This window comes from Talpa occidentalis, unplaced genomic scaffold (genome assembly GCF_014898055.3).
Source record: "Talpa occidentalis isolate TD23 unplaced genomic scaffold, MPIMG_talOcc4v2.1 talOcc4.5, whole genome shotgun sequence".
Lineage (NCBI taxonomy): Eukaryota > Metazoa > Chordata > Mammalia > Eulipotyphla > Talpidae > Talpa > Talpa occidentalis.
In genome coordinates, this window is record NW_023604861.1 from 131980603 (window position 1) to 132268960 (window position 288358).

The 288358-nt window shown below is 41.4% G+C and overlaps 4 protein-coding genes and 3 long non-coding RNA genes across 13 annotated transcripts; 3 read left to right on the forward strand and 4 right to left on the reverse strand.

Moving 5' to 3' along the window:
* Nucleotides 1-13380: 13380 nt before the first annotated feature.
* On the reverse strand, nucleotides 13381-38786 carry GEN1 (GEN1 Holliday junction 5' flap endonuclease). 4 transcript variants are annotated; one of them, XM_054701355.1, is made up of 14 exons: nucleotides 38745-38786; nucleotides 32122-32294; nucleotides 31011-31197; nucleotides 28880-29056; nucleotides 27322-27432; nucleotides 25079-25152; nucleotides 22672-22763; nucleotides 21757-21907; nucleotides 21353-21389; nucleotides 21189-21269; nucleotides 20313-20443; nucleotides 18202-18278; nucleotides 16523-16663; nucleotides 13381-16105 (listed from the first exon to the last, which is right to left on the reverse strand). In XM_054701355.1, the coding sequence occupies exons 2-14, from the start codon at nucleotides 32280-32282 to the stop codon at nucleotides 14811-14813; spliced, it is 2715 nt and encodes a 904-aa protein (XP_054557330.1). In that variant the 5' UTR covers nucleotides 32283-32294; nucleotides 38745-38786; the 3' UTR covers nucleotides 13381-14810. The 4 variants fall into 4 exon arrangements, with proteins under 4 accessions (XP_054557330.1, XP_054557332.1, XP_054557329.1 ...); XM_054701357.1 differs by having other exon boundaries at nucleotides 18217-18278; nucleotides 32122-32311; XM_054701354.1 differs by having other exon boundaries at nucleotides 32122-32311.
* On the forward strand, nucleotides 16852-31715 carry LOC129146861 (uncharacterized). The gene is made up of 3 exons (XR_008554163.1): nucleotides 16852-16951; nucleotides 17041-17161; nucleotides 31468-31715. It is a non-coding gene; the product is annotated as an uncharacterized LOC129146861 (long non-coding RNA).
* A 533-nt stretch (nucleotides 38787-39319) lies between the features above and the next one.
* On the forward strand, nucleotides 39320-94997 carry SMC6 (structural maintenance of chromosomes 6). Its single transcript, XM_054701359.1, is given in 36 exon segments — nucleotides 39320-39413; nucleotides 47273-47403; nucleotides 51291-51408; nucleotides 53694-53799; nucleotides 58757-58893; nucleotides 59514-59575; nucleotides 60619-60699; nucleotides 61743-61844; nucleotides 62409-62528; nucleotides 62638-62736; nucleotides 65065-65211; nucleotides 65451-65539; nucleotides 65703-65867; nucleotides 66257-66434; nucleotides 67476-67527; nucleotides 67530-67601; nucleotides 67604-67648; nucleotides 67651-67678; nucleotides 68679-68692; nucleotides 68695-68736; nucleotides 68739-68765; nucleotides 68768-68790; nucleotides 69961-70121; nucleotides 72978-73113; nucleotides 74295-74375; nucleotides 75417-75429; nucleotides 75432-75586; nucleotides 78706-78766; nucleotides 78769-78842; nucleotides 79841-79986; nucleotides 85731-85860; nucleotides 86529-86587; nucleotides 86589-86631; nucleotides 90547-90699; nucleotides 92678-92775; nucleotides 93564-94997. Coding segments are annotated over 35 exon segments (3258 nt in total). The 5' UTR covers nucleotides 39320-39413; nucleotides 47273-47277; the 3' UTR covers nucleotides 93679-94997.
* Nucleotides 57688-72628, reverse strand: LOC129146862 (uncharacterized). The gene is made up of 3 exons (XR_008554164.1): nucleotides 72505-72628; nucleotides 62872-63179; nucleotides 57688-57893 (listed from the first exon to the last, which is right to left on the reverse strand). It is a non-coding gene; the product is annotated as an uncharacterized LOC129146862 (long non-coding RNA).
* Nucleotides 94998-100213: 5216 nt separating the features above from the next.
* Nucleotides 100214-219252, reverse strand: VSNL1 (visinin like 1). 3 transcript variants are annotated; one of them, XM_054701360.1, is made up of 4 exons: nucleotides 219234-219252; nucleotides 155478-155644; nucleotides 102468-102683; nucleotides 100214-101382 (listed from the first exon to the last, which is right to left on the reverse strand). In XM_054701360.1, the coding sequence occupies exons 2-4, from the start codon at nucleotides 155637-155639 to the stop codon at nucleotides 101185-101187; spliced, it is 576 nt and encodes a 191-aa protein (XP_054557335.1). In that variant the 5' UTR covers nucleotides 155640-155644; nucleotides 219234-219252; the 3' UTR covers nucleotides 100214-101184. The 3 variants fall into 3 exon arrangements, with proteins under 3 accessions (XP_054557335.1, XP_037384385.1, XP_037384387.1); XM_037528488.2 differs by lacking the exon at nucleotides 219234-219252 and adding an exon at nucleotides 195604-195839; XM_037528490.2 differs by lacking the exon at nucleotides 219234-219252 and adding an exon at nucleotides 195461-195547.
* On the forward strand, nucleotides 218715-227483 carry RAD51AP2 (RAD51 associated protein 2). The gene is made up of 4 exons (XM_037526904.2): nucleotides 218715-218997; nucleotides 219069-221806; nucleotides 222134-222217; nucleotides 225045-227483. The coding sequence occupies exons 1-4, from the start codon at nucleotides 218723-218725 to the stop codon at nucleotides 225161-225163; spliced, it is 3216 nt and encodes a 1071-aa protein (XP_037382801.1). The 5' UTR covers nucleotides 218715-218722; the 3' UTR covers nucleotides 225164-227483.
* Nucleotides 227484-232274: 4791 nt separating this feature from the next.
* LOC119258739 (uncharacterized) lies at nucleotides 232275-240245 on the reverse strand. 2 transcript variants are annotated; one of them, XR_005128313.1, is made up of 3 exons: nucleotides 240142-240245; nucleotides 239401-239467; nucleotides 232275-232514 (listed from the first exon to the last, which is right to left on the reverse strand). It is a non-coding gene; the product is annotated as an uncharacterized LOC119258739 (long non-coding RNA). The 2 variants fall into 2 exon arrangements; XR_005128312.1 differs by having other exon boundaries at nucleotides 240129-240245.
* Nucleotides 240246-288358: the final 48113 nt, after the last annotated feature.

Consider the following 288358-nt stretch of genomic DNA (forward strand, 5'->3'; position numbering starts at 1 on the left):
AGCTCACTTTGTGCCAATTACCCCCAGCTGCCCAACACCGGCCGCACACGTGATATATATTCAGCGCCCACTTGCTAGAAATATTTCTCTGCTCTTTTAAATTCACGTTTTCACTTCATTCTGTGTGATGTTGGGTATAATTTTCAAATCACAGCGAGCTTTTATGAAGCGCTGTCCATGAGCTCTGATGAGTGCTTGATCTCTTGATCTCACAGTGTAATCAATCGGCAGCCCTAGGAAGCAGGGACTGCTAATGCCGATATTTCAGGGGGAAGAAGCAGTGGCTCGAAGAGATAAAGCCACATGCTGGAGCTCACGTCCTGGTGTGCAAGGTCTCAGCCATGTGCCCTAGAGCTTTGCCTGAAGCCCCCAGGAGTGTCCACATTCAATATTGTAACGTGGGCATGTTCCAAATAAACGGGTGGGCTGGCATTTGGAGAAGGGGTGCTTCTCTCCAAACACTGGGTTCTTCTCACCCTCTCCTGAGGCCTCATCTGGGAACAATAGGGTCCAATCCAGAGTTGGTCCTCCTTAGGGCCTACTTGAAACTTATTTCCTATATCTCTGTGTATTGATTATCCTACTTCCGAAGTCTGAGGAGAAGGCTTGATGAAAGCAGAAGCATCTGTGAGCACCCCTTGGAGGCAATTCCTTCTTCACAATGGTGATAGGTCTTTTTATTTTCATTAAACCAACTATGAGCCAGACAACAAACTCTCTGCGGAAGCCTATGGCCAGGACGTGAACTGGTGCAACCTGTTTTCAGGACGAAATCTTTGCTGAGAACACATTCTTGCTACAGCTCTTTTTTTAGAATTAACTGATCTCATGAGGCCCCAAGCCAATTCAATGGCCAGTGGGGCTCTGCAGGTGGCTCCAGGCATCTGGGAAAGGCTCAGCTCCCCACCCTCTGATGTCTACCAAGTCTGATCCCGCAGTACAGGGAAGAAGAGGGTCTGTGGTGTCTGCTTCTTGGGCTCCACGGTCTTTTCTGATCCCTTCAGTGCCCTGTTGAGTGAGGAATTTGGGCTGAGTCCAGGCAATCAGGTGGGGTCAGGGAGCCCCCACTCAGTGAGAACTGAGTGTTCCGAAAACCCCCACACAAAGCTGAAGCAACACACCAAAGCTTGTTCCTGAAAAACAGACCAAGTGACCTGGGGGACCCATGGGCCTCAACCAGTCAGCAGGAGACACAACGCAGGGACACCCACATCCCAACCCCACCCCAGCGCCCCATGCCCAGATCAACTCCTGCTTCTTACCCCTCAGGGGCTGCCCACTGGGGACTCTTCTCCATTCACTGAGCTTTCCTGTCCTCCTTCTTGTCTGACAATAAATCTCTTGCTTTTCTGCTGAACTCTGGCCTTGATGTTGAATTCTTTGCTGACTGAGACAAGTACCGAGCCCCTTGGGTCCGGCTTCCAGACTCCAAGGCCACTTCAGTATGAATAAAATGACATTTGGACTTTTTTTTTTTTTTGCATAGACGAATGACTGTGTAGGCCAGAAGTGCAGACAGAGTGGGAAGCAGAGCACCCAGAACTACTGAAATACGCTGCTGTGGGGAGCAGCGACAGGAGAGGTCTGCTGTGCATTATGAGTCAGCTCCCTGACAGGGGATGGAACTCTGGCAGAGGCAATGATGATAATGCCAAGACTTAACCTCTAGGCTACCAGGAAGGCCTCTGACAACATACTGGATACATTGAGTTAAATATAAATTCCATTTGCCCATTTCCATTAATTTAAAAAATGCGACTACTAGAAAGTTACAGATTGTATATGTGACTGGCATTGTAATTCTGTTGCACAGTTCTGACAGGTAAATGTTTTATGTGGACAGGGGTCCCTCTAAAAATGTTATGAAGACACTGAAAGTGCCCTTGGGAGGAGAGAAAGGGATAAATAAACTGGTTGGAAAATAGGCCATCAGAACTGAGTCTTGAAATAGAATTATAAGGAAAGAAGCAGCTGAGGCCCCTGGCAGGATGGTCGCTGTCTAGAACAGTGTGGGAGAAGCCAGCGAGGGGCTTTGGGGGTCGTTTATGGCAAGCACTAGGAACTGTGGGGGGGGGGTGTGTTTATTTTACCAGTAAAGAGAGCGATAGATTTCATCATCTTAAAAGGTTTGCATCACTCTTAAAAGGCTAGGAGGTCCTGGATGGACTGCTTCCAATGAGCGCTTTCTACAAAGAGGGAACTTCCCCCAGGCCAGCTTTCGAGATGGCACCAAGCAGGGACTTGAGTCACACTGTCTGTCGCTACCGGGTCTACTCTGCTCCATGGTGGGTGATATCAAAATACAGGGAAACTTCTTTGGTAGGGTGGTCAAAGGTGTCACTGAAGTTATAACTCAAATGCCACTTGTTAAGAGTCTATGCTCCTGATACTTACGTGTGGGTAGATCTCGGTTCTGGAGAGAATAGGGCTAGTATGGATAGACTATCAAGAAAAATGCCTTGGGAGAACTGGATTGTGAGTTGTGCCTCCAGGACACTTGGGGCAGATCAGGGCTTGTTGGGTAAGAATTGAAGTCTTTGGAGAGCAACTGCTTCTCCCTGCTCTGAACACTGGGACACACTTTATTAGGAGCAGCCCAGTCACCCCTAGATCTATCTTGGGTGCTAAGGAGGGGAGAGATCTGCTGCCATAGACATTCTTCCTGCAGAAGAACCTTCCCTGGACCCTTTGTGAGTTTGGGGGTCTACCTGGAGAGAACTGAAATGATGCCTCAAACTCCCCAGCCGACCCCTGTTCTGCACAGGCTTTTACAAGGAACTGTAGTGGGGGGAGGGAAGGAGCTTGTCCTCCTGGATTGGAGCTGGGATGGGCCGTGGAGGTGGGGAAGCTGCGGCTTGAGCTTTGAACCTGATCTCTCAACCTCAACGGGAAGACTCAGCACCAGCAGCGACTTTCTTATGGCTTCCAATTTGGCACCTCTCAGGCCTCCCCTTTGAGAGTGGGGGATGGATTTTTCCAAGAAGGAAGGAAACATGCCGAATCGTCTTGCTTGTAATCATCTCAGAAATCTTGGGGAGAGGCTTCTGGTTGGCAAGTCATGTCGGTTTTTCTGGGGAGGCACAATTGACCAAAATATGACTCAGGTTATTGGTGAAGGTTGGATGATTTTTAGATGCAGACTTGACCTAAGTGGGTCCACTAGGGTGGATTTCTTCTTTTGTTGGCTCGTTAATCTTCAGCACAGGGGCAAATTTCACAGGCCAGCACCTGAGCCCCGGGGCTTTGTTCCAGCTCTTATCACACCCCATCCACCCACCCACGGAAGGAAGGGGCTGTGCTGGGTTCCACTAGTTACCATAAAATCTTCATCTGGGGCTCATGTCTCCCAAAAGAATAATAATTTGCATTTCACGTTACAGTGAACAGGAGATGAGATAAAACACCCAGCCCTTGGGGGTATGGCTGTGACCTGTTTTCTTGATCTTTCATTTTTAACATAACTAAAATGTAATCTTCTCATGCCTGTGGCACCAGCTACTTTGCCCCACAAGTCATTCTCTGAAACACCACTGCCTAGATTGTTTTCAGGATCCCCTTCAGCTGCAAACATGGAAGGGTCTGAGATGTGGAGCTTGCTTTCAGCAGGGTTTGGGGTTGAAGAGCAGGTCTACTCAGCAGATCCTAAGGGGCTGCGGGTGACGGCTCCAAGCCCGGGCCTGCAGCTGTCGGGCCTCAGCGGTCCGTGTGAAAGACGAGTAGAAGGAAAGGAGAAACTCAAAGCCCAAGAAGAGCAGCAAAGGAAAAGACAGCTGCAGGTTTGTCCTTGAGTAAATCAAACTGTGACGTTTATGGGGCTATTTCCAGAATAACACCAGCAAGGAAACTGGAATGCAGGATAATCTTTTCCAAGAAGGATCTCACTAAGCAGACTGCAATCACCAGTCTAGTGTGGGCCCCTGGTAAGCAAAAGGCCCACGGTTTGGACACAAAGACCTGAGTTTTAATTCTGTCTCTACTGCTTATCAGTGACTCAGGATAGGCTGTGTAACCTCCTAGAGCTTCATTTCCTCCTCCCTTAACCTAGAAAAGGTAGATAATAAGTGAAACTAGCAGGGTGAGGGGGGAGTAGGAGTTAGAAGCTCCTGATCCATAGGTGTAGTTCAGTAAAAAGGAGCATACCACGCCAGGCCCATGTTCTAGAAATCTCTTCAAGGAACCCTCATTGCTCAAGTTGGTTCCTGGTACAAAGTAGGGAAATGAGAGGTGGGGGAGGCAGAGGGAGGCCAGCCTGAGGGTGGGTGGGTAGAGGGAAAAGGAGATCAAAAGGCCTATAAATATCTGTCAAACTTTAAAATGCAAATCCCTTGTCTGAGGCCCTGTTGGGACCAAATCTTCCATTATCACCTTTCTGGGAAGAGTTTGAGAGAAAATGTTAAGCATAGTCCTTCCCTTCCTGGTGTGTTTTGGTTTGCTTTAGTGTGATTTGGGGGTCAAGCCTGAATATGTGATAAAGGTTTTCATGCAATCTAGAATTATCAGTAGAGAGTTAAGACGCTAACTGCCTATGGTTTCTTTGTGGCTAGACCACGAGTTCCCCAAGGAAATTACCCCATCCTTATTGTAGTCCCTATGATTTTCATAATACTTGGTATAGAGAAACTACCAGATGGGTGGGTGGGTGAGTGGATGGAGGGGTGGGTGGGTGGATGCATGGATTGGAGTAGTGGGTGGATAGATGGAGAGGTGAATGGGTGGGTGGGTGGTTGGATGCTAATTCTGAGCATAGTAAGTCATCCTTACTAATTAATTTGTGGCTAGTTTTTAGGGCTGCCCTGTCTCTACACCTCACTGGGAGCCATTATTGGAGGAGTGCCCTTGGAGGCCAGTCCTTATGAAGGGTAGCTGTGTCCGCTGAGAAGCTCCTGGATGGTTTCTGCCAATGGCCAGGGCTCTGTGCAGCCCATCACCTGGGCAGATATGATGTTGCACAGCAGCTTTGCCCCAAGGAGGATTCTCCGCTTTTGAATCCTCACTGTTGGTGACTTCTTTCTGGGAGAGCATGGAATTTCAGGTGAATCCTACAGAGGAGACTTTCAAAGACTAGAGGGTCAATAGTTCCTGAAGACTCACTGAGTGGGAACCCAGTCCATCCCCAACCCCAGACACGGGAATCCTTGCTCCATCTCCTCCTGTCCTCTTCTTTTGTCGTCTTTATTTTCTCATGAAGTTATGCTTGTATGCAGTGTGTTAGCGGGTTTTGTTCTAATCAAAAGGATCTGAGAAATGTCCCAAGCCCAGAATGCCCTAAAGCACATGCATTTATGAGTCTTTTCTGGATCAACATACCTGACTCTAAATCTTACCCAAGAGTTTGATAATCTTCCTCACCTGTTCTCTAAGTTATCTCTACCATTCCAGTTTCCTGTCAAGCAACTCAGCCCTGGGATGCACCCAAGGGCCACCTGGGTCCTCAGTGACCACTCTCTTGTCAATCCTTTCACCCAGCACTTAGTTGTATTACTTGTTATCTAAGAGCAAATGAGCCTGGCATCCCAACTAAGTTACATACATTCTAGAGGAAGAGACCAGACATTATTCCTGTGGACCCTGCACCATGTCTAGACCAGGGCTGAATCCATTTTAAAATCCAATAAGGATCAAGAAAATGTGGTATATTCACACTATGGAGTACTATTAAGTCGTAAGGAAAAAATGAAATGTAGCCATTTTCAATAAAAGGCAAGGGGTTTGAGAGAATTGTGTGTAGTAAAGCAAGTCTGATGGACAAAAACAAATACTGGACATTATAGCAGACAATTCAAAATGTAAAATACTTTTAAAAACTGGTGGCCATCAGTAAACATCAAAAAGAAATTCAGTATTGGGGCCTCTCTGGTGCCTCAGGGGTAAAAGTCTCAGCACTGTCAAGCTATTGGCTGCCACTGCAGCAAGAGTTCGATCCCCAGCCAGGGAGCTACCCACATGGCACAGCAGACCTCTCCTGTCTCCCCGCTGCTCCCCTCAGCAGTGTATTTCAGTAGATTCGCCTGTTCTGCTCCCCACTCTGTCTCTGGTGTATCCTCTCACCCCCTTCACCTCTGGCCTGCCCCCCCAGTTCTTGCATGCATACATAAATAAATCTTAAAAAAAATTCAGTAACAAGGGGATGGTGGTGGGGGAAAATGTAGAAGCTGAAAAATAAAGTAGAAATTGAAAAAAATCCAATGAAAAAAATGCAGCATGTTAGAGGTCAGAATGAGGACTTTGGCCTCAGCTTTTAGCTCAAATGTTAACTTCACCCCTCACTCATTCAAGAAGGGTGTATTTATTTCGTGGGTGCTTCCTGTTAGGTGCTGTTGAAAGCTCTGGGGATGTAACAAAGACCAAAATGAGGTTTCTTCTCTCGTGTGGTTACTTCAGTGGCAGGAGGCAGAGTGTCCAACAGCGCGTGAAGGAAACAGCACAGGGGAAGAGGCAGGAGTGACTGAGCGGGGCCGAGTGGGTGGCTGGCGAGCGTGGTCAGTGAGGCGCAAGTGGGCAGGAAAAGGGGGGGCCCGCTGGCCAGGGTCTGCGAGAAGTCTAGAGGGGACAGCGCAAGGCAGGACCAGCTGAGTCCGGACGAGTGCAAGCCGCAGGAGCCAGGCGGGGGAGGCCAGGCTGGGGAGGCAGAAGGCCCAGCTGCGGGCACCCACAGGCTCTGCAAGACTTTGGAATTTACCCTGAGCTTGATGGGTAGCCCTGGGGAGCTTTGCCCCGGGGTGCAGGTGGGGACGCCAGAATGGGGTGTGTACCGCATGCAAAGATGTGTGTGCTGCAAAGAACAGGAGTTTTGGGGGCCTGTGGGAGGATGTATTTAGAAGGAGCTTTCAGTCAGTTCCTGCAGGAGATACCTCCCGAGCCCTTTGGAGGCAGCGGTCCACAGGGGAGATTTATGCACTCACCGTGCGGCTGCAGCCTTATTTCCTTACTTCTGTGGGTCACGTTCCAAAAATATGTGCTTAGCTGATTTTACAGAGGCCTGGCTCCCTGCCGTTGATGCAAAGACCGGTTAAGAAATAAATGAACGCTGAGGGCCTCCCGGGTGGCGCAGGGGAGGCGCTCTCAGCGGCCAGGGAAATCAGATATGCAGGTCATTGCATCTCTCTCACCCCACAGACTTGGAAAAGTGCCGGGTAGAGGGACGCTTTAGGGTCAAACTAACTCTGGGTTCGAATCCTGGTCCAGGTGTTTACTAGGATTAACCTTGGATAACGGCTTAGGTTTTTTGAGCCTCATAGAAAGGGGAACTAGACCTGCCTGTCAGAAATTTTGTGGGGAATATATGATGAATTTGAAGAATTAGTAAAGTGGGTGGACACAACTTCAAACACCCACTTAAGTCATTTTCTTTCTCCCTAGACTCACTCACGTAATTTATAACCGACTCTGGAATCCGTGTGAACCTACTCATCAGCTCTTTTCTTTATATGTAAACTAAAGAGAAATACCTTCTCAGAAAAATTATATAGGTTATAATGGGACACATTTTCAAAACATTATTTAGGGTCCATCGATTTGGCATATCAAAACTAGTGATGCTAAATATATTCATTAGTACGCCTCTCTCAAAAGACTGCTCTTCCTCAAGATGGAAATGAGAGTAAAGACAGGAGGAAGAGCTTCCCACTCAGGAGGAGAAGCCAGCAGGAGGCCAAGGGAGTCTTCCATGTAGCTGGTCTTTTCCAGAATTAGGACGATTACTCAGACCTCTGCCTCCCGGGTTAAGGACAGTGTCCTTTGGTCTATTTCACAGGATGTAGACCCGGCCGTGCCACGTCCGTTGACACCTCTGATAGAACTGGCCCAGCTGTGAAGTCTTGGGGCCTTCACAGGGCCTGGAAGGGAGGCGTCTGTGTTTGGACAACCCTGTAAAATCAGCCTGTGGCATCTGGCAGAGTTCGCTTTCTGAGTTTAATAAAAAAGTAAATCACTTCAGCAATGATAATTACATTGAAGCCCTCATTGCAGCCAGTATTGCTTTAAAACACAACACAATGGAAAAAGCAAAAGATTTGTACTCCCCCTTCACATCCACGTTGAGTAAATCATTCTTGTTTTCAGATTTGAAGGACGGTTCCTTCAGATGCCACCCACAGCTGGAAGGCAGCTGTGTAGTCAGTGGTGGAGGAAGAGATTTCAGTTATGATGATGCAAACACCATGCAATTCTTCCATTAGGCCTTTGGTCAGAAGATCCTAAATACACAGGCAGTTTTTGTCTAGAGGGGAAGTCAACATTTTCCTTTCTGGGTCTTGGAATAACCCCGAGGAAGCTCAGATACTTAATCCCTATTAAAGAATATTCTTCAATTATTAGCAAAATACTCCAAGTTTTCCTGTTCACAGAAGCATCATTCTAGCTCGCGAATGATCCTCTCTTCCATTGTCAAACAGGCAATTATTTATCGGGCCTGAGCTAAATGAACTATCCATTCTGATGATCAGAAAATGCTGGAGTTTTGATTTTTCTTTTGTTTTGACCCTTCCTGGGGTGCTGAGTCTGCAGCATGTCACCTTACAGGCAATGTGTCAAGTCCCTGCAAGAAGCCAAAGCCAGCTGCTGGAGTGACAGGTAACAGGGGGCTGTGTTAGCCTGCAGGTGAGAGGAGGGGACCTTCAGTAACATGATTTAAGCCTCTGACCCTCAGTGCTGCCAGTACCCTAGCAACAGCCAGCAGCAGTGATTTAGCCTATGTGCCTTTAGAAAGTGAGGCATCTGACCATGGCGTTGTAAAACGACTGCAGGGGACAGGGGAACCATCTCTGGAGCTGGCCTTTCTCCATGGAGAATTTAAGAAAAGTCTAAACCCACCATTGGTGTCTATTCCCGGAATGTTTTCTGTGCCAGCCCCTGTGCTAGCAGCTACACGTTCAGAGTGAGATGCTAGGGCTCGAGACAAAAATGCAAATTAATCAAGACAAAACTGTTTACAGATAATGTTTCAGAAGTACCACAGGGAATAGTAAGAGTCCATAGAAGCTATAGAAACCTTTCTTAGAGAAGACAGGTTTACAACTGAGTCTTGATGGGTAAATAACAGTCGGTATAAAGCATTTCCAACTGTGCAAATTTCTGGGGTGGGGGTTGGGGGGACCCCAAAAAAAGATTTGATCCCTGTGTTCAGTGTAGTCTTGCCTGAGAGGAAGACACAATTAAGAGAATATTGTGCCTGCTGCGTACTAGGCACTCAACTAATTTATGTTGAATGAAGTGTAGTAAATATTTTCATGTAAGGCTGTGCAATTTTGTTGGGAGCTCAAGTAGAACACCTAATTTTGCTTGGAATTAGAGAGGAGCTGTGACATTTGAGCTGACAGATGGAGAGGAGTTTGTCTCGGTAGTAGGGAGGACCAGGCACTTCAGGCAGAGCTCCAGGCGCAAAGGCATAAACATCTGTTCAGGGTAAACCAAGTAATGTTAGGTGGCTAGAGCCACGGTTCATGGTTGGGAGTGCTTGAGGTTGAAACTCCTTCTGCACTAAGTTATGGTGCCAAGGCTCTGTTCCAGTCTTGTGAACAGAAGGGACTAAGATCCTGTTCCCAGCTAAGCGTGCACTGTAGTTTGGAAAAAGAATGGTGGAAAAAACAAAAAACAAAAAGACACCCCAGAAACCTCTATAAAGTCAGGTACTGCAAAGTGTGACACACACAGTGTCACAGGGAATGGAAACAGTGAGTAATGGGGAGTCATTTTGATGCAGTCAGGTAAAACGCTGAAATGACATTTGAGTAAAAAGCTGAATGAAGTGTGATAACCAGTGTAGGGGATTTCCTTCACCAGAGAATCAGGAGACCTGACTTCTAGTCTCAGCGCAAGTGTTTTCAGCTTGGTAGCCTGGGGAACTTAGTGGAAACTCGCTGGCCTTCCAGCTGGATCTTATCCAATTTAAAACATAAGAACCTAGCACAAAGTAGGTGCTAAGTAAGTGTGCTGGTGACTAGAGAAATAAGATATTAGTTACCAAATGATATCTGAACAAGAACATTATACCTATTCCAGTATTTTAAGCTTAGCTTGTCACAGGATGTATCTCCCAGAGGGAGGAGCCTCACAGCACATTGAAGGGGCACCATTTGGCCTGCCCCCACTTAGAGTGGATTTTATGTAAATCATACTTCAACAAAGAAAAAGGCGTTGAATTTAAAATGAGTTTTTAGTTATATTTTCGAGAATTTAAGTCGAGATCATTGAGTGTATGATCAGGTGAGCAGTTCAAAACAAAATCAATTACTATTTCAAAGTAACATCAGACCCACACTTTCATAAATAGTACTGGGTTCTCCTTATTGGACAACTCTAGCTCAGAATTTAGAATGCTGCACACATTATATACAGTCAGGTCCAATTAATGTTAAAAGCACAATTCCCTGGAGAAAAATCCCCAAATTTATATTAAATGGGCATTTAAAATTGAGATTAAAAATGTGGATGCATGTTCAGATTTCTCAAGGAAATGCCTCCTCGTGGCAGCCATATTGCCAAGTGTTTCTAACTCCTGGTTCTCAGAGTCAATTTATTATTTTCACATGTTCAGTAAACAAATTTTCGTGTTTATTTCAGTCCTAAACTGTTAAATAACATTTGGGAAAATTTTTAAAGAGAAAGCTTATGGCAAAAATCAAAGATGAATTAAGAGTCACTCAAAAGTTTTAGTTTATCTGTTTTTCAGTCATGTTGGTCTTATAGAATCAAAAATACTTCAACTGGTTTACACTTATCCATAGTTAAAATCAAATACAACATATCATTTACACGAGAAACTTCTAAGCATTTGTTCCAAGATATACATGCAGGAATACTGAAACCGTTGAAGACATCATATCTACTAAAATGGAAAATTTTTTAGATATATGAATATTTTGGTACATGACTTCTCTGGAAGGAGTCACAACATTGGAAATTTGGTTTACCTCTAGATCCAAGAATTGAAGCCTCAGCATTAAGGACAGGAGAGTGACTATTTCCTTTATATTCTTTGTACAATTTCAGCTTTTTAATCATACAAATGTATTATCTTACAATTTAAATAACATTTTTGCTAGTCACTGATATTTTTTTTAAAGTTTCATTTCATTATAATAGGTAAGTTCCTGAGAACAAAAGCCTGATTATCTTTATTTAGGATTCCACCTGCTCAATTTTTTTTTTAAATATATTCTTTCTTTTTCTCTACATACAAGAACTGGGGTACAGACCAGAGTTGTTGGGGTGAGAGGATTCACCATAGGCAGAGTGGGGAACACAATAGGCAGATTGACTGAAACACACTGCTAGCAGTGGGCAAGTCAGGAGAGCTCTGCTGTGCCATGTGGGTAGCTCCCTGGGCGGGGATCGAACTTGTGCTGCAGTGGCTGCGGATAGCTTCAGAGGTTGAGTCTTAAGCACTTGCGTCACCAGGGAGGCCCTGCTCGATTTTTTATATAAACAAAGTGCTCTGCAGACACATTTTTCTAAAAAATACTTGATTTAAAGCATTTTCTGTATCTTTAGAATAAAAAAAATTTAGACATACCCCATATTTGAATGTAATGGCATAATGTAAAAATTAGTAAACCAAAATTTCATTTCCAATCTTGAGAAAAATCTCTTTGCTTCTCTTGTTTTCTTTTTTCTTTTTCTTTTTTTTTTTTGCTTCTCTTGTTTTCTAATCAATAAAAGAATGGTGGCAGAATATATGTGGGAAAGAGGTTAGACAATATACACTTCAGATGTTAAAAAGTATGGGCTGGTAAAATTCTGTATAATCCTTATTAAATAAGTTTATAATTTACATCCATAGAACTTGTTTTTAAATTGCACAAATGACTATAGTATATTGACTTTTGCAAATATTACCATGACCTACTTTAGAATATTTTCCTCCTCTATTCCCCACCCTCAAAAAAGTTCACTCATCCAATTAGCAGTTGTTTCCTTCTCTCATCTCCCCTGCTCCTCCCCTCTCAGCCTTGGCATTCAAGGCCACCTTCTGTCTCTCCAGAGTATATAATTTGCCAATTCTGGACATTCCACGCAAGTTGATAGAAAAAGTGGTCTGTTTTAACTGGCTTGGTTTTCCTTTAGCATGTTTTCAAGGATTAGCATGTTGGAACATGCATCAGTACTTGATTCTTACTGCCACAATTCCATTGTATTGACACATTCTACCCCTGATCAGTTGGTGGATATTTGGGTGGTTTCCACTGTGGGGCTTTTATGAAAAAGGCTGCTATGGACAATATATAACAAACTGTGTGAACATATTACTTTTGGATGTATACCTGGGGATAGATTTACTGGATCATATAACTAGGTTTAACCATTTGAGAACTTGCAGACTTTTCCCAAAGAATTGGCCCCATTTTGCATTCCTTCCAGCAGGTTGCAATTTTTTCCCATTTTTCACCAACGCTGTCTATAATCTGCCTTTTTGAGTCTAGCTGTTCTATTGGGTATGAAGTGGCATCCCAATGTGGTTTTGCTTTACTTTTCTGATGACGAATGATGTTGAGAATTTTTTCATCTTTATTGACTATTGGGCTATCTTCTCTGGAGAAAATTTATTTAATTATTTCACCCACTTTTGTTATGTCTTCTCCTTATGGAGTTGTAAAAGTTCTTTATACAAATTCTAGATACAAGTCCTTTATTACATTTATGATTTGCAAACATTTTCCTCCCATTTTGTGGGTTGTCTTTTTCCTGATGACATCCTCTGAACATGTTTTTTAGTTTTGAGGAGTATAATTTATGTTTTTTTGTTGCATGAGCTTTTTATGTCCTAAGAAACTAGTCTACCCCAAAGTTACAAAGACTTTTGTCAGGTTTTCTTCTAAGAGTTTTAGTTTACATTTAGATCTTTGATCCATTTTGAGTTAATTTTTGAATATTGTGTGAGGTACAGTTCAAATTTTACTCTTTTGCATGTGGATAGCAGCTTCTGTCATTAACATTTGCTGAAAGGTTATTGTTTCCCTCATTGAATTATTTTGGCACTGTAAAGATCAATTGAACAGAAAAGGGAGGGCATATTTCTGGACTCTCATTCTCTCATTGATCTACAAGTCTACCTTTTATGCCAGTACAACTCTCATAACTGTATTTTTGTAGTAAGTTTTGAAATCAGAAAGGGAGTCTTCCCATTTCTTTTTTCCCTAAGATAGTTTTCCCATTGTGTCTCTTAAATCTACATATGAATTGTAGAATCAGCTTGTCAGTACAAAGATATCAGTTGGAACTGATGGAGTTTGCATTGAAAGTATAGATTGGGGCCTCCCCGGTGGCACTGGCCTCCCAGGCTGTTCCCCGGCCACCTGAGGAGGGTCCCACATGGTGCGCAGACCTCTCCTGCCACCCGCTGCTCCCCTCAGCAGTGTACTTCGGTCCTTCTGCCTGCTCTGCTCCCCGCTCTGGCTCTGGTGAATTCTCTCACCCTCCCGCACTTTTGACTGTACCCAGTGCTTGTATGTATAAACAAATAAATAAATCTTAAAAAAAAAAAAAAAGAATACGTATAGATTGGTTTGGGGTATAGCCATGTTAACATCAAGACTTCTGATCCATGAACATGGAATGTCTTTCCATTTATTACTTTTCTTTCAACAATATTTTGTAGATTTCAGAACATGATGTTTACATTTCTGTTAAATTTATTCCAAAGTATTTTTTATTTTGTTATAAATGAAATTATTTTCCTAACTTTGTTTAGTGTATTATTCACTGCAGGTATATAGAAATACAATTGACATTTGTATACACACCTTGAGTTCAGGAATCTTGAACTCATTTATCAATTCTAACAGTTATTTAGTGGATTCCTCCTAATTTTGCCTATGTAAGAGCCTATCATCTGCAATATAAAATTGCATATAAACAGTTCTACTTTTCATTTCCAAACTGGTTGCCTCTAGAATAGTTGAGTGCTATAAAAAAAAAATGTAAGATTTGGTTTCTGGAGATACTGGTCAATATTGTATAGACTTATTTTAAAAGTAAGAGAAAAAGTGCTGGAGAAGAAAAAGAAAACAGAACAACCAATTAATTAAGAGGCAAGAAATCTGGTTCTCATACCATAATTAATTAGCTGTGATTCTGAACAAGTTTCTATTTTCTTCTAGTTACACATTTTATTTTCAAGGTCTTTTTCCACTTGACACATCTGTGAATTTCTGGGGATATGTAAAGAGTAGCTTTCCTCAATTCAACTGTTACAACCAAGATTTTTACTATATTGATCATATTCTTCCTTTTCCATTTTTGCCCCTCACAAAAAAGAATAAGTTACCCAAACTGGTAGAACATGATAAAAATATCTTTACACTGAGAGAAAATATAACTCTCAGGAAAGGCAAAATATATGTGTTGCAAGAATGGAGGCAATTATAAGAGTCATCCTCCTAGGAACAAGCTGGACTATGAATACATTAAAAATGTGCGGAAGACATGAGTTAAAATGAGGAAATAGATGAAGTATTTGCTCTGTCTAGTGCTGGACTAACATTTTTAAAGGTACAGCTAAAGAATAATCAATAAAGATAAAATGGCAAATTAATACTTTAAAAAATATACATTATCTGAAGTTTTCACCACAAAGCTATCTTTTAAAATTGAAATTGTAGGTAACAGTTTTTATTACAATTTTGATTAAAATGGTGAAAAGTCTCAGAATCAATAGGACTTTAAAGTCTCAGAATGCAGAGAACTCCATTAAACATTTAAATGTTTAAACTCCATTAAACATTTCTATTAAACATTAACTGGGCACCTTCCTTCTGCCTCTGCTAACGCTGAGAGTACTAGAATACTAAGTTTTACTAGAATTTTTTTTTATTTCAAGTGTTCTGGAACCTCAGTTTTAGTCTCTGACATAAAGGAAGAGGACTATCCAAACAAGTATCGTATGTTTCCTTATGACACTGTAGAAAAGTTAGAGATGCCTTTGATATTTCTGGGAAACGGTCTTTATTTTCAGGTGTTTTGTAAGTCTGGACGCATTGTTCAGCATCTCTGATGGGTATCTCAGGGCTATTCAATTTGTTGCCATCATTGTTTTTGAACTGGGCGAGGTTATGCTTCTGAGAACGCGGCTTCATTTTTTCAGTCATGTACTTAGCTTTCCCAAACACTGGGCTACTTTCTTCATCAGAAGAATGCCTGTCAAGGCAAACACTCTCCTTCAGGACAATTTTCTGAGCGGTGGGCCTATCAACTTTTCCACTGTGACCTAACGCAGTGCTCGGGGGTCCAAATCTATCATTGGAGGTTTCCGCTATTTGGTTATCGGCAGAAAAAGGCATAGAAGTATTCACATTACAGTTTTCTTGAAATAGCTGGTCACCTTTTAGAACTTTAGAGTTTCTAGATTCTTTTGGCAAGTGAATTCCTAGAAGAGCTTTCGAAAGATGACAATTAGAACGACTGCTAGCAGTACAAGACTCTCTAAGTAGGGACAAAGTTTTCATGTCGGCATCTGGTCGAACATAATCTTGAAGGTAAGATGATTTGATATGAAGTCGCTCCTTTAAAGGTAAATCCTGAAGATGTAAATCAGCAATGCCAGAAAGGAGACGCTCTTCAGGATTTGTTTTTTGGACAGTCCAATCCAAAACTTCATTGCTGTGTGTTTTCCACAGTTTTGATTCAGGTGACAATTGTTCTGAGATATTTTTAAAGCTCTCTGAGACGGCTGTTTCAAGTTCTGATTTTAAACCAGGAGATACAGTGTTCCTTGGAATAACTGGAGAACTACTAAAAGAAGTACCTTCCCAGTCAATGGTACTCAGGTGTAGGTCAGCAGTTGCCGATATATTACAGGTTAAAGTATTTGGTTGTTCAGATTCTGAAATTAGAGACTTACAACCACTCTTAACTTGCATAGTCAAAGATTTTAGAGAAGACTTCAATTGTTCTTGTGGATTCAAGCAAGGGGCATCTTCAGGTAAAAGCAAGTTATTCAATGACACAGAAATAGATTCGAGGGGTAATGCAGAATCAGAAATTTCCAAATTTAACTTGGAATTCTGATTAGAAATGATTCCACAGGTAGGTTTTAAAGTCATGTGTGACTGAACATTCATGATATCCTCTGACTCTGGAACACTGTGTACTTTAGGTTTAATTTTCGTGCCTGAAAAGAAGAAAAAAAAAAACCACAATGTAATTAAAAACTTTAATTTTCTTTAACTTGAGTAAACAAATTGAAGAGTTCAGATTGGAAGCCTTCTATAGGAACAATTTGTGTCTTTCTTGTCTCACTGCATTCCTGTGATATAAAGCAAAATATTATAAAATAGAATTTTGGAAAACAAAAGATTTCTATAATCCAAAATACACTTCACATACTAGTAGGTGACTATTATGATTAGTTATATTAACATTTGGTTAACACTGAACAGATTGTTTTACTCTTGGCTTTTCAGCTTTAAAAGAAAATGTTAAAACAAAGGAGAGTATAATCCTTACTCTTGCTTTTATACAACTTTTAGTAGGTGGTTTTACTATAACACTTTGTGTGGCATAAGTAGCCATCAAATGTGACAATTACCTTTTTGTTTCTTCTCTTTTTTAATTTCTAACTTTTGCTTTTCGTAAACAGCAACAAGCTCAGGATAAGCTGCCTGAAACAATGATTCTTCTTCTATTGTTATAACCAGTTCCTCATGTGTCTCTTCTGTAGCATAGTGTTCTAAAAGATTAAAAATAAAAAAAAAAAAACTTTCATTACATCATGAAAAATTCAATTTTTCTAAGTAACCAAGTTTACCAGGTAACTTAAGTCATGAATATGTCATTGTAAATTTTGCTTTAAAAGACCTCTTTTCTAATAATCTATTGATACTGGTACAGAATTGATTTTCTTCTACCAGGCAAGAAAGAATTGGAAGGAGATTCCTTTTAAATTAGAACTTTAAAATGCCTTGCTTCAGCGATAGTAGGAGTAGCTTTAAAGGAAAGAAAACTTTGCTTTGATAAGGTCAGTTGGTTTTAATTTCTTCTGATAAGTATTAAAATTCCAGACCGAGAATGGAAATAGACAATTTCAACACTGGCTTTCTTTTGTAGTGGCTTCTGATGAGAACAGAGTTGAAAGGGTCATCAAAAATATTACCATTTACCAGAGAGCTATTTCAGAGATTACGAATGTTTTCAAGATTTACCCAAGTTTACCACTCACTCATAGCTGGTAAGTGAAAATGAGAATGCATCTATGTACATAGATAGTAAGATATATAAAGAGCAGACTAGATTCTTATTTTTATTCTATGATAGCTAGAGAAATCAGATTAACATGAAAACATTAATTGATGAGGTTAAAGGAAAAATAATGAGAACAGTGAACTTCAAGTGTTTCTCAGTTAAAACAAACTAGCTTGGCGTACATTTTCTCCCTTAAGGGACAGCTCTCACAAGGATACATGAAGGTGGGCACCTAATCCTCAGTTTCACGGAGATGTGCTGCCCACCTGGGTTAACCCCATTTCTTTCCAGTTGGTAGAACTGTTCCAAAAACAGTTTTGAACATTCTTCATTCTTCTATTTTGCACTTATTGCTTAGAATGGTTTATCTAATTCTTTAAAATTTCATTCTTCAAAATTACCACAGTTTAAATTTTCACTGATCAAATCTACGCTCACTCATTCAAACATAATCACACAATCTAACTTCAAAGCCAAATAAAAATAAATATTTAAGATGATTTTCCTTTTAAAATGATCTGTGCTTTTCTTGCCTTCAGTTTTGTAACTAATTCAGGGTCCACTATATTTCTGTCTGTAGCAGAATACTTTACTTTGATAATGCCCCCAAAAGAAATCTGACTATGAAGTCACATGAAATCTAAAAAGAGTAAAAAGAGAGAGAGGGAGACTCCCCAGGTGCTATTAGTGACTGATTTCTTTAGTCCCAGTTAGTCTATGAAATCCAATGACTGAATCATTTGTAACAGAATATTCTTGAAAAATATAAATCACAACCTTTTCCATATTATTTTTTTAAATACCAAAAAGTTAATGTAAGACATTAAAATAAAATTACTTTAGTTTTTCATATTTACTATTAGTTGAAGCCTATTTCAGTAACACAGGTAAACTGAAGTCAATACACATTGCCTGTGGCAGGTTTCTTCCTGGTTTCTTAGACCCATAGACATGTTTCACATATGTCTACAGTATTTGTTAAATATGTAGGGTCAAATATCACAAATTTTGCTTGAAGCAACATACCAGTCACATACATACCAGGCTTTTCCCATTCTATTTCAAAGCAATGAACCCCATTTCTGATTCGGGTTTTAATGATCCTGGAAAAAAAAGAAACTCATCTAATTAAGCCCAAATGCATGAGTTATTTGGAAAGTTTCAATTTGCAGGCTGAATAATTCAATTTCCACTGACTTTTATTCTATTTTTATCATATCCTAAAAATATTACAAGGAATTACTACATAATTCTTTGATTAGTTTATCAAAAAGATAATTTTATTATTAGATGTATAGAGCTTATAATGGTTAGCCCCTACCAGTAGATTGTTCATTATTCAGTGTTTCTCTTCCCTAATGATTTTTGCCTTAAAAACTATTTTGTTTCTGCTAATTTTGCTACATTACATTAGTAAATATTTGCCTGGTAAATCTTTTAAATGTCCTTATTTTTAAGCTTTGGATAGTTTTACTCTGCATATATCCTAAAAGTGAATATGGCAGAATATTGTTTAGTCATAGAATATAACCTGTCTTTAAATAGATGAGTTTAATCCATGGTCATTACATATAGATAGATAGTTGGATTCATTGGTATATCTTATTTTGTGTTTTCTGTTACCAAGCTTTTTCTTTTTTTTTTTTTTTAAAGATTTATTTTTATTTATTTATACAAGCACTGGGTACAGTCAGAATCGCGGGAGGGTGAGAGAATTCACCAGAGCCAGAGCGGGGAGCAGAGCAGGCAGAAGGACCGAAGTACACTGCTGAGGGGAGCAGCGGGAGGCAGGAGAGGTCTGCGCACCATGTGGGACCCTCCTCAGGTGGCCGGGGAGCAGCCGGGGATCGAACCGGCGCTGCAGAGGCCGCGGGCAGCTTCTCAACACAGCGCTCAACCGCTGCGCCACCAGGGAAGCCCTTCTTTTTCTTTTTAAAGATTTATTTATTTATGATACAAGAGCTGGGGTGTAGGCCAGAGGTGTGTGTGTGTGTCGGGGGTGAGAGGATTCACCAGAGACAGAGTGGGGAGCAGAACAGGTGGAATGACCAAAATACACTGCAGAGGGGAGCAGCCAGTGAGACAGGAGAGGTCTGCTGCACCGTGTGGGGTAGTTCCCTAGCCGGGGATTGAACTCGGGCTGCAGTGGTTGCGGATTGCTTCATAGTGCCATGCTTGTGCAACCAGGTAGGCCCTACCAAGCTTTTTCTTTGCTATTTCTTCCTTTCTCCTTCCCGAATTCTTTTGGTTTAATAGTTTCACTTCCCTATTTTATGGACTGGTTTGGAAGTCGGAGACTGTATTTCTAATGTTTTAGTGGCTACCCTTAAAACTGTTTATTTTGTGAGTTTTAGTTTATTATCATCCTTACGTAGTAATCATTAAGCATTATGTAGACATTTATACTTTTCCAGTCATTTTACTAACTTGGCAAAATATATCTGATCAATTTCTATGCCACCGCTGTTTCCCGTAATCCACATCTTCTGCCTGGGTTCATTTTTCTTCTTGCTAATGTACACCCTTTAACAGTGAAGGTCTATGAGTGGTAAATTCTTAGTATTCACATGTTTGAAAATGCCTTGCTAATGACTAATAATATAACAATGTCTAGGTTACAATTATTTTACAAAGGCTAAGAGATATTACACCATCATCTTTCTGGCATCTAGCATCATCATGAAAGATGCATGCACACAGATTGTCTTTCCTTAGTTATTTATCCTTTTATTTTGACAATTTTCAAAGCTTCAAAAAAGTTGCAAGGATAGCATGACGCAATTCAATACCAATCACTGAAATTCACCAATTTTCAGTTTCAGTTCTTCCACACACTTCACAATTTTGTTCCTTTCTGGTCCATTGAAACAGTCATCTGGTTAGCCTGGCTATGTCTTTTCATATTTATTTCTTTCAGTAATTTAATATTACTATGGGTTTGACACAGAAAAGTGTGTCAAAGTGTGAATTTACTGTTATCTTAAATATACTCTGTGTAAGCTTTTAAAACTCCAGTAAGCTTTTCTGCATCTTTATAAAATAAAAAAACCTGTATGTCCCGCTATTAAAGATATTAAGAACATTTTAAATAAGATGTCAAATGGAAACAGATTTCTTCACAAAATACTTTATATTACCGAATTGGCCGCAGTTGACTAGAATTCCTTCTACCAAGTTTTCTTTCTATCATGTCATAGTGGGTCAAAAGTGCCAACAATTTCTCACATGCATAGGGATTGGGCCACTCCATTTTTTCAAGAGTAAATCTCTGGAAATAAAAATAAAATGATTCACTGTGAGGGGTCTTGGTTTAAATGCCAGCATATTTTTAAGATGTAAATATAACCATTCTTAACCTCAGGTTTTCCATCTGTAACATATCACCCAGATTATGAAAATTAAGTAAGGTTACATGTAATATGTTAAATATAAGCAAATTTTTAAAAGTTGAATAACTGTTGGGTGCCATTTTGTTCCTGTTTTTGGATGAGATGATAGTTACAATTTAATGAATCATTACACTTTCCTGGTCTTTTTTTAGGAGTTAATAACAATCTCATGTAATCCTCACAGTGACTTAAAAATAATAATATTTCTATTTTGGCAATAACACATACATATCCAGGGTCAGACTATCCAAATTTAAATTTAGGTTCCTGATTATACATCCTGATGTTCTTGTAAATAATGCTGCCTTTCCTAAAAATGTCGGCATTTCATCCCGACATTCTATGGTTGTAAGTCCCTTTCCCCCAACATATCCCTGAATATATAATATATGCCCATGGTATTTAAGGTCACTTAAAAAAAAAAAAAACAACAACATAGTTAGGATTTGCCTTATGGTTCAAAAACTATGATCACTGTGTGGCAAACCAATGAAAATTAGAAATTATTGCTGAAAAATATACGGGCTCTGTTTTAAATCTTCTCACAAACCAAAAAAAGTGATTATCCTTTATCTTCCAAGTACCCGATTTTATACTGTAAAGTAAGAATTTATTTTCAAATACCTGAAACAATAATAAATCAGGTCTTTGGTACCTGATTTTCTTCAACAACTTATCCTTGTTCAAAAGAAATTCTTGAATAACCTAGAAAGAGAAAATAGAAATTAAGACCTAAAACTTTTAAGGAGTTTCTGAAATAAACACACATTTGAATTCTTATTTATTACCTCATGGAATGGGAATCCCTCACAACTGCAAGCTTTTCTGAAAAATAAATTATATATCATTAATACAGTTTTAGAAAAACTGAAATCATTGCATCCAATCTCTCATTTAATGAAATGTATCTTTGAATAGTACTCCACTCAAGTTTCTCTTCAAATAATTACTGAATTACTACATTCTGAGTCTAATTTAAAAAATTTTCATTTGCAGCTTACTAATTTTATTTAACAATATTTTAAACTACTGGGTCTCTGAATATCATCAACCCAACAGACAGCCTAACTTTTGAGCAGAATTGAGAAAGATTTTGCAAAATGTTCTTAATCTAGACACAGGGGAAGGTTATATATAAACACAGGTGTATAAATAGATTATGGCAAGAAAAAAAAGGAAAATGAAAACTTACTTCTTAATACTGTCCTCTACTGCATGCAGCTGCCTGTTCTGCTCTGTCTGGTGCCACTCACAAGGGCAGCAGTATTCATAATCATGCGGTTCACAATATCGATCACTTGCACACAATTTGCATCCATTACGTTCATGATCCTTAAGTGAACCTTTATGAAGACACAAAGTATGATTTTTAGTGCTTTTTAGAATTAAAATGCACAGTGCCTAGCTTATAGAAGAGTTTCAATACATTAGATTGACTAATGAATACTATAGTAAGCCTAAGGATAGAGAAATTCTTGAGCTATTAGTATCCTATGATTCTATTTTCTTGTTTTTGTAAATTGTTCTTCTATCTAAACATGTGAATTTGTAATTTGAAATTATACATTTATAACAGTCAACAATGGAAAACTTCGTGGTTTATGTTATAGTTGCACGCAAGGTAAGTAAAATTATTAGTATAAACAACATTAGTTAACAGAGTAAGTTATGAAATGGTTTCTTTAATGAGAATATAAAATAATATAGCCGGTAATTACCTCTGCTAATGGCTAGCTCTCAATTACCTATTTTTAAACTATACTTGGAACTGGACCAAATTCTGACTATGGCATGGGTGTGGGGCCTAGTTTACTTTTAAAGAAAACACAACTACCTTCAACATTGTCATGGGAATACAAAAGAACATACATAATTGATACTGCCTAAAATTGCCATTTGTAAGATATCAAAAAACTAGAGAGTAGGATCTTATCTATAAAAATATTTTTTTCTTTTATGCTCTTATCTGTCATTTAACAATGTTAATGAAAGCATATTAAGGCAAATAAAAAAGAATTAATTTAAAAAGGTGAGCTAATGTGAAAGCAGGGATGAGAATGGTATCAGACACTAATATTTTAGAATAACAGTCCCTACGTCTGCTTACCTGGATGGGAACACACAGAGCAATGAGCCAGTTTTTTAATGACTTGTGGTTGTGGATTAGAGTAAGAAGATTTTTCACTCCACTGATTAAACCTTTAAAAGAAAATAATTTTAAAGGAATATAAATAACAAAGTCACCAAAGGGCCATGTTATTTTTCATACCAGACAGTTCCGCTCCTTTCTACCTGCCTACTTTTCCCCCTTTGGTAGTAGATTTCTGGTCCAGTCTGGAAAAATCCTTAATCCATGTAGAATTTTAAAAGTGTGGCCCCAAAGACAGCTGAATTGCAATGGGGGGTGGTGATGCGGAGAGGTGGTTGTGGTGAGAAACATGGCTGTATGCTACTTATTCATTCAGCCTTTTCCTTTTTATAAAATAATCTAAGTTAGGCAGCAATAAGTAGGAGAATGATTTGTATGTCTGTTTTTTAATTCTCTTTTCTGTGTGTTAGAGTATAAAACATATTCATGTAAAGGCATAAATGAACATCCTTCTATGTCAGAAAGAAGGATAAAGCATAAACCTAAAATAACATTAAGCTTCTGGGTAAAAAATTGTTAAAAAACTCTAGATCACTTGGGATGATTTTTGTTATCTCATGCAAACAGCAAAATAATACCTGTTTAAATGAAAGCTCTTAGGAAAAATGCACATTACTGCTATGATTTCTACTAAATAAATTAATTTCATTTTTACTAAAGCTTCAGGGTAACATAAAGCCATCAAGGTGATAGTTTAGTATTCATCATAAAACACAAGCACTCCCCTATTTTTAGAAGTTCTAATAAAAATCTACACTATCTTTTCAGTTCACTGTGCAGTATCTCATACTAAGAGTTACTATTTAACTTTCAGAATTTCTAACTTTTTAGTAAAAAGACCAAATATTAAACTGTTACAATTCAGCAATAATTGCTACTGGATTAATTAAAGAGTTAATATTTAGAATGACACATTTTAACAAGAAACCTAATTTCATTTTATTCAAACACTAAGACATTTCATAAAATGTCACCAAAAATACATGTTTGCTGAAACAATGATTTGTAACTAGAAAACTAGTACATTGACTTGCTTTTCCTTCTTTATATTATTCTTCACATTTCCCAAAAGATTCCTTAACTCATCCCCATGGTCAAGTAAACCTTTTCTTTCTGCTTTGTCATAGTACTCACTGGCCTCAATAATGGATTTATTGAAGTCTTAAATCTATCAATAGTTTTACAGTTGACAGAGAAGCATTTGAGGCAAGAACAGTGATCCGAAATCCAATTCCTTCCTTCTTCATTGCTACCACTTACTGTTTTCCTTCCATGCACTTACCATCTCTAGCCTACTGGAAGCCAAGATTTTCTTCAGTCTCCCAGTTTCTACTTCCCTTTCTTCTTATTCATTTTACACTGTGTCATCATCAATATTAATTTTTATTGACCACCATTTTTTGTAAAACAGGTAAATATCATCAAGTAAATATAATTCACATACTTTGAAAACATTTTCAAACTTCAATATATTCTGTATCTTAATTGTCTTCAATCCTCAAACTGAATAATCTAAATGAATTAGAAATGATGTATTACTAAATGTGTGGCTATAGAACAAAGGTCATGTAAACATTTTGATTGTGTTACTTATTAAATATTTGCAACATGTCAGGCATTTTATTTATAGAAAATAAATACAACCTCAATGTATTTCTTATTCTTTATTTATTTATTATTTTTTTTAAAAGATTGATTTATTTATACAAGCACTGGGGTACAGGCCAAAGGCACGGGAGGGTAAGAGGATCCACCAGAGACAGAGTGGGGAGCAGAACAGGCAGAAGGACCTAAATACACTGCTGAGGAGAGCAGCGGGTGCAACAAGAAAGGTCTGCCGCACCATGTGGGATTCTCACTGGCCAGCTGGCTGGGGTCAAACCTGCGCTGCAGAGGCTGCAGACAGCTTCACAGCGCTGGGCTCAACCTGCTGCGCCACTGGGTAGGCCCAATGTATTTTTTATAAAAATAATTTGATGATATATATTTATCTTTAATTGGTGGTAAAGGTTTAAAATAGCCTGTAGCAAATGCCAAATGCCCATGGTCACAAACTCATTTGACATCTTAGTATCCTATGTTTGTAGTAAGCTAATAATATTTGGGGAAAAAACAGTATGACGTATATGATGTATACATATATATATATATATACACACACACACACAACAGTATGATGTGTATATATATATATATTTGAAAAATTTCAGAGTAAGTGAAAACAAATGATTTTAAATAAAAAGAAAGATGACTTTAAAAAATACAAAACTCCTTTTTGGAAAGTATAATCCTTTTAATTATAATCACTATTAAGTTCAACAAAAATAAAAGTCCAGTGTCACAAGAAAAAGGAAATTTTAGTTACCTCTGAAGTAAACTCTGCCCTTTCAAGATTTGTATAAGTTTTAATGCTTGCTCTTTTCCAACTCCAGGAACTCCCTTTCAGAAAATGGGAAGAGAAATTCAAATTAATAACTAGGGAATGGATAAATAAAAATGACATCTCCAATGGAAGATTGGGCAGAAGAATGAGGTTAACTCTTATAATGATAGGAAAAGACATGCATGTATACTTCTAAGTATATAAAGAAAATTGAATAGCAATACAGTTTACAAGTTAAGCAACAATTACACTGTTAATCTATGCAAAAAAGTCAGAAGGTTATAAAGCAAACCATTAACAATGTTGATTTTAGGGAAAGGAGAAACAGATTTAAAAGTTTTCACTTTCTGTTTTAATAATATTTTAATTTGATCTAATCTTAAATTTGTAATCAGGAAAATGCATGTTCACTTAATTACGTGCACCTAAATTTAATATTTAAAGACCCAGACAGCAAAAGAGAACAATGGATGCTTTCAAGTTAACGCTTAAAAATAAAAACATAAAAAAAAAGGCATTAAGTTTTTGACCCTACCCGACAAAGATAAATCAATCTATTTTCACATGAAAATTTCTAACTTAAATTTAATTTTCCAGTGTCTGTAAAAGTTTATGAATAAACTTTTAATCTTATATCCTGATAAGCAGGACTGGTATGTAGCCAGTAGGCATGAGGATAGACAACAGTATTAAAATACTTTCAAACCAGGTAGTAAGTAGCCACTGCCCAAGCATCCTGTGTGCCTGCTGCACAGAGGTCTCCCCTTTATCCTGAATCCCTTTCCCGTACCCAGGATGCTTCTACTATAAGAGCAGCACCTGGCACAACAGAGGGCATCCAGAGCCTGGCCCATCTGTACAGCCCGTATCTTTAGTTTGCTAGATATTTTACAAATCATCCTTCTTATATTAACAGATAATTGCACATTTAAAATTTTGAAGGCAAAGCATGCCAGTACATAATCTCAAAAAAATCCTTAATTGAACAATGTAAATAGCAGTTTCAGTTACAAAGAATACAAAAAGGTCAAAATAACCAAGGTTAATGCATAAGGTAGCACCACTGTAACTGAAGCTGATGTCTGTGAGTTGAAAAAGTTTCCAGTTTTCCTTAAATTCAACATTGGACTTCAAAGTTGAGACTTTTTTGGATATAATTATATATGGGAAAAAAGGGGTGTCTTCTATTTCAGAATGAGAATTATAATAAAATAATAAAATTTTCTTTCATTTAGAAGTTACTTTCCTCCTTCACATCCTATTCTTACTAAAAATTGAATTCTCTGATCACTGATGACATAAAACAGAAACTATAGTTAATAATTTTACTACCCTGTTTTCCTTTCTTCTGAATTGAGGTACAAAACAATTATATGTCATTCTTTATACTTCTTTTGATGATACAGTATATCATATGATGAGCGATTCAGAAGGATACAGAGATTTTTATTAGGGACATAATGATGAAATTACATAGTAAGAGCTACAAATAACTTTATACTTTTAAAAGTCATATTTAAGAAACTAGCTGTCCTCATAATTCCTAATTCATCACATATCTATTACCCTTTTGTTTAAAGTACTATCTGTGTATCTTTACTATAAATAAAAGGTTTTCATGAATAAAACTTAATGCAATGGTAAGAGACATGGACAGATGAATGGCTTATTCCAATAATCATGTTGCCTAGCAACAATAATAATATAACTGAGAATATGCATAATTGGGATGCTATAATGGAGACTGGAAACCAAAAAGCAGACAAAAGAGTAATAGGCGCTAACACTGGCATGATACAAGAAATGAGTAATTCCTCTTTTTCTTTACAAGGGTAGTCAGAGTTGAATGTGAATCTTTTAATCTAGAGTAATGGTTTACTGAGACTCAAGCTGTAGTATTACTTATTATTTTATTCTCATTTATAATATCCAGTGTCACAAGGAGCCAGTTTTCTTTTCTTTCTTTCTTTTTTTGGTGGGACCCTTGCCGGCAGCCAGAGAACAAACCGGCGCTGCAGAGGCTGCAGGCAGCCTCGCAGTCCAGAGCTCAACCGCTACGCCACCAGGGGAGGCCCCAGTTTTCTAATGCTACTTGGAATGCTGATATTTTACCTAATGAACAGCTTATTATACCTAAGATTATATTCTAAATTAGATCCTTAATCATATAATGATATATTCATACTTATGTGGTACGGAAGACCTCAGAATGACAAGCTCTGTACCTTTGGAAGATAGTCACAGCCAAGCAGTACAGCTAGTCCCACAAGAGCCTCTCTATCCAAACCGAGTTTCCTCCTGATAGATGTCATTGTATAACAGTCAACATGTGGGTCCTACAAGAACAGATTTAATTTAATCTTCAAAAAGTAAACATTTATACATTAAACAACTTATTAAAAAAGCAATTTGTCAAAGTTTTCCTTAAATATTCACATATTCCTAGAATTTTAAACAGGAAAATTATCCTGATCACCACAATATTCATAGGACCCAACACTTCAAAATGATTTAAAGAAATAAACTACAGCAGTTAGTTTTTCCCTCTTGCTTTTTGCTGTCTCTAAAAGTACATTTTCAACTTACAAAATTAAATACTACATTTTATATATTATAGAAAGGAAACATTCCCTTTAATTTTATCACTTAAATCAACTATTATTAAAGGCATGGTATACATTCTGCAGGAAAACATTTTCTTTGACACAGATAAATTTTATTAACTACAATTTTAAGTAAAAATAGGATCATTTGAAAGTACTATTTTGCAACACTTTTAGTCCACTAATATATCTGGATATTGTAAATGTCAGTAATACTTAACATTTTAATGATTGCTTATTATTACAATATATGGACTTTGAATCAGTATTTCATAACAGGGACATTATTTATATTTATTATTTTTTAAAGATTTATTTATTTATTCATACAAACACTGGGTACAGTCAGAAGCGCGGGAGGGTAAGAGAATTCACCAGAGCCAGAGCGGGGAGCAGAGCAGGCAGAAGGACCGAAGTACACTGCTGAGGGGAACAGCAGGCGGCAGGAGAGGTCTGCACGCCATGCGGGACCCTCCTCAGGTGGCCGGGGATTGAACCGGCGCCACGGAGGCTACGGGCAGCTTTGCAACCCAGCGCTCAACCACTGCGCCACCGGGGAGGCCCCATAACGGGGACATTATTAGTGTTTTCACAGAGAACACAGGTTTAGTCCGAGGTTCAGCTCTCCCAGGTTTAACCAACCACATATTTAGCATTTCCTTTATCCAGTCTTGAACAGTTAGAACCAAAATCTCCCACCCTAACTGAGAACCATGGCCATATTTAAGTATTACCCATCAACAAGAATTTAGGTTGTTTGCCAAATTTTTGTAATTATTTTTAAAATTTGTGAAAAAGCAAATTTTGCAGTATCAATGCTACAACTGACATCCTTATATATTTATTTTGCTATTTAGAGGTGTTTTTGACAGTAAATATAAAATGTAGAAGTTCTGGATCAAAACAATACATTTAATGTTATTTTATAATATATTAATTGAAACTGAATAGAATTAAATAGATCTTAAGTTCTTGAGAGAAATCCACATTTCAAAGAGGATGAACTACGTGATGATGTATTTTTTTATGAAAATATTTTGTTTAGTATTTGTTATTTGTCAGGCATCACGGCAAGCATTTTATACACATTATTTCATTTAGTAACTTAATTACACCTTAAAAATAGTTTATTAAAAAAAAGGCAGTCTATAAAACAAATGTTAATAAAAGAGGGCAATACCTTGGTATTCATAGTGAAATTTCTATAAACAGTTTGGGCCCCGTAAAGGAAAGCATCTCCATCATTGGTGAGGCAGCCATCCACATGACCACTGTTGTTGAGGTATGCGCACATGGCCTCAGCTTCCCCAGCAGCTTGGACCCAGGGAATTCCCAAGCATTCCAGCATCTCAAGACACTAAAAAAAAAAAGGAGGTGCAAGAAATTTAAGAGCATTTTTATTTTTAATATCAGTGTTTACCTTCTGTATTGCAAATGTATTTTTTTAATATTTATTTATGCATACAAGAGCTGGGGCATAGGCCAGAGGTGTGGGGGGTGAGAGGATTCACCAGAGACAGAGTGGGGAACAGAACAGGCAGCTTGACTGAAATACACTGCAATGAGGGGAGCAGCAGGCAAGTCAGGAGAGGTCTGCTGAGCCATGTGGGTTGCTCCCTAGCTGGCCGAGGGATTGAATTCGTGCTGCATAGGCTGTGGACAGCTTCACAGGTTGTGTCCTAACCCCTTGAGCCATCAGGGAGGCCCTGTATTGCAAATATTAATAGTAGCTTTTTGGGTGCTTTACAAGTGATGTTTTAGTAATAAAGAGAAATGTGAACAATGACCATTTCAGAGCATTAAAGAATGATTGCTAAATTTTCAGGTGTGACAATAAAAACTGTCCTGATGTTATTTTATTTATTTAACAGTCCTTGTTTTTTAGACAAAGGTACTAAAATATTGAGAATGAAACAATAGTAAGCCTGGAATTTGCTTCAAAGTAATGAAGCAGAGGAGTGGGAGGTGAGAGGGAATAGATGAAATAAGAAAAGGTCAAGAGTTTATAATTGTTTAAGACTGACCGATTACTTTTGTATTGATTTAAAATTTTATAATTAAAAGTTACAAAATTTTAACTTCAATTAAAATATAATCCATAAAAATGAAAATCATAATACACGTAAAACATAACCCATATTCAAATTTTCAATTATTTATTTATTTATTATTTATTTATTTATACAAGCACTGGGTACAGTCAGAAGTGTGGGAGGGTGAGACAATTCACCAGAGCCAAAGCGGGGAGCAGAGCAGGCAGAAGGACCGAAGCACACTGCTGAGGGGAGCAGCGGACGGCAGGAGAGGTCTGCGAGCCATGTGGGACCCTCCTCCGGTGGCCAGGGAGCTGCCAGGGATTGAACCAGCGCTGCAAAGGCTGCGGGCAGCTTCGCAACCCAGCACTTAACCGCTGCGCCACTGGGGAGGCCCACAATTTTTTTTTAAAAGTAATCCAATGTTCATTGTTATCTCAAGATTCTAGAAATAGATTTTAAAAACAATCACATTAAGATTTATTTACATTTGTGAAACTACAATAACCCTTCCCACATGGTGGTTAACACCATGGGAGGTCGTCTAAAGAAGATGCTATTACATAATGAGGCCATGATGTTCTCTTCTGCCCTCATATCACCTCCCTCTGTACAATGAAAACTCTCTTATTGTGGAAAACTATGGAGGGGCCACTGTTGCTATGTTCTCGGCAAGTCTACTGTCTGTGCAGGATGTTTCTATCAATTTGTTGATATATAAACATCCTCTGTGAGTTTTCTTTGGGTTATGAATTTAACCCAGCTGAACAGCTTGTCATTGTCTCACAGCTCTTTTTTGTCATGTTTCATATCACTTTCTATCATTGGGGAGTAGAGGGCATGGCGAGGTAAAGAGGTCACTGACTTGTAGTTTCTAGAGACTGATAGAATAAATAACTCTTTTGCTTTAAATATTTGATTTCATGCTAAATCACATAATAAAAACTTCTGCCAGATGTTGCCCAAAGTGGACAAGGTTCAAAAGGCACTACGTGGGACAAAAGGGTACTTTTCAGGACTTTGGCTTGGTGACTTAGACAGTTTTGTTACAGGTTTTGCAATAAAGTTTGCTAATACCTTCCCTAGATAGTAAGTATCCTTTCATAATAGTAAGAGCCCAAAAGTAATTTCAGATCCTCATGTCATTTGAATTGTTTAGAAAAACCACCTGGGAATTTGTGATGAAGTCAGTTTAAATTTCCCTACCCTAAATCTAATCCTATGGGGTAGAGGTGGTTCTGCAGGGAGGGAATTATTCGATCAGATCTTAATGCTTACCTCTTTTAAGATTGCTTTAAAATGTGATCTCCCTGTTTTCTGAGACCATGTTTTCCCAGAAGACCCATACCGCATCTGATTCCTCTTGCTTATGACATCAGCTTTTAGCTTTGGGGGCTCTCCTTCCATAACAAACACCAGTTTTACATCCATAAGTGTTAAATGTAAGATACGAAAAAATAAGTTCCTGAAATACAAAAATTAATAATTCATTAACTATCACACATTGACAGCAAAGCCCATAGCAGTATAATGTAAGGACATTAGACAATTATCCAAAATATTATATCCAATAACATTTTATTTATCAAGCTATGATTTTAGTGGGTTGAGAAACCAGACTCTTTTTAAGCAAATGAGATTTATGATTATGCTAATTAATATGTAAAAAATAGTTTGGAGCATGAGGTGGTCAAGAATGGAGGGAAGGAAAATAATGAAGGTGTCATTTCCGCAGGACAAATGAGAGATGACGTTGGCACACACCGAGGTGGTGCCTCTGTACACTGAGAGAAGCAGAACTGGCAAGACTTCTGATGGACTGCATATCAGGAAGGGGAAAACGAGCATTTCTGGCCTTTAGTAACTGAAACAACCCAGTGGGTATGGTAAGTGGGCAGCTGGATATGTGAGTCTGGAGATCAAAGGGTAAGAGGCACAAATTTGTGAGTCATTAATATAAAGATGGCAGATCCAGAAGCAGAACCTCAGAACAGGAACTCAAATAATATGAGGCAGTTTAGGATAATTCTCTTTCTTCCTTTTATTAGTCAGCTTTTCAGAATGAATCAAGATTAAATATGGTAGCATTCACTTGCTGGTTATCCAAATGCCAACATTCCCCCATCCTTAATCATTCTTTCCTCTTCTATATTCTCCTTAGCAATGGCTAAGAGCAAAATTTCTCCATATACATACACTAGTATTGCATGAAATTTGGAGAAATAAAAGGAAAAAATTACCCCCCCCCCCCCCCCGCGCCAAAAGATGGTAACTTGACTTGGAGATTTTAAAATCTCAGAATGTAAAACAACAAAATAAAGGGAAATGAAACCAAGACATCAAGTACTTATACACTCACACATTTACCTTCTGAGAACTTGTACTGTACCTGAGGTGGGGCTTCATGACTGTTCCAATCATTTTTTTGACCGTCTGTGCTTCACATACCCAGAGACTAAGATCAACTGCAAGAGTTTTCCCACCAAGTTCACGCAAGTGGATGGGTTCCTTAACAGGCTCCAAAATTTGCCACAAGTCATTCACTCCCATTTTGGTGATTATCTGTTATTTGAAACACACTTTAAAAAAAAGTTATTAAAAGACAACTTCAGCACAGGAATTCAAACAATATAAGATTGTTTAGAATAATTTGTAGAGAATTCTCTTTATTTCTTTTACTACTGAGCTTTTTGGAATGAATCAAGATTAAAAATTGTGGTAACTGAAGTACGCTGGTTACAAAAAGAGTAATGCAACTAATGTGTTGAAAGCTATTTGCAGAGAGTGGCATGCTAAATTTGTCCTTAAAATTCACTCATGTCACCAAACATGGGTTTCTATATAGTACTGGAAAATAGACATTTTTAATTTAATGTAACCCAAACATCAATGACATCCTCCCTTAATCATTCTTTCCTCTTTTACGTCCTCTTTTTTTTTTTAAAGATTTTATTTTTATTTATTTATTTATTTATTTATTTATTTATTTATTTATTTATTTATTTATTTATTTATTTATTTATACAAGCACTGGGTACAGTCAGAAGCGTGGGAGGGTGAGAGAATTCACCAGAGCCAGAGTGGGGAGCAGAGCAGGCAGAAGGACCGAAGTACACTGCTGAGGGGAGCAGCGGGCGGCAGGAGAGGTCTGCGCGCCCTGTGGGACCCTCCTCAGGTGGCCGGGGAGCAGCCTGGGATCGAACCGGCACTGCAGAGGTGCGGGCAGCTTCGCAACCCAGTGCTCAACTGTGGCGCCACAGGGGAGGCCCCTTTTATGTCCTCTTTATGGCCAAGAATAAAATTTCTTATAATTGCTTGAAATTTGGAAAACAAAAGGAAAAATTTACTCCCCCCAAAAGGCGATAACTGACTTTCTTCCAGCCAATAATGTGAACTAACAAGTAAAGAGATGGGTAAAAGAATCCAGGGGTGATGTCTTAAGCATTTACTCCTTGCTTTACATACCTCAAGAATGAACAGGATATTACAATCAGGAAAAATACACAAATAAAAACCCAAAAGCAAGGATGCATGTAAATAAGCAAACTAAAAACAAAAAACAAGGAGGTTAATGAAGTAAAATTTTGATGATAAAGTGTGGAAAGAGAGAAATTGTGAGTTGGAATACAAAATTTTTTTTTTTGAAAGCGCATGAACTTTTAAAATTGCAAGCATTCACGCTTCCTTGTTGAGGAAAAATATCTTTAAAAAAATTTTTGAAATCACTGTAGTTTCACTATCTAAAGAAAACTAATACTGGACCCTTTTCTATGTGTGTAGCATTTATAAACAAAACTGACTATAACTGACTGTAACCTGCTTTGATATTTTTGTACAGGCCAGGTTTTCTTTTTTCAAATGGCTACATCTGTTTTTCTTTCCCTGTTGTTATTTGATAGAAAATATTATGCATAATTCGCAATGAAGATTCAGTCTACACAAACACAATCCAGATTATCATCCTCCGAATAATCTTAAATCCCAAAAGACAAAATAATTTAACTCAAAATACTATGAACAAGATTAAAACACATTCTAAATAAAAAGTATGGTATTATGTTCCTTTACCAGTCTTCATTAAAAGCCAATTTTCTCAATTTGTACATGGCTGCAAAGAAAATTTATGTTGTGTTGCTGTCATCTTTGTGCTTCTCCTAATCTTAATTTTATAAGTCAGTGTCACCATAAATTATTTGTACACTCATTTTATGAAGAACTGTGCAAGTATTTGTGATATGTCATTTTACAATGAAAAATACAACTGCAAATGCAATGAAGAAAACATTAGGGAGGTTAATGGTGGCTTAGTGCAAATCTTGTCCATTTCACATCAAGAAGCACCACTAGCACAGATTTGGAGTTTAGATTTTATCTCTGTTAATGTGGTGAAAAGTTGTGGTTAATTCTTGAAAGAGAGGCGAGAAGGCATTTTTAAGATGGACAACAAGACTGTTAAAATATTAGCCATCAAAACATACTAAATTCACAGATTTTGAGGTAAGCTACTGTTGACAGTTTTGCTTTCCTTTCTTGTAACTCATGCTGAATACTGGAATGTGGATTGTTACTGAAAGAAATTATGCAATCTCCCTCTGGAGGAACATAGTAACTAATCGTATTTCTTTAAATGTGATCTTGACAATAGCTCTTAAAATTTTTAGTACAGGCATCTTCTGATTTATCAATACCTCTTCTAGGAAATTAAGGCATGCTCTTAAGTGTGTGCAGATCCATAAACAAGGGTATAAATGTAGCACTTCACTGGGAAGAACCAAAGTATACATAACTTTAAATAAAAAAAGACATTCATATAATGGAATAGGTGACACAGCAAATAAAAAAGTGAGATAGATCCATGATACACTGATAATACAGTCCCCAAGTTTTAACATGAGAACAGACATAAAGTAGGCTTGGTATCAAAATGACTGCAGTTTAGGGATAAAAAGTTACTCTTCTAAAAAGATTCTTTTGTGTTAATTTTTAAAAGAACCATAAACAAGTATTACTTTTCAAATTGCAAAAAAAAAGTCTTTAAAAATTTGGTCCTATCTGCAAGAGATTGGAGAAATAAGCAAGCAATCTTCAGATGGTTTGCTTTTTTGCCTAAATATTAAATGATCAAGTATGGGTAAGTTGATGGTTCAAATTAAAAATCAAGCAAAGTGCTGCATATTTACAACTGCTTGAATATCATGTATGACTTTAGTGTGACTTTGTAAGGGATGAAAGATTCCCATTTTCTGGTTTCCAGCCAAGGCCCTAGCAACTAGATGTATGGTTTAGGCTAGGCACATCTTCCAGCCCCAAAGTTCAATCCTTCCTATCATGTCTCTATACCACGTCAGTTGACTCTGTGTGTATGTATATACTGAATATATATATGGATACATATATGAATAGTAATGAGTAAAGGTTGTCACTTGGTGGAGAGCTGTTTATGATGGCCCATATAAACACACATTTTTATGTATAGGACTGTGGCATAAATTGTATATCAATTTTCACTGTGGATTATGGGGGGAAAATTAAAGACTTATTAGGTTGACTTTTGATTTTATAAATGGTAGTCCTCTTAACTATTTCAAGCACATTAGGATCATTCTGTAAAGACTTTAATGAAGTGTTATTCAATGTGTCAGCTATGCCTGGAAAAAAGCCTGGAACCACCAGGTTAGATCCTTAAGATAAAAAGGCATTTAGCTAAGTTCATAAATAATAGTTCTACTATAACATGAATATACTTAGAATTTAATTCTTAGCAGAGTGGGAGGAAAGGGGAGAGGGTCAATGTGACAGTGTAATGCACTAAAACCTCTGTAGTAGGTGAGTGGAGCAGATACAAGCATCAAGGTGTAGAGATTGTGCTCCCCAAATTATAGTCTTGTATACGAATGGTAAAACAATAAAATTTGATAAACAAATAAAATTCTTCATACTGTTTGCTTCTTTTGTCAGAAATAAACCTAGTCTATAGAATGAGTGTCAGCAGCCATACTATAGGACAAGCAGCACCGTAGTTAAACAGATCTAAGTGATGTCTACCTCTCTTTTATTAAAATGTGAGCAGAGGCTGCAAAGCTGTACCAATGGCTGCTTACACAAAACTGGTATGAACACCTTGGCAAAAAGAAAAAAGTAGGTAACAGAACTATCTGTCACTTTGTTTGCATCAGCTCAGCCAGTCTTCTGAAGTAAGTACCAATGGTGAGACTATAAAGCAATTAGTTACAAACAGGGACAGAACGCAACAGATATTAAGATACGCACTATCACTACACTCAAAGACAGAACAGCTGGTTCTTGCATGAGGTCACGATCAATCTTGATGAAGTTACTTGAAAACTGTTCACCATTAAATAAAATTTTAAAATACCCTACCTCTCAAACTCATCTAAAACTACAATTTGGTCTTGCTTTTTGTTTTTTAATCGGTGAAACTTAAACTTTGATGCAGGATTTGATTAAATACTCTTATCTTTTATAATGTAATCATTTTCTTGATGTTGATCTGATCATCCAATCAATGGATATTATCTAAGAGTGTCCTAACACATTCACAACTTAACAATTAGTGTGAGAGGGCCTCCCTGGTGGCACAAGGGAAGCTATCAGCACTATGAAGCTATCAGCAGCCACTAGAGCACCAGTTCTATCCCAGGCTAGGGAGCGGAACAGTCCTCTCCAATCTTGCCCACTGCTCCCCTCAGTGGTGTATTTCAGTCAATCCGCCTGTTCTAGTCTCCACTTCTCTGTCTCTGGTGAATCCTTTCTTCACCCCACCTTCCCCCATTCCCCAGCCCTGCACCTCCAGCCTACACCCCAGCTCTTTTATGCATAAATAAATCTTCAAAAAAAAAAAATCAATGTGAGAAAAGGACATTTATGTGAATCAACAAAGTCAGACCACCCACAGCAAATAAATTTATAACCTATTGGTGCAATGCATTTAGTTTTAATGAAAGCATGGACTTGGAAGAGAAAATCCACATATTCTGGAGTCTGATATACCACTGATTAGCTATTATGACCTCGGGAAGACAGTTAACTTATCTACAAAATGATTAAACCAGATGAATTGCAAGATTCTGAACACTTCAATTTCATCACCAAGTTTGGCAGGTTGGCATTAAAAAAAACAAGTCACTCAATTTCAAATATTACTGCTTGGTAAAATTTCTACTTTAAAGAAAGGCTCAAGAACCCACTTCAGGTTAAAACAAAAACAAATCCTTTGATGTAACCATATGGTGCCCATAAATCAACTTATGTTCCTAAAACTTCCTTAAAAGCTAGTAAGCTTTTATTGGTTAATTATAAAACTGAATGAGGTGAGAAAAACACAGAGCCTTGCTAATTCCACTAATGAATCAAATTTAAAGAACATAAAAAGAGGTTGTTTGATTTATGCAGAAATACATTTTATTAAACTAATAGTTTTCCAATTTTATCGCACTTCAAAGCAAAAACATCATTAAGTTTTTTAAAGAATAAAGTAGGTAATACTTTAAATTTCTTAATTTCCATTTAGAAGACTGTATTTTCATATAACGCTCAGGAAATGATGTAAAGTTTCCAGTGTAGAATTGTATGGGAATTACATAATTTTTCAAATTAATAGTGTTTATTTCCTCAATTTTATTTTCATATAAATTAGCTTAAACTTTTAGGCACAATATAATCCGGACTTAATTTACCTGTTATCAATAAATACTTATTAAATGTCTACCATGTATAGGAAACTCCTATAGATGCTGTAGATAGAATAAGGAAAGATCAAACCCAGAACCGAAGGACTTCAGTAGGGGAAGTGAGACTGGAGAGAAGGGAATTAGAGCCATGTGAATGGTACTGACACATCACTGCGATGAGTGAACTACATAGGAATGTACCACAAAAAGGGGTCCTTTACCTACTCTGGGGCCTCAAGGAAGGCTCCCTAAAAGAAGTGACCACTAAACAGAAATCGCCCCATAGCCCCACAGTTTTACCCACAAGGACAGGTGAAGTCAGATGCCTTGGTGGTTCTGCTTATTTTGACCCTGTGATACCTTTCACTGAACCAGGCAAGGCCACACAACATGTACTTGACTATCTTCAGAAGGAAAAGGCGACTCTGATGGGAGGAATCTACTAAAGACCAGGTTTGCCATCAGCTTTTTTTGAGAGGTGGCAAAAATGCCAATTTTTCCCATTTAGAAGGGAAGATTTAAAAATGGTTTAAGGGCCTCCCTGGTGCCGCAAGGGATTAAGAGGCAACCTATGAAGCTGTCTGCAGCCACTGCAGCAAGAGTTCCATCCCGGGCAGGGAGCTACCCACAGGGCACAGCAGACCTCCCCTGTCTCCCCGATGCTCCCCTCAGCAGTGTACTTCAGTCAGTCTGCCTGTTTGCTCCCCACTCTGTCTCTGGTGAATCCTCTCACCCCCCGCACCTCTGGCCAGTACCCCAGTTCTTGTGCACATAAATAAATCAATCTTAAAAAAAAAAATTTCAATGGTGAATGTTAGCTTAGGAGTGTCTTTACCACTATTTTTTAAACATAGGAAAAAAGGCTAAAAAAGGTGAAAAATCAAAGTATTTTGGGATTAAATGACAAGATGCCCCCCACGTGCAGCAGTTGTGTCCACCCGGCGCGCCTTTTAAAAGCGGCTTCTGCGCACCTGACGGTTCCCGCTCACTCGGGGCGCACGACGAGCCGGCACCGTCCCGCGGGTCGCCCCAACAGGAGCGGCAGGGGGCGTGGGGCGGGGCCGCGCAGCCCGACCGCAAAGCCACGAGCCGAACCCCGCGAGCGCCGCGCCAGCCCGGGGGGACAGGGTCTCCACAAACCACCGCGCCGCCCGGGGCGCTGGCTCCAGGGGCGGCGATTCCAGACTCGCCGCGGGTCCGGAGAGAGGGACACCCGGGGGCCCGGACCCGGCCGCGGCTTCCGATTGCCCGGGGGGGCCGGCGTCGCCCCCAGCCGGGCCCGGGTGTGGGGGCCGGGCCGCTCCCCGCGTCCCGGACTTACCCGGAAGCCCCGGCCCCTCGGCTGTGGGGGCCGCCCGCCGACGCTAACCCGCCGCCTGGCCCTCGCCGCCGCCGCTCCGCGCGCCCCCAACTGCGCTCCGTGAAGAGACGCGAAGGGCGCCGCCGCCCTCGGCCGGGCGCGACCGCGCGGGCGCCCCACGAACGCTTCAAATCCGGCGCCTCCCCGCGAGCCCCGCCCCTTCCGGGAAGTGACGCCCCCTCCGGTCGCCGCCGCGCGCCCGGCTCCCTGCCCGTCCGCTACACGCATGCGCGGAACTGTTGCCAGGGGTCCCCGCGTTCGCTTCCCTTTCCTTAAGTTCATCACCCGCCGCCGCCCCGCGTCCCGCCGTCGCCGCGCACGGCGTGAGGCCCCGCGGCCCCGGCCGCCAGGGGCACTTCCGGCCCCTCCCCGTCGACGCCAGTGGCGCGAAAACTCCGAACGGCGCAGGCGCGGGCGGAGTCCCGGCGGGCGGGGGGCGGGGCGCAGGCGCGGAGCGTCCCGCGGTGGGCGCCGGGCGGCCGGGCTGCTGCCTCCTCCGCGGCCGGCGCGCGGTTCCCGGCGGCCAACGGCGCCAGCCGAGGCCGAGACGCCCCGCGGCGCCCTGAGCGTCCGGTCGCGCCGCGGCTGCCCCGCCGATCGGGTTCCCGGGGAGACTCGGACTTGCTGGAGGTAGGGTGAGGGCGCGCGCCCCGCCGGCCCCCGCCCCGCCCCGCCCCGCCCGCCCGGCCCGGCCCGGCCCGGCCCCGGCCCCGCCGCCGCGCCGCGCCCACCCGGCCCGGCCCGGCCCGGCCCGGCGGCAGCGCGGGCTTCGCGCCTCCCCGCAGGCGGCGCCGCGTCGCGGGAAGTTGCCCCGCGGGGCTGGGCCGCGCCTTCGGCGGCCCCGGCGGCGAGACCGGCCCGGCCGGGACCCCGCGCCCCGCGCCCGGCCCCCAGCCCGGGAGGAGTCGGGGCGCCGGCCGGCGGGCGGGCGGGCGGGCGGAGCGGGAGCCGGGCCCGGCGGCGGCTCCTCTCCGGGGATGCCGCGCGCGCTCAAGTTTGCGCCGGGGCTGCGTGCGGACCGCGCCGAGGGGCGCCGCGTGCCCCCCGCGGCCGCGGAAACGCGGGACCCTGGGGCGGGGGCCCCGGGCCTCGGTCTCCCTCTCGCTCCGTGGAAAGGGGGGGCCCCCGGGGGTGCGGACCGCGGGGCTGCAGGACAGAAAGGGCGAGACGGGCAGAGCCCCGAGAAGGCGGCCGCTGGGTGCTGCGCCCCGGGGACGCCGGGGCGGGGGGCGCGGGGCTCCGTGCGCCCCACGAGCAGGAGGTGAGCAGCCGAGTTTGAAAGACAAGTTTTCTGGGGTGCTTGTTTCAGAGAAGACGGGTACGCACCTCTGCCTGCGGACGGCTGCCCCGAGGCGCTTAAAGATCTGACCCGCGCGGGCGGTGGACGAGACCGACCTGCGGGTGTGTTTTGGGGGGCCGGGGGGCGCCTCGGAACTTCTGCGTGCGTTCATTTAGCTCAGTCTGGAGTATCAAGGAGATAATTTGGCGTTGGAGTGTGGCGAGCTCCCTTTCCTGGCCGCCTGTCAGTGCAGACAAGTGTGGAGATCCCCAGCTCAGAGCTGCTCGGCGTGTTTTCGGGGCGCGTGTCAGATGGAGCCACAGTTGTGTGGCCTTGGGCAAATTGGCACCAGCGCTTTAAGCGTCAGCTTTTGTTCTGTATTTGGCGGAAAACAACTTAAATTAAGAGTCTTAAGACTCTTAAGAGTCTTAAATAAGTGTGCGTGTCTGTTGGGGCGGAGTTGTAGCGCTAAATATGTCTATGGTAAGAGGGAAGCACCTAACAGTGCGCCGGGGCAAAGCATGAGCGCAAAATGACCCACTGAAGTGGAAAGCAGATTTTATTCCCCAAAGCTTTACCGCCTCCATGTAGAATGTTAGATAGAAACTTGCGTAAACCTTGACTATCGCATTTCTATCCAGGTTAAGAATATTGATCAAAGTTGTATTTGACTGACTTTCAGGAATTAGTAAAGAAGAAACTCAAATTTTCCCCATAATAGTAGGTATTATAATTGACACATAATAGTCACAGCTGAGTATACACACACACACACACACACACACACACACACACATATTCCCCCCCCCCATGACCAAGGGTCATTTAACTGTTAACATTGTTGATTCACTAGTTCAATGAGTTCTGTCTTTTCTCACTTAACATTCTTGCCCTAGTAAACGAATTAAAAATAATGTCTGTAGCTTTCTTAACTACATTCCCCAATCCATCGCTACTGCAGAGTCTATTTTACTAACAACTGGTCTCTATCTCAATATCCCTGGAGCAGTTCTGATAGTTTTCAAGCGAGATAAGTGTATTATTTATCGTCTTCCTTGCCAAAACCTCTCCATCTATTGGCATTAAATATTAACCTGCTCCACACTTGGCATTAAGTGTGAGGATTGTTTCTGGAAATAAAACGCACAAAATGTTTTTATAAAGCAAGTTCCAACTTTTATTTGCCTTGAATAGTAACACTAGAGGGACACCTCAAAACAGAATCTTTGTAGTTTTATACATTGAGGGATGATAGGCAAGAAGATGAGTAGATTAATAGCCAATTTCACTGCCTTGCATCAGTTAAAGTGTTACTGAACCTAGTTCATACCAGGAGGAACTGGGCAATAAATAGGTTTGACTGTTTTGACAAACCTGGCTTTGGATCTGAGTGCTGCTAAGGTTGGCTGCATACCCCTGGTCAAATGGTTTTCACCTGAGTCTGAACATCCCCTTCTATAAAATAAGGACAATATTTACGTCCTAAGGATTTTGAGGCTTAAAGGAAATAGTTTTTCTCTAAAGTTAGTAAGTAGTAATTCCACAAATGTTAATTGTACTCACCCACTTAAAAGACTGTACCTGGTCTTTTAACTCGCGCTTCATCTCTTCCCCTCTTTACTGATAGCGCCCCTGTTCGTCCATTGCCACTCACCCATTAGACTCCACTCACCCATTAGACTAGTCTCTTTGCCCCTAGTATCACTCTCAGCTCCAGCTGCCCTCTATATTGAGGGTTGTTTTGAAAACACAAACCTGTGCGGGTTCAGATTTTATTATCTGCAATGCTGTGCATGGTACTTCCCAGTTTGGCTGGTGCAAAATTGATGGATGGATTTATGAACTTTTTCACTTACATATTTGTTATCTATTGCACCTCATGTCTTTATGGTAAAGTCCAAGTCATTTGCTTAATTAGTAAGTCAGTACAGTTAAAGATGTGGTTGTTTGGGCCTCCCCTGGTGGCGCAGCGGTTGAGCGCTGGGCTGCGAAGCTGCCTGCAGCCTCTGCAGCGCCGGTTTGATCCCCGGCCCGGCGAGGGGGCGAGGGTCCCACATGGCGTGTAGGCCTCTCCTGCCACGCTCGTTGCTCCCCTCAGCGGTGTATTTCTTCAGTCTGCCTGTTCTGCTCACCACTCTGGTGAATTCTCTCACCCTCCGGCGCTTCTGACAATGCCCAGTGCTTGTATAAATAAATAAATAAATCTTTAAAAAAAATGTGGTTTAATGCAGAATGAGTATGTTTATGGTGGTGGGAGGAATAGAATCGGGAGGATATCTACTGCAACAGAATCAGAAGTAGCAGAAGTTTACACCTTTTCAGCCACAGTTTTTCTCTTGGTAGTTCCAATTCTGTTATGTCTATTCTCCTTGTTGTTAATCTCTACTTTGCCACTAATGGGAAGTATGACTTATGAGGTGCTCATAATAAAAAGTAAAATTCAGAAATTTATAATCCTTTTAAAATGTATTTGATCTCCAATCTTTTGTGCATATGCTTGCTGTAATGATCCATTGGCGATTACGTTTTCTTCTCGAACATTTTTTATTGATGATCTGCTCTTTGCCACCCTTCCTGTTTCTGATGAAGTTTGCTTATGAGGGAGAAATGATGTGCTCCTTAATTCTGTTTTTTTTTAACTGTACATAACCAATATTGAAAACCATGAAGAGCTTTATGAATGTATTGAAAATACAGAGGAGCTTTTCCTTTTCTGTGTTTTCCAGAGATTTAAAAAATATTTTTCTTTGCACCTGTTGTTTTTAGTCCATTAGAAGAAACCATCTTACTATTTTAATTTGTGTCTAACACAACCATCATATGTAATTTGAAAAATTCATTATCATTAAATTGCAAAGTGATTCCTATTTTAAAAGGTAAAATCCATCAGTTACTGTTCCTCAGGTTACCATGGCAACCAAACAGCAAACTGCAAATCCCAGTCCAAGCACAGCAAATAAAAACCACACTGTTCAGGTAGTGCTGTCTTCTGTGACTCTTCACATTTATTGTAAGAAGCTTACCACATTTACCTTTGTGCTCGTCCCCTCAATTTTACGTGAAAAACTGCCTTTTTCCAGTCGTAAATTCTGAAAGCGGTCAGCTGATGTCTGAGTGCCTGCTAACTGCGAGATCATGTATATTGCATTAGTGAAAACATTGCCTGAAAGGGTATTTAATGTTTGAAAATCCATAAATGATGCTTAATCTTTTCTATAATAAATAAACTGTTGCTCAGGCATTGAGCAGGGAAAGAGGGTGGATGAGAGAGAAAAAGTGTTGGGAATAGAACAGCTGTAGTGTGCCAGGAAATTTTAAATCAGTGAAATTTGAAACTAGTATACATTAACTCTTGCTATTAAATAATTTGAGAAACATGATTGCTTTTTAAGTTTTGACTTCTGTAAGAATCATTCAGTTATTTGTAAACCAGATGTTAGTATTGCATAATTGTGAATGTAATGCTAATAGTCTCCAAAGGTATTTGTTTAGGTTGAGTGTCCTTTGGGTGTTAATAAACCTTTTTAAATGGTATTTGATTTATCGTTATAAATTACGTTTCTCATTGCGTCCAGAATATGATAAAGTCCAATAGGAATTCTTCTTACACTTTAAATGTGCTTATGACATCTTATTAAAAAAAGATTCTGGTCCACTTGCTGAAGGGTGGGATCTGGGGTCTGGATAAATCCTCTATGTTCTCAGGAGATGATGATGCTACTTGCTGGTCCTTGGACCACACTTTGAGTATCAGGAGACAGCAGGTCCTTGTATGGTCAGCTTCTCGGCGGCTGTGACCGTTGCTTCTAGCTATGTCTTATAATTCATGGGAGTGAGTCCTGGACTTGTTACTGTGTCTCCCACAACAGTAGTTACAGAGGGTGATCCAGGAACCCATGAAACTCTTTCAAAGGGTTTATATGATCAAAACTTTTCATAATAGTAAGATGTTATTTGCCCTTTTCACTCCATTCACTCTTGAGGGTACAATGGAGTTCTGCAGCGATTATGAGATATGGTGATGTCATTGTTCTGATGTTTGTTGCGATTTGAACTGGTGTGTTCTGATTTGAAAATCTTCTTGGCTTTAATTTATAATGTGGTAGATAAAAACAAAAGCTCTTTGAGGTTCTTAGTGAATTTTAAAAAGCCAGAAACCACTGTCCTAATGGACCATGGGCAGGACATGGAGAACCTCAGCTCTAGAACTTTACCAGAGCTCTTTCCTTGGCAGCAGTTCTGCTGGGTGGGGTTGGGAGGGCCAGTCCCCCCATGGTCTTTATGGACAATGCAGTGGGGGAGGGGCCTCCTTACCTCTAGGCAGTATGCCTCTTGATTACATTTAAGGGGAAGGGGGTTAAGTAGCACCCTATTATTCCCTGCTGGGGTTGGATGTCTGGGCTCTCAAGGTAATCTCCCCTATACCATTTATCACAGCTCCCTACTAGACCTACATGCCTTCTCTGACACTTGAGCTGGTGGGTGTTGCCATGCCTCCTTAGGGTCTGGCCAGGCTTGGAAACACAGGCTCTCCACTTGGCCTTTCCTGGCTTAGGGCTGGGATCAGGTGGGGCCAGGTTTTCTCAGTGGTGTTTGGCTAGGGTAGAATGATTATTGCTAGAGGTGTGGTGGTTTTGTTGTTGTTTTTTTTCTGGTGGTAGCAGGGGTGGGTCTTGTTAGGCTGTCCTTTTCCAGGCTCTCTGGCTAGATAAAGTTTCAAACTTTCATTTAGTTTCCCCCCACACCCCCAACCCTGTACCTGTGACTGTTTCCCCAGATGCTGCCTTCTTCAGCTTCTGGGTTATTTGAGGCGAAGCAGGGAAATTCGTGCTGTGTCACTCCTCAAGTCCTGAGTTCCCTAGCTGGTCTGATTCTCTTTCAGGGTCTTAGATTTGTTTTACATTTAATTTCTAGGATTTTAGTTTTATTAAGCAGGAGGAATAGCTACATCTTCTAAGAGGAAGTGGAAGTCTCTGGTTGCTTAATTTTGTACCGTGGAAGAATTAAAGACAACTCTAACACACTGCATTTCACCTATATTTCATTGTATAAAAGGGTATGAATAAGTATTAAAATATTTCCACTAAAGGAAACCTAGATTTAATAAATCCATACTCATTTTTGGGAAAATTGTTTAAAAATAGTTTTCAAATTAAATCAATTGAATTTGCATGAAAGAGTCATAACTACAGATGAGGATTTTAGAAAACAAGGTAATTGTGTATAGTTTGAAGCTTTTTTTTTTTGAGATTCAAACTTATTTGTTTTATTTTACTTATTTTTTTTATTATTTATTTAAACAATATTTGCCTCCCCCCACCGCCTCAGATTGAGTCCCCATAGAATTTCCTTGCCCAAGGCACCCGTGCACCATTACCAAGTTTAAAGCTTCAAATTATCAATGTGTTGGAAAATAAAATTACGGAAAAGTTGGTTCAAGAATACACACTAGAACTATAAAAACCAGCATACAAGAAAGAAGTGGAAGTGATTTCTAAATTAACTTTAAAATTGTCACCACTCTTCTAATAGCTTTATGCTTAGTTCTTCCTCACTTTTAAGAATCATTTTAAATGTCATACCATTGAAGTGATTTTAAGAGCATTAAAAAGATAGGAAAACTATTCATTTCACGTAATGAAGCATACATTGTCACAGTAACAAAACCTGAAAAGCTCTTCAAAGAAGTTCCTTCAAAGTACACATATATTTAGTATTTCTGCAAAATTGGTTCTGTCATTTGGAAAGCAGTGGATTAAAAAATTAAATACTCTGACTTTCTCCCTTGCCCTCCCTTTCTGGTTCTCCTGTTTCCCTACTGCTTCATACTCTGTGGAGCTCCTCTCCACTGGCCTCCCAGCACACACGCAAGACTGGTTTCCTGGCCCTGTGTGCAAGCCATTGGACACGGCTCTCATCCCTTCTGGTGAGAACTGGGTAGAATCTTTCCTACTTAATGAGAGAGAAAAATCTCTATCTGCTGCTACCTTCAGTGAGTTGAGACTAGAAGTAGTCCTCGTATTCTTGTATCCTAGAAATTTTAGATCACGTATACTAGGAATTTTTTCCCATTTCTGCGGTCGTTAGATTATAAGTGTATTTCACAGAGAAGAATGAAAGCAGCAGAGTAGTCATAATTGCATTTCAGTCATAGGTTGTCCGTTTTCACCTAAGGTTCATTATTTATATGTTTAGAAAATCTTGTGTAATTTAAAAAATATTAACTTTTTAACTATGCATTTTTAGTACATTGGTTAAAAAAACAATGTGAACTGTTTCCTTAGGGGACAGTTAAGGGAAACCACTGTTGCTTGGCAAAACTGCTTCAGAATATGCTTTGAGAAAATAAGTTTTATCTGATTTGCTATTAACTTATAAATTATATGATTGCTCTGTAATAATTTTGAAGACATTATGCATTCTCTCCATCCTCTAGGAAACTAGAACTATTTTGACAGATAAAAATCTCTGACCTCTTGTAAGTTTAGGAATCAACACATTTAAGTAGGCTCTTGGCAGTAAAAGCTGGGTCATGAATATCTCTAAAGTAAAATCAACTACTGTGGTATGTACTGATGGATTTTTTTTTTTTTTTTAGATTTATTTACTTATTTATACAAGAACTGGAGTCCAGGCCAGATGCGCGGGAGGGTGAAAGGATTCACTAGAGACAGAGCGGGGAGCAGAACAGGCAGAGTGATGAAATACACTGCTGAGGGGAGCAGCGGGAGAGACAGGGGAGGTTTGCTCGCCATGTGGGACCCTTGCCGGCCGGCCTGCCAGCCAGCCGCAATCAAACCCACACTGCAGAGGCTGTGGACAGCTTCACAGTGCTGCGCTCAACTGCCTGCGCCACCAGGGAGGCCTAAGATTTTTTTTTTTAAACACAAGTTTATTACCATTTATTTCTGTCTAAAGGCAATCTTACCCAAGTCTCACAGAGCTAAAATAAATGACAGCAGAGCTGTGTTACTTTCTGGGGCCTCCGCTAGAGAATCTGTTTCCTGGCCTTTCAGCCTCTAGTGGAACCAACAGCCTCTGGCTTGTGGCCCCTTCCACCAGGCAAATGATAGTTTTAATTTTTTTTCTTTTAAGTTAAAATGAATGGACATGTACTTACAACTTCAAACATTATGGATTTATTTTAAGTTTAAATGTAGAACAGAAATGTGGTTGCTGCACTTCTCATTGTCACTTTAAATTTGTTCAGACCTGATGGCCAAGAGAAAGGAAGAAAATTTCTTCTCTCCTGAAAATGCAAAAAGACCAAGATTAGAAGACTTGGAGGATTTTGATGAAGATGAATGTACAGTTTCCTTCACTAATGGCACTTCCACTTTGGTAAGAGCAAGAGTATAAAGTTCTGTTTTCGATTGGCATGTTCTCGTGTTTGGTTTATGCCATGTTTGGGGTAATATCAGTGAAAACAAAGCAAGGTTCAAGAATCTGAGGTAAAATAACTTTTGAAGTTTATGTTAATTGATAGAAATATTTGTAGAGAAAATAATGAAACAAAGAATGATTCTTTTGAAATACCAATAAAATCAACAGACCTCAACTAAGACTGGGAAAAAAGAAAGAAGACGCAAATGATCTATGATAGCCTATATGTGGAAACAGCCTCAGTGCCCAAGGTCAGATGAGTGGAGTAGGAAGATGTGGCGTGCACAGACACAGTGAAATACTATTCAGCTCAACAAGAAAAAGATAAAATCTTGCCATTTGGGACTACATGGATGGAACTGGAGAGGATTATGCTATGCAAAATAAGTCAGAAGGAGAAAGACAGCTATTGGATGATTTCACTCATATGGTATATAAAGAAACAAAGCAAAGGAACAGACAAAAACAAACGCCTGAAATCCTGACTGCAGAACTGAGGCTACCGGAAAGGTGGGGAGGGAATGGGAACAGAGTAAAGAGGTGGTCCACTGGATTATGGTAGAGGATTTTGGGGCTTTGGAGGTAGGTGTAATAGGATAGCAAACATCTGTAGACTTTTGAATCTGTACCCCTAAAATATATATAGTGGTGTAAACCAGCTTTACCTCAATAAACATTAAAAAAGAAGACACAAATTCCCAGAATCAGGAATGAAGCAGTGGCCCTACAAACATCAAAAGAATATTAAGGGAATACTGTTAATAATTCTATGCACATAAATTTGACAACAATGTAGTAGACCAATTCCTTAAAAACTCAGACTATCATAATTCACCCAATATGAAAAAAATAATTTGAATTACTCTACAACTATTAGGGAAATTTGTCATTTGAAAACTCTTAAAAAAAAAATTATCTTCAGGCCCAGTTGGTTTGATTGGAGAATTGTGCCAAATGTTTAAAGAATTATTACATGATTCTACACAATCTTTCCCAAAAAACACAAAAGGAGGGAACACTTTTCTAATTCATTACTTTGATACCAAAACCAGACAGAGTGGGTCCACTATACCTCATAAACGTGGGTGCAGAACTTCTTAATACAGTATTAACAAATTGAATTCAGCAATATATACAAGAAACTGTATACCATAATTAACTGAGGTTTATTCTAGGCTTGCAAGCCTGGTGCAATATGTGAAAATTAGTAATTGACTGTTTTAAGAGACCAAAGAAGGAAAATCACATTATCATGTCACTGGAAGGTGAAAAACTTAGGACAAAACTCATTATCCACTTATGATTAAAATTCCCAGAAAAGTAGAAATAGAGAACTTCCTCAACATAAGACCAGAAAACTAGCTATTAATGTTATACTTAATGGTGAAACATTGAATGTCTTTTCCTAAGATCCATGTACAAGAATGCCTGTTCACTCTTATTTAACTTGGTGCTGGCAGATCTAGCCGGTGTATAAAACAAAAGAAAACAAAAACTGTATAGGTTGGAAAAGAAAAGATAAAACTAGCTATTTGCAGATGACTCGATTATCTACATGCAAAACCTCTAGGAATCTACGGGGGAAAAAAACAAAACAAAACAACAAAACTTAGAATAAAAGCTTTCAACAAGGTTGTAAGAGATAAGAATTTTTTTTTTTTTCCCAAAAGGTCAGTTGTTACATACTAGCATTGAACACAAGTACATTGAACTTCAAAATATAATACCATTGCCATTTGCTAAAAAACCATTAGGTCTAAATCTGACAAAATACATAGAGAACTTGGATGCTGAAAACTATGTAGTACTGATAAAAGGAATCTAATAAGACTTAAATAAATGGAGAGACACTCTGTACTGATATATTGGAATATTCAATATAAAAAAGATATCAGATCTTTCTTGCAGTGATACACAGATTTGATGCAACACTTATCAAAATGCTAGCAAGAAAACTTTATAGATACAAATTTATTCAAAAATTTATATGAAGAGGCAATGGAAATAGAATAGTTAAAACAATTTTAAAAAGAAGAAAGTAAGTTCAGCAATCAGTCTTCCCATTTTCAAGACTTACATACTTATAGTAATCAAGACCATATAGTACTGGCAAAGCGAAAGCTCAGTGGTACAGTAGAAGGAAATGTGGAAATGGTCCCCCACAAATCATGACAAACTTATTTCTGACAAAGGTGCAAGGCATTTCACAGATCCTTTTAAACAAATGGTGCTGGAGCAATAGGATATCTATAGGCTAAAAAATGTACCTCAACCTAAGTTTCATACCTTATACAAAAATTAACTCAAAATTGGGTAACAGACTTAACTGAAGATATATGACCATAAGACTTCCAGAAATAAGCCAGAGATCTTTGGGATCGAGGGCCAGGCAAGGAATTGTTTGACTCGACACCAGATGCTCTAGCCTGAAAATGGAAAACTGATAAATTGGACCACATCAAAATTAAAAACTTTTCTTCCACAAAGACCCTATTAAAAGGATGACACGGTTAAATCGCAGATGGGGAGAAAATGTTTATAAAAATCACATATCTGACAGAGTACTCGTATCTTGGTATACAGAGAACTCTCAGAACTCAGGTGAATCCAATATCCTAAACACTGGCAGAATGATTATTTTTCAAGAAACTTCATTTCTCCAATGGTTCTCAACCAGAAGGGATTTTACTCTTCCCCCTGAATATTTAGCCATGTTTGGATATATTTTTGGTTGTCACTGGGGAGGGGAGATGTCTGTATGTATGCTAGAGATGATGTTAAATATCCATCCCACAATGTGCAGACTTCCCCCTCCCACGGCAGAAAATTATGTGACTCACAGTGTTAGCATTGTTTCTGTTACGAGCCATGTGATACCTGCTAGGGAGTGCAAGTCAAAACCACAATGAGCTATTACCTCACACCTGTTAGAAAGGCAAGAAACAACACGTGAGGTCCTGGGGAAAAGGGGGCCTTCCTATGCTGTCAGCGGGGATGTAAAAGGATGCCCCCATTTTACATTTACAAGGCGGTGTGGTGATTTCTCATAAAACTAAGACTAGAGATGCCATATATCCAGCTGTCCCATTTCTGGGTATTTGAAGAACACAAGAAGACCATATATGTAGGTGCTCCCCTATATTCATTGCAGCATTATTTGTAATAGCAAGATAGGGAAACAATCTAAGTATCCAATGGTAGATGAATGGATCAAAAATGTGGTATGTATATGCAGTAGAATATTACTCAGCTAGTAGTAGTATGAAATCTTGTCACTGTGACAACATGGATGGACCTAGAGGCGTAAGTGGTGTAAGTCAGATGGGAATGATAGATACCATATGCCTTCACATTATGTGGAATACAAAGAAACAGCAAAGGAAGAAACAAAAGAAAATAAAGACAAATCCTTAGATACGGAAAACAGACTGGTGGTTAGCAGAGAAGAGAGCGAGTTGGGAGGTGGGTGAAATGGGTAAAGGTGATGGATGGAAACGAGGCTTTTTATGACAATCGTGATGTAGTGTTTGTAGATGTAGAGTCACAGTGCTGTGCTCCTGCTTTTATATAGTACTATAAACCAATTTTACCTTAGTAAAAATTTATTAAAAAAAAAAAAGAAACCATGTAATAGCCTAGATCCTTTACAGACTCAAAAGCAAGTGGCCATTCATGTAATATTCCCAATTTTTTTAATCTTACTCATTGATTTTGAAATTAACATTTACTTTCTGTAGTTTTCTTCATTGGTAAACTGCTGATCTTTCTGCCAGCAAATGCTTGGGTGATTATAGTGTGTGAATTTGACAGATTGATTGTTTTCTTCCATTGTTTTTTATTAACAGACTGCAGCAGAAGTTGGAATAATTGAGAGTATTCAGCTAAGAAATTTCATGTGTCATTCCATGCTTGGACCCTTTAAATTTGGTTCTAATGTCAACTTTGTCGTTGGCAACAATGGAAGTGAGTATTTGAGAATTGCTGACAATGAGCAGTACTTTGTTTATAGAGGCATGCTTATTTATTTGTTTGCTGGTTTGTTTGTTTGTTTTGTTTATACATGCACTGGGTACAGTCAGAAGCGCGGGAGGATGAGAGAATTCACCAGAGCCAGAGCGGGGAGCAGAGCAGGCAGAAGGACCGAAGTACACTGCTGAGGGGAGCAGCGGGCGGCAGGAGAGGTCTGCACGCCATGTGGGACCCTCCTCTGGTGGCCGGGGAGCAGCCGGGGATCGAACCGGCGCCGCAGAGGCCGCGGGCAGCTTCGCAACCCAGCGCTCAACCGCTGCGCCACCGGGGAGGCCCAGCAGTACTTTGATTTTAAAATGCATTAACTTTTGAAATAGATGACAGTGCTGATGAATCTAAGTTTCACCTCAACAACTTACAACCATGAAGCTGCCAGTTTGCAGTTTAAGAAAATGAGTTAACTCTACATTCATTATTTGTGCAAGCAGGGTAAACATTTTCTACTTATTCTTTGGAATAAAGCATTACCTTGCAGGTCACAACCATAGAAAAGTAGACACACTAGCCACACGGGGGTTGACACACCTGTGTCTTACCACTTTTAAGTGCTGTAGTAGAGCATAAAGAGCCATAGGAATCCAGCCATGAAGGGAACTAATCCTCGCTGTTGTGGCCAGTGAAAGCTCTAAAACAGGAGGTAGTTGTGCTGGTATTTAAATGAAATTTTAGATTTTCTGGTTCTGATTAGGGAAGAAGAAACTTAGGTGTCACAGGTAAAGAGTGCTCTTCTGCAAAGGTTTGAGAGATAGAAGCAGACATGTAGAGAGCAGCCTCAGAGGGTGTTGCAGTGGACATGCTGCGGAGGTGCAGAAGCTGTCACAGGGGAGTCAGGTTGTAGGTGATAACATTGAGTATCTTGTATGCCGTGATAGAGATTTGGGGATTTTATTCAGAAGTTAGAAGGGAACCATTTAAATTTTTTGAGTGAAGGAATGGCACGGTCAGTATTTTTTAAGCAAACTGATTACATTGTGGAGAAAGGACCAGATAGGCAGCTTTTGTGGTAGGCCAGCCAGGCCGGAGGTGTTGCCGCTTGACTGCTTGACTGATGGTGCACAGGGAGAGGAGGCTGGCCCTGGTCTACCGCTGGTGACAGTGCTAGGACATGAAACCAGGTGTGTGTCGCTCCACGGTATGCGTAGTAGTTGCTCTTTGTTTTCCCCATTCTGTTATTTAGTCAAGAGGAAAATGTTTTTCCAGAGGATGGATAAAAGGGTCAGTGCCACAGGGAGTCACGTGGAACAGACACAATGGGCTGGTTGCTCTGCATTTAGGTCTTTTTTTTTCTCTTTAACTTTTGTAACTGAGTTTGCTGATAAAACTTTAAAAGTAATGTGGGGGAGTCATGAACATGGTAAAGAAGAAAAATGAGAAGTAGAATAGGGATTTGAACGGAAATCAATTGGGCTGTCGGGTGTGTTGGTTCAGCTGGGGTATGCTTGGAAGATCATGAACTGGTAAGAGCTGACTGAGTTGGCTGATCATAGAGATGAGAAAATGGTGACCATATTTTGGGTAGTTGTTAGAGATTTTGGAATTTCAGCTTGTGATATCTTCTGCCCCTTAGGGAAGACAAAGTACACTTTTCAAAGAGCTAGAAAATGAATATTCAGAGTAGTGATGATAATTGACACAATGTTATATAAGATATTTGATTTTGGTTACTTTGTCATCTTTAAGTTAATTCATTCAACAAATATGTGAGTGCCTGTTAACGGTCTGATTTTGAAGTTGAGGCATTGACTGAAACACAGCATTCATGGTCTGTGGAGCTTGCCCTGGAGAGTTAAAAATAGATTTTGACTTCTGAGAATTTATGAGAAAACCAAATTGTAATTACATTAGACTATAATAAAATTAGTTGAATTAAGTGTATATGTAAGTAGATAAATTCATTCAATAGGCTAATGGATCAAGATAATACAGTGAGAGTTTTAGACTGGGAAGATGTCAGCTATTTCTTCCATTTCCGTATTAGTGGCACACATTTGATTCCTGAAATGTACTAATTTTTTTCTAAAAGCATTGGATAATTATTTCATGATATGTACAACTTTAAGTTTGCTGCTTTGGCACTGGAAGAAAATTATAATTGAGTTATAACATTATTTCAGGGTTAGACTAATTTTACATTTTCATTTAGAAATCTTTCTACCTGAAATTGTGGAAGTCAGCCTTTTCTCTCTAATGATGGTGATTTCTTCAACCTGTTTCTTTAGGTGGGAAGAGTGCAGTACTCACAGCTCTCATAGTTGGTCTTGGTGGAAAAGCAGTTGCTACTAATAGAGGATCGTCTCTAAAAGGTTTTGTGAAAGATGGCCAAAAGTAAGTGTTTACTTCCTATATGTGTTTTTCAATTCTTCAGTCAGAGACAAGCACTTTAGATGCCCAGTGTGTGCAAATATTGCGGGAAGTGAATTGGCCCCGGGGCCTGGAGCATATGTGTCATTGCTTTCCATTGCTTTCGCCTGCCCCTTGTTGCCAGCTCGGCCCACTGTTCTTGTTATCCTCTCCAGACAGGCGGCTTGTGTAATTGTTGCCTGTGCCTGCCCACTGATACTCTCGCATCTCTTACCTTTCTAGGAGAAGGCCAGTGATAAGTCTGTGTACTTCCATTTAAAGGAATATTTATAAACATTGTATTTTTAACTTCTTCAAAGCCTTATCAGGTCTTCTGCAGTATGCTCTGGGCAAAAATATAGTGAGTGGCCAGGCAAGGTGTCCCTGCACAGCATTCCTGCCTCCAGCATTCTTTAGAATTCCAAAGAAGTATTCCTCTCTCTGACTCCGATTTTATACCCTCTACCAGGTGGTTTGCCAGTGAGTTTGTTTTGCGCACCACAATCCCAAGTCTGTTTGTGGTCCGTCTTGACCCCTGGGAATGGACATCTATCTGCCCTCTTTATCTTTACTTTTGCGTTTCTTTTTGTTGTCTCTTGCCTTCACATAACTACATATTGTCCAGTTTGCATTATATAGACTCATGGCCTTTTCCCATTAACACCTATCTTTTCAGGCTGATTCTTTGTTATTTTTTAATACCACTCCACATAACTTTGAAGGGATTTTTGTTTCTAGTAACTAGATGTTCTAAACTCCATCATGCTTGCTCCAGTGTGAGGCTGCACCCACTGCTCATTTCTCCCAAATGCCAAGAGCCCAGAACGTCACCAACTCTGATAATTTACAGTGATGTCTTCTTTTTTTTCTCATATAATAGACTTTCCTTCTGCTCAGTGTCATAGAGTCATTTGACTCTTCCTTATTTTATTACTAAAATAATTAGTGACTGACCATGAATCAGGACTTCAGGCTTATATAACTCTCAGAATCCTTAGGAATCATAACCCTCAGCCGGGGTTCCAAGTTAACTCAGGAGGAGGACTCAGAAATATGCACAGAAAATTATTTCCCATGCTACATGACCTTGCAAAGAACTATTTGGTAACAATTCTGCAGCTATTTCCTGGCTCTGCTTATATTTGGGCCCCAGCCCAGCAAGGTCTTCTCCCCCAGTCCCCAACCAAAATTATGTCTGTAGCCAAAATTAGTTAGTTTAGTCTTTTTTTCTAACGTCTTTTTTTTTTTTTCTCCATGGAGGATCTGGGAAATAGGACAGAGGTGCGGGGGGTGAGGATTCATCAGAGACAGAGCGGGGGGCAGAACAGGTAGATCTACTGAAATACACTGCTGAGGGGAGCAGTGGGCAAGACAGGAGAGTGTGCTGTGGGTCAGCTCCTTGGCTGGGGATCAGACTTGTGCTGCAGCTTTGATAGTGCCGAGACTTAACCCCTACACCACCAGGGAGGCCCAGTTTAGTCATTTTAAGTTAATGATCTTAACTCTGTGTGAGTTTCTCATACTTAACTGCCTATTCCTTAGTTGTCTTAAACAGTCATCTGGTCTGCCTAGCTACATAACACATTGATCTTTTAAATATCTTAGTCTCAAATAAATACTTTTATTTTCCACTAGATTAGTACCTGAAAGCACAAATTTCTCTCTGAAACTTGTCCTCAGAATACCTTTACAAAGAAAAGACCAACTTAAATCAACAACTTTGCGAGCACTGCTGCATATAGATGGGAACATGAATATATTTTAAACAGAGATAATAACAGTTAGGCTCAATCTTTTAACTAACCTTATCTGAAAAAGTATAAACAGCTTTTCCTAACTCATTACTGTTCCTCTTATTATTTCCTGCCTTACTTAAAGCACTTGATATTTATAAAATTCTTTTCATTTTATAGTCTCTGATTCTGTCATCACTGTTTTACAGAATCAGCTCATTGAGCCTTTCAGTTAATTACATCCCCCCTATTTGTGACAGGTGGATTTTTGATCCCCTTTTGGGGATGAGAGGGGAGTTTCAGATCTTGGAGATGATTTCCTAATTTGGTGAGAGAACTGTGGCTTGGGGCCCTTTACCTGTTGGTTATCCACCAGCCCTTTGCAGTGTTTCTGTGATGATGAATGACTTCTAATATTTCTACTGTTATGAAAACCTTTCTCAGTGACCCACAGTCTCATGCTCCCTGCTGTTCATGCTCCCTGCTTAAACACACTCATGCACTCTTCCCTCCCTTGTCTTTCCCAAAACTAGTATTGGTGATGGGGTCTTAGCACCAGCCCACATCAGCTGAGGCCTTGAAAGAGTGGATTAGGGAGGGATGAAAACTCATGTTGCTTCTGTATGTTCCTGATTTATTTAGCTAAGGCTACAGAACTTAACTGCAGATGAACTGGTCTCCCAGAGAAGGAGCAGATTTGCATCATATTTTTACAAGGCATTTTATATTCCTTGCCCCTCATTCCCGTTAGTGTCATTTCCATCTGGCACATAGGTTCTTCCTGAGTGAAGAAAGAAGCCACATTCTCTTGTGGATCTACTTGTTTGTCATTCTGCAAGAACTTTCTCCATAGTCTCTCTTCACTTGAGGGCTTCAGCGTCAGCCGCAGAAGTGAGAGGTGGGGAGACAATAGTGAGCGCCCAGCTCCGTTATGTCTGACTACCTGAGCCGGACTTCTCAACAGTTATTATTATAAGACTTTTTTTCTTAAACCTTAAGTTTTTGAGTAACTTTCCTTTCTTAACTTATTAAATTCTTACAGCAACAGGATACTACTACCCCTGAAGGTCTCGATATACTTAGTCTAAGTGTGATAATCCAGAAAGCAAATATAATAATCATTTTACTTTTTGAATGTTTTCATGAGGTATATTTACTTAATACTAGGTAATTATATGAGTTAATGAAGTAAAATATCTTTTGTTCCATAATGTAGGCTGACTGCCCTAGCCTATCATACTTTAGTTAGTGGTTTTCAATTTGACCATTAATGAGAATCATTTTGGAAAACTTTTAAAAACCCCATTTATTATAACTTTTCAGGAGCATATATGTCTCAATTAGGTATTTCTGATTAAACACTTGCATACACGCTAACCCACTCAAGATGGCTTTGAGAAGAAGCTTTATTATAAAGATGCAAAGAAGCTGCCAGGAGGAAGTCAGCTGGGTCTCATGAGGGATGGGAATTGAGAGACCTCAGAACCAAGTTCTCCTGTCTCAGGGTCTTTCCTTTTTTGTGTCTCTTGCTTCTCCTGTGTTGTGGTCTCTAGGCCTCTCTTCCCCTCCCTGCCATTGGTCTGTGCTGCAGCTCTTCCTCTACACCTCCCCCGGCCCAGCCTCTTTATGTAATTGTGCTTGAGTTATGCTCTCCTCTCTCCCCTCCTTAAGAGGTGTGAGCTGTGTGAATGTTTCTCTCATAATCTGAAGTATGTGAGCTCTATCTTACTGTTTACCCGAGTGTGTGTTACTCGGTGTCTTTGTGCAAGCATTTATGTCTTCCCTTCTTAGTCTGTAGAACTGTGTACGTAAGGAAGTGTTCTTGTGTTCTGTCTTTAATTCACTGCCAGTTTTCTGTGGATATGTGTCTGTTGGTCTGTATTTGTGGGTATGTGTCTGTTGGTCTGTATTCCCTAAACTGTAGTTTAGGGAATCACTACTTTTCTTCTTGGTTGTGTCTTAATTTGAGTTTGTTTTAAACGTTTTGCACTTTGGAATAATTTCAGTTTTATAGAAATGTAGCAAGGGTAATGCAGTTTCCTTTGTACCCTTTGTCCTACTAAGGTACTTTCATCAAAGCTATTTAGTTATCACTGAGCGAATATTATTGACTAAATTACAGACCTTATTTGGATTTTACCAGTTCTTCTGGTTTATCATTTAGTGTCCTATTTTTATAGCTCAGTTCCTGGGGGTTAGACGGGGGGTTGATGTGGCTGCTAAGCCCTCTGTCTGCTAGGGCACTTGCGCAGGAGCGAGCATGGGCAGCGCTGAGGAGACACTTCAGTGTATCTGGTTTAGTATCAGTGACAGTGAACGTCCATCTTGGTGTTTTTTCCTCCTTTTCTGCAATGGGAACAGTTTTGGAATATGATTACAAAATCGAAAACAATTTGTTCTAGCAAAGATGTCATTTAATTACCAATTAAGGCAGTTTTATAATAAAAGATTATCTTGAAAGATAATCCTAACAGCTAGAGAAAATATTGTGTTTATGTTTAAACAATGCATTTGAAGTATGTGTTCATTAATGTCTGTCTTAACATTTTTTGGTTCTTTTACAAGTCTTATTTTAACAGAAGCTAAGAGAAGAGAAATACTGTTTTTCCCCCATAATACATTAAAATGTCTTGACTATCGACTTTAAACATCTTTAAATTTTTAACAATTCTGTTGTAATATCAACAAAGCTTTAAGGAATTTTGAGTTTAAGTTTACGTTTCTTCATATTAAATACTTTCCCTTTTTTATTGACAGTTAATTGAGAAATTAAAGTTGCCTCCTTTGATTTAATCCTCTTGGAGGATATTATTATTTCACTGTAATTCTTCATCATTCTTGAGGGCCTGCTGCCAGCATGATGCTTCATTATAAAATTCAGAGTAGCCAGGCAGTCTGCTATTGATTTCCTCTTAAAGTAAAATGTGTGACCCACATGATCTGGTACAACCAAAACATAAATGGTTTTTGTGTAAACGTGGCATTTTTATTACAAATAGAATAGTCAAGTTTTTTTTAATTAAGCTTCTCTTATTCTCAACTTTTATTTTTTTTCCTGGATGTGACGATCTTTAACATTATTCTTCAGTAACCAGTCAGCCATTAGCTTCTGGTATAAAATTAATTTTCAAATTAACCAATTACTAGGTTTTAAACACCTAGTAATTAAGTGTTCCATCATTTGACTTAGTTTGACTTTATTCTTTTAGCTCAGCAGATATCTCAATAACATTGAGGAACAGGGGTGATGATGCCTATCGAGCAAATGTGTATGGTGACTCCATAATTGTGCAACAACACATCAGCATGGATGGAAGTCGATCTTACAAACTAAAAAGTCAAACAGGTTTGCTATGAATTTCTTTCCATTTCATGTAAAATATTAGTAAAGACCCAGTTAAACAGAGTTAAGTGATTGTGCTCATAATCACTGAAAGGATATATCTTCTCTTGAAGCCTCTTAGGTTTGGTTGGATGCAAATGGGTGTACGTACACATTTATACATACATACATGTGTATACATACATATATACACATGCGTAGTTGTTTAATTGCAGGACATTCTACAGCAAAACCATGGATTAACAGAAATTGGGTCTTTGTGAAATTGGCTATGCCAGTTTCTGTTCACAGGCAGACCTTCTTTTATCCCTGTAGTTTCTCTAACACATGGAAAGAGATAGTTAACCAAAGGTGGAAAAGCACAGAAAGGAGGAGGAGGTGAACGTTAATTTACCAAAGAGAGAGATGAAAAGGAGAAGAAAACTCTGCCTGTGTGCTGCCCCCTCCTCTGTGTCCCTGGTGGTGATTAGTCTGTCTCCCCAGCCCTCAGGAGTATGTCCTCAATGCTGCCTTTCTTGATGACATAATGAAATCCGACTGGTACTTATAAGTAATTGCTCCTTTCCCCCCATGTATATTGTCCTAGAAACAGTCTGGTCATTTTATATGTTTCTCATAACTAGGCACCGTGGTTTCTACTAGGAAAGAAGAACTGATTGCAATTCTTGATCATTTTAACATACAGGTAATTGCTAAATTTGTGCTTCAGGCTGATTAATGCAACTGTTTGGTTTGTGTGTGTGTGTGATTTCATCTGTGCTGTGTAAAGAATTATAATGGCCTCGAGTAAATTTGACCACAGGAAGAATAGGTGTACCTCTTGTTAGAGAAGTTCTTTAAAACTTATTAATTCAACAATAATTTTTAATACATAACTTTAATTCAATAGAGCAATCCGTCAAAAACACCAAGTGTATAATTGGTAGTGCTAGAATTTATGTTAATAGTCTTTAAAGTTTACTGTCTGTTGTCCTAGACAGAATAGCATCATAGTTACCTAAACTCAGTGATTGGATTCTTGTAGAAAGGAAATTTATTCTAGAAGGATAAAGCATTTCTTTATGTATTTCAGATTTACTGACCAGGCTTAAGTCCTTCCTGCGAAGATATTTTAACTGAATAATTGGAAATAGGGCACATATAGACTTGTAACATTAGCCTGGAATTGTCATTAGAGATCATCTACTCCAGGCCATTTATTTCTATCTCTGTTTTATGATAGCTTCATGAATCAGTAACAAAAAATGGAAAAATTAAAGAAGTGCTGTAAGAAAAATGAACAGTATTTGTAATCATAATTCTAATTAGAAATAACCGGGCAGGACTTCTGTTTTTACCTGGTGAAAACAACTTGCCCAAAGCTACACGACAAGTTAGAGATAGTCCAGCCAAGAACCCAAGTCAGCTGCCTCCCTTGCTGGGAGCTCTGTTATCCGATGGTACCAGTTGCTTAGGGGTGCTTTATGCTTGTGCCTCCATGTAACGGCAGAATATTTAATTTTGACTATAGTTATTTATTTTAGTATCATGAAATATTGAAGCATCTTTTCTCTTCATTAAGAATTTCTAATTATTTTCTACAATTTACCCTAACGCTTTTTAACATTTAGCTAGTACTTAACCCTCTTGATGCCACCCATAGGTCAATTATTATAATTGTATTTTAGTTCATTTCTTTTTGAGGCATTAAAGTGAAATGTTTTTAATTAACCTTTTTTGTTTTTTCAGGTGGATAATCCAGTTTCTGTTTTAACACAAGAGATGAGCAAACAGTTTTTGCAGTCTAAAAATGAGGGCGACAAATACAAAGTAAATATAAAATTACCCAGAAGAATACATTTCTAGATATCTACATAGAAACATTATTCTCGCTCACATGGTCAATATTGGGTACTTTTCAAGACACCTATTTGTGAAACATAATGTCGGGATTAATTTAAGAAACTGTTAAGTAAGATGGGAGTATAATTTTCTTGGTAAATCTTTGCTTTCACATTTGGACTTAAAATTTTGGGAGATATTAGATTATTATTTTCCAAAAATTAATCTTTTAAGAAATGTAAGGATCCAAGGGAATGATTGGCCAACATATGTAGTAACTTTTAAGCCTTAAATTATTTAAAACTTACAAAGTGAACAAAGTATTCAACTATAGCTAAAACTTAACTCTGTACTTTTTTATTGTTTTAGTGTTTACTATTTTAAAAATTTAAGATGCGGGCCTCCTCGGTGGCGCGGTGGCGCAGCGGTTGAGCGCTGGGTTGCGAAGCTGCCCGCAGCCTCTGCAGCGCCCATTCGATCCCCAGCTGCTCCCCGGCCACCGGAGGAGGGTCCCACAGGGCACGCAGACCTCTCCTGCCGCCCGCTGCTCCCCTCAGCAGTGTACTTCAGTCCTTCTGCCTGCTCTGCTCCCTGCTCTGGCTCTGGCGAATTCTCTCACCCTCCCGTGCTTCTGACTGTACCCAGTGCTTGTATAAATAAATAAATAAATCTTAAAAAAAAAATAAAAATTTAAGATGTGCTGAGATAAAAAATGTGGCCGTTTTCTGTTTTCATATTTGCTTAAGGAATGGAAGAATCAGTAAAAATTTCAAAGAAGCATATTATACCAAAAAAGTGTTTTCTTTCATTGGTTTTCAGAGCTTTTGCACAGGAACATGAAGATGTGAACATATAGCAGGTTAACTAAATTTGGGGGCTGAAATAAGACATGTTTTTTTTGTGTTGATATTACTTGCTTATGTCGTGTCATTTTACATAATGTGTCTGTTTTTGGAGACTAAATTGTGTTTTTTCATAGTTTCATGGAAGTTTACAAACTCTTAATTTTGTTTTTCCTGTTGTTGATACAGTTCTTCATGAAAGCAACTCAACTTGAACAAATGAAGGAAGACTATTCATACATTATGGAAACAAAAGAAAGAACAAAAGAACAGATAAATCAAGGAGAAGAGGTTTGCCAATATTTTTCAGATCAAATTCCTGTAGTGTAGAATATAAGTCTACTTACAGTGTGGAATATAAGCTATTCCAGAAGCTCATGTCATTAGATTTAATACTCATTTGATGATTTTATTAATTATTAAGAAAAAACTTAGATTTAAAAAATTATCACTTAAATTTGAGTTTTAGAAATTAATTCCTCCTGAACCGTCCATTATCTTTGGAATGAGTGCTGTATATTCTTTGCCGAGGACATACTAATCTGGCTATAAGATAGGGAATTGAGAGTAATAGGAAACTGAATTTTGGAATTTGTTTGAAGTTGTATAGTCTTAAGCCTTTTATTCCTTTGCTCTTTGTGTAAAGACTGTTTAGCAATTTTCATAGTGCAGAAATTAGCAAAATCATTTTACTTAGTATATCAGAGAACCAAAATAATTTTTTTTCACCTAAAAGGTCATTTTCCAGCAAATATTTTTTAGCGCTTTTATTAAGCAATCTATTCAAAGAAATATACTGGTAAAAAGTTTTGCCTTTTCTGTGTTAGTAAGAAATATCTTTTTTTTTTTTTAAAGCGACTTACTGAACTCAAGCGCCAGTGTTTGGAGAAAGAAGAACGGTTTCAGAGTATTGCTGGTTTAAGTACAATGAAGACTAATTTGGAATACCTGAAGCATGAAATGGCTTGGGCAGTGGTAATTCTCATTTAGTTACTTCTCTACATGTATTTGTAGTAATATAGTATATATTTGGTTACATTTAGTCTCTTACGTGACATACAGGGTTTGGTCTATAATTTTTTAGGTAAATGAAATTGAAAAGCAATTGAATGCTATCAGAGATAATATCAAAATTGGAGAAGAACGAGCTGCTAGGCTTGACCGGAAAATGGAAGAACAGCAGGTAATTGCAGTTTCTTTAATACAGATTTATTTTGTTTAATCTTGAGATTACTGACATTAGACTATTTATGGTTACCAAAAATTGCAGTTTCAACCTCATATTTATGTACACCTGTATCACTCAGTTGATGCTAACCTGAACTTAGGGTTTCAGGAGTTGTGGTGACATGGGTCTTCTAAGAAGGGCATTGTCTGTGGATGCCATCCGCAGCCTGAGGCTATGTAGTAGTTTCATGCATGTCGACAGCCATACTTTGTCATCCAGTAGAGATGCTGGAGCATGAAGCTTTCACTCTTGGGCTCACTAAGATTTAGAACCATGAAATAACGGAGGCATCATAGTCATTGGTGCTCAATGGCATGAGGTGTGAGAATTCAGGACTGAACACGGTGCCCAGACACAGCTGTAGCACTTTCAGGGAACTGAGATGTAGGTCCCAGAACCTAGAGGCGGAGCATGTAGAGGATAAAATATTAAGTCTGTTAAGGTAAATTTCTTCTTGAGATTTAAAAGAACGCAGGTAGAAACTGTGCTTTTTAATATTTAAATAAAAAAGCCATAGGAGTCTTCCGTGTAGGCCTAAAGGTAGAAGCAAAGGCAATAAATTTCTGTTGGAACTTTTTACCATGTAGCTCTCTACAATCAACCTGTTTTTTAAAACTGCTTTATTGAGGTATAATTCAAATGCCATACATTTCACCCATTTAAAGTATACAATTTAGGGTTGATAAATTGGGTAACAGGAGTCGATATTTTGTTGTTTGCTGGAAACTAGACTTTTGGTGGTGACCAAAATGCAATACATTCCAGATTTTGAATTGTAAGGCTATAGGCCTGAAACCTATATAATGTTATGAACCGGAGATTCCTCAACCTACTAAAGACAGAGCTTCCATATGATCCAGCAATTCCACTCCTAGGTATTTACCCAAAGGACACAGAAACATTAATTCCAAAGAGCACCTGCACCCCTATGTTTATAGCAGCACTGTTTACAATAGCTAAGCTTTGGAAACAACCCAAATGCCCCAAAATAGATGACTGGATCGAGAAGATGTGGTACATATACACCATGGACTATTACTCAGCATTCAAAAAAGATAAACACATGCAATTTGCAGCAGCATGGATGGAGCTGGAAGGGATCATGCTCAGCGAAATAAGCCAGAAAGAAAAAGAAAAATACCGGATGGTCTCACTCAAAGCGGGAATCTACAAAACCTAAATAAGGGACCAGGAAAAAGAATAGCTATAGAAAGAAAAAAATCAAAATCAACAAACAATTATGAACCAGAGACACACACACTATGGGGGGTGGGGAGAAGGGATTGGGGTCAAAATAAGGGGTTACAATTGTATGGGGAATATAAAAATAAAATTTAAAAAATTAAAAAAAAAAAAAAATTCAGTGATTTTCAGTTTGTTCACAAGTATCTATAGTCACCACTATGGGATTTTCCTGCTGCATTGCCAGAGTAGAACTTCTGGCCGCCGTTTCTCCCCTTTATAACCTTGCCCCCCACCCCTACCCCCCACCTCCAGTATGACTGACTCAGTTCCTTGTGCTCTACTTAATTTAGGAGTTTTGGTTCCCAGGCTTGGTTGTCATACCTTGATTTTTCCTCTCTTCCCACCAAAACCATTTTCCTTTTAAGACTTAGGACGTCAGTCTATCAAAAGTAATGGATGTGTATGTAAAACGAACAGCAATGGTTTAGCATACATTTGTTTAGTGATCTCTGGCTTTTGTACTCCCTCTTCAGGTAGCATATGGAAGTTCAGCTCCACCTTCCTCTCACCTCAAATTTTCATTTCTAAAACAATAAATATGCTTTTCCATCTACCTCTATTGTCTTTGCTCTCATTTTTTTCTAGACCATTTTGATTAATCTTTCTAGTCTCACCTCAAATCCTACTTCTCCTTTGAAAGCATTTCTAACTTTTTCTGGCAGACTTTGAATTCTTTCTTTGTACTTCCACAATTATAAATAGATGTTAGTATAACATTATTGCGTACAAACCATTACCAGTTTGTGTATTTGTTTCTCAACTAAATTGTATTTATCTCCCTTTAATTGTTACTTGAAGACAGTTGTTAAAGTATCTTTGCATCCCCAGAGGATAACACCTTTGTTGAATAACTAAATGTTGAATTAAAATGACAGTATATTTATAAAATTCTGTTTGCTTACTTAATGTCTTAAATTTATTTAGCATCAAATTAAGTTTGTTATGGGATGTGAACTATGTGTAACTATTTTTTTAAATTTTTTATGTCTATTAAAGAAAAATAAACTATAACATTCCAATTATGTATTTTTCTTGAAGGTCCGACTTAATGAAGCAGAAAAAAAGTATAAGGACATTCAGGATAAACTGGAAAAAATTAGTGAAGAGACGAATGCACGCGCACCGGAGTGTATGGCACTTAAAGCAGATGTGACTGCTAAGAAAAGGACCTATAACGAAGCCGAGGTGAGAGATTTTCCAATCTAGAGTATTAAAAACTACATGACAGAAGTAAATACTGTTCATTTATTTTAAAAGTAGAGGTTTTATAATTAAGTAGAAATTTGTATTGCTCTCGACTTTAAAAAAATGGAATGGCTTCATGTGGCCATTTGTGCACTTCATTTTAATGTATATTTCTGCATAAATGGACTTGAATGGGTTTTTGTTTTTTTTCATTTTACTAAAATGTGTAATTATGTTAGGTTATATATAACCGTTCCCTGAATGAGTATAGAGCTTTAAAGAAAGATGATGAACAGCTTTGCAAAAGAATTGAAGAACTTAAAAAAAGGTAATGTAGTTACTTAGCAGTTTTCAGAGTTATTTCATTTAGTGATTAAATGATCTAAGTGAAATGGACTATTACATTTTTATATTATTGACAAAGGAATTTTGCTTCCTGCTTTTCGGATATTAAGTTTTCATTTCACTTTTCCATTATTATTTGCTGTTAGTACTGATCAATCTTTGGAACCTGAACGACTGGAAAGGCAAAAAAAAATATCTTGGTTAAAAGAGAGAGTAAAGGCCTTACACGATCAAGAATGCTCAGTCAATCAAGAGATCGAACAGTTTCAGCAAGCCATAGAAAAGGACAAGGAAGAGCATACCAGAATTAAGTGAGTTAATTCTCAATTAAAAATTGATAATTTTTTCAATTATTTGAAAAAAATCATGTAGTTTGCTCTTTACATTCAGAGAGAAAACAAGACTTTCTTATTTCTTCTACAGAGTAAGGAATCTTTAAAAATCATTCTCTGAAGACTCCTTATCTTTGTAGAGTTGGACAGTCTCTGGATTCTGCTGCTCCTCACTGTTGCATCATTTTTTCCCATGCTGATTTGAGGGCCTTCTGTTTTTCTCTAATAACACAGTTATTTTAAATAAAGAAATCCACTTTTGGTTTTGAAATTAGCTGGTGACTTGTTGGTATGCAGGTATTGGGAGAAAGGCTGAATGTTTTTGTATAACCATCATGTCTGTACTGGTTTTCACTTTTATTTTTTAGGAGAGAAGAATTAGATGTGAAGCAAACCCTGAGCTATCATCAGAGGCAGCTGAAGGAACTGAAAGACAGTAAAAGTGATCGCCTTAAAAGATTTGGTCCTAATGTTCCAGCTCTTCTTGAAGCAATAGATAATGCTTACAGACGTGGGCGTTTTACCCATAAACCTGTAGGCCTCTAGGTATTTATCACCATTTACTCATTGCATAACAAACATTAGAAATGAGTTTTTATTTTCAGGAAGGACCCATAGACTCTAGTTTTAAAACTTACCAACAAGCTGTGTAGTTGTATGCGGACTTTAATTTGTACATAGTTTAACAAAAAATTATAGAAGCACTTCATGATTTTCCTTTTTAAAGTATAAAGTAATCAGAAGAAAATCAGTTTAGGAAAAGGAAAAGTGATTAAAAAATTGAATAATCTGATTCTGATTTTTTTTTCCCTAAATAGAGTAAATGAAATGAACTCATTTGAATAAATTGATTAATAGGAAAATCTGATGACCTCAAGATGTAATCAAAGTAACTTTCATCACCTGAGTTTTGTGTTACCTTTATAAATGACTTTCTTAGTTTCTGTTTTAGTTGGACAAGGATATTTCTAAGTTCTCTTCAAGGGAAATTTCTAAGTTCTGGGTTATTTATATGAGAATTTAAAAAGATTAGTTGAATTCTTCCTTCCTGTCTTCTCCCTCCCAGTTGAATTCTTCTGAGGAGCTCTCTCTAGTTCTGTACATCATTACCTGAAAATGACACTAATTTTTTTGTGATCAGTACAATATTACTATATTGAGTGTTCTAAAATAATGTCTCTTTGTTTTAATGATACATACCTCTATACCATTTCAATGAATGAGGTAGTTTTTCCCCTTTAAATCTAAAATCTCAGTATTACTCGGTTCTAGAACGATTAATCAACTCTTGACTTGATTTTCCAAACACCATTCAGAGACTAGAGTGATAGAAACTTACATAGAAAGACCACTGTTAACTTACATTGCAGTGAATAGTTTTTTTTCGTAGTATTTGGTGACTTTCTCAGCGCATCTAGTGAATATGTTGAGATTTCACACTCAAAGGAGATCTATAATATCATTTAAGCTCTTTTGTGAAAATATTTTGAAGTCACTAGTGAACTGTTCTAAGGAGATTGTTAAACATTAATATTTCACGATAAGTAAGAATTGATGGGCCTTTTTATTTAAAATTTTCTTATTCAGGGAGCTTGCATTCATCTTCGGGATCCTGAGCTTGCTTTGGCCATTGAATCTTGCTTAAAGGACTTCTGCAAGCCTACTGGTGCCATAATCATGCTGATGAGTGGGTACTTCAGGAACTGATGAAAAGGTTTACTCACCAGGGACCTCAAGGCCACAGATAATAGTTTCTGAGTTCGGAATGAGATCTATGATGTGAGACACAGGTACGGCAACAGTTATCTAATACCATTTCTGGTTTGCTCACTCATGTGCAGTAGGGATTAGAACAGTGTGGTGTTAACCTTATCTGCACTGCTGTTAACCTTATCTGCACTGTAAAACGTCATCAAGATACTTTAGTTTCAATATAGGCCTAGTGGATGCATAGCGGAATGAGAGACACTCCCTGCCCTTGCAGTCCTTACAGGAGGTTTGTGGTGAGGAAGCCTGCAGGGAGATAGATGAGTGTGGCGCAGAGATTATGCTAATAAGGGAGATGGTGTAGACCTCACCACTTTGAGAGTGTGACCCTCAGTGACTCTTCTTGCCCTGGCGCGTGCCTGTGCTCCTTCCTAGGCTTCTGTGCTTCCTGCAGACTGACTGGCTGGGGTCTACACTCTCCGGACTCTCCCACCACATCTTCTCCCTCTTAACCCCGCTCCCCTCACTCCTGCTTGCATTGACTCTGCTGACATTGCTAGAGCACCCTCTCCGATTTTTGTTTTTACGTCCTGTTTAACCCTGTTGTAAAGTTATGACCCCATTTCTCCACTTCCTTTTATAGGAAAACCTGTTCACAAGAATTGTCTGTTTTAATTTCTCTCTTCCCCTTTTTCTTGCCCCAGTCAAGCTTTAAAAACTTCATCACATGCAAAGTAGCTCCTGTGAAGGCACCAACGACCTTGCTTTGCTTGATTCTGTGGTCAGTCCTTCTGGCTGACTTGACTACCTGCCACGTTTGGTGCATTGACATAGTTGGTCCTTTCATCCTTCCTGAAGTATTAGCTTATTTAATTCTCATGACAACATGTTTATAATATTCGTAGAATAGCGCCTCACGTATGGTGTTATGTAGAAGCTTGCCAGGAAATCAACTGATTACAGATAGTTTTCAAGTGTTTTCAGCAATTTTCCACTGTCTTAATATCTGTTCCTGTTCGCTCACTAAAAAATATGTACAATTAAAATTTGAGAAGTTGATCCTTACGTATTTTTCTCTTTCAGAGCTGCTTATCACCCGACTTTCCAACGGTTCTCACAGCTTTAGACATAGATAATGCAGTTTTGCAAATAGCCTAATTGACATGCGAGGCAAGAAACAGTGCTCCTAATCAAAGTAAGACCAGATGTTCACTGTTTTTTGAAATTTTTAAATTTTTAAGACTGAAGGTTATCTGAATTCCTGTTCCTTCTCTATCGTGGGGTTCCTGTTACGTTTCATTATTGTGCTTTTCCTTCGTAGGAGTATCTGTAGGTTAATACAGAGCCAGTTGGTTTTATATGCTTCCTTTATAATGTTCTGTTATCCTTAATAAAATAATTTCACAAATGGTACACAATGGCTTAATGTTTTTGTTCTTCTTGATTTGCTGCCAAATTCACTTTTTATTTACCCTTAGAGATATGTGTTACTCAATTTTTAAACAAGTAATTTACTTGATATTTTATTCATTTTTTTCTTAAGCCTTTGAGTCTGTAGACTAAATCAGTTTCTTCCTCTTGTGCGTGTATTTCTGTGTGCTTGTTAACATTCATTCATCTTATTTTTCATCGGTTGGCATAAGTTTGCTGAGGACAAAAAATTCAAACAGAAATCTGTAATCAAAACAAACATAGTACAGTGTTTTTTCTCATTAATAGACACCGAGAAGTTTCAGTGGTGTCAGCAATCCAACAGTGAATGAGTGAGAGAGTGTGTGTGTGTGTTGCAAGTTTATATTGTAATTATTTGTGGGGTTGGCTCTTTCATATTTTTAGAAGGATACTTGAAAGGAAGTTATGAAGTCCTCTGGTGAAGGTCTCCCAAGGAGGTTGACTAGACTTCAGTTAAACCTAATCCCCCTTTTATTTCTTCTGTGGCTTAAATATTCCTGGACTTTCCCTACATGATTGAGTATACTAATCTTTATGGAAATTTCTTTGCACTTCTCTTCATGGAGTAAAAGTCATTCAAAAAAATAAGATTTTATGAACTGGGCTAAAGTAAATATTTTCATGTGAAAACATACTTTAAATTGTTTTTAACTTTAGATAGAAGGCAATACTATAATCTGAAAGTAAAATATATCAGTTTGTCAAAGCAAATTTACTGTGCTTTAAAGACTCACTAGTTTTAATTCTTTGACTCTTGAAAGTTGTTTTGAAACTTTTACTTCATGGAATTATTTTATATGAATGTTTAAATAAAAATACTTTAATCATAAAGTAAATATAGGTAATACCTTGAAATTGTGGCATCAGAAATGCTTTAGAATAACTTACATGTATTTTCCATCTGTTCTCATAGAATAATTCTGTCGCTCGTACAGTAATGCAGTCCCAAAGGCCACCCAGAAATTGTAGAGAAGCTTTTACTGCTGATGGTGATCAGGTATTTGCAGGACGTTATTACTCATCGGAAAATACAAGACCTAAATTCCTAAGCAGAGATGTGGATTCTGAAATAAGGTTGGTATCCAGTGTGACCTTACTGTGTGGGTCTCTCTTCTCTTTGGAGGTCAGTTCCTTTCATGCTACTCTATTAGTAGTTTCCATGAAAAGTTGTGAGTAAGCTGAGTGTAGCATTCTAGGTTGGCTTGTTTTCCATCCTCACTTTGACACTCATATTCTGGACTGAGAAGACATGGTGTTCTTCGTCAGCATTGGGCAGCATTGACTGGCTGATTTGCCTATTTTACTACTTGTCTACAAAGTTAGGCATCTTAAGTTAAAATGTAAATCAGTGACATCACTTTGTTCATTATTTAGTTCTGCTGATTTTGCTCATCGAAGGTACAAGTGTGCTGTTTTATATTTTGGTTCAAGTTTGTGTGATGTCTTTGGCACTTTGAGTTCCGCTTTTCTAGAAAGATGAGTCAGCACAATTATTGGGCTGTCGGAAAAGGCGTGATGCATTTTTGCATAGAAAAAAAAAACATCATGACTCCTCCAGCAACTCAGTAGATTACAAATCCAGGAAATAATCTGGAGGAGGCAGCTTAAGAGGCAAAAAAACTAGTAAGTGCACGAAAGTGATTCAGAAATATGCAAAAGAATTTTTAATACCAAAAAAAAAAAATCATTTCCTAGCCAAACTAATTAAGTTGATGAATTGATGGCTTGAAACTGAATTAGTGACTTAGAAGCTTTTAATAAGAGCTTAGGACTTAAGTGAAAGAAATATGCGAGAAAATGAGTAAAAATGAGTGTTCTAAATGACATGTAAGAGAAAATAAAAATTTTGTTGAAATCGATTCAGGTAATATTGGTTATTTTTGTGATTATGAGTGGTGCATAAAGGCAAATAAACATGGGAGATATTGGAAGTTTCATCAATCTTAGAGCAGAAAAAATCAACTGAGCGGCAAACCAGTGTTGTGACACACTTTAAGTTGGCTCTGAATCTCTGACCGGCTGGGTGACAGCTCAAAATGTTTGAGTAAACCTGTGTAAAGTCACCTGCGTAATGACACATTTTTGTGTGTTGCACCATGACATTGCAATTAGGCCTTCATAATTCTTAACTGGGAAGACTGAATTATGTGATAGTCAAATGAACACAAGTGCAAATGTAAAAACATTACCCTGGTGGATGTGTCACTAGGCAGTTCACACTTTTTCTTTCAACAAAAATGCCTCGTGGGCATTTGTATTCCAGTCTTTAAAAAAGTGTGGCATTCTGGGGAAAGAGGGTAAGTATATCTCAGCATCAAATCACAATCTCAGATTCTAGCCTTTTAACAATAGGGGTTCAGATCTTATGTTTGCTGTTGATTATTTGACTTCCTTTTTAGCCAAAAGTGTTTGTATTAATAAGTAGTGGACAAAACTTTGTTTTAAAAGCTAAGTAAATTTGGGATTTTAAAAAATTGCTTCCCACATGATAAACATTACTGATTGAAAATATCCCACTTTCTCATGATATTTAAATGACTTTTTGTGACATCTGTTTTGACCTGAATGAATATGATAGTTATCTGATATTTGGGAGCTAAAAATAATCCTTACTGCTTTTTTCCTAAATACAGAAAATATAAATTTTAAAACAAAAGCAGCTCATAATCCCATTTGTCCATAGTCACTGATGACCCCTTTAAAATAATTGCAATTATGGGGCCTCCCTGGTGGCACAAGGGGTTAAGACACAACCTGTGAAGCTGTCTGCAGCCTCTGCAGCATGAGTTTGATCCCTGGCCAGGGAACACCCACATGGTGAGGCAGACCTCTCCTGACTTGCCCGCTGCTCCCCTCAGCAGTGTATTTCGTCAGTCTGCCTGTTCTGTTCCCCACACTGTCTCTGGTGAATCCTCTCACCCCCCGCATCTCTGACCTGTACCCCAGCTCTTGTGTGCATAAATAAATCTAAAAAAAATCTGAAAAAAATTAATTATAATTAAAGGCGCATGTGATGAAAACACTCTAGCAGTACAGAATGATATACAATAAAGCGTGAAATTCACTGCCCTTATCTTTCTTTCAAAAGTAAAGTAACAATTTAACACTATATATACTTCTAGAACACTTCATATACTTGTGCCATGTATGTATGATTTTTAAAATTAAGGTATAATGCACATGCCATAAAATCCACACTTTTTTAAAGTGTACAGTTATATTCACACGGGCTTGCAGCCATCACCATTAGCCAGTTCCGTGACATTTGTGCCACGCCAAGAGGAAAGCGTGCGCACCCCATTCCCCTGGCAGAGAGAAGGTGCTCCCGAGACACCGAAGTAGCCTCTGCTGTGCTAGGCCCTTCAGAGCCTGGACATCTGCCTCCTTTACCCCACACTTCTCTCCCTTGTCCTCCTCTCCTCCCCCTCCTGCACGCACAGAGCACAGCTTTACTCACCAGCTGCATGTGTTGGGCTCTGTTCGTCACCTGTGGCTGTCTGTGTTTCTTTCCACCCTCTCTGGTTGGTCCAGATGATGAGCAGCAGCGAGGGCACAGGTCCAGGGCCACTTCTGTGTACTCACGCTTCACCTTGCACTGTGCTGCAGACATGATGCAGTGTCCTGTTCGCATTGTGATGCTGTTTATTTCCAGATTTTTTTCTTTTTATTTGAGCCCTTCACGTCGTAATTCTGTTTCTATCTCTGCTTGTTACTGTGCACAAATGAAACTTGACTCCAGAAGATGACTTTTGAGAGCTCTTTATTTTCATGTTATTAATTCATAACCTGGTAGGAATTTAGAATGCTGATTTACCTGGATAGGGTTTTGCAAATACACTATTACAAATAAGCCTTTCTTTGTAAAGATCTAAAGTATTTGTAATATTGAGTAGTTTGAAATTATTTTTTAATCCTCTCTTCTCTATCAAGTGAATTGGAGAATGAGGTTGAAAATAAGAAAGCCCAGATAGTAAATCTTCAACAGCATTTGTCTGCCCTTGAAAAGGATATTAAACGCAATGAAGACTTTCTTAAGAGGTGCCAACTACATTATAAAGAGTTAAAGGTAAAAAATATACATCATTTTTTTTTTCTCAACTTACCACTTCCAGGTTAATTTAAGATCCTACCAGTCATTGAGTTAGAATTCTCAAATTTTTTGGACTCCAGCTCTTCATCTGCAGCCATAAAATAGCTTTCATTTATGTGGATTTTATCTATTAGTGTTTACATTATAAACATTAAAACAAAATTTAATATTAAAACAGTAAACTCATGCGAGTTACATTTTTATGAATAATTACTGTATTTTTCAAAGCCAGAAAGATTTAGGAATGAGCTTGACATTTTTATGTTTTTATAAATAGTATCTAATTTAAACTTTGATTTATGTGGATATATCTATCAATATTTATACTATGAAAATAGTTTTAATTAAGACTATTCGTTTATTTTAGAATGATAAACTCATGTCAGCATAAATAGAATTTTGATGAAAAAGTCATTTTTGAAAATCGAAATGTCAAAAATGACATTTTTATAAATAATGGATTTCATCTATCAGTATTTACATTAAAAATTAATAAGAGCACGCTCTTTCTCCTTTTGCTAATAAACCTGTCATTTTAAAATGTAAAAAACAAACAAAAAATTTCAGAATATTCTAAAATAATAAACTCATGTGTTCGTGTGAATAGCATTTTAATGAAAAGTATTTTTCAAAAACCAAAAATCTTTAGTAAGGAGATTGACATTTTTATATTTTTGTAAATGTCTACCTCTTGGCATAAGCTGCTGTAGTCAGTCTGTTGTGCTGGTACACATCCATCAAGAGACTTAACTTCCTATACACTCATTTGAAAATGGTGACTAACGTCTTAGTGTTGTTATGAAAATAGTTTTGACATCCTGGATCCCTCAAAGGAGTCTCAGAAGACACTGAGAGAGTAATTGCATTGTACTTGAGAACCCCCAGACTATAACTTGAGGTGGGTTTCAGAGAAATATTTTCTCTGTGGATTCAACATTGTCATCACATAAAATGGAAAGATGGGAGTATTTCATCTCTCTTGCATGGGCGTGAATTAGCGGGAAGAGTGATGTAGCGGACTTTTTGTGTCTCATTCAGTTACTCAGAAAACCTTCTTTAACAAAGAGAAAACTTTGTGGATTATTACTTTCTTTCCAGGGGGGTTTCTTTTTTTATTTGCTTTTCTGTTACTAAAATACAAATACTTTTTTTTTCAGATGAAAATAAGAAAAAGTATTTCTGAAATTCGGGAACTTGAGAACATAGAAGAACACCAGTCTGTGGATATTGCAACCTTGGTAAGATTTTTTTTTTTAATCTAAATGTCACATTAAAGGATAAAACTGTCAGATAGGCTAATGGGGTCTAATCCCAGCTTTTTTTTAATACTTTTCATTGTGGGTAATTTTTACAACTGCTGTTTTCACACACTCATAGGAAAGAAACTACCTGTTGTATGACTTCAGTTGTCTCAGTAGTTTGTCCATAGAGCATGCATGATGATTTATTTTGCCTTCTCCATGAAATAAAATTTATCAAACCTTAGTTGTGCTCTTGAGTGAACCACTTAGCAAAATGTTTCCCAGAGAATATCAGGATTAATGGATATCTTTTAGTCAGTTGTTGATCTCTTTTCATCGTTTCCTTTTTTTCTCAAGTTAATTTAATATTTTTTTTAATGTTTTATTTTTTATTAATTATTTTGGGTTCCATCCCCTCCCTCACCCCTATTTTCCCACAATTAAAAGTGTTTATGACATTCAGCTTATCTTCTTCGAGTAACAGTAAGGAGTGAGAGATGCCCAGTCTTGTAAGATGAATATGTATATTAGGTGTGTAGTCTGTACCAAGCACCGCATTTAATCCTCAGTATATAGCTGAGCAACACAGATAAGGATGCTGCACCAATGTGGCTTTGATCTAAAGAATTTGTCTTCATTTTTTATTAGTAGCCTTGTCTCTCTCTTTTTCATTTTGCTTCTTTAATTTATTTAAAAGGTATAGACTGTATTTTTACTTACTCAGCATTTGGCATATTGTCAAGCATGAGATATGTATTTATACACAGTATATTTTGAAGGAAAAGGAGAGAATTAAAATAATTTTTGATTGTAGCCTTAATAAGCACAATGCAGTTTAACCAGTCTTCTCAATATCACTCCTTATTTTTTGCCTGTTTTTTTCTACTTACCAATCATTTAGGTATGAAAATATCCAAGTCTGCTTTATATTTGTCTTTGATTTTGCTGATAGCCTGTAGTTTCTATAGGCTGTACCATTTGTACTGTTTTTAATGTGGTAATTTAATTAATTGTATATGCTCTGTAAAATGTTACTAGGAAGATGAAGCGCAAGAAATAAAATCAAAATGAAAATGGTTGAGAGAAATATGGAACAACAAAAAGAAAATATGGAACATCTTAAAAGTTTGAAAGTAGAAGCAGAAAACAGATATGATGCAATTAAGCTGAAAATTAATCAGCTTTCAGAGCAAGCAGATCCACTGAAGGTATTATATACATCATTGTTACCATGTTCTGTGTGTGCTTTGTTTTAATTTTATATCTATAATGTGCTCTCTAGAGACTGCCCTAGCAAACTTATAGCTGAATGTAAACCTCCCCCATAAAAATGAGATGTGAATCATTTTTATCATTGGTTCAATTAGAATTAAACACTTCAGCTGAAATCTTTAGGAAAATAAATTGCCAGATAAGTTTCCTCAGATTATTGCTTTTAATCCCTTTTTATTTTACGGGTTCTTCCCCTCCCTTTTTTAGAACAGGATAAGGACATCTGTCCACACTGTTCGTGAGCTTTCCTATTCTGTTTTTCCAGCTTTCCTCCAATAACTCTAGGATTAGTTGCTATAAAAACTAAACTTTACATAAAATACTATCCAAATCCTGTTTATTGGCATAACTCAAATTCCTGAATTCAGTTGCCTTTTTTTACACATGCTTTTTGAAACCAAATTTAGGGAAATAAAATTGTTTAATAATTCTATGTATTATTGTATGAATTGTAAAATTGTTTAAAAATTGTATGAATTTCTACCTTCTTTAAAAGTATAGATATCTGTAGCTTATTCTCATTATTTTTATGAATAATGCAATTATTTTCAGAACTTCAATTCTTATTTATTAAGACACTGAGAATAGTAATATTTTAAGAGGAGAGGGAAATATTGATTTCATTCTAATATACCCCTCAATTTTTACATGAAAATTAACCCAATTGAATCAAAATGTTAGATACTTTAAAAATTTAATATAATTTGCATGCATATGAACTTATATTGTTTTAATTTTAAATTGTATTATCTAAAATTTTCAGAGTTGAGAGATATTAAAGGAAGTTAGAGGAGGAGCTGCATAGAAACCACCTTTCCCTATTTATGGTGTATTTCCCAGTTGTTATCCATATAGCTGGGATTCCTGTCTGCCATTATAACCTAGGTGGTTTAATATTTTATGTTTGAGAAAAGACTAAAAAAAAGGTAAAAGACTGATAAGTTAACTATGAAGTAAAATATAAAATATTAAACTTGTGAGGAGAGAAAATAGTTACTATAGGACATAAGAATTTAAAATACAAAATGTCCAAGATTTAAAAAGACAAAAGTAGGTTTAGAAAGAGTAGCATAGAAATAAAGTGAATACGGGCCTCCCCAGTGGTGCAGTGGGTTGAGCGCAGCCCTGTGGAGCTTTCCTCAGCCTCTGCACTGTGGGTTTGAGTCCCAGCCGGCCAGGGAGATTCCCACATGGCGCAGTGGACCTCTCCTATTACACCTGCTGCTCTGTCAGCAGTGTATTTCGGTCATATGCCTATTCTGTTCCCACTCTATCTCTGGTGAATCCTCTTACCCTCCCACGCCTCTGGCCTGTACCCCAGCTCTTGTATAAAAATAAATAAATCTTAAAAAAAAAAAAGAAAGTAAATATATAATACATAATAATATTGTTAGTGATAGATACAACAGAATTTAGAACTCAAATTAGAGTGGTAAAGTTACAACAAAGATAAGAAAATATAAAATGGGTAAAGAATTGCACAGGGTATAACTTAAAATCAAAATGGAGTATGTTAAATCAATACAGAAAAAGAAAGGTTGGAACCTTAAGTGGTTATCCCAGGCAACTTAAAAACAAGAAATGATCAAGAGTATATTGTGGTCTATTCTTTTAGAGACCTCCAGACTAAAGCAACTCCTGGAATTGGGAGTCCATAAATAGATGCCAGAGCAGAAAATATGGGCCAAAAGCATTAAGAATTCTTGACTTTAGCTTTTTGCCTTGGCTGCAGATTCTGAAAGCTAGGAGTTGAGTCCTTCACTAAACCTTCTTTGCAGGGGTCCACTAGCAACAGTTTATCCTTTACCACTTCCAACTGGCCCTCAGTAACAATAGGACCCAGAGAATATGGCTCACAAAACAATGTCATTCCTGAAAAGCACCATCATGATATATTAGCGAGTTATAGAGAGTATTTGGTGTAAACTTGTAGTTGTAGAAATCGTGACATAGGGAGTATTTTTCTCTGTTAACAGTTTGTTTTGATTTACACTTGCAAACTTAATATTTAGTTGTAAATTTAACTTGTGGCACAAGGGAATGTGGCCTGCACAGAGCCAATGTTAATTTTTTTTTTTTTAGCTACAACTCTTGTATTTTTCCAATGATTGCTACACATTACAATATGCTTTATCATATTATAGACTACTTTTTTTTTAAAAAGTAATCATGAAATAGATTTTTTTTTTTTAAGATTTATTTATTTATTTATATAAGCACTGGGTACAGTCAGAAGCACGGGAGGGTGAGAGGACTCACCAGAGCCAGAGCGGGGAACAGAACAGGCAGACTGATGAAATACACTGCTGAGGGGAACAGCGGGCACGGCAAGAGAGGTCTGTCACGCCACGTGGACCCTCTACGGCGGCCGGGGATCAAATCGGCACAGCAGAGGCTGCAGACAGCTTCACAGCCCAGCACTCAGTTGCTGCGCCACCAGGAGAGGCCCTGAAATAGCTTCTTTCAATTATATTTTATGCTCAACATCATGGGGTTATACCTCTGGGAATGACTAAATAAGTCAGTATTAAAATCCTTCCCTTCCCCACACCAACCCACTTTTTTTTTTGTCAAGTCACCTTTCTAAACCAGATTTTCTCTGTCGGGTGGCACTGTAAATATTCCAAACCTCCGTTGTTTTAATTCTGTTTAGGCTAATGTGACTTCCCACAGAACTACCTTGTTCACCAGAATAAGGTTGAGAGCACTGTAATATTTGGAGGCTGCATGTAAGAACATGAATGTAATAGTGTGTCTTCTCAATTTGGGGGAAACGCCTCACTTCTATTCAGGCTCATATGGACAGGGACACACAACCAGTTTGCCTCTTCAGATTCCACTGTCCTGCCTCCTTTAGTAAATTACCAGTTCATTTTATAACTAGGCTGGTAAATTTTTGAAAGAGGTTTGTTTTGTTTTGTTTTCACTATGGGGACTACACCTGAGGGGGAGAATCCAGTTACGGTCCAAATATTAACAACAATGTAAGAAAATAAATAAATTAAAAAAAAACAAAAAACTTTTCTTTATAGCTTATTTTGTTTTACTCAAACAGGATGAATTAAATCTTGCTGATTCTGAAGTGGATAACCAAAAACGAGGGAAGCGGCATTATGAAGAAAACAAAAAGAACATTTGGACACTTTAAATAAAAAGAAACGAGAACTGGATATGAAAGAAAAAGAACTAGAGGTGAGCCATCATTTTCCCTTTCATGCTTTGTTTGCAACCTTAGTCATGATTATTAAATGCACTTTCCTTAATGTCATGTTTCCAAACATAGACAAGTTGTCTGATGAATATATATTTTGTAAAGAATAACAGCTGTTTTGGTGAATCAACAGAGGAAGAGGCGTAGGGACTCTCGAAGTGTGGAGACTTAAATAGACCGACGTGAGGAGGACTCCAGGCAGGGCTGCAGCAGTCCCTGTCATGCCTGCGTCATCTGGAAGAGGCTGCGCCTCACAGCCACGGCAAATGCCCGGCTTGGCAAGGGGGTAGCAGCCGCAGCCTTATGTCTGCAAAGCCTCCTTCCTCTGAGTAGCCGGTGCGTCGGCTAGGCTGGAATTCAGCGCCTATTTCTAGACATCCTTGTAGACAGCTGTTAAGCAGAAACCATATTTTAGAAGAAAATAAGTTGACAGCAACATTAGTCTAACTAGAAGAGCTGGATTCCAACTTTACTTTCATAAATCATAGGAAAGTGATTTGCATTCTGTAATCCATTGCCTTACTTGCTTAAGATTTTAGATATGGAATGTTACGAATATGAAATAAGTGCTATGTATAAAAGAGCCTTTGTTTTCTGATATTTACAAATATGGGGGGGGGTCTGTTACTTTAATACAATTTGGTTTTCAGAGACCATTGTGAAATACACAGAAAGCTGTGTGTGACCTTAGCACCCTGAATGCCAAATGTAACTGCAACTTGAAATTTCTTTCAATAGCGAGTTTTGGAGATCTTACAAATAGTTGTACACAGTAATGTACTTTTCTCTTGAAGATTTATAGTGCCTCTGGACACTTGTCAATACAAAGCTTACAGAAATAATGGTGTTGAGTATAATTAAAATACATTTTTAAGCATAATTAATTTCAAAATTTTACTTTGTACATTTTGGCAAAAGTAGTATAATGAATTTTTATATCAAAAAGAGTTTTAAAGCTATCAAACATATGTTATCTTAGGAGAAAATGTCACAAGCAAGACAAATCTGCCCAGAGCGGATAGAAGTAAAAAAATCTGCATCAATTCTAGATAAAGAAATTAATAGATTGAGACAAAAGATACAGGCAGAACATGCTAGTCATGGAGATCGAGAGGAAATAATGAGGTAAGTGGTTGGTGACTGTTTTATTTCCATATATATTATTAAGACATAAAAAATGTTTATCTTAAATTTGGATAAGATGGCTATAGCAGATAGGGAAAACTAAACTAGTCTTATATGTATGTTAATACTATACTTTTTCCTTCTATTGCAAAATTCTTTATGGAGTACATGTTTACATAAATGTTTTATAACCTATGAGATTCATATAAACATAAAAATAATCAGCTTCACACTTAAAGAAATGCAAATCACAGCAGTTCTTTATATATCAAGATGAAGAAAACGTATACTTCATGTTAGTGAGATTTTAATGAATTAGATATTTTTCTATTACTAGTAAAAATGGAAGTTCTAGTACAGTTAGACTACAGAATCAAAAGCAAGACTAACTCAGGTTAAATTCTAATTCTACTCTTTGTCATGTGACATTGGCAAATTACATAATCTTCTGAAACATCATTTTCTAATTACAAATGGGCATAAAGTACTTTAGCTTTTGGGGTTGTTATGAAGATTAAATGAGATAGTCCATAGTAAATAGAATATATGGAGTACTTAGTGTATTAGATGCTATGTATCCTAAGGTATGTTACAGTATGTTATTATAGCATAAGAGGCCTTCAGAAAGGCCTCTTAATAACACTTTAAGAACACCCAGTTGAACACTTTATGTCAAACACCTTCAAAAAAATTCCATTTGGTTAAGTAATTTGTTATGATTTAAAATGAAAAAAGCAATTGGTGCTTAGAAATGTGTATTATAGTGGTGTAACACTGAAAAGTTAGAAGTAGCATACAACTGCAGGATAATTAAATTACAGTAGAAAATTGTAGCTGTTATACTTTATGAAGAACTTTTCATGTTAAAAAAAATGGAAACGAGTAAGTGATCACAATTCTATTTTGGAAAACAATGGCAAGGGAAAAAAAAAGAAATCTTTCTTCAAAATAGAAAATACCTCATGTTTTAAAAATACAGTATAAAAGTGCACGCAGTGGAAAGCTTTACTTTCTCTCTGTATCCTCATCCTCTCCTTCACTTTTTCCCTTTTATCTTAATGTATTTATTAAATATACTTTTAGTGTTTGTACAAGTGCAAGTTCATGTTGAGTATATGTCATTTTTCATCCTTGCAGAGTCAAAAGGTAGCACATAATATAAACTGTTTCTTTGACTTAGTGATACCTTTTAGATTTCTTTCTATCTCAATAAATAGGCTTTTTCTCATTTTTTAATAATATACTATATTTAACCATCTCTTATTGATGGATAATTGAATTTTTATGTAATCTTTGCTATTATAAAAAAAGTGTTTATTTGCAAGGAATGAATTGGGAGAAATAGGTGGAAGGGATTAGTAAGGAAGGATACTTCTATGACTATATGTTTTGACTTTTGGGAACACTAAATTTTACATAAAATGAAATTAAATCAAGAAGGATGGGAGAAATCTAAACAAATAAAACATCTCTATTTCAAATCAGTAATTTCCACACTGGAGGAAGGAAAAAGCCTGATTCAGAGAATTTTAGAATACGGTAAATTTACGTATTACGGAAATAATTGTGAGTCCATCTTGAATGATTCTTGTGGAAATTTGTTTTTTGTAGTAGTATGGTGTGACATTCTGCAGCTGTTGTGGGACTGAATAAATGTTAATGTTGCTAAGAACCAGGTCCCTACTATAAAAGAAGGAAGACAGAAGCATGGAATAATTAGGTGAAGAAAAATAGTGGGGTTAAACTGCAGTTGCAGTTAGGGATATCAGTATGAACTCATGTTTTTAGTTCTGTTGGTAGAAAAGTTCTAGAAGAAATGTCACCCTGGTAATAATGAGAACCCAAAATTTAACTCTGTTAAAATTAAAAACAGAGGGTGATCAGCCTTGAGGATTCCCTGGGTAGAAAATCAGTTTATATACACAAATCTTCATTCAGCTTATTTCAAGGCTATCTTGGTGTAGGTGATTCTTATTTTAGCCTCTGGAGTGTGCAAGTAAAATTAAACTCTTTCTTAAGCATGATAAGCTGCCTTGTAACATCTTTTTTTGCTTGCTGTTTTGGTTTGCAGAAGTAAGCAGGTCCATATGTGTTTCTTTTCCCCTTAGTTCCACTATGGAATATTACTCCATATCAGTTAATTGAGGTCTCCCTCATTCCTGCTGCCTCATCATACTGCAGCAGGTTGGGGGACGGGAGATAGCAGTCAGCACACCATGCTTCGATACTTGTTCTGTTACTGCATTTGAGTAGTTTCCAGTATTTTAGTTAACATGTGATGTTGCAGTGAATTGCCTTATGTACGTGCATTTTGCTGTTGTTGGATAGCTGTCTTCACAGTGAATTTCCACAAGTGACTGTAATAGACTGAAGCATAGTACATAAGTGATTTTGTTGTTATATAATGCTTAATCCCCTTCTTAGTGTTTCTACCATGTTTGCTTTTTCGTCAACATTCTATGAGAAAGAATGCTTCTTTCTACCTTGCCAACATTGTAATATAGCATGTAGAGTTAAGCTTTTAATTATTGCCCATCTGATGGCTGGAAAGTGGTCTTTTAGTGTAATTTTAACTCACATTCCATCATTGTGAATGAAAATGAATATCCTTTCATATGTGTAAGGATCATTTTTTGTGCATTATGTGTTTTTGACCATTTTTCTGTAGGCTATTTAGTCTTCCTCATCCTCCACTCCCACCATTTTAAATTTTTTAAAAGATGTTTTGGGGATATTAGTCATATGAAACATTCTTTTCTTTCGTTATTTGTCATTTTTGAATTTGTTCATACTCTTTTTGCGTTTTGGCCATGAAACAATCACTTTTATTAAGCTCAATATTTCAGTCTTTAATTATATCTGGTTAGGTCATAGTTTGCCGCGGACCAGCCCAGCGGTGGCGGGAGATTGAGACAATCTCAGGGTTGATTGAGAATGAGCTAAAGGTGGTCGAAGGACTTAGGGCGAGGGACAAAAAAGAATGACACACAGACACACTCAAGGGAGAGTGAAAATCTGAGTGCAATTTATTGAAGGCAATCTTTTTTTTATACATTTTCTCTATAATTACTTTCATTGTTTTTGCACAGAATCTGGTTAATCATTATCAAAGTATACGTAATCACCGTAACACATATCATTACATATTGCTTATTATCTTTCACAAAATCATATAAATCAAGAACATTTCATACTGTTATTTTCCCTGCTGGAGGTGTGTTCTAGATCTTCTGATTCATTATTATGATTATATATTTTCTATTATTAATATCTTTTCAGCTTATATTTATTTCTATATTTGATTATTCTGTTTACTACACGCATTATAGTCTGTTTCCATGGTTACATTCCTTTATTATGAGCTTAGTTACTGGCAACATATTTAAGTGGTGCCTCAATCATTCACAGGCCTGTTTGTTCCTGTTGCTTTACACGGATGATCAGGTGGGACCAAAATCCCCTCGGGGACTGCGTCTGTCTTAGGTTGTCAGGACTCACTTCCTGATCTTACCCGTCATTGACTGTCCAGTCCAGCTCACAGGGGCAGAGAGCATTGTGCCAAGACAGCACAGCCACCCATTATTGATGCGAGATTGTGGCAATTGTAACATTGCTCTCAGGAGCCGCCACAATAGTTCAGAAGCCTTTCTCTGTACCTGGGTTAAGGAAGGCATTTACTTCTTTTTTCCCCTGGTACATTTATGTGCTCATTTTTGTTTGATCTCATTTTTTATTTGGAGCTTATGGTATGAGGAGTGGATTTTATCTTTTTTCAAAATGGCTATACACACGTTTCAAAACTTGTGTGTCCTCTTATTTCCTTAAGAATGGAAATAAGCATAATATATTTTGTGGTTTTCCATGTTCAGGCTGTTTACCTTTGGCTTTTGTATTTGAAGGGTAGCCGGATAGAAAATCATCTTTCTTGCTGACTCCTGTTTGTGGCGGTTCTCGTTCATCTCTTAAGTCCTTAACTTAGAGCGTCAGTGTGTACTTCTCCCTTGGTCTGCCTCAGACTTGTCAGTATGTAGATTTCAGTGTGAGTTCTCAAAGCTTTTCTTATATTTTTAAGTAATTTTCTGTTCTGTTGTTTAGTTTTCACTTTGGAGGTCTTCAGTTATAGAAAGTTAGCCTTTGTCTTCTCTAGTTACTTTGCCCATTTTATCTGTTTTCCTCCATTTTGTTTGCCTTTTTCATTGCTGATCTCTGTCTGTAAATGTTTGCTGTGGCTGGTGTCTGTTTGCCCCTCGTTATCTCATTTGTCTTTGTGTGTGTGTGTGTGTGTGTGTGTATGTGTAATCCCTATGCCTTGGATTCTGTAGATTCTTACTTTGCCTCCCCTTGATTGTCCCCTTCTGTTTTTACCTGTCTGTCCTCTGAGTTACTATTTATCTGTTCTTTCAGTTCTGCTTTGTGCTGTTTCTTCTTGGTAGCCACTTGTCTCATGTTTTGTTTTAATTTGTGACATTCAGTTACAGTTTTTTTTTTTAATTTATTTATTTATGTATACAAGAGCTGGGGTACAGGCCAGAGATGAGGGGGGTGAGAGGATTCACCAGAGACAAAGTGGGGAACAGAACAGGCAGACTGACTGAAATACACTGCTGAGGGGAGCAGCAGGCGAGTCAGGAGAGGTCTGCTCCTCTGTTGAGGGCTTCTCTCTGGCCGGCTGGGGATCGAACTCGTGCTGCAGAGGCTGCCGATTGCTTGATAGTGTGGTGCTTAACCCCTTGTGCCACCAGGGAGGTCCCTCAATTACAGTTTTTACCAACTTGGTGACTTTGGTCTAGTAAGTTTTCTTTGTAGGGGAGTCTTGCTGCTTTTTTTCCACCTACTTTTTCCATAAATATCTCTATATGGATGTTATATGTGTGCCTTTTTTTTTTTTTAAAGATTTATTTATACAAGAACAGGGGTACAGGCCAGAGGCTCAGGAGGGTGAGAGGATTCACCAGAGACAGAGCAGGGAGCAGAACAGGCAGACGGACTGAAGACACTGCTGAGGGGAGCAGCGGGTGAGGCAGGAAAGGTCTGCTGTGCCATGTGGGTATCTCCCTGGCCGGCCGGGAAGCAAACCCACGATGCAGAGGCTACAGACAGTTTCACAGCACTGCGCTCAACCCGCTGCGCCACTGGGGAGGCCCATGTGTGTGCCTTTTGATACTCATTTTTTTAGTTAGATTTTTCTGGACTGGACGTTTGAAGGAGAATGGGGAAAGACAAAGTAGCTTTCATATTTTGTCAGGCTCTTGTTCTGCCCTGCTCCAGCAAGGAAGTGTTGCCCTCGCTAGTGTGCTTTTGCACAGTAGCTGTGTCTTCTCTGCCTCTTTGGTCTTGTCTTGTTTTAGACTAGGGTGGAGGGACCCTAAAGCTCACCTTGTGTTCCTGTGTTCCTGCACTGGTATCTGAAACATTTCTTACCTTCCTGTGTAATCCTATCACCTTTGAAAGATACATACATTTGCTAGCCTTCTTTAAGATCTGCCACCTCGGCCCACCTGGGCACTTTCTTCAGGTTCTTTCAAGGGCTTGGACTTTGTCTTGGGCCAGCCACATACCTGTCCTTACGCAGGGCAGAACACGCTCATTCTGGCAGTGTATTTTCTTTGGAAAATTAAGAAATCTGCTGCTGAGGTTTCCCCTCAGTTTTCCTTGCTCTTCCCTGTTAAGTATATTTGGGTTTTACTTGTATTTGTGTCCTTTTGAATGGCACTTATTTATTGAATATTTTGTTCATAAAATAGGCAGTACCAAGAAGCAAGAGAAACCTATCTTGATCTGGATAACAAAGTAAGGACTTTGAAAAGGTTTATTAAATTACTGGAAGAAATAATGACCCATAGATACAAGACATACCAACAGTTTAGAAGGTAAGTGCATAAAAAGGTTGCCACATATTGTAGCTTTTTGTTTTGTTTTCACATTATCCCTTATACATAATAAAAGTAAATCAGTAGAACTTTACATGATCTGCTAAAAGAAGGAGCTGCCAGTTTGCCTTGTCAGCCAGAATTCCGGCTTTGAATGTACCTCATAGCCAGCTTATCCAAGACAAGGATGGTAGAGTTTGCATTGTGCCAGGCAGTTTCTAAGATATTCTAGGTACAAAATGATTAAGACATTGCCCTGACCCTTTCCATTAGAAAGTTGAGGGGAGACAAACAGATGAATAGACTATTTATCCATTTAGCCTAACACTATATTAGAGTTTAATCCGCTCAAGGACAAAATTTGCGTCTAGTGCATTAAGGTAAGTAATGCCTGACATAGATTAGTGGAATGATTGGTAGGAACTGACTGTAATAGTGAGATATAATGTGTTACTTATGGGAAGGCATCTTTATTTCATGTTTATTATAGGATGTATGTTTATTATAGTAGTAAGTAAGTGGTTAGAAATATAAAAGCATAGTAAACAAATCACATAAGTTCCTACCTATTGCGTGGGCAACCAGTATGAACATTTGGGCATATTTTTCTCTTACATGCTGAATATACAGTTTTTTATATTCTTTTAATGTGCCCATTTTCTTTATTTCAAGTGTTTAACTTTACGATGCAAATTATATTTTGACAACTTACTGTCTCAGCGTGCCTATTGTGAAAATGAATTTTGACCACAAGAATGAAACTCTGACTATATCAGTAAGTATCTTAACTCTGGAGTGGTAATTGTTGGAGAATTAGCTGCTGCTTTTCTTTTGATGATACATTGATAAACTTTAACCTGTTGTCTTTGAAAAACAAAAGAAACTGCTGTTTAAGTTGTAACTTCCTCCCCCTCCCCTCACATAACCACATTATTTTCTTATAATGATATTAGGGATTTTTATTTTCAGTGGTAAGTATTTATATTCTCCACTGGTCGCTTTTTTAAAAATCACAGGATTTTAAATTACGTGAAACATTATTAAAAGTTCATATTCTCTTTTAATAGGAAGCTAAGATAAGATTTCTCAAAGGATGTTATACCTCGTGTAATTGACTTTGTATTTCTTGTTTCTGAAGGTGTCCCTAAAAATCACACCTCTCTTAGATGACAAAGCTCTACCACATTCAACTTTGTAGACTTTTATGTTTGTAGATTGTTTCAGTCACATCCATTAAGGAGTATTGCATGTAACATAAAAAATGTATAGTCAGGACACCAAGGTCAACTACCTACTCTGAATATTAGAGCACAGTTTTCAATAAGTGCTACTACTCTCACTTGCCATAAATTTTATACTTCCATTTTAATACTGAGAATAAGAAATAATTGGCAGTACATATATGCAACATAATACTCACCTAAAATTTTTTAAGAATAATAAGAATGTCAGCTCATTTAAAATGGTCAGAACCTACCAAGTGAAAGCATTCACATGGTAAATAAGCACATTAAAAAGTGCTCAGTATAGTTAGTTATACCACAATAAGTTACTGTCAGACTGCTATTACTGTGACTAAAGTGAACAAGACTGATAATATCTTGGGTTGGCGAGGGTGTGGACTTAGAACTCTCATACCCTGTGGGAGTATAATTTAGTAGAACTAATTTGGGAACCTGTCTGGCAATGTCTGTGGAAACCATTTCATTCTTAAAACCCTTCAAAACTGTTAAAAAAATCATCTGATTATTAAAGTCAATTTAGTAGCTACCTTTTGAGGTAGTGACTGGAGGGAATCTCTGAGATACTAGGAATGTTCTAGGTCATGATCTGAGTAATGGTTACCTAGGTGTGGGTGTATGTATGTGCACATAGAAATCATTGAACTGAACACTGAGGCTTTGTGTTCTTCACTTTATATAAGCTCTATTCTAATAGACATGAGACAAGAAGAAAGCTTTGGGATGTTTGGGTTGTTTATGCCCAGCGCCAACATTGCAAGACAAATGAAGTCACATTTTCCGACACCATCATCCCTATGATTCAAGAGAATGTCATTGCTTTAAGAATCTTTAATTTTCTAGTGTGCCTTTTACAAATAAGGAAACTGAGGCTGAAGGCCTTCAAACTCTGCAGTTTATCTAGGACTTCATTCATTAGATTTTATAAAACTGCAGTTTTGGAGCAAAATGCTGCTTGCTGTTCAGTTCTTTTATGTGGGATTTTTTGGTTTGGTTTGGTTTGGCTTTTTAATGCCTGTGTTTATGTTGCTTTTTCATTTGGATTTTCATAGAGGATTCATACTTACGATAAATATAAAATTTCAGTTTATGTTTAAATTTAGAATTTTTCATAAAACTGGTCACTGTTTTTCATCTTATGTACGTTATTTATGTCTGGAATTCTATTGAAGTTAAATAGAATCCCTTTTAATGTTATTTCATACACTTTTTTTTTTTTTTTTTTTTTTTTTTCAGAAAACTATGAGTTTGTTGTTTCTTTAATTGCTTTTTGAGTAAAGAGGATTTTTTTTTTAAAAAGAATTTTAAATCATTACTACTGTTAATTATTGGGCCAGTGTAAACATCTTTTAATTTGGTCTTGTGTCCTTTGACATTCAGAAATACTCTTAAAGCCCTTAACCACTAGATGTCACTCCCAGTTCTGGTAACAAAAGATTATCTTGGCACTGATGCGTGTTTGATGAAAGAAATAAGGAAACCAGTCGTATTTGCAGCAGCACAAAAACAATAAAATAGTGAAGAATAAATTTAGTCAAAGAGATGAAAGATCTGTGCACTGTAAAATCTAAGGCATTTTGTTTGGTGAAAGAAATTGAAGACACAGATAAGTGGTAGGATAGCCCTATTTCATAGAGCACGAGACTCAGCATTGTTAAAGCTATCCATCAATTCACTGCAATCCCCCTCTAGATTCCAGTAGCATTGTTCACAGAAATAGAAAAAAAAAATCCTAAAATTCTTCTGAAACGTCTAAAACTCCTAATTAGCCAGAGCAATCTTGAAAAAGAACAAAGCTGGAGGAATCACACTTCCTGATTTCAAACTATATTACAAAGCTGTAGTAATCAAAACAGTGTAGTACTGTTAGAAAAACAGACATATAAATTGATGGAACAGAATTGACAGTCCAGAAATAAGCTCATGTATGTATGGTCAACTAATGTTTGACAGAGGAACCAAGAATAAACAATGGGAAAGGACAGTCTCTTCAGTAAATGACATTAGTAATGACATTCAGTAAATGACACGTGCAAAAGATTAAAACTGCACCCCTATGTTATACCACTCACAGTAATCAGCTCGAAATGGATTACAGACTTAGAAGACTTGAAAACCATAAAACTCCTAGAAGAAAACATAGAGAAGAAGCTCCTTGACATTGGTCTTGGTCATGATTTTTCATATTAGACACCAAAAGCATAAGCAGCAAAAGCAGATATAAACAAATGGAACTACATCAAACTTCTACACAGCAGAAGAAACTGTCAACAAAATGAAAAGGCTGCCTATGTAACAGAAAATATTTGTAGACCATACATCTAGTGAGTCAATAACTAAACTATATGAAAAATTCATACAAATCAACAGCAAAAAAACTAATCTTTTAAAATTGGTAAGGGGCCTGAATAGAATATTTTTCTAAGAACACATATTAATGGCATAGGAAAAGGCATTCAGTATCATTAATAATCAGGGAAATGCAAATCAGAACCCCAGGGGGAGATACCATCTGTTAAAATGGCTGTTAGCAAAATGAGGAGAGACATCCTGGTGCAGGTGATGTGGGAACTACTTAAGTATCCATTGACAGACTGCTGGATAGCTATCTGAGATAGGATCTCTAATAGAACATTATTTACCATAAAAAGGGGGGAATCTTGGAATTTGCAACAACATGGGAGAACCTTGATAACATTGTAAGTGAAAAAGTCAGGGAAAGGCAAATACTCCTGTCCTCTCACTTGTATGTGGATCTTAAAAAGCTGAAATCAGGGATGGGAAAACGGGTGAAGGTGGCCAAAGGGTGCAAGCTGTATGAAGTGAGTGAGTTTCCCCGTGTTTCCTGTTAGGAGTTACACAGGTTTAGGTCTTCTACACGGACTGTAATCCACTTCAAGTTGATTTTTTGTGAGTGGTGGAAGTTAAGGGCACAGTTTTGCTCTTGCATGTAGCTGTCTAGGTTCCCCAGTGCCGTTTAAGAGAGTGCACTTTCCCCATTGTCTGTTCATGGCTTCTTTGTCAAATATTAGTTGAGTGTATGGGAGAGTTTATCTCCAGGTTCTCAGTTCTGTTCCGTGAGTCTTATACGGTGTTATAGATCAGTTTTACTTCAGTAAAGCCAGGGGTGGGGGGAATCTTTGCCGTTCTAGAAAGACTAGTTTATTTATTTTGACCATTAACATTTGCCTGGCATTAACACTTTTAATATTAAGCCTTGGAATTTTGGTGTGTTAAATCCAGTTATGGTATCACCTTGATTCTCACAAAAACAAGACCACCGTTATACAGCTCACTCTTATACTGTACAGTATTTTAAATGGCGGATGGCATTTCCACATGACTCAGTGATTTTATTTATTTGTTTTTAAACTATAAACTCATTCTTGTAACCTTTTTGGTAAGAATTAACTCAGACTTTCCTATGCTTTTTTGTTAACGCATTCAAGGTCCAGCCTGGAGAGGGAAACAAAGCCGCCTTCAATGACATGAGGGCCCTCTCTGGAGGCGAGCGTTCCTTCTCCACGGTCTGCTTCATTCTCTCTCTCTGGTCGATTGCTGAATCTCCCTTCAGATGCCTGGATGAGTTTGATGTCTACATGGTAGTGTTAAATTTTAAGTTATCTAATTTTGTTGTTCAAAGTATGTTTTGATAAGACGTCAGTTTTCCTTTAGTTTTGCCTACAACTGAGAAGATCCTGCCCTGACACCTCACTTAGTTTGTGGTAAGTGTGGGAAAGCACTAAGTGCAGCCTCTCCCTTGCCACCACACTGCTGGCAGCCTGCCCTGGATTTCAGCTCGCTCTCCCATCCCTGGTACCCCTGCTCGCCATCAGCGCCTCTCTGGCCTCTTGCCTGGCTTGCTTCCGTTTCCTGTTTTAACACACAGTTGTCACCGGGTCACGAGCCTTGCAGTGACTGTCTACTCGCTGTTCATTCTCTCCCTTCCTTCACAACCACACTTTTCAAAAGAGCAGTATATAGAGCAGCAGGGAGCAAGAACATTTAACGTTAAAATAAAACCAACATTGAGCCCTGCTGTGCTGCCAGGTGCCCATTGACTTTGGGCAGTGTGCGTACCCTTTTTTGGGCCTCAGTTTCTTCAGCTGTCAGTAAGGTCATTCGTCTTTCCTGCCTCTCAGGATTGCAGTGAACTTCTGTGATGTCTCACAGCTAGTAAGTCCTTGCAGCTGAGCTACAAGTCATTCTCTTCTGTGTGTCTCATTCTCTGTTTAGTCCACCGTAACCTGAGTTAACCCTGCACTACTTCAGCAAAACTGCTTTAGCAAAGATCATAAATGAACTTTGAATCTTCCTTTAATTCTCAAAGTATTTGACACCACAGACCGTCTTCGAAAATGTGTCTTCTTGCCAGTGTCCATACTCCACTCCCTGGTTCTGCTCTGTCCTCTTGGTCTCAGTCTGACAAGCTGCCTCCCTTAATTCCCTTGTTCTTCAATACTTGGGGTCTTCTTTGTTAGTTTTCTCTTGTTAATTTTCCTGGTTACCTACCCACTCTCAACCCCAACACGCCTACATTTGGATACCAACAAATCCTCAGGTACTTTACTTGGATACCAAGTACCTCACTCAGCCTGACAGCTCCTGCCCTCTGCACGCATACACCCAGCTACCTAGTAGATGACGCACATCGCAGACTCAGTGTGCCTCTATTAACGTCTCCTCCTTTCTTTTCCAGAATTCCCTACTTTGATTAATGGCACATCCACTCACCTAACTTTGAACATTTTGATTTATCTTTGATTTTTTTCACTGGCACATTAGATTACCTTTCAGATACGCCCGATGGAAGAATTTCTATATGAGCCATTGAGCAGTAGCAGCAGGCGCTGGGTCCCCTGTCTGCCCCAGAGCTTCTGTTCTAAACCATTTCCTCCTGCCACACGTAGCTTCTACTAGACCATTAAAAATGTGTGCATTTGTTTGTCTGTTTTCAATTTTCAGTTTGTTTTTTTTGGGGGGGGGTGGAATATTTAAAATTTTTCCTTTTCTGTAATTTAACTCAAAATACAGGCACATTGTTCAATTCATTTGACATAAATACATACTTTGTTCATTTTAGACCTAAGCATTCTTTTCCTATATACTCATGTGCTATTTAGTTTATTTTAAAGAATGAATCAAGAAAATGGTCCATAAATTCAAATTCAGATTGTATAAATTGTAGGTGATGATGGAGACAGAGTTTTTGTGAAACATCTTAACCATTGAGAGGAAATTTTGAGAGATTTAATAAGTTAGAAACTGTTCACTTTTGTTAATGCTGACCTTGGTGGTGAACTTTATAACTTAGGTTCATTCCGTATCAGTTAGGTCTTTTGAATATTTTCTGATTGTTTTAACTGTGAAATATACTTGAGGAAGGCAGCTGCACAGACATACACTTTGCCTATGGACATGACCTGGAAGTTAGATATTCTTTTTCCCTCTGAGAATTTGGCGCCATAGGTAAGGATCAACTTACATAAAAATCTAGATGTGCGTGTCAGCCAGCAGATGTGGCTATTACAGGAACATGGCTGAAACAGCCGTGATCCTGACCTTTGCCTTTGTTCCCAGGACATGGTTAACCGGAGAATAGCGATGGACATGATACTCAAGATGGCAGATTCCCAGCGCTTTAGACAATTTATCTTGCTTACCCCTCAGAGCATGAGGTAACTTTAAAAAGCTCTTCTGTGAATATAAATACTAAGTATGTAAGTGGGGGGGAAACACATTTCCTAATCTTAATGTTTTTAATGCAAAGGCATAAAAATTATCTCCTCTGCCAGTTCAAGAGATTTTAGATGATTTCCTTTTTTGTTGTTGCAAATTTCATTCTCTCCCTTTTAGAACACAAGCAAGTTACTTTGAATGTGATTATTGACTTGGTGCTGTTTGTATTTTGAATCTGTTCCTTCCTGATTTCATAGCCAATTAATATAAAATAATTTTTGTAATTCTGTTTAGACCACAAGAAGCAAGCCATGATTTCCCTCATCTTGGTTTTTTTCTTGGTGCTGTGCAAGTACCAGCCTTTCTGAACAAAGAGCTCGCTGAGCCAGCTGTCTCTGGCTGCTGAGGAGGAGTCGGCACCCGGTTACGTCCAGTGATGCCCACCTCCGAGGTGGTTGCTTGGTCCTGTGGAGATTTAAATTTGTAATTAGGAGTATTGAGGGACTGTCTTTCTGACTGAAACAACCAGAGTGAGAAATAGTTAATACATAAATCTCCTTCATTTTCTTTTTCCTCCAAACTGAAAGCCCATAGCAGTTACCAAGAAGTTAAAGAATGAAAAAAAATTTCCTTAATGCAAATGACATTTCTTCTCCAACTCCAGAGACACACATATCCCTGTAGCAGGTGACAGCCATTACATATTTTCTTGAGGAAGCATTAGCATTTTTTTAAATGTGAAACAATTTTTCTTGGAAATTTGAGTAATTAATTTTGCTTCCTCTAGCTCGCTTCCATCAAGTAAACTGATTAGAATTCTTCGAATGTCTGATCCTGAAAGGGGACAAACCACATTGCCTTTCCGGCCTGTGACTCAAGAGGAAGAAGACAACCGGAGCTGATTTTTAACAACATGCCATGTCCTCCTGTTGAAAGATTTGTAAAGGGAAAATATTCAGGACTATTTCTTGAAATAAAATGAAGCTGAAGATATTCTAAAATAAAAAAACTCATTTATATATCTTACCCTAGTATACAATATGTAAATAAGCCTAGAAAACCAACTACAACCAGCAATTTAAAGTTACTATTACTTTACTTTGAGAAAATCAGTTTCATAGTACTGGTTTTAAATCTTTTTAAGTTTGTTTTTTTTTAACCATCTACTTTTATAGATTGTTTTTCAGAAGTAAAATTTTGTACATATGCACATGTACATACTGTTTAGTTTGGGTTCATTTCTATAGTGTTTTGTAAGAATTAAAATAAAAGTCTGAGCTCCTGATTCTATTCAGTTTTGCTTCCCAGAACTGTGTTCTCGTTGCAGGGACAGGGCACAGCGGACATCTGGTCTGGTTTGTGCTTATTGATCGTGATGGGCCTACACAGGCTGAAAGCTCTTTGAACAGAATCCCCGCACAGGTAGTTTTTAACCCCAGAGATCCAACTGTAGATTTGGACTGTACTTTTAATTATTTCATCAATATGAGATGCTGTCTCTTTATAAGACTCTCCACAGAGTACATCAGCACTGCCCGCTCCGACGCAGCACCTTCCCCCAGTCTGCTCACTGTTGTCCCCCAGCTCAGTGTCCCAACCATGTCAGACCTAGATTGTGACACAGGGCTGTGTGCCCTGCTCAGCAGCGGACTTGCCAGGTTTACGATCCCTCTGGTAGCATGCCAGGGTTCTCAAGCTCAGGCTCGGCTGAGAGAGGGCACAAGCCGGGGGACCGTGCAGGCCAGGCTGAGGAGTCGGGCTGGGAAATAGGAGGACAAAGTTGGCTCTCCCTGGAGCAGGAAAGAAGTAGCCAAAGGCCGAGCTGTTCATTGTGAGCTGACATCAGTTATAAGGCGCAGCCTGGCTTTAGAGGCATTAAAAAGTGTGCTTTTCAGAATGGTAAAATACAGTATATTAAGAAAAGGTATTTATGAGCTTTTTTAAAGAAAGCATGACTAGGGATCCTGCCTTTCTGCTCTGCATTGATACTAAAAGACACAATGGATATCCATCAAGGAGCATCCCTGTAGTGTTAGCAATAAATAGGAGTGAAATTTGAAAAGAAGAATCCTTAAAAAGGCAGTTTGAAAGCAGTGTCACTTGAGAAAATCTGGATTTTGGTTTTGGTGGGGAGAGATAGTGTTGAGATTATTTGGCAAAGGCTAAGTCCAAAAACTTACACTTTTCCAATCTAAGAATTTTTAGAAAGATGAAATATGCTGAATTTTTTCAGCGTATTTTTTCCTCACCAAAGTGATTTTTTTAATTACATTTGTAATTCATTTGTTTCAAAACTATTTTAACATCATATGCTTTTTCAGATTAAAAAAGCAAAAAAAAATACACCAAATGCATACACTTACATTAATTAAACTTCAGTGTCTGAGTTTTTGTGATGATTTCTAAATGTTGTGGTTCTTTATACAAATGAGAAAAAAAATATTCCTCAGGTATCCACGCACCACTGTCATGTCACTTTGGCCTCACAAAGTTTGGTTGTGATTCTCATAAGTGAAAATATCTACAACTAATATTCTAATTAATAGTCATATTAATTAGAATAAAATAATAAAAAGTTGTTCCTTTAAAATATGTGGCTTTGCAAAATAAACTTTAAGTTTACATGTATGAAGGTCATGCTTTTGTGAGTTGGGGAGGGTAGTGGTAACTCAGGGCGCCTCATCAGACAGGTGACTCTTGCACCCACCGCTGACCATCAGTGCAGCGAGGGCGGAGCAGTGCGGACCCCGGAAACTCGGATGAAAAGCTTCCTTGGAATCTTCAATTCGGCCTTTTCAGGTCTATGGGGTAGGTGTGTTTCAACTGCACCCCTCTTTTTTGTCTTTCTCAAAATGACAAATGTGTAAATAGTTACTCAAGCCAATGATAACAGTAACGATTCAGGCATTGCCTTCTTAAATATCCTCCAAGTTTTCACTTCGTCCCAACCCGTAGTGCTTGATCTGTCTGTCCTCAGATGGCTGGACTGCATACGCAGAGACGTGCTTCAACTCTGAGTAAGAAATTATTGGTTGGGACTCGAGAACCGTCAGAAATGTTGGCTGCAATAATAAAACCATGGGATCCAGAGTGTCTGTTGAAAAGCTTTCTGGAGTAGAATAGATGTGGTACAACTCAGTACAAATGATTATGTCCTGAGTCAGTTTTCTACTGGATTTAGGACCTGTTGCTGCATCTGCATCACTTTGACCAACTGAGATTTCTAGAATTGGTTTGAAAGCTACAGCTCTACACAAACAAGTATGGATATATCTGGACTTGAACTAAATTCCTGTGAACTTGAAGGCATGTCAAGATGATTATTTAATAGGAACAGGTTTTATTTAAATAGTGGCAAAGTAATGTGGGCATAAACTGAGTCAACAAATAAAATTTCTTATATATAATATTGATACCTAGCCTATAAATTTCCACTTGGGCATCTGGATAGAATTCAAAGTGGCCTGAGAATGCTAATAAGCAAGCTCAAGAGCACTCGTGCTGCCTAATTTGTCTCCTGTTTGAGGATGTAGAGATTAATTCACTCAAAAATGGAGTTCTTGCCACATGCCCAAAGACTGTTTTAAGTGCTAGGAACACCACTGTGGTGAGTAAATCTACACTCAGAGTTTTAAACCTAATTAGTGTTAGGATTTTAGATAATGGTAGCTGCTATGAATAGGAAAGCAGGGTCAAGAGTTGGGGGGTGCTATTTCTGGGGGAACGTTAAGGGAACACTGCAGAAGGTAACATTTAAGTGAGAGAAAGAACTAGCGGAAGATAAAGGGCAGCAGTTCTGGGGGAGGAAGTAGGTGCGAAGGCCTTGGAGTGGGAGTGGGCTTGAGGTCCGGAGTCAGGAGGGTGTGTGTAGTGCTTAGTGAGGAAAGGGGCTCGTAGAGATGAGACGGGAGGTTTTTGGACCTGGTGTGATAGAAACATCCAGTGCCCGGGCTGATGCATGAGCAGTCTTGGGCTGTAAGTGTTGCGGGCCAGCAATTTGGAGGCTCTCTTCAGTGGTCCATATCAGGTCATGATGACCAGACTCAAGTGGAGAGGGAAGCCTTCAGAGTTGGATAGCAGCAGGGGGGCTCCTGGAGTTGAGAGGAGTTAAGAATCATGGCTCTAGGGTCCCAAACACGGAGAATGCTGGCGCCTTCATGGAGGAGGCCTTGTGGCGGTGAAGAGCAACGAGGGCTGGTTGGAGAAGGAGAGAAACTTATCGAGTGTGGGAACTTTAAGATAACTTCATTAAATTGTTTTTTTTTTTAAGTGATGTTCAGCTTTTTAAAGATTCGTTTATGCATACATGAGCTGGGGTGCAGGCCAGAGGTGCAGGGGGTGAGAGGACTCACCAGAGACAGTGGGGAGCAGAGCAGCAGATCTACTGAAATCCACTGCTGAGGGGAGCAGCGGGAAGACGGGAGAGGTCTGCTGCACCGTGTGGGTCAGCTCCCTGGCCAGCCTGGGATCAAACTCATGCTGCAGTGGCTGGCGATAGCTTGATAGCGCTGTGTCTTTAACCCCTGTGCCACCAGGGAGGCCTCCTAAATTGATGTTTGATGGGTAACTTTGGTAAATGTAAGAATTTGGAAAACAACTTGCGCGTCAAGATTATTTCATCTGCAAAATGCTGGGAAAAACCCAAATTGCGTGCCTGCCATATCTGGGAAGACTAATTGCTTGCAAGAGAAGAAGGAAGGGAACACTGTCATTTACATTTCCTTGGCAGCTAACAGTCAGCTCCTCACCACACCCCACCCGCCCTCTGCTGTGAGACCGAGGACGGCGCCTCTGCCTTGACGGGCTTCCAGCTGCCTGGGAAACAAGCTCTTGAGGAAGGAAGTTCCCGTTTTTCATCTAGAGTCTGATCTTGAATGAGTGAATTGCAAGGAAAATGGAGTCTGGAGCAACATGGTTCCCTTTTAAAAGAAGGTTTAGAGTGATTCGAGAAATGAAAGGAAATGGAAACATAGGACTTCAAAATGCATGGAGTCCAAGGTAGGAAAGATGGCAGACATTTGGGGCCTTTTCTTTTCAGAACAGGGGAATTAAACAGCCAATTAACGCAGTAATTAAAACGGCAGCAGAGTGTGTTCAGTTAGAGCAAACAGGACCTGGCCTACTTGAATGGCCTGAGGAAGTCTGCTTGGTCCTTCCTCGGGAACCACTAACTGGTTGCAATACTGAGTTCCAGTGCGTGAGGTCTGGGTGTATTTAATTGGGGCTTGAGTGCAGAGGGTGGCATTAAACTCACCTACTTTCATGGCTGGTCTGTGCAACGCCTGCTTCCCTTTATCCATTAGTCATTTCCTGTGGCAGATTGTATCCTCGAAGGATGGCCACAATAGTTCCCTTCTATGTCCTTCCAGAACCTGGCTTGGCAGATTAATTCCCTTCTTAACCTGGGCGGATTTGTACCTCACAATTAATAGGATACAGCAAAAATGACAATGTGACTTCCAAGGCTGTGAGAAAAGGCAATAAAAGAACGACGTATCTGGAACAGACTGGAGCACTGTGCCCCCATGGAGGCCAGCCTGACCTCTCTAGGCAGCAGATAGCAGGGAAAGCCTCAGCCAGGCTGCGCGGTTGACTACCAGGACAGAGCAAAATGCCAACTTCTGGCAGGCCTGTGCTGGCAGAGCGTTGAGCCACCATGGACATAGTGTGACGCTCTAGGGCCTCTGTGCTGAGGAAGCACCGAGTGCTCCTGTGGAGAAGCCCTGAAGCTACCAGGAGGGACGCCCAGTCGGTGCCCAGCAGCTCCAAGCCCCTGTTTTAGCTCCATGTGGCTACACTACACGAGACCGCAAGTCCAGATCGCCCTGGTGAGTCGCTCTCGAATTCCTGACCCTCAGAAGCCATGAGAAGTAGTAACACAAGTGTTTCTTTTTCTAAGCCAGTTTGGGGCATGAGTTGTTGAGGGGCAATAATAGTTGTATGTGACTCTGGTGTTCTTTCGTGAGAATATATTTTTCATTTACAGATGTTGCAAGGGCAGTGGATTTTATTTTTTCTCCGTATTCCATATTTTTAAAATATGTCCAGGTTACTGTGCGTGCATCATCCTGTTGCCTCCAGGTGGTGCATGGTGTGCTATCGGCTGTGTCCAGCTACTCACCAGTCCTTCTAGTAACGGACCCCTACGTCACCTCTGATGCCCATACCACAAACAGCTGTCGTGGGCATCTCGGGACACGTCCCCTTTTGACATTCCATGACAGCTTCTTGGGGACCGCTGGGCCAGAGGGCTTGTTCTAACCAGGACTACTGGACTCCCTCCAGGAGCCGGAGCCTGGCCACACCGCCAGAGCAGGGAGGACCTAGACAAGCAGACATGTCAGTGGACGGCCCACTTGCTACATTTATAAGGAACCCGTGGGTCTGCTGCTGAGTTTGTTTTCCATCAGTGTTCAGATACCCATAAGCGCTCACTGCCTTCACCCAGGCCTTACTTCAGGCGCCGACTAAGACCCACGCAGAGGCCACCGCGGCACCCTTTCCTCTGCACCCCGCGGAGCTTGCGGTGTTTCCTCATAGCTCTTACGTGGGACGCTGTGCATGTGTCTGGCTATTGTGTCTCCTCCAGGAGCGTGGTGTTGGTGCACAGTGGGTGCTGCTTGAGCGCACTGCCCGAGCCTGGCTCAGTTGGATCCACTGGAATGAGCCTCTTCCTCACCCCACTGCACCCTCACATTAGCAGGGGAGAGGATTGGGAAGGCAGAGCCCGGGTATCTCTGCCTCCACTTTGGACTCACCAAGCTCGGGGCTAGAGGGCCCAGAACCTTCTCTCAGCACCTGGGCCTGCCCTCTGGGCGGGGGTGTGGTATGTCAGTGTTTCAGGCCCACTGGGGGCCTGAGTGTCTGCAGTGGAGTCTGCTTGCTCCCCTTCTTGTTGGGTGGACTCATTAGGCCCTGATCGCCGGTCTCATGTAATGATCCTAAGACAGAAAAGGAAGAATATTTAGAAAAAAAGAAGCACTCCCTAAAAAGTGCCTGTGTGGATAATGCAACACTGCAGTGCCTCTCTGCAACTACTGGTTCCACGTGGCAAGTTAAATAAATTGAAATGAAATTAGAATTTCTGCTTCTCAGTCACACCAGCCACGTTTCAGGTGCTGGGTAGCGACACGTGGCCAGTGCAGGTAGAGGCCGTCTGTTTCCACCGCCACAGAAAGTTGTGCCCGACCACACAGCCCGGGCTGGTCTGAGCACAAGGCCCTGCTCCGGGCTCTTGGCGGCCTCCGTCCTGCCTGCTTAAGTGCAAAAGCTCCCAGGTTTGTTCCGTCATTAGAAATACCAATTTTACTTTTTATTTGTAAAATAAATACCGCCGCGGGCGGTTTGTGGGCCCAGGAGGTGCAGCGTCCGGGCCGGGCAGGGCACTGTGAGAATGAGCCCGTCTTACATTTGATTGAAACTTTCCGTGCAACACCAATTGTCCCTCTTTTGAGGGCCAGGCTCAAGGAAGTTGCTCTCTCCCCGTCTCGACAGTGATTTTGGAAATTCTGAAGCTGTGTGATTAAGCGTGGATTTAGTCAGTGGCCTTTGGCCACCCCTAATGATCATGCGCTTCTGATTCAAACTTAACCTTATGAAATAAGAATGGAGGGAAAAAAAAGTCAAATGTTATAAATTTATTTGGGACATCTATTGCCACCTCTTTAGAAGCCTTTGAAAATTCAAGCAGAAATCAATACACTTCCATCTTTTTTTTTTACTTTCAATAAATAATATCTTTGTGTCTATGTGTATATAGGTAGATATACTTAATGAGTCATTTAGCAGGGTTTTAAATTGTATACTGCGTTAATTCCAACACCGCTGTTTCCAGGTTGGTAGGATGCAAATGAAATAAGAATTAAGGCAAACCTAAAAGGCATGCAAATGTCGTACATTTATACTCACTGATAATACAAGCTCTTGTGTGCGGACAACACGGAGGAGCCACAGGCCCCTGCAAGGGTCTGTCCAGGGCTATTTTACAGGAGAATGTGACGCAGCTCTTAGTCAAGTTACATTACCATGGGGGGGGCTCAGTGCTACTAACATTACGTACTCAAGAAGACACGAGCATTGGCAAAACATGAACAAGAAATCATATGACTCTTTGCAGCACATTTCTGCCCAGGCTTTGGAGGAGGAGGGATTTTTTATGAAATGATATTACACATATCACATTGTGGCAGGTTGGTTCGTTGTTTTATAATATATGCTTTTAAAATTCATTAGCAAATGACATTCTCATGCACACAAGTGTTTCAAACACAAGAAGCAAGTCCATTTATAGGTAGTCCAAGCAATATATTTGTGTGTGTGTGTGTGTGTGTGTGTGTGTGTGTGTGTGAATAGCTGCAGACTGAATGGAACATTGAGACTTTTGTGCAGTCCATAGCCTTGACTTCAGCTCATTTCTGAATGTCGCACTGCAGAAGTAATACAATGGAGGGGTCGCTCTTTGCAGCTTCTTTGAATTCATCCAGTGTAATCTGATCATCTTTGTTCTTATCCATCTTGCTGAAAATCTTGTCTACTCGCTGCTCAGGCGTGAGCCCATCTTCATTCATCTTCATCATGATCACGGTGCCCACCATTTTGTAGATAGCCTTGGGAAAATAAGAAACAGACCATAAAGTTCTCCTATGATATGATAAAGAATTAAATTTATTTCAAAGGACTCCTTAGATGGTTTTATATCAGAGAGTGATATAATCAAATATATATATATGGGTCTTGTGACCAATTAGATATGGAACTCTGGATCACCCCCACGTTGCTGGCTGGAGGAAGTGGCTAGAAAGAGTAGCTTGGGACCTCCTTGGTGGTGCAGGGGTTAAGTCTCAGCACTATGAAGCTATCCCAGCCACTGCAGCACGAATTCGATCCCCCGCCAGGGAGCTACCCACATGGTGCAGCAGACCTCTCCTGTCTCCCCGCTGCTCCCCTCAGCAGTATATTTCAATAGATCTGCCTATTCAGTTCCCCACTCTGTCTCTGCTGAATCCAGCTCTTGTATGCACAAATAAAACAAATCTTAAAAAAAAAAGAAAGGAAGGAAGATTAGTTTGGTGATGATCGCAAGAGTCACGGTCAGACCCACTTCCATCAGTGTGGCGCCAGGTCCTTGGCTGGTTTTTCCGCTCACCTGACCCCTCTGTGTCCTGCACGTGCCACACTCTGTTGTTGGTGCCTCTTCTTACCTGGGTCAGTGAGCACCTCAAGGAGACTGGCACCCAGAGGACGGATCTAGAGGGCAGGGGAGAGCTCTGGGGGGAGGGGTCTGAATGCTTCTTGGGCACGGCAAGATAAACTGGCCCTTGAAGGGTGAGAGGCTTTGGATGGGCCTAGAGCAGGAAGGACATTGCAGCGGGAGGAGCGTGAGCAAAAGGAGTGCTTGGGGTGGGCACCGAGCAGAGCAGCCGGGACTGGGCAGTGAGCAGGGCAGGGACAGCGGCAAGTGGACAGAGGCAGGGCGCCGGACAGCAAGCTGCATGTCTGTGCCCACAGAGTGACCGCTCTGGACAGATGTTAGAGCAAATAATTGAGAAGCCGCTTGCGCACAGGTGCGCTACCTGCAGGGTGTCCCTGAGAGCCCAGAGGCCCCGAGGCACTGGCCATGCCGTTGAGCACCTGACTATGCCCAAGACCCTGGCCACGGTCCATGGGTGGCCCCCCAGACCCTGCCCCTCACCTCAATGATCTCCAGCATCTCCACTCGGGTGATCTTGCCGTCACCGTCCAGGTCGTACATGTTGAAGGCCCAGTTCAGCTTCTGCTCGAAGCTGCCCCTGGAGGTGATGGACAGGGCGCAGATGAACTCTCGGAAGTCGATAGTGCCGTCCCCGTTCTTGTCGAAGGTCCGGAAGGCGTGCTGGGCGAACTTGGAGGCGTCCCCGTAGGGGAAGAACTGCAAGCAGAACACACGCTCAGGCGTCGGCCAGAAGGGCCCAGGCCCACGGCTGTCCGCCGGGTCGAGCCCGCGGCCAGGCCGCGGCCCCCTGGCAGCACCGCCCTGCGCCCCACGCTGCCCTCCGTGTCCTTGCCGCAGCTCTGGCTGCTCCCCGTGGTGAGGGGTGCACGCAGATCCTGGGGGGCAGGGCCTCGTTGCAGCAGTGAGCACCCCCTTTGCTTCTGGCTCTCTCCCCATGGCCAGGCCCAGGGCAGGGAGCAGCAGACTTCTGCGCCCTCACCTGGGGCAGCTCTGCTGCCCTCCCCAGGCCCGCAGGCGCCAAAGCCCTGGTTTCTCCCTGTCCCCGGCTCACCCTCTGCCCTGGGGGAGCTTCACGATGACCTCCCTCCACAGGTCCTTTTCTTTCGCGGAAGAGCCATTTAAAACCCCATAAAAATAGAACATGACTGGGCTTATTTTAAGAACACAAAGAGTTTCTTCTCAGCGCAGGCAGCTCAGGTGCTGGGCGCAGAGAGGGGGCCCAGAGAAGAAAGCAGAGCTGTCCTGCCAGGAGGCGACCCGGGGAGCCAGGAGGTGCCTCCCCACAGCCTCCTCCACAGGGCATGGTCTGCAGTCAAGCCGCTATCTGCACCCACAAAGCTAAAGGACATTCCCCAGGGAAAGGGTGAAAAACAAGCAGGCCAAACCCCAAGACAAAACCCAAACAAACCACGAGCTCTGTAAGGCAGGGGAGGTCTGTGGGTGTCTGGGGGAGTAGATCCAGCCTCGGCAAAGCCCAAAGCCCGGCCTGGGATGGCGTTGGCATCCGTGCTCCCAGGGAGCTGCTGAGCCCTGCAGAGAGGCAAGCCCTGCTGCCCACCCTCCTGCACCTGGCGGCACAGCGTGGGGGGAGAAAACATCTCCCCACAAATAAAATCCATGTCAGGATCCAGTACAGGAGGCCAGGGTGGGAGAGAAGCCTCCCAGGAAGGAGGCGCTGGCTCAGGCTTGTGTCTGTAGCCCCACTGGCAGGCCCCAGGATCTGCTCTGGGTACTACAGCGCTTTAAAACAGCAGCATTTATCTCAGAAAATAAAGCTTTCTGGGACCGGGAAGGCCGGTGGTGTCAATGTCCCTTCATACCCTAAGCACGTCCTTGCTCCGGCCGGCCTGCAGCTCCCTGACTCATCAAAGCCCCCCGAGACCTTTCCAGGTGCTGGGAACGTGAGAGCAGCAGCTCACCATGCCTGTGCTTGGGGACCTGGCAGTGAATGGGGGACCCAGAGTGAAATATACGATGGTCTGGTGATCTTTCTAGAGCGAAGTATTCCTGAAGCTCAAAACCCAGTTGCTATGGTATTGTGGTTAATAAATAATACAGTAAACGTACTATAAAATAAATAATAATAAACAAATATAATGTTTGGTTGTAGCTCCCAGGGGAGTTGGGAGGGAGAAGGCTTCCTTCCCTTTTCATCTGCTTGGCACCTTCCGCCCTAACACTCCCTACGTGCCACTGCGCGTGGAGGGTCCCTGCGGAGTTTTGACCTGGGTGATGTTGAGTGTGGAAATGTCCAAACAGCTAAGTTTGAGCCTCATGCGCTCTGTGCTGTTTTTAACACGCCAAATGTCACTTCTGATGCCAAACGTGTGGTTTATTTTTCCCCTTTGCAACAACCAGTTCTCCAACTTTCTAGGCACCCACTGGCTGTGCAACAATTCAGTTCAGCTCTCACGTGAACTGCTGGGGCTGCACAGACCCCACAGGCTAAGGGCAGAGGCTAAGGGCACAGCCCCACAGTGCTGGCCCCACTTCACAAGCCAGTTGCAAGCACCAGCTGCCTCCTGTACTTGTGGTAGATCTGCTATAAAGTCAGCAGCCCCCAGCCCTCTCCTTACACCTGATAACTTGTTAGAATGACTCACAGATTTCAGTAAATATTAGTACTCAGTATTTGCTGTTACCAGTTTTTTTTTTTTTAAGATTTATTTTATTTACTTACACATATAAGAACTGGGGTGTAGGCCAGAGGTGCTGGGGGGTGAGAGAATTCACCAGAGACAGAGTGGGGAGCAGAACAGGTGGATCTACTGAAACACACTGCTGAGGGGAGCAGCGGGCGAGACAGGAGAGGTCTGCTGCGCCATGTGGGTAGCTCCCTGGCCAGGGATTGAACTCGTGCAGCAGTGGCTGCTGATAACACTGAGACTTCGACCCCTTGCACCACCACGAAGGCCCCATTACCAGTTTATTATAAAAATATAGAGGATGCATATCAGGAACAGCTCAATGGAAGAGACTGAGGGCTAGGTATGGGGGTGAGGGCACATGGCACACCCAGCACTTCCAGCTGGATGTGGTCACCAACCAGGAAGCTCCAAGAACCCAGCAGTTTGAGGTTTTTATGGGGCTTCATGGGATGGGCATGGCTGACTTAATCATCAGCCACAGGCGACTGAACTCCATCTCTAGCCCCTTCTCTCCTCCCGGAGATCAAGATGGCGGCTGAAGCTCCAACCCTCTAATTATGCCTTGACTTTGAGCTGTAGCTATGGGGGGACCCCAGCCCCACTGATTTCATGGGCATGCAAAAGACACTGTCCTCATCCAGCGACTCCAAGGGCTTAGGAGCCCTAACGTCTGGAGATGGGCGCTCAGACCAAATATTACTTAGTAATCACAGTCACAGGTGCATAACTGGCCTTGACCTCTTCGCTGCAGGGGGAGCAGGCACCTCTACAAGGGCTGATAAAGGGAGCAGGGGGGGAACCCCTGAGTGGATCCCCAAGTCTCCTTAGGGCTGCTGATCCCCAGCCTTTGTCTACACACCGACAGAGTGTGGGCATTTTTCTGCACTGGTGTGGGTTTCTGTCGTACCATCCTTGAACAATCTTATTCCTCGCAGCAAACTTTTAAGTTGAGGGTTATCTGACAGTTTTATCTAAAAATAACTAGACATTTTTGGGTCAGTCTATTAAAAATTAACTTAGATCTGGAAATCCTAGAGATAAAAATCGATTGTAAATTTTGAGCTATAGAAGTCACATGTGCCTGGCGGAAGGTCTGTTTACTGAGTTCCAAGCCAGCGTGCTGAGCTCAAGGACCCTGCACAGCTGCAGGACGTATTTCCTTTACAGCTTCCATCCAGTCGGCCTCTGAGGGCTTTGAGTTTTTCTATTCAGGGGAGTGCTCCTTCTTTTGATGAAATAATTCAGCTCCAGATGGATCATCACAGAAAAATGAAGCCACATTCCCGTCCACCTCTCCAGGAAGACAGCAAGCCTTGAACTGCTGTTCACTTCTCTTGGAGAACTCAAGTGCCTGGAGAGAGCAAGTGTTTTTATTTCCCATATTGTTGCTTAACATTTGCTTTGTTTTATTTTTAATAACATTTTTAAATTTTCCTTTTGGTTCTATTTTATAAATTCAAGGTATTTTCCTTCAACTCCCATCATACAGATGGATGTGGAAATAATCTTCAGTGACATTTGTAACCTATAAATCTTTGATTATAGAAACGGAACTTTGAGCGAGAAAGCTCTTTATTTATTTATTTGTGGATGTAGATAGCTTTTGTTTGTGTCTTGGTAGTTCAAGCAGTTAGAACACAACACCACAGAGTGGGTGGCTTATAAACAATAATAGAAACAGAATCCCCAGAGTTCTGGAGGCTGAAGTCCAAAATCAGGGCATCCATGTGTGGCCAGGGCTGTCTTTGGGGTTGTTTATTCTTAACTTCTTGCATGATCCGACATGGTGGAAGAGGAAAGGAAACTCGGGGGGCAGGAGGGGTGTGTGTCTTTTTTTTATTTTTTAATTTTTCATGAAGGCACTAATGCCATTCGCCAGGGCTCCGGGTGCCTTGTCCTTGGGACAGAGTCTTGGATACTTCTGAGAAGGCTCCTGGCCCCGCGGCGCCACTGGCCATCAGAGTGTGGGAGCTGCTCAAAGCAAGGCTGGGCCCACCTGGGCATCCTCTTCCTGATGGGGGCAAAGCCTGCAGGAGCCCCCACTCAGACTCGGTGGTGCTAGCCAAGGGGGCACAGCCTGGCAGTTGGGACAGTTCAGAGACAGCCTGGGCAGCACAGAGTCCACTCCGGCTCAGCCAGGAGAGGGGCCCGGAATTCCCACGAGTCTCTTCCACCTCCTGGCTTTTCCTCAGCAGGGGCCCGGCCAGCGACCAAGACGCCTCTGCTTCCCTCACCCCAGCAGCCTTGATGTCTCACAGCTCACCCCACCCCGGAGCCCGGCCACCTGGCTCGCACTCGGCCAGCCTAGCTCCCTGGGCCTCGGTCTCCCCCGGCCAGTGCCCAGCGCCAGGCGGGTCTCCCATGAGGTGGCTCAGGGGTGTCCCTTCTAGTCGCAGAAAACTTGGTGGAACCAAATGCAACATCTCCCCTGGACAGACCAAGGCGCCCTTACCTGACCCCACACCTGCCTTCACCTGGGGGTGCTGCCTCTGCGCTCAGGCCCCCCCGCCACCCCCCAGAGGCCTGTTCCTGGCTGCACAGGGTTAGTCCCGACCCTGCGGCCTTTGCCTGCGCGCCGATCGCGTGTCCTCTGCTCCAGATCTGTCCCAAACGCCCCTCCCCCTCCCGGCCCCCGGCCTGGCTTTCCCATCTGCCTCCTGCCCCGGCCAGCACCCGCTTCTCTCCCATCCAGCTCCGCAGCCCAGAAGCGGCTGGCTGGAGCCGCGTTCTCTCCCCTGTGCGCAGCCTCCTGGTCTCCAGGCGAGTCCGACCCTCGGCCTGAGACTCCAGTTACTTCCACCGTCCTGTCCCTCCCGACCGGTGAGTTCTGGGGTGTCGGGGCCCCGATGCTTTGCTCATGTTCTCACGGGCCTGGCCCAGCTCTGGGCGTTGGGCCTCCCCAGAGAAGCTCCGCAAACGCCCACGAGTGTGGTGAGGTCGCCCAGATCTCGGTCACATCAGCATGTGGCGTCTCAGCCCAACTGTGGTCGTGAAGGGGACCCCGCACCACCAGCTCGCGCCCGGCCCCAGGGAGTTGCCACCACAGCCGAAGAGTGAAACTCAAGCAAGACTCTTAAAATGTCAGCCCTTCATGGTGCTGTGCTTAACCCCTTGCGCCACCAGGGAGGCCATCCGCAGCCTCTGCAGCCCAGTTCCATCCCCTGGCAGGGAGCTACCCATGTGGCACGGCAGACCTCTCCCGACTCACCCGCCGCTCCCCTCAGCAGTGTGTTTCAGTCAGTCTGCTTGTTCTGCTCTCTGCTCTGTCTCTGGTGAATCCTCTCACCCTCCTGCATGTACCCTGATTCATGTATAAATAAATAAATCTAAAAAAAATTCTAAAAAAATTAAAAAAAAAAAGTGCTAAAAATCCAAAATCCTAAACTAAAGGGGGGAAAGGAATCATTTGGAAGCCATCTTCTACTTGCAAGATTCAAAGGCAGAAGCCCAAAACAAATAAGCCAAAAAATTTCCTTCTTTTAAAAAATGTTAATTTCCTAAGCCTCATATCAACAAGCTTTGAAAAGGCATTTTCTTCCTCTCATTAAGTGCTGAGCTTCAGGCTGAGGAACACAGTCTGCCCAGTCTGTACTTTTTGGCTTCTGCTTATTTACTGCTTATTTACCAGCTATAGATTAGCACAGTTCCTCAGTGGTCAAAGGGCCGTGGGGGGTTCAGGTGGAATCAGGTCATTCATTTAACAACTATTTATTGAGCAATTTCTTCTATGAAAAATATTATGAAACTGGGGCCTCCCTGGTGGTGCAAGGGGTTAAAAGGCAGGATATGAAGCTGTCCACAGCCACTGCAGCACAAGTTCAATCCCCAGCCAGGGAGCTACCCACACGGCACAGCAGACCTCTCCTGCCTCGCCCGCTGCTCTCCTCAGCAGTGTATTTCAGTCGATTCGCCAGTTCTGCTCCCCACTCTGTCTCTGGTGAATCCTCCCACCCACCCCCCCTCACCTCTGACCTGTACCCCAGTTCTTGTATGCATAAATAAATAGATTTTTAGAAAAAAAAAATGTCAGCCCTCCTATTCCCAGTTCCCCGGCCCTGGTCACTGCTTTTTCTCCTCAGAGCGGAAGACCACACCCCATATCTAAATTATTTATTCGCTGTCCTTCTCCCCCCTTAGAAGGGGAGCTCCAGGCTGCAGACGGCTCCCGCTGGGCCCTAGCATCCTCCTGGCAGACGCCCCACAGCTACTAAGTGATGCGGCCGGGGCTGGGCACTGAGTCCTGGGGGTCCTTCCTAGCAACCGCGTGTGCTCACAATTCCATTACACACTCGGCTCTCCTCGAGTCCTCGAGACAGCCCAAGGGCATGGTGTGGTGTTTTAGCTTTGGCTGGTAACAGGGAGGCAGCTTTTTAGGACAGAGGCTTAGCACCATCTGTCACTCATATTTATTTAAGGGCTTTTTAATATCTATTATCGAGCTGTAGATTCCCAGCGTGCAGGGTCTGTTTGCTCGCCACTTTCCCCACCGCCGCAGCGCAGGGCCCACAGATGGCAGGTGCTAAATCGGAGCTTATTGAATGATCAAGCGCGGCTGCTAAAAACAGCTGCACTTTGTGGACCTTGATTATATCCTGGCGCGCTCCGGCCAGCGGGATGGAGGTGACCGAGATGGTGCAGAGACCACACGGCCCAAACACCACCGCCGGTCACTGCGTCGGGTGCGGGGCTACAGCAGGAAAGAGGATGCTGCTGAGCACCAGCGAGCAGAGGGAAGTGACGGTGGAACAGTGGCTGTTAGGGCCCAGCAGCGAAGCAAGTTGATATGAACTTCCGAAGAGATGACCACGCTGCGCAGGCCTCGGCTGGACACTGTGGGCTCTGCTAGCAATAACTGTAAGGGTTAATCCTCAATTCCACTTCACGCGATGTTGAAGTTAATTGTCTTTTTTTTAAGTTTATTTTTATTTATGTGTATAGGGACTGGGGTGCAGGCCAGAAGTGCGGGTGGTGAGAGGATTCACCAGAGACAGAGTGGGGAGCAGAACAGGTGGATCCACTGAAATGCACTGCTGAGGGGAGCAGCGGGCGAGACAGGAAAGGCCTGCTGCACCAGGTGGGTAACTCCCTGGCTGGGGATCGAACTCATGTCGCAGTGGCTGGCGATAGCTTGATAGTGCTGAGACTTGAGCCCCTGCACCACCAGGGAGGCCGGAAGTTAATTCTCTGTTAATCTGAACCTGCTGCAACCTTAGGGAGAGGAGCGATAAGGACAGTTCACACCCTCAGCCTACAACCCTGAAGACCATTTAGGAAATTAGGGAGAGAGATTTCCATCTGCTCCTTCATTTGTCAGAAAGCTTCCTGATTATCACACTGGAGTGCACTTCTGATGCCTGTTAAACGGGTGGGCCAGAGATGAACTTGAAAGGTCAAGACTGGCTGACGATGGCCAAGGCAAAATTTGAATGCAGATCAGTCAGATTATTTCTGTTACATCTTGCTGTGTCTCTTAAATGTCCTTCGAGGGTCTAAACCTATATTCAGATTCCACCAAACAATGCCCACGCTGCATTATGTAACTCTCAGCTGCCATCACCTCTCAAGTGGGAAATCCTCTGCTGTGGGCATTTGTCGCCACCTTCTGGCATCACCTGCGTAGTGCATGGAAATGGCTAAAAGGCCGGGAGGGATCTTTTTTATGATATTCATTCCTCAATTCCACATTTATTGAGCAGTTACTGTGTATCAAGCACTGTGCTAGGTGCTGGCTCTAAAACAAGCAATACGTGGAGCATCCAAAATAATTCACAACTACATGAACAAGAGTAAAATTACACTGTGATAAATTCTAAGTGTGAAGAGTTGCAAACAAGGGTAATAGTGATGATCTTATGAGTTTGAGACATAAACAAGGTTTGAGTATGTGGGTCCCTCCCCCCATCCTAATGCAGGCAGCAGATACTTCATTGTCTTCATCGCAGTTTAGGACTGGCTTCAGGCTGGACTTCTGGGGTTCTGCACATGGAGACTTCCGACTGTGTTCACACCCTTGCTCTGAACCAGCAAGGTGCAAGAGGAGAGCACTCCAGAAAGTGGTTGAGATCTACGTCTCTCCGCAGACAGACAATAGGAGACACTGCAAAAGTTCGCCAGCTCCTGGAAGCCACAGGAAAGGCTTTTCCTTATGGATGACTGGGCAGCAGCCCTGCCTTTCTCTCCCCCCGTCACGGAGCCAGTGCAGATACGGATGCTGAGAGTGCCTCACTTCTGCCACCCCTGCCCACCCCCCCAAATCTGCAGAGAAGGGCAGCTTGGTAGCTGCATTTAAGAAAAAAAGGCATCTAAATACCTGGATCCAGCCCCCCTGTGATCTCCCCACTGCTCCCCCATCCAGGGCTCCGCACCGTCGCCCTGCCCACATAGCTTATCTTTCCAGAAGTTGTATTAAGTTCAGAGAAAACACTGCACTGTTTCCCAGGGCCTGGTGCCTGCTTTAATCTCATGGAGGCTGCCGGTCCCCTTGAAGTTCTCCTGTCCTGCCTTTTGGGGATTGAGGGGTCGGGGGACTTCTTGGCCCACGTGAACATTGCTTTGTCAGGAGGAGTGGCGGTCAGACCCCAAGAAGCACAGTCTCCCTGGCCCTGCCCAGGGCCCGGCTCCCAGCCGACACCCTCAGCCCTCAGCCCTCAGCCCTCAGAATAGATTCCTGCCCATCAGCCTGCTGAAGTAGAGCTCATGATGGGCCAAAGCACAGGAGGGCTTTTGGGGGTGCTGGCTGCTCCCAGGCCCAAAGGACGAGCCATTCCCTCGCTCCCAGGACACAGTCCCTTCTACGAGGTCCTCACTCGGATCGGTTTTACTTTCCTTTGTTATCAAATGTCAGATGCCTGGAAAGTCTGGCTTTGAACACCCCCGATGCCCTCCCCAAGGAGTCTTCCTTGTGGCACCCCTGAAATATGCACTCAGAGGTCACCTGCTCTCGTTTCTGCTGGAATTAGCCTGGCGTCAGTCCTCCTGGGAGGCTGGCTCAGCACCCCTCTGCGCTCTGCTGGCAGACAGCAGCTTCCCTTGGGAGGCCTGTCGGGGAGCGAAGCCCAGCAGGCTCTTTTCATGCGAGGATTCTTCAACAGGTTTAGGACCTGAGGGCTGTTGTTCTGCCTGCCTAAGTCGCCCTGCTGGGGGCACCTGAGCAGGGCAGGAAGGTGAGCTGGGGTCAGATCAGCTCTGTCTTCACCAGACCTGGCTTTTCCCAGCTGCACTGCCAGCTGTCCCAGGTCTCTCTCACCTTCTGGACCAGCCCTGCACACAGCGGCCCGACCACAGCAGTCCATACACAGCAGCCTGCACACAGCAGCCCTGCACACAGCAGCCTGCATACAACAGCCGGCACACGACAGCCCTCACAGCAGCCCTGCACACAGCAGCCTGCACACACCAGCCTTGCACACACCAATCCAACACACACCAGTCCAACACACACCAGCCTGCACACACCAACCCTGCACACACCAGCCTTTACCCAGCAGCCTTCACCCAGCAGCGCACACCCAGCAACCTGCACACAGCAGCCAGCACACAGCACCTTCTTTTACTACATGGGGACCATTGCTTTCTGGCCACAATTGTGGGGCCTTTGCCATGCTGTTCCTTTACCCCACTGCTCCCTGTGCCATGCTGTTCCCTTTATCTATCTGGAATGCTCCGCTTTTCCCCTCACCCAGCTGACTTCTGCTCAGTTTCCATTTTCTCAGGAAGACTTCTCTAAGTCTGGGTCAGAACCCCCACTTCACCAATGCGCACCCCCAAGTCCTGCCCTCTGGAACACATCTACTTATGAAGAATTGTTCATGAATTGTTTGATGAATGCCTTTCTTCTGTAGCCAATTGTAAGCCACGTAGAGGCTGGGAATGACCTGGTTTTGTCCACTACTGTGCTCCCTGTGCCTGGTACGAGGCCAGGTCGACAGCAGGTGCTCGCTAAGGGTCTTTCGAATGAGCCAGCGACTCAGTTCAGCAGGTCTTTGTCAAACCTGAGGAACGCGCAGCAGCCCCACCCCCGAGCCGGGAAAACGCTGGCATGTGTTCTGAAGCGCATCTCACATCAGCTCTGCTGAAGAACCCACCATTTGGCCTTAAAACCCGTCATCCCCGTCACTACTTCAGTGGATGAATCACGAGGCTCTGAATCACCCCCGAGCAGCGCCCGCACCTGCTCACGTGGACGGGAGGAGAGAGACGCATCCCCTTAATTAGAAATGGGGAGTCCAAAACCTGTTTCCTGCCAAAGCATTCATTCAACAGATACTCACAGGAGTCCGGGTGGTGCCGAGCTGTGTGCTGAGCTTCCCTGCCTTTTAGCTCATGAGCCATAAGCTAGAGCGAGCTACCCGCCACCGTGGGCTCTCTGGGAGGAGGTTAAAAACATGCTCATCCTCCCAGGTCCCCCAGGAGACACCCCCAGACTCCGAGGTCACTTCTCAGAGCTGCCCCTTCACTTACCCTCTGGGGAACAATGTGCATTTTCCAGGCCTGGCTGCCAAAGAACACCCATCTTTATTACAAGGCAACCACTTCAAGTTCACGGCGCTCATACAGTACATCTCTCCAGGAGGAAAGTGAGCCCAGAATTAAATTTCAGTAGAAGGGGCTTTTGCCTTTAGGGGCACGGAAAGCAATTTTCATTTTTGTCCCATACCTGGTCTCTCTCTGGAACTCCCAAAGAAGTTGGCTAACTTTTTTAATAGAAAACAAGACAGGGTCAAGACCCTCACTAATTTCCAGACCTCCTTTCACTTTCTCACCAGGAGAAAACACACAAAGCACCTCCACTTTAAGGGCAGTATTATTCTTTGCTCTTTATTATATCCTCACTGCTTTGGGCTTAGGATCTGGTATACTGTAGGTGCTTTCTAAATGCTTAGGATGGTTAAAGGATAAATATGTTGCCGAGGAAAGGCTGCTTGATTGAGTGACAGGGTGTCTGGGTGTGACTGCAGGCAAATCTTTTTGCCTCCTAGGTCTTCCATTTTCCCTGGATGTAAAATGAAGGCATGAATCCGATAAACTTCAAAATTCCTTTTAGCTATGTGTGTTACCAGTTTCTATGATTCTGGAAGTACAATATCAAAAAAAGGAAAAAAGAAAATAATAAATTTAGGGCCTCCCTGGTGGTGCAGCGGTTGAGCACTGGGTTGCGAAGCTGCCCGCAGCCTCTGCAGCGCTGGTTCGATTCCTGGCTGCTCCCCGGCCACCAGAGGAGGGTCCCACATGGCGCGCAGACCTCTCCTGCCGCCCGCTGCTCCCCTCAGCAGTGCACTTCGGTCCTTCTGCCTGCTCTGCTCCCCGCTCTGGCTCTGGTGAATTCTCTCACCCTCCTGCGCTTCTGACTGTACCCAGTGCTTGTATGAATAAATAAATAAAAGAATGTAATATACATTAAAAAAAAGAATGTAATATACAAAAAAAAAATTAAAACAAAAAGAACTTAAAAAAAAAAGTAATGAATTTGGCAAAAGATGGTGCAGTCATGAATTTGAATGTCATTAAACAAGGCACCTACTGCCCCCTTGTGTTGGCATGTCTTAATTACAGGATAAAGTTGGCAGGGTGACTAAATCTCTTTTTTTTTTTTTAATAGAGGCATGTTTTATTTATTTATTTGTTTGTTTGTTTGTTTATACATGCACTGGGCACAGTCAGAAGCGTGGGAGGGTGAGAGAATTCACCAGAGCCAGAGCGGGGAGCAGAGCAGGCAGAAGCTCCGAGGTACACTGCTGAGGGGAGCAGCGGGCGGCAGGAGAGGTCTGCGCGCCCTGTGGGACCCTCCTCCGGTGGCCGGGGAGCAGCCGGGGATTGAACCAGCTCCGCAGAGGCCGCGGGCAGCTTCGCAACCCAGCGCTCAACCGCTGCGCCATCCGGGGAGGCCCTGACTAAATCTCTTTGTATCAGTATTTTTATCTCTGTATCATCTGTCTGTCCCATTTCACCTGTAGCTCTCTGTCCATCAATCTTCTGTCTCTATAGCATATTTATCTCTAGATATCTTTATAGCATGTCTCTATATCTTAATCTCTATTTAAATATCCATCTCTAGACGCTATCTCTACTTCTTTACTTCTTTGGTAAAGATACATATCTAAAGATATGGTCAAGATACATACCTAGAGATGTGCATCTTTAGCTCCATTTCTATCTCTATAGCATATACTTACCTCTATGTCTATGTCATATTTCCCTCTCTCTCTGAAGTGTCATAATCCTGAATATCCACAATATCCAATTATAAATTGAATCAATGACATCTTAATTTGGGGCATGGGGTGGGGTTCTCCAGTATTTTTGGTGCTCAAAAATCTCAAGTCACAAATATAAATCACTCCACTGCTAGCATGTGTGACAAAATAGGAGATCAATAATAGTAAATCACACTCTGGAAATTGTCATGAATTTCCATTGGAAGCCAATCTGCTAAGTTATAAAGAAGGTTTTTTTTTATTAATTGAAAAAAAAAAAAACCACTCATTTTTGAAGATAGGAAAGGGAGGGATTGAGGATCTTTGAAGGCAGAAGGCAGTTGCTATGGTAACTGTAGAAGGTTCTCGGACTTCTTATCTGTTATTCTCAACAACTTCAACTGAAGTGGGCAGGACAGCAGATTTTGCAACCAGTTCTAAAACTGGTTATTTGTTTCATTTCCTCAACTTCTTCTAGAATAATTTATTCAAGATGGATTCCCATTATACTCTACACCCAACGCATTTCACAGGGTCATGGTGACCGTGGGAGGATGCTCAGCCGAGCCGTATCTCAGTTAGAACCTAGTAGGATGCCATCAACCACCAGGTCTGGAACTCGGAGAGAGCTGACAGCCGGTGACTGCAGTGAGCCTGGGCCAGGAGACGAACATGGTGGTAAGAAGTCCATGTGTTCACTGCCTTTGAAGTTGTGCCCCCAACTTCCTGGAAAGGAGGAATCGCCCCACCCCTTGAGGGTGTCCCCCCTTATTTATTCCTGTCCACTAGTACAGGCCCAGCTTTAACTTCTACCTGACTATTCCAGTCAGCAGCGGTCCCATCTCTGCCTGGCAGAAGCGGTTGGTAGCATGTGCTGCTGTCAGGGAGGAAGCCAGAGCTCAGCTCCTGGGTGAGCGCTCTCCTGAGGTTTCTTGTTAAAGGCAGGTTCTGAGTGAGCAGGTCTGGGAAGGGGCTGTGACTTCTGCATCTCACACTCTTCTCCAGGACCAGAGGCTGCATCTCATACTCTCTTGTCCCCGGGCCACACTTCAAGAAGCAAGTGTGTGTTCAGTAGGCATTTGGGCTCAGGAGAGGAAGCCCAGGCGAGAGAGTCAGGGGGCCTGCTGGAGGAGGTAGGGCTCCAAGTGGGGTTCTGAAGGTAGCAGGAGGTAAGTACTGGGGGGCAGCCTGTAGGAGGCAAGGCCAGCAAGGGGCTGCCCAGGGGGTCTGTGAGCCTGCTTTGGTCAACCCTGCCTGGAGAGGGGGCTGAGCAGGGTGGAGGAGGAGACACCACAGAGTTCTGGAGGCCTGGCTTCAGCCAAGGCCGCATTCCCGCCTGCAGACAGGGAAGCTCTCCTGTCGCATTTCCATATTTATCTCTCGCAGGGAAAGCAGAGGACTCCTCTGCCAGGCTCATGAATAAAGATGCATCCCCTCCCCTAGGAGAGTCCTCAGGCCTTCTCAGAGGGAGGACAGGAGGTCCCGCAGGGCTGGAAGGCTGGAGGCACCAGCCCAGGGGACACGGTGTGGGGGCCCAGGGACAGCACCAGAACCGCAGAACCATTCCCTCGCTGCACCTCTATTCCTCTGCCTGTGAACTAGGAGAGTGAGCCTAGTCCCTTAGGTCTGACTTTCTGTGATTCTTCCATTAAGAAAGGCACATGCTGGGCCTCCCTGGTGGCGCAGCGGTTGAGCGCTGGGCTGCGCGAAGCTGCCCGCAGCCTCTGCAGCGCCAGTTCAATCCCAGGCTGCTCCCCGGCCACCGGAGGAGGGTCCCACAGGGCGCGCAGACCTCTGCTGCCGCCCACTGCTCCCCTCAGCAGTGTACTTCGTCAGTCTGCCTGCTCTGCTCCCGCTCTGGCTCTGGTGAATCCTCTCACCCTCCCGCGCTTCTGACTGTACCCAGTGCTTGTATAAATAAATAAATCTTAAAAAAAAAAAAAAAGAAAGGCAGATGTTTTGCTCCTGGCTGCAAACACAAGACCTGCCAGGCCCCTGCCAAGGAGTCCCATCCTCGGGGGAGAAGAGAGCCACAAATGGCGCTGACATGTTGGAAGAGCCACATTGAGAGATGGTAAGAAAATGAAATTAGTTTTCATGACATATTCTACGTGGCCCGCTAGATGCAAAACACCAGGCCCCAACTTGTCACTCTGTAATCAGTAGTAAAGGGGGTGACGCAATGGTTTATGCATTTTGGGTCAAGCCTTTCAACCCAATGTGTCTCTCATGCTCGGCCTCACGGCTGCCATACACAGGCTCACAGCTCTTGACAGAGGACGATACAACAGAATATGATTTAATTAACCAAACCCAGAAAAACATGGCTGTTGCTATAGATGTGCCCATGCAGGCCTCACTGCCACAGGCCAGGGAAGCAGGGGAGGTGTCAACGAGGATAGCTCCAGGCCTCTGAGAAGGGACTGTGACCTTGCGGGCCTGGACAGTGGCTTGTCTCCCTACCCATGAACACCCCAGATGGACACCCTAGGCTCTGGGCCGGCGAGTGGCCAGACGGGGGCTCCCTGGTGCTGGAACGGCTGCCTGAATCGAGGTCTCCATTCCAAATCCACGTGCCGGTACCTCGGTAATGTCTTTTATTTCCCGACCCCCCGGCCTACATTCCCCATGCCAGGCCCTGCACACGTGGCGGTGGGGGTGGGGGGAGCACAGTGAAGACACTGTTTGGAACAGCACATTTCTGAGAGGTGACTCCAGGGAGCAGCTCTCTCCAGCAATCCCGATCCCGTGAGATGGACGAATCTCCAAGCTTGGGCTGGGGGTGCCCCAGGGCTCTGGAGCTGCAGGGACATGGTCAAGCCCCTGCTCCCCTTCCAAAACAGCCCCGGGTCCCAGTGTCCTGGGGTGGTTCCTGGGGTGGTTGATGTGAGGGCTGATGTGAGGCCGTGTGGACAATGCCAGGAACACAGAACACACTCCAAGCCCAGGCCACCCGCGCCTCTTCTTCCTGCCCTCGCTGTCCTGGGGTCCAGCTCTGAGATCTACATGCTGATTTGGGCTCTGCTCTGTGAAAAAAGCACCTTCCTCCATGTGTGATTGACCTCACCCATGCACTCGTCTGTAAGTCCTTTCACCTGTTCTGCTTCTCACCATAGTCCTATGGACTGCGTCTCACAGAGGAGGCAACCGAGGCACAGAGAGGTAAAGTAACTTTCTCCAGGTCACACAGCAAATGGCAGACTGACTGTCAACCTAGGAAGTTCACCTGCAGAGCTCCAGCACAGATGGTTTTGCCTGATGCTCCAAGAGAGGCAGGAGGCCTACTGAGCGGAGCAGACATCTCGCCTCAGGCACCACAGCAGGAACCACAAACAAGGGAAGAAGCTTTCAGGGCAGCCACACCCTGAGCCCAGATCCTGCCAAGGCAAGTCCCAGAGGCAGGTATTTATGCACTTTTACATCTCTCTGCCACCTGTTAGCAGCTTCCCCACCGCCTACGGCTTTCCATCCCGATTCTATTTTCTGGCGCATCATTCCCAGCAGGCCTCAGGCCTCGGAGACTCCTGGCCCGGCACCAGGGCGGGTGGCGCTGTCTCTGGCGTGTCCTGCTGGTGGCTGCCCCCACTCCCACCCTGCAGCACAGGTCTCGCCTGTGGACCCTGCCCCTCCCGGGGCACCTGCGGTTGGTGCTGCCAGAAAGACATTCTAATTCCCAGCTCTGCCCAACAGCTTGTTGCTAAGCAGCTGGTGCACGCTGAGATGTGTGGAAGGAAACCCTCGTGGTGACAAAAACAAATCCTCATGTGCCCAGAGTCACGCGTGCACGTGTGTGTGTGTGTATTTAAGAGAGCTGGGGGCTAGCTGTCTGCTCTGCAATGCCCTGCTGACAGCCAGCACAGGCTTTGGGGCAGAGCCAAACAAAGTGATGCCCCCTGCAGCAGGCCCCCAGGACCTTGTCGGAGTCATAAGCTGCACGGAGGGGGCGACATGAGCTAAATGACTTAAAGCAGGGAGTGAACTCTTTTCTCTTCTTCCCCTACCACTCTTTACACTCCCACAAAACAAAAACAAATGCACAGAACACCTGCCTGCCCCTCTGCCAGCTCCTACCTGAGACCTCTCCTTGTTTCTGCTCAGCAGCTAATCCCAGTTTCATGCAGAGCAGAAATAAGGATGAATGGGGGCAGCGAGGGGAGGGGGTCTCTGCTGTGGCCTCATTTCAGCACTCGTGCATTGCAGGGGGTCTTCCCTGGCCTGACACACATTACCATTTTATTTATCACTTCCTCCCTGGGCTGTGTGTTTAGAAGATTCATAAATACAAAGGCTGGAGAGAGAGACAGGCCCGGTGGCCCCCTCTTTGTTCAGCTACACAATATCGGCTTCTAGTCTTACCAAGACCCCTGGCCTAACTTTCTGGGCCCAGTGCAGAATGCAAGGGCAGAGCCCCATGGAAAAATGTGTGAAGGATTCCAGACGGCCCCAGCAGAGTCTTGGGCAACTGCTCAGGATGAGCACCAGGAGCAGCTTGTGAGCAGCTTGTGAGCAGCTGCTCAGGATGAGCACTGGGAAGCAGCCCCGAGACTTGAAAAGTTGACTGTCCCCAGAAGGGGCTAGTGCCTGAGCGGGTCCAATCCCCCCACTTCGCTGCTGATGGCCTCCACACCCTACTATGCATTCCCATAACCCTAGGATTAAAGCCACCCCTCTTAGCCCAGACACACCAGGCCTCTGTCAGGTTCTGCAAATCTCCCAGCTCCATTTCCTAACCCACCCTGGGGTGCCCCATGCCCATGTGAGCCCAGGGAAATCCTCTGAATCTCTCCTTCATGCCTTGCTGTAGGGTAAGGAAAAATGTCAGGCTTTTCTGCCCTCCCGCCATCAGGATAGATGATGGATCCTTGTGGTCCTGAATGCAGGCCTGATGGCGGGCGCCTGGAGTAGGGTGCGGGTCTAGGTGGATGGGATTCACCTGGGCTGAGACTGTGCTTTTAAGGGTGGCGTCACAGGGACGCCAGCAGAAGCCAAAAGAGAAGCCAAGAGAGAAGCAAGAGAAGCAGTAGCTGAGAGAAGGCCGGAGAGCCCAGAGTGAAGACCTGCTGGGGACTGGGAGGCCTGCCAGCCTCCCGGCCCCCCAGCACCGCTGCCTGCCATATGCCTGGTGAACCCCAATAAAAGACCTGCAAAACCACTGAGGACTCTGATTCCTCCTTTACCCGATCTGCTAGATCCTAGAAAACTTGCACTGTGTCCAGTCCTGCCCTTTACACGTGTCCACACTTTCCTCTCTGCCAGGAATTCTTCCTTCCCACCTGCGTGCTTTGCTAGTTCCCAGCAGGCTTTCCTTTCAACCTGGGCCCCGCTCTTGTGCACCCAGACCTCCTCTCTGGGTGATGAGGAAGCCTCCTCTTACCTCTCATTACAGTGATGTTCACACCCCCGCCCCTGCTCAGCTGGGAGGGCCCCCAAAGTAGGGGTCTGACCCGTGCTTCCCCGGAGCTGGCGCAGCCCGTGCTCCATCAACAGCCTGACTGAGAATGGGCAAAGGTAGCCGCTGCCCATGGCCAGTCCTTCCCTTACTTTACAATTAAATAGAACAAGAGAGGTATTTGGCACACCGATGTCCACATTTCTTGCATAATTCTCCAAAGAGTAAGCTTTTCCACGTCTAACAGAAGGAGTCGCTGTTGATCCTATTTATTTTTATCGAGGCGACACAGCATTAGGATATTATGTAAGTTCCAGGTGTTCACCATTGCCTGTCGATGTCTTTTAAAAAGCCTTTTATTTTCATTTTAAAATATTGCATTTTTTTTTCTGACTTACAAAAATAAAATACTCTTATGAAGAAAAAATCGAAAGCATAATAATTAAGGCATAGTTACCCCCAAAACCTACCACTTGGAGACAGTCATTATTAATAGTAACGTTCCAGATGTTTATTCACTGATTCAACAAATATTTATTGAACGCCGACGCTCCCTGCATTGGGGCTACAGCAGAGAATCATATCCCGAAGCAAACTTGCACTCAGCCCCCCGTGGCTCAGTGACTGGACCGCTGTGCACACGCATGCACATGCGTGCACACAAGCAGGAAGGGTTGTAGTTTCTAACTGAGTTACTCATGGAGCGTTAAGTCGTGAAATCTTTTCATGCCTCCGGCTTTAATAGTGTGGCTTTTTCTTAATGACTGATCTGTTTCACAATTTATTTAACCAAATTTGAATGCTTAGGTGACTATTTAGAATTTCAGCTACCCACACCTTATGGCATTTTTTAATTCATTACCTGGCTTTGGTTATTTCCCCAATTGTTTGCTGGCAACAGAGACCACTGAATGGTCATGTAGCCTGGACAGCAGTGGGCGTTATCACCTTCCCTAATCTTGCCTCTGACGTAGGAAAAAAGATCCCACCTTATTATCTAAGCATTTGTGCACTTCTCTGATTTCTAGTGAGGTTGAAGAGCTTCTGTATTTCCTTTGGTAAAATCACAAGGAAGCTTGATTGTAATCGCCTTTCTTTTTGTACAAAGGTTTAAAGTTTTAGGTACTTCAGTCCATCAGTATTTCTTAAAACTGTTTTCTGGTTTAGGTCAGACTTAGAAAGACCTTCCCCTTCAAAACATTCCCTATATTTTCTTCTAGTACGTTCTCTCTACCTTTGAAGAGTCACGTGTATTTTGTACTAGAACAGCTGGACCATGATCCAGCTGAGTCTACCTTCTCCTTGCTGGACACATCTGTGCTCTATGCTGGGACTTGCACGGGTCGTGTTATGGCACAGTCTGCTCTTCTGTCAATAACACAGGGTCTTAATTATTGCCAGATTGTAGTGCAGTTTATATGTGGCAAGCTCTCCCCTCTATCTACTTTCATTGATTATTATTATTATTTTTTAAGAGGCATGCATTATTTATTCATTTATTTGTTTGTTTATACAAGCACTGGGTACAGTCAGAAGCGCGGGGAGGGTGAGAGAATTCACCAGAGCCAGAGCGGGGAGCAGAGCAGGCAGAAGGACCGAAGTACACTGCTGAGGGGAGCAGCGGGAGGCAGGAGAGGTCTGCGCGCCATGTGGGACCCTCCTCCGGTGGCCGGGGAGCAGCCGGGGATCGAACCGGCGCCGCAGAGGCCAGCGGCAGCTTCACAACCCAGCGCTCAACCGCTGCGCCATCGGGGAGGCCCATTGATTATTATTGAAAATACATGCTCCAAAGTAGCTGCCAAATAATTAGGTCAAATTGCAAAATGAACAATCAAACCAAGACCCAATGAGGTTTTGATTGAGATTGTTTCCTGCTGTTGCATCCACGTAAGGAAAGCTGGTGTCTTCGCGGTCCTGAGCCTTCCTATCCAAGAACGAGGCTCGTCAGTGTGATTAGTGATGTCTGCCCAACTGATTTCCGGCTTCTGGAGTTGAAGGGACCCCTCCCTTTCTCACAAGAGTGTTGGAGTGGAGGCCCTGGGCTCTCAGAAGGACCCCAGGGGGACTCTGGCCTGAAATTCCCAGCGGTAGTTGCAGCCCCACTGTCAGGTAAGTCAAGTCTCCGGGACTCAAGGACACACCAGAGAGAAGGCTGAGGGAGGCTGCATCGCCCTGGGGGTACGTTTCTGTCTCTCTGGAGACTCTGTCCTAGTCTAGGCCTCAGGCAGGGGTGGCCTGAAAGGCCTTTCCTGAGTGAAGTGAAGGGACGGCTCATTGGGGTTCACCTCCTCAGGCAGCACACGCTCCAAGTCTGAGGGGGTGGGGGTGCCCCAGGACAAAGGACTGAATTGCGGGCTCAGGACCAGGCTGGCTCCAAGCTTTTTGCTAAACCAATCTGAGCACGAAGGGACCTAGTAACAGCCCAAAAACTCAGTTGGGCTTGGGGGTGGGGGGTGTGAGCACGGCAGTTGCAGGACTCTCAGGCTGGGTGCCTGCAGGCTGGGTGCTCGGGAGAGGGCCAGGAGTGTGGGTGTCCGAGGGAAATGCAGACGGACTCCAGAACTTCACCTGTCCTGCGCCCAGCGTCAAAAGCAGGTATTGGCTTTGTGCAGCGGCAACCAGGGATGCGAGCCCAGGCAGGAACGAGCCCAGCTCTGTGACCGTGGGAGAAGGGGGATGGCCGTGGCAGGTAGGAGCGGAGGAGGACATGGCCAAGAAAGGCCTGCGAGCGTGGAGCAGAGTGTGGGCTGCTGAGCCACAGTCGTGGCTCAGGACCAGGCAGGAGGCTGAGGTCCAGCTGGAGCAGAGATCTCTTTCAAAATGTCTGAATGCTGTACAAAATTTGACAAAAACTATCTTCAGCCTCAAAGCTGTTGGGATGTTTTCTTAGAAATCTGTTTGTCGCCTGACAGTCTGCTGCCCTGGGCGGTCTTGGTCTTGGTCACTGAGAGTTTTTGTGAGTTTCACAGCTGCTGTCAACTGCAGCCACCATCAGGACCCCTGTCCAGGTGGAGTGTGGCCATAAAGTCGCTTGAAAATATTGCATATGAGATTTACACACCTCTCCGTGTTCCGTGGACGTGCCTTCTTCTGGGGACCCTTCCACCTGCCTTGGATGCAGGGGCACCAGGCCTCCCTGGCACCCCAGAAGTGGGCAGCCTGCACCAGGTGCTATGGAACTTTGAATTGCTCTTTTAACACCATTCAAAGGGAGGTGTTTCAACAAATGGAAGCCAGCTTTGGAACGCTCACATAACACAAATCTCTTCTCTCTCTGGAGCAAAACGACTTCCCTACACCTCCTGCCTTTTCCTCAAACACAGATTTCACAGCATCACTTTTCTCTTTACCTTCATATCTTGCCCAGAGGAAGGGGAAGACCTCTGAGCACAGGGTGCAAGGACTTCCAAGATGGGGTACAGGTCTCTCATCACAACTGCCTGCCTCCCTCTGCTCTATGCCAACCATACAGAATTTGTTTTTATTCAATTCTCCATATGCTTGCAATGCAAAGTCAACTGAACAAATGCTGGATGTGCAAACTGTGCCAATTTTGGTGCAAGACCAGAGGACCAGAGGGGGAGGGTCAGAGGGTAGAAGGCAGATGGTGGCAGCTGCCCACATCATTTAAACTCTGTGCACCTGTACTTACTCAGGCTTGACTCACTCTCCTGGATTTGTGCTTTATCACTTATCCTATTGTGCCCTATTTTATATCTGTATCTGCCCTGCTAGATAGGGGTAAACTGTTGAAGGGAAAAGGTCTTCGCTTGTCCATCTTTGCAATATTAAAGTACAGGGCAGGCACAGAGCAGTGGCGGGCTGAGAGCATGGCTATTCTGAAAGCGGTAGCAGCAGCAGGTCTGTCTGCAGGTAACTCTGGTTAAGTGTCTGGTGTGTGCTTGTCTTGTCTCCGTGAAGCAGCTGATGAGGTGGAGGGGATAGTAATGGAGCTGGATGGGGCTGCATTTGCGTTCTGCCAGGAAGCAGCTCTTGTTGACAGGAAGGTGGCGCTGCCATGACAGGCCAGGAATAGTAGGCCTTGGACAACACAGTCCTTTATGGCTGCTACAGAATCTTCTCAGGGCTTGCTTTCTGGCTCTGGGGCAGGCGTGTGGGCCCAGTGGGCCCTGACAGTGTTCAGACCCAGCTGGAAGTGGGGCTGACTCATGAGGGGGTGACTCTTCATCATGAGAGCCCCTCTTCTGGTGCCTCTCCTGAGAGTCCTCGTGAAGCTTCTAGTCAATGACAGATTTTTTTGGTCCCAGGAACTGTGGACAGTGCTAAAAACTAGGAACCAAAGGTGCTAAGTGCCTCCTTGTTCTAACTTCAGATAGCTGCTGGCCGTGGGGGCCAGTGCAGGCTGATGGGAATTATTAAAGTTGCTAACTCAGGAACCAGTCCTGCATCCAACCAAGGCCTCCATGTCAACTGAGAGATCCTGTTTCCTTACCTTGAAGGAGCGAGGGCTTCTCCTCCCAGGCACGGGATGCCTTAAGGGAACGACTATAAAAGAATGGCAGTTCCTGTGTGAAGGGGTGACTGTCGTCTGACCCCTGGGTGGGTGTTGTAGGCAGCTCCTGAGTGGCTTCTGTGCTTCTGACGAGGATGGAGAACTACAGATACATGACGAGGAAGAGAATGTCCTGCCTGGGCTGCCCCCCACCCCTTTCCGTCACTGGCCAGTGCCTGCTTCCCATGGGGGTTGGACAGTAACCCTTCCTGGGCCAACTGACCCAAGAGTTGACTCGGGGCAGCTGAGTGAATAATGCCACTTTGTTTAATCTTGTTTCATTATAAAGTTGAGAAAAAAAGAATCTGACCGATGTTGAATGAAAGGACAGTTATTTAAAGACCTCGTTTTGTTGTATGTTCTTTCTCTTAAAGTTGCATCTTCCAAGCTTCTATGGAAGATGTTAGTGAGGGCTTGCTGTACACCAGGCATTCTCCTCATGGGAATAAATGAATCCACAGCTCCCAAGGGGCAGCTGATACTTCGGGGCTCTGCGGGGGTGTAAGTCTCATTGTTGCTGGTGGAGCTCACTGGAGTCCAGGCCAGACTTTCAGGATCCCCGAGGCAATGAGCTAGATCAGCTGGCCAGTCAAGGAGATGGTGCCTAGTTCAGTGTGGAGATGGCCCCCTCTTCTCTACTCGCTCCCTGCGCCCAGGCACAGGAGTGGAGGAACTAACTAGTAGAGGAAGGAAGAGTAGCATGGCAGGAGCTGATAACTGGAACTTCCCACCCATGCCCTGCTTCTATCACAGCCACAGACAGAGAAGGAGAGTGTGGACTTGAGATGGAATTTTTTAAATGAATGGAGCTGAGCATTAAATCCCTGAAATGATGAGTCTGTTTAATAACCAAAAGTGAGGGCAAATTCAGGGAATCTTTCCAAGATGCTGGCCAAATTACCACTACTCAGGACAGAGCAGCTCATGGAAGCACAGTTGGTACGTGGAGTTCCTAGGAAAATGCACGTTTGTATGTGAAGGAGTCAAAACTCTTCAAGAAACCTGGTCCTCAGCGCTGTGGGCCTCTGCAGCTGCTGCCGGTAACCAGGGTCCTTTCCATGGTCGGTTTATCACTTTCCTATTGCTGCTGTAACAGCCTCAAAGTGGTTGGCTTAAAGAAATGCAAATGTATTCTCTTCTACTTCTGAAGGTCCGAAGTCTGACCAGGTCAAGATGTTGGTGGGCTTGCATTCCCTTCTGGAAGATCTTGAGGACAATGCATTCCCTGCCTCTTGTAGCTGCCCACATTCCTTGGCTTGTAGCCTTCGCTTCTGTCTTCAAAGCCAGCAACGGCTGGTGGAATTCTTCTGACATCCCATCACACCTCTATGACTTCCATTTTACTCTCCCTTTTTCCCTTCCAAGGGCCCTGAGAAACAGGCTGCGTCCACCTGCATAATTCAGGATGACCCGTGGTTTTAAGGTCAGACAATTACTAACTGTGTTTCCAGCTACTATCTCAATTCCCCTTTGCCATGTAATGTAGCAGATCCACAGGTTGTAGGGGTGAGGACCTGGATGTCTTTGGGGGTTGGTGATACTAGTGTGCTACCACACTTGTTATTCCTTATTTTTCACATGGGGCAAAAGGTACAGATGTGATGTGAGGAATCCATGTTTACCCCCTTAGAAAGCTGCTGCAGACCAGTTGAGAGTCACATGCTGGATGTATCTGTCCACATAGAGCCTTGGCACCCTAAAAGCCCCGGGTCTGACATTTATCAGCCTAAATCAACCCTGGTCTTCACCAAGAAACAAGACGGGGAGACTTGAGAGCCTCCTTTCTGAGGGTTTCCTTGCAGAAGTCAGAGCTCCTGACCTCCTCTTTCAGACCCTATGGCAATGCCCCACGGTGGGGTCCTGCAGTAGAATTCCAGTTGGTTCTTGGCCTCTAATTAGGCTGCTGTGTCTTCCATCCTGCCCCTTTAGTTATATAGAGTCAAGCTATGAATCTAAGAGATATTTCTCATAACTTTTACTCTTAGGAATCACCCCCATCCAATCAACAGCTCTTTTTCTGTTGCCTTGTTGTTTGATTCTGACAATTGGCTCTTTGATTTATCTGGAATCTATTTAATGTTTAGTGGAAGGAAAGGATCTGAATTTATTTTCCACTCTCTTCCCACAAAAGACCAACCAGATGTCCTAGCAGTCACTAGCCCATGACAGCATCTGGCGACAGACCACATTCTACGTATGTGAGGGTTGTTTCTGACCTAATTATTCCCACAGTTTTCTGTAGTGGCCCCAGTACTACACAATTTTAATTGCTAAAGTTATGAAACCTGCTTCCATATCTGACAAAACAAGTATTTTGTTGATTTAAAAGTAGATTGGTCTCAGCTATTTATTCTTCCAAGTAGACCTTAGAATAATCTAAAATTGACATTTCCTAACACCTAAAATTACAGAGTAACTGGTATCTTTATAATATGTAACTTTGTTATTCAGAAACATTGTATTTCTCTCTGTTTGCTTAAGTCTTCTTATGTCCTCAATAAGGTTTTCTTCATACAAATTCCACAATTTTTTCCTAAGTCTTGCTTATAGGTGTTTTATTGCTATTATAACTGTTTCCTTTTCTAATATGTTTTCTGATTCATTATTGATGTTATTGAGGGAAGGTATGACCTTTATATTTTTGACTTAGATCTATCCATTTAAAATTAATCTAATTTTTTCTCTTGATTCTCATGGATTTTCAGGGGTAGCTGTCTCTCAATAATGATAACAATATCTCTTAATTTCTGATCTAGTGTGATTTTTCTGTTTTACTGGATGGACAAAAATTCCTATAACAAAAATCAAATAATGGGGTCAAACATCAAGTGTGTCCCTTCCTCAATCTTATTTTTAATATACGTTTATTGGTAAGGATGATGATGCCAATGTATGTTTAAGATAGCAAAGCTCCCTCAGTTATTAAATATCAAAATATTTTCTCTTTTATTTAAAACAACTTTATTGAAACAGACTGCATTTTAATATTATGTAAGCCTCAGGTATGCATCATTATAAATCAATCTATATCACCTACATGAAATTCACCACTAAAAGTCCAATTCTAACCTTCCCCATACAACTGAGCCTTTTTTTTTTAATACATACTTCTTTTTTTTTAAGATTTATTTATTTATACAAGCACTGGGTGTAGTCAGAAGTGTGGGAGGGTGAGAGAATTCACCAGAGCCAGAGTGGGGAGCAGAACAGGCAGAAGGACTGAAATACACTGCTGAGGGGAGCAGCAGGTGCGGCAGGAGAGGTCTGCGTGGCATGTGGGACCCTCACCGGTGGCCGGGGATTGAACCTGCACTGCAGAGGCTGTGGGCAGCTTTGCAGCCCAGCGCTCAACCGCTGTGTCACCAGGGGAGGCCCCAACTGAGCCTTTTTACACAATTTTTCTGTTTTAGATGATGCTGTCATTTAAAAATGCAGCTGTCCAAATGATTGTGTTTTTGATATGTTAATTTAATCATATTATTAAATATTTGTAGATTTTCTGAAGCTAAACTACCCTTATTCTCCTGGGGAAATAACTTACTTGATTGCAGTGAATGATTACTTTAATATGCATTAAAAGTGGAGTATTAAGATTCACTGAAGATTATTCTATCTGAGAGATAAGATTGGTGCTCAATCTAGAGATGAGCTGGAAGAAGGTTTTCTGCTTGGAAAGCCTTGGGGGATAGATAAGGGGAAGGGGAAGGCAAGAAAAGGGACTGAGAATTGAGGACCATGAATGAGAAATGAGGTCAACTTCACTTACTCACCTTTCCCCCATTTTGCCCTGTTCCTGTCTTCCCAGTTACCCAGAGAATCTAATCTAAAACTCAGTAACCTGTCCAGAACTCTAGTTTTTTTTTATCCAGAGGCAACAGAATTGCCTGTTAAGTGAGATTCCCTATTAACCGGGATGCTGGCTATTGTTTTAAGGTAGCTGTCCTTTAAAGATGTACATATACAGTGGAATACTACGCAGCTATAAAAAAGATGAAATCTTGCCATTTGCAACAACATGGATGGGCCTTGATAGTATGATGCTAAGTAAAATAAGTCAGATGGAGAAAAAAAAGCACTGGATAATTTCTCTCCTATGTGGTAGCAAAGAAACAAATGAGCGAACAAAATAATATAAAAACATTTAGACAATGGTCTTAGAATCCTATAATCTTAGACTATAACAACAAAACAGTGGTACCAGGGGTGTAAATCTGGTGAAGGGGGTAAATTGTACAGAGATGAATGGAAACTTGACTTTTGGTGGTGAGCATAATGTAAATGCAGATGTTTATTTATAAGGCTGTACACCTGGAACTTATATAACTTACGTGTTATTTCAATTAAAGAATAAAAGGATAGCTCTCCTTTACCAAGTTCATTCTTGTATATAGATGATAAGACGGCACATGACTCATGATTACGTAACACAAAACTATTATAATTTTCACATTAACTTGCCTTACTCTACTCATTATCATTTGATTATACAAATATTCTCTTACAGTTTTATTATGCTTAGATGCCAGAGGATTATAATTGCATTCCTTAGAAATGCTGTGAAATTCAAATGAGCCTTCCCCAGTGGGTTTAAATGGAGAGGTTTCACTCTACTTTTTCCCTGAATTTATCTGGGGTTACTTTTTTTTTTTACTCAAGTGAATATTGTGTGATCTTTGCTACTTTTTACTATATATTATGTCTCTCTCTCTTTTTTAAAGATTTATTTATGCATACAAGAACTGGGGTACAAGCCAGAGGTGTGGGGGGTGAGAGGATTCACCAGAGACAGAGTGGGGGAGCAGAACAGGCAGACTGACTGAAATACCCTGCAGAGGGGAGCAACTGGGAGTCAGGAGAGGTCTGCTGCACCATGTGGGTCAGCTCCCTGGCCAGGGATCAAACTCATTCTGCAGTAGCTGCAGATAACATCATAGTGTTTCAACTTAACCCCTTGTGCCACTGGGGAGGCCCTGCATCTAGATTTTTTAAGACTGACACTAACTCATCTTTGAAACCATGGCATCTAGTGCAGCTCCTGGTCATAGTAGGTGCCCACTGAATCTTCACTCAGTGAATGAATGTTACCTCTCTTTTAAGGGGAAGGAGGGAACGTGCAAGCAGGGAGACAGTAATGCCGTGAGAGGTGCAGGACAGGTGTCCTGACATCATTTCTGACCTGTTTACTGTCCTGCCACAAAGGGGTCTTTTCTAAAAATATGAGTAAATCTGCCTAATGTGAGCATTTGGGGTTCAATCATCAAACTTTCCCACCAGTGTACCCTTATGTGTAGAGAATCCCTGTGTCCCCACAGGCTCAGGGCTCCTGAGTTTGAAGTCTCCCATTTTATGCCACATCCCGGTGCAGTATGCATTTCAAAATGTCCCCTTAAAAATCGAACCATGTAAATCCAAACAAAAAAAGAAAAATGTGATATATGCCTACAATGGAATATTATTCAGCTCTCAAAAGGATAGAAGGAGATCCTGCCATTTGTATGAGCATGGATCCACCTGGAAGATGCCCGCTTAGTGAAATACATCAGTCACAGAAGGAACAATACTGCTTGGTTCCACTTATAGGAGATATCTAAAATAGTCAAACTCATAGATGCAGAAAATAGCATGGTGGTTGCCAGGGAACAGGGAAGGGGGAAACAGGTGGTTGTTGTTCAATATAAATAAAGTTACAGTTACACAAGATGACTAACTTCTAGGGATATGCTTACAACATAGTGCCTGTAATTCAGACCAAGGTATTGTGCATTTAAACATTTGTTAAAGCATGCCAACCCGCCCCCTCACATCCAAAACCCACAACATAGGGAGGCAAACAAAGTTTTGGAGATGCTAGATCAGGTTTCATAGCCTCAGACTCACCACATTGTAGATACTTGGTGCCTACAGTTGTCTATGAAATGGATGCAGTTCTTACCTATCAATCAAGTCTCAGTGGAGCTGTAACAAGTTTTTGAAACATGTTTACTATAACTGCAGGAGTTACTCAACCTCCTTTCTGTCCTAGAGCATTCCAGAAGCTATCCCTGCCCCTGGTCAGCTCGCTACCCTGTCGGTGACTCGCTTAGAGATGATGGAAAAAGAGAACACTGATCCTGGATTCAGAGAAACCTGGATCCAACTTGGGCCTGTGACTAATTAGTTGTGTTACACAGAGCAAGTGGCTTAAATTTTTGGATATGTCATTGGCACTGTGAAACTGGGGTGAAGGCAAAGCCCCAAGGTCTGGAGAGCATCAGGATAGTGCCCCATCCTGTGCAATCACTCAGTGGGTATCCAGGTGATACTCTTTTCATCCCTGCCCACCCTCTTCATAAACCTCTGCCATCCACCACTACCCCCAAATCATTTAGTCATGAGTGAACAATTACAAGCAGTAGTTGATCTAAAGACCTGGGAGAGTTTGGGGGTATCACCAGGAAAAGCATACTCATACCCTGGTTCATTCCGTCTTCCCTAACCTACACTGTCTGGGCCAACCCACTAAGAGCCCGTGTCCTATTTCCTCATCTGTAAATTAGGCAATGATGCCATCCCTGGAGCCTATTGGTAGGGATTAAATGAGCTAATGTGTGTGAAAATTTAACAGAGTGCTTTTCACATGTTAGGTATGCAGTATGTGGGAGAGATGATCACTCTTACAATAAAGTTCACTAAAGACATCCACAGAAACCCAGGTATGACAGGAAGAAAAATGCTCCCCACAAGGATGTCAGTGTTCAAATTCCTGAAACCTGTGAACATGCTACTTCACGCGGCAAAAAGGAACTTGAAGGACTGAGATGGTGAAATAGTGATTGGATGATTCAGATAGTCCAAGGGTCATCACAGGGGCCTGAGGAGCCAGAGGAGGTGTAACACTGTAAGCAAAATCAGGCAGAGATGTAAAGATGCGGTTCTGATGCCTTTGAAGACAGGCGCAACCACAGGCCAAGGAATGTTGACAGCCCCTAGAAGGAGGATAGGTGAGCCACGGTTCTGCCCTAGGGCTTCCAGAAGGAGAACCACCTTTCCAAAAGGAACAGCACCCTGATCTTAGCAGGGGAGAGCAATGCCAGCCTTCTGACTACCGAACTGTAAGGTTATACATTTGGGTAGTTTTAACCACTCATTTTAATTGCTCATCTTGTCGTAGTTTGTTACTGCAGCAGTAGGAAGCAGATCCGCCAGGGGTCTCATCCCTGAATACAGATGGTAACCATGAGCGCTGAACATCTCCTCCCACCCTAGGTACGCTGTGACCCTGCTGAGCCCTCACTGACTCTTTGCCCTCCCCAAGGTCATGATGTCTGGGTCTGGGAAGGTCCTGCAATACCTGAAATGTGCCTCTGAGAAACACAACTCTTCTTCCCTGGGCAAATTTGGAAGGAAAAGGTGCAGCTAGTAGGGTGTGTGTGTGTGTGTGTGTGTGTGTGTGTGTGTGTGATGAAGGCATCTCAAAACTGAAAAGCTACCACATGACAAGGGCAGCAATTCAGTCCAGCTCAACTCTAGAACACCCAACCTGGCAAGCCGAGGATGAAAGGCAGTTGCCATGGAAACCGCATCCCTTGACTTCTGCTCGCTGCCTCCTTAGCACAGCTCTGCTGCTGCGCCATCCAGTCACTGCCCTGCGCTAGGCAGTTCTGCACTGTGACAGGGTCCACATGCCACAGGCCAGAGCATTTCTGCTATTTTCCTGCTGTCCAAATTAACTGTGGGATCTAGAAGCCAGGAAATCTGAGAACAGGGATGGGAGGTTGCAAGATACTGTGGACAGAGCATAGGATTCAAAATCTCCTGGTTGAGGTGCTTGCCCTTCCCTGAGCTTCAGGGTCCTCATTGGTGTGATGAGTAGGGGGCTAGTCAGTGGGACCCCTAAGAGCTCCTGTAACAACTATGAGATTAAGTTCATGGCGGAGATGATCAGTTTGGGCTAAGGAACAGCGTGGAACTATAGAAATGATCAAGTTGATGGTGATTTGTCAGTGTTCCTAAAACACCAACCTTCCCCCACCTGGAAAACCCCAAGAGGCAACTGGGCGGAAAAGAAGCAATACCCGGCCAGGGAGCTACCCACATGGCGCAGCAGACCTCTCCTGTCTCGCCCGCTGCTCCCCTCTGCAGTGTGCTTCAGTCAATCTGCCTATTCCCCTCTCTGTCTCTGGTGAATCCTCTCACCACTCCCCAACACCTCTGGCCTATATCCCAGTTCTTGTATGCATCAATAAATACATCTTTTTTTTTTTTTATTAAAGCTACTCTAAGTGTTCCCTGCAGTCGCTGTCTTTGTTGGAGAAGTGTCCCAGCGAGTGAGGAGGGAGAACGGATGGTGAATCCACCTACTGAGGCCTGTCCATGGAGGACCCCCTGCTGCTGGGGAGGCCTTGCTTGTGGTCAGGGACCACATCCCAGCTGTAAGCCCTGCCTGTGGTCAGGACGGACACTGGGACCCAGAGGGCATGTAACAGGAGGGACTAACCCTCAAGCCAATGTGCTTAAGCAGCTACCTTTTCTGCGGGTGCTCAGCTTGCTCCTGACCTCCAGAAGCTACAGTGAGGCAGGGAAGCGGAGACACACTTAATGTCAAGACAGGTTCTTGGAAACTGATTTTAAGTGAAATGACAGATGATGAAACTGACTTTTTCAGTGGCTAGTAGTTATAAACAAGAGTTCAGTTCCTACAGCAGATTTCTGGTCATGAAAATCCTACCAAACTTCTACAAAAAGACACAAAACACTTCTAATGTTAAAGAATAATTTGCATCCACCCACCCACCCACCCACTTACTCCAGTCCAGGGGTGTGGGTGACTAGACCCCATCCTGGCAGCTTCTGGCGCAAGGTGGTACCCCCTGGTCAGGAAGCCTTTTCACACCTGGGCATATCCCACACACCCACTCTCCTACCAGCTGGGACAAAGGAGGCACACCTGTGGACCCGATATGTGCTTCTGGGGGATGTGGGAGGAAACTGGAGAAAACCCAGGCAGACGCGGGGAGAAGGTGCAAACTCCACATACAGTGGCCCTGGCAGGGAACTGATTTTTTTTCTCATTAACATTATAAGAAAACAGTGTCACTCGAGGAATTGCTGTAACTGCAATCCAGAGTCTACACAGAGCTCGTCTTGGCCAAGTTCACCTGTTTAGAAAACACATCCCTTATGCTCCATCAACTCATGCCACTAGCGCTGTGTCACCACTCAGCAACGGTATTTGGACAGATTCACCCTGTCCTTCTCCGTCTCTGTGGGACTTCCTGCAGAGGGCTCAGGGAGCTGGCAGTGTTGAGGGAGCAAGCTCTGCTGTGCCACTTCAGAACCCTTCATGATGAATACACTGAAGCTCATGCATTAAACATGAGAGCCCAACCAGGACCACCCGGAGGCAAGACATGGCAGGTGGCTTGCTGGGCTTTGCTCTGTGATGATGTTCCTTGTGTGTGGGCACCTTGTTCCTGTCACCTCCTAAGGGAGCACATCCCAGAGCAAGACAACAGCTTGTGTGCAGGGATGGCGGTGCAGCATGGATGAGTGTTCCGTGACTATGCACGGCCCATGTTAGCCAGTGCGTGTGCTAGTGCAGTGAGATAGGAAAGTGCCTGGCTTGTATCAGCTAGTCTACCTTACCTGAGTAATATTCCATTCCCAATATTCTTTTTTTTTTTTTTTTTTTTTTGCTATGTAACATGGTTTAGGGCAAAGAGACAGAAGAGTAAGGAGTAAGTCTGCCGAAGGCATTTCTTGTCTCTTGAGTTCCCAGACTCTTGTCTTTCTCCTTACTCTCGCAGACTTGAACAGTGATGTGATGCCTGGAGCTGCAGCAATCAGCTTGTGTCCATGAGGTAAAAGTCAAGCGACTCTCAGAAGCCACGATCTGATATATCTTTTTTATGTGTGCCTGCATTTATTTTATTTATTTTAAAACATCCTTGTTTATTTTTTCACACTACAGGACTTCTCCCCTCAGATGTGGTCACTGCAGTATTCCTACCACCAAAGTGCCCAGAGTCCTCTGCCACCCTCCACCATGCTCTACCCTCCTCCTCTAATTTCTCCCTCCCCTCCCAAATGTCTCAGATCTGGGGGCTGTTTTCTAGGGCCAGTCTTACAGTTTGTCTTTGTCTGCTCCTTTACTTATTTTCTCTAGATCCTTTCTAGTCCCATCCATGTTGCCGCAAATGGCATGAGTTTACCTCTTTTAATCACCGAGTAGTATTCCATTGTGTATCTATACCACATCTTCTTGATCTACTCATCTGTTCTGGGGCATTTAGGTTGTTTCCACATCTTGGCTATTGTAAATAGTGCTGTTCTAAACAGGGGTGCAGGTTTCCCTGTGAATTAGTGTTTTTATGTTCTTTGTACAGATGCTGAGGAGTGGACACCAGGTCATATGGTAAATCCATTTTCAGTCTTTTTTTTAAGATTTAATTATTATACAAGAGCTGGGGTACAGGCCAGAGATTTGGGGGGAGAGAGGATTCACCAGAGACAGAGTGGGGAGCAGAACAGGCAGATCTACTGAAATGCACTGCTGAGGGGAGCAGCAGGGAGACAGGAGAGGTCTGCTGTGCCATGTCGGTAGCATCCTGGTCGGGGATCGAACTCATGCTGCAGAGGCTGCAGATAGCTTCATAGTGCTGTGCTTAGCCCCTTGTGCCACCAGGGAGGCCCCATTTTCAGTTTTGGAGAGGAACCTCCACAATCTTTTCCCTAGGGGCTGGACCAGTCTATTCTCCCAGCAGCAGTGTAAGAGGGGTCCTTTTTCTCTGCGCGCTCGCCAGGAATTTTTTGTGGGTTTTTTTTTTTTTTTTCATATGGGCCATCTCATAAGTGTGAGGTGATACCTTACTGTGGTTTTGATTTTCATTCCCTGATGAAAAATGATAAGCATTTTTTTCATGTCCGTTGGCCTTTGCATGTCTTCTTTGGAGAAGTGTCCGTTTAGCTCTTCTGCCTAGTTTTGATAGGGTGGCTTGTTTGCTCATGATCTGATATTAAATGTCCATATACCAACATTTTCACGTGAGAAAAACTTCTCTGGATTAAGCCTCTGTTGGATTTTCTGTCACTTGCAGTCAAGCACCCAAGACAGGCCCCATGCAAGGAAATGGACTTTGTACTTTTTCCAGTAGGCAAAGCGTTTTTTGTTGTATTTAAGACTAGTTTAAAATCAAAAGCAACGTGTGTGTGTTGTGAAAACTCTAAGGTGATAAAAAGTATGTAAAGTAGAGAGCGAAGGACCCGCCTCACCAAACCCACTTCTTGAAGGTAAACACTGTGCAGGAGGAGTGTGGAGAGGAAGTGTATTTTATTAAAATAGGATCACACTAGGGCCTCCCTGGTGGCGTAGGGGTTAAAGACAGTGCTATGATGCTGTCGCCAGCCGCTGCAGCACGAGTTCGATCCCCAGCAGCCAGGGAGCAACCCACATGGCGCAGCAGACCTCTCCTGACTAGCCCGCTGCTCCCCTCAGCAGTGTATTTCAGTCAATCTGCCTGTTCTGCTCCCCACTCTGTCTCTGGTGAATCCTCTCACCCCCTGAATCTCTGACTTACACCCCAGTTCTTGTATGCATGAATAAATAAATCTTTAAAAAAATAGGATCGTGCTATACACCTCTGTCTGCTTGCGGTTGGCTTTTTCATTTTGTGATCTATCACGGGTGCAGGAGGTTTCTGAGGAGAATTAGGATTTCATGGAAGTTGTAACTAGGGAAGGCAAATTGATAGATATTCAGTAATCCATAAATATGGTATAAGCAAAATTAGACACCACCTCCCCTCCTTCTGAGAAGACAAGGGTAAAACTGGGCTGTGCTGCAAACTTCCTTGGTGCGGCCTTTGCCCTCAGTGGTGTCATTTACCAATTCTTCCTTGAGAGTCTTCTCATTTTATAGATAAGGAAACCAACTCACTCATAATTGGAGCCCTATTCTGGCTGGCCCCAGGCTTCCCTGTTTCACCAATAAGCAGATTTGCATTTTTCCGTGGGGTGACTCACCCCCACCGCCTCTATGTTTTCATGCAAATACTTGCATTTTTTGAGGGAGAGGCAGAATGCAAAGTGAGAGGCCATGCCCCTTTTCCTGAGGAGTTTGATCAGAAGACGAAACTCTGGAGCTGATCCTGAGGCATCAATGCCCCCTTTGGTGCCTGCCTAAACAGAGTGAAGTGGGACCAAACTGGCAGAGTTTGGAAGAAAAGGGGCACAGGACCAGCAGGCCAGAGGAAGTGCATGTGAGCCCACCTGGCTACTCTCCCTGTGCACCACAGCACGGCCTTGGGAAGGCCCCGTCTGGCACAGTGCCAGCGCGGCATGATGCTGCTGTCAGCGGTGCCCACTGGTGCTCAGGGCAGGAGGCGCTGCAAACAGGATTCACAGTGACTATGTTTCAACCAATGCTTGCCCACCCTCAACCTCTGACAAAGGAAGTGTGGCTTCAGTGCCCCCCTGTGGTGCCACACAAGCAAAGGTGGGACAGAAGTCACCAGTGCCCTCATACCTTCAGTCATAGCACCAAAGCTTTGCCCCCAAGGAAGGTCCTTCCCAAGTAACACCCTCCCACCACTGTCTTGGGGCTCTCCCAGCTCAGAGACCAGCTGACACAAACTCCAGGAGCCACCATCATGCTCCCCAGCTCCCACCCCATGTCCTGAACCTTTCATGACTTTCGAAGGGAGCTGAGCTCATTGTGCTTTTGGAGCCAACTGTTTGTCTCAGACTTGGCGCTTTTGGGGCAGGATCTTGTCTGATTGACTTCTAGGTCTTGGGCACCCTACAAAGAACCATTTAAATGGCAGGAGCTAGCGACCTTTGTTTCTGTGGAGTGAGGAAGGAGTAACTGGTGGAAGAGAGTTCCAGCCTTCCCTTATGGACAATGGGATGGGAAATGACCTGGGCCAGCAGCTCTATTGAGCTCGGGGGAAGACCAGTCCCTGCCTGCCCCGCCTTGTGTGGGGGTAAGAATACTGGGCATCACGATGAACAGAGACAGCTGGGGGCCATTGGGGTGACAGTTCCAAGGTACCTCAGGGACCATTAGGCCTGATGACTTTCACAATGAGGCGACACACCCAGAGGTCTTGGGGCGCGAGGTGTGAGTGGTGGGTCTGGGCCAGAAGCCTTGCCTACGAGTGTCCCGACGAGGCTTACCCATGGCCCAGTCTGCTTCTTCCCGTCCTGCCTGTGACCATCTCCTGGATTCAGCGTTAATCATCTCAGGAATGCAGACACATGTATAATTCATCAAACATTTTCCTGGTATATTACTGTCCTTTTTAAGCAGTTTCTTCCTTTTCTGTAATTCCTGTTTTCTACCCCAGTTAATGTTTTCGGTGCACTCACTAAGTGGCCTCCTGTTGAAGAGGTGCAGCCGCTACCTGCACACAGCTGTGTTATCTCTTGTTCCACTAAAATTGGCCTTCTTGGCCCTTGTTGGCCCGTGATGTGTCACGGGGAGGAGGCTGTTGTGCGCAAACCCAGTTCCGGAAAGCAGAAGAGAGGGCTGATGGGAACAACGAGGATGGTGGATTTGGGAGACAGGACAAAGAAGGGAGGTGGCCTAGAGAGTAGAAGGAAGGAGGGGGGGTAGGCACAGGGAACCCCATCACTGCCTTAGTCATCTCTATGGCCTCAGAACTAAGCACTGAACCTGGACACGTCTTTGTTGAATGAATGAATGAATGAATGAATGAACACATCCACTTTCTGGGAGATGAGGCAACTGTGACCACCCAGACTGGCCTACCCCAGTTAGTATCATGCAAAGTCCAGGAGCAAACAGGAATGCATTTGAGTCACTTGTGACTCTTCCAGAGTCTAGACAGTGAGCTCACCTCCTTTATACTGAAGCAGAAAGAGGGTCACCTGGCACAAGGAAACAGTTCACACCCCTGAGGTCAGGAATCACTCTTCCAGAGTCCTGCAGCTTCCTTGGCCTCTTTACACACACACACACACACACACACACACACCCTGGAGTGAAGGACACGCTTGCCAAAGCCCCAGCGTGGTGACTGACAAAGCCTTGCCTTGCACCCCCATCTGTGTGATGCAATGTGTCAGCACACAAAGCAGGTGCCTGTGAGCGCCCTGAAATCTCATCATTGTTCCTTTGGCTTTTATGATAAACTAAATCCTTTAGTGCGGTGTACACATTCAGTCTAATCAGACATTGATCTTGACTTGGATTAGGAACCTTTGGAGGAGCAGGTTGGAATGTGGGGAGGGAAAAGATGGGGTACCCAGGCATGGGGTTGGGACCCTGGAGCAGGGATGAAGGAAGTGGGGATGCTGGAGACAGAGCTGGTTCATTTCACACTTGGAGCCACCACTGGCCTCGAGAATAATCCTCCAAACCTCTTCCTCGCCTGGAGAAAGGACCTGCCAGCCTGCTCCAGCTCCACTGATGAGGAGCCTCTCCTGAGCCGTTGTGGGTGAACTGCTGTGGATTTAGTTACAGGACGTGATCTCCCTTCAGTTTAGCCTCCGCCACTTAGTTTCTCAGCATAGTAACTGAAGCAGCGCTGTGTGTGAGACGTTGCTATCTCCATCATTTATAAGTGGAAACAGACTCAAAATGTCTGTCATTTGTCAAGGTCACACGGTGAAGGTCAGAGCTGGGAGATCCAGCATTCAGGCCCAAGTTCAGCTCATTGGTTGTGTGACCTTAGACACCTTAATTTTCTCTCGTTGTGCTCAGTTGCCTCTTCTACATAGTGCTGATGGCAACGTACCTCGTGCAGAAGGCTGCGGTAGGAATTGAATGAATGAATACAGAGCACGCACACTTGCCGGGCACTTAGTGCAGTGTTAGCAATTATTGTTGTGCTTGTTATTGTTACCATGCGGTACCACCTCCGGGGACTCTGTCTCCATTGTGTCTTTCATAGCATCTACTGAACACACGGTAGGAGCTCAGTAAAGATTAGCTCCCCACCCTCTCCAGCAGGACCTGGAAAATGTCACCACTGCTTATTTTATGGAACAAAGGTTTTCAGGTTCCCCGGGAAAAAGGAGCCAAGACTGGCACTCAAGGATCAAAGCAAGCAGAGTTCAGGGCCTTGAGCTGTGGCCCTTGCCTGGCTTGAGTTCAGAGGAAGGCTCCTTGGAAACAGAGCAGAGATGAGAGCCAAGGCCCCGTCATCCGGAAGCTTCCAGTCCCATATCACTGACACATTGCAACCCGCGTCGTGTTCCTGGTCCTCCACGGGGCTGTTCTGATAAAGGGCTGACTAATGGACAGGAAGGCGAACATCTTGCCAGAGTGCTTGTTTCCATTAGATTATGGATGTATTTTTAGTGTAGCTGAGAAATAGCTGGACTTTCGCCTTGCAAGATGATTTTGTGGACTAGGACTAGGAAGAAATAAATCTTAGACAAAACCCCAAAAAAGATTGCAAATGCTTCATGCTGCCAAAGATTCCTTTTTTTTTTTTTTTTTCATTGCCACCTGGTTCACTATGGTAAGATGTGATTCAAGTATTATTCCTTCTGGGAAGCCCCCCAGAGCCCTTCCTCAGCGCTACCCATTTTTCATGGCATTTAGCAGATAGACCATTTGCCTCGTTTCATCATTGGGTTTCCTTGATAGTCTCTCCCATTGACTAAGCTCCTTGAGGGCCATGGAGGGAATGTGGTTGGTTCATTTCAGTACCCTCAGCTCTTAATTTGAGGTTGTTGTACAGTAGATGCTTAATAATGTTTAATGAATAAATGGATGGATGCTGACTGGATGGTCAGATGGATGGCTAGGTAGGTGGATGGATAGGTTGATGGCTGTTTCATTGGATGAATGGGTGGATGGATGGGGGCATGGTTAGATAGGTGGATGGATGGATGGGTGGTTGGATAGATGAGTGGATGGGTGGGTAGTTGGATGAGTCAAGGGGTGGATGGATAATGGCTGTGTGGGTGGATGGATGGATGGAATAAAAAAGACCAAACAGTTGTTCTGCAGCAGCAAATCTTATTATGAGTGTTATTACAAGGTCCTACATCTCAAGGTCTCTCACCTGTTAGGTTTTTGTCCATTCTATGATGCTGCATTTGCCTAAAGATACCACAAGCCTGTTTTTCATGTGATAGTCAAGTCACACAGGCAAATCAGTATCCTTGCTATCAAATTGACACAGGAGAGCAATGCAAGCACCATTTGTGGTCTGTTGGTCCATTGGCACAGCCTGCAGAGGTGCCCCAGTGAGGGGAAGACTCAGGGCACAGGCACACAAAGAGGGCAGAGCTGACAAGTGTGGTGGTTCTTAGGCCAGGAAGTTATGGTCAACCCTTCTTGTATTTTGAAAATAGCCCCAATCGCCTGAAGCATATGAAGTAACCAAAGAATCGGACACTTATGATCACAGCTTAATTCCATTTGGAAGGAGTTTCCATCTAGCCCCAGTGCATCAGACAGAGCAAAGTCTTGGAGGTCATCAGCACACCCAAGACAACAAAGCAAGGTGTCATGGTGCCAACCACTCTTGGTAAAAGAGAGGCACCCCCAGAGTGAGTCCATTTTCATTTGCCAGGGTCTCCAATCCCAGCCACATGAAGCTCAAACAAGTCCACATTCTGTCCAGACCTCTAGAGAGGAGACTGGTGACAGAAAGGTATCATCCAAAAGTGCTCCCTCTGGGCAGAGACTATTCACCATCCCCCACTACCTAGTCTTCTCTTCTACCATAATCTGACTTTTTAGCAGTGTACATGGCCACCCCAAACTAAGCTCCTTTCCCAGTGTCCCTGAGGTGATCTGTTGCCATGAGACTAAGTTCTGGATGTGGGTTGAGGTGTGGCATTGTGGAGTTTTGCTCTAAAGGAAAGGTGTGTTCTCCCATCCCTCAGCCTTCAACCTATTAGCTGGAATGTGACGCTGTGGTTAGTCACGTGAGGTCACATGAACCAGAGCAGCTCCTGGGAAGGAGAAAAGGGGACTGAGTCTCAGGCTTGCTGAGCAGAGCTGCCAGGCCAGTTTACACTTTCTGTGTGAGAGAGAAAAATCACCTTCAGTCATGTTGAACCCACATGAGGCTCTGTCATATTCAGTTGTGGTACCCACATGAGTGATCTGAATGTGTGTGCGTGTGTGTGTGTTTATAAAGTCACACAGCAGGAGCTTTATGCCTTCTCCATCCATCGTTAGGACTTCAAATGTGTTCTGAACCTTGAAGGGAGTCATTTATCCATCTGAACAATGAACACATATTAACATATGCCTTTCACACAAAATAACAGGAACCCTAGCATTTTTTTGACATCTGAGAAGGAAATGGTAAAACTGATCCTTAGAAAAATGGTCATTCCTGTCTGTTAAATATTATATTAATTCTCTGTGAACTGGAATCTCCAGAGACCCTGAGTTTTCTTCACCAGCCTGAACACTAAGACTCCTCTTTTTAGGGGGCTCATCCAGGTACCTAAGACTACCACCAAATGCCCCCTCCATGTTCTCATCCTGAAATACAGACAGACAGTGGCACCAACTCCTTTCATTCCTGGGCTCCAGAACATCCTTTGACTCTTCCTAGTTGGTCTTTCTCATCTTATGTAACCTCTCCCCAACCAGCCCAAGCCTCATCCAGCGAGTTTCCCTGGCAACCCAGCTGTGTCATCTTGAAAGATGTCTCCAGGCATCAGCTTCCGAGACTACACGAGATCTGACTAGGGCCGCGCCTGGAAGCCACAACACATTAGCTCTGACACGATGTTATCATTTATTGTGCTACTGGTAGACATGTCACATTTTTAAAAAGAACATGGATAAAAATAAGTCCTACCTTGACTATGCAGTGCGATTTACTTAGAAAGCAGACACAGTTCTCTATTTCCAGAGACCATCGATGTCTTTTATGGTCTCATTCATGTCTCCATTAAAAGAAACCCCTTTCAGTTTTCCCATTTTTCTCTGACAATCTCATTGCGAGCTCAAACACAAGCAGCCTAATTTTCAAATCATTAGGTCGCTTTTTCATATGCGACATCTCAAGTTTTACATTTTAGCCTTTCATTTCCTCTGGGGGAAAATAGTATTTAAGGAAGTTCCTTGACTACTCTGTTTGTTGGCAAGTGCCTCCAGTATTCATAAGAAAATTAGCTGGCCACTTCACTGTGAGAATTGGGCTGCTGTGTTAGCCTGTTAAGCTGCAGTCTGCTTATTTAAATGCTCTGTCTTCAAATGGTTCATTATGAATCTCTGTAGGTTTGTTATTCTGGATAAGACACTGCAAAATGTTTTATTCCTTTCATTTGTTTTTGAAATTGAGTTTCAGATAAGTTGTAAAACAAACCCTGTATTTATTTATTAATTTGTTACTGGGTGCTGGGGATGCAGAGAGGAATAAGACACAGTCCCTGTGGGTAATTGGATAGATGGACAGAAAAACTGTCCACAGGACACACAAGTCCAGCAGAGACCCATGACAGCTGCACGTGGTGCTGGAAGGAGCTTAAGAAAGCTGACGGCTCTCTCCTCATTTAACAGAGGGAGAAAATAAGTCCATGCTGACCACTCCTACCTCTCTCCACCACGTGTCCCTCCATATCTGCTCAGCCGTACTGAACTTCCTTCTGACAGCAAAACATGAAATTGACTGCCATCTCTGCTTTTGTGCCATGGTTTATTCACTTCTGTTTCTCTAGAAAGTAGGAGTTGAAGCTCAAAAAATATTTCATGTGGTCTGTCGAGTGCAGCAAGCAGGGAGGGCAGGGATTACTCTGAAAAGCTGAGACACTGTGGCTTAGAGAGGTGTGAATCCACCCTAGAGTCACAGACCTGGTCATCAGCAGAGTCTTGACCAGGCCCAGGGGTGCTCCCAGCTCTCAGTGCCATTTTCCTTTGTGTTCAGTAGGATGCTTCATCCTACTGGACAAGGAACAGAAGACCAGCTAAAGGAGGCCTAAACCACAAAGAGTTAATTCTCCCAAAGAGCAGGTGGTCCAGATACCGTTTCTGGACTGCCCAGAGACTCCGGGACACCCCCACAAGCCCAGGTTCTCTCTCTTGTAATCTGCATGTTCTGTTTGGAAACAGGACCTCTCTTCACCACTGAACGTTAGTGCCAGCAAGTCCGGAATCTCCACAGAGACCAACGCTAGCACGCTAGTCTTTCTATGAACAAATACACATTTTCCAGGCCCTCTGCAGCCTGGGTAGGTCTTTTCTCAGACTTTTTTGTCACACCCACATCCCAAATGCCAGGCAGGAAGCTTGTGCCTACATGTTGAGCCTCTACAGTGGGGGGCGGGTCATAGCCAGAGAGCAAGGGGTGAGAGGAAGAGCTGGCCATTGGGGAGGGCACCAAAGGTGTCTGACACCTTAATTAACCAAGTCACTCCCCTGGTCGGTGCCAGGTACCACGGGGCACTAGCCTGTAATTTGTGGTCATTGAGTCACATTTTTGGTCATTCTTGGGAAGGAAGCTGCAATCTGGTCTCACACACACAGTCACCCACCCTGGGTTTCCTTGACACAACTGCAGCATCACCAACAAGGGGCACTCCCCTTAGAAATGCAGGCGCTTCCAGGCCCTGTCTCACTGGTCCTCGCAAGGCCTTTCACTTGCCTGTGAGGACTCGCCTGTGGCCAACAGTAGCTCAGAGGCAGAGGCAGGACTCGGCTCTCTGACTCCAGGCCCCTGCTCCTTCCACCTGCCCACGCTCCATCTAGAAATCACCTGGAACCTCACTGGTCATTTATTTGAATGTTTTTAATTAAAGACAATGGAGAGATAAACCACACAAGCCACCCTTCTTAGGAGGGGTCAGGGTCGCCTGAGATTCCCCCGAAGGCTCCCATGGACTGTGGAGCAATGCAGGCCCACTGCCTGGGCTGGGTGTCATACGACATCCAAGTTACTAACCACATTGTGCCTCAGTTTCCTCACTTGCAAAACTGGGGGAAATCGTAACGTTTACCTCACATACACTGTGAGAATCAAGAGTTAATAAATGCAGAGTGAGGACACTGGATAAGCATTCAATTAACATCATGATCCTCATCTACTCATTATTTTGCACAGCCAGTCACCCTGATTTATTCTAGAAAGGACTGAACAAACATGAACTAAATAAAACAAACATTAAACTTTGGACTATAAGACCAGTTAGTGGTCACCGGAGGGAACGCGGAGGGTGGTGGGTAAATCGGCTCAAAGGGGGTGCTTATGGTGAAGGATAGAATTGGACTTTTGCTGGAGAACTTAACATGCTGCACACACATGTTGGCTTTCAGTGATGTCAACTGAAACTCACATAATGTTGTAGTGCAATGTCACGCCAAAAAAAACCTTAATAATAAAGTATAATAACAAAGAAAATTATCAATACTTTCCATGTTAACAATTCCTTCTTCAACTATGAAATAATATTCTTTTCAATAGAGCAATTTTTCTTTGCTTCTATGATATGTATCAAGTTTTTTTTTTTTTTTTTTTTTTTTTTGAAAAAGGAAGAAAATGAGAAGAAAAGGAAAAAAAGGACGTCATGTGCTGGTTTCTGGGACGTTTTCAGTTGGAAAGCCAACCAGGCCCCTTGCCACCCACCGCCAGGGGGCGACAGGCCCCTGGGGCAGATGTTCTCTGACACCTGAGTGCCCCCACCCACCGCAGCACCTGTTAGGGCGCTTTATCTTAGCGGATTGGGGTACCTCTGGGCCAGCCTCAGTGCTGACCCCGGCCTGGGCGCTGTGCGCGCTTCTCCAATACGCGGGAAGGTGCCAGGTTGGGGGAGGCCTGTTCCCCAGGTCAGCGCAGCGCCTTCAGGCTGTGACTGCCCGGCACAGCTGCGAAGATGTGCCCTGCGCTGGCTCACCTGCCCGCCCCAGCTCCAGGAGGACACCCCAGCTCCAGGAGGACCCCAGCTCCAGGAGGACCCCAGCTCCAGGAGGACACCCCAGCTCCAGGATGACACCCCAGCTCCAGGAGGACCCCAGCTCCAGGACACCCCAGCTCCAGGAGGACCCCAGCTCCAGGAGAACACCCCAGCTCCAGGAGGACACCCCAGCTCCAGGAGGACCCCAGCTCCAGGAGGACACCCCAGCTCCAGGAGGACGCCCCAGCACCTGCTCCTGGACAGGCCCTCGGGCCTCATGTCCCCTCTTTCGCGCAGGAGCTGTGGTGCCCTGGCCAGCTCGGAGGAGGCGCAGGGGAGGGCTGGGCGCGGCGGGTGTGCACGACGGCACCCCTGACAGCCCGCTCCGGAGGGGGGCGAGCTGGGCCTTGAACCCCGAGTTCACAGCTCCGAGGGAGGGACAGTGCCCTGGGGCGCAGGGACCTCAGACCTGGAGGCTCCCTCTGTGCAGGCCCGGGAGGGGGGTGGCGCCCCCCACTCCCTGCGCTGCTGCCCAGCCCCGGGCGCCCGTGGGAAGGCGCGCCCAGCACCCCGAGGCCTCGGCGAGGCAGATGGAGGAACCATTAATAGCTGTGCAGGGAGACGAGGGAAGTGGAGGCCCGGCCAAGACCGCACCTGGAGGGCAGAGCAAGGACTCCTAGCGGGGCGTCTGGTTCGGGAGCTGCTCTTTCCACAAAAGCAGCTGCCCTTCCAGACATTGTTTCACACACCCCAAGCCTGCTCTGCGCTCTGCTGCGGGGTCCAAGTGCCACTGATGATCACCATTCCGGCAGAGGCAGGCCGGGCGCGGGCATCTCAGCCCGCGAGGACCGCGAACCCCTCCCGCCTCCGGCCGCCCGGTCCATGCAGCTCCCAGCCCGGAGCTCGGCTCCCCGAGGGCGCTGGAAGGGGGGGGGGGGGGGGGCGCACGCCGCCATTTTGTGGAACGGGGCAAGGAACGCTTGGATGTTGCTCTTTGTGACTTTCCTGCTTTGGATCCTGCTCTCTGCAGAGGCAGGGGCAGCTGTCATCTTCACTTCGCGGCGGATTTTCCAGCCTGGATGGCACATTCTGAGCTTGCCGGGTTTGCTTCCCCAACTGGGGGTCCTCCCTGTTGCGCTGAACGGGTGTCCACGGTTTCAGAGTTGGAGGGGGAGTCTGTATTTTGAAGTCCTTCCTCTTCTTTCTCTTTTCACTTTGAACTTCTCACCTATTAAACATCTTTGAGGGCTCCAGAGTCTGGTGACGTTGCTTTATGCGTGCAGATGTCATGGACTCTAGAAGGGGCAACATGGATTTTGCCCCTTAAATGTTTGGGGTCCCTGAGCATCCCAGTGGTGTTGCCTGGTAGTGGTTTCAGTTCTCTAAGTGGGAATGAGTTACCAACTTTCTGCTGTTACCAACTTTCCATCTTTGTGCCCTTTAGTAATTATCTGTATTTCCTGAAAATTTGTGAAAATCACATTGATAGAACAATCCATTTGTCTTTCACTTCAACCCCAAGCATAGTGCATTTGCATCTTTATTTCAGAGAGAAGGGATTTCATCTACAGAAAAGATGGCACGCTGCCTGGAGCGCCCAGGCCGTCTGGTCTTTGGATGGCCACAAGCATCACTGTTTTCACCCTGAGAGGTTTAATGTATCCACCTCTTTCTCGGCAAGTCACTGCCAGCTCCTCTCTGTGGATGGAGGCAGAAAGGGAAGCCCAGGAAAGCTCTGAGTGAGGAGGGTGCTCAGAGCAGGCAGCTCAGGCTGGAACCTGGACCAGGAGGCAGGTGGAAGAGGGAAACAGGCTGCCTGGGCAGACAGCTCCTGGTTCTTGCCAGGGACTATGGCAGCCATCACCTTGACCGCATGCTGGATGATGTGGTACATTTTGAACTTTGGGTCTGTCCTTCTGTCCCAGCTCTCTGTGACCTGCCCGATGCCTTCCTTGTGGCTCCCTACCAAGATTTCGGGCCTCAGTGGCCCTGCTTTGGCCCAAGCACATTTGGCTGGGCTCTTGTCCAGGAGGGGATGGGTAAGTTTTGTAGTTTGATGGTACTTCATAGTTTGCTTCTTGTCCTTCTCCTGTCTTTCTCCCTCTCTCTGCACGCAATTCTGTGAAAAATCTTTCACAGAAGTTTATACATTCTTGGTCTTTGTGTACATGGATGGCTGGTCCCTGTTAGAGTGTTTGCCCCTTAACAGTCGGGGTCCATGGGTAGGTACCCCTCAGTTGCATGCTAAGAGCTTTTCTGGATTATTAGCTACAAAGGGATTCCCCTCAGATAGCTCTAATAAGGCCCTTGGGCATTTTGTAGATGATTCAGAAGTCTTGGGGATGACAGACCTCCTCTATCCTCCCCATTACAACAGTATCCAATTCCTCTATCAGGGAAGAAGCTAATTTAAAGACACATTTCACAACCTCAGGGTCATCACAGAAATGGGACCCCAAGCTCCATGACAACCCTCTCAAATAGTCAGTGGCTTAAGAACCTTCCAAATGCAGACACAAGAACAAATAATCAACAGAATGGAAAACATTCTTCAGGCTGGTGCTCTCTGGATCACAGGAGGGGAGGGAGGAAGCGATCCCACCCACGGGTGGCCAGTGACAGCAGATCTCAGTCCAATCACCCTCTCAAAAGGCCACAAAACATTCCTATTATGTAAAACAGCTCTACATTGAGAGATGCAGACGTGATTTTGTATCAAATCCAATCCTATATTAGAAATGGACTGTTTCTTCCTCTTTGGCTTTGTTTCCAATTAGAAATAGATTGTCCTTTAACAATTAGCTGCAGAGAATAAATACAGGAGAGTACGTTCTTCTGGCATAAAACCCCCATAATGAGGCTGAAGTTGAGGCAAATACATTTGGATGTTCTTTGGAGCGATTAAGAAACAACTCCATCTCGGGTCAAGATTCCCCTCCTTCAATTAATTCCTTTATAAATGCAGGTAGGCTGGGGCGTGGACTGAGACTTCTGAAGTCTTGTCCTTTGGACAGTGAAGTTGAAGTCTCATTTAAGAGCATTCCTGTGGCTCTTTGGCTGCAGTGACCATTGATAGCTCTCTGACTGACAGCTGCCCTATCACAAGGAAGCAAAATCCTAAGGTATGGAAGTCATCCAAAATAATTTCACACTTTTTGCGACAGGAGAAGGTTATCATTTCCACCTCTCTGGGATAAATGGCCTCTCAAATCAAGACACGCTAGAAGCAAGCTATTCCCAGGCAAGAGCTCGCTGTAATGAACTGTCTTTAGAACCTCTCATGGAATCTCACTTCCCCAGAACTCTGTCATCTCCTTCTCAAGATTTCAGACCCCCATTCTTGTTTTCCACATTAATTCAAGTTGAAGTGCAGCCTCGATCATGTTGGCAAACATTCCAAATGGAAATGAATTCCCGGGTTCTCACTAAAAATTGCAACGTCCTCACCAGCCCAATCTGGATGACATTTTGCAGCTTATGTAATGTCTATTTCCCTAAGGAATTGAAACACTTCTTTATATAGATCTGCCCAACAAATTTTTTAATAAGACCTATTCCGAATTACTTCTTATGAATAAGCAGAATCTGAATCCCTGAAAACTGATCACCCCACATCTTATTTTGAGCCAAGGGTTTTATTTTCAAAATTGATTTGAATTCTTATCTTGAGAAATGACAATTGTCATCTCTGTCACATTTTCTTTTGTTGAAATCTCTGAAGGGGGACAGTTCTTGATGACAGTCCAGGAGACTGGGCTGCTTGGCATCTGGAAGTCCTCTCTTACCTCTCCCCTTACCCTCACTGCAACTCGCATGCCCAAGTGCTTCAGATGAAGCCACTGCCAGGTCACCCTCCTTTTTTTTTTTTTGTGGGACCCTCGCTGGCGGCCGGGGAACGAACCGGCGCTACAGAGGCTGCGGGCAGCCTCGCAGCCCAGCGCTCAACCGCTGTGCCACCAGGGGAGGCCCTCACCCTCCTTTTATCTCCACCATAGTCTCTGAGTTAAGCTGGGCTCAGAGGATTCCTCCCACTTGGCAAATGAGGAAATCAAGAGCCAGAATGTTTTGTTGATTTACTTAAACATTTAAGCCAAGGTCACACAGTCAGTGCTTGGTGGAGCCAGGCAAAATTCAGCCTTCCAATGAAACCACCTTGCGAAATACCTGGAGCACCTGGAGCGAAATACCTGTGGGCTCTGGGTTGTGCAGAAGGACTGGAACAAGAGAGCAGGTGAGAATAGTGTATAGAATTGAATTGCAAATACAGACGACTCTTGTTAAAGGAGGTGGGGGGTGGAGTAAGGAACTGTTCTGGCTTGGAGAATTAGGGAGGTAAGAGTCTCCCAGGGAGAAGTTTTTAAGTTGGTTGAGGAAAGCTGACTGGGATGGAGCAAGAGCGCATCTGGTGCTTTCTGCTCCACCACCAGGGAGACCCCCAGATGCCTGCTCCTGGACGTGGCCCAGGGGACATAGGAAGCACAGCAGTGGGGAAAGGATGCTGCTTGCAAGGGGTCCCCGGTGTTGATCTCCACTAGCGCCTCTTCAGCCTTGTACAGATTCTGACTTTCCAACCCCTATTGCTTGAAGTGTGGGGAACACGGTCTCCAAAGTCTGGTCACTAGGCCTTGCTGAGAATCGAGTGCGCTAATGGTCAGACTGAAGTGCTTTAGAATGACCACAAAGGAAGGAACAACAACAAAGGAGGAGAAAGGAGGGTCGTGGGGTGGAGGAGAGGGGCTCTATGCTGGGAGGCCTGGCGCACGAGCTTTTTCTTCAACAGGTTGCTTTCCAGATTCTCTCTGCAGGACTGCCAAGAGGTTGGTTGATTTGTTTTGTTTTGTTGATTTTTGTTTCAATCTAATAGACTGAATTTGGTGGGCCTCCTGCCAACACTGTGCAAAGGGGCGCTCAAACGCAGTAGTCACTTTTTAATTCCAGATTTTACTGTTCTAGTCAGTGAGATTTTTGAGTTTCTAGACAGACCAACAGCTACTCATATCCAAACCCCCTTCTTTTGAATGTCCCCAACACCTCCCTGGTCCTGGGGTCCTTCCGTGCCTCTCACATCCCTCCTGACAGCCATCCCTGTGTTGTAGGATTCTACACAGGTACACAGCTTGACTATAGGCCTGCCAGTGATGAGAAGGATCTTTGGTGATTCTTAAGAAAAGCAATCCACAGAGAACAGAGGTGCAAAACTTCACATACAAGTTGAGTGGAGACTCTGGAAGTCTATCCAAGGATACTCCCAGGTTCAGATCTAGACTAGAGTTTTCCAAAATGTCATTCATGGGTTTTTTCCACTAGAACTGCCTGTGAGGTCTAAGAATCTGTATCCTGGGGTTCTTTCCTGGGCCCAGTAAAACTGTGTCCTTGAGAAGGGATCCAGTAACCGAGCAGCCAGTCTGTGATTTTGATACAAGCTTGAGAACCATTGATGAGACCATTTTTTTCATTTGCTACACAATGAAGCTGAGACTTGTCCTAAGTTACACAGTAAATGGGGCAAAACTATATGCATATGTTCTAATTCATATGCTTCAAAACAGATTATCTGCCTGAAATCCTATATTTATTATATGTTTTCATGAAACCTTTATCTCTAGATAGTACTCCTGATAGTAGATCAGGGGTAGATAGTAAAGGCTACTGTTTACTATCTACTGAGTCTTACTAAGATAGTAAAGATGATCTACTCCTGATAGTAGATTTTTACACCTAAGAATGCAATTTGAGAGAATTCTAAAATTGTGCAGAGAACTGTAGAATATTTTCAAAATACTTTATTAACTAGACGATATTCTTGTTCTATTTGAATATCTTTATTACCAACAAGGAGGTGTCATTTACTTATTTATTCTTTTGATCAATGTCTCTGGGTAGTTGTTTCAACAGAATTTGGGGGAGTAGTCTTGTATTTTCAGTGGTGTAGGCCTAGAAAGTTTCCTATTGAATAGGGCTCTGCTAATTTTGGTTTTTGTGATATGAAGAGTATTATATAAAATAATACATATATTACTTTATATATTACTTTTATGTCCTCCATGTCCTTCAGTTTGCTGAAGGCAATGCCCAGGACAGTATCTGTCCCATAGAAAGCACGGGGGAAATGCATATCACTGCATTGAATAAATGAAGGAATGAATAAATGAATAAAACCACTGTTTAATGGATAAGCTGGAATTATAGTCTCTAATGACCAAATCATAGAAGCTTTTTAGGAAATGATCACTTAGATGGAGAGGGAATGATTTGGTAGAAACTTTTTTGTTACATGCAAATAAGTTTTTTAAAAATTCAAACTGTTGAATCTGGGATTATCAAATTGGATTCTGGGTTCCTCTCAGGTATACCTCCTCATTGCATAACTGATACCTGACACACTCAGAAGAGAATTTGGCACAAAAGTATTAGCTTGGTAGGAAAGCAGAGGCTTGGGAGGACTGAGCAACAAAGCAACTCTTAACTACTGTTATGTCTGTGAACTTCCCTTTCTGTCTTTGCAAAATGATATGAATTGGGAAACTAGCAGGTAGAGACGTGTGAAGGGCAGGATTGGTGCCATCCCGCCTCCCAATCTTTTTATTTCTAAGTGCTTCTGCCATATTGGATTAAGGCCCACGCTCATGACCCCTAAGCAGTGACCTCTTTAAAGGCCTCTCTACATACACAGTCACACTCTAAGAGACTGGAGGCTAAGGCTTCAACATACACATTTATTTGCCTGTTAACAGGTATCAAACTTGAAAAAGGTAAAAACTGCTTTGAGATACCTTATCATGTAAAAGGCTACAAGAAAAATCCTCCTTCCATTACTGAATGAGTGAACATGCTGTAATATCCCATTTGGAAGTGAAACTCTTCTTATCACTCTTCCTCTACCACACGTTTCTGTCCTCTGGCGTGTCCTGTGGCTGACTGTCTCTGCCTGGCTCTGAGATCCTGGAAGGCAGGCAGGACTCCCCTTTCGCCTTCCCAAAGCCTCCTTCCCAAGGGGACACTTCCAGCATCGCTAATAATCCCCTCCACAAACACCTACTTGCTCCATGGCAGGCTCTGTGCTAACCACGGGGTCCTGTTTTCATGGAAATGCGGTGACTATGATCCAAACGAGAAATGAAACCCTTATCAGCCTGGGAAGGACCCCCGGGACCTGGGGATACAGAGCCGCCTCCAGCCACTGTGGGGTGGGCACTGCCTTGGCATGCCAGAGAGCCCCCCACTCAGTTATGTTCCCCTGCCCTCACTCTTGTTGTGATGTTGGCCAAATTGCTTTGGTTCTCTGAACCTCAGTTTTAGATGTTGTTAAACAGAATTAACCACAGGAGTTTCTTTATATTTTGCATACAAAACCTTCTAGAGCTGAGGGTCTGTGGCTCCCACCCTTGCCGAAGGGGTCTTTCCACTCATCTTGTGACTCCTGGCCCCTTATCAGAATCGGTTCTCTGGAGGTGACTCTCTGGGGGCCTGAAATAGGGCGACCCAAAATAGCTATTGCTGGGCTATTCAAACTTAGCCCCACACAGGCTGGGGTGCTGAGGCCACTGGTCCCTCTGCTTGCTCAGCTGGAGTCCAGGATGTCCTGGTATCCACGTGGAGACTGAGGAGTGGCTGGAAAGTGCCTATTCCAGGAGGATGGTGTCTTGCTGAATCTTTTGCACTTTTTCAGCTGTGTTAAAGGAAGTTTTTGCTTGTCAGCCCCTGTCCTGGCCCTTATTATATAACCCATATCTTTTTCCACGTTTCTCTCATCTGGTCTATCAAATCTGTCCTTTTTTTACCCTGAGTACATGACATATTTCCCCCACTATTGTTCTTTGTATTATGTCCTTGGAAAATTCTGGAATAAGGGGGAGTCTTTACCAGTTTTCTGACAAGATAGAAGAGCACCGGCTAAGTTTGAATATGGCTGTTAATAGGCTGCCTGGAATCCAAACTCCATCCAGGAAGTCATCTTTTCTCTTTTCTAGAACAAAAAATCCTCTGTGGGTCCAGCAGGAAGATAAAGAGGGTGATGTACCCCACTGCATGTCCCCTGCCCCCTCTCTCATCCCATCTTGGGGCTGGTGCTGTTTAGGGCTGAGTATATAAATGAAATACCTCATTTCCTGCATTTCAACTACTTCTTCAAAGGCAAAACCCTTCTCATTTCAAGAAAATTGTGAAGAACATGGAACACGGAGCTCTTTTCAACCCAGAGTGACAGTTGCATGGCCTTTGGGGACTCAAAAGTGACTTTGACAAATGTCACTTGTCTGCACCTTCCTTGGGGCTGAAAGTTGTGAGGCTCAGGCTGACTGCTGGGTGACAACACAGTAGAAGATGATACTTTGAAAACGATGGGCAGTGGCAGTGATACCATAATCTAGGAAGATGTGTGCATACCACATCTCTGCAAAAGCGATTTTCTGCACGGAATAATACATGCACTTCTCGGCTCCTCTATAGAAAAGATCTCCCCCTCCTAATAACTCATCATTCAGATCTTAGAAATGTCACAGTAACCTTTTAACAAGCATGTATATCAGTACTGTGTACCTTCCTGCACCCTTTGAAGTAGATCATTTTGTCCGTTCTATGGGGGCCATTGCTGTTCAGTATTGGATTAATCATCATTATCCTTTATCCTCATCAGTGAGTGGTCTATGAAGAGCTGATGAGCTTCAACAATGCACTAAGCATCTACAAATACACCACCCAAACCACAGCTCTGGCCTTGATACAATCTCTATGCACCTATTATCACCACGTGGCTATGCCCCATCCCAGCCCTTGCCTCTGCCCCAGAGGCTGTAACCCGTGCACTTTACTCTCTGGCTTTCCTTTTTTTATGGTTCTATTGCAATTACTCATAGTCCTACAAATAATATGAATCTGATTGTTGTTTGGACCTCACATTTTGCACTTAATGTTTTCCTATGGCTACATTTCAATTACTTTCCACCATCGTTTACTCTCTACTCTCATTTTGATGGGCATTTGGGTTGCTTTCCAGGTTGGCTATTGTGAATGGAGCAGCCAAGGGTATCGTGTACATGTCCCTTCTTGTATACTTGCAAGGATGGAATTGCTGGAGCACTTATACCATCACCTTCCCCCACCCCCACCCACCCCCACATATATGAACATGGATGGTTCCTATTGCTCAATGGACACTTGCTATACTTAAAGAATGAGAACAATATATTCTACTTGGTATTTTAGTCAGCAACATTTCAAAGAAAAACATTTTTCTTCCACAAGCTTAACATTATGTGAGCACACAGAAAATGGACTGTCTTAGATTATGCCAAATCTACAACCAATGCAACTGATAAACTCAAGCCAACCAAAACAATAGCACTGCAGTGGAAATTAAACTTTCCATGAAACAGTTTTATCTGATGTCCAGGGAGTAACTAGCCTCTCAGGAGTTGGGTGATGTGCTGGGTCCCTGTGGTAGATCCTCATGCCAGGACCACACCAGACCATCCAATTGTCTCAAAAACTGCGCTGTTGTAGGAATCTACAAATTTTTTTTTAATCTGCAAATAGCTCTTGATGAAAAAGCCCTCCTATGTGCCTTCTCTTTAACCTAGAGAGGTGCAGATAGCTTTAACAAGCTAAACAATGGCATAATTAGCAGCCTGTCAATAATCATCAGTGAACACCATTATCTGAGATGTGTACTGCTCTTTTACCAGCCGCTGTCATTCCTCTGAATTACATTCAGTGTCTTGATTGAACAATTACTCTTCTTGTTCAGAAAGGGTTTGACTTATCTATGGAACAAAATACATTCCCCTTGCATTTAAAAAAAAAAATCTCCATTTTTCTTTTCGGGTGAAAACCATTAGAGTTGAAACAAATGGGCTATTTCGAGTTACCATTCCATGGGAAGCCTCAGTTCCTAAGACAATGTTTTCTGGTCTGGAGGAAAACATAGGTTGACGAGGAACTCACCTTCACGTAGAGCTGCTGAAATTCCTCGAGATTCAGCCTCCCGCTGGGACAGTCCTTGAGAAATCCTTTGTACCACTGCTTGAGCTCGTGCTCATTAAACTCTGTGCTCTTTACCAGATCCTCCATCACTTCCGGGGCCAGTTTGCTATTCTGTTTCCCCATTCTGCCTAAAGGAAAACAAATTAATGCAATTAGCACCCTGGCTGTGATCATTTCAATCTTGATTAGGAGCCAAGCTAGAGCGCTGAGTTGTCCCTCGGTGGGGAATCCCTTTGCTATTTCTGATCAGTCTCCCTGAGACCGCTTCCTTCTCTTTGGTATTCTAGAAAAGCTGTGAGGGAAAACAACTCTTCACAGTTCAAAAGACTATATGGCTCATCTTCCTTCATCCTGTGTCATCCTTCATATGACTCCCAAATGGAAAGGCAACTGACCCTTTTTATGTTATCCTCATAAAGCACATGGAAACTTTCTCCTTCCCTGAATATAATTCATTAGCACTGCCACTCAGGCACCCGATTCTACACTTAATTTGCAGGAGTGTTAAAGAGGGGTTATTAATAAGAACAGAAAGTAGGCTTTATAGCCAAGTGATCAAAAAGTGACTTGGAAAATCTAATCGACCACGCTATGGAGTGTCTGTGGGTTTACCTGTAAAGTTGCAGCTTCTTTTCCCTCTACATGGAAATAGTTCATTTTAATTTCAACTTAATTCTCTATTTCTCCCCTCATCTTCAGAGACTTCCTATAAGAGCAGCTTTAGAATTCACTAACACTCAATGGCTTTTTTGAGAGAGCCGTTGGTGAATTTCAGTTGACATAATGCCATTTTGTTATTATTGCTGCTAGTAAATAAAATGATAGTGCATAAAACAATGTTACCTATATCGATCATGTGCCAAATTGTGTGGCCATTATAGTAGAGAGCACAGGGTCGGAATCATTCCAGTTTTTACTTGTGATTCAAACATTTATTTTACTGTGTGTTACTTAGAACAATATTAACTAACTGCTTTATAAATGTCAATGTCTTCCTTAATAAAGCATACATAACAACAAAACTCTTTCAGATTTATCATGATGACTACTTAAGTAGTAAGTAGGATAAAACACAATACTCCAGAAGTAAACCCATTGTTGTATTAGTGCAGGAGCATTAAGGATAATTTCTTTTAAAGATTTATTTACTTATGCATACAAGAACGGGGTCCAGGCCAGAGGGTGTGGGGGGTGGTGTGTGTGTGTGTGTGAGGATTCACCAGAGACAGAGTGGGGAACAGAACAGGCAGACTGACTGAAATATACTGCTGAGGGGAGCAGCGGGGAGATGGGAGAGGTCTGCTGGGCCATGTGGGTGAGCTCCCTGGCTGGGGATCAAACTCATGCTGCAGAGGCTGGGGATAGCTTCATAGTGCTGTGCTTAACCCCTTGTGCCACCAGGGAGGCCCTACAAATAATTTTTAAAAGTTTCCCTTTACTGTTGTTGTTTTATAATAAAAAAAATGAAAACAAAACAATTTATAAAAGTCAAGCTAGGTTTAAAATCCTGCTGGAGACTGAGTTATATTTGGGGAATTTACCCAAGTGGAACCTGTCCTTCAATGAGCTGGAGACAGTTTCTCTCCCAGGCACCAGGCAGGTCCGCACTTGTACAGCAAGCCTTCCTCTGAAACAGTAACCTGCCCTAACACTGAACAGTTCTTTCATGGTAGCCAACCATTCTGGCTACTTCCAGGAATCACTTCCTCCTCCTCACCACTCCGGCAGCACACAGCATAAGCAAAAGATATAATTAACACGGCCATTTGTGTTCCATGCTCTTCTGTTCGAGAAATAGACCCAAGGATCAGCAGCTGTGCCCTTGATCTTGGAGTTTCTTTACTTATTTTTGCTCTTTAATTTCAAGTTCCAAGTCTCTTATTAGGTCTAAGAATCTTAATTATATGTTACTGTGGGACTCCACAGCTGGATATGGAAATCAAGTGGATACTCAGGTGTCAGGTTTAATTAATCTGGGTGAGAAAACTGTAATTCATGGTTATCCTGATCATCACAAGATACATCACCAAATCTTTCAGTATTTCACATTGCTCTTTTCAGTAGAGAATGACAAACTTTCACTGTGGAGCTAGACTAGTGTCTAATAATAGTAACTACTGAATATTGAGAGTTGGCATTATGCTGAATCCTTCACCAACTTGATCTCTCACACTATGACAACATACTAGTAAGGAGGGGGCAGCTGCTTTGTACAAGATCAGACAAGTAATGAGTGGCAGAGCTAGAATGTGAATGTGAGTCCCATTTCCAAGAAGCCCACGCACAGTCAGACAGGTAGATGGAAGGTATTTCGGGAGCAGGAAAAGGAGGAAGCAAACGCAGGAAGGTTTGACTCAGTAGCTGAATCAGTGTTTCTTGGCACTGGAAGAAGGGATAAGAGAGGGATCCTGGCTTAGAAAAGGTTTTTAGATTATCAAAACCACACACTCAGAAGTGAGTTGATATTAATGATGAGAAAATGGATTTGGGGTTATTAAAAACCAGCTCCCCCAAATTCCTTTAGAAGGTCAACAGTATATCAGCTTCTCTCCTAGGCAAGCCAGTGTGGAGTCTCCATGGATCACTTATGATGCCTTAATCCATTCAGCAAACTGGGAAACCGGAGGTCTCTTAGACACATAAGGGGCATTGTCAGAACCATGAATCATAATTCCGCAGAGTCAAATGCATGATTTCATGCTTCTGGTGATGGATCATGATCTGTACTATCACTCAAACGTGCCTGGCGATGGTGAATCATGTAGAAAGGCAAGTTCTGACCTGGCTCATGGTGGCACTGCCTCGGCTCTCGTCGGGTCTTGCCAGGATTCAGTCAGCCTCATCGCTGGGCTCTCTGACTGTACCATCTTCTGCATGGCTGCTTCAATGAAATTCTGCCATGCAACCTTGCCATCTGATCTCCCTAAAGCCCTCAACAGGTCTCCACTGGCTATGGGATGTAGCCCCAACTCCCTGGCATGGCATAGGTCCTGCCTACTCATATCCTCATTTTCTGCCAATCTGTCTTTTCACATCACGTGCCAGCAATAACCAAGCATTCCAGGTTCCAGGCCTGGCGTGTTGCCCCATGCCCAGGCTTTGCGGGTGCTATTCTCTGTTCCAAGAGTGTCAACCCCCTGCTGCTCTGCAGAAGTCTTTAAGTAGCCACGGTCACTGTCCATGGCTGCCTTCCTCCCCCTGGACACCTCCCTTTCCTTCTTATTACAAGAGAAATTATTCATTTCTCTACTGAATTGGTAGGTTTTTGAGAGAGAGAGGAATAACTTATTTATCTTTGCATCCTTGGTACCTCCTTCTAGGTGCTCAATGAGTATTTTTTGAGGAAAAGAGTGAACAAGGGGGATTTAGCCTCTAGAAAGTAAGTACTTGGGGACTGTGTCACTGGTGTTCATCAAGTTATGGTATTTGGTATGTTCCTTTCTGGGAGAATCAGGCTGGCGCTCATCTACATGTAAGGAGAGACAGTGCCACCCTAATTGTCAAGTCCAGGACCAGACGGGAGGAATGTTCCACTTAACACTACGGAACAGAACTTACCTCCTAGAGGTTATTTCCTCACCTGTCTTCATTATTAAATTTTGAACACTTTGATAAAGGACCCCAGGTATTTTGTCTCTGTACCCACAGTTGTGGGCATAAAGGTGGTGCTTAGCAGTGTCTGAGAAGTGAATGAAAGCACTGATGTGTTCAGACTTCCCATCTGCAGGGCCTCTGTTCTGGGGTGGCAGTGCTATGGGTCAAGCAGAAGGTTTTATTTTGGGGCCAGGGGATAGAACGGGTAAAAACAACAACAGGGCGGATCATGTTCCCAATGAAAAGATTCCGTGGGCTCTCCTGGCCGCCCATGACTATGCAGGTGTTTCTTTACACAAAACTTTTCCTTTTGCAAAGCAGCAGGAGCAGCAGCAGCAGCAGCAGCAGCAGCTCTCCTGCCCACCTGCGACTGTGCAGCTGCCTCTTTTCCTTCTTTCTCCTTTTCCTAAAAATCTGTAGTTTTAAAACATAAAAAAAAAAAAATCCATGACATAACATGGGGTGGGGATTTAGCCCAGTTCTGCTTCTTGTTTCGTGACCTTGGGCGAGATCCCTTCCTTCCACTGTGAGTTGCAAGTTTCTAAATGATGTTTCTAAATGATCCCACAGTATCTCGGCTGCGCGTTGGTTGTGTTAATTGCCTGGTCTCAGACAGAAGAGTTGCGCTAATCCTTGCTGCTGAGTTGTCTCCAGCTGGAGATCAAGTTTGCGAAGTGCTCATTTTAGGACCAGGTTTCCCCGTTTGAAAAATGAGTGGCTTGGGCCCGATGGCCTTCCAGGCCCTTCTGAGCCTACCATCCGCTGACTCGTAGCGCGAGTTGATAGTATGAAACAAGAGCCACAGACTTCAAAAGGGCTTGACTTGAAAGAGTCAGCACAGGTTGGCTCTGTGGGCTCTTTACCTGAGAGCCCCTCAGTCCTTGAGCATGGGGCAGACACTGTTATTTTTCAGCCAGGGTTCCAGCCCAGGCCCCAATCTAATGATTTCTCGCTATGAGTCAGTAGAGAGACTCTCAGCGCTCAGGCACAAGTGGGCTTGGTGTGGGGTTCTGATGGGCAACAGAACACTAGGAACAGACCCATGGAAAGCCCAGCACAAAATGGCAAATGATACCCAGAAAAACCCCGCATTTTTATGCACAACAACACATAACATTTACCCACATAACATTGTTTACGCAACAATGATGTAAGATAAAAATAATCATTATCTCCTTTTTACTGATAAGGAGTTTGGAGCTCAGAGAGATGAGCTATTTACACTAGTTCAACCAGCAGGTAAAAGGACAGTTCAGCAAGAACCAGGGGGCTCTCTGGCCCACTGGTGCTAACACAGGCCGTGCGCTTTCACCTGGATTCATGTCCACCCTTTGCTGGTCCTCCTGCCTTGACGTCTGCCTGTCATGCATTTCCTGGCCTGTCTTGATAGCAGGATTTAGAGCAGAGGAAGCAGAACATGTAGCAGTGTCCTTAGGAGGGAGCTAGGAGGCTTCCTGGAGGAGGGAAAAAGCGCACCACAGGGAGCCCGTGAGCCAGGAGTGCCCATAAGCATCTTTCTCCACAAACCCTTTGGTCTTGAAGAGGATTCAAATAGTGTGTGTGTGTGTTTGTGTGTGTGTGTGCATATGCATATATGTGTGTGTGTGTGTGTGTGTGTGTGTTTGTGATGCCTGAGACTGTCCATTTTCCACTCTGATTCCCATGTCCAGCTGCAGCACACAAGGCCTGCTTGTACAAAAGAACACACCCAGCTTCTCCCAGAAAACCCAGTCATCAGCCTGGCTGAATCCTGGCGAGACTCGCATATAGACTAGGGGCTGAGCAGGAGCAGCCCAGACACAGATGCAGACATGCAGTGAGGTGTGACTATTAGGGGGGAGACAGCTCTGAAAATATTCTAGAGAAAGAGGAAGAAGGGCTTTAGAGAGCCATGTTAGAAGCCTGTGGAATCCAGACCAGGCCAGGTAGGGAAGGAATCTCAGATGAGAGAGGAGCTGGTTCTATTGTCAGGTTACCTGGGCCAGTCTCGAATACATCAGGTCTCCCCCTGGAACCTGGGGTCTATACATGGAAATAACTGCCAGAGACCACCCTTGCTCTTGCTAGACTCCTAACTCTTTTGCTTCTTTACCATCTGCTTAAAACTCACTTTTTCTGCAAGGCTTGGTTCCATGGTGTCTTCTCCAGGACACCGCCCTATACGCACTCACCACTCTTCTGTCCTCGATAGCATACTTTTGTGTCAATTGTGGCCCATGGTCACCAGAGGCAGGCACAAGACTCTCCTTGTAACTCAACTGGCTAGACATTTCTAAGATCTGCAATGAGAAATGCTCTTTTATCATCATGGGGTATAAAGACAAGATTTGACTCCATTGTTGAAGGGCCTGGAACTGGATTCAGGAGACAGCAGCAACTCTTGGAACAGGGAGCTTGGTGACTTCCTGCAGAGCCATGGAGCACAGAGCATGGAGAGGTCAGAACTAGGTCAGCTCTACCTGTGACAGGCCCCAGGTGACATCCCCTAAGCAGTTTGTCTTATCTGAGACAAACCAGTATCATCCTTGGTTTATCTTACAAAAATACAAGTAACCTTCCTTTGGGGGGACATCTGTGTGTTCGACAAACAATGAATATGATCCTTGGTTAGTTTGGGTCTTTCTGATGCAAAACAAATAAACCGAAGCAGCCGGTTTAAGGAAAAGACACCCAAAGGCACAGACATCAGTCAGAGGCCTCCCATGTCTCCCTCCCTCCATCTGGTGTTTTGATCTGATTTCAGGATCTCTGCATGGGGGCCTAAGATTAAGAATTCAAAAGTCATGCAAGCAGGTAAGGCCTAAGCGTGAAAAGATTTACTCCTGGGTTCTTCTGTTCTCGGCCCCTTGATTTTATTTAGTCTTTTGATTATTTAAATTATTTTTAGGCAGTAATGTTGGCTTACTATGCTGTGTATGATTGAGGGGTACAGATGGCACCTCGATCTTACTATGCCACACCCACCCCCAAACCCCCAAGGCTCCTCCAGCTTAGTCCCTTGGGTGCTCTCCCTCTTTGTTCCACACGCCCGTGCTCCCTTCTGGCGGCTTCAGTTCTGCAGTCAGGCAAAGCGAAATAAGTCAGAAGGAGAAACACAAACACGCCTGATTTCACTCAGCTGAGGGATGCACAGAAACAAAGCAGAGGCGCTGACAAGGCCAAACCAAAGTCCTCTGGTTTTAGGTTGGAGAATTGGAGGCTCTCCCAGGTCCCAGGGACCATCGAGTTCCTGGTCTCCCACCCTGCTGGGTGTTCCTGTCCGCCCCCTCTCCCAGAGCTATCCCCCTGCCAGGCGCTCACAGCCTGTGAGCCTGCAGGCATGTTTATCTCTGTGCCAGGGTGTTGACACAACCCCCATCACTACCCCTCTTGCATCCTATAAACAAATGGCAAGAGGCTGCTAGCTTCCAGAAACACTAAAACAACCTGAAAACTGAGCCTCAGAGATCCCTGAGCATTCTGTGGGGATTTTCTTTTCTGGTGAAAGCACTCTGGCTCTTTCTGGAGGCTCTTCATTCTCCTCCTAAGCAGCCCCAGTCCCCAGCAGCACATCTGAGGCTGGAGGGTGTTGGTCACAGACTGGCCTTTCATGTCATCCCTGGGGGCCAAGCAGCTTCAAAAAAGCAAAGGGGGGAGCGGGGACTCCTTTCTCATGGAGTTTCCTGCTGATGTGACCCCCAACCCTGAAGCTCCTGGGACTAGAGCTGAGGTCCTGGCCACAAGAGAGAGTAGGCAGGGGTGTGGGCCACATCCTTGGGGACTCAGGATAAGGCAAGGGTGCTCAGATGTTTGTAATGAATGAGGGAACACGTTTTGATGCAGCGGTGTGGGCACTGTGGCAGCAACAGTGGCATCATCCGAAAAAGAATGATACATACATGAAGGTGTGGGCAGAGGTGGGCCCCAGAGTCAGTCATGTGGTCTCACCCCTGTTTTCTGGAGAGGTCCTGGGAGCTGAGGGACCTGCGCCAGGGGATGGCAGTAACAGTGTCTGGCGGGGCCCTGGCTGCCCTGTCTTGGCAGTAAGTCTTGGTGGCTGCTGCTGCTGCATCCAGGCTGGCCATCCCTCCCTGGCACAACGGCCCTAGGGCTGAGGTCCTAGGCCCTACACATGGGGAAGAGCCAGTCCTGGTGACCAGAGCTTGAAGAGGGGCCTCCCTCCCGAGGCTGCCCTGGAGCTTCCAGCCACGTTTCTAGCCCAGTGTCCCCCTATAGCTCAGGGCCTGAGAGCCTGGAGGGACCCTGGAGCCTCAGCTGAGGGGACACCCAACGATCTTGGATCTGGTTACACCCCCAATAACTCAGACGTCGAGTACTCAAGCTGAGTACTCAAGCCAGGAGGCCTGCCCTGCCTTTGGGAGTCAGATTCCACTGCCCCTTGCTCCTCCCCCAGGCAGGAAGACTCAGACCAAAGCCTCTCTCGGCGCTGTGCGCTGGGTGCTGTGCGCTGGGTGCTGTGCGCTGGGCTATACGGTGGGAAAAAATTTTAGACTCGGGTGATCTTGGGGGTTCCTGTCTCTGTTAGGATACGATATCTCATTTCTTGGACTTTGTGGAAGAAAACAAGGACTAGAGCCAAATTTGGGATCAAATGTTGCTCCAGCTGCGTTCCAGGTGAGGACTTAGCCCAGCGGAGCCTCAGTTTCCCCGTTTGATAAATGGCAGTAATGGGCTGTTAGGAGAATTAATGAGAAAGCACGCTGCATTCTTACCCACACTCCTTCCCTGAGCACGCGTTCCCCACACAGTCACTATTATTATCCCCATCAGAGGGCCCATGAGACTGGACTGTTCCAGAAAAAGATGGCGAGGTGGACATTTCGATATTCTGGCCTAGGTGTCCAGGAGGCATCCTCCCTCAGGCCCAGCACTTGCAAACAGAGGGACACAGCTGCGAGCCACGGGGAATTGTCTGTGGTTCTGTTTACTCTCCTTTCCTATATCAAAGTGCTTCCAGCCCAACCTGACAGGGGAGAGTCTTCCCAGGACCCCACAGCCCTGATGCGGCCTCAGCTGTTGAGTGAAGTGCCCATGTAATGCCTTCTCACCCACCGAACAGAAGTGTGAGCTGATTAATAGCTGGTAACCTTTCCTCTGGGAGTGTTTTGAGCAGCCACCCACTTCACAGCATCTTATTTTTACTTCCCTGTGCGTCTGGTCTCTGGCCGGCCTCTGTGTTTCTGAGAATCCATCTCTGAAAGAGGCAACAGGCTGTGTGTGCTGGTATCGGGACCTCGCTTTGTCCTGTGGGGTATCAGAGGAAATGCTTTCGTTGATAATTGCAGCCTTGTGTGCAACAGGTCATATTCTAGGCCGTGTTACCCAGCTCCAAGGGGGATCAGTGGGCCAAGTGTTCCCTCACTCTCAGAGGAAGGACTTCGGTACCCTGAAGGGCCAGTGTCCCTAAATTTAGGGACTGTGTCCCTAAATCTTTTTATTTACAGTCATTCTTGAAAGCACTTTAATTCCTGTGAGTTAAAGCCTTACATACAGAGAACATTGAAATTCTCATACAAAGTGACTTTATAGAAGTAAAATTTTCTTTCGGCAGGAAGTGTGATCCTAAAAAGCCATTCATTCACTCATTCAGGAAACTTCTATCTAATATTATCATATATGACAAAGATCAATATGGTTCTCCAATCTATCTCGAAGGCAAGTGTTTCCTGAATTCTAAAGACTGTATCTACCTGCCTGCTGGACATCTCCATCCTTGTATCTGCAGACATACCGACCTCGTCTCCTCCTGTGCTGGCTAAATGGCCTCAACATGTGCTCAGGGGCCCATTGAGAGCTGGAGTTTTCCTGGACTTTTCTGGCTCCTTCATGCTCCTGTATCTGGTCAATCATCAAGTTCACTCACTGGTAGATTTTATTTCCTCTCTGTCTCCGCTCCCTCCACTTTATTCTGTTAATACTGCCTTAGTTCAGGCCTTCATCTCTCACTTTGATTATTCCAGTAACCTCCTATCTTGCTTCTCATCTACAGTCTTGCCCTTCTCATATCCATCTTTCACGCTGTGGCCAAAATGACCTTTGCAAAACACAAAATTCAATCATGTCCTCACTTCCGTTATCCTCACTAAATCCTCAGCATGTCTTTCAAGACCCATTCTCCCGGCCGACACAGCTCCCACCCAGGACCTCTTGAGTTGTCCTCCTGTGACCCCAACTATGCTCCAACCTTTCCATCACCTCAGGCCTCTGTGGCTGGGTCCTTGCTGTTCCTTTTGCATGGAGGGATATTCTCATTAGCTCCACTTTGGCCTCAAATTCAGTGAATTCCAACCCACATTACCAGACAGATGAGGCATCTCACCAAAACCACATTTGGTGGTTTTGTTGTCTGGCTTCCTCCTTCCACTGGACTCTTGCACACTCTGCTGTCACCACCTGTCTCATGGTCCCTGTAAGTCACATCTGCTGTCTCACCAGACAGGGCTTCCATAAGGACAGAGGGATTATCCTGCTCACTGCAGCACCATGTTCTGAGCAGGTGCTCAGGAAATGTGCAGAATCAACTCATTGTGATGTGATCCCTGCGTTCAATAAGCTACAGCTTATCCGCTGAGTGAGTGATAAGAGAAAACCTCCAAAATACAGATCAGAGATCAAGATCACTATGCTAAATGCCATTAGGGAAAAAGCAGTGAAGTGTTAAAGGGAGGGAGAGAGAGGAGAGAGAAGACAGAGAGGCAGAGAGAGACAGAGAGAGAGAGACTTCAGGGAATCAGCAACAAGCTGCCTTAGGAAAATTATCACACAAATCCGCCTATCTACCGATCGATGTTTACTCCAGCGTTGCTTAAAACAATTTTTTTTTTTAAAAAAAAACCCTTTTAAAAAATAATCTAATGGTTCATCATGAGAAACTTTCAAAATAGATTTTGGTAGAACTACACAATGGCAATTATGAAGTCACTAAAAGGGTGATGTAGCTCTAGGTTGATTGACACAGATCGGCACTGACTCACTGTCATTTAGTTAAATGAAGACATATAAATATACAAAACAACTATATATTTTCATGGATAAACACCTGAGGACATGTATTAAGTGCAGTAGAATGGGGGAGGGAGATGGAAGTATATACAGAAGATGATACGGAATAAGACACAGGGGCATGACAGAGACAATGATGACTGTGCCTTCAACACAGAAATGACTAACGAATGTTCTTGAGGTCCAAAAAATGAGAGATGATATTATTATAGCTGTTAAATAAAAAAAAGCAAGTCACAAAATGGTGCATATGTGTGGCCTTGCTCTGGCTTCACATAAGCTCACACTCAGGCCTGCATGCCCAGAAGGCCCAGGCAGTCCATGATTCATAGCAGAATCCTAACAGCCAAGAGAACTGCCCATGATATCATCATGATATTTCATGATATTTCACGCCTTGATGTCTTTCTGAACTTTTTTTTTTAAACTTTTTTTTTAAGATATATTTATTTTTATACAAGAGCTGGGGTACAGGCCAAAGGCGCGAGGATTCACCAGAGACAGAGTGGAGAACAGAACAGGCAGACGACCGAAATACACTGCTGAGGGGAGCAGCTGGCGAGACAGGAGAGGTCTGCCGCGCCATGTGGGATTCTCCCTGGCTGACTGGGAATCGAACCTGTGCTGCAGAGGCTGCAGACAGCTCCACAGCGCTGCACTCAACCCGCTGTGCCACCAGAGAGGCCCTTTCTGAACTTTTTATAATGAACACATATAACATTTATAATTAGAAAAATGTGCATAAATACATTTCAACAAACAAATTAAAAAAATGTCTTTTGTTTACAAAACAATCTCAGGCGTCCTGGAGAGAGAACTGTCCAGGTGCTTTCACTCACAGCCACTCCCTTAAAAACAATTAGATCACAGAGATATTTCAGGGTTCATTTTTAGGCCAAACACCTTGAATTCTGAGACACAGAGCTCAAAATCTTATGTTTGAATCTCATATTTTACTTTAGTTCGGTTAACTCCAGATGACGTCATACATGTGAAGGTGAAGCTGCAGAACCTCAGGTCTGTCTCCTTCCCCCTGTCTTAGGACCCCAAGGCGACAGTAGGTTCCCGAGAACTTGAACCCTCAGGAAAAGCTCTCTGAGGCTCAGTTCTGCCTCCTGTGAGACCTGCGATAACAAAGCCAATCTTGGTGTATTATTGTAAGGTTTAAACAAGATGCAAGACAGGGAAGAGCTTTGCAATCGCTAAAACACTACGCAGTGTTCCTTATGCTTGAAATTCAAATTCAAAAGATAGGAAATTCAAAAATAGAAAACTATGATCCCGTAAATAAAGCATCACTTCTGAGGATCTAAAGCCAGATTAGGATTATCCAATGAACTCCAGAGCAGGATTTACTTGGAGGTCAAAGGGAAGACCCAAAAAGGCTCTGCAATCAGCACTATCAGGATATATGGGTGGATCAACCTTCCCTGATTGACTTGAAGCTAAAGTTCACCATTCTGAAATCTCACGAGGAACTGTTGCCCACAAATCAGCTGATAGCTTCAGGAACCAATTCCAGGACTCTCTCAAAGACCTGCTTGAGTTGGGCTGTTTTAGGGTCCTGGGGCCATGCCTCCCCCCAGAGTACCGGAGCTGGGCTCCAGTCCAGTGTGGCCAGTGTTCTCTTGGTGACCTTGACCAAAGGCGGCTTCCTCTTTGAGCTTCAGTTTTCTCATCTCTAAAAGTTCTATGGAAGTTTCCACCTCACCTAATGTGCCAAGTCACTGTAAGAAAAAACTACCGAGGCCATGAGTGAATGATAGAATTGTGTCTAGTTCTTAATCTGGTGTACTTTCTAGAACATTGTAGGAGAGAAAAGAAGACTCATATGTATGGAATGATGTGGACTTTGTTAGGTAGGAAAGAAGAAGGAATAAATTGCAAATCCCAGGCCTGAAGGAGAAGGACCTGTTGACAGGCAGCCAACAGGAGGTTTGCAAAGAAGCTGGAGGAACAGGAGCCGACCATGTCTCCTCTGTGGACCTTTGGGGGTGGATGGAAAGGGCATATCTGCCAGCGGGTGCCTTAGCAGTGCTGACCTCTCCGGTGAGGCTCCTGCCTTTGATGTGTTTCCAGCTCGGCATTGTGCTAGCCCCGTCCTTACTGGGTTCTTGTGAAGTATCCTGCCAGGCTGGAACAAAGCTCTTTATTGTGGCACATGAAAAATATCTGGGCTGAAAGGGACAGTGCCAAGGCTGAGAGGGCTAAAATTAGACCTTCCGGTTCTGTTTGACTTGGCAGTTGTGTGCACAGGCTGCCAACGTGGCATCCTCCACCCACCTCCTTCCCAGCCATGGGCCTCAGGGAGCACAGGTGACATGTGCTGAAGGAGAGGAAGTGCTGCTTCCTCGGGGCCCCCTGTGGGGATGACAAATGCTCTGAACCCTCATCACTGCGACTTGGAGCAGTCTGTTGAGCAATCCTTAGTTTGCAGGGACATCTTTCCACATCAGCTAATTTGCAGATTAGCAAAACACCCATCTTTTTCTCATGAATCAAATGCCCCTCCCTGTTGAAAACCAAAAGGAATTCAGAACAATTATATGTTTGAATCTTATATTTTTGCCTTTACCTGAAATTGACAGCTCCACCTGTTGCAGAAAGAAGCATGTGTGAGCGCCTTATGTCATGCTACATAGTAGGGTCATCTGCACGGAAGATCAGGACCCTGGGCCTTGGTGTTAAATAGGTGGGGTGAGGTGCCAAAGCTGGTGCTGTCAGGAAAATTACTGAGTCTTTCATACCTCATTCATTTAATTTTTAATAGTGTAAGTAAATAATTACCTCTGAGTGCTAAATGGGATAATACATCAATATGACTGATGAAGTGATAATCATAGCTTTCATATTCTCAAGTATTTACTGTGTGTTCATGGGTTATGCACTTCATCTTTACAATAACTCTATAAAGTAGATACTGTGATGTCTTCATTTTACAACTCAGGAAAATAAGACCTAGAGAATTTAAGACACTTGCCCAAGGTCACACATGAAGAAAACAGTGGAACTGGAATTGGAACTTTCATCTACACTGTAATCAGGCCCTTACCCCCTGCAAGCTATTCTCACTTATTAAAGGAGATGAGAAATGAGATCTCGCAGAGCAAACACTTACTGCAATGCGAGGGCTCATCCTCCTCCTTCTTGTCTGGGGGTTGCCTTGGTCTATGCATTTCTTTCCCCAAAAGAGGCTACTGGGGTTGGGAGTGCGGGTGTTTGGATGGGGCTGCTATTGAAGGAACTGGGAATGTTTAGTCCTGAGAAGCAAAGACACAAGAGAGGAAATCTGAGCTCTCCTCAAATAAGTGAAGGATTTGCTGGCACAAAAATAGACCTATAGATCAGCATAACAGAATGGAGTGTCTAGAAATAGATCCAGCTATATATAATTATTTAATATATGATCAAGAAGCTTTTCAGAACAAGGAGGAAAGGAAGTAAAACTCTAAACAACATCATCATCACTTTATAGAAGTTTGGTGAAAAAGCCAGACGGGCAGCATATACCATCTTTTAAAAAGTCATTGACATTTGGAATAATCCACTTTATATAAAAATTTTCAAGAAAGGGCCACCCTAATGGCACAGGGGTAAAGTCTCAGCACTATCTCGCTAGACAGTGTAGCATGAGTTCAATCCCTGGCCAGGGAGCTACCCACATGGTGCAGCAGACCTCTCCTATCTCTCCTGCTGCTCCCCTCAGCAGTGTATTTCAGTAGATCCGCCTGTTCTGCTCCCCACTCTGTCTCTGGTGAATCCTCTCACCCCCACACCTCTGGCCCAGACACTAGCTCTTACATGCATAAATAAAAAAAAATTATCAAGGAAACTCTTAAAAACTAAAAATATGCTTTTGCACAAAGCAAATACCAATTATTAAAAAAAATTAGAATCAGAAATGATAAATGCCAGTATGTAAACAGATAATTTACATCAGAATAAATAAAAGTATTAAACAAGCCAGGGAAATATGCCTAAATTATTTATTAAGGTTCAGGTAGACTTTTGAAGCTTAAAAGCAAAAGCAAAAACTACAAAACATAAGATTAGTTGATATTACTATATAAAAATTCAAAGCTTAAGGAGTCTGAAATCACTAGAAAAAGGGTAAATATTAAAATGGGAAAAATGTGCAACATAAATGTCTTTTAAGTATTAAGTATTGAAGGTGTTTAAAAGTAAGTGGGAAGAGGGTATAATAAAGAAGCTGGCTACAGACAAACAGAATGTGAGTAAAAGATGAACTACCAATGACTAAATTCAATTCTACAAATGGTAAACAATGGTAAAAAAAACATGGTAAAATTGTATGTTGGGACAATTCACTAAAAAAATACTAGAAATCAAAAAAGCATTAAATATTTACACCTTTGATGCCGGGGAAACTCTCTTAAAAAAATAATCCAAAATGAAAAAGTTCTACACAGCAATGTATTTGTTGCAGCTAATAACGGTAAAAATTCTTAGACTATAACCTTCCCCATTAGGGAAATGGATTCAATGGAATATAAAATTGTGAGTGAAGTGTTGAAACATGGCAAGTTACTGATGATATGCTAAGTATAAAGAAGCAGATATACAATATTGAACACATTAAAATTGCAGTTACTTCCTGCAAAAATGTCAGTTGATTTCTTCTCTTCTTCCTTACAAATCAATAAAAAAATGCAAAATGCAAACTATGTACCAAAATTAATCATTGTGTCAAGATACTGAGAGGAATAAGAAATAGTTTATTGGTTTCCCAAGGAATCCAATGGGAGATACATAAATACAAATAATATGCAAAAAATAGTATTTGTAATATAGAGTACTAAGAGCATTCCTCTAATGCACATGATTCTAAAGTAATATTAATGGTAAATGGTGAGAGGTCTTGTTTAGGTTGCCATATTAACTTATTAAAATATGAGAACGTGAAAAGATCTTTGTAAAATCTGATTCATCTCCCCTATTACAGAGTTGAGAAAGCTGAGGTCCAAAAAGAATAAAATAGTCTAAAGGCAGAAAGGCAGAGATGCAGTGAGAACAAGAACCAGGCTTTCTAACGTCCACTGTCATGCTTTTTCTATTATCATCTAGATTGACTCTAATGATTTCACCTTCAAATAACCCTGAGCAAGGGAGTCACTTGCACTTTTTGGTAATGAAGGGACGTGCCCTTGGTCCTCACTTGCTATAAGACTTGTCATAACTTTATGGATCTGAGTTCCTTCTCTGCTGCTCTCCAGTTTGGCTGATGATCAGCAGTCAGTATGCCTTGTCCCCTTCCATGTACCTACTTCCATCTTTTCTGTGAACCAAAAGAAGAGCCAGCCTTGGCCAACCTTGTGAGAAAGCTTACCTGCTTCTATTTAGTGAAATGGTGAATTTTTTCAAATTGGCAAAATTCTCTCTTCTGCAACCATCTCATCCTGCCTGATGAACACTTTGATTAAACTGCTTGTGTCTATTTTTTTCGTTTTCAAAAGCACTGACTTTAATGGATATAAAAAATTTTCAGCTGAAAATTAGTTAAAATCTGGGTAATAGAGATGAAGATAAGAGTTAAATTTGTGATTCAACTAGAAAGCAAAGGTTATGTTAGATGACAGAGATCTATAAATATTAATAATTTTTTAAAAGTACCTCTCACTAAATTAAGGCTTGAGGGCATGTTCTTACCCTGGTAAATGGGTTGTGCCAAAAAGTACAGCAAACTGATGTTAGAAAGAAAGACTCTATATTCATTAAGAGCAAAACATGAAAGAAATTCAAGAATAAACTTCATAAAAGTGTGCTAAGATTTTATGGAGAAAATTACAGAATTGCACTCACTGAACAGAGACCTAATATAATTTGGACTATATATGAATATATAGCATGTCATACGTGTCACACATGTCACACATATAACCTGTCACAATACATATATGTCACACAATCAAATCATATGACGTGCATATATGTTACATACACAACATGTTATATACATACATCCCCAACATAGGACATGCCATGTATAACATTCATGTATGTTATATATGTATATAACATGTACATGATAAAGTATACATAATAAAATGTGAAGAAGGGAAAGTTATAATCAATACAGTTGTGTTAGGCTAACATTGTTTAAAGAGCAAAATTAAAATCAGATCCCAGTCTCATACCAATCACAAAGACATAGTTTGGATGTATAAAATCCAAACTAAATATAATATATGCTGATCATGGTAAAGTACTGATAAATACAGCTATCTTAAAATTAAAAAAAAAACTGTTTTAAAGATAAAAACAACCACAAATAAAGTTAAATCAATCAGAGACTAAGAAGCTATTTGCTGAGTATATAATAAAATTTTGTACTTAAAATGAAAAAAGAATTTCAAATAATGAATGAGAAAATGATAAACAATTCAATTGAAAAATAGGTAAAGCATACGAACAGATAATTCTGCAGAGAAGAAAACACAACTGGCCAATAAAGAGCAAGGAAATGGAAAATTCAAAAGAACCATCTCTTTTTTATAATCAGTTTGATAAAAATATTTTAAAAATATGCTGACTCCAGGTGTTTTCAAAGATATAGAGAAATATGAGCTCTTAAATATATTGCTGATAGGAATAATAACTGTTATATCTTTTTTGGAGAACAATTTGGCTATATCTAATACAGAATAAGATAAATTCTTATAACCAACAATTCTATCCTAATATATATATACCCTAGAGAAATCAAACAATTCACAAAGTGACAGCAACCTAAATGCTCATCAAACAGAGAATGAATAATTAGAGATATAACCACACAGTGAAATATGATACGGTAGCTAAACTGGATAAAATGCATATATGAATAGAAATGGTTATCAAATATATTTTTGAGAGGAGTTAGAGAATGATACTTGCATTATTATGACATCATCTACTTAAATATCAAAGAGCCAAATGGTACTAGAGAGGTATACATATTTAATAAAAAAGAATGTATTCAGGCAGAAAATGCATACCTAGTTCAACAAAAGGATTATTTCTGAAGAAGAAAGGTGAGTGGGAATGAGAAGAGGCATAAAGATAATTTCAAAATATGAGAACACAATAATATTTATGAGTTCTAGGTAGTAGGCTAAATAGATATTTATTAACTCATTCTCTGAACTAGTCTGTATGTTTGGAATCTTTCACAATATAAAATACTTTCTTTTAAAGCATTTTGTTATTCAGGCTCTTCCTAATCCTGACTGACTTTTTTCTTAGGTACTTCACATTGTTGAAGATCAACTAATCAAACAGCTTGGGTGCTGTCTATGATTTTGGATAATGATGTTTTCTTCTAGCTCCTCTCAGAGAAAGTAATCATGTTCATTTCAAAGAAAACATGTGGCAGTAATACTGGAGAGAAAATTGTGCCTTAACTTTACGAAAATTTTACTGACTGATTTAAAGTGTGTCCATTTTAACTTCAGAAAAAAATGCATTTCTCTGGCCCTTCATTAGTTGTTCTCAAGTGACTCCATTTGTGAGACACAAATTTGGTATCACAACGTAAAATGGATATTTAAGTTAGATGTCATTGTTTTATGACTGTGCTGTTAGTACAATAATAGCATCTACAGCTCGGGCCTCCCTGGTGGCACAAGGGATTAAGCACTGCACACTATGAAGCAATCTGCAGCCTCTGCCGCACAAGTTCAATCCCCGGCCAGCCAGGGAGAAACCCACGTGGTGCAGCAGACCTCTCCTGTCTCCCCGCTGCTCCCCTCAGCAGTGTATTTCAGTAGATCCTCCTGTGCTGCTCCCTACTTTGTCTTCACTTTGTGAATTCTCTCACCGCCCGCATCTCTGGCCTGTACCCCAGCTCTTATATGCATAAATAAATAAATCTTAAAAAAAAATAGCATCAGCAGCTCAATACCTCCTGGCCAGCTTTGTACATGGTGATCACTTACTGTATACATTAGCCTCTTGGATAATGTTCATCAAAGAGAGAATAAATAATTAGAGATATAATCACACAATGAAACACTATACAGTAGCTAAACTGGATGAGTGAATATTATATGAATAGAAATGGTTATCCAAAAATATTTTTGAGAGGAGAGTTGGAGAACCCTGGGAATGTGGGAACCCTGCACAATCATCCATGATCGCTTGTACTGGCTGTTAATGTTTTCCCGAATACTGAGCCTGGGCGCTGGAATGACTTCTTAAAGGTCACTCAGAACAGCCTCAGGAGATGGTGTAATAAAGTCCATTTAATGCTAAATATGCATTTTACTGTCAAAATGGAACACAATCTTTGGCCAACTATCTTGGCATAATTACTTTTAGCTTTAGGCTCTGAGAGCGTATTTTGGGTCTGAAAGACTCAAGAACAGCTGGGAGGAGCTTACCAGTCCACAGAGGAAGAGTTTCATTGAACAACTGGAGTGCGAGATGGAAAATTTCACATGTTAGTCCTTGTTTCCCCTTTTTGAAACCTTGCTTTTCAAAAGTGTTTTTGGTTTTATCTCACTGTACTTGATACATTTTTCTAAACCGAGCTGAAATCCTTTCTGAAGCAAAGAGGAAGACAAAATAAAAGGAAACAAGAGAAGAGCAGGAGTCTGGAAAACTACTCGATGTAATTAAAGGAACTGGCTTGGAAAAGCAATCTTTAGAAGTAAGGACATTACATTTATCTATATTACAACTCTGTAAGAAAGAGAAAAAAGGAGGTGTAGCATTGGAGCAAGGTGGAAGATTTTGGGGACTTTGTGGGGGGATGGTGTGAAAACATTTGTAGAGGGTAATACCTATAATCCCTAAAACAAGCACCATGGTGCAAACCAATTTTAAACATGATTTTTTTTTTTAAAAGTAGGTATATAGGAAAAAGACCAGAAAGAAATATACCAATAATCACAATAATTCACTTTGATTATTAGAATGATGATTTTTATTTCTACCTGAAGATTGTTAAAATTCTGACTGTCATCAAATAGGGCTATTTAGCCTTTATAATGAAACTGTTTTAATTTAAAAGGACTTATGAGTCGATAGATGGCAATTCTCAAGTGTTTAGCAATTATTTAATAGATTAAGAGATGTCTTCACCGACCCAAACCCAGTCAAGTTGACTGCTCAGCCAATGTTCTCAGTTCCTAGTATTAAGCTATAATAGGCCCTCCCCGGTGGTGCAAGGCATTAAGACAGAACCTATGAAGCTATATGCAGCCACTGCAGCACAAGTTCGATCCCCTGCCAGGGAGATGCCGACATGGCACAGCAGACCTCTCCTGACTCGCCCGCTGCTCCCCTCAGCAGTGCATTTCAGTCAATCTGTTTGTTCTGTTCCCCATTCTGTCTCTGGTGAATCCTCTCACCCCCACCCCTAGTTCTTGTATGCTTAAACAAATAAATGTTTTTTTTTTTTTTTTTTAAAGCTATAATCATGACTGAAGCCAAGCCCAGCAAACACTCCTGGCTAAAATGAGCTTGCAAATAACTCAAGTCTGGAGTCACACCAGCTCTGCTGGAGACCAAGCAGAGGGGGACTCAGTCCCCCAAAGCTTCACTGTCCTCTTGTGCTCAGTGTATGTGAAGATAATACATCCATGTGAGGTGCCTGAATTATTTTTGTTGTGCAACAGATGGTTCCGTTCTCCATTTCATCATCTTGACTATCCCTTGCCTGACATACTAGACATATCAGTTATTAATTGGTACTATATCTTCTTTTAACTGAAGTGACTTTATCCATAACTTCATATTCAGGGTACTACTGTCAAGATATCTTTAAGCAGACATGGCCAAATGCCAATCAAAGTTGGGTCATTAGCCCCAGAGTGATGAAGCAAAGGCCAGCTGATGAGGATGGGTGGTGGAGAGAGCTCTGCAAAACGAGATACAAGTCATCAGACTTGTTCCTTCAGGAGTTTGGAACGGAAGACAGATGGTACTGGATCCTTCATCAATAGTGAATGCAGAGCTACGGTGCAGAGAGAAGCTGAGATGCTATGTATAGATAAAGGAACATCTTGGTTCCCACAAGACCAAGAAAAGGAGGCAGTAGCAAGTCCCTAGAATTCTGCTGGTTCCTGAAGGCTCTGGAGGTCTAGCCTGATATTTATGCTTAAGCAAGTCCTCTTTGTATAATAATGTTCACAGCAGATAAAGTGTCTTTAACATAATGTATGCCCACCCTGGAGAGAGATTCTCATTCTAAACCCAGAGCCCAGCTTATGTCAGAGCAGAGAGAATACCTGCTTATATAATGGCGTTGCTCTAAATGCCAACTGTAGGAAACAAAGTTATTTTCTGTTTTTTAAAGAAAGTACAGCTCTTAAAGATACCATGTTAACCTTACCTTTGCTCCTTATTTCAAACAAAAGTGTTTATTATCAACTGAAAGATAAATCTGGTCTGTGATTCTATCTGCTGGGTGAAATCTGGAGGTGGAAACATCCACTAAATCTTTGCAGAGGGTCTGGACATTCATATGAACACTAAGTCTTGGAAGCTGAGTTGTAGTTTTTCACAAATCATTGCATTATTTAAAAAATATGTCCATGCTATTGCTACTAATAAAATAGGAACTTTCAACTAATTGTTGAAAGTACTACTGTGTGTCTTTCAATCAAATAATAATATTTAGGCCACTAACCTTAGAATGTGAAGTCCTAGAAGTGTAAAATAATTCTGGCGATGACTGAACACCCAATACGAACTGTACACCCGAGGAAACCTCTGGATTTGAATGCAACCTCGCTGGAGTTGAATACTAATTGCGTTGGCCAGGAGTACTGCAGACCTTGTTGGCTGGGGGCGGGTGCTTGGCGCCTGTCACATTTTTAGAATCTTAGGCTGAAATACTATTATTTTTTGGTGCTGATTTTAAAATATTTTTTAATGTTACTTTTTTAGAGAACAATTTGACTACCTAAATGAAAATATTTATTATAATGTTAACACTTGTTATGACAAGCATGATAGAAACTTCCAGTTTCCATTGAGATCCTTTTCTTATTTATTTCTTAGTAATACAACCCCTAATTTTAAGCTGTATTTCATAATGTTACTGAATTCTGGCCAAAGACAAAATGCTAACTTCTAGGTATGACTCAGGGACTTGTCCTCGAGCGGGAGGGGGTGTGCCCTTGATTTTCCCTTCCTCATCCTTACTGGGTAGAAAGCAGATGTGGTTGCAGGTCCTCTGGGTCATGAGGTGGAAACCATCTGCTCTTGGCGGCTGAGCCAAAGGTCAGAGGGAGCCTGGGTCCCTCAGAATTTCCGAAGCCCTCATGTCCCACCAGCCCCTTCTGCCTGCCTCTGGATTTGCTTTTGTGAGTGAGAAAATAAATCTCTTATTTAACCCATTGTTACTTGGAATATTTATCATGTTAAACTGAATCTAATTCATTTCCCAGAAGTTTACAAGGTGTAACAATAAAAGTGTAAATAAAACATCCTGAAGATAATTTGTAAACTCTTGCTGCAGAAACAAAAAAGCCAAACAGATGGTAAGTATCAAAATTCTGGTTATTGGTCTCAGGAGCTTTGAATTTAAAATAATGATAATGATGGTGATAATAACAGCTACATACTGACTACTGCAGGGTGGCAAATAAGAAGGGTTGAGACATAGACACTAAAGTCTGACTATCTGTTGCAGGTTACTGGCTCTGTGACTTTGGGTATATCACTTACTAGTTATTAGTCCGATTTTTTCATCTTCATACTGGGGCTAGTAAAAATTCTTAGAATGAGTTATTATGAGCATTAGATAAATATGTGCCTATAATGAAATCACTATAAATCAACCACATGCACGCTAATTGATCTTATCACAAAATCACCATTACTACCGCCTCTAAAGCCCAGGCATCAAATGATACCTATGAAGCAATATTTGTAATTTAATGACAGCCATAACACTGTCACACAGGTGTCATTATCTAACTTCCATAGATGAAATGAGTCCCATGACTCCGAATAATTTGTAACAGAGCCTAATGACAAAATCCACATTTTTTTCCACGACACCAAGTTCATTTAATTTGATCATGATTTTACAACCCTTTATTTTTTTCCCCACCAATTACAAGTTGTTTCTTGGTTACCTCTTTGCCTCTTTCTCCCTCCAACCTCCCTCTTAGCATCAGAAAGTCATTTATTAGTTTTTATAAGTCTTTTGTTTGGTCAAATTGCAATGTAAACATCAGATATTTGTCTTTGTCATTGTGACTTGCTTTACTACACTTAATTCCCTCCAACTTCTTCCATCTGGCTGTAAATGGCAACAATTCATCTATAAGCCTTTAAAACATGATGTCAGACATGTGCATTTGAAACTATTTCTCTGCCATTATTATTATTACTTTTTAAAGATTTATTTATTTATACAAGAACTGGGGTACAGGCCAGAGGTATGGGGGTAGTGGTGAGAGGATTCACCAGAGATAGAGTGGGGAGCACAACAGGCAGAATGAATGAAATACACTGCTGAGAGGAGCATCAGGCAAGATGGGAGAGGTCTGCTGTGCCATGTGGGTAGCTCCCTGGCCAACCAGACATCGAACCTGTGCTTTAAAGGCTGTGGGCAGCTTCACAGAGCTGCACTCAACCTGCTGCGCCACGGGGGAGGCCCTTCTGCCATTATTATGTATTTTGGCTTCTGCTTCCTCAGTCAGTAATCACATCCCTGCCCTCTTTTGCTCCTTTTGTCTAGTTCACTCCTAGTCTTGGCATCCCCCAGATCATCCCACCTCCATACCCTGGGGAGGTTTGGGTTTGATGTAGCTCAAAATTGCTCCCACAGTACTCTGTGCTTTCTTCATGATTATCCTTATCAGACTATGAATTAATGATCTATGTTCACCGCGGGCCGCAAGCTCTGAGAGGGCAGGAGCCAAGTCACGTATCCTTAGAGAACATAAACAGTGTTTGACAAACAATTGGTAGATAAATGAAAACCGCTTTTAACCTGAAGGAGTTGTGGAGGCACCTGGCCTGTTTAAAGACCCACAGGTCTTTATCACGTGAAAGCAGCCAGGTCTCTTGGAAGGGCACCTGACACGCAGGAGCTTGCAGATTTCTTCATCTGCAAACCATCCCAGGGAACCACATATCTAAGAGTGTGGCTCTCCTGGAGATGGACGGGCATCAAAGGCTCTGTTGTCCTCCATATTGGGGAGCTTGTAAATGATGGAGGAAGTGGGAGCGGCTGGGAGAAAGGCCGACTCTTCTCGAGGAGAAATGCAGCCACATCTCCTGCTCAAGCCCCAGCAACTGTAAACAGGTGTTAGTAGCAATCCCAGGAGGCTGAGCTGGAAATACAGACCTCAGTGGATTTCTTTGGAATCTATTACTTCAAACAGTTCAAAATAGGTTGCCTCGTTACTTTATCTTACAGCATCGTGTATTTTTTTCCCATGGTAATTAATGTTATTTGTGATTTTATCTTGTGGTTATGTAATATCTTGTTTCTCTAGTAGACTCTGTTCTCTATGTTAGCAGGGCTTTTGGCTGTTTTAGTTCACCTCATATACCTAGTTCTGGGCACATGGTAGATGTTCAAAAATACTTGCTGAAAGAATGAATGAAGTGATGAAACAGAGATAGTACCGCCTAAAAGCAATAAGGTGAAGTGAGTAGAAAGAACAGAAATTCTTGGAATCTTAGTGCAATCACCTACAAACTTTATGATTTTAGGCAAATTACACACTCCCTGTAAGTTTCCATTTCTTCCTCTAAAGTCAGGATAATATCTACCTTATTTGGTTGTTGTGAATATGAGAGAGAGAATGTCCCTAAAGCCAAGCCCAGGCTGAGTCCTTGGCACAGACAGCAGAATGTGCCACGAATGTTTACAAACAGCACCCCAAAAGCATCTCTTCCTCTATTTCCCTTATTTGTTGAATTAACTGGGGGAGTTTTGGAATACCTGAATATCCTAAGGTGTTAGAATCATGAAAAATGGAAAGAACTCTAATGAGTAAACCCAGGCAGGGGTGCGGTCGTTTGGTCCTGAAATAGCTACTCTATGGGATCAGAAGTTCCCACCTTCCTATTCCGTCTCCTGGACAAGCATTCGGATCCTCCAGTGCATGTGTGTTGAGCCTCTCTGGTGTGCTGTGTCCCAGACTTGGCTCTGAGAGGCAAGGGTGGATCGGACAGATGTGCAGTCTAAGAGCTTTGTATGTAAACAAGCCCGGAAGGACCCAGGAGCCTTACACACATCACTGCAAACAATACCAAGGATAACTAACTCAACACACATTCCCACTGGCCCCAGTGCTGTCTTAGGTACGCCTCCTTCAGGATTTTATTTAATCTTTGCAAGGACGATGCAGGTTGAATGAACAGTTTCCATTTTAGGCAGGAAACAGCAATCCTGCATCTGGGGAGGGGGGATGCTGGGTTTGAACTCGGGGCTTGTGGGACATTAGAGTCGCCTCTCATCCGAAGTCCTCCAGTCACTTTTAATGGTCTAATGATTTGAGAAATGATGGATGGCCTGGCATTATTTTATAATTTGTTTCCTTTTTTTTTTTTTTTTTTTGGGCTTTACTCACAGATAACTGTTCCATTTAAGAAATAGGGCTCTTTGTAACTGATGGGCGTACTTGGGTTCATCAGTGTTGGGTTTTCAGTCGCGCATGGACACTGCCTACATTTGCTACAGAAGTCTTTCAAAAGCTAACCTTGACTTGGAAGCAAATATCTGGATCCAGTTGTTTTTCTTTCAAACCAGGAGTGTAAAGCTGTGGACCTGGAGCCACTAAGACCTTGGCTGTGTTTGTATTTGCCATTTTGCATGTACAATGGTTTAAAAGGCAAAGATACCAGGTGGGGACTCTGCTGGGTCCAAGTATCATTTTAACATTCTTTAAACACCTGCCCCACTTCATGTAGCTCCTGCTTTGGACCATGAGCTTCTTGAAGACAGAGATTTGTCGTAAGGATCTTTGTATCTCTGGAGCCAAAGTCAATCCCTGGTATGTGGTTGAAGCACAGAGATGTTTGCTGTGGGAGTAAGAAAGGATTCTATTTGTTTTGAGCCTCCAGGGAGTGTCAAAGTGGGGGCTCAGAGCTGCTCTGGGGCAGAACAATGTCTGAAGGGTTGGAACTTGTTGTTCACCACCTCCTGGGAACCCAAGCCTTTTTATGTAGTTACTCTAACAAAATTTACATGCAAGTATAAACAAATCTGGAAATGATTTAAGCTCAAACATAAATGAGTGAATTCTGTTTTAAAGCACCTACTGATGCTCCCTTCGGTCCCTTCGGTATATGGATCTGTGAGAGATCCAAAGATTAATGAGGCCCTGGGTGGACTTTGCAGGAATTCAGACAGGCAAGGAAGCACACTGGTGGAGTTGAGGTGAGGACAGGGAGGTTAGAGGTGGGAGTAATAATGATCATCAAGACAAAGCTCGCCATGAAACTGTAGTGTTCAGTCCACTCAGCCTAGACTTCGCTGTCTTTCCTACTTCCCACTCCCCAAAAAAGTGATTGGAAGTGATAGAATTTCACATAATTGCTGGTAGGTGTTAATTAGAAGAAGCTTTTCAGAGCTTCTGAAAAAAAAAAAAATGCAGCCATTTGTTTATAAAGTTGGCCCTAGAAATTACTAGCTCGCTTAGATGAATTTTCCGTAAAGTACTGATTGTTAGAGTTTCTCGGACTTAGTATTCTTTAGAATCCAACCCTGTCACTAAGGAGTAAGACTCATTTCAAAGAAACTCTGGACTTTACTAGAAACATCCAAAAATCTGTGCCAAGGACATGGCCCAGGTTACTCTTAAAATGGTAGTGAACTGTGGACACAGTGTCCCCAGCTAGAGTGTGTAATAATAAGACAACAGTGAGACAAACCTTGTCCATATACACGGTGCTGTGTAATCTGTTAAAATTATACCTGTTAGGAGTTTTAATTGCGGGGTCATGTTAAGGGGGGAAAGTAAGATACAATGTAAAGAAATGAGTGGTCTCAATTAGAAAACAATATATAAACTGAGAAATATAACCTATAAATAATTAATGGTAGGGAATTTTATTCTTCTGTTTTGCATTTGAAATATTCTACAAAGGAGTATTATTCTTTCTATTCAGAAGATGGTATTATTAAGCACTTAAAGGAGCACATTTCCAGCTTTCAAGAAAGCTCATTTAACAGCCATTGTCATGTAGAGACTTGAAGAACAGGATGTTTGTTCAATGAATCGCCTGGAATACCAATAGCAGCTCTCTTTAAGTCTAGTTCATAGAGTTTCGTCAAAAGAGTGTGTAAAACTAGGAAAGAAAATCTTCTGAAAGAAAAAAAAAATGTCTTTTGCCTTCACTTAATGAAAAAAGAAAATTTCTGCACTAATCCTTGACAACCACAAAACCAGAATAGTCTCTTATAATGAGGCCACTTCAATCTTGATGATAACCATCAGTGATGGCAACAATAGATCCCAATTCAGAGAAGTGACTTGATTTTTGTTTATTTACCACGGGAACCAGTAACTGCAATTCAGAGAAACTGGTTGGAGACCTGGATGGCTTGTTAGCCTTTTTAAAAAAAAATTATTTTTAGTTGAGGTTCCACTGGGGTACCTCCATCAGGTATCACTACCACAGCATGCCCACCACCAGCTCACCCATATTCCACCACCATAGGCCATTGTGCTTCCTCCCCGGGTTCTTTTCCCCCAGCACCCTCTTCCCCAACCCCTGCACTTGGTGCTTCAGCTCTATACTCAGCCTTCTTTCTTCTTTCTGTCATATCAGGTCCAAAGGGGTTGCATTCCAGATGTATATAACCTCACCGACTGGACAAACATCTGCGTTCTCCTTACCAGCAACCTCTAGCTAGTGTTTTAGGGAGTGGTTCCCACACAGCAGAGAAGCTGCTCCACTTTTCTCTTGCTTCCTAAATAAACAGACTTAAGCAGAGCAGATATGGTGCCCCTGGTCCTGGGCTCTGAGGCCTCAAGCAATGCTGTGAATCCCATCTTTAGGTCAAGTGCCACTTAAACTCACAAATGTGTTTACACGCTCCCCACACAGAGAGGTCCGTGAGCTGTGCTCAGTCTATTCTTCCTAATTATAATTTAATTTCATTTAAATTAGAAGCTCTTTGAAGACAACAAATCTGACTCTGTTAGTAAAAAGTGAATGTCAATTGCATGCTCAGGTTCTGCACATTTAATCCATATCATTTCTAGTTTCACAAGAATTTCTTGAGATGTTATAGTTACATTTAGCAGTAGACAATACTGAAGCCCAGAGAGATTGAGTTTGCCTAAGTCCACACAGCCATTAAGTGGAAGAGTCTGATTTCTTTCTTTCTTTTCTTTTATTCAGAAAAATGGTTGATTAGAAAAAGAAGAAAAGAGAAGAAAGCACCCTCACAGACACAGGTGGGCAGTCTTGGGACAGGACCTGCCTAGAGTCCAATTTCAAATTTGGTTCTGATTTTCAGTCCAGCAATCCTTCCATGGTGCCATGTTGCTGCTGCCTGATCTTTTCATTTGGTTGATCTCGATATTCAGTATATCTATTCCGTACCCTAAGAAACCAAGGCCTTGAGGAATGAAGTGATCTACCCATGTTTTTATATGGATAAAAAGGAACTCAAATCGGAATCAGATTACTGCCTCTTTTTGTTTTTTAATTATGTTGCCTTTGCCATGCTATATTAACCTCTGCTAACATAATATTAATCTCTGCTAACATAATATCATATTCTAGCTTTTTTTCTATCATTCTTAATTGCTGTGAAATTAAAAACATTTTCTCATATCATCATTTTTCTGAATTTGAGATCACTTTAAAGTCAGAAATTTTCTTCCTTTTCATGTAGGAAATCATACAGGATTATAAACAAGTCAGTGGGGAGGATTCAGAGGCATTACTCATTAGCCACTTTGGCACAATTGTGGTCCAATTTCCATCTAGAAACAAAATGGGAGCTCTCTCCAGGGATCAATAGCCAAAGCACTCCAAGAAGTTTCCTCAAGCTTCTTGGCCTATTATTCCATCTTTTCCTTTTAAATGTTTTTAGGAAAGAAAACTAGCATTCATTAAAGATCTAGCATATGCCAGAGACTGTTCAAAGCACTTTCATAGACATTACATTATTAATCCTTGCAATGAATATCAAGTGTATAATTTTCTTTTCCCGAAAGTTAGCTAACTTGTTCGTCTTTGAAGTCATGTTTCTTTTAACCATACCATACCTTTTTCTAGCAAGAATGGTCAAGTCTTTTCTGAAAAAGGCTGCTATTAGCTAACTGGGATGGGTAGAGCTTATTTGGATGCTGACTTAACAATATCATGCTTGTGAGTTTTTAACATGACTAGGGCCTTCATGGTATGTAATGACTTGTAGTGTGTGCTAATTTTATTTTATTTTTTAAGATTTATTTATTTTTATGCAAGAGCTGGGGTACAGGCCAGAGGCATAGGAGGGTGAGAGAATTCACCAGAGACAGAGTGGGGAGCAGAACAGGCAAATTACCGAAATATTCTGCTGCGGGGAGCAGCGGGCGAGACAGGAGAGGTCTGGCACACCGTGTGGGAATCTCCCTGGCCGGCCGGGAATCGAACCCACACTGCAGAGGCTGCAGACAGATTCACAGCACGGCGCTCAACTGCCTGCGCCTCCGGGGAGGCCCTGTGTGCTTATTTTAAAGAGTTCTTTCAGATAGGTATTGCAAGTTTAAGGTGAAATGCTACGTCTTAGCTTGCGCTAACTAACCTATCAGGGGAGGACAGATAGGGATAGAAGCAAAGTAAAGTGCCCCTAATTGTAATTAAAGTGAGTGATGATGTGAGTTCATTACATTATTTTCATCAAATGTGTCTGCTTGAAAGCTAAAGAGAAAAAGCCTGTGTAGTGGTGGACAGAGTCCTGGGTTTAAATGACACCTTTATCTCTTCGAGCTGTGTCACCCTGTGTAAATTATTTTCCTAGACATGGTCTGCTTGTCATAAAACAAAGTTTTACGTTCAGAATCTTTCCCTGCAAAGCTGTAATGTGGACTCAATGACGTTTTGTGTGTAAGGAGCCAACTCAGAGACCTTTCCACTAAATTTTTTACAGCCCTGAGTTAACATTATTACAAATAACAGTATAAATGATCTCAGTATAAATTCAGATGAATTCAGATTTGGTTACGAGCCGAAGAGGAATGCTATACACACGCTCTGTGGTGGTCTTGTGCTGGGAATCTCTCAGGGAGACTGAGAATATCACCTTTTCTAGCCTCTCCTCCTGGACCCAGTAGTGACCTAGATCCAGACCACTATCCTTCACTCCACTCCTCACTGCTTTCCCCCTTCCAGTATCTGTACCAGGAATTCCAGCCTCCATGTCATGTTTGAGGAATGAATCCTACATCGTTTTATATTGTTCTTTTAAAACCAGCTTACTGAATGGGTTGGCAGTACAGCTTGGTTTGCTCCTGACTGCCTCGAACACTCTCTGCTGTGTTTCCCTTCCCAATCCAGGATGAGATATTGGTTTGATTTACATTTTATCAGGTCACTTGCAGTTTCACAAAAGTGGTGGTTTCTAGGTATTAAGAAGCTCAGTCTAATTTAAATATAAATTTCTACTATATATTCAATCCAGTCATTCCTTTTCAGTTCAATTTTGAACTAAGATCTCACAATCTCGCAGTAGGAAAGACATTGTAATCTGTTCTTTCCTCTTGTTCACCCCTCTCCTCTGCTTCTCGGAGGGGGTGAGCAAAGTAGGCTCTACAGGAAATAGGCAAGTCTTGCTCGACTGGAACTGGTATCAGCTGGCCATGCACATTTCAGTGAATCAGATGCCCAGGGCTCCTTATCCTGGGGTGTTTGTGGACTCCGTAACAACCCACTGGAGATTTCTGCACTTCCCACCACGCTGATGGGGCAATGTGCAGTTCATTTGCTATTGTGCCTACTCTACTGCCTTCAAGAGCTGCACTTCTCCAGTGGGGACTGAAACATTGATCACACACAGTATTTTCTTTCAAGGGGAAAGCTGGCATCTACCCAGGTGACCATATGATGGGTCGAGCTGTGATAAGAGGACTGAGACATTACTCTTGCCCAGAAGGACCATGGGGCCATTCTAGAGAAGGGTCTGATTCTGAGAATCAGAGTTATGGGCAGCTCATGAGAAATGACTTCCATTGTCCCTGAAGAGAAACCATTGTCCCTGGTGGCGGTCCCGAGCAGGCACAAGGGCTCACGCAAGATGGAGTCCCTCTGGATGCACACATAGGCCGGTCTCTCTCATTTCTTTCATCAGTTTCACTGCCCTTACATGACAACTTGGAACAGGAGGGCCAGTCACCCTCACGGACCTCTTCACCCCAATAGGATGGAAACCTCACTTGCAAAGCTTCCTTGCTAGAACACACTTGACAATGACTGTGGGGGCCTTTCTCTCCACAAGAGTCCCTCTGGAAATTGAGAAATGCTCACTCCCCTGAGTAATGGCCATGGGCTTAAGCTCTACAAGGAAAACAGGAGAATCTTAAGAAAAATTTGGAAGATAAAGATGAATCTCAAATCTTAATAATTTAGGTGTTTCCTCAAAGAAGCTTTCCACAAACTTCTTGGAAGGGAAATAACTCTCTGTCTTGGAGTTATTTCTTTAAGGAAACAAAGTCATGTCTTCACCTCCAAACTTAATCCACCTTCTCTTTCAATTCTGCCACTTAATCTAGAGCAATGATTTCAGTGAGCCTTTCTTATAATGCTGTCGCATAGCACTGATTTGTTATAAAGCTATTTGCTCTTAAATATTTTACCTAAAAAATGTGAAATTATTTCTGATAGGACCTGGAATGTGTTGTGTGTGTGTAAGTATGCAGGTGTGTGTCTGTCCATCTGCCTGTGTGTGCCTGTTTTCCTTACCCTGCCTTGAGGACCATTCTCTGCTCAGAGCCAATGTGCATTAGTGCAACCTTCTTTAAACACTCAGCAAAGGAAGCTCTGATGAGCTAACCTTGACTTGAACCAGGTCTGTATTACCTGTATCACTATGATGGCCTCTGTACCATTTTTTGGGTGCTGTGTGATGGCTATTTAGACAGACGAAAGATATGTAGGTGATCGTGCAAGATCTGACACAAGGAAGTGACAAGGATGTCACTGGAATTTTCCACAGGTGCTCAAGGTGTCTGGGAAGTAAAAGTAAAGGAAAAAGAGGATAAAGATTGGTAGATGATTAAGGGTTCACAGATGTCCTCTGACATCATTTATGAAGAGTACCATACGTGTAAATGACTGGAGTGGGGAGGATTATGTACACACTCTCACATATACACCCTACAATGTAAATATATTATCTTTCCTTCATAAGTGAGAAACTATGCTAAAAAATTAATTAGAACCCAAAGTCCTGCCCAGTTATGTGAATCACCCAAGACTCTTTTTATATACAAAAGTCTCAGAAGTTAGGCACAGCTTTCATAGACATCGAAGGGAGAAAAGGATGCTTTTTTTTTAACCAAAGATTAGAAATATACTTGAAATTCTTTAATAAATGGAACAGAAAGTAGGGGGAGGAGGGAGAAGAAGCTGAGGGGCAGTGAAAAGACTCTTAGAGGAATTAAAGACTGAGGCCACTTTGCATTTTATCTTTGCGGTGATGTGTGTGTGAATTACTGGAAAAAATTTTCAGTTCAGTAGGCAAGAGGGGTTGGGAGGAATACATCCCTTCCTGTATAAGCCCTGAGAGAAAAGAATGAGTGTAGATCATGGAAGTGTCCTCCCACAGACACACACTGAAAGATTAGTCAGGAGGTAAATTGGTGAGCGGAGAGTATGAGCTAGAAATTCCTTTTGTGAAAGTTATTAGATGATAGAATTATCATAGTATAATATTTAAACAAAAAGACAGGGCTCTTGAAATACTTTTTATTGAATTATTAAAGTTCAGTGACTGAATGGAGGTTTGAGTGGGAAACAACAGCTGCATTATTTAGCTCCATTGAAAAATAACTAAAAGATGCTCTTAATATAGTCAACAATATATATTCAGTAATATAGTCAATAGAAACAAGCTTCAAAATATCCTCTTCCTTCCATATTCGGTTGAGCCCAGTTACATGCTGGTGTTATCGGGCAGGTTGATGATGGTAAAGAGAATATATAATGGAAATGGGGCAGACCTAGAGAAAGAAGGAGGTGGGCAGTTTGAGGTCTCAGTGCAGGCATTTCTTCTAGAAATGCTCCTCTTTATACTTCTATTTCAGCTTTTAATTTTTTTTTTAGATTTATTTTTTATTTATACAATAGCTGGGGTACAGGTCAGAGGTGTGGGAGGGTGAGAGGATTCACCAGAGACAAAGCAGGGAGCAGAACAGGCAGACGGACCAAAATACACTGCTGAGGGGAGCAGCGGGGGGACAGGAGAGGTCTACTGTGCCATGTGGGACCCTTGCTGGCCGGCCGAGGATGGAACCTGTGCTGCAGAGCCTGTGGACAGCTTCACAGTGCTGTGCTCAACCCGCTCCGCCACCAGGGAGGCCCTCAGCTTTTAATTTCTTCGGACTTAATGAATTGCATTTATTTCTCTTCCCCACTAGCCATAAATTCCTTGATGGCTGAGGTTGTAGGTTATTTAATGTTGAAGCCACAGTGAGTACATAGTATTTGCCACATTTACCCAATTGATATCTGTTTTGTTTTTAATTTTGTGTAGAAGAAATGGGGTGTAGGCCAGAGGTGGGTAGGGGGTGAGAGGATTCACCAGACAGAGTGGGGAGCAGAAGAGAAGGATTTACAGATATATACTGCTGAGGGGAGCAGCTGGGAGACAGGAGAGGTCTGCTGCACCATGTGGGCAGCTCCCTGGCTGGGGATCAGACTCAGGCCATAGTGGTGGTGATAGCATCGAGACTTAACTCCTGGGCTACCGGGGAGGCCCACAATTGATAACTGTTTTATAAGGTAGATTAAGCACTGCTAAGTGTTCACTGGCTTGATTCCTTATTCCCAGTTCTAGGTGAATGGATCCCACAGAGTGAAGTGGTTTATGAGTATTGATTTCTGAAGAAAGGAATAATAATGACATTATTAACTGTCATTTCCTATACCTTTTCAATGAGCAATTATATTCTTTAGATATATAGTGTTCCGTTTTCCATTCATGAATCTTATGGATTACAGATATAAATGGAAACTGAGGCAGAGAGATTGAAACCTTGCCCAAGGACATAGAACTAACAAACTATGGGACTGGGCATTTTTATCTAATTGTATCTAACTTGAAAAATGCTTTGTGTTTCCTTTCATAATTTCTTTTGAGACAGTTGAAATCTCGATAAGGAATGAGGAACCTTTCCATCCACAAGCTAAAAATAAGGAAAGATAAAATGGGTCATCTGACTGACAAAGGAACCTTTATAAACACTTAAAAGAAAAATCTGTCAATCTCGTACATTGAATTTAAATGGATTTTACAATTTCTTTTGTATTTTTCATAAAATTTCTCCTAGGAACAAGGAAGTAAACACCAACCACCTTATGTTTAAGTTTCCAAAACGAATAAACAAAATGGACAGTTTTCCATGAACCCAAAACATCAGATGTCAAAGAATTCCAAGAAACAAATATTGTTAATCAAAAGTCAGATTTGTACAACACTTTTTGACATGTGAAAAATAAGGCATTATATTAATAATGGTTAATGGGTCCCCACTGAGATGTTTCACTGATAATATAAGATTGTTTTTCTAGAAATCAGAAATAATCATACCAATCACAAATTAATAAAACCAATGCAAAATGTAAAACACCAGAAACTCTAAAGCACCAGAGTCTGCTATTTTAAAATGCCTTCAGCCTCAACAAATAGTCTTAAATCTGAAACAGAAATTTGAGGTTCTAATTGTTCACATTAGAAAAGAATCCCAGACTCCAAATCACATTCAACATGTTAATGATTTGCAAGAAAATCTATTTACATTCAGCCTTTTCAAAAGTTCATAGTCTTTCAGATCCCAAGCGATAATAAACAAGATCCGAAGAAAGAAGAAAAAGCACATTTAAAGTGACAGATTTCTATTGTCAGAAAAGTCCCTATATAAGCAAGAATAGAGAAAAATAAGATTTATTGTATAGATCTACAATAATTGCACGTAAGTTTAACTGACTATTAACACTTTGCTTTTATGGATCATACTTCATGAAATGAAATCTGTTTAATTAAGAGAGCCCTACTTTCTATAAAAAGTTTAGCAATTATTATATTAGATATGTTGAAGTTGAAGGCCACTTGGAGAATGAGAATACTCCAAGCCTTCGTGGTAATTTAAAACAAAAGGAAATAGATTGCTCATCTGAAAAAAAATCCAACAAACTGTTAGAAATGCAGTGCATTATTTTTTTAAAAAATGAACAATTGGTGTTTACACAGCAGGTCATCTGTGTTAGAATTACAGTGAATTAAGACAGTGGAGAAACCCAGAGGATGCAGAATGATGACAAATGGTACGACTTGCTTGCTTTAAGTTTGCTGATAAGGGTATAGAACATCTCTGTAATGTATTCACAGGCACCTTATTATTAAAGTGTCAAATCTCTTTGAGGATTCTTCAGTAGTTTGCTATTCCATTTCTGTTTCATTCATTAAATAGTTTCTAAAGCATCCCCAAGATCCTCATTTGTGAAGTTCTCAATGAATCAAGCTGAGAGCAACTCAAACTATTTTGATTCACTTAAGAGAGCATGAAGTTATCTTTAGAAACAAACTGTAAATGAAAAATGCAGTGTCGTGGGCCCATCACAGTGTGAAAAGTTAAAATAATTCCATGGCTCAAGAGACCATGATCTAAATAAATGGCACACAAAGTTAGCATCGTCTAGGTTTAGACTCCTCTCTCACTTGCTAATATCAATTCTTGTAAATAGAAAAGAATAGTTTATATTTTTAAGAGTTAAAAGGGAGGATACCCATGCAAGGGGAATAAAACAGTCGTATTAATACAGTGCTTCTGTCTCTTTACTAAAAATACAAAATATCATTTACTCCAGCTCTTCCTTTCAGTAACATAAAGCTATTTAAAGCAACATTAAGTGTGCGCATGCTTTTAGCAAAAATGGTGTAATTTCTTTCTTTTTTTTTTTTTTAAAGATTCATTTATTTATTTATACAAGCACTGGGTACAGTCAGAAGCGCGGGAGGGTGAGAGAATTCAAAAAATGGTGTAATTTCTTGATGTAATGAATAAGGTACATACAGTAGATTCTTTTTAGGACTATTTCATTGAGACATATAGAGTATCTACCATAAAAGCCATTGTTTGGATAATGGGAAAATATGACAAAGGTCATTAAAGTCTCTGCTCTTGTGGACTCCTATTTCATATTGTAGATATGTAGATTTTATCATTAAGATAAAGAATATTCCTTAATGTATTATATCCTTATTATTAGAATGTTGGATCAGATAATTTATTTGGAACTCATTCAGCCTATACGCTCAATTACATGACTGAACCACTGGGATAGTAGAAATATCAATCATGTATTAATTTATGTCTGTACCATTTGATACTTTAAGAAAATTAGCTTATTTATACCTACTAAATGTAACTGAGATGGACACTGTCAATCTTAGATTAACTGAATGTGGTCCCTTTTATAAGAAAAACCTTTCTCCTTCCTAAATAATAACTAATCTTTTTTTAAAAAGATTTTATTTATTTATTTTTGCGTAGAAGAACTGGGGTGCAGGCCAGAGATGCGGGGGTTGAGAGGATTCACCAGAGACAGAGTGGGGCTCAGAACAGGCGGATCCACTGAATATACTGCTGAGGGGAGCAGCGGGCAATATAGGAGAGGTGTGCTGTGCCATGTGGGTCACTCCCTGGCCAGGGGATTGAACTCAGGTCGTGGAGGTGATAGTGCTGAGCCTTAATCCGTAGGCCACCAGGGAGGCCCCCTAAATAATTATTAATCTTAGCAGCATAGAATCACTCAACACAAAGAAAACCTTTAGAACAACATTAAAAATCACTGCTCTTGTGAATCAGGAAGTCACGCATTTGATGTTGACATTATGTTGTCATCCTAGGAAACTCACCCAGAACCATTCTACGAAATTCCCAGAGAGCTCCGTCTCTTCTGCAATGTTTGGAATCCAGCCCTATAAGCAACCCTATAGCCTGCTCAGGACATTTCTATCATGCTATCCTATTACAGAAGGAGATTCACAGCAGAGCAAACCAAGCAGGGCACTTAGCAGCTACAAGTCTGAAGTCTGAAGGGGGTACCTGGTGGCATAGCCTGGGCATATCTTTTTTTCCCCCCAGAATGGGAGAGCAAGACCAGGTAGCATCTGACATCTGACCAAGAGCATTTGTTAAGCACAACTCTTTTCAAGACAGAGCTCATCTCAATTCAGGAAATGTTTATGATGAGGGAAGGGGTTCACCTAAACTGGTAATAGATGAAATGTGTTGAGAAACTCTTTCCTTGGCTTATTCTTAGCTTCCTCAACAATCTCCAGGGGTATTTAGCTGCCCTTTCAAATGAGAAAGAAACTCAGACTGTCTTCCTCAAGCCTCCCTTAGCTCATGCCTCAGCTTTTCAGGTGAGAACGCCTGGCATTTCCTCAAAGGGGCATTAGTGGTGGTTGTGGTTATCTTTCTGAGTGCCTGCAAGATTACATTTTTTGAGAACAAGAGGGCCCAGTTTATCTCAAAAAGGCCTCCAGCTGTATTGTGTAGGCACTCAGGAAATTTTTGTGAAAGGGAGAAATAGAGAAAGCAAGCAAGAGGAGACTGATGATGCAGGTATTATTGTCTGCTTTGCAGTCCCTGTCCAGCAAGACAGAAGAAAGCTGTGCAAGAGCTGTGCCAGTGCTTTAAAAGCTCTAAAGGTTTAAAAACCTGCATTGCTCTCCTCCAGAGCGCCCTCTTTAGGTTGAACCAGGCAAGCATTCTTCCTTCAATCCACCACCCCTCCCTTCTCTGCAGGTGGCTTCTTCTGGAGGATTTCCATGAAGGCTAGAGAGTCAGGCATCTTGGATTTGGGTTCTGCCTTCTAGGAGCTGCAAGAGAGCTGGCAGAGCCCACAGCGTGTTTACACTGCAGCCTCCTCACTCCCTAGGCCCCCATCCCTGCAGCTGCGGCAATTTGGGAGGAAGCAAGAGGGGCAGGAGAATGGGGACCACACTGTGCCTGCTGAGTCTACAGGATTACCTGAAGAATGGGTTGGGGGGGGATGCGGATGGATGGGCCTGGGCAGTCCTCAAATGGGAGCTGAAGATGCCCAGGATTTGCCAGCTCTCTAAAAAGATGCAAGGATTCCAAAGAAATGAGATGAAATGTAGACGAGGCCAGGAAGACTAAACTAACTTCTAATGAGATGGATATATTGGAGGTGAAGGGGAAGAGAAAAGAGATGGAAAGACTTTCCAGGGAGAGGTGAGGCTGAGAAGAGAGCACTGAAGTGGGGAAGGGAACCCCGGGGCCCTCTGGAAAGATAAATCTGGGAGCAGACAGTTCTTTCTTTGAAGGTTCCTGCATTGTGACCGAGGATGCTGACAGTGCGGAAGGGACCTTATCTGTTCAACATTACCTTTTAATTGTCTTTTTCATAGCCCAGAAGTTAATTGACCTTTTCCTAGCTCCCTGGCTCTGGGCCTCAGTTTCCTCATTTGCAACCCAAGGGGGTCTGGACTAGATGCCTTCTAAGGCCTAAGTCCGATGTGAGCCTCTAACACTACCATCCCACCAGCCCGAGTATCCGAGGCCAAACATCCATGAGCTTTCACCCCAGTCCCCCCTTCTTCCTCGTCCACCATTATTTATCAGTGCAGTACCCCACGGAGGGATAACCACTAGCAGTGAGCACAAGGGCTCAGTTGTGGGAGATGACTGGTCCTTCTGCCCCAGAGACAGGAAAGGAGGAACATCCACTTTGGGTTTCCTAGGGGAGAATATTCTCGAATGCTTATTTAAGTCAAATGTCATCGACTTCAATAAATTATAAATTCCTTTGAAAGGGATTCCAAATAGTTAGATTGACTAAAGGGCCAAAGAGCCCTCTAATGATTGGCCCTGTTTGGTGTAAAATAATTTCTTTTCAGCCCAGAAACTGGATCTGCTTTGCCATGAAAATCCAGCAGTCACTGGCCACGCTCCCCTCTTGTCTGCCTGCCTCATGCCATTCTGCCAACCTGCTTTAGTGCGGCATTTTCTGAGGTGATTAAACACCGGAGCTTAATGAGGGTGCCCTCAGGAGCTGGGGATCAGTGATGCCTCCCCTGCCCCTGCCCAGACACACGCAGGTAGTTAGATGGTAGTGGGGGTGAACTGTTTTCACAAGAGTTTCATTTTTCAGTTTGTGTCAAACTGCAATTCCTTAAATATTAAAAAGCAATAATGTGTAGAAATACGACTGACTCCCTGTTCCCTTCAAGTGGGATGTGCCACACAGATAGTAGACTGTGCTTTCTACACCCACTAGCATTCCCGTTTCATTTCAGTCTCCAAAATATGGACAGGAGGCCAACTCTAGAAAAATGGATTCCCACTCTGGCATCTCCCAGGGCACCGATGCGTGCAGTGCTGGGCGCTGGTGGGGAGCACCCCCACCCTCCCGCCGCCCCATTCACCAGCGCCCCTGATTTTTTTTTCCACGGGGGTTTGACCTTGCAAAGACTCTTCTTCCCTTTCTGGGCAGGGAACAACCCATTTTAACTCAAAACACAAAACGACCTTTTCTCCTTTAAAGAAACACCACCAAACGGAGCACATCTGGGCTCCCATTTCCCCAGCCTGCACCCCGGAATGCGAATGCGGGGTGTCCAGAACGGCAGGTAACTAGTTTGGACCTGACAGCCCCCCCCCATTCAGCGGCTGGGAGTCTCGGGCTCCGTGCAGAACACACGGTGCGGGGAAACATCTCCTTTTTCTGCCCATTCACCATCGTGACGAAAACCAAAACCGAACGATCATGGACTCATTTCCCAACACCGGGAGAGAAATACGCCCATCGCGCCCAGCTCCGGCTCCAAACTCACATCCCGCTTGGACCCCAAGCCCGATCCCATCCCATCTCGTGCACTCGGTTCTACTTATGAGAACCGAGCACCTTCGCTGCTCTCGGGGAGAAAATGGGGCGCCAGCCGCACGGCTGACAGGTTGGGACTCGGCTGCACCCGCTCAATAGTTTGATCAAAAGGAAAACTTCACCCTCGGTCCATGAGCCACTTAAATCTCTGCAAGGAGACCCGCCTATTTATAGCAAGCCAGGAGAGCACCCCGGCTTCGCCTCTCTTAAATCTGGCTCAAGACAGCCCCCCCAAACACGCCGCAGAGAAACACCCCGCCTTCCCTCCCACCCCCTAATTCCAAAGGTCCCCCCTGGACGAGCAGCACCTCCAGATCACCGGCGTCCACCGAAGCAAATGCCGCCCGGACGCATCCATGCAAAGCAAAGTGTGCGCCCAGAGCGCAGCATCCCCAGACAATTGCTGCACCCCACACGCAGAAATGCAACGAAGACTGTGTTTTCCACTTACAGTTATAGCGCTGCGCACGGCCACTTAACGAAAATGATAAAACTCAACAGTTCTGTTTTAGATATTTGTATTTAATTCGGCTGCACGGGGAAGCCGTCCTGCGTGCGGATCTGCCGCGCTCTTGTCCTTGGAGACCCGGGCAGCTCGACTCCCTCTCGGATCGCGCCTCGCCAGCCCCGCGGCCGCGCCACACGCTCGGGTAGGTCTCTGCTGCAGACTGGGAATCCCATAGAAAACCTGGGGTCCCTGGGGCCGGCTGCGCAGGCGCGCGAGCTGCCGCCCCGCCGGGCTCCCTCCCCCGCCCCTCCTCCCGCCCCGCCCGCCCGCCCGCAGCCCCCGCGCGCGCCGGGGAGCCGGTGCCCAAGAGCCGCCCGGCGAGGGCGCATGCTCGGTCGGCGGGGCTCGGAGCCCGCGGGCCGAGTCCATGTCTCCAGATTTTAGCAGAACCACGGGAGGAAACTGGGTAGGAAAGGGCCGCCCCGGCCGCGGGCACCTGGCCCCGCGCGAGGAGGGGGTGCCGGGCGCGCCCCGCCCCGCGGGGGCCGAGGCTGGGGGCGGCGCTGGGGCCGGAGTGGGGCTCGGGGAGCCCGCTCTGCCCGCCGCGCCCGACCCGAGGACGCCCCCGGGCCCCCGGGTCAGGCCGGAAGGTGCGGGAGGAACCTGCAGAAAGCCTGGCCCCGTGCACAGCGTTGGCTCCCAGGTGGGAGCGCGCCTCCCCGGCTCCCCGAGAGGGAGCCCTTACGGTGGACACTTGGGGCGCACCATTTCACCCCAGGGGAGGACGGGGAGCTGGGCGTACCCCGGTGCCCAGAACCACCTTGGTCCAGAAGGGCGTCGGAGAAATTTCTGCTTGGAGGGAGTTGGGTCAGAGACGGCTTGTCCTGACCTTGGGCAGCTCTTGCTACTGTTGGCAAAGGTTTAATATGCGCCTGCTCTAGGAGCTGCAACAATGTTTACTGGCCGTGCTTTGGAGAGGGCGGGGGAGCTGCAGGAAGGGAGTGAGGAGCCCTCCTGGATTCCAGGTTGCGGGCTGCGCAGCCTGGCAGAGCCCCCTCTGCATCCATGAAGGGCGCATGCCTTTGCCAGCCCTCCCGCCCCCACTGCCCTGCCAAAGCCTGGAAGACTTGGCAAGGAGTTGTGCCCAGTAAATATTTGGTTGCTTCTCTACTGGGAAAGCCAGGAGAATGCTCAGATGTTCCCAGCCCGATCGGTGTCCCCAGGTGGGTATTGGGTACACATTCAACGGTCACTGGCCACCCACTTCCTCCTGGCCGGCAGGCGCTGTTCTGTGCTTGGGCGGTCAACGCTGTGCGCAAACCCTCCTGGAGTTTACAGTCTGTTGAAATGAAATTTTATTTTTAAGGCGAGGGACTTTGAGGGGCGCAAAGTTTAAGGAGACCGCGTTCTCCTTTAACAGAGGGCTTTGCAACTTGCAAAGTGCCTTCACACACCTGGCCACGGCGGGGCCAACCTTTGGGTTCTGGGGACACCAAAAGCCTCCTCCGTGGCCCAGGGCTTTGGATGGACGACTTTCCGCTGCCAGGAGGAGCTGCCCAGGCCCCCGGCAGGGGAGTCCTGCTGGGAAGAACTTGAGCCGACTTAAGGGAAGACCAGGAGAAACTCCGCCCGTAGCATCTCTGGCAACGAGAGGCTGGAGCTGAGTGAGGGCCTCGGGTGGTGCCGCCAAAGCCACGGCCTCAAGCCAACCTGGCGACCCGGCCCCCGGCGCGCGCTCCGCCGGGCCGCCCCTGGGGGGTTGCGCGCGGGGAGGAGAGCGCGCCCGGGACTCCCTCGGCCGGCGCCGCCCGCCCAGGTCTGCACCCCGCGGGGCTCCTCGGCGGGTGCCGGTGGCCGCGGAAACCCGGAGCGCGGAGCCGGCGGAGCAGGGCGCGCTGCGGCGGCCGAGCACGTTCCGAGGCCGGCGGGACCGGCCCTGAGCGCCCCGGCCGCAGTGCGCACTGCGCCGCGCGCGGGTCCTCCGGCCGGAGCCTCGCTCCGCGGGTCGGTGGGGTGGGGTGGGGGCAGAAGCAAGTTGTGGATGAGCTGCTTTGGTTGTTTGGAGACAGTCTCCAAAGCTTCCAAGTAATTTCCTATTTTATGTCCATTTTCCCTCTTAAACCATTTTCTGCTGGGCGCGCTGGTGTCCGCCCCGAGAAGCGTCCACACAGCAGTCGGCACCAAACCAATGGTTCGAGATGCCATTTCTTCTCCTGCAAGACATACCTGTGTTTTACGCCCTGGACGTCTCTTCCTTGGCATTGTTGGGTTTTAGATAACTTACTTGCAACTTGTGTTTGGGAAAAATGGACACTGGTAGTTTAATCCATGTCCTGCAGATTGGATTGAGATGCTCTAAGCTTCTTCAGGGCGGTTTGTCTAATTGGACAGGCAGGTTGTTTTTTAAGTTCTGTTTGTACTGAAGCGTAGTTTGGCGTCCTGACTGCGACATCATGATTTTCACTCTCCAGCTATTATGCAACTTTTTCATTTCAAAATCTAATATTTTGTTAGTTTTTTTGAGATGCCTTTTAATTGAGGTTTATAAACAACACCAACTCACAGGAGGGAAACCGATTCTCAAAGACACCCAAGGATTGTTAGCCTGTAAGTTACAGAAAGCATTACCAGTTTAGGATGGTGGAATGAATTTTAAAAAGAGGACTGTGGTGAGGACACTAAAAAAATGAGGACCCCTCTGTCTCTATCCTCCAGTCATTTGGAGTAGTCACTGGTGATGGAAGAACAGAGATGAGCTGCCCTGCACTAGCAAGCACCTGGGGAGGAGGGACTGGAATGTGGCACCCAGTAGGGTGAGGAATGCCCCTGGTGTAATGCTTTGTTTAAAGCCATGCCCTAACCCTGCAGCCCTGCCTGCTTCACACCCTGGAGTTTTTTGTGGAAGGGGATGGAAGGAGGTAAGTGGTTTATCTGGGGGACCTTGCCTAGAAACAATTGAGGAGCCATTTCTCTAGCCTCACTTGCAAATTATATATAAATTATATGTATGGTTATACATATATAAAATATTTCTGCAATAATCTTCCATCTCCTTCCCAAATTAAAAAAAAAAAAAAGCAAGAACGATTTTTAGGTGCATACATATCCATTGAAAGCTTCCATCCACTTTAATTGTGGCCTGGGCAAGCTGAAAACTGATAATAGTAAACGTGCCAAATGTCAGTAGCATAAGGCCAGTATAAAATGCCAGTGGGTCTAAACTGGATGAATGGTAATAATTTTATTTATTAGACGTGCTGTGCATAAACATATGTGGCAAGGAGGGTAGAACTTATGGCCTGAGGGCATTTAGGAAATTGGAAGAAAAATGAAATGTTTGCAAGTCAACATTAGAAATGAAAAGAGTTGAATTGGAAAAATGAATTTATATTATGAAAATTTATAAAGAATAATAGTAATTTTCTTGTGTGGGTAAAGTGCCTTTATTTTTAAAATTAAGGGTGTTGATCCTTACAGAGGAGATATATTATGTAGGATATTTATGTTTGTCCTGATTTTTTACAGTACTGAAAAAAAATACAGCCAGCCCAACAAAATACAATACCTTCCTTAGAGCCAAATAGCAAATTATTGTCTAGAATAAAACCTTACAGGAGTTTTTTGTGTTTTTTTTTTAACCATAAAGCATTTCATCATAAGTGCTTTGTACTCCTAGATTTAAAAAAAAAAAAAAAGTGGGAAAATGCAATATCCTGGACTGATTTCCATGCAATTAATGGGGCCACTCCCTACCTCTCTGAGCCCTAGGACAAGTTAGGGATAATTAGGCAGCTTCAGGGACAGTGCAGGCAGGGACTTCAGGAGAGTTAAGGAAGGCTCCAGAAATAAGGCAACAAATTCCAAAGGCAACTAATCAAACACCCCCAGGATTAGGGGCAACGGGACATTGCCAACAAGGATGAGAAAGAAAAGCTTGCTAAGATAAGGGCTGGCACAGAGAGACATTAAGGCATTGAGTGAGCCCACCTAGAACTAACCAATCACACAGAGACTGATGGGGCTCTGGAATAATTAGGGAGAGAAGGTGCATATTCCCTGAGGCAGGACTCCACTGCTGCTTCCTTGCCCCTCCCTAGCCTGCTTCCACTGGCCTGGGAGTCCCACTTCATTTCTGTCCCTTTTCTCCTCAATAAACTTTTTCTTTCTCTAAGCAAATCTGCCTTTTTTTGCTTGCTTGCCTGAGCATTAGCCAAGTTGCTCCTGCCACTTGGTGAGACACCAACCCGTGGTGTTATAGGGCAGCCCCGATATTGAACGGGGTTCCTGGCTGTGGTTCCTCACCTGCGCGCTTACAAGGGACTTATGAATACTCCACTACAGACACACACAAAAGGTTCATAAAAGGTTTATTTACAAGGGAAAAGGAAATAAGGAAAATGTACAACTCAGGGAGAAAATAGGGAAATAAAGTCTTTAATGTGTCCTACCCGATCCAAAGACCTGGAAACCCAAAGGCACTCTCAGAGCTGGCCGGACGCTGCGAGCTGGCGGAGAGTCAAAATGGGGGACCCCCTCCAAAGCCCACGTGTCTGGCTTTATATCAACCTGGCTGCTGAACCCCACCCTCAGGTCCCAGCCACCTTCCCTTTGGTGGTGATGGGATTTGGAGTTCCCAGTGTCTTTGGCTTTGGCCTGGGGTGGGGGTGGAGTCCACAAAGCCTGCATGGAATTAGCTTTAGGACAGCCTTTTCCCCCTAACAGTGGTAGTCTAGTGGCTGGGAGGCTAGACCTGAAAACCTGAAGTTACAGTATCATCTATGCAGAGAGGGATTGGAAGTTCTGGTTTGAATGGACTTGCTTGGTCATTTCTCCGCCTTCACCCCTGATTATTTTTGTACTCCGTGATTGGCTCTATTTTCAGATTGAAGGATGTTTCATAGCTGTTTTCCTTATCAGGTGGAGAAATCCAGCTGACATCAATATCTTGCAGGTCTGGAACTTTGGTGCATTAGAAATACAGTATTAGTAGTCATTCATAGAAAGCTAGTGGTTGAGGACATGGGAGGAAGTGTGGTTGACAAGAGAAGGGTATAGAAAGAAGGGAAAAGAGAAGTAAAAAAAAAACTTTAATCATTTAAGTTTGGAAAAATAACTTGAAGAATTTGTTGTTTACTTGTTATTCTCCTTATAAACTCCTAGAAAGTTCAGCTGTGTTAGTGTTCTCAAACAGCACTTAGGATATAATCTTTCTTTAAAAATATTTATGGAATGGAAATAATGATTGTCAACCCAGCCATAAAGTAACATAATCAATAATTAATAAGTAAAATAGTAATAGATGCTTCTAATATATACTTTTTAATGTTTTTTTCAACTTGAGCATTTCTGCCTTTATCTCTGTTAACGACTTGCTTTCTTTCCATAGAGACCATTTCTTTTATCATTTTTGAAGATGTGAAATAGCTGTCTTACATAATTTTCTTTTGTTTCATACACAGTATCATTTTTAGAAATGTGTTTTCCTATGAGTTTCTAGAACAATGCTCTCTTTCCTGGCTTATCTTTTCTACTGCATAGATACCAAGTTATTTTTTGGTTTCTTCCTACTTGGAGAAAGTATTGTTTGTTCCAAAATTTTCCAGCAGCTGAGTTTGCATTTCCTCTAGACCCTCTCATTGTTTACTTGTATACTGGTAACTTCTCTCTGCCCTTCTTTGAGGTAAGTATGCCTAGCCATTCGTCATCATTTAGGCAAGATGTGCTGGATTAAATACCATTCCCTTAAGTTCAAGTCCACCCAGAACCTCAGACTAAGATCTTATTTGGAGATAGGTTCTTTGTGTTAAGATGAGGTCATATTGAAATAACTGCTGTCCTTATAAGGATAGGAGAGACACAGAGATAGGAGGGGCACTCAGAGAGAGAAGACCAGAGACAGAGATTGTGTTAGGGGGAAAGGATGTCTTAAAGCTAATTCCATACAGGCTTTGTGGACTCCACCCCCACTCCAGACCAAAGCCATCAGGACATTGGGAAAGACAAATCCCATCACTACCAAAGGGAAGGTTGCTGGGACCTGAGGGTGGGGTTAAGCAGCCAGGTTGGTATAAAACCAGACACATGGGCTTTTTTTTTGGGGGGGGGGGTTCCCTTTTTGGCTCTTTGCCAGCTCACAGTGCTGGGCCAGCTCTCAAAGTGCCTTTGGGTTTCCAGGTCTTTGGATCAGGTAGGACGCATTAAAGACTTTATTTCCCTATTTTCTCCCCGAGTTGTACATTTCCTCATTTCCCTTTCCCTTGTAAATAAACCTTTAAACCTTTTATTAACCTTGTGTGTGCGCCTGTAGTGGAGTATTAATAAGTCCCTTTTAAGCACGCGGGTGAGGACCCACAGCCAGGCAACCAGTTTTATATCGGGGCTGCTCCATAACAGTTGGAGTTATGTACAAGCCAAGGAATGGCAGGGCTTCCCAGCACCCACCAGATGCTGCAAGAAAGGCAGGAGCAGATTCTTACTTAGAGCCCCCAGAAGGAACCAATCCTATTGATACTTTCATTTCAGACTTGTAGAAAATAAATTTTTGTTGTTTTAAGAACCTCCATTGTGTGATATTATCTTACAGCAACACTAGGAAACTGATAAAGAAGACAATTATATTTAAATGTGGCTCACATCAGTAGGTTACCATCAAGGCTATTCTGACAGGGAGACAATAGAGTTTGCTATAAGTCAACTTGATTCTGAGAAAATCACTGGACTATATTAAGAGTCAAGAACCAATTCTGATGTGGTCATTGAAAAATCTTAGACACTGAAGTTTCTTTCACCATCTGATTTCTTCATTTATAAATTTATAAATTGAGACAGATTAAAACTTTACCTAAAGTTGAACGCTGTAGTCCAAAATTTCAAAATATGGGGCATCCACAAATTCTGGAGAGTAAGTTATATGTTAATTTGCATCTAAGAGGATATTGAGCCAGTTTCTTCCAGCTAGAGACTGAATTAAATTCATGGTTTGAGTTGATTTAAATAATTTCCTTAGGAGCCTTTCATCTCATTTTTTAATGAAAATCAGTTTAGGGACAGATCCCAGAATCATGACTAGTAGTCACACAAATTCTGCTTAAAGTTTTTCCAGGCTAGTTTATTGATGTTCTAATAATATTGAGCATTGATAACTTTGTAACATTAAATGGCATTTTGAAATTAGACATACAATGATTGGCCAATAGATATATTTTAATAGACTTTACTTTTCAGAGCAATTTTAGATTCATAGCACACATTATGTTTTTCAAAACTTTCATTGACTGCAGACCCTATTGGGTTCTGGTCATGCAGGTTAAGTGTTCAAATATTGATTGTGGACTGGATGAAGAATAAGAACTTTCAAAACCCAGGTTATTTTTATGACCTGTTTATTATTTATAGACCCTTGATATTCCTAGGGATATGTCCTAGGACTTCCTAATATATGAATATCACTCTGGATCCAGTTGCTCTGTTGGTCAATGACCATAGTATTGCCCTCTTAGGGAGCAGTAAATGAGAAGATAAATAAGAACAACAAAGCCACATTGAGCTACAGATGCTGGGTGATCAGCTGACTTGGCTTACTAATTTAGTTATCAAGTACAAACACCAGCTTTATAATTGCACAAGTTGCCTATTTGTGCTTTAGCAAAATAGCACATTACAATCATTATAATCTTCAGGATTTTTCACCAATAGATACAGCCCTAAAAATAAATAAGATCTATTAAAATCCTGCTACCTTGAAATATTAAACATTTCATACATCCATGTATGACTTGAAAAATAAGTACATCACTGAAACTTGAGATCATGGCCATTATGGAAGCTGTTTGAATGCAATGGATGGTAGGTTTTGAAAGAGCTAAAATTTACTCTTTGGTCTTTATGAATTTAACATGCAGTTTTAAAAGCAGGCCTTTGTAAATACTTCTAAATAGATTTAAGATCTATCTGCTGAGGTGCTAATGCATTTATTAATGCAAGACAATGGACTATTAATGACGTTATTTATATGTGTACTCTTTTTATCCTAGAAGTGCAAATGCTTTGCCACTTTGGTCTAGAGGAAGTATACAGTGACCTTATGTTATTTGTGTCTTCAGAAAGTTCCAATGTTCATCTGAGCAGCTGTGTCTCTTTAGCAGGCGCTGAAATAACTCATAGGGTCACTTTGAAATGAATTAAGAAAATCTTATCCAGGACCATGGGTGATGCTGTTAGGTAAGATGTTTTATTTCCTCCTTTGAACATTTCTGGTGACTCGACTCCTGTAGAAAAGCTGATGCTGTTTCTTGGCCACATTATAATCAAATGGTATAAATGAGTGGAAAGATGCCAAGGAGTAGTCTCTCCGATTTATGACAAAATCTTTTTTGCTTCAGAAAGAGGACAATTGTACTCTTTGGTGGCTATAGGGATGTACTTGTCCTGTGGGTGAACTGGGGTCTGGGGAGAGTAACAGGTTGTGGCAGTGATTTCTGACAGCAGCCTAGACCAGAAGTTAGAGTAGAATTCTAGAAATAAGTCTGAGAAAGGCAAAAACCTCTCATTAAAAGATCTCTTCATTCAGAGCATCTCTAGACTAAAGTGACCGCTCAGCTTTTAGACTGTGGCACTCCTAGAACCCCATCCAAATTTCTAGCTCCAAATGAAGACTTTTACAAAGGATTAGCAGATTTCCACCAAAGAGTCAGATTTCAATGCATTGCTGAATTTGGGTATCTGTTAACATTTCCTCCTTATCACTCAAGATTTTCAAATACCAGTGGAGACTTCCTTCACTATCTAACTCTGTGGGCTTTCCTTCTGTTCAATTTCTGGTTGACTTAAGATGACTGTCATTGTGACCCAGTGCTGGTTTTGGATGTTCGTATCAATTATATTGTAAGTTACTTAGTGCAGAAGCTATCTTAAATTTCTACTTTGTATCACGCAGAATGCAAGTTCCTGATTCAAAATAGAGTTCAGCAATTATTAATTGGTTGATTAATTTCCTTTCAGCTTTGTGTTCATTCTCAGTGGGTTATTTTTCTATGATTTTACTACTGAGAAGAATTAAAATTCAGTTGGGAATTCTGATAATTGGGAAGATTATATTTATAACTTAATAATGATTCTGTTTCATAATTGTTACAGTCAGTGTGATACACAATTATTCATTTATAGATCCTCAGACAGTGGAAAACAGTTGTCCTTATACTGATTTTATTTTATTTTTTTATGTTATGCATGCAGGAGCTGGGGTGTAGGCTAGTGGTGCAGTGTGTGGGGATAGGAGGGAGATGAGAGAATTCACCAGAGACAGAGTGGGGAACAGAACAGGTGGATTGACTGAAATACACTGCTGAGGAGAGCAACAGGCAGGGCAGGAGAGGTCTGCTGTACCATGTGGGTCAGCTCCCTGGCTGGGGATCGAACTCATGCTGCAGTGGCTATGGATAGCTTGATAGCACTGAGACTTAACCCCTGTGCCACTACGGTGGCCCTTCCTTGATAATTTTTATATAAAGTAGATTATTCCAAATGTCACTGGTGCTGTTTCATTGTGGGTGGTTTTGATTTACATTTCCTTTACAATAAGTGATGTTGAATTTTGTCCCTTGTGTTTATGGTCCATCTGTATGTCTTCTTTGGAGAAGTGTTTGCTTAGATCTTTTGCCAATTTTTGGTTGGGTTGTTCGCTTTTTTTGTTGTTGATGTGTTTGAATTCTTTATATATTTTTGAAATGAACCCTTTGTTGGATGTGAGATGCCCAAATATTTTCTCTTAGTCCATCGGCTGCCTTTATAGAAGTACTTAAACAGGAAGAGACTTGTCTTTGAGTTAACTTCCATGAATATTGTGTGATTTGATTTATGAAAAAAAAATGAAATCAGACTTGAAAGAAAAGGCTTTTTAGGTTTATTTGATTGGGCCACAGTTTTTACAGTTGGCATTAGAACCATGGAATCAACCATTCTTTGGCGACCTGTATAGTCATTTGCAAGCCAAGAAATATATTTATGATCCTGTCTTCTTTTTTCTTTCTTTTCTTGCTACTATCAGCCACTTTTTTCTCTGTTTATTTAATAGCTTTCCTGGACTTGAATAACTTTCCATAGCCATTGTAAAAGTTTAAATAGTTTCCCTTTTCTTCTTAAGCAAAATGTCATATATTTTCATATTTTGAGGGTGTCTATATGCAAGTAACACTGAAATCAAGCGCATTTGATGTAAAGATGCTTTGTCATTCACTCAGTATTTTTGTGAAATTCATTCCAAAATCAAAAAATTAAAACACCACATTAAACAATGAATAAAATATCCTCAAAATGTTACCACTTAAAAGCCTATGAAGATGGCATACCACAGTAAAAATTCTGCCAGCTTGCAACACATTGAAAAGCTGACCACATTAAAGTGGACAATATTAAACGGAGAGCGCATATTTTTCAAAACTGAGCCAACCGTGCTAGTAAAGAGATGATGTGTAATTTCCCTCAAACTGGAAAGTGGTTTCTGTGTCCATGCAAATGTAGAGGGGTCATGCGATTGTTTATCAAAGTAGCTCTGAGGATAAATTATATCATTTTTCTCACTAATATATATAGTTATAACAATAATAAGCAGCAACAAAAAATTGTCAGTAGTGTGACATTCTTGAAATTTCTGCTCTTCACGGACTAGCCTAAGCCTATTCATTTTATTTTATTTTATTTTATTTTTAAAGTTTATTTATGCATATAAGAACTGGGGTACAGGCCAGTAGTGTGGGGGTGAGAGGATTCACCGAGACACAGTGGGGAGCAGAACAGGCGGATTGACTGAAATACACTGCTGAGGGGAGCAGTGGGGAGACAGGAGAGGTCTGCTGCACCATGTGGGTAGCTCCCTGGCTAGCGATCAAACTCATGCTGCACTAGCCAGCCAGAGATTGAACTCGTGCTGCAGTGGCTGCAGATAGCTGCATAGTGCTGTGCTTAACCCCTCGTGCCACCAGGAAGGCCCCAGACAAGCCTATTCATTTTAATACACATCCTGACCTCGGATCTTCTGCCCTTATAACCCTTACTCACTGTTGAGCTCCATTTCTGTGTTTCCAAGTAGCCATCAAGTGCAATAAAAGTCTAAAGTAATTTCTTCAATGCAATATACCTAAATCCATACTTCTCATCTTTGTCCGCATGACAAACTCTCAAACAGGTAGTGTGTTCACTTCCTTCTTCTCTTAGTAGCATCTCCATTGTCCCGGTCCTCTAGACTTGAAACTTTGAAATCATTGCTGATTCTTGATCCCCACAGCATCACATCAAATTCTAATGATAATTTCTTAAAAATATCATTCTCATTTGTTTTTTCCTTTCTGTTCCTATGGTTGACGCTCTGGTACCTGACTTCAGAATTCTAGTTGTATTATTCCAGTGACCTCTCAACTGATTTCTGCTGGAGACGGCCTTCTCTATCACTTGTTTCCAACTCATACTAAATGGGGCTACTAGATGAAATTTCTAAAATTCTATTTTAAGTACATCTTTCTCCTGAAGCATCTACAAGAATAATCTTTCCTACAGCGCAGAGTCCACATATTTTTTAGCTTGACATTCGAGGTTCTGAATACCATGGTATCAGTCTTTTTTCTGTCTTCTTTTCCCCATTGTGAAAACATTTTCTCTCACTTACTCTTAATTGAGCAAACATATTTAGCATTATCTATGTCTTTGCTTATGCTCTTGTTCTTATCTGGAATATATTCTTCTGTTCTGCTTATATCCAAATCACAAGTATTCTTTATAATGCCTTCAGGCCTATAACAATTCTAGTGCATTCCTCAATGCAGTATACCTAAATAGAAACTTCTTATCTTTATCATTATGAGAAATTTTCAAACATGAAAAATCTCTGCACTCCCTTCTAATATGAATAGTATCTCTATTTTCCCTATCATCCAGGCTTGAAACCTTAAAATCATTCTTTTAAACTATGATTATATTATTTATATAATCTATTTAAAAATATATGTAAGATTTTTTAAACTTTCATATTGTTATTAGAGATTTTATTTTATCATTAATACCTTTTTGCTGTGTCATAATTTCTTTGTATAACACCTGGCATGTTATTGAAATATAGAATAGACATTTGGTTTTTATTGATTTTCATGGAGTAAAACTGGTTTCAGAGTAAATGTCTTTGAGTTCTTAGTAATGAGTGTCTTATTTGACTATTGTTAGTAAAGCCATAGAAATATATAATGACAATTAACACAGGAAAAAAATCAGGATATAAATATATATATATATGTGTGTATAGCCACAAAATTGCAAAGTTAATTATTCTTAAATGAGGATTAATGAGCACATTAGAAAGCAGAACTAATAATGTATTTGTACAGAGTGATAGCTATACATCAGTGAAGATATTTAATGTATTTGGAAATATTCAGTGGTACATATTTTAATCTTTTCCCTTTATATTAAACCTAGAGGGAAAAGCTAGTAAAGAATTTTCTCTTGCAAGGATCTCCATAAAACAAAGGGTAAAGATGAGCAATCAGATCAGTCAATAAAAAGTGTAGAAGAGACTGAAAAGCCCTTTCAATGATTTTCTTTAAGGATGAGCTGTGGAGTCTTAGATTGGTTAAAGAATTGAATGGGTTACTACTAACATCTGTAATACAGAGAGCTGGCTGGGTGGAAGACATTCTCCTAAATGTTTTTTATATATTGACTCACATAATCCTATAACCACCACATGAGGCAGTTACTGTTCTCTCATCCTCATATTACAGTTGAAGAAATTGATTTAACTCAAAGTCACACATAATAGGTAGTGGAACCAGGGTTCAGATTCAGATAGTTCAGTCCTGGAATTCATACATTTTTTTTTTTTAATGAAAATAAGACATGTGAGCAGAAAAGGATATCATTTCTAAATGTACAGCCCAAAGAATTATCACCAAATGAACACACCGCTGAGTAAAGTGGGACTGAAGTGCAAGGAGAACTTCTGGGGTATAAACTTCACAAATTTAGTTTCTTATCTACTATACTAACTAGATTTATGGGCATGTCTTTCCACCTTAAAATTCTCATTATGCTTTCAGTTTAAAGTGGTTCAAGTTTATGGTGTTCATTCCTGGTAAGCAATAGGGGGGAAAAAAAAAACCCAAAATAAAACAACCTAGGGCCTCCCCTAGTGGCACAGACAGTTGAGCGCTGCACTGTGAAACTGTCCTCAGCTTCTGCAGCACCTGTTCGATCCTGGCTGGCTGGCGAGGGTCGCACATGGTGTGGCAGACCTCTCCTGTCTCGCTCGCTGCTCCCCTCAGCAGTGTATTTCTTCAGTCTGCCTTTTCTGTTCCCTACTGTGTCTCTGGTGAATCCTCTCACCCTCCCGCACATCTGGCCTATACCCCGGTTCTTGTATAAATAAATAAATCTTAAAAAAAAAAAACAACCTATATTTTGGGCTTATTTTTTCACTAGGTTAGGTTTTTTTAAAAAGATTTAAAAGATTTATTTATTTTTGTACAAGAATGGGAGCCAGTGGAGGGGGAGGGGGAGAGGCTTCATGGGGGGGGTGGGGGGATAAGGGTGGGTGTGGGGGTGGCAAAACAGGCAGATGACCGAAATACACTGCTGAGGGGAGCAGCCTGCGCAACAGGAGAGGTCTGCCGCGCCATGTTGGTTCCTCCCTGGCCAGCCAGGAATTGAACTCGTGCTGCAGAGGCTGCTGGACAGCTTCATGGTGCTGCGCTCAACCCACTGTGCCACTGGGGAGGCTCTAAATACTTTTCTTTTTCCATTTAAAAAAAAATGCAGAAGGGAAGTCTTGGGGCTCTAGCAAATTCAGGAAAGGCACATTTCTGAGCAGGGTGGTTTGTGCAGTTTTGTTTTTATATTTAATTTTTCTTTTTTTAGTTTTTTAATTAATGTTTTAATTTCTTACATCATTGTTCATTTTTAAACAATATTTGCTTCCTCCCACCCCCTCAGGTGTAGTCCCCCTAGAGTGTCCTTCCCCAAGGCAACCATGCTCCATCACCTCAGTCCCCTGTGCTCTTCCCTCCCTCCCTCTGATCCCTCTCCCTCCTCATCCCCTGCAGGATGTCTCTGGTTTATAATTGTCTGGTTTTGCTTTATTGTGCTTTGTACTGTTACTATTTTTTATATACTGATGTCTTATTGGGTTTCCCTATATTTCTGCTGTAAGTGAAGCCATCTGATATTTTTGGTTTTCCTTCTGGCGTCTTTCTTTTTTTTTTTTAGATTTATTTATTTATTTATTTATTTATTTATTTATTTATTTATTTATTTATTTATTTATTTATACAACCACTGGGGACAGTCAGAAGCGCGGGAGGGTGAGAGAATTCACCAGAGCCAGAGCAGGGAGCAGAACAGGCAGAAGGACCAAAGTACACTGCTGAGGGGAGCAGCGGGCGGCAGGAGAGGTCTGCGCACCATGTGGGACCCTCCTCAGTGGCCAGGGAGCAGCTGGGGATCGAACTGGTGCTGCAGAGGCTGTGGGCGGCTTTGCAACCCAGCGCTCAACCACTGCGCCACCGCAGAGGCCCGTCTTTGTTTTTTTTTTTTTTAATAAATTATTTTATTTTATATAATTCTTACCTCATTTTTCATTTTTGCATAATGTATGCATTTTCATTTTGGTTATATTCCCCATACAATTTCCACCTCTCTTATTGTGACCCTAATCCCTCTTCTCCTCCCCCCACCCTCCACTGTAGTGTGTCTCTGGTCTATAGATGCTTGTTGATTTTGATTTTTACTTTATTGCAATTAGTCTTTTTCCTGGTCCCTTATTTAGGTTTTCTAAATTCCTGCTATGAGTGAGATGAACCGGTGTTTTTCTTTTTCTTTCTGGCTTATTTCGCTGAGCATGATCCCTTCCAGCTCCATCCATGTTGCTGCAAACTGCATGTGTTTATCTTTTTTGATTGCTGAGTAATATTCCATGGTGTATATGTACCACATCTTCTTGATCCAGTCATTTATTTTTGGGTATTTGGGTTGTTTCCAAAGCTTAGCTATTGTAAACAGGGCTGCTATAAACATAGGGGTGCAGGTGCTCTTTGGAATGGATATTTCTGTGTCCTTTGGGTAAATATCTAGGAGTGGAATTGCTGGATCCTATAGAAGTTCTATGTTCAGTAGGTCAAGAAATCTCCATACAGCTCTCCACAGTGGTTGGACCAGTTTGCACTCCCACCAGCAGTGCAGGAGGGTACCTTTTTCTCTATAACCTCACCAACATTTGTTGTTGCTAGTTTTTTAATATGTGCCATTCTCACTGGTGTGAGATGGTATCTCATTACCATCTGATATGCATTTCCCTGATATGCATTTCCCTGATTACAAGTGATGCTGAACATTTTTTCATATGCCTGTTGGCCATTTGCATTTCCTCTTTGGAGAAGTTTCTTTTTAGTTCTTCTGCCCATTTTTTGACTGGATTATTTACTTTGTTTTTATTGAGTCTTATCAGCTTTTTGTAGATTTTTGTGATCATTTCTTTATCATTAGTGTTGTGTGCAAAAATTTTCTCCCAGGGCCTCCCCAGTGGCGCAGCGGTTGAGCGCTGGGTTGCGAAGCTGCCCGCAGCCTCTGCAGCGCCGGTTCATTCCCCGGCTGCTCCCTGGCCACCGGAGGAGGGTCCCACATGGCGCGCAGACCTCTCCTGCCGCCCGCTGCTCCCCTCAGCAGTGTACTTCGTCACTCTGCCTGCTCTGCTCCCCGCTCTGGCTCTGGTGAATCCTCTCACCCTCCCGCGTTTCTGACTGTACCCAGTGCTTGTATAAATAAATAAATAAATATTTAAAAAAAAAAAAAAATTTTCTCCCAGTCGGTGGGGTTTCTCTTTGTTTTGGTTATTGTCTCTTTTGCTCTATAGAAGCTCTTTAATTTGATGTAGTCCCAGCTGCTTATCTTTGCCTTCGCTATCACTGCTTTGGGTGATGTGTCTGTAAAGATATTTTTGAGGTGCATGTCATGTAGTGTTTCGCCTATATTTCCTTTTTTGTATTTTATGATTTCAGGTTTTATGTTTAGTTCTTTAATCCTTTTTGAGTTGGTTTTTGTGCATGGTGTGAGGTAGTAGTCAAGCTTCATTCTTTTGCATGTAGCAACCCAGTTTTCCTAGCACCATTTATTGAACAAACTTTCTTTGCTCCATTGCGTAGTCTTTGTTCCTTTGTCAAAGATTAGTTGACTGTAAATCTGTAGGTTTATTTCTGGATTTTCTGTTCGGTTCCATTGGTCGGTGTGTCTGTTCTTGTTCCAATACCATGCAGTTTTGATTATTATGAATTTGTAGTATAGTTTGAAATTTGGGAGTGTGATGCCTCCATTCCCTTCTTTTTTTCAGGAGAGCTTTGGCTATTCGGGTGACGCCATATGAATTTCATCAATAATTGCTCTATTTCTTTGAAGAATGTCATTAAAGTTTTTCCTGGAATAGTGTTGAATCTGTATATTGCTTTTGGTAGGATGGCCATTTTGATGATGTTAATTCTTCCAATCCATGAGCAGGGGATGTCTTTCCATTTCTTTGTGTCTTCTTCCATTTCTTTTAACAGTGTTTTATAGTTTTCTTCATATAGGTCCTTTACCTCTTTTGTTAGGTTTATTCCCAAGTATTTGATTTTTTTTTGTTTCAATAATAAAAGCAATGGTTTTCTTTATTTCTTCTTCTTCAGATTTATTGTTTGTGTATAGGAAGGCTACTGACTTTTGCGTGTTGATTTTGTATCTTGCCACCCTTCTGGCTTATTTCACTGAGCATAATTCCTTCTAGTTCCATACACGTTGCTGCGGATGGCATGACTTTATCTTTTTGGATTGCTGGATAATATTCCATTGTGTATATATGCCGTATCTTCTTGATGCAGTCATCTATTTTTGGGCATTTGGGTTGTTTCCATTGCTTAGTTATTGTGAATAATGCTGCGATAAAGATTGAGGTATATATAACACTTAAAATTAATGATTTTGTATTCTGCTGGATCATATAGTAGTTCTCTTTTTAGCTTTTTAGCAAGTTCCATACTGTTTTCTAAAATGGCATTTTTGAATTACATAAGACCACTTCCAAATTCTTCTTCCAGTCTTGGACATACACTGAAAGAATTAATCTTGTTCAAATGGCCTTATACATTCCCACTAATAGTGAGTGAGGGTTCCTTTATTTCTGTTTTCTCACCAGCACTTGTTGCTAGTCTTTTTGATATAAACCATTCTTCCCTGAGTGATATATCTCATTGTGGTTTTGATTTGCATTTCCTTAATTATAAGTGATGATGAGCATTTTTCATGTGCTGTTGGACCCCTAAATGTTCTCTTTGAAGACGTGTCTGTTCGGATCATTTGTGCTTTTGAAAAATAGGGTTACTATGGTTTTTTTTTTTTGTTGTTGTTATTGCTGCTATTGAGTTGCATGCGTTCATTATATACCTTTGATATTAACCCCTTGTCTGATGTATGATGTGCAGAAATCTTCTCCTCCTCACTAGGCTGTCTTTTTATCTGCCAATATTTTCTTTCTCTGTGCTGAAGCTTTTTAATTTGATGTAGCCCCATGTATTTATTTTTGCTTTTCATTTCCCTTGCTGTTGGGCTTGCATCTCTATGGACATACCTAACACTGATATCAAGGAACATTTTCTTCCATGTGTGTAATCCGTTTTGAATTTATTTTTGTGTATGGATTTAGAGAATGATCCAATTTCATTCTTTTGTATGTGGCTGTTCAGTTTTCCAATACCAATCACTGAAAAGATTTTTCTTTCTCAGTGTACAGTCAGAGCTCCTTTGGATAGGTTAAGTGTCAGTATGTGTGGGTTTATTTCTGGACTCTTAGTTCTATTCCACTGATTTGTGTGTGTATTTTTATTTCAGTGCCATAATGTTTTAATTACTGTCACTGCAATATAGTTTGAAGTCAGGTAATGTGATGCCTTCATTTTTTTTTCTTTTTTTTCAATATTTCTTTATTCAGGAACTTTCATTTCCATATAAAATTTAGTATTTTTGTTCTGTTTCTTTAGAAATATAGGAATAGGGATTGCATTGAATTGGTATATTGCTTTGGATAAGATGGTCATTCTAACAATGCTATTCTTTCAACATTTCAGAATATGTCCATTTTTAGTATATGAACTTGTGAAATGGTGTTATGTATTAATATTTTAAGAAATGGTAAGATGTTTAGCAGGAAAACAAATTGTAACAGTCGATTGTAGTTGAAAATAAAAGTTTGGAACTATGAGGCTCACTGTGTGTCAAATTCAAAAAGTTTATATTTTATTCTGTAAGTATCAAAATGTCTGAAGAAATTTTAAGTAATAAAGTAACACAATTATTAATATTTTATTTTATTTTTAAAAGATTTTTATTTATTTATACAAGAACTGGGGTACAGACCAGATGTGTGGGAAGGTGAGAGGAATCACCAGAGACCGAGCGGGGAACAGAACAGGCAGACTGACCGAAATACACTGCTGAGGGGAGCAGCAGGCGAGACAGGAGAGGTCTGCTCACCATGTGGGTTGCTCTGAGGCTGGTGGGGATTGAACTGGCACTGCAGAGACTGTGGACAGCTTCACAGCTCTGCACTCAACCACCTGCACCACCAGGGAGGCCCAATTATTAATATTTTAAGAATAAAAATCTTGTAGTAGTCTTGGGCAGAAATCGAGAAAGGAATAGTGTAAAAATCTGTTCATTGTAACATTCTCAGCAGGAGAGAATGAGAACTTGGAATAAATTTGAAACATATGGATAAAGAACAGAGCATATTTTTATATCTGATATGGAAGCAATGAGATTTGATGACTGTATGTAGAGGGGTTGGATGTTGGTGAAAGACTGTATAAAAGGATTGGATGTTGGTGAAAGACTGTATAAAATTAAGGATAATATTAAGAGTTTCCAGTTTAGGAGACTGAGTAATTAATGATGCCATTATTGAAAATTGAGAATAGGGAGACACTTTACATATATTATAAATATATATAATTATATTTCATTATAAATAATCATTATTGTTCTGCTAAAGATTAATTGCATATGAAGATATACATAGCTTTATGGCCTTTTGAATATTTTCCCATCTAGTGCTTCTCAGTGACTTGATAAAAAGTTATTGTGTTATTTATAGCCACATTGATTTTAAATATTTTTAGTCAGTGATGATATTTTCCTCTCTAACCCCTGCACTTTTTTTTTTTAAACTTCTTTTTCTTTTTCTTTCTTTTTTTTTTAAGATTTATTTATTTATTTATACAAGCACTGGGTACAGTGCAGGAGGGTGAGAGAATTCACCAGAGCCAGAGTGGGGAGCAGAGCAGGCAGAAGGACCAAAGTACACTGCTGAGGGGAGCAGCGGGCGGCAGGAGAGGTCTGCACGCCATGTGAGACCCTCCTCCGGTGGCCGGGGAGCAGCCGGGGATTGAACCGGCGGTGCAGCTTGGCAACCCAGCGCTCAACCGCTGCACCACCGGCGAGGCCCTGCACTTGGTTTTAAGTATTTCTGTTTCTTATAGTTTCAAATATATTTGTTTCTTTTCAGTCTCAAATAAAGTTTAGGTGTAACATATTTATTTACCATTTATATTATTTATTAGAAGACAAAAATGACACTGTCAAATATCTAGTTCTATCATAAAACTGAATAATGGTTAAAACCAGTAATATTTATGGTGGTATAGTATCAACTGATCTCTGTTTTAACATAGAAAACAAAATCAAAACACTTAAGACACCACTGCATCCATTCAGATTGATGAAAGTATAGTAGCAATATGTTTTTCCTTTTTTCTTTTTCTTCCGTTCATTAATTAAGTTACTTAGTACGAAGCACTGGGGAATGTAAAAATGAATAAATCTTTGCCCTAATTAACAGAGTCTAGTAGAGCAATGCAAACAACTCAGTACAATAACTCAGTGTATCTTAAGTGTTATAATACAGCTTAAAATAAATTGCTATAGGAACACAGATGGGAATACAAGTAATTCTGAAAGGGAGAAGACAGGGAAGTTTTCATAGTGGATGTAACTTGAAACTTGTCTGGTGAAGGGGAGACACTGAGAAATGGCAAAAAATGGCAAAAAAAACAAAAAAAAACAAAAAACAAGCATGAGCCTCCCTGGTGGCACAAAGGGTTAACACACAGCACTAAGAAGCTATCCTCAGCCACCGCAGCACATGAGTTCCATCCCAGGCCAGGGTGCTACCCACATGGCACAACAGACCTCTTTTATCTCCCTGCTGCAGTGTATTTCAGTAGATCTGCCTGTTCTGCTCCCCACTCTGTCTCTGGGGAATCCTCTCACCCTCTCCACCTCTGGCCTACACCCCAGCTCTTGTATGCATAAATAAATAAATCTTTAAAAAGGAAAGAAAATACCAAGCAGTCTGATGTAGGCAGCATGGGACAAATTGTGAAAAAGAGGAAGTCAAAAGGGGTAAGGGCTGGCTGTGAGACTCCCGCCTATCAGGCTAAAGAGGTTGGGCTTTAGGCAACTGGAGATAAATTCAGACTTTAACAGGAACTTGTATCATATTTTCAGTAGAGTATCTTGTGAACTCATTCATTCTTTCAGTATTTTGGATCTGATCTGTAAGAAGACACCAAGCTGAAAGGAATTAGGCAGGTGCTGTCCTTAAAGCTCAGTTTACTGTTATTAAGGGGGCCAGGCGCTTTTAAAGGAAAGGCAGGTAAAGCGATATTAGAAAAATGTGACAGTTGGAAGGAGTTTTGAAGAGTAAGGAAGATTAGAACAAGTCTCATTTATATTTTGATTTTGATGAGTTGAAGAAAGAGTTCTTTTTTGTTTGCATTTGCATTCTTACAACTGGTTTACTTTTGAGGTAACATTTAAAAAAGAAAGCAGTATCTGGGCCTCCCCGGTGGCGCAGCGGTTGAGTGCTGGGTTGCAAAGCTGCCCGCAGCCTCTGCAACGCTGGTTCGATCCCCGGCTACTGGGTGAGGGTCCCACACTGCGCGCAGACCTCTCCTGCCGCCCGCTGCTCCCCTCAGCAGTGTGCTTCAGTCCTTCTGCCTGCTCTGCTCTCCCCTCTGGCTCTGGTGAATTCTCTCACCCTCCCGTGCTTCTGACTGTACCCAGTGCTTGTATAAAATAAATAAATAAATCTTAAAAAAAAAAAAAAAAGAAAGCAGTATCTATCTAGATGGATTTAGATGGAGAGATATGTAGATAGATAGATAGACAGACAGATAGATAGATAGATTGATACATAGATAGATAGAATTATTCCCATAGACACTGATTGAAATGATGGGGTCATTAGTGTACAGTTTAAATGAGTAAATGCAAGAAAAGACATCTTTTTCTGTCTTCATTGCTATAGGTTTGTCCAGGATAGAAAAAATAACTCCTATACATAGCACCTTAGACATAGTTCTCAAGCAATTGTTGAATTCAGTTGAATGCTTCTGGGCTTTATATCATTTCTAGTCCTTAAACAATGCACAGTTGCAGAGTTGTTAAGTAATGGTATAATTGAGATCTAAAAATAATGTGTCCTTGGACAAATTAGCAAGATGAAAAAAAAATCAAACATGAAGTTACAGATCAATATAGAAATCACAATGTTCATGGCATTTACAGAGAGCTCGTTCCTAATATCATTTCAGTGCACCAGACACATCCACCTTAAGTAAGTAAGACAGGCCCTGTGGGCTGATCACAAAAGCAGAACAGATTGCATTAGGATGGAATGTAGAATTGTGGAAAATCTGGGATAAAAAATGGAACTTAAGATACAGAGAAGTAGCACTTGGAGAACTTACTGAGGTATAATCAGAACCACTGCCACATTCTTTGTTACAGTGTTAGTGAAGTGCTTATGCCTCAAGGATTTCTGAAAATTTAAGTAAACATTTCTCTAAAGGAATTTACAAATAAAGTAATACCAAATGCCCAGATTTGGAATCCCTATATACCGTAGAGTCTTAAAAGACAGGAAGCTGGTGATCACCTCATTACCTAATGTAATATACTCGTCACACATCATCATATATGCACCCATGGGTTCTGAGTGAGGATTCCTGTTGCATGTTATTGTAGTTATTACAAATTTTTGCTATAGTTCTTAAAAATTTGGTAACAAAAAACTGACCAATTTTGTCATCAACAATCATTAAGCAGACTGAGGTTTTTGATTACTTAAAAGTAAGCACATGTCTCTTAATAGACATGCATATAACAAACATTTTGAAAATCATTTTCTTCTTTATGATTATGAAATTCACAAAAACCAAAACTGAATGGAAATAATAAATTATTCTCAAATCGGAGGACAAGAGAAAAATAGCATAAAATTTGTTATTAGGTGGGAGTCACTGTATTAAGTGTTTGTGCTTACAATAAATAGCATAGTTGAAACATCATTTGTAAATATTTAGGTAATTTAAGCCACAATCCTGGAGAAGGAACCCCCACGGCACACTTAAAAGCTCTTTTTATAAGTCTTAAAGATAAATAATTATCTGGGCAAGAATTTCCACATACTTTTTCCTGAAATATTCCGATTGTTAAGTGTGGGCGCCTTCTCCCCACAAACACACTTTCTGAAGATAAAGTGGAAATCTGATTTAAATTCCACTGAGCGTTTAAAGAAGCTTTTCCACACAGATTTATAGTGTGTGAGGAAAAGACACAGTTTTACCAGTCAAGACACTTGCCGCTTCTGAGGAAACGTGGAATTTTAGATTTTTGAAAATAAATCTGTTTTTTCCCACAGATTTTAAAAAAAGGGACCTATGCTGACTTTTCCCTTTGATTTTACCAGAGGGAAGAAAACATTTAGATCAACTTCCCAGGTGGCTTTGGCCAGAAGCGCTAAAAATAGACAAGATAACGGTCCTGGCCAGTGCTCTGTGGAGACGACCCGCGGGCGGGGCGGTGCTTGGGGCGGGGCGGGGCTTAGGCCGGGGCGGGGAAGGGGCGTGTCCAAGGCGGGACTGACCTTTATTCCGGAGCCGAGTTCTGGCTTCCAAGGGCGGGTCGGGGGCGTGGCCGGGGCAGCAGGGGCGGGGCAGCGCTCGCACATTTAAGAGCGGGAGGCGGCTCCGGGGACCGAGCGTCCGCCGAGTTCGCTGTCATGTCGCTCCCGCCCCTCACGCCGCGGGGCTCGGAGCTCACGGAGCTGGCTCCCCCCTCCTCGCCTCTCGAGGACCCTGATCCCCAACCACCCGGCCGTAAACGGCTCCGTTTGGAGGAGCCAGAGGGTGTCTCGGAGGCGTGGTGGAGGCTGCCCTTGGTGCCTCGCCTGCCTGAGGTAGAAAACGCCTGGGCGTGGGCGCCCCGACCCCTCAGCGCGCTGCTTTATTCACCTCACGCGGCCTCCGAGGACGCCGCCCGCGCGCGTGTGGAGACGCCCGTCGGCGGGCGGCAGACACGTGACCTGGGGGTCCCGGGGGCGCGTTCCGGGGCTCCCCCTCCCCGAGGGCCGGCCCCGGGCGGCGCGCTCCCGGGGGCCCTGCCGGGGACGGGGCGGGGGCCGGGACGCGGCTGCCCCGCGGCGACGGGACGCGGGGTTCGGGCCCCGGGAGGGGCGCGGAGAGAGGCCGGAGTGACGGCCCGCGGGCAGGAGGGCCGTTCGCAGGCGTTACCTTTTGTCAGGAGCAGAAACCAGCATTTCAGGACGTGAACGGATGCACAGCTGCCGGGGGGATGCTGTCAAATGAAAAAGAAAATAGCATTTCGGCATCTGCGCTAAAAATAGCCAAATCGCAAACCCCGCCCAGCGTGGAAATGGCCAAATCTGGCTATTTTCGAGAGAGCCGCACAATCAGTATCCGTGAGTTTGCAGCTAATTTAAAAAGCAAGATGTCCTCTGCCTGTTGGAAGGAAAGAGCGAAGGAAACGGGGGACACACAGGAGGCGTGTGTTGGGGGTTTCACCGACACCGACTGGGCCCGAAGTAGACGTGATGTTGAGAAGCAGAACTTAAGGGATGAGGGAATGATGTTGGGCGTGGAAAATGTTTTTCCTGAACTTTATGAAAGTTACCCCCAGTCACTCTGCAACCAGAATGTTTTTTGTGGGAAAAAGAAAGACTCCGTCCGTGTAAACATCTATAACCACGGTAGTGTCCAGTCTGACAGAAGAGACTCTGGAAAGGATTTCGCTATAATATCAGAAAACGCAGATTTGGAAGAAGCAGGGCCATGCCTGGACAGCTGCAGATCTAACACCAGCTTGGCAAACTCTCCAAGCTGGGACTGTACCACTGCATATGTTTTGAGCCAAAACAGGGAAAATGGTTGGATTGTGGATAATGACAAGACGAAGTGTGAAAACATGAGAAACACTGGAGCAAAGTTGAGTTTGCTACAGTTGTTAGAAATAGGCCTTTTAAACAATACAATAGCCATGAGGACACATGAAGAACAATTAAAGTCTCTCATGATAGGAACACTGGGTAGCCAAAAAACTTTAATACGTTTTCTCTGGTTAAAAGCCAAAGGAGAAACTGATAATGGGCTGCAGTGGAGATATTGCACTACACAAAAGGACTTTCATTTAAGCATTTTTGAAAACTTTATTGAAGGAATTTTATATGTCCATAAATGTATTTCAGGAAATCAAAAAGATAGCTTAAGCTGGTATGAAATTTTGATATATAAAGAGCAAAATATAGTGAGAAGTGTGGATAGCAATAGAAAGAATAACATTTTAAGCATATACTTACAAAGCAAGTTTTCACAACCTCTAAATATATTGAAAACTAGCATAGTTTCTTTGCTTAGTAACTTCGACTCTTTAACAAGAATTGAAAATGATTCTCAATTAGAAGAGGGATACATTTTCAAATGGATAGTCAGCTATCCACAAAATGCAGTGGAAAGTCATGATATATTAAGGAGGTTTTCAACACTATTAGAAGATAATATGGCGCCTACATTAGAGACAGGGCAGCTTAAAAACGAACAAGTTTTTGAAGAGCCTATGAAAAAAAGTATCAATTCCTTCAGTATGACAACTAAAAATACACAATTTCCAGTTTTTGAAACATATGAAAAAGTTTCTCTTTCAATGGACTTTGATAATTTGGATGAAATTTTGTCGACAAAAGAAATTAGTTACAGGAATAAGTGTTGTCCTGAACAACTTATGAATGAGGGAAACTTGACAATTAAAACACTAAATAAGTGTAGACCTCCATTTATGTGGAATAACCATGAATATATTAATGCAAACTTATATGAAATAAGTAAATACAACCAAGATTTAGATACCGAAAGAAAACCAGAGCATAATATTCTCAGTAGTTTTAATTTTAAGGACGTTCTTGAAGATTTCATCAACATTAGGCAGCAGGCCATACAGTCAAGCCACCATAGAAGACACAGTGAACAAATCAATCCTACTTCCATAATTCAGGCGCTAAATTTTGGGAACTTGCTTACTGAAACTGAAGGAAAAAATCGTAACTTAATTTTGAAGGAGGAAGTAAAAGTCACAGCACAAAGTTTAACAAACAGTTGCCATGCTCATGAAGACATTAAGATAGAAAAGGAAGAGAATATTTTTGATTCCAAGGATGATATGTTTTCTGTGCAACCCGTTTTTTTAATGAATAATAAGGTAAATGTGGAAGGACCTAAGAATGTTTATCTAAATAATGTAGATGAGAGCAATGAATATGAAAGTATTTTGCAAGAAATGGAGTTAGCTAATTCAGAGCATTTTCATCCAAAGAATGACTCTACAGAAAGTGTTAATCACCAGTCGGAAACTGATTTGAGTGTCAGAAACAATGAATGTTTTCAGGACTCAACTGCCAAGTGTTTACCAACAGAAACTCTGACAATAGTAAAAGATTTTGAGATGAAGAGTAAATTTGATTTAGTGCTTGAAGAACTTCGTATGTTTCATGAAATTAGCAAGGAAAATGAAATTCTAAGCACTGTGGAAACAAACAATGGACTAGAAAATTACTTTGGAGAAAATAATGTTGGGAAAGTAAAAATGGAGATTAAAAAAGATTTGAAAGTGGGTGCAGGCAACAAAATATGTACATCTTCTTTGTACTGTGATACTAAAGCAGGTCCTGTTATGCATAAAAGACACCAAAACGCATTTAAATGGAAAACAGTATCTAAAAGTGGAGAACAGGAAGTTCCTGAGGAGTATTACTGTTCAAGAACATCAGAAGAAGAATTACTCTACTCTGAGAAAGGTATGAAATTAGTTTTAAAATGTTCTTTTTAGGATAGAGAAATGTCCTTTTTCCCCTGTGTAGGGCAAATATATAATTTTGGGACAGTAACATGGAATACATTGTTTATTGATGCACATTTTTTCCTATTAAGGACTGTGCAAACAAATAATATATTAAAGTTTAAGGTAATAGAATTGGTAAAATGAGCTTTGAAGAGTCCTGCTTCATTTATCTAAATATTAGGAGCCAATAGGAGAAAATATTCCTGAAAATGTTATTTGCGTAGTATTAACATCTTACATAAAGGTTAAGTTTTTGTTATAACATGTTGATCTTTATTTTCAGATTGTGAAAAACCTTCACCTAAAAGACCTGCTTCCTTCTCTGATGAGTTTAATGAAGAAAAGTTTAATTATTTGCTGAAGGGAGGTAAGAGTTTTGGTTATTTTCTAGAATACCTTCTAAGATGGTTATACATTCTTTTATTTTTGGCATGAGGAAAATATACTTAGGTTGTTAGAAAATAAATAGAAGATTAGTAATTTTGTAATTAATAACTTCCTGATGCCAATTCCAATAATTAAAATTGTTTTGAAATTAAAATGTTGTTTAGAATATTATTAGGAAATGTGGTCTGCAAAAGCATTTAAATATTTGCAGTGAAGCATTGCAATAGCTGTGTATGTAACATTAATTGGCACAACCAAAAAGGCATTTATCTAAATTGGATTTCCTGTGATGAGATGTTACTCCAATTATATACTTATTATCAATATCTCTATCCTTTAAGTATTATGAGCCTCTTTATACAGATATTTTATTTAGTAATTGAAAATTGGTATCATTTAGATGTATTAACTTGATTTACAAGTATAGCATTTAATTTTTTAATTATTAAAATAGAAGAAAAGCTAAGCTTTTCTTTAGAGGGAGGTGAAATACATTTACCAAAACATCTTCGATCCTGCATCAGATTTTAAATTTCCACTAGTCTCTCATCCTCAGTAGGATGCTGTTTTGATACTTTGTTCAGTTACTTCAGAAATACATCTTTTCCTTTTTTCTTACATTACAAGGAAATAATCTTAAAAATTAATCCGTGTTCTTGGAAGATTAAAACCCCTCTTCTCTCCTGAATAAAAGCAATACTTGAGGGAACAAGACAACATGAGTGGTAGAAACTAGCCTAGAAAGCATCAGGGTGGTTCTAGGACAGAAAGAAAGGAAAGGGAAAAGTTGGATTGGGGAACAAATTTTGAGATATTTGGAGGAAGATGAGGGAGCTCATACCCAGTGTAAACAAATGTTGGGGGACACTAGGAAGTGGGGATACTAAGAATGAACTAACTCTGCCCAGGTGGGATGGGGATCTGCTTATGCAGGGTGATTTTTAAAGCACTGGAAACTCCTGAAGGTTTTTGATACCTACCCGCTTGTCGCCAGAATACCTCCAGGTAAAGTTTCTACCACTGAAGTCTCCAGTGCCTCTTCTCTCTGTCTTTCCTTTTTCTGTGGTGTGAAGTCCAGTAGTTTGAAGTTATTTTGAGCATGTATTATATGCAGCCAGTGTTCCCGGTGCTTTGTATGTTATTTAGACAGATGCATCCCTAACCTTCATGTATATGCAAATCAACCTTCATGTATTTGCAAATTAACTGGGTATCTTGATAAATGATTCTGATTCCCTTATGGACAGGCTCTAACATTCCGCATTCCTAACATGCTCCTGGGTGACTGTGGTTCACATTTTGAGCCACAAGGATTTAGAAAACAATTGAGAATTGAGTTAATATCATTTCTAAAAGACCACTAAAATTTTTCATGACTTTTTTTTTATGATACTGATTTTTAAAATGAACAGTTTCTGGCAGTAGGCATGAATGTTTAGAATTGTTAAACTATTCAAAGCAATAAATTAAACCAATGTGTAACAATAATAAAGACGTTTATCTTTATTATAGGCAATCCAAAGAGACAAGCACATCCTCATAACTACAACTTGATGACTGTTTAAGGGCCTGTGCTTTGCAAAAAAGCTATTGTTGATACAAACTGGTTCATTGACTTCCCACCCATTGTAAAATTGCCAGAAGTAACTGTCATATTAGAATATAAAATATGGAAGCTATCCTTTAAAAAAGTAATCAAATAAACTAAATATGACTGTTCTGAAATAATCTCATAATGAAGAAATACATAGCATAAATTGGTAAATTTATCTAATTTATAAACAAGTCTAGTGTATCGGACATGATCCAACAGGTTTATTTATATAATCCTTTTGTTTAAAAATAAAACTCTAATTTTAATGTAGAAGTGAAGAAAGGATCATAAACTGGTTTATAGATATTTTTGTGACAGAATACAGAAGAAATGTATAAGACCTGGCCTTAATAATTAATTACAAGTAATTCAATTTTTTATTTTATTTCATTATTGTTTACATAAATATACACATAGATTCTGTTTGGTTCAACTTTGTAAAGATGCTGTTTCCCTTGTGTCAGATTTACTATTACATTGGTATTTTTAGTATAAAGTACTATCATATTAAGGTCATGCTAATTCTTTAGATCTTGATTAAAACTTGCTATATTTCAGTTTTGCTTATGTACCTCACTGTTTATTTAAAAAATACTTGAAAGTTAAAGATATTTTTCTAATTTATTATCAGTGGTAGTTAATCCTATCTATATGATTAACTGATTGACTAACAAACATACTTCCATGTAATGTTTTGTACTATTTTGAAACTGATAGGGCGATATTAAATAAAAACCAGAATCAGACTGTTCCTTTGATATTTAAACAGGTAAAGTTCATTTGTGCTCTTTTATTGATAATAATCTCTATTAGGAAAAAGTAACCATTAACAATCTAACCTAGTTGTTTAACTTTGAAAACATGACATGGTCTTTAAAACCCTTACATTGAGTTAATTTTAAGACCTTATATCAATAGTTTATTGCTGTTCTTCTTGTAGCTGCTGTTAAACTAACTGCCTGACTAGAATGCTGATTTTATTCTGTTGCTATTTTATGATGGGCAAGTTACTTTTTTGTGTTGGTTTTTCACATTTTAAAAATGGAGATAGGGTTAAGTAAATTAATGCTTCTCCAGCACTTAGAACAGTGACTCAGTAAATATTGTTAGACTCATGATTAGATTTTGTAAAATTTTTAAGCATAGAAGCAGTAATTTTTACTCCCTTTTATTTTTTTTATATTTTTACTTACTATGTTATATTTTATTTTAGGTAGTAATTTTTCAAATGGAATTTCAAGAGTACTACCTCTTAAGACATGCAGTCGACCAATCAGAATTGGCTTGTCAAGAAAAGCGAAGCTTAAACAACTTCATCCCTATTTGAAATAAATATTACAAGAATTTAAAAGAAGATAATGGACACTAATATTTCAAAACATTTCACAACATCTATTTATCTTTTGTTTCTTTCTTTGGATGAATACTTTCTCGCCACTCTGGGAGTGTTGGGCTTTCTCTATAATTAAGTATGGAGAGGGCTTTTTCTTTTTTTGTGAATTGTTTAATTACCTTTAAACATAACAAAATATTTCATTGTTTTCATATCATATTAGCAATGCACACGTTAAAGATTTTTTGTAATCTTATAAAACATGTCAACTTATTGTTTTTCATGACATCTATATATAATGCTTTCATGAGAAGATTGATAGGCTTTAAGTTTTCACAAAAAGGTCTGTGACTCACAAAAAGGTAATGAGTCACTGTTCTAATCCTCTCTCCCTAGTTTCAAGTGAAAAAAAATGGAGGTATAAAAAGGGTGGGTGAATTTTTCAATATCACAAAATTAATCTCAGGATTGGGATAGAGAAATCTCCTCTGTCAGCTTCTTTTCCACTTTTTTTTTTTTACTTCACTTTCTATTTTTTATTACCTTCCTCCAGAGTTTATCTTTGGATCTGGAAAAGAATTATGATCATAGTTAATACCTATCATTAATTTATTCACTTATAGAACAAATATATATTCCTACTATTGTGTTACACTCAATAATAGAATACAGAAAAAATGTATAAGACCTGGCCTTATTTTGTGCGTATGAGATTGCTAGAGAAATGGAGGATATACATAATTGAAAGATATTTAAAGTTAACCATCATTAAAATAATGTGATTAGATTAAATTATCCTTTATAAGCCAAGATCTGAGACACACTAAAAATCGTCTCAAATTCAACTCAGTTCATTCATTTCTATTTCTCACCATGCAATTTCCAACTTCAATATACTGTTCTAATTTTTTTCCCTCCCCGTAGAGCTCATCACTTTTATATGTGAAAATATTATTATATAACTAACACTTTGTTAGAATCCAAGCTCCTTTAAGTTAGGATCCTTTCTTCTCCTTAGTATATCCTGAGTGCCTGAGATATTATCTGCCCCTTAGAGTAGTCATAAAATATTATTTGTGTGAATAATGAATACATTTTTACTTCTGTTCATAATATTTATGTTTTTTTAATAATGTTAATAACTATGACTTTGGACATGTCCTTAGTTCTAAAAAGGATATAACACTATCTCTTGGGATTATTGTGAGATTTAAATGAGCTGATGCGTGTTATGTATTTAAACTATCTCTGACACATAGGAACTGCTCAATGATTAACTATTTAGAATGTTTGACATTTTTGAAATTGTTTTCTGGGTCCTGAATTGGATTATTTTCAGGAATATGCTTTATGAGTCTCATGAAAATGATCATCTTACTTTTTTCTACAGGTGTTCTCCTCTTTCTCTTCCTGCTTATTACTATTATAAACCCCATGCTGGATTTTCTTTATATAAGACAAATCTCAACACAAAATTTATCTTCAGAAACCTTGGCCTTTCCCTGTTCTCTGTAGCTGTGTGTGAATATTGAACTCTATTCTCAGATCTATTTCTTGAGGGCAAATTTATGTACTTCCAGTCATAATGCTCATCCTCAAGAAGTTTTTACAGATGTCTTCATCCTCTTTTTAATAAATGGCATATTCACTTATAATTGCTGCTGGTTCTGTCAACTGATTAACTGATTTACTATATAAGTTTCAATTCCCAGGACATACTGTACTGCTTGTGGTGGTTTTCCATATCACTGCCTCATTATTGCTTTGATATATGGATCTTTCTTTGTAATAACCTTGCGGAAGATTACACCTCCCCAAATGCCAAACTTCTTCTTGTTTGTGTCATTACTCAAGCATCTCTTGCCCCTATATATCCTACCCAACACATGTATACACACGCAAATATATACTACCCTGCCTCACCTTCCTAGTTTTAGGATTAGAAAGTTGAATAGGAAGGCGGCATCATTTTTGTTCTTATGCATTTGAGTCTTTATAGCATTAAAAAAAGAACAGACCCCAAATGGAGTCATTTATGGCAATTCCCACAAAGATTTAGTACCTAACTTAATTGCAGCTTCAGCCTTTCTCAAGAGTGTAATTTTAAGCCAATCAGTCTGGAATTTCCTGATCAGCATGAGTGAGGTCATCACACCTTAAGACTTTGCTTCTGTTCCCCCAAATAGGGTGGCTTTGCCTGAAATCATATTTCTTTTCTTTTGCTAATAACCTGCCCCATCTTTTTTCTTACTATAGAACTTTCCATTTTGTTCTACTCAGTGTAGTACATACTGTCGATTAGTGAATCACTTAATAAAGTCAATTAGTACTCTAAATTTATTTGTTTGAAATTTATTTTTAATAATAGCCACATTTGGGAAGATTGTATTGGAGGGCTGTGGTAGAAGATATTTTAGATTGAATTCCTTCCTCCTTCCACCTCATTCTTTTATCTTGGTTCTTAAAAGTCGAATACTTTTAGATCACAGAAAAAATATTCAAAGGATGAAAAACCACTTCAAAAAATATTTGCTTTTATTCAATCTCTGGGTCATTTTGGTTTAAAGTAACAAGATTTTGGATGCACTCAGTGATCATGAGAAGAGAAGCAGAGCCTTATATTAAATCAACTTACAAAAATTATGTTTGATAGTACCTAAATTATGCAAACCTCTCAGTTAATATCCTTTTATTTAGTTAAGCAAAATGGAAACCAAAATATGTAGTGAAGCTGATCTTCAGTTCCATATATAGCACCACATGAAAGAATGTTTATAGAGTTAGCTATCACTTGGGGAAATTTTTCTAATAAGACATTTTCTAATTATACATTTACATAGACATAATAGTCTGTGGCAGAGTTTATATTATTAAAAATTATCCCCTGGCTAAAGGGACTAGGATCTAAAGATATTTGAGCCATGCCAAATTATATTTTCTCCACTTTGGTATAAAATATGTCATGTTTTAGTAATCAAAAGTCTGCCAAGAAATAAAAGCCCAGCACCAGATGGTTTCTCTAGTGAGTTCTACCAAATCTTCAAATATGTAAACTTCTCAAACTCTTCTAAAAAATTGAGGGAGAGGGAATGTATCCAGCACATTTTATAAGATCAACATTATTGCTAAAAACAGACAAGAACATCATAAAAAAAGAAAACTATGGACAAATATCTCTAATGAACAAAGATGCCAAAATCCTCAAAACAATCTTACTAAACTGAATTCAACAATACGATTGAAAGGATCATACAATATGACTAAGTGAGATTTATTCCAGGGATACAAGGATGGTTCAACACCTGCAAATCAGTCCTAAAATTTACCACAACTTTCTAAATGCTTTCCATCTCACTCGCAGAAAAAAAAACAAAATTCTTATTTTGATATAAAACAGCATAAGGATATTATCCTTTAATATTCCCTGAAACTCCTCTACTATTTTCTTCTTGTTCATTCTGCTGGAACCACACTGGCCTTGCTGTTCATTAGACATATTAGGAGTGTCCCTTCCTTAGCACCTTTGCAATTGCTTTCTGCCCCTGGAACACTTGTTAAGAGATATATTGATAGCTTGCCCTGCCCTCCCTTAGAACTTTACTCAGTCAGCTTCTCAGTGTGAATTTTTCTTCCTGCTACCATCATATGCCCCTTCCTGCACTTATCTTTTTCTTCCTAATACCTTATTATCAACATACTGCTGCTGTTTCGCATTTATTTACTTATTTATTATTTGTTTATTGTTCCATTTCTTACTACATTTAAAACTCTGTGAGGGCAAAGGTTTTGTCTAATCTTTTTCTGTGGCTGTATTCCCAGTGCCCAGGATGGTGCTTATTGACTTGTCTAATGTCAATAATCAAAATCTGGAGGCCACTTTTTGCAATGGGGCAGGTGAGGGATGCTTTCATAGCCCACTGGTGGATCAGAGCCTCCCAGGGGAGACTTCATTTTCTTGTCACATTAATACCACATTGTTCAAACATTTTGTACACTTCCACATAATTTCTCTGTGCATCACAAATCTCTTTTTTGGACATGAGAAACTATAAGTTTTTTTGACTGAGAATTTTAATTGTGTATGACAAGAGTAATAAAAAATTAGCTTAATCTGTAATTTTGAGGTACATACTGACTTACAGCTCTAAAACCTGTCTTGATTCACATATTTTTCAATGTTTTTCAAAAAAATAAAATCCTTTGGACAAGGAAAAAAGTTTTTGAAGGGCAGGCATTTTGGTTAGAATGTCACAAAGGCGGAGTGGGATCTAGACATATTTTTGAAGGTGCTGTGTACAAGAGAGAAGTTTGGAGGTGTTAAAAAGAAACAAAATATAGTGGTATCAATAATTCATAAATACACAGCATTACAAATTTGTGTAGAGCTGAAAATGTGCTTATCTAAAGAGATACCCTCCAGGTGATTAAAACTTTTAAGAAATGAGTGAGCATGGTTTCATTAAACCACTAACATTTTTATATTACTGATTAAAAAATTAAGACATTGTTTCTTTGAGCAGTTTTAGGTTTACAGAAAAATTGAATGGAACGTACAGAGATTTCTCATACAATCCGCCTCCCCAGTTTCCTCTGTTATTAACATCTTGCAGTGGCATAATACAATTGATGAGCCAATGTTAATACATTATTTACTACAGCTCTCAATTTACATTTGAGTTCACCATTTGTGTTGTACAGTTCTATGAGTTCTGTCAAATGCAAAATGTCATGTATTTACCTTTACAGTATCTTACAGAACAGTTTCACTGCCCTAAAATCCCCTCTGCAGCATCTGTTTAAACCCCCCCCCCCATTAAAAAACACCTGGCAACCATTGATTTTTTTCCCCTGTATTTATAGTTTTGTTTTTCCATAATATCACATAGTGTGAATTATATAGGGTGTATTTGTAGTTTGGCTTCTTTCTCTTATTTTAAAAAAATTTCTCTCATGGGCCTCCCCTGGTGCGCAGGCAGTTGAGCACAGTGCTGTGAAGCTGTCCGCTGCCTCTGCAGTGCGGGTTCCATCCCATCCGGCTAGGGAGAGACCCACATGGTGCAGCAGACCTCTCCTGTCTTACCCACTGCTCCCCTCAGCAGTGTATTTCGTCAGTCTGCCTGTTCTATATCTGTCTCTGGTGCATCCTCTCACCCTCCTGCGCATCTGGCCTGTATGCCAGTTCTTGTATGCATGAATAAATAAATCTTTAAAAAATTTTCTTTTATTTTTATTTATTTATTTATTTATTTATTTCCCTTATTTACTTATTTATTTTTATTTTATTTTTTTATTTCTGGTTTACATCCTTTTTAGTCTAGGATGTTCCCCTCAGGTGTAGTCACTGGGTGACCCCACCCATCTTCACCTTAGTCCATTGTGCTTTCTCCCCACCCTGCTCTCCCTTTTCTTCCCCCTCTGGCTGGTTCCTATAATCTTAACTTTTCTAACAAAGAATCTTTTCCTAATTGAAGACTTAAGTCCCAGTGGTTTTGGGCCTTTGCCTTCTATAATTAAATTTTTCTTTTAGGGGAAAAAACCAATAATTGCAGTTAATTTCAAATTGTAACTGTGTCCTTCTGAAAGTTTTTCTCATGGGTTTTCCTTATGGGGATTCTTCAAAGGAACTACTTTAACATGGGCAAAAACTTCCCTTTGAACAGATATTTCAAAGCATTTTGAACCATGATAAAATGGCTCCAAAAGGAAATTTTATCTTCTATTTTGTTAGCAAGAGCTGCACTTAGGAGCCAAATTGCACCACAGACTAAAGGGGCAACATTAAGATGGTGCTGGGAAAGTTTATGCTTGTCTTAGAAAATTCTAGTAAGAGGTAATTAAAAGTGCTAACCCATATTAGGGTCTATTTGAATGTGACACCCTTGTGACGTCTTGTAAAATGAACGTCCTATATTGTGCATTTCCAGTTCTGTGACTACATGAGTGTTAATAGCCATCATGTATTTATTTGGGCTCAGTAAATGTGTAAGAGTTTGCCAAGTGTAGGATATGCATGTATATGTCATAGTTCCTGTGAATATACAAATTCAGTTGGTAAAATCTAAAAGGTAAAACTCAGTAAACAATTAAAAGAATGATTAAGAGATTTGAATTTCATTCTGATTCTGTCTGTGTGACCTGGAATATGTCATTTAGCCTCATTTGGTTTTCAGATTTTTTTTCATTTGACATATTGTAATCACTAAAATAGTTTCTGGTGTTCTGTTGTTCTGCAAATAAAATGCCCTTTGAGTTACTAACTGGAAATAAAAGAACTACCAAGAGGGAAAGACATTAAATGTAAATAACAAAGAATGTGCACTTTTGCAACCTTTGTTAATGGGATAATAAAAAAATTAGGATAGCTATTATTATTATTTAGTTTTCCTCTGTTCAAGATAGGAAGGATCTGATCTGTTTCCTGACTCATTTATTTATTTATGTGCTCAACATTTAGAGTATTTCAAGTCTGGAATCAAACAAATGACCTTATTCTATAAATTCTTTCATTTATAAAACGCAGATTTTACTACTTATCATTCTTTCTATATAGTATTGATCTTTTAAAGGAGACCTACCCATTTTATGGGTTGAGTCCGTTTAACTTGTAATAAATGTTCTTTTAACTTCATTCCTATACGACATCAATAATACAGAATGAATCCTAAAAGTGATTACTTGGGTTTTCTGAAATGTGTTTTGAAAACAATCCTGTTTTCCACAACTGGAAAAAACTGTTTCAACAGCCACGAGTTTATATTTGTGGAGACTGGGGGAGCACAGTGTGGATTATTTTATCGACTATGTGTTAACCCACACAACAAAAGCAATACTTTATATGGCTTTTGCTCTTCCAACATTAACAAAGCACTTCATAAGCCTGAAAAGTCATAGATCATTGATGCAGAAGATTTGATTTTCCCCGTAGTATCTGGTGAATATCTTTAAAATGAAAGTATAGCAAGTTCCCTTTTGGTCTTTTTTTTTGATTTTTCGAACATGGTATCGCATTTCTTGAAAGTTCACATTATTCCAATTTACTTTTACGGAAGATGTAACGAGGACCCTTTATAGCAAACTCGGATTTCTGCTTTTACGACAAAAGCCAAAAAGCAACATTCGTCTCCAGGGCCTGCTTAGTGGCAGCAGGTCCAGAGGCCGCAGCCGGTGCTGCAGGCGCCTCCCGGACGCTTCCTCCAGACCAGGTGAGTTCGTGTCAGTCCTGGTTTTCCTCTGCTCCTGAGACTGTAGCTTGATATGTTGTTGGTGTGATTTGGTGGGCTGCTGCTTGGTTCTGAGGCCCATGATGATGGTGCATGGGTGATTGATGGTGGTAATTTCAGGGGCCTGCAACTGAAAGGAGAAAGCATATATTGCACATCAGTGAAGAATGATGTAAAATAGATAGAAAATAAATTTAAAAAGTAAAAGATTAAAAAAAGTTTCCATATAAATGAATGGTAATTGCTTGTTTGCTTAACGCCCTGTTAGCCTAGAAGTATTTCCTAGGAGCGTCTACTTTCACCTGGGGGTAAGAGGCTCTTGTGTAACGTAGTAAGTTAAGATATTTTAAGCGAAGCTAAATCTTCTTCCATGCAACTTCTGTAGCTAATAATTGGTTTCATGTAAAAGTTTTTCATGCAATTGATAAAATATAGCATTAGACCTGGGCTTTGGGAAGGCTTTGGCGAAGGAAGGGACCAGGAGTTATGGATCGTAATTGCCTTTTTCTAATCGCTGAGTCGAAGAACGCCTTCAAATAGGCAGGGGGATGCTATTCCTTGAACAGTCGCTAGCTTTTTACAGGCCTGGGCTTCCTTAGCACCAGACCTGTGCTAGTTACAGTCAAACCAGGAGCACCTGAACTTGAGCGCACTTAAGAATCATCTAAATTCATTGAAAATGCATAATCCTGAACTGTAACTTCAGAGATTTTTATTTGTTAGGATTGGGGAGCATACAAGAAAGGAATTTGTAGAGGGGTGTGTGTGTATGTATCTAGACATGCTTTAGACAAATATCCTGGGTAGTTTTGATACTGGTTTTCAAATGGCCACAGACTGAAAATCTGGCTTGGATATCAGCACCAGGTTGATTTTCTATGCACCAGGTAACCTGCCTGCCTCTAATAATTAACTTCAAACACCAGTTGGTGTTCAAGACAATTCTGACGTCTGGACGTGGTGTTCATATATGCAATTTTTCCAGTATTTGGATGTTTGCCTCTTTTCTAGCAACTATGACTTGATTTATCCAGCAACCTCACCTCCGAGTTTTCTGTAAGTTCAGTTAGATACTTTGTAATTTACAGAACCTAATATCTACTCTGGGCCACTGGGCTGGGTTTCCCTTGGAGAATGGTGAGTCTGACAGCAATAATATCTTGATAAAGTCTAGTGAGATTAGGGACAATTGCTCTCTACCTCTTTATGATTGTACTTTCCTAATGAACATAGGAAATGACTGAAAAAAAGGAAAAAGACGTTTACCTACAATATTAAAGGTTGTGGGCCTCCCTGGTGGTGCAAGGGGTAAAGCACCACACTGTGAAGCAATCTGCAGCCTCTGCAGCATGAGTTTGATCCCCGGCCGGCCAGGGAGTTATCCACATGGCACAGCAGACCTCTCCTGACTCGCCTGCTGTTCCCCTCAGCAGTGTACTTCAGTCAGTCTGCCTGTTCTGCTCCCCACTCTGTCTCTGGTGAATCCTCTCACTCCCTCACATCTCTGGCCTGTACCCCAGTTCTTGTATTAAAAAAATTAAAGGTTATTCTAGCCACAGGAAGACCTGGTGAGGAGAACTTTAAGTGTATTGGTACAATTTGTGAGGTCCTGTTTGTGATGTAGCATCTCTATTCTGAGCACCTTCTGTCCTTCAGTGCCTCATGAGATCTCTTAGGGAACGCGACACATTAAAGTAGTATATGTCCCCATGATCGACTTCTTTGGACGTTGAAAGTGAATCTCCCGTTTTTCAACTCTCTTCTGGAGCGCTCAGCTATAACCTTGGGATTTATATCTAATGTTACAGCTTCCAAGGTGTTAATTTGGTCCTATCACTTCTACCCCACCCTTGCCTCTCATCCTCAATTTATTTACTTTTATTTTTATTTTTGATCTTAGAAAATTTGTCAAATTTTTATTCATTCTCTATTTAAACCACTTCAACAGCATCTCATTTTTCTTAAGACCAAATTTTTTAACATGGTCTTAAATACACACAACATCATCTGTATTTAATTTTCTTACCTTCATTTTGCATTCTCACTGTTTTCTTCCCTCTCAACAGAGGTTGCGCAGGTTCTTCTTTTGCTCGGAACTCTGCTGCTTTCTGCCTACTTCCTTCCTATTCATTTATTCAGTTCTCATCACCTCTTGGGGCAACTGTTTCCTGATTTCTGAACAAGTAAAACCTTTCTATTTTAATTCTCACCTTTCCCTGTGGCCTGACTTTATGAAATTATAATTTTATTTTTATTTGTGGGATCATTTTACTGATGCCCCTGAGGACAGCAATTATGTTTGTTTTTCTCAACGTTAAATCCCAATTTCAAGCACTGTGCCTGCCACACAGCAGGTGTTCTTTTGTATTTGTTGAATGAATGCTTGCATTTTCAGAATTAAAGAGTTAACATAAATTAGAACATATACCTAGCAATTATGATTTAAAATATTAGCATGCCTCATCGCATTCAGAAAGGGGGGTGGCTCCTGACTAACCCCCTCATAGGTCCAGAGCCCTGCCTGTTATGACACTAGGCCAGTTATTTGACAATAACTTAAGAAGCTATGAAAGACTTTACAAAGAGGATCAGGTGATTTGTTTAAAATGTCAACTTGGAATGGGTGCTATTTATAGTTTACCCAGATGAAGTTAGCTATGAATATTTGTCCATTAATTCTTTGGCATAAGTTTGTTGCATCAATTTGTTATTTTTCTAATCAAGTTCTGTCTACTCTGAATCTACCCTCCTTGCTGCTGCCCACCGCTAGGGGGTTTGCTCTTAGTCAAGCTTTGACTGCAGACCTTTTGAAGACCCAGCCCTTGATTTGAGGCTACGATGTGTCTCTGTGTTCTCTGCCTGTGGTATCTCTACAAACAGGCAAGGCCGTCTTGAATTTGGAACAGTCAGATGCTTCTTTTTTTTTCACCTCTTCAATCACTTTGCTTCTTTTCTTTTCTCTTTTTCTTTTTTTTTTTTTTTTAAAGATTTTTATTTATTTATGCACTCAAGAGCTGGGGTACAGGCCAGAGATGCGGGGGGTGGGGCGGGTGAGAGGATTCACCAGAGACAGAGTGGGGAACAGAACAGGCAGACTGACGAAACACACTGCTGAGGGGAGCAGCGGGCGAGACAGGAGAGGTCTGCTGCGCCATGTGGGTTATTCCCTGGCCGGCTGGGGATCGAACTTGTGCCGCAGAGGCTGCGGATTGCTTCACAGTGTGGTGCCTAACCCTTGAACCACCAGGGAGGCCCCTCCCACTCTGCTTCTTTTCAATCCCACCAGGGTCCTCCATTTCATTTTACTCTGGGGTCCCTAAAAGTCACTCCTCAAATAACCACTCTTTATTGTCTGTTGGAGAGGAGCAAGTAAGGATGCTTGAAATCTTAAGAACATAATATTGTTTGTCTTTCATTTCCTTAACTAGGAAGAACAAAGCAGATCTCAATACCAGTGACTTAAGTGATTCATAAGTGATTTCATGCATCTGTACTTAGAATGACTGACGATTACCAAGATGTGAGCTCGATTACTAGTATTTCCCAGTGAGTGATTCTGGGCTAATCTGAACACTGTACTGCGTGCCAGGCTCTCCTTATGTCCTATACTGTCAGGAACGTGTTGTCTGTCTGTCTTTTTTAAGTTAACTTTTTAATTTTCTTTCATCGATGTTCATTTTTGTACAATATTTGATTTCTCCCCTCAGGTGTAATCCCTGTAAGTCTCCTCACAGGTCCCTTATCCTCTTCCCTTCCCTGTGTTGCTCCCTCTCCCTTCCTCTCCCCTGCTGTATGTCTCAGGTCTATAATTTGCCGCTAGTTTTGTTTTTGTCTTGTTCGAGATTCTTATTACCATGTGTCCCTACCTTTGCATTTACTCAAACATAATTTTTTTTTTTTTAAATATTAAATTTTATTTTTATATTCCCCCATACAATTGCAAACGCCCCATTCTGACCCCAATCCTTCCCCTCCCGCCCCCCACCCCCAAAAAGTGTCTCTGGTTCATAGTTTTTTTGTTGATTTTGATTTTCACTTTCTTATATTCATTTTCCTGGTCCCTTATTTAAGTTTTCTAGATTCCTGCTATGAGTGAGACCATCCGGTATTTTTCTTTTTCTTTTTGGCTTATTTCGCTGAGCATGATCCCTTCCAGTGCCATCCATGTTGCTGCAAATTGCATGTGTTTATCTTTTTTGAATGCTGAGTAATATTCCATGGTATATATGTACCACATCTTCTTGATCCAGTCATCTATTTTTGGGCATTTGGGTTGTTTCCAAAGCTTAGCTATTGTAAACAGTGCTGCTATAAACATAGGAGTGCAGGTGCTCTTTGGAATTGATGTTTCTGTGTCCTTTGGGTAAATACCTAGGAGTGGAATTGCTGGATCATATGGAAGCTCTATGTTTAGTAGGTCCAGAAATCTCCACACAGCTCTCCATAGTGGTTGGACCAGTTTGCACTCCCACCAACAGTGCACAAGAGTTCCTTTTTCTCCACATCCTCGCCAACATTTGTTGTTGCTAGTTTTTTTAATATGTGCCATTCTCACTGGTGTGAGATGGTATCTCATGGTAGTTTTGATTTGCATTTCCCTGATTACAAGTGATGTCAAACATAATTTTTTTAAAGGTTTATTTATGCATACAAGAACTGGGGTACAGGCCAGAGATGTGGGGGGTGAGAGGATTCACCAGAGACAGAGTGGGGAGCAGAACAGGCAGACTGACTGAAATACACTGCTGAGGGGAGCAGTGGGGAGACAGGAGAGGTCTGCTGCACCATGTGGGTCAGCTCCCTGGCTGACCGGGGATTGAACTTGTGCTGCAGAGGCTGCGGATTGCTTCATAGTGCTGTGTTTAACCCCTTGTGCCACCAGGGAGGTCCTCATACATAATTTTTAAGAACTGATTTGCTTTTAACCATTTGTTTCCCATGGAGCTTTGATTCCCTTAAACTAGAAGACAATAAAAAGTATTGCTCTGACAGTGAAAAGGACACTTTTTCCTGTGCTTCAAATGAATTTTGGAGTCAGTCATTTCTGGACTCAAATTGCACTTATGCCACCTGTGGTGGTTGTGACTTTAGGCAAATGATCCTACATCAAGAGTGATGTTGATGTAGGATCAACGTTGATGTCCCCCCTGTGGGGGGACACTGGCAAAGTCTTGGACTCTCCTGATGATAGGGGAGCTACTGGCATCTAGAAGGTAGAGGTCAAGATCGCTGTGAACCTCCTGCAGTGGACATGATGGCCTCCTCCAATTGCAAACAGAGATTTACCTGGCCTAAAGTGTCCAAAGTAAGAGGTTTGGAACATCACCGTAGGAAAATACTTAAATTTTCTGGACTCCGTTCCCTCATCTACAAATGGAGGTAACATTATGTGCTTGCAGAATTATTGTGAAGCAAAAACTAGATAACAATAAAAGTAGTGCTCCACTCTGTGGAAGCTGAATATTTGGCAGTTATAAATATTAATGTGCAATAATATAGGAGCTGGAGGTTGCTGAGCACCTGCTGACCATCTGTCTGTGTCACATATTTGCTCTGCACCTTTCGCGTGCCCTGGACTTTCCTTTTATTTTCATCACTGCTAAGGCGAGCACTTCTGTACAGGCTTTGACCTGCTTCCTCTCAGTGCAAGTGCGAGCGCTTTGCTCTCTTCACACCTCTCCCTGCCGCCCAGGGCTCCTCTGACATCTTCGACTGGACACATACAACACTTGGCCCTGCACTCATGCATGTGAGAACTATCAATGTGTGGACACAAGTACCTTCGGACCCCCTTCCTCTGATGAATAAATGTGCTTGTGACCCTGGTGGACCGCTCTGAAACTGCTCATTTCACAAGGCTCCCAGAAGGTTCTGAGTTTCTGTAGCTCAGTGGGGTGGCCTGTTGGAGACCATACAGATCCTTCTGTTGGCTTCGGCTATACCCTGGTTTCACTCCTTTCTAAACTTCACTTGTGCTATCTGGGATTGTTCCCAAATAAATAGTTTTCATAGAGGCTTTTTCCCTTGATTCTGCTTTCAGGAAACATTGCTAGTAATTGTTCTCATCCTAGAGAGAGGGAACTAGACGTGCAGAAATTAGTCAAAGGCCACATAATTGGTGCTAAATCAAGACTAGAATTAATACATCCCCACACTTCTTTGGGGCTTTTGCCAGGGTGCCATAACTTCTCTCCACATTATAGTCTGGCTCAGTTTATCAATGCTATTTGTGTGCTGACTGTTTTGGTTATTATTAGGGACTGTTAAAATATGACAGGGAGGCATATGCTAATAAAATGCGTGGGTTTCTAGAATGCCAGCAAAAACTGTTTATGCCATGACTTTAAAAAGTATTTAAAGATTTTTAGGTGTTCTACCATCTGGAATGTCTACAAAAATAAAAAAAAAAAACTATATCTCAAGTTTACATGACAACTTAAATACTCCTACACATAGAGTTGTACTTCTAGAAGGTTTGCATAGCAGGACGTATTGTTAAAAACTTTCACCAAATTTGTATGTTATTTGGTATTTCACAAAATCTGCAGATCATTTTCTAAGACTTGAAAAGTCATTGACTATGGTGAAAATGAAATCACATTTAATATTATTCAAAATTGTTGCACAAATGTGATAAAAATATTTGGATGTAGGTCTTAATGTATCTATAATAAATATGACAAATTAAGAGAAATATATTGCAGAAATATATTGCTACTTCACATGGTATTTACCTTGGTCTGTCTATAGCATTACATTTTCCAGAAGTTGGAAAGTGCCTGGTATTCTGCATAGACAGATCTTCTGTCACAACCTAATTCGCAGTTGCTCTTAAAGAATTGTAAACTCATGCCAAGTGGGAGGTGATGCATTAATCCATGTTAATATTTGTGAGAATGCATGTGAACACAGTGAGTGAGTCATCTTAGAGTCTGGATTCCCTTGCTGAAGAATAAAAATACCAGCAGGGTTTCTGTCTCTGCAAACTCAGAAATACATGGTCTCAGCTTACCTACCTCGGAAAGCACTGGCCTTATTCCAGTGGTGTTGGGTCAGGGCTTGTTTGCTGTCAGCGGTTCTGTACTAAAGGGAGAAGAGACATAGGGATGAATTTGGAGCTAGACAATAGGATACCTGATGCTAGGGATGGGACTAGACTGTGCTGTGTTACAGAGTGTTCATATTTTCCACCCAAGCACTCTAAAGAGGAGCAGTTTATTGTATTTGAATTTTTAAAAAAAAATTAGAAAGACTTTGAAAATTCAGAATTTCACATCTGTAACATTCAAATGATGCTGTTAGCTTGAAAACTTGACTCAGGAGGTTTTCTTGATGATGTTGGTACACTCATCTCTAGGCTGTTTACATTGTTCTTAAGGTCCACTTAATATGTGACAAGACCTCATGTTTCATGCTAAATAAGGGTCAGTGGGAAATAATCCAGGAGAATCTGAAAACAGGGAATGGATAACCCACTCTGAAAGGCACCGCCCCCACCCCCAGACTTACACATCCCAGGACCTAGTACAGTATCACTGGGCTGAAAAATGCTCAAATCATGACTGAAGGAAACCCATCTACCACTCTTAGAGACAGAGTAAGTTGGAATGATGCCCAGGTTGAAAACCCTGGCAAGTGCCATCTTTATATAACCTTGCTTATTCCAGTACCTACAGGTGCCATCTTAGATCCCTCCTCCCACTCAACTAAAGATGGTGAGCGAGGCTTGCTGAGAGCCCCCTACCTCCATGACATACTGTGTTTCATAGCCTGGCACCAAGAACTGCCACTGGACACTGTTGTACCCTGCCAGCTGTGCGCAGGCAGCCTCTGGGGACTGGTGAATCTGCTCTCCTGATGCATAGTGATGGAGCCTTGTTCCTGGCTGGGCCATGGAACTGTTGAGCCAGCATAATGCAGTTGTGATGTGCACCCATCCACTGTGCTGTAGCTGGGCCAAGTGACAGCCACTCACACTGTCATAATGACATAGCAGGTAGATGGGAAGCCCATGCAGGAAACACACCTATAGCACGTAGCTCAGGTGGTCATGAAGGACTGTGCTGGGACTCTGAGATGACACCTGCACAAAGCCATTCTTACAAAAATCAGGAGAGAGAGAAGAGTTGACTAATACACAGAAGGAAATATAGACAGAAAATGAGGAAAAATGTGGAGGCAGAATGTCCTAAATAAAAGAGCAAGCCCCCCCCAAAAAAATAACTCTGAGGATATGAGCATAAACAGATACCTGATGATGATTATAAAAGATGCTATTACTGATCCAGAAAACTGGATCAACTGAAATTCAAGAAAGATCCAAGCAGAAGTTAAAGGGTACAACAATGGAAATGAAAATACAACGGAGGGGCCCAGTGGCCGACAGAAAGAATCAGAAGAGTGGTGAGAGAGCTGGAAGAGAAGACACTGGCATCCAGACAGAACAGCAAAATGAAAAAGAACTTAAAAAGTGAAAACACCTTAGAGGATGTCTGGGACAACATCAAAAGGAACACTTTTAGTTTTAAGGGTTACCAGAAGGTAAAGAGATAAAAGGACCAGAAAAAATTAATTGAGGAAATTATGACCAAAAACTTCTTTAACCTGAGGATGGAAAGAGATTCAGTACAGGAAGCCCAGAAAGTTCCAATAAAAGGGACCCAAAGAGATCCACACCGAGACACACTATAATCAAAACACCAAAAGATAGAAGGTCTTGAAAGTAGCGAGAGAGAAGAAGCTGTTAACATACTAAAGGAGCCCCAAGAGTTTGTTATATTTGTCAACAAAAGCTGCAGACCAGAGGAGGGCGACATGACAGACTTAAAGTGCTGAACGTAAAAAACTTCCAACCAAGAATTCTTTACCTGGCAAGGTTAACATTCAGAATTGAAGGAGAGATTGAGTTTCTTAGGTAAGCAAAAAATGAAAAGGTTCATCACCATTATGCTGATGTTCCCAGAAATGTTGAAGGAACTTCTTGAAATTGAAAAGAAATGACCAAAAAAGAAAACACATGAAAGAAAAAAAAAAAACAAAAAACCAAAAAAACAACTCTGGAAAGGGCAATTGTACAGTAAAAGCAGTAGATCAATCACCTAAAGTGACTGTGAGGATTAAAAGACAAAAGTAATTAAATTTACTAAATCTACAATGATTGGGTGAGGGAATAGGGGCAGGCGAGGAGTCTCCACTTGCTAGGGTCCAGCCTGCAGGCTATCAGGGGTCACAATCTCTTTATTCTCTTCCCACTAGAACTAGGATGGGGTTTGACCTGGGTGATATTCACTTTAAAATAATTCATTAGGCAAAAAAATCTGATTTATGTGAGTTTCTGTATCTGTATGTAACTATACAATGAAAAGATTATTAAAATTGATTGTAAAAACAAATACAAGATAAAACAATTGGAAGGAGAAAACAGTTTCAGGCTGGGTAATTAGAAAGACCTCCTGGAAGGATAGCCTTTCAGTTGCAATAAACTTTGTAGGGTGAATGGGATTTTTATAAGGTGAGCTGTGAGGGCGCGTTCTGAGTAGGGAAAAAGAAAATATCAGAAGTGGAAAACCCAGAGTGTGTTTAGAGGACAACGGTAATCCAAATAGCCTTTGGATGGGTGTGTGGAAGGCAAAAGGTAGAGAGATAGGCTGGGTGTCAGGAGCTTAAGTGACAAGTTGTGATAAATACTTTTTGTTTCTGATCAAAGTAGTCATCTTGTAAATAGTTTTTGAATAACTGATTTCTGTAGTAGCTAATGTACAATTGGCTTAGTGCCCAGATCGATCTGAGTTTCCCTTTTGAGCAAACAGAATTATACATTTTAGCCCATCACTGAAGCATAAACAAATACCTGCAGGAAAGAGAAAGGATGAAATTTAAAATCTAGCAGCAGCTGTTCCTGCAAAAGACAGTGCAGACTGGAGAGCTCAAAAGGTTGGGTATATGGTGTGTGTGAACATGAGTGGTAAAATTTTTCTTAGATTTTAAAATGTTTCAAATGTTTTTATTTAACAATATTTTAAAATTTAAAAAATTTTAAAATATGAAATAAGGATAGGAAGTAGCTTGAAAATGGGGAAGAAAATCAGGGACTATTGAAATTAGAAACATCTGATAGATAAAAGAAGAGGTTTGGTTAAAGGTTGGATGGGAAAAATTGGAAGTAAAGAATTAAAAGTGAAATGGTAATTACTGAGTGATTGATTAGTTCAGTCAGAAAGTGCCTATCACCTGTCTTTAAAAAGCAAATATACTTTCGAGTTCAGGCTTTGGGCTTTGAATCCTGGTCATGCAATGACTGAATGACACTAGTCATCCAGTGATTTGGACAAAACAATTATATCCAAGTATTGCAGTTTTGGGGTTTAATTTGACTTTGCATTTAAGATATTTGGCACTCTGCCTGGTTCCTTGTAGTTTTCAATAAATAATGGTAACCCTGCACCATTTTTCCACTCTCCATTGCTCCTCCCCATCGTAGCATAACTACTGCGCTCCCTCACTAAAGTTCAGTTAGTAACGCGCAGAACATTTTGATTCACAAAGTCAGATAGCGATCACTTGCTAGATATCCACCCTGGTGCCTGGATATCTTTTCATATTTGATCTGAGTTAAGACCAAATTCCATCTGGAGTTTATAAAACATCTTTCACTTGTCATTTCCAAACAGATTTTTCTGCATGTGTCTACTAGATGATTTGAAAGTTTTGAGGAGGAATCAATGGTGTGAATGAATTCCAGGGTTGTTTGTAGATTATCCCACTATAAAAAAATTTTTAATTATTAAAATCACCAAAGGTTGTAATCAAGATTACCAAATGGACTTTTCATAAAGACGGGATAATATGATTTTTTATTAATAGACTGTACTTAATTTCCTCACTGTTACTAACAGAATAAACTCCGAGTTCTTAGCATCACTGTGTCCCACTCATCACTGGAACAAGGCTTCTGTTCCATCCTTATATATATTTTCAACATTATTATTTGAAAACCACAATCTCATCAAAATTTTACGACGTCTCATTACCCATCTATTAAGTAGGAGGCTGCTGATTCAGATTTGGTCTCTGTGATTCAAATTTTTTCTTTTGTGTACTTTGACAGTTATGTTCTCTGTACCTCCCATATCTGTTTTTGTTTGCAACATTCCCTCTGCCTGGAACACCTTTCTCCCCTTGCCTGTTGTTCTATTTACCTTTCATGGTTCAAATGGTGCCTTTTCAATAAGTCCTTTCCTGATGTATCTAGCTAGAATTTTAGTTCTAACACAGTATCTATGTTTGTTCTATTAGAGTCAATTATCGTGGCAGCTACAGTAATTAGTTCCCCTAAACATCCGTTTTCTTTAAAAATATATAGAATTCCCAACTTTTAGCAAGATGCAGCCCAAATGCCCAAAAATAGATGACTGGATCAAGAAGATGTGGTACATATATACCATGGAATATTACTCAGCATTCAAAAAAGATAAACACATGCAATTTGCAGCAACATGGATGGCGCTGGAAGGGATCATGCTCAGCGAAATAAGCCAAAAAGAAAAAGAAAAATACCAGATGGTCTCACTCATAGCAGGAATCTAGAAAACTTAAATAAGGGACCAGGAAAATGAATAACTATAAGAAAGTGAAAATCAAAATCAACAAAAAACTATGAACCAGAGACACTTTTGGGGGGGGGGCGGAGGGGAGGGATTGGGGTCAGAATGGGGGTTTGCAATTGTATGGGGAATATAAAAATAAAATTTATTATTTAAAAAAATAAATAAAAAAAATAAAATAAAGCTGTACACTATTTACAATAGCTAAGCTTTGGAAACAACCCAAATGCCCAAAAATAGATGACTGGATCAAGAAGATGTGGTACATATACACCATGGAATATTACTCAGCAATCAAAAAAGATAAACACATGCAATTTGCAGCAGCATGGATGGAGCTGGAAGGGATCATGCTCAGCGAAATAAGCCAGAAAGAAGAAGAAAAATACCAAACGGTCTCTCTCACTCATAGCAGGAATCTAGAAAACTTAAATAAGGGACCAGGAAAATGAATAACTATAAGAAAGAAAATATCAAAATCAACAAACAACTATGAACCAGAGACACTCTATGGGGGGTGGGGGGCGGGGAAAGGAGGAATTGGGGTCAAAATAAGGGGGTTATAATTGTATGGGAAATATAAAAATAAAATTTAAATTAAAAATTAAAATAAAGCTGAATCCTTAGCTTCCTTTGTAGATAGGAACGGTCTCTTGTAAATAGAAATGTTCCTATGAATAAGTTGTGGCAATTGGAACACAAGTGAAGGGTTGTTCACAAGTATTAAAGGGAGCCTCTGCTTGCTGTCTTTGCAATGGAGGCAGCCATATTGGAGCGTGACTTAGGAGCTGCAGCCAAGGGAGTACGAGAAACTCAGGTTCCTGTTACCTTTGAATCTCTTACCAGTTCCAGGCTAATACTAATTTTTTTCTTGGGATTTTTTTTTTTTTAATACGTGGTTGAAACGTTTATTTGTTGAATCCACTGTTATTTTAAGATTTCTAATACTTGAAGCTGAATATGAGTCTACTTGATAAAATTGTTATTATTTCTAGATAGCCTCTCTTTTGAACTCAACCTAGGTTTTTGGGGGTCTCCTTACAAGATATGTTAGAGAATTAGACATTCTTCCATTTATTCAATAAATGTGTGGCTATGTTAGGTACTATGTTAGGTACAAACAATTCAAACACAGTCTGTGCCCTGCTAGAGCTTAACATTTCATGGGTGAAGTGGACTCTGAATAAACAGTGTTAATAGTGAATCTCAATATTTGTATCATATTAGATTTACCTGGGAGGCTTTAAAAACTACTGAGAGCCATTTAGCTACCCTACCCCCTGCCTATTAAAGTGGAATCCAGGGATTAAGCCATAGACATCCTTGCTTAAGAGTTTCCCAGCTGATTATTACATGCATTGAAGATGGAGAGCCATTGACTCCAACCAATGGGAAAGCATAGCAACTGAACATATATTTCTGTATGTTCAAGCAATAGTGATTGACTTCTTTTTTTTTTTTATAAATTTTATTTTTATATTCCCCATACAATTGCAAACCCCCCATTCTGACCCCAATCCCTCCCCTCCCGCCCCTCACCCCCAAAAAAGTGTCTCTGGTTCATAGTTGTTTGTTGATTTTGATTTTCACTTTCTTATAGTTATTCATTTTCCTGGTCCCTTATTTAAGTTTTCTAGATTCCTGCTATGAGTGAGACCATCCGGTATTTTTTTTTTCTTTCTGGCTTATTTCGCTGAGCATGATCCCTTCCAACGCCATCCATGTTGCTGCAAATTGCATGTGTTTATCTTTTTTGAATGCTGAGTAATATTCCATGGTATATATGGACCACATCTTCTTGATCCAGTCATCTATTTTTGGGCATTTGGGCTGTTTCCAAAGCTTAGCTATTGTAAATAGTGCTGCTATAAACATAGGGGTGCAGGTGTTCTTTGGAATTGATGTTTCTGTGTCCTTGGGGTAAATGCCTAGGAGTGGAATTGCTGGATCATATGGAAGCTCTATGTTTAGTAGGTCCAGAAATCTCCACACAGCTCTCCATAGTGGTTGGACCAGTTTGCACTCCCACCAGCTGTGCAGGAAAGTTCCTTTTTCTCCACACCCCGCCAACATTTGTTGTTGCTAGTTTTTTTAATATGTGCCATCTCACTGGTGTGAGATGGTATCTCATGGTAGTTTTGATTTGCATTTCCCTGATGACAAGTGATGTTGAACATTTCTTCATATGCCTGTTGGCCATTTGCATTTCCTCTTCAGAGAAGTTTCTTTTTAGCTCTTCTGCCCATTTTTTGACTGGATTATTTTCTTTGTTGTTGTTGAGTCTCATCAGCTCTTTGCAGATTTTTGTGATCAGTCCTTTATCATTAGTGTTGTGTGCAAAAATGTTCTCCCAGTTGGTGGGGTTTCTCTTTGTTTTTGTTATTGTCTCTTTTGCTGTGCAGAAGCTCTTTGTGATTGACTTCTTATTTCTGAAAAAGCAAATGATAAGGGCCTCCCCGGTGGCGCAGCGGTTGAGCGCTGGGTTGCGAAGCTGCCTGCAGCCTCTGCGGCACCGGTTCGATCCCCGGCTGCTCCCCGGCCACCAGAGGAGGGTCCCACATGGTGCGCAGACCTCTCCTGTCTTGCCCGCTGCTCCCCTCAGCAGTGTGCTTCGGTCCTTCTGCCTGCTCTGCTCCCTGCTCTGGCTCTGGTGAATTCTCTCACCCTTCCGCGCTTCTGACTGTACCCAGTGCTTGTATAAAAAAACAAACAAATAAATAAACAAACAAAGAAATCTTAAAAAAAAAAGCAAATGATAAGATCATTGCTCAGTCTTTCTCTTAAAGCTAAAGAGAAGGAAAGGGTATTCTGTAGTTTCACAGTACCTGCAGCCTTCCTCATTGAAGGCAGGCTGAAAACATCTGTTTTGATGCTTTAATTGGTCTCAATATGATTTCTTACAAGCAATACAAATGTTTTACTTTGCAATGTATGCACCTAAATATGCAGATACTTGAAGATGTGACATATTCTTGCTTTACTTTCTGGATTTTAATTTCTAATGATTTGAGAGTTGAATTTCAGAAACATGAGATTTAGAATCAGACATGTCATTTATATACGTATATATAAATATAAAAATATCATATATAAAAATATAAATCATAGTTCAGGCATTTTCTAAACAGGAGGATGTAATACTACGCTGTGGGTAAGAATTAAGTGAACTGTGTATGCAGAAGGACCAAGCACACAGTTGGAGGTCAGTGCACATTAACTTCCCACCCTGTACTTACCTCTTGCAAAGACTGATTGATAGCATGGACTAAATTTGTGTTGCCAATAGAGATGATACCTTTGGCTCTTTAGATTAGGAACCCTTGATTATTTGCTTTAAAATCTGAAATTCAATTTAGAAAGTAGATCAATAGTAAGAAGATATCAATCTTTCTTGAAGAAATATTTATTGTGAAATATCAGGAGATTGTAAAAATTATTTTTGTACTATGCTTTTAAGAAACTCTACTGATTCTTTTTACTTTTATAAAATAATTCCCAGGTCTTCACAGTAAGGGTGAAGAGCTATGAAACTTTAACCCAAACATCAATTCACAGGTAAAGTTTTTTTTTTAATGTTCTTTTATTAACTTCATAAATTCAGTTCCTTAGAAAATCTTTGTTTCTTAGAAAATTGAACGTATTTAGATATATGCAATAGATGATATGGCTTATTATTTCAGAGAAAGATCAGAATGGGTGGAAACTAATTAAGAAAGAGTCAGGTCTTTAAAATCATAAACACCCGCACATACCCAACAGCATACAAAAGAATGAAAATAAAAGCTCAGCACCTAATTAAAACTCACACTATCTAATTATGCTTTAAACAGTACATAATTAAAACATGCGTACATTTAGTAGGCTATTTTCTTAAAGTAAAATGTGGTTCAAATAGGAAGCAAATAAAAACTTGTTGGGTTTTACAAAAGAGATTACAGCAAGTCTTAAACTTTTTCTAATTAAACTGAGTTTCAGTTGGATTTTAAAGCCTCCTATCTTTGGTTTTAAAAGACTATGTGAAGCTAAAACTTCCCTTTGGATCTGCTAAGGAGACATCTTACCTGGGTGGACACTTTGAATCCATGCCTTATGTGAATACACCACTGATGGAATGACAGTGCCACCTCTGCTGTGGCCTGAAAATTTACCTACATGTCCCGATGTGCCCCATGGCAGAACTGTCCTAAGGAAGGTGACAGATATTAAGGTTTTTTTGGTCATCTTCCTTTTCCGTGCCCTATTTTTGAGCTCTGTCTGTTCTTTTCATCAGGCCCTCGGTGCTCTACTACCTTCCAGGTCCTTCTTGTCACTATGAGAAACAGTTTATTAAGGCAAATGCTTCAGGGGTCCCTCCCAGGGGAAGGGTGAGGAGCTTGCTGATGGGGACGGCTCCTGGTCATCAACCTGCTCCTATTAGAACCCCTTTACTCAGCAATCCAAAAAAGATAAACTAATGCCACTCTCAGCAACATGGATGGAGCTGGAAGGATTATTCTCAATGAAATAAGCCAGAAAGAAAAAGAAAAATATTGGATGGTTTCACTTACAGGAGGAATGTAGAGGAGCCATATAGGGATCAGGAAGAAAAAGTAATTATAATAAATTAAAAATCAAAATCAACAGGCAACTATAAATCAGAGCCATTCTGCAGGGGAGGAAGAGGGAGAAGGATCAAAATAGGGAGGGAAGGGCACACGGGACTGTGGTGATGGCGCACAGGTAAGCCGTGGTGGGAATTTCAAGGGGACTACCTGAAAGGAGAAAGCAAACATTGTACAGAAATGAACAGTGATGTTATATATATACAAATAGAATCACTTTACTGTTGTCTGCCTTGTTTCCTGTGCTTCCTTATAAGATTTAGTTTGAAGAAAGATTTTAGCTGCCATCTGGAATCTATCACATTTCATGTAGATTTTGAGAGCTGTCTCTTTAGTCTGGAATGCCCCCATTTGCAATTAACTGATAATGGGAAGGGAGAAACCAGTACAAAGCAAATAACTTGTTCCCCACCAACCTCCAGCTAATGGTTTTATTTATTTATTTATTTTATTATTTTTTTAAAGATTTATTTATACATACAAGAACTGGGGGACAGACCAGAGGTGTGGGGGTGAGAAGATTCACCAGAGACAAAGTGGGGAACAGAACAGGCAGAGTGACTGAAATACACTGCTGAGGAGAGCAGAGGGCGAGGCAGGAGAGGTCTGCTGTGCCATGTGGGTAACTCCCTGGCCAGCCAGGGATTGAACTCGTGCTGCAGTGGCTGCAGAGAGCTTCACAGGTTGCATCTTAACCTGTTGCACCACCAAGGGAGGCCATCCAGCTAATGGTTTTAGCACCAACTAGTGATCTTTGATTGAACTGGTTTTTAAAATTCCATTTGAAAAATATCCTTCTGATGATATTTGTTACATAGTCTGCTAAAAAAATAGAAGACTTTTCATTTGTCAACTGGCAGTAAAGTGTAGTTTATCTTTAACTAGTAGGATAAATGCTTAATTCTTTCCCTCCACCCGCCAAATCTCAGAGTAGAGCTGGAACACGTTATCTCTAATGGATGCAAGTGAGCTTTCTTCCCTCTTTCCTGTTTTCCCTTAACCCTCCTCTTCTGCTCATTTTCATGAGTACCATATTCTCATGAATTTTTATTTATTTAAGGTGGTATAGTCAATTTAGTTACTAATTTTGATGTCCCAATTATCCTAAAATTGGCGGGAGCATCTTTATACTGTCTGATTTCACAAAATGAGTTGAAAAGTAGTCCCTTCCCTTCTATGTGGTAAAATGTTTCATTTATAATTATTATAGTTTGGGCCTCCCTGGTGGCGCAGGTGGTTGTGCACTGTGCTGTGAAGCTGTCTGCAGCCTCTGCAGCATGGGTTTGATCCCTGCCCGCCAGCAAGAATCCCACATGGCGCAGCAGACCTCTCCTGTCTCTCCCACTGCTCCCCTCAGCAGTGTATTTCAGTCAGTCTGCCTGTTCTGTTCGCCACTCTGTCTCTGGTGAATCCTCTCACTCTCCCACACATCTGGCCTGTACCCTGGTTCTTGTATAAATAAATAAATCTAAAATATATATATATAATTATTATTATTTATTCCTGAAGTATTTGATAGAATTTATTTTAATCATTTAAACCACAATAATTAAAGTATTTGTTCACTTTGTTTAGCATGTAATTTTTCTCCAGCTGCTTAAAAAAATTTGTTTTTATCTTTGATTTATAATAAGTCTAGATATAGTTTCCTTGACTTTATTATGTTTGACATTTCCTGAGATTCTTGACTCTCACTTGTTGTCTGATCAAATTTGTAGCTTTTGGCCTTTGTTTTTTTAAATATGTATTTTTCTCCAATCTCTTTTTTCTGTGACACTAATGCTACATATGCTAAAACTTTTGATACTGTCCCAAGGTTCCTGACAGCTTCCTTTTTTTGTCAATATTTTAATTTTTTTTTTTTTTTTGAGATAGGGTAAGGGTTTTTTTGCCCCTGTCCTCAAATTTACTCCCTCTTTCTTCCTTTCCAAATCCTATAAACTGTTATTTCTGATATTGGGGTTTTCATTTGATTGTTTTTCATAGTTTCTATATCACTGCTTAGAACCATTTTCTCCATTCATTTCATATATTTATCTCTTGGAGCATCTTTATAATCATGTGTAATCTTATATATTTCCTTTATGAACTTTGAAATTTCAACAGTCAAATCATATTTAAATCTATTAATTATATTTTCTCTTGAGAACTGATGACAGTTTCCTGCATATTTGTGTCTTGAGTACCTTTAGAATGTATCGTGAACATTGTGCTAATGTGTTGTAGATTTTCAGTCTTGTTGGAAAATGTTGCTATTGTGTTTTTAGTAGTCTTTTAACTTGAATATGTTCAGACCACAATTTCTGCCTTGTTTCTTATAACAGGTGGTGTAAATCTCAGTTCACTTCTCAAATCCTTTATTCTTCTGGTTATGTTTTTGCTCATTTTGTTCCATTGTAAGAAGAGGTCACAGTTTGTCTTTGCACTAGAGGGTAACTCTAATTAACAAAGCTCCTTAGCATTTTGGTACCAGGCCTCAGTTGGCTTGTATTTCATTCTTGAATAAAGATCTAGCAGGGGAATAGCTGAGTCCTGTGGGAGATCTATGTTCACCTCTTTAAAAATCTGCGAAGACATTTTCTGTAAGAAGTAGGATTTACAGTTCCACCAGCAGTGCTTTGAGGTCCATTTGCTCCATCTCCTTTTCGACCTTTGTTTTCACGTTGGCAGTTCTGGAGGGTGTAGTGACTGCTGGTGGTATTTTTCATCTGCATTTCCTAATGATTAATGATATTAAGCTCTTTTTCAGGTGTTTATTGGTCCTTTCTAAATCTCGTGAAGTGACTAAAATGGTTTTGCTTTAGTAACAGTAGTAAATTTGGATGAGAAAGCAAAAATGTAAATTAATTTTAGAAGCTCACTTTCATTAAAGAGCCCTCGTTAATGCCAACCTTATTGTTTTCGGGCAGTTCTGTACCTGTGTTATTCCTTTAAGTCATGTCCATTTTATTGGTAAAAAGGATGAGACCCTAAGTAATTTGATTAAAGTTACATACCTATAAATTAAAAAAAAAATTAACATGAGCCTAATGATAAAACTGTATCCTTACTTGAGCAAATCAATATATGAAATATTTATGAGAACCATATGTTTATATGAATCTAGAAAACTTAGATATTTTGTTTAGAATATTTTTATCTTCTAATTTTATTCATCTAGTTGGTGTTATTGGTAATTATTCTTTTCTGAAGTTAATACAAATCTCAGGATTGTATTGTGTATAATAATTTCTGTTTTGAAGTATTTGTAACACATTCTGCTGTTGTGCAATCCATATTTCTGATTGAAGATCCAATTTAAAACTTTATTGCCAATAAAGTTTAAATGTTTTCATATCATCAATAATATAAAAACACTCAGAACTCTCTTATTATAAAATACATACAATTTATTGTAAAAGTATAAAAATGATGAAGTAGAAGAAAATAGTATGTTATTATTTGGGAAAATTGGACTTTAAGTCAAATGTACCAAAATCCAGTTGCAATGTTAAATATCAAATGAGTAAGAATAAACAAAAGGGAAAAAAGAGCTCTGCATTCTTCATGAACCATTCAATACCCTTTCTGCAAAAAAAGTTCTTCCATGACTAAGTCTAAAATGAAGAACTTTAACTTTCTTTGGAAATCAGTGTTATAAAAACATCCTGAGACATGCTTTTGTGAAGATGATACATTAGCCAAGGAGAACATTGCCTCAGCCTCGGGCCAGAAGATTCCTTTTTAATAAAGCAATTCTCTGGCAGTTTCTGCTGGATAAGTAGGCCTAATGGGGAAGTATTTCCAGTGGGCATTAAACAAGTAGTAACTCAGAAGACATTTTTCTTTTATGTTTAGCCTAACTTTTTATCATCAGTCTAAAACCTTTCAAAAAGTCATTGTATAGTTCCTTCTGGTTATTGCAAATATATCAAAGTAAAGATTTGTAAAATCTTTCTGTACAGGCCTGGGAACAGGAGTGTGCAGGCATCATTCTTACCTGCGTTGGTGGCTGGGAACGAGTTCAGGTTTCCAAGGCTGAATGATTGGCTTTTTGTGCGCATATCTTCCTTCCTTTTCTAATGTGATTAAATGCCCTTATGAGTCCATGGAACCAGAACTTTATTTTATCCATCCACTTAATGACCTCAGGGCAGTAAACATTATACCTGACATTAGTATAAAACTCAAGATGTTGAAGAGATATGTATTTGTGATTTCATGAGCATATGCTACTAGTCTTGCGAAGTCAATTTAAGATACGAGGTAGATTTGTAAGACCTGAAGAACATATGACTTGACCACAGTCATTTACACAAGAAAATAGAATAACTGATATTAGACTCCAGGTACCTGCACTCTTTCTAAAATTGTGCAAAGCTCTTGGTGATAATATGTGATCACTCTGTGTAGTGTTCAGTTTTTTTTTTTGTAATTAACAAGATGATTGAACATCTTTGCATGGAAATGAATATTTGCCCCTTTTAAAAAACATGTGGATAGCATCCCTATAATGAATATGACATAATTTAGTTCATCATTTTCCTTTTGTTAGGCTTTTGTGTTATATTCAGTTTGCTCATCTTGCAGGTAGTACTTCATCTTTACACATATTCACAACACTTTTCTTCAGATGCATTACTGGAAGTAGATTTATAGTTTATAAGTTTTTATGATACACATTACCAAACTCTCTTCCAGAAAGATGGTGCCAATTTACACTCCAAGCAGGGCATTGTATTGCGAGAACTTAGATTCTTGAAACTTCAATGTCACTTGAATTTTTTCATTTTAATTCATTTATTCATTTTAAAGTCTTCTCTCTTTTAAGAGAAAATTGTATCTCATTACCTGATATACAGTGATTTTTATTACAGATGTGGCTTACAGTTTTCCTAAGTTTGTTGTTCAATTTCTATTGTTAATTTTTCTCTTCTTGCCCTTTCTTATTAAATTCTGTAAGGATAGAATAGAAAATCACTATTCTTCAAATTTTCTTGACCCACAGGAATTCACTGAAACCACAGAAACCACCAGCATACCTAAATTTATCCTATATAATAAATTATGACTTTGTGAGTCTATAATTTTTTAGCCTATGAACAATTCTGATGAGGCATTGAGATGGATTGTGCTACTTGTTGCTAAGATATCTGTACAGTGTCCAAAAGTGTGAATTGTTTTGGCAGTGATGTGATGAAACTCTTGGGCTGGTATAAGCTTGATGTATTATACTTGGTTTTAATTTAGAGCTGTTTTAACAGCTAAAAGAGATTGGTTTCTGAAACACTCAAGAATATATTACTCCTCTCTTGTACCATTTTCCAAATTCAAAGTATTTTTCTCAATATGTGTATTTAAATATACTCCACTGGAATAGAATAGTGGCGTTAATGCATGTGAAATTCTGACTGATGAGATTTCTTCACTCATGTTACTACTTAAAGAAGTTTGAATAAGAGAGCACTGAAATTTTGAAGCTAGAAGAAGAAAAAAGGGTAGTTTCCCAGTTCCTTCCACGTTGACTAAGCTGTCTGTTGCATTTTAAGGAAAGGTGTCTAATATTTTCCGATCAAGAAAACATTAACAGGCCAGGAGTATGTCAGTGTTGAATCAGCTCTTTCCAGAAAGAATAAGCTCAATGAATTTTCCTCAGATGTAAGAAAGGCTTATTCGAAGTATTATGTCACAAATAACTATTGACTCACTGTAAGGGCAGCTTCTTTATGGAGAGAAGGAAGAGGTGACAAACCCAGGGAACTAACTGTCTCGCTGTCAGCCTTTTAGTCTGAACTCCTTGAGAAGCACTGTCAAACCACATCTTGCTGCCCGAGCCATGACCACCGTCAGGGCCCTCCTGAAATGTGCTTCTCCTCAAAAATGTTCATCGTCACTTGTCGGAATCAAGGAAATACAAGTCAAAACCACTGTGAACTATAACCTCACTTCTTTGAGAATGGCCCTCCCAAGCCTTTCCTTGTCTTTTGGATATTGTTCTTTGGTTTCTCAAACACCACCTCTACCACCCACATTCTCATGTTTTCTTCCACCCCTTCCTTAATCAAAATGTGGCTGTCTCTGAAGATCCTGTTCTTCCACATCCCTCTTACACAGGGATGTTTATTTTTCCATATATCACATACCTCTGGGCCAGGAAGAGAAGCCAACACCACTTTTCTGAACCCTGCCATATTATTTGTCTGTGGCATGGAGCTAATAATGTCAGTTCTTCCTTTGGGCTGTAACTAAAGTCAACTGTGAGGTATTTGTAGTCCTTGGGTGATGTATCTCTGCAACTCCTAATACAAACTTTAAGCTACAAACAAGAAAAAAATTCTAACATTTAGTGACTTTTAACTACCATTTGTTATTATCTCTGACTTGACTGTGGGTTGGCCAGGTTCAAAAGGGTTCATTCTTGCTGAGATTTTCCCAGGGGCTGCAGTAAAGTTGCTGGCAATGCAACCTTCAAGATTCAATGGTGTGGGCTTCTAAGATGTTCATTTTCTCATGTATCAGCTGGGATGGTTGGAGGAGCTGCGAGATGGCCAGGCATCTCTCGGTGCAGTCTCTCCACATGCTCACTCAAGGGTTTCACAGTTCAGAGCAAGAGGGCTGGGTTCCTACATGGCCTGGCTTCCCCGGGTGTGAGGATCCTGGGAGGGAGGGAGAAGCAGCTGCCATTTCTCTTAAAGGCTAGGTTCAAAACTGACATAATATTACATTTGTTGTATTATTTTGCTTAGAGTAGGCACAGACTCCAGATTTAAAGCGGTGGAAAAATAGACCCCATGTCTTGGTAGGGAACTGAAAAAGAATTTATGGTATCTTTAATCTACCACAGATGGCTAGAAGGATGGATGACACAGCATTTGAGTTAAACGTGGAAGGAAAGATTGACAGTTATGACTGACAAAAATAGGACTCACAAAGGACATTCTAGGCAGAGCAAACTGTGAAACTGTAGGGAAAGGAAAGTCCAGAACATTCCACTTTTCTGTGGCCAAGTAGGTAGAAAGTAACTTGGTGAAACAGAACTAGCATTATAAGTTGGATATTTGGAGATTTGAAATAACAGGCAGTAACTATAAAGGAATGTACAGTCCAGTCATCCAAATTTGTTAAATCTTGATGAGAGAAAATGATGTGTTGTTGCAGAAATGGTTAGCTCAGAATGATTTGATGAAAATTAGATGATAGGAAGAGAAGATGTATATGAATGAAACAATTAAACTGTTCACCATGGCAAGGGATAATTTGAATAGGGTGGTAGAAAAAATGATCACCTTTGTGTCTGTTCACACACTTGTCTCATTTTTTCCAACCAGAAACACCTCCTCCCGCCTCTATATTCCCACAGTGCCTTACACACCTTCCCAGCACGTGTCACGATTATTACCTCCTGTTTCTGTTGCTTCGGTTCCAAGCCCACTCCACAAGAGCCTGGTTTTGTAGTTGGTCCTGTTGAAGGGTGATTTCACTCAGTAAGGCCAGTGAACAATGAACATCTAAAAACACAATTGTTATTCTTATCAGTTGGCTGGACAATTGATTCCTTTCATTCCCCACCTTGATTAATTGAAGTATGGATTTGGTTTAGCTAGTCAGAGCTTACCCTCCCTCATTGCCTTTATTAGAGAGAAATTATAATATGATCACTTTTTAATCTTTTCTAAAATGTTGTCTTCTGAGTGAGGGCTACAGTGTTTCTCCTACTCTGCCTTGTCAGAACTTGTATTTTTTTCCTTCAAAATGTCATTTTATGAATGGCTAAGAATGCTACATGGATGACAGATCTGTAAGGCAATGTGCTTATCGAGGTGTTAGGTTTAGCTAATATTGAGCACAGTATAAAGGAAAATTAGATGAAATGAAGATGTATACAAATGGAACTATTAATTTTTCTTGAGTATGAACCCATTACACATCTACTCAAACACTTGTTCTTTATACTGTCTGGAATAAGAAAAGTGATAGCTATTATGAGTGATCTCGAAAGATCAATTATGATTACTACAGCAAAGGATTCCTTTTTCATTTTACTCTATCTATATCTCTCCCTACTGTTAGAGTTGGGGCATTCATAGCAAAGTTTCAAATGGAATTAATTGTATTCCTTCAGAAACAGTTGCTAGGTCAAATTATTACTTAGCAACTTAAAATCTTCCTCTTCCCCCACTTTCTGTGTGATTCTGATATGTTTACTTAACCCCATTGCTCTAATTTGCTCATCTGAATATCCGGAGATTCCCTGGGGGGTGGGGGGGGGGGGCGCTGGCATGCTTTATTTGAACCTAGTTTTGCAAATAGGTGTTGGGAACTCAAGTTCAAATTGACAGAGAAGTTCAAGGAATATTCTGGTTTTCAGTCAACCTCTAGCCTTCACGAAGGATTCCAAGCATGTCTTCCCTGATTATATTCTAACTAAAATGATTATTTTCCCTTTCATTTCAAAAAAATACATAGTTGAAGGATTTTTGTCTTTCATACTGTAATTCAGAATACCCCAGGATATACTAGATTTAATTGAAATGAGACAGAGTATCTTTTTTTTTAAAGATTTATTTATTTATTTTATACAAGAACTGAGGTCAGAAGCACAGGAGGGTGAGAGAATTCACCAGAGACAGAGCAGGGAGCAGAGCAGGCAGAAGGACCAAAGTACACTGCTGAGGGGAGGAGGGGGGAGACAGGAGAGGTCTGCTGCACCATGTGGGGTTCTCCCTGGCTTTGGGGGGGAATTGAACTGGCGCTGCATAGGCTGTGGACAGCTTCACAGCACTGGCACTCACCCACTGCGCCACTGAGGAGGCCCCCTGAGACAAAGTATCTTTAATTCTGAATAAAGAATCCAGCACTTTTATGTTACAATTGCTGTATTTGTTTATGAAGAGAGAGGAAAGAATATTCCAAAAGTACTCTTCTGGCTTAAAAAAGAAATCTCAGAAAACAAGTAATTTCAGGAAACAAGAATATCATTTTTTTTGTTTTCAAAAATACATTTATTTATGCATACAAGAGCTGGGCTGCAGGCCAGAGATGTGGGGGAGGGGGTGAGAGAAGTCACCGGAGACAGAGAAGGGGAACAGAACAGGCAGATCCACTGAGATAAACTGCTGAGGGGAGCAGTGGGTGAGACAGGAGAGGTCTGCTGCGCCATGTGGGTTGTTCCCTGGCAGGCCGGGGATGGAACTCATGCTGCAGAGGCTACGGATTGCCTCATAGTGTGCTGCTCAACCCCTTGCACCACCAGGGAGGCCCAAGAATACCAATTTGAATTTTATTATAAGGGTCGAAAGTAGTCACAATCTTGAAAATCAATAACAACTGCAAACTTAGAGGCTAACAATTTAGGTTTCTCAGGAAAGAGTAATGATCTCTAAAGTCTAGGCATCTCAGAAGTCCCTTTTGTACAAATAACACTCCCCAGGACAGTTTTAATAACCCGACACAGAACAGATTGCATTTTCACATATATTTATTTCACAGGCGTATACAATCAATACTTTTATAGATGTCTTCCATGCACCATTTTATCCAAATTAGATGTCTGAGGCAGAAGAATATTTTTTTTTCTATAGCTGTAGGAAGAGAGAAATATTCTATCCTTCCTCTATTTCTGAGATTTCACCAGCATTGAGGAACAAAAACAGATTCAAATACTGGCACTGTCTTCTCACTTAGCACTAAATGGTGGTGGGTTGGGGGGAAGGGGACCAGTCTAAGAAAATGACAAATTAAAATATGGGAAAGAAAAGAATAGAGGGGACATATACAAAGGTAGCATGAGACAGCTAATGGTTCACATTGAAACATCTCTCTGTTGACTATAATCCACACTCCAGCTTAGCTCTGTGTCAACTCTGAAATATCTGATCACTGGGCAATACTTAGCATGGGGGGCAATGTTTGTGATGCCTCCTTGTAAGGCCACATTGTAGGATTTCATAAGCATTTGCTTCTACATATAAGTGAGTACTATTCTGTTGATTTTATATTTTTTAATTCCCTGCAATGCCACCAATTGACAGTTCTCAAGGGAAGATGAGTTTTTTTTTTTTTTAATGAGAAAGTAATCAAATGAATCCCTGAAAGCAAGAGGTTATCAGAACAGCAGTTGGAATGTAAACATTCTTCTCTCCCTCTTTCTCCTACCTTCCCCCTCCGCCCGCCCCAAACATCAGAGAATGCCACAGTAATATAGAAGACAAAGGCGAACTGGATTTATGGGCGCCCAGCTAGCATCTCGTTAGATACAAACAAGTAAAGGCAAGATGCATGACTTGTTGACAAGAAAGTAGGTGGCATGCCTTACTTGGGTTGTATTAATTTCTCATGTGGACTTGGGCTGGAAGGTTGAATTTCTATTTTTAGGATTAGTTTAGGAAGGAGGTGTCTAGAGTCTCACCCTCTTTAGGAACTTTTAGTTGTCGTGCTGAGTCTAGATTCAAGTGAATGAAATGGAACATAGATACCTTTGTCTAGGGAGAAAAAAAAGCAAGTTAATAGCAACAGACCTATTATACATGGGAGGCTTGAACCTAGGACAGTAGGTTTTGATAAATAACTGTACTAAGTGTCAGCAGAATGAGTCTCAGCACTGCTTGTCCAGGGCTTCTGGTAGAACTACTTGTATTTGTGAGTGGTATATGTTGATATAATTTAATAGTGTTGTGCAGTAAATAATAAAGCACAATATTACTTAGCAGTAAAAAGGTTTTCCAGTGAGTGGGGGAATAAGCAGAAGCATCATAAACCACCCACTAATATTTTATGTGGGAAGTTCTAGTCTTCTATTTACTATAAATCTCTTGTTCAAGAACACTGAGCAGTGCATCTGATCATGCCTGTTCTATTTCTGCACAGTCTTTGGTTCATTCATATTTTTAGGCTTTATTTTATGATTCTTCTACTTATAGCTAGATAAGGGTAATGGGATCATCGATGAATCTATGGGAATTTACCTACTTCATTTACAGTCTATATTCTAAGTTATATGCCTACATACCTTTTGTTTTTTATTTTTTTAAAGATTTATTTATTTATGCATATAAGACCTGGGGTATGGGCCAGAGGCCTGGGGTATGAGAAGATTCACCAGAGACAGAGTGGGGAACAGAACAGGCAGAGTGAATGAAATCCACTGCTGAGGGGAGCAGGGGGGAGACAGGAGAGGTCTGTTGCTCCATGTAGGCTGCTCCCTGGCCGGCTGGGGATAAAACTCATGCTGCAGAGGCTGCAGATTGCTTCATAGTGTGGTGCTTAACCCCTTGCGCCACCAGGGAGGCCCCTACATACCTTTTAAAAACAGATATTCCAAGCATGGGAAAAAATTTCCTGATGGTTATGATGTCAGATGTTCACATCCTAATATGTACAGGTAGTTACTACATTGTATTCATGTGAACATTTCAAATGTGAATAAAATCAGTGGTTCCCAAGGAGAAAGATAAGGCTGCCTTCTTTGTTCTTAGCATTGTTTCTTGTTTTCAGCTCTGTACCATGAGTTATAGGAGCAAGACAAGGGAGTAAATTATTTGGCGCTACCAAGCAGCAGAGAAATGCTAAAGATAATCTTTATGGAATTGACCAAAGGAGCACATTTATTCTAAAAGTCAATTTTCTAAAGATTTTATATATATATATGCATGCACATATATATGTATGTATGACCAAGCATCAGTGTATAAATATACTATATATGTATATATATAAAATCTATGTAACTATATATTGAATTCTAACTTTCTGTCTTTCCCTGTCTTTCTGTCTCTTTCTCTGTCTAACATATAACATTTATATTCAAAATAGAGACCTGGTTTTTAAGGGAAACTTCCAAATGAGTTGACAAATGGTTGTTAGTTATTAAAGATAAGAGTAAATGTTCCTGAAAATAAAAAAGGTCATACTCTATTTACATAATCACTCAGAGGAAGTACATTTTCTAACAACCCAGCAGGAGCAAAGAGTCTCTCTGAAGGCAATGAAGCTTAAGCATAAGGAGATGGTAAGAGAAAGCAGGGGATGCATGGTGAGGACTTGTGTGTCAAGTTACACGACCGGGGTGTGGCTGGGTTGGTAGATGACTTTGGATTCTGTGACACGAGGGTCTATCATGGAAACCAGAACCTGGATAGGAGGGGGCATGAAGATTTTATGGAGCCAATGGGGTTGAAGCACAGATAGGAAGAGCCCAGAACAAGAAGGATCTTGTTTCTTTCACTAAAGCAATCATTAGCAAGCTGAATTTATTTAAAGGTCACCTCAAATATGGAGAAAAAGTTTTGCATTTGGTTGAATTAGAAATAATCAGAGACAACTCTGTATCTGTTGAGTGAATTGTGTTTTGTTTTCTGTCTAGAAAAAGAGAGAAAAATATAGTGAGATTATCGACAAAGTAAATAACCAGCATAGTTCATAAAACTAACAGTGCTTTCTGCAATAAACATGCCTTATGACTCATGCAATTCTCTAAAACATATTTACAATTTTTTTTGATAACACAAACCTTGGGGTTAAAGAGGTTACATAGCAGATGGATAAATACAGGCTTTGAATAAACACAATTTGATATCAAAGAAATCGTCTTCTGTTTGGTGATCAGTAAAATGCAACCAAAAATATCTATAACCTATAACAAACATGCTTGAATTTAATCTCACTCCAAACATTTGACTCAACTAAGCTTTAGATCATTGAGTCTGAAATACTTTGTATCAGACAACTTTCTTATCAAAAAGGAGTAAAGCAATTTTCAAAATAGTATCCGAATTGATGAAATATTATTAACTCAAAATAGATGATTTCCTGTTTGTGCAAACTGGTCTATTATCCCATTGTATGAACATTGATGCTTATCCATTCCTCACTCAATGGATATTTAAGTTGAGCTAAAATTTCTGCTACAATACACAATGAAGCTATGAAATTTCTGGTATGTTTCCTGAAGCACATGTAGAGAATTATCTCCAAGATATACATAAAAATAAAATGTTGAGTTGTAGGTATGCATGCCTTCAGTTCCATCAGATAATGTTAAAGTATTTTCCAAAATAGCTTAGATAACCAATCCATATTCTCTGCAAGCAGGAGTGTTACCGTAGCTCTCCATCTTGTCAACAAGTGTGCTTTTTTTTTTTAATCAATTGGCACATGTGTAATATTATTATGGCTTTAATTTGAATTTCCATGAATAATACTGAGGTTAAATAACATCACTAGCATGTCCAAAATGAACTCTTGATTTACTTTTCCTCTTTAGAAAATGCTTATTCTTTGTTATTATTTTACTAATTTTTCATTAGGACATTTAATTTTTTCTTCAATATTCATAGTCTGTATTTAATAAATACATTTATAATATGTTTTGAAACCTTCCCTAATTTCATGTGCTGTAATATCTTATTTTTATTAGTCTTTTTACTTTTTATGATATTTTTAATGTCCAGAAATTATTATTCATGTATATGTTCATTGATTCATTGATTTAGTCATTAAGTCAACAAACATTTATTGAATATTCAAGGAGTTTAGAAACAAGCTAGCAAACAAAATAGAGTTAAGGAGAAAGTTGAACTACATATTTAGTTGTCAATACTATGGTTGAAGTAAAATATGAAAAGAAATTCAGAGAGGCAAATAGTCTACTTTGCACCTAGCAAAATTTACATTCTCCAAGTTAAGAACAAAGCATATAGACCAAGGTATGAATTTGGTTACCTGGAGGTCATACAAAAAAAATTGCAAATATAGTTTCCCATGATCTTTTTATCTAGTGATTTAACAAACATGGATGATTGTTACACAGAGTCATTATTTCACTGATGGTAACAAAATGATAAAAAAGGTGATATATATATTTATTATTGTGCGTATAGTTTATTATCAACTTTGTGAAAATGGGTATTTGTGGATAAATATTAATTATTTATAAATATATAACTCTAGCAGGAAAAATACAAAATCATAAAAGTAGTTACTCTGTTTAGAGGGATACAGCATAGGTTTTCTTGCTTTTCTGGAAATATTTGTAATTTTTTTCTTTTTAGAAAAATGGAATTTTAAGGATTTCCTGAACTATGTGCATTTCTGGGATCATCTTCACCTGCATGTGTGTATAAGCCTCACCTTGCCCACTGCCAAGGCTAGGCACCACCTTTCTCAGGTTTTCGCCCACTACCCTTCTTCCCTGCTCTCTCCTCCCTGCCCTCTGGAAACCACTGTAGTTTTCAGAGTGTCTAGGAGTTGTTTGTGTTGTGATTTGCTAGCACCATTGCTTTCGTTAGTTATGGTCCACGTATGAGAGAAACCTTCCAATAATTACCTTTCAGTCTGACTTACTTCACTCAGCAGAATGGCCTCAAGTTCCACTTGTCGTCACTAATGATTCCTGTCACATGGCCCAGGTCGGACATCTTGATTACTCAGCATGCTGGATCTACATCAAAGTGGTGGTATATATGCACAGTGGAATACTATTCAGCAATCAAAAAAGATAAACTCATGCCATTTGCAGCAACATGGATAGAGCTGAAAGGGCTTATGCTCAGTGAAATAAGCCAGAAGGAAAAAGGAAAATATCAGATGGTTTCATTTATAGGAGGCATGTAGGGGAACCAAATAAAGGACCAGGAAAAAAATTATAATAAATTAAAAAAACAAAATTAACAGGCAACTATTAATCAGAGACGCTCCGCAGGGGAGTGGTAGGGAGAGGGATCCAAACAGGGGAGGGAATATGTTCTTACACAAGGGACTGTGGTGTACCGGTGAAGTGGTGATGGGAATTTTGCAGGGACTACACCTGAGAGGAGAAAGCATACATTGTACAAAAATGAAGAATGATGTAAACTATATATAAAATTAAAATCCTAGGGCCTCCCCGGTGGCGCAGCGGTTGAGCGCTGGGTTGCGAAGCTGCCCACAGCCTCTTCAGCGCCGGTTCGATCCCCGGCTGCTCCCCGGCCACCGGAGGAGGGTCCCACATGGCGCGCAGACCTCTCCTGCCGCCCGCTGCTCCCCTCAGCAGTGTCCTTCGGTCCTTCTGCCTGCTCTGCTCCCCGCTCTGGCTCTGGTGAATTCTCTCGCCCTCCCGCGCTTCTGACTGTACCCAGTGCTTGTATAAATAAATAAATAAATCTTTAAATAAATAAATAAAACTTTATAAAAAAAAATTAAAATTATAAAAAAAAGCAAAAATCGAAATGGTGGTATAGCAGACCTATTGTTCTTCCTGTATTAAATGAGGTACTTCTTTTAGGAGACTTTTGCTGACTAATTATTTTGTTGTACAGCTAGCATTTTGGAATCTGTAAATTCTGGATTCTCTTAAGTTTCCAGTACAATGTGTTGGCTACCTAGAATCCTTCCAAGGCGGTCTATGAGTTTTTATTTAAATATCATTGTGAACTGATAGATTTAACTATCTGACATCTCTAGTTTTTTGGTTTGTTTGTTCTGTGCTAAGCTTGCCCCATCTTTGGCCAATCTTGGACCTCCTCTTCAGTTCTGTAAATCTTTTCCACCTGGCTCTAGCAGTCTTTCATTGCTTTCCGATATAATAAGTTCAGAGACCAACATTTCCACTTGCTTATCCAGACATAGATCAGTCAGTTCTCCCAGTAAACCTGGTGACTTTTAGTGGAAATAATATTTACTTTATATTTTTTTACTTTAATTTTTTTCTAATTGTAGACATTTATATTGCATGCCTATAATTTTTTTTTTTTAGTGATCGCTCTTTCTGTGATGCTTTATCTCCTTGGGCATCCTATAGCTTATATTTTATATGAATTCTTTGTTGCTTAGAATCACAATGTGTGTTTCTGAAAGAGTTTTGTCTCTGGGAGTGCTACAACTATAAAGTTGTTCCCCTTTATAGTCTGCTGTGTATATATATGCATACATATACATACATATATATATGTGTGTGTGTCTATATATACACATACAGTCTGTGTGTGTGTGTGTGTGTGTGTGTGTGTATGGTATGGATTTAAGCCATCAACTCACATGAGGAATCAGATAGTGGTTATGGATCCTCAGGGACAAAGATTTTACTTCTCCTTAGAATCAAGATTAAGACAGAAAAGTAGTTTTGATGTCTTTTTCTGAGTATACTGTTTTTGGGGGGGTGGGCAGGGAAGTTACCTATTCCCTGAGACGTTGCTTTGATTCCACAATATCTTTTTCATCAAATTTCCAAATGTTTACCTCTTTGGATCCATGTTCTCCCTGTTTTTACCCAGATTTAATGAATTTCCTTTACATTTTTATAGAGTAGTCTCTTCACTTCTCCAGTACTTAGAAGAATTTGTCAAGTGTGGATTTCAGGATTTCTTGTTTGTCTAATATTATCAGATACTGATTCATGAACATATATAATTTTTTATGCTTCCTCTTTTCTTCAGGACACATTCTTTTGAATAAAGGCTAAAATATAGATTACTGCTCAGACCCAAGGATACTGAATTGGTATAATGAGGCTGAGAGCAGAAATGCACTTTTTTTTTTTTCAGCAAGGACCTTAGAGGATTCTGACACAGTTGTTCTGAGCATCAACCTTTGTGACACCAAGTACTAAGAATTTTGTATCATATAGGCAAGAGCCAACTAGTGAATGTTTTGAACCAGTTATATACATTCATCAGTTTTGAGATAACTCTGGCAATAATAATATAGAGAGAGTTGACTGAGGTGAGAGAAACAGATGGTTAGAAGATTAACAAGGAGGCTGGTCAAATAGTCCACATAGAAGCCGAGAGACAGTGTGGCCACTGGATATTTCAGGGTAGAGTCAACAAAGTTCAAGGTGGAGTGGAGATCACATCAGGTACGAGGAAGGGAGAAGTCGTTGGTGATGCTGAGGGTTAGTCCTTTTGTATTTTGAAAGATATTTGACTTCAGGGACATAAATTCTGCTCAGGTCTCAAGTTTCCTATATTTAAATTTTTAAGTTTCTTTAGGAAATTATACTTGAATATGCAATGAAAATCACTTCATGACATTTTCTAAAAGAATGTCACACACACACACACACACACACACACACACACGGAAGCTACTTTGTGTCCTCTCACCCTGGTGTATACTCTAAGCTTGGTATTTGGAAGGTAAATGTTATGCAGCATCATTATAAGTGTTTTCCCTTTTGGCATTTGGGAGAACCACAACAGACCTTTAAAAAAAAAAAGTAGAATTAGGAAAAGTCACATAAAACCAAATGTCATAGGGGATCAAGTGCTTCTGAGAAGCTCTGTGACTGTGGTCCTGGGGTAAAATCTGCATAGTTTTCTGTCAGTCTCCAAAATAGCCTAATGGGAAAAAAAAAAAAAAAAGGTTCTGAATACACCTGAGCAATAAGCAGCAAAACACAGCCCAGCAGTTCTGCACTTTTTGCTCTCAAGCCCCCTTAGAGGGGTGTTCACAGCTGGGTGTACACATCAGGGGTGGTGTAAATAGCCTGGACTGGAATACAGACACATTAGTAAACACATCACACACACGGCATTGCCAGCTCTGAACACATTTAAAAAGTCTTCATTAGACTCTTCTGGAATTTGCACTGCACACAAACTTGAGGCATTGTTCTCCCCTCCCCTTCCATTCCCTGGAATACAGGTTTCCCATGACCACTCTCCATTTCAGTAACACACACATCCACAGGAGAGAGAAATTCTTTATGAGGGGGTTTTACATTTACTGTGTTACGAACATGCAATGCTCTGTTTTCATGGTGAGTGAGATTCAGGAACTTAAAATAAGGAAGGAGGAAACACATGGACTTTCCAGCCCATCTTTAGAGGATAAAGGTACATTTTTAGTTGTTGTTCAACATTTCAGTGTCAGCCTTTAATTTTCCACCTAGGTTCTTTTTTTGAAAAGTCAGCAATACATATTCTTTTCTGGTTTTTCTTTTTGTTTTTAAGATTTATTTATGCATACAAGAACTGGGGTACAGGCCAGAGGCTCAGAGGTGAGAGGATCCACCAGAGACAGAGTGGGGAACAGAACAGGCAGATCTACTGAAATACACTGCTGAGGGGAGCAGCGGGTGAGACAGGAGAGGTCTGTTGTGCCCTGTGGGTTGCTTCCTGGCCAGCCGGAGATCAAACTCATGCTGCAGAGGCTGCGGACAGCTTCACAGTGCTGTGCTTAACTGCTTGGGCCATCAGGAAGGCCCCTTTTCCAGGTTTCCTTAAGTGTTTAGTCAGTCTATAGTATAGGTTCCATTCTAGGGGAGACCTGTAGCTCTCTCTGATGAGCTTCCTCTCACCTTGTTAACTCCGAAAAGCCCTTGAATACTGAAGAACTGATGAAGTCCTTCAACAGTATAGGGTGTGGCTTTCTAATGAATGCTCACTTAGCTGAGCCTGGTGTCACGGGACTTTGGACACAGGCTTGGGCGTTACTAGTAGGGGGGCCATATCACCCCTTGATATCTCAGTTTACTCATCAGTAACTAGGAGAGTAAAATAGTTCCGTCATGGGGATTAAAGATGACACAGGCAAAATTCTTAGTCCAGAGCATACTTTCAATAAAACATACTTTTCTCAGTGCAACTGCGAAGCTTGTCAGAGAGAGGGTTTATTCGAGTCTCTCTGGCGCAATCCTGTTCAAAGGCCGTGTTGAATCATTTTTAAAACCAAGGTATCAGTCACTGTATTGTTTGCTATTAATTGCTTTCCTTGGCAGAACCAGTGGATTCCGAGTCACTAGTGCTTCCCAGAGCGTGTCATGGTGGCTGGTTTTCAATAGATGCTTTGAATCATAGAACCTCAGAGCAACGAGAGACATGAGAATCATCATTCTATTTCACAATTTTGGGGTGATTCTTTACCTGAGATTCCTGAAGCATACATTAGGAGAAGAAAGCAGCTCTTGCTCGCAGGCTCCCTCTCTTTCCCCTTCTCTCCTGGGTGTTCTCATCACAGGTCATCATCACATCATCACAGGTCTCTCTGGCCCTCCTAGTATCTGGAGTTTTCACGCTTTTGTGAATCTGAGCTTTCAATAAACAGTTTCAGTTGCAAAAGAAGAAGAAGAAGAAGAAGAAGAAGAAGAAGAAGAAGAGGAAGAGGAAGAGGAAGAGGAAGAGGAAGAGGAAGAAGAAGAGGAAGAAGAAGAAGAAGACAACATAGAATTTGGAGTAGTTCCTAAATCCAATTCCCTACTCTGTCATTTTCTAGCTGTGCATTACTCGGCAAATCACTTTATTTCTCTGAGACAAATTCCTCCTCTGAAAAACAGGAAAATAGTTGTAAAAATTAAATCAGATATAGTATATAAAGAACCTAGCAGAATGTCTGCTGTTGTAGGGTTTAATGTTACTCTGAAGAGACTCACCCAAGGTCACATCATTAGGAGTAGTATCACAGGATATTTGCCATAACCCAGGTATCCTGATTCTGGGTCCAGCATTGGACCTGGTCTACCTCTTCCTTCTGATCTTTATGTGCGTGTGAGTGGGGCTAACTGGGACACTTACATTCCTTCCTTTGGATGAATTTTCTTTTGGGGACTTTATAATCTTCTTGGCACACTGGCTCTGTCACCACCGGCCTCTGGGCTTGGTGACACATCTTGTACAGGTCTGTATTAGTCACGATTCTAGATTTTCCCCTGAAATCTCATCTCCAATGTAAATGAACATAGTCCTTTGGGAACTGGGTAAAACTACTCACTCCATTCACGGAGTACTTCTGATCTCTGCTCTAGTTGAGATAATAATGAACACTGGCAGAAGGCTGAGGATTAGTGAGATAACATAACACCAGACATATGGTGGGTAGGCATCTCAGTGAATGGAAACCATATTATCAAGGGCTGTGAGCCGATTTTCCAGAGCTAAATAGGAACTCACTGTTAGAAAAAATAGGATTATGGCAGACTATCAAGTCAAGGACTCAGGCACAGAGGGAAAAACACTGAATTACATAGTGGAATAGTAGCAGGAAAGAAGCTGCTAGAATTTGGCTGCAGGGCACAGGAGCTCTTAGACTTTTCAATGCAAAGTCTGCTAAATACTGAGAGGCTTTTGCCATCTTATGCCACTGACCATCTGTGTCCCACTTGTGAACCTGTATTTGTCTTCTTGAAGGCGGGTGAGTCACCCCAACCCCATTAGGACCACTTGTGTTATGGGACCACTTTTGTTTGCCAGCATTCTTAAGAAGCAGACTCCAGAAACAGGGTTAGACGGACAAGTGGCTGATGAAGGGAAATGCACTCTCTTAGCCTGGGAAGTGGACTCAGGCTAGGAGAGCCCAAAGCCCCAGTGACATCCTGCTACGTGTACAGAGGGACACAGGGGGCCCCAGATGGATGGAAACATCCTAGACTATGCAGCTCAAGAGAGTTTGAAAATGTTAATGTAATTTCTTGAGACAGATAGCAAAGCTGTCCTTCAAAAGAGCTCTACATTTCCCAGAAACAGACCTTCCCAGAAATACACTTGGCCATGGCCTCCGCTCAGCAGGGATGAAGGGGGTCTTCAGTCTAGTGTGCACCTCCCAATCAAAGGTCTGAGGGTGCATTTTTATACAGCAGGTATCAAGTTCATTGTTCCCATGTCCTTGTGTTGTTTAGAAGCAGGGTGAAGATATTTATCAATATTTCTCTTCATTAAGTATACTTGTTAAAATGTCTTAGAGTAAGGATGAAAATAGAGATGGGGAAATGTTTTAAAAATCTAAAAATATATAAAAATGGAGGAAATAACCAAAAACAGAAACATGGTACAAATAGCACAAATGTGACTTTTATATCTATATCTAATGCATCGATAATTCAAACCAATGAAAATGGACCAAATTCTCCATTTCAAAGGAAAAATTGAAATAAACACAAAATGAGGCTATATGCTTTTACAAGTTTCACCTAAGTGTAGATAAAAACAGGTCATAAAAGAATAGAAGAAACATAAAAGAAGAAACAAATGAAAACGATACTGGGTAAACTCCAATAAAGCCAGGAGACTTCAAGGCAGAAAGTATCACTAGCAACAAATGGTCTCATTATCTAGGAAGGTATAATTATAAGCTTGATTGCCTATAAAACACATATTCAAAATATATAAAACAGAAGTCAAAGGGGAAAATTGATTAATCTATTATGATAGGTTCCGACAAAAATATTTCAATAAGGAGCCATAATATTTGAACATTCACAAACAATGACTTTGCCCTAAGGAACGTATATGGACTAGCATACCTAATAATTAGAAACTTTTAAGTACACCTGGATATTTAGGAAAATTGACCACATATTGCACACAAACTTAATTCAGTAAATTATAAGCAAATCATACCATACTAGAAATCAATAACAGAAACATATTAGGAAAAATGCATCCAGAAAATAAAAAATAGACTTTAATAGTACATTAAAGAAGCAAAAGATTTAAATTAAGCCTTCAACTCCAAAAGTAGAATAATAAGGAGGTAAAATTAATAAAATTAGGAAATGAAGATGCGCTAGAGAGACTCCACAAAGATAAAGTCACATTATGAACAAAAATAAAATTCATAAATTATTTAAAGTGGCATGATTGATCGTGAAAAGGGAGTGAAGGTACAAAAAATCTCATTAGAAATGAAAAGTCTTTCCTACCTATAAGCTATAGAAATTAAACAAATAAGGATATTGTGAACAATTTTGTGCTAAAAAATCTTCTATAGAATAAAAACATTCCTAGAAAAATTTATCCAGGCAGAAACAGGAAACCTAAATAGTCCTAAAATGATAGAGAACTAGCAGGCCAAATGGTTGAACCATCAATGAGTTCCACTGAGCACTGAAGGAAGACATAATTCCAAAATTTCACAGGTGGTTCCAAAACATAGGAAACCCAATAAATCCAAAAAGCATAGTTTAAGTTCACTCTATGAAGTGACAGATCTGACAATAGTGAAGAGACCAGGAGGAAAGACAACAAATATTCCCCGGAGACACAGGGAGGCTTCGGGAAGGCCAGCAACAAAGAAGGCAGATGTATTTGTACTTAGGTAGTGTCCTTAAGAGGGATGTCTTTGCATGTGTTTTTGCTTATGGTAAACATGCTGTTTACAAAGAATGAAAGTCTCCTGAGTGTCTCATTCAAATCCTCTAAAGTTGGCTATGAGAGCAAGGTCAGCATTTTGTCCTGCCCGCAACATTCTGAATCCTAAGTCTCGTGTCAATGTCTGTTTTTAATTATGGGTCCCTTCTAATACGTTAATAAATAATACATATTATATGAATCATGAATAAATTAAATTTGAACTTAATTGCTTTGGTGAAAAGGTAGCATTACTGTCCTTTATTATAAATAATTAGCTTTCCCTAAAGTTCTTGTTCTCCATTCATAGTCTTCCTTTAAAACTCAGTGCATGTCCTATCTCTCTTAGTCTTGCTTCTACAACTCTAGCTCATGTGAATCTTGTCGTCCTTAAAATTACTATTGTTCTTCTAGTGTTCACTGAAGAGATAAGAGTTAAAACCTGCAATCAGACCATTTTACTTTTAATTAATATTTAACTGCATTTTACAGCAATTAATTCACCAAATGACTAATTTGCTCAGTTTTGCTAAAGTCTTTTCCCCACAGAGTTCCGCTGGCTGAATATCAATGTTTCATGGAGTCCATATTATAGAACACAAGTGTGTCTCAAAAGTCAAGGGCTGGACTTTTCTTTAAATACAGTTGTTAGCATACGCTCTAGTATGAGAGGAGCAGGAAATAAATGCTCATTGAATCAATGAATGAAGACATGAGAAACTCAGTGTTTGGTGATGGGGTAGGGAGACAGGACTTAAAAAATTATAATGCAAAGTGATATTTGTAACAATAGATGAGTGTTTCAGGTAGTGGCTGGTCCATAGAAGCTGTTGGTGGGAGCATGGGTAGAAGCAAGAATTAGACTATAACTAGGAAAGATGTTTAAATTTGATCTCCCAGGATTCTAAATGTGTTTGCAAAAACATGTTAGAAATGCATTGCAAAGGGAAAAACTCACTGGAACCTGGGATGGGGACCAAGCCAGTGTGTTCACGTGATTATTGTTTTCTATGCCCACTTGACACAGAACCTCAGACTCAGCAGCTTAGCACAGATGCCTTTGCTGTTTCACACCTTCTAGGGATCAGCAGGTGGTTATGATCCTCAGTTCAGGACTTTGCTAGGGTCTGATCAGAGCTTCAGCTGGGCTGTGTTCCTTTCTGGAGCTCAAGATTCTCTTCTAAATTCATGTGGTGGCGAGCAAAATTCAGCTCCTTGTAGTCGGAGGATTAAGGCCCTCAAAACCTAGAAGCTCCCTGCAGTTCTCTGCCTTGTGAATTTCTTTACCCATGTCATAGCAACTTGCTGATGTCAGGTCAGTTGGAGAGTCTTTTCAGTGAATGCTAGAGAGCCAGTCATATCTATTTTATAGCCCAGTTACTGCAGTGATGAATCTTAGCACCTTTGTTGTACAATGTGGCCAAGTCACAGGTGTGACACCAATCACCTTGGCTACATTACATGAATTGGGAACAAGTGCCAGGTTCTGCCCATGCTAATAGTGAAGGGGTTGCACAATTATTTGAACACCAGGGGGCAGGAATTCATTTGGGTGTGTCCATCACAGTGAGGGAGCTTGCTGAGGGAGCAGCAGAGAGTGAAGCTGCTGTTTCCAAGGGTGGCAGGGGCCATATCTTGAAAATATTTGGATCCCATGTGTGAAATCTAAAATTAATATAAATATAATAAATATAAATCAAGGGCATGTCACAGTTTGTGTTTATATCCTTCTTGGAAAAAAGCTTTCTTAGAAAATTATTAGCATATGGGGCCTCCCTGGTGGCGCAGGCGGTTGAGCGCTGAGCTGTGAAGCTTTCTGCAGCCTCTGCAGTGCCTTGTCAATCCCTGCCGGCCTCAGAGCAACCCACATGGCAAGCAGACCTCTCCTGTCTCGCCCGTTGCTCCCCTCAGCAGAGCATTTCATCAGTCTGTCTGTTCTGTTCCCCGCTCTGTCGCTGGTGAATCCTCTCACCCTCCCATGCATCTGGCCTGTACCCCGGATCTTGTATAAATAAAATAAATCTTAAAAAAAGGAGAATTATTAGCATAAACAAGTTTGCGTGGAGACCATGTTAATGTCTTTGGGATTAAAGTATGTGAAAATAAAACTCTTCTCTAGAAAGAAAAAAAGAAATGCATCATTTTAGCTTTCTGCACAAGTAGTTTAAATGGTTTTGCTTCTAAAGTTGTGTTCCAAAAAAGCACAAACTTTGTACAACCTTTCCTGTGTTTGAGTTATACAACATCAATTTATTTGGGGAAACTTTCTAGCTGATCTGTGGGAGCAGAGAGACTCATAATATTCTGACCTGTGTTGACTTTCTTCCTTTCATCTCTCTCTTTAAAAACATTAGCGGTAAGGCAAGTGTGCCTGCCGCCCACTCCTGGACATGCCTTTGCTCTGGACTTCAAACAGTCAGGTTGAAAGCAATTGCAGTCATATTGGGCTCTTCTGTGTTCATAGAAAAATTCAAGACAAGAATGGGTGTGCCATGTAAAAAAATGTGATGCGTTTGTTCTTCCCTGATGAGAGACTTTCAATGACTCTCACAGGATTAGAGTCTAAATCTTTTCCCCCAGAGTTTTGAAATGATGGGAAATGTCACACACACACACACACACACACACACACACACCACACACGTCCTTCCCCCCAGTCCCCCCACAGGAGTATAAAGAATAGTTTAGAGAGCCTCTGTGTGCCCACCACCCATCTACCATAATATTTTTTTAAAATTTATTTATTTTTATGCAAGAGCTGCGGTAGAGGCCAGAGATGCAGGGGGTGAGAGGATTCACCAGAGACAGAGCAGGGAACAGAACAGGCAGACTGACTGAAACACACAGCTGAGGGGAGCAGCGGGCGAGACAGAAGAGGTCTGCTGTGCCATGTGGGATTCTTGCCCGCTGGCCGGGATAGAACCCGCGCTGTGGAGGCTGCGGACAGCTTCACAGCACAGCACTCAGCCTGCTGCGCCACCGGGGAGGTCCCCATCTACCATAATTATACTGTAATTATCAGCACATCGCCCACCTTATCCATATACACTCATTCCTCCTTTCTTTTGTTAAAGTAAATCACACACTAATTGAATTTCATACAAAATAGACTCTAGTATGTATCTCCAAAATATAAGTACACTTTTTCAAAATAACCACACTGCCACTAAAGCTCTAAAATTAACAGTAATTTTTGTTTAAGATTTATTTTTATTTATGCATACAAGAACTGGGGTGTAGGCCAGAGGTGCAGGGGGTGAGAGGATTCGCCAGAGACAGAGTAGGGAGCAGAACAGGCGGATCTACTGAAATCCACTGCTGAGGGGGGCAGTGTGTGAGATGCCGGGGATGGAACTCAGGCCATAGTGGTGAAAGCGCTGAGATTTAATCCCTAGGCCACCAGGGAGACCCCTGTAATTCTTTATTAACATCAAATATCCAAACAATTTTAAAATTTCTTAATTATCTCATTATTTTTGATATTGCATTATTTCTGTAGGAATCCTAATAAGGTCCACATTGTACTTTGTCAATAATTTCCCTGTCTCTTAGTCTAACAAATACCTCCATCCCCCTGCCCCTTTAGAAATTTTCTTATAGGGCCTCCCCGGTGGCGCAGCGGTTGAGCGCTGGGTTGCGAAGCTGCCCGCAGCCTCTGCAGCGCCGGTTCAATCCCAGGCTGCTCCCCGGCCACCGGAGGAGGGTCCCACATGGCGCGCAGACCTCTCCTGCCGCCCGCTGCTCCCCTCAGCAGTGTATTTCGGTCCTTCTGCCTGCTCTGCTCCCCGCTCTGGCTCTGGTGAATTCTCTCACCCTCCCGCGCTTCTGACTGTACCCAGTACTTGTATAAATAAATAAATAAATCTTTAAAAAAAAAGAAATTTTCTTATAAATTTGTTGTATTGCTATTGTGGAGACTGGAAATATGCATGGTTTTAATTTTGCTGATTGTTTCATTGTAGAATTTAACTTAACATTGATTATCTGCCCCCTCCACCTAGGTGTTGGTTGAACCAAATGAAATTGTATTTTTATAGGTCAAAATGGCCAAGCATTGGCAATTTTATATGTTTCAGTTTAATTAGCTCTACAATGATAATGAGATTTAACTTCAAATTTTTACAAAAACTCATATTATTACTCTGGTGGAATTCCGTGCTTGATTTCTGTCTTTCTGTGATGTTAAGGTTAATCAGTGAGTACAGAGTTTATTCAGTTTGATTCAGGCACCTGAAAGTTCCACATCAGCTTTTCAATTACTGAATTTGGAGTCACTGAATTTGATCATCATTTCTGTCCATTGTTTTATTGGAGGTTGCAAAATGATATTAATTTTTTTAATTAAAATATATTCTTTTAAAAAGACTAACTTTTTACTATCAGCTATTGGGTTATCCTGAGGTATAGTTCATTCAAGACAAGCAGCACAAGTATTCATTTCTTGCATTCAGTTAATAATTTTCAGAATTATGTGTTAGTTTGTCTAGCATCCTCTAGTGGTGACCAGTGGGCTGCTATTTGACATTCAATTTCTAGAATCATTTAGAAACCAATCTCATGAGTATATTGACTTCAGTCTCCAAATTGTTCTATGTTTAGTTCTTGAAAATCGCTTCAAGTTGACTTTTGAGTTCTTTTGCTACAACTCTAACAGACTTTGTAACTGCCTTCATTTTCCAAAATAAAAAATGGTGTATATTTATTGCTCCAGAACTAGAATCAGCAAGTTTGCTAGGTGCCACAGTTTGATGGGATACACCATGTGAAGCTAGGACAAGGAGTAGCGTGGTCACTGCTATTGGATGGACCATTATTTCTAGATCTTTTGAATGGACAAAATTAGGAAATGCACATTTTCAAAGAAAATGCATCATCTGTTTATACTGATAACTTTCAACTGAAGTTTATTATTATAAAAGGGTTTTACTTAACTTATCTGATGCAACACTTGTATCTCTCTTCTCCCACAGCAAAAATTTTACTTCCAAAATTGCCAACGTTACTGACCACATATACCCACATACAACTGTTTAGGATAACAACACATGGTGTTGTTAATGACACATGGTGCAGATTCCTGCACTTCTTTTTGTTCTTAGACTATATTATTCCAGGGATGTGTAGTCAGGTTATTGTGTATCCAAATCAGTTGAAATAATTTGTTTTTGTGAAATAACTCAATGCAAATTAAGTTCAGTTGTTTCATTCCAAACTTTTAGTTTTTGAATAATTTAATAAAACATTACATGAATCTGTAATATAGCATAGCAGTATGTGAGATAACTCTTGTTCTTTCTTATAGGTGATAGTAAGAGCTAAGCTGGAACCGAATTAACTTTCTTTCTTTGTATATTTTTGTTTACCATTTTTTCATTCATAATTTCTTTTTTATATTCAACATTGATGCCTAACTGATTATCTTCTTATAACAATCAAATGTGTAGACTAAAATGATCACATCTATAAATCTGAATGTAAATATAAGTACATATTTATATCTATTTTAGATATAAATATAAAATAGATATAAATATATTTAAGGGATTTTTTTTCTGATTAAATCAAATTTACTGTTACCTGATTATTTTTTGAAAATATATCTCTTAATTTTCTCAGAACAGCATTTTCATTTTATTGCCAGGAGACAATCCCTTGAAAGATTAAACATCCTGCCCACAGGAAGCCAGGTCTGAGTTGGGGTTTGAAGTCAGGTCTTTTAATGTTGAATGCTTTTCCCATTCAACTCCTTGGCCTCCCTCTGCAAAACGATTGAGTCAGCAGTTATCTTAAATAGCCCTCAAGAACCTCCTGTTCATCAGACTCAAGTTGATGGCCTTGAAAATAAAGACGAGTTTGGAGTGATCATGGTTTTGGAGGACCTATAACACAGGTCTTGAGCTTTCTGCCTGTTTCAAATACACACAATACGTCTCTCTTCCTTGTTACGTTGACCTTGAATCAAGACTGACAAAACCGCCCGCTTATAAATAAAGCAATAAGTCCCCATATAGTAACAATGATCCAAGCTGTTTTTAAAAAAGCTCTTGATTAGTAACTAAAATCTTGATTAGTAACTAATGCATCCATTTCAAAGGCACAAGTAGATTTTGAAAAAAGAGGAATTCTGGGTCCTCCCAACTGTGCTCCCACTTGTGCGCTTGTGCATCTTTTATGGGGTCACATCGCACCTCCTTGAGTAAGCACAGTAGCGTACACCCTGGGGAGCTTGATTTCTTATTTTTCTTTCATGGCCGTTTATTGGGTGTGTCCCTTAACCTCTCTGGTTTCTTAAAACTTTCCACACAGCTGGGAGGGACTATGGGAGAATTTTTGCAGAGCATTTAGTAGTATGGAGATGAAATGTGCTATGGAAAACCACTCCCAAGTTGCCACTGTTCATAGCCAGGACTTAAGTCAGCTGTCAGGAGCAAGTCCACAGGGTGAAATGATAATCCCTTCATGAGCTTTAAAATGCATACAACTCGCCAACACTAATACCCCAGCTAACCAAGGAGTAGAAAATCGAGGTAATGTTTGCAGTGGGATAGAAAGATGTCTGCAGGCGTGGTACCAGAGAATAGCTCTTTGTTAAGAAAGGAATAATCAGAAAGAACCTGGATAACTAGAGGCTCCAGGATGGTGGAACTTCAGACTCCTTTCTGTCTGCAGGTGGCCCAGTGAGAATCAGAAAGCATCACGTGTCTAGACACGCCACAGGAGGGATCAGCCACCACGGAGTCTGGGCAAGTTCACTGACTTTGTGTTCATGCAGACACCTAGGCTGTCTGCTTTCTTTAAAGAGATGTGTGCCTGGGGCATCATAAGTGCTCAGTAAATGTTATCAATTTTTATTTACTTGGAAGCAGAATGCTGTTTGCATTGATCATTACAGGCTTAAGACGGAAACCCACAGCATTGCTCCCATAAGTGAAAACAACAGTTTTCACTTCTGTCCCCAACTTAGCTGATGAAAAATATTCCCCATTTTACTCCCCCAGCCCAGCCCTGCTGCCAGAAAAATACTTGGAGGCTTTTGGAATTCATCCAGTTTTTATCCCTGGAAATAGCCTTGACTCTAGTGTAGACTTTGTTCGGTGACCACTGTTTCCAGACAGAGCCACGGCGCAGTGGGACATTGATTCCTTGTGCCTTTTTATAGGCTCCACTGGGGCAAAGGTTGTCTCTGTTCACCAGGTGGCTGGAAAGAGCTCAGAAGAGGCTGGCAACCCCTCTCGAGACTGTGCCATCTCAGATTTTCACAGTACGTCTTATTCTTGGACTTGCCCTTCTTTCCTTCTCTTCCACCACCTGGTGTTTGACTGTTTAGACGGCTCAGCTCCGCTTCATTTTCCAGCTCCAAGCCTCCTCAGCGCAGCTCCATCTTTCTGTTAGGTGGATCGGCCACCAGGTACAAAGATCTCTTTAGAGCTCCTTAGAGAAACAGTTAAGCAGGTAGAGTACCTGGTAATCGCCCTCCTGGTACCCTAGCTCTTCCCATCACACTGAGCTTTGTTCTTATTCCCAGTTTAACTATTTTAGGGCATCTCTGAATACAGTGTTGCCAGCAGAGTGGCCAGAAAGGACACTAACAACCGGTGTTTCTTGTACACGGTTCAGTTGGATTCTGATGTTGCTGCAGGCATTTGACATGCATTATGTCATTTAAAGCAATCTTTGAAGCTCAGCATGATTATGCAATTTTCTTAGCATCACACAGCCAGGGTGTTACCATGATGCACAGCTAGACTTGTGCTTGCAATATTTTTCGCAATTACACTGAACACCATCATTGACGTCAATAATAATGTTACCAGGAATCTTCAGATTATGAAGTTGGTCACATTTGTGTTAGGCAGTATATATATATTAAAGCACCCCAAGATTAAAAAGCAAGCCAAAGTGGACAAGGTTATTAAGATACCTACGGATGCTGCTTTTGGTATTTAGCAAATTTATTTTTACTCTATTATTTAACTATAAATGGTGTCAGGTTCAAATGTTTCCCCTTGGTGGGAATATAATTTCTGGAGGGTGCTCTTTGCAATGGAACTTAACTCAATGCCATTAAATGGTAATTACCATTAGCTTCTGCTTCTGCGGCATCATATTTAATAGGACTTCACAGAAATTGTTATAATAATATGAAATGAGATTTTGGTTCTAGTTTAATTTCAAAAAGAAAGTACGTGCTTTTTAAAACCCACCCAAGTGTTTAATAACAATGTTCTCATCTTCAAAGAGCACATGATGCTGATTTTACAGAGACAATGCAACTGCAAAGAAAACAACGGCAGGGCAGAGAGTTCAGGTTGCCTGATGCTATGAAGTTCAGGGTATACCTGTCGTCTCCAAAGCAGGGTAAAAGGAAGAGGAATCTAGGGAACAAGTCATTGAATAGAAGTCATTGATTTCCATTTAATCAGGTGTGTGAGCAAAGGGTGGTACCCGAGGCTGGGGTTGATTCGTGCCTTTTGATGATCCAGTATCCTGAGGAAATGTTAGATAGTCATGGGGGGAAGGCTCACATTCTAACGGTCCTGAGTTCAGTCTTCCCCTGAGCTTATAAGTCTGTTGGGAGGTTTTTCTCAGAAGATTACTTACTCATGGGAGGGCATTGCCTCTGCTTCAAAAGATGTGCTGAGTCCTTAGGGCATTTATCAGAGCCATTTACACTGAAGTTAAGATCAGCTTGAGTATGTTCTGTTGCCCTGAGCAACAATGAGAGCTGTTAGCTTTTCAAATCACTTGGTAAAATGATGAAAGTAGAATATCCACATGTGATGTATCTTGCCTTTTTATCTACTAATGTCCACCAAACACTGTACTTTTTTCCCTCAGCAATTTGATGCTCTATCAGCCATCAGTATAATGTCTTTAATGGAATGGATCAACATGAAATCATACAGATCATGTGAAGTTCTTGGGAACTAAGTTGTAGCACAGAATTGGGGAGCTGACAACCAGAGATGTCCTTTCTAGCATAGTAAAGCTCTACTTTTGTTCTCATTTAGTGAAAGCAAGCTACTTTTAGTATTCTTTATTTATGGAAATGGATGCAAATGCACTTGTGTCTATCAATAACTGCAATCTAGTTCCCGAGAACTCCAGAAAGGAAACCAATCTGGCAAACAGCTACAATAGGCATTATTGCCATTTTCCTGTGCCCACTGATGTTAATTTTTCTCCTGCTGATGTTTTGCCCTGGTTAAACTAGAGTTGAATGGGGTCGCCTGCTAGGAATCATCACATATGCATATTTCTGGTATTTTACGGTAGCCTCTCTGAGGTTCCCTAAGGGATAAAATATTTCTCTTAAATTTTATCTAGGTAGGAATGGGGGTAATGTCAATGTTTCCATTTGCTCTTTCAAATCACAGTAATTTGTTCTCTGTAGATCAAGATCCATATGAGGATTCTGCAAGTTGGAATCAGATTTGGGATTCTATGGATTGTTGAGAATATTTATTTCAATTATCCATTTATAAATGGCAATATTAACTATGAGATGAAGTAGACATCAATGAAACTATTTGCATAAAGGATAAAAGGAAAATAATTTATAGTTGTCACCATTATATTGCATAAATACTATATTGGATCATTGTGACAATTAAAGATAATGAAATAGAAAGAACTTTTAAAATACCTGTTTACTTCCACACCGTTATAAATCTTTTGAAGGCAGGAATCAAACTTTATCTATTTTTGTACTTCCAAAGGTGCCTGGCAGGTAGCTTGGCCCATAGAGTAGATAATCATTAAGTGTATGTTGACTTGAGTGAACTTAACATGGCCTATCTAGATTTCTCCTAGCATTGCAGAATGAAGAAATATGCTTTGAATGTGATATTAGAACAAAGGGGACTAGATATTCTTGAGAAATATTTCATATCAAAACTTGACATGTTCCCTAACTCATGGAAAAATAACAAGTTAGTAGGAACACTGTATGTCTAGGAATTGGAGATACTTTACACATCTCTGGGTATAGTATCCTTTCTCTACAGTGAGACAAAATGAGGCCATGTAGTCACAACTACTTAATGGAAGAGATTCATTAAGTCTAATCAGTCCAAAATCACAGAGCGAGTAACAGGGCAACATTTATTAGCTCTTGACTTTGCAGGATCAATGAACCCACCAGATTCGCAGTGTCTTCACTTGCAGGGTTGTTGTAAGGTGGTGGTGATGATACTCGGTGTTTAACAAAGGGCCCTGGGCCTCCCTGGTGGCGCAGGCAGTTGAGTGTGGCGCTGTGAAGCTGTCCGCAGCCTCTGCAGTGCGGGGTCAATCCTGGCCAGCCGCTGAGATACATACCCACATGGCATGGCAGACCTCTCCTTTCTTGCCCACTGCTCCCCTCAACAGTGTATTTCAGTCGTCTGCCTGTTCTGTTCCCTGCTCTGTCTCTGGTGAATCCTCTCACCCTCTGGCACTTCTGGCCTGTACCCCGGTTCTTGTATAAATAAATAATTAAATAAATCTTAAAAAAAACCCAAACCAACCAACAACCTAGAACTATTTAAAAAAAAAAAATGGGTCCTGCACGGCACATGACATATTAGAGATGATGTCACCTTTGTAAATTGCTGCTGGAGAGAGTCCTTCTTGACATTCATGGGAATGATCAGGATTAAAGATTTTTCTGCTTTATAAAAATTTGACCGAATACATATTTCTCGATGACGTTCTTTTACTGGCCACTTTGCAGATCTTTCTCCCAGCAGTGTTCTGCCTTCCAATCTGGTAATACCCTTGGAAGATTATAACTTTTGCTTTTATTCAATGTCCAATGCCCTCATCGTACCCACATTTTTACCCAGCAGTCTCTCCTGCAGACAGTTTTTTCCTGTTTTTATCTGCTGAGGTTATTCTCTGGAGTGTGGGTTGGCTTCACTGTAAGGGGGTTTTGAGTTTCTCTTGGTTACCTCTCACCTCTAGGTACCCCCTCTTTTGCATTTGTGACTCCTGCCTCCACCTGCCCCGGGGTCAGCTCAGTTTAGTTGCTCTATACAGGCTCAGGCTATAGCACTTGCTGATAAGCCTTTGCTGTGTCTGCAAAAGTAAGTCTCGGAGAAAAGTTTAGATATTACTTTTTTTGTTTGTGCTCTATGGTTGAGGAATGATTTAACCATTTCACCTCATTTGCAGAATTGTGTTGACTGGAACTTTGGTGGTTATTTGGTGTTACTTACATTTGGTTTGTTATTATTATTACTGTTATTATTATTATTTTTAATTTAAATATTTTATTTTATATAATTCTTACATCTTTTTTTCATCTTTGCACAATGTATGCATTTTCATTTTGTGTGTCTCGGGTTTATAGTTGCTTATTGATTTTGATTTTTACTTTGTATTGATTAGTCTTTTTCCTGGTCTCTTATTTAGGTTTTCTAAATTCCTGCTATGAGTGAGATCATCCGGTATTTTTCTTTTTCTTTCTGACTTATTTTGCTGAGCATGAATTTTTATTTAACATTTCTTAAAAATGTTATACTCTACCCTGATTCACTGATGACACATAACCCAGTTTTTGCCTTGTATAATTTGAATTGTGGTAACATGATTTATAACACTGTATATGTTTTAGAAGTTCACACTTCTTCAAATGTATGATAACACACCACATAGCCCATCAAAACACCACATCTCACAACTACCTAGAAATGAGAGCTGTATAATCATTCTTATTTTCTGAATAGAGGACTGAGTAACAGAAAACCCCCACCTCCCTTTTGGAAAACATTTATGAGGATCCTGCAAATCTAGACTTTGTTCTGAAGCATTATTTCCCCAGGCAGTCTTTCCTATCTTTCCTTATGGATTAGCCTGCTTTGCATTGTTTGCAAAGAGAAAGGGGTCTGCAGAGAGACAGCCTGGATTGGAATTCTGATTCTGTCACTTGGGAAAATTGCTTAGCTTTCCTATGACTCAATAGTCTCATCTGAGGATCAGATGGGGATTTCATATATGAATGCAATTTAAAGCACCCAAAAAGTGGCAGGCATTATTATAATCCATCCATGCTTATTGAGGAAGCAGTAACTGGCAAGGTCAAAATCTTACAACCAGATATGAGTACAGGTGATTTTAAATAGTTCACCAGAAAATTGTACTTCTGCGGCCTCCTGGCCTGCCTTTACCCTCTTCAGTGAGGATCAAGTTGAAAAACTACCTCTCATTGGTTTAAAATTGGCTTATGTTCCAGGTTTGCCTACGAACATGCTGAAATCCCTTTGCATTATAGGCCGTGACAAACTACTATTCTCTTTTAAAGTGATTCAGCCAATCCATTTCCCCCAGTGCTGACAAAGCATCAATTCCCAGTCAGTTCCCAACAGTGAAACCATTATCTGCCATTTCAGGAAGACAGAGAGCTTAGTGGGAATGCTGTACAATTATTTTCAGGATGCCTGTATTTGAATCTGAGAACCAAATTCATGGATAATATATATACCTTGCTTCCTCTAGCTCTGTCTCTTTCTTGCATATAAAGCAAAAGGTTTTGTTGTGGATTAAAATATTACCTATCAATGTGGAATTTATGAGATGAATTTTAATAAATACATAAATATTTCAAGTGTCATTTGAGATAGCTATGAAATAGCCATGAAATTTCATTTCTGATGAAAACACAGTGTTGGATTGATTGAAATTGTTTGTAGAGCTTGTGGTTTGAGGGTGAGAAATTATTAGTGAAAATATGGAGTGTTTGTCATGTAAATATTATTTTGTGCTTAGAGGTATATTTTTAGTTTATATCATATTGGTGAAAGTATAAATCTTATAATTTTCACAAAAACAGAATATTTCTGAAAAGTTACATTTGGAGAGCAACACACTTTTCTTTGTATGAATGTAAATGATTTTGTTATGGTAGAGACAGGATTTATCTTATTTTTATGAACCGATTACCTTTTTATTGAAGTTTAGGGATTTGATAATTTTTAGAGTCATGTCTTTTATTAAATTGACTTGATGTTATTTTCTGGAGAATTGCTCCCTTTACTATTATGGTGAAACCCTTTTGCTTTAAGTGCTGTAACTGCTATTTATATTCCTAATGGAATATTAGACCTTGGAAGCCTCTAGAGTTTCTTTTGCGGCAATTGTCTACTATTAAAAGACTGAATTGTTGGTTTCATAGGATAGAAGAACATTTATCCTTCTTGGGTGTTATAGTTTAATATCCATCTTATAAAAACTGTTGAAAATCCATCTTCAATTTGCAAATACTTTAGATGTGAGGCATTGACTTGTGAGAAATCCTTATCATCTTTGATTGTTCTCTTTTGTACAGTACCGGTAAATCAATATCAGTTATTGTGTGATTTTTTTCTATAAATTTGAAGATATTGGAATATGAAATTGGTAGCGAGGAAGCTTGAGGCTTAGTCCTCAGTTTTTCTTTAGCTCACTTGGGTAACTTACTCAACTTCTGGATGCCTTGAGGTCTTCATCTATAAAATGAAGAAGGTTGAGTCAAATTAGAACATCTCAACGATTCCTTTTCTCTTTTGCTCACTGATCTTACCCCAAGGTTTATTTGGGGATACATTTGGCAAATTCAAGCTGACTGAAGCTCGAGAAAGGATAAATTGGAGGAAATGTCTCTGGTCAAATGGAAGCAGGGAAATTCAACTGTGTCCATAGGAAGGTCCTAGTAGTGATTACCCAGAGGTCCACACATGATGCAAAACAACTTGACAAAATTAGGTGAACCATGACAATCTGTCACTAAGACTGTGGTACTGGGGGTGGGGGCAAATTCTCAGAAGGTGGGGTACAGAGAAAAATCACCATCATGAGGCCATGCTCACGGCCAATGGTCCCAGAGCCTGGCTCTTGGCAAGTGGGTGCAGAAAGGCACAGGAGCAGCAGTGCCAGTCCCAGGGGGACTGATCAGAACAGCATGAGATAAAAAGACAGGGTGTGCTGCAAGTGGGGATTCCTGGGGCTGTCTGAAGCTCATCCCTTGATGCAGACTTGGGTTTGCTTGCAGGAAAACACCCATTCTAAGCCCTGCAAACTTCAGGTGTCATTGTGTCTGGAAGCAGCGTGTCTTTCCAGGGATTATAAATGAAAAGAGGGAAGAGTGATCAGTACCCCTATACCCCAGCTGCGACTGCTCCTTCTGCAAGGCCTTCTTTGTCCTTTTTGTTCTTTTTTTTTTTTTTTATTTCTACTGGAGAGAATCAGAGATATGATGGAGGAGGAGATGCACTTAGGGAAGGAGATTTTAAAAACCAAAGGAATCTGTTCTAGCTAGAATGGGAAAGATGTTTCCTTGGTTACAGATCTTGATATGTGGCAGATTATGGTGCAAACACTTTAACAAGAATTACTTGATTGCTGGGAGGTATTGAAGTTTTTCAACAAATATTTCATTGAAAAGGAATGGATTGAGCACCTGCCTTGTGCCAAGCTTTGAACTGAGTGCTCCAGGGGACGTGACAAATGACACTCCATTGTTGCTGCCCCTAAGGAGGTGACCCTAGAGATGGAGATACAAAGCACACAGAGCTGTGATTAAATGATAAGGTAAGATTTAAGTATGAGGATATTGGGGTACCTAGAGGGGTCCCCACCTCTCCCCCATTTGAGTTCTGGGCCTGTCAAGACACATGCCAAATAGAAGCACACAGGGCAACAACTCACTTTTACTTCTAGTGGATAAAGGGCAGAGGACGAATTCACATAGTTTAGCATAATCCCAGCCAGAGGCCTGACGCTATGTACAGAATTAGGCTTCGCCACATGGCACCACTTTCTCCATGGAATGGAGAGGAGCCGCGCTCTGTGGAGGAGCTAACTTCCAAGAAGAAAGGAGAGTTGCTGAATCTATAATTGCAAGTCCATTCTTCCCTGCTTACTCTGAGATGAAGTAAATAAGGGGGAGAGAGATGTCTGCTATTAAGGTCCTTGTTTGGAAAGTCTCACCCTGAATGGGGAAGAGGTATTTCACTTAACAAAGGATAACAGCGTAAGAGATGAAGGGAGCACATGCCAAGGGTCAAAGAAAGGTCCAAACCTCAAGTGCTGAGGTCAGAAGGGCTCTGGGCCAGTGGACTAGGAGGGTCTTATGGACGGTAAAGGATCTGAGTGGTTGGATGATGTGGGTCAAGTATGGAGCACACAGTGACCTGCCAAGTAGGGCGATGGCACTGGGACTGAAAGAGCAGAGGAAGAGGATGCTGTTGAAGGGAGAAAATGTGGGGGAGGAGAGCAGAAGCATGAGCTTGAGGCAGGAGTCTGGGTTCCAGTCTCCTTTGGTGACCTCTGGACATTAATTAACCTCTCCAGGCCCATCTCCTTGACTAGCAAGGATGATGAGTTAGCATGGTCGGCTCTGCTGAAGGGAGCCATTGAGACTGTCAGGTAGAACCAGGAAGGTGAAGACCAGGACAGAATGTGGCATTGTCCCTGAGCCTTTGAGAGACTCAGAGGTAGAGAAGGTTTTTGGCAGTGGCTTAGGTCTTGGAGATGAGGCTGTTATTTCACTGGGTGCTGGTGACTGTCTGCTGGGGACCTGCCCCCAGAGCCCAGGGTGTAGGCTGAGCATGGAGGGGGAGGAAGCACAGCCACGCCTTGTTGATTTTCAGGGCCCAGATCCAGGTAATGAGCATCCTGTGTAAAAGCTGACTCCCGCCTGGTCCACTCCTGACTGTTCAGGAGCGCAGCCAGCCTGGGGAGACAGTGGGGTGAGCCTTGCTATCCTTCCTCACCAGGCCAGCCCAAAGTCATGCAGATTTGTCTTGAAGGAGAACTTTCTCTTTTATCCTAAGATTATGAGCTGAGAACATTCTTTGAATCTCTTGATCTTTCCAAATTCATAATCTATTTAAATTTTGCATATTTAAGGTAAGGACTGGGCTTCAAAATCCTTACTGTATTCCCTTGAAATATCAGCCTTTTATTACTTTTAGTGCATCTTGGTGTGATTTATAACACATTTTAATGAAGCTGTCTTTTATCAAAGATTAAAAAATGCACATATTTTACAAATAGATCCAGTCCTAAAGAAGGGAAAGATGGAGCTACCCAAGCTCCATGTCAAACAGGGCAGAGTTAATACTGTGTGTATAGTCTGCAGGCTCTTAATATGATTTGATGCCCAATTTTATTTAATTGCAAACAAACATCAGTGCCTTATTAATATGTGGCATTGAGAGGGCCACAGAACTGGTCTCACAGTTACACTTCCCTCACTCATTTGTTCATTGTTAAGTATGTAATCAACACAACGTTCGGCACGTCTGTCTTCTGGAGTAGGTTTCAGGTGGGGTGGAGGTGGGGACAGAAACATGAGCAAATTTCGCATATACATTATTACAAGTCACGAGACTTGTTATAAAGAGAGCAGAAGGGCCTCGTTCACGCCGGAGGAAGTCAGCGCTGGCTCCCCACGTCTGGGAATTCAGACATCCACACCCCACCTGCCCAGAATGCCCCTGGCCCCCTAACAATACATAACAATAACTCCTGTTATCCCTATGTAGGGTAGGAATGGACACAATGCAGGTTTTCTGATCCCATGCAGACCGGGTAAAGGAGGAGTCAGAGTCCTCAGTGGCTTTTTGCAGGTCTTTTATTGGGTTTACCAGGTACACAGCAGGGAGGGGTGCTGGGGGTCCAGGAGGCTGGTAGGCCTCCCAGCCCCCAGCAAGTCTTCACTCTATCTGGGCTCTCCGGCCTTCTCTGCTTTTTCTGTTCGTTCTCGGCTTCTTGGCTTCTGCTGCTGCTGGCATCCCCGTGATGCCGCCCTTAAAAAGCCCAGTCTTAGCTCAGCTGAATCCCATCTACCTAGGCCCACACCCTACTCCAGGCGTCCGCCATCAGGCATGCATTCAGGACTGCAAGGATCCATCATCTGTCCTGATGGCGGGAGGGCAGAAAAGCCTGACATTTTTTCCTTACCCTACACCCTACAAGTTCAGTTTGTACGTCAGTGTCTTGTAGAGGGTGTGACATCACCACATGGCGCATGAGTGATGACATCCCTCACCCCCAGTTTGTTTATTTCCAACTGTTTTTCTGGTAACCACGTGACCTGCCTCTGCTGACCCCTTTGCTCCCCTTCACACAGACATGTTCGTGGCCCAGACGCAGTTCCCCCAAAGCTGAAGCAGGTCATTTAAGTATAAATTAAAAACAAGGGATGCTGTTGCCTTGAGTCACTCACACCTGGGGTTCCCTGTCTGGATCCTGCTCCTTGACGGAGGTTGAGCTCTGGGGGTGCCCGCCCATGCTTGGGGGCTCCAGTACTCCCCAAGAGGTTTTTTAGTTCCAAATTACAGTCAACTCTGTTCTCACCTGCCTGGACCGGGAGTCCCAGCCTGCCCTCAGCTCCCTCCCCGTCCTCCTCTGTGTTTTTGTCTCTTCTGTCTTCCTGCCTCTCCCTGCTCTCATTCTCTCTCTCCTTTTCATCTCGACTCTCTCCCTCCCCTCCATGCCCTGCTGTGTCTCTCATCACTTTATCTTCCTCATTCTCCTTCGCCCTCTCTCCACCGTTGTCTCTTACTGTCTTTTTCTTTCTGTAATTCTGAGCATTTATATTCAGAGCAAGAAGCTGCCACACATGAGGTGTGGTTCTCTCTCAGCCGTCCATCCTCTCTCCTCCCTGTCAGGCTTTATCTGCCAGTCCCTGCCTCTCTGATGAGAGCCTGGGCGGTGCAGGCTCTTCCCCGCTGCTGCAGCGTTTTCTGCACTGGCTCTTTCCCCGCTGCCTGCCTCCTGCGCCAGTGCGCTGAG

Bases quoted from the DNA above. Each gene is read 5' to 3' on its own strand.
- GEN1 (XM_054701355.1), bottom strand. From the start codon at position 32,282: ATGGGAGTGAATGACTTGTGGCAAATTTTGGAGCCTGTTAAGGAACCC. The intron at 27,433-28,879 runs GTATTGCCCTCT...CTGTTCTTGTAG, and splicing joins ATTTCACTATGAATACCAAG to GACCCACATGTTGACTGTTA. The intron at 18,279-20,312 runs GTAATATAAAGT...TTTTTTTTCCAG, and splicing joins AGTCAACTGCGGCCAATTCG to GATCATTAAAACCCGAATCA.
- VSNL1 (XM_054701360.1), bottom strand. From the start codon at position 155,639: ATGGGGAAACAGAATAGCAAACTGGCCCCGGAAGTGATGGAGGATCTG. The intron at 102,684-155,477 runs GTGAGTTCCTCG...TTCTGCTTGCAG, and splicing joins TTCAGCAGCTCTACGTGAAG to TTCTTCCCCTACGGGGACGC. The intron at 101,383-102,467 runs GTGAGGGGCAGG...TATTTTCCCAAG, and splicing joins AGATGCTGGAGATCATTGAG to GCTATCTACAAAATGGTGGG.
- RAD51AP2 (XM_037526904.2), top strand. From the start codon at position 218,723: ATGTCGCTCCCGCCCCTCACGCCGCGGGGCTCGGAGCTCACGGAGCTG. The intron at 218,998-219,068 runs GCCCGTCGGCGG...CCCCTCCCCGAG, and splicing joins GCCCGCGCGCGTGTGGAGAC to GGCCGGCCCCGGGCGGCGCG. The intron at 221,807-222,133 runs GTATGAAATTAG...CTTTATTTTCAG, and splicing joins ATTACTCTACTCTGAGAAAG to ATTGTGAAAAACCTTCACCT.